General features: G+C 35.4%; 1 protein-coding gene and 1 pseudogene across 7 annotated transcripts; one reads left to right on the top strand and one right to left on the bottom strand.

Annotated features, from left to right (window-relative positions):
• Positions 1-47,275: 47,275 nt before the first annotated feature.
• Positions 47,276-274,646, bottom strand: LOC148110331 (uncharacterized). Of its 7 annotated transcripts, XR_015723782.1 has the most exons (7): positions 112,265-112,341; positions 109,432-109,568; positions 98,262-98,323; positions 77,743-77,830; positions 76,790-76,834; positions 55,359-55,402; positions 49,175-55,100 (listed from the first exon to the last, which is right to left on the bottom strand). XR_015723782.1 is itself a non-coding variant. In XM_087860738.1 (6 exons), the coding sequence occupies exons 2-6, from the start codon at positions 109,446-109,448 to the stop codon at positions 47,467-47,469; spliced, it is 294 nt and encodes a 97-aa protein (XP_087716864.1). In that variant the 5' UTR covers positions 109,449-109,568; positions 274,316-274,646; the 3' UTR covers positions 47,276-47,466. The 7 variants fall into 7 exon arrangements, 4 of the variants coding, with proteins under 4 accessions (XP_087716864.1, XP_087716863.1, XP_087716862.1 ...); XM_087860738.1 differs by lacking the exons at positions 49,175-55,100; positions 98,262-98,323; positions 112,265-112,341 and adding exons at positions 47,276-47,566; positions 274,316-274,646; XM_087860737.1 differs by lacking the exons at positions 49,175-55,100; positions 98,262-98,323 and adding an exon at positions 47,276-47,566.
• Positions 246,402-247,132, top strand: LOC123789636 (protein FRG1 pseudogene; annotated as a pseudogene).
• Positions 274,647-288,358: the final 13,712 nt, after the last annotated feature.

Here is a 288,358-nt window from a genome sequence, read left to right as displayed (position 1 = left end):
AGGTTATGTGGTAAGGCCATTTACTTACATAGACATGAAGACCATAGCTGCACTTCCTTAATCAGGATAAATGGTGTCAATACTGTGGCATCATCGATGGATCTATTATAGGACTATGAATTTACCTTCTCTATCTGTAACGTTCTGTCAGTACCACCATCCATGGACTCCTGGTGTGCTTTACCTACTATCATGTTATCATTGAAGTCCATGACCATGTAATTAACTGCCACTATGGTCACTTTTCTCATTAACTCATTGAGCAATCACTGAAAGCACTGGTACAACATAAGACGCTGATTGTCATGCAAAAAGCATATCATGTTGTCCACTGCAGGAGATGTTCTGGGTAGCTATTAAAATAGGATATGGATATGTTCACTAGCTGCTTATTCTCAGTAGGTCATCAACAGATTTTTTTTCCCTAGACTTCCTTGTCACCAGTTTTCTATCCTGATCCTTCCAATCCATTACTGTTCACCAAAACAATAGCAACCACACGTGAATACATTTATACTTATGGCCATCATCGTTCCAGGAAAAGTGACTGTAAAATGCACCATGTAAAGTTCTGCCTACTGAGAGGATTCTCTTTCAGTTTAGGGTTTCTGCGCAACCACTTAAGTGGAGAAGTAATGCCACAACTGTCCACTTTTAAATGGCATCAGTGTATCTTCAGAACCAAGAATTTAGAAAATCAGAGGAAGGGGTCCCTCCATGCTGACATTCATATCTCTGAGAAGAGGGTAAACCTGAATGCATTGACTGTTGGAGTGATGAAGAATTTGCCCTGAGCCATGAGAGCTGAGTCACTGCCAATATGGTAAAGATACTGGCTGGAGGGATGCAAGCGACTCAACTGCAGTAAATGGTGCCAGTATCACACCTCCTTTTTTTTTTTCCCCTAAGTTTTATTTATGTAATCTCTACACCCAACATGGGGCTCAAACTCATGACCCTGAAATCAAGAGTTGCATGCTCTTTCAATGGAGCCATAGGCACACCAAGTATCACACTTCCTAATAGGATTGCTGCAAAATAGAAAAATGAGACACAAAAAAGAGTCCCTCTTTTCCATCTTTGAGTCCCTCCAGTACCTGCTACTGGGGGGAGCCAAACATTGAGCCAGCTTCCAAAGGAGAAATGCAGTCAACAGGCTCATGTTTCAGTATCTTTATGCAAGGGTAAAGGTCAGTCTGCAGCTGAAAAGCAATAAATTAGTAACTGGTACATATGGATTATTACTTAAAATAGCTTCATGATATTTTTCATTGGATTTTCAAGTTGCTTCTTCTGTTTATTAACTTTTCCCATTATCTATTTTTCTTAATTTCTATTCTTAGAAAATGAATATTAATCCTTCATTTGTTACATGAGTTGTGAATATTTTCTCCCTGTCTGTGCCTTGTTTCCTCAGTTTGTAGGTATTTTTACTTATTTCCTTCTCTCTCAAATTACAGATACTAATTCTTCATCTGTAATAAAGTTGGCAAATATCTCTGTCTTGTATTTTTGTTCTGTTACATATTTGACTCATACACATTTGAAACTTAATGTAGAATAAAGTTAATGTTTTGTGGTTTTTTTAAGTGAATGTTTTATTTTGGAATAATTTTACATTCGTAGAGATTTGCAAAGATAATAAGAGTTTCAGTATAACACTCACCCAGTTTCTCCCATTGTTAATATCTTATTACCCAGGTGCATCTGTAAAAATTAAGAAATCAACTCTGGTATATTACTATTAACTAAACTTCATACTTTATTTGAATTTCATCTATGAATGTCCTCATTCTGGTTCAGGATCCAGTTCTGAGTACTACACTGTTTAGTTTCTATATTTCTCCAGTGTCCTCTGGTTTGTGGTGGTTTTTAAATTATTGTTTGTTTTTTTATAATTTTGATCTTGAGGAGTATCGGCCAGGTATCCTGTTGAATGTCCCCCAGTCTGGATTTTGTTTGATTTTTTCAGAACTAGTCTGGAGTTATAGGGTTTTAGAGATCTATCTAGCAAATGTTCTTTTCTTTACATCATATCAGCGAGTACATTATATCTGTATGCCATTATTGGTGATTATTTTCATCACTTGAGTAAGGCAACTTCAGCCAGGTTTCTTCAATGTAAAATAACCATTTTTCCCTTTCCTTACTTTTTTCTTGAGAAGTGAGTAATTCCAACTCACAAAAGGAAGGAAGGGCCAGGGATTCAACTCCACTCTTGGAAGGAGAATGTTTACGTGAGTCATTTGGAATTCTTCTGTGAGGAAACTCTTTCCCCATATTTATTTGTTTATTCAATCACTATTTAACCAATTTAGGAGTATTTATTTTAGAATAATTATTGTAGTGCCAATAATTTAAATAAAATTTGATCTCACACTATTTTTGGTAATAATTGCATAGTTGGTACTTTGAAAAGTGCTTTGGATGTAATAATAGGAATAACATGCTACCTTTTACTTGATCAAAGAAAATATTAGTAGATGAATTAGGAAAATCTATCAAGCATCAGACTTATAAGCATCCATATGCATTTGTAATTTTTTCCTAACCCCTAGTTTATTATGCGATGTCATGGGTTCCAACTCTAACTTATGTTTATGTTTAATGTCTTTACCCCTAATGCTACCCAGTAAATCGTAAACTCATTGTACATGAAGCAGTGACTTGGTCACCTTTGTCTTTTACTAGTCATAGCATAGGACTCAAATACTCACTGTTTGCTGTACTGTCCAATTAATGTAAAGGAGGCAGCAACATAGAGGAAAAAGGTGAATGGGAACCAGAAGCAATGGGTCTTAACATTAATCTACCATTAACTTTTTCTTAGGTTAGCTCATGTGGCACCTCTGAGGCTAAGTTTATCCGTTAAAAAACCCCACAAACTGTCTCTGAGAACCCTCTGTTACCAATATTTGACTTGCTTCAGTACCGTCTTTTCATGCTTGTGGAAACCTGGATGAAGTCACCAAAAGTATGTTGATTTTATTGGTGAAGTGACTTAGGAGAGAGAGTAAAATAAAAGCAATTGTTAAGATGATTCAATTTTTTAGCTTTATTGAAATAAAATTATATATTTGAACGTACTACATGCTTTGGTATAGGTATACATTGTAAAATTACCAAATTAAGTTAATTAACACCCAGCACCTTACAAAGTTACTTTTCTTTTTCTTGTGGTGAGACTGCTTAAGATCTACTCTCAAGAGCCAGCAAATTTCAAGTATATGATATAGTATTAACTGTAGTCAGCATGCTGTAAAAATAAATAGGATAAAATATATTTGTGCTAAATGTTAAATCATGTAGTTCGATACACATTAAAAAAAACATTTTAAAAACATGGGTTCTGGGACAGATAAGAATTGCCAAAATGTTATGCTATAAAGAATATTTAATTATAACAGACTGTAGCTCTGTGTAACTCCAGAATTTGACTTTCCAGTCGAAAGTATTCTTAGCCCCGACAATGAACTAGGCACTTGCAAGATGTTGAAGTACAACATTAGAAATCTGACATTCAAAACATGGGAAAAGAAGCCCCTATTTTGAAGTTTTTCTTTACTATTTTGGATGGAGGGGGGTGTATTTAGGCAATTGAAAAACTAAAGCATGCTCATTGGAGGATTTTTTTTTTTTTTTTTTTTTTTGTATATGAAACAAGTAGGTGAAGAATGGTAAGAGAGGCAAAGTTTAAGTGAGTATTTGGTATTTTTAAATAATGTGTCAAATAGAGTGAGGATAATTTGGTGTGTTAATATTCTAGTAAGAAAACTGTGCAGTGGCTGCATCTTTAGGAAACCCTATTTCCACTGTCGAGGATACAAAAAAATAGAAAAGAACATGTTATGAAATTTATCTTAATTAAATGTTTCCGGCAGGGTTTTCACAGCCATCTTGTATGAAAGGCTGAACTGCTGGTGATGACTCAGGTTCTCTCTGAAGTCCCTTTTATTTCTAAGTCTCGATGATTATAGAATATCATCAATTTTCATTCTGTCTACTTAACTGACATGAAATGTTGCTTCATACATGAAGAGCTCATTAAAAAATATATCCTCAGGGACAAAGCGTAAACATGGCAGTAACATATCTTTATGTATAAAGTGGCCTTAATGTAGAGAGAACCTCATTAAAAATAAAAGAAAATTGCTGATTTTGTCTCTGAAGGACGTAAATGCACACATACAGGCATACAAGCATACACATCTGACTTTGATATTTTTCCCTCTGAAAACATCAGGAGACTATCTTCTTACTGTATTAACTGGAGCTGTAGCACCACAGCTATCCTTAAAAAATAGGGATATTAATGATGACCTGGAAAGATATAACTTATTTTTATGAGAGTACACATAAAAGTGGTGTCATCACATTACATATTCTTCCATTCCAAATTGATCACATTCAATCATCCTGAATAGGATTAACATGTTCACACATTTCTATTAAAAATATTTTAACTTGGCAGCCAAAGCGTCGTAGCTTACATGCTCTTAGAAGATATTTTGGCTATCTTTATTTCACTTGAGTAACTTTAAATTCTATAAAAATACTTGAAAGAACTTTAAGATAGCCATTGTTTATAGGAAGAAAAAAATAGAACAAGATAAATGGAAGTTTAGAAAAACAATCAGATACATACAAGGAACACAGGACAAAGAATAATCTAGACTGTCAGAAAGCCAAGATATTGCCTTTTTGTTTCTCCTTGAGGATGAATACATTATCAAGGATTAGTAATGCTATAGAAATTAAATACTAGGGAAAATGTCACCAATTCTTTGGCAGTAACTACCTTTCAGGGCTGAACAATGTGAAATCTGGATTCTGTGTATATGTTGAAATGAGCTATGGAGGAATATCACATCATTTGTTTTTCTTTTTTGTGACTTAGTAAATTGAGTCGGCTTATAGGAACTGACTTTTGCTTTTACTTTAAAGAAGTATTCACTTGTGTTCATAAAACAATAAATGTTTACCTTGATTTTGCTAGTGTTGGACATCTCCTCAAAGAAATTTATTTTTTGGAAAAATTCCTATTTACCTAAACATCTGCCAGAAAAGCTGTAATTACTGTCCCCCAAAGCCTTAACAAAATTGGTTGACAAAACACTATGCCAGGTAGTTTCAGATGTCTTTAAGTATCAGCACAATATCTGTATTATGTTTCCATTAAAAAATATTGGCATCCAAGAATATGATTTCCTGTAAAATAATCTGTTTAGAAAGAGCAGGAGAAAACTGATAACCCTTTCATTATGATGTGGAGAAATTGGAACCTTTGTGCACTGTTGGTGGGAACGTAAATTGGTGCAGCCATTTTGGAAAACAGTATGAAGAACTAAAAATAGAGCTATCATATGATCCAGCAATCGCAATTCTGGGTATATACCTTGGAGAGGTACGTGCATCTTACATTCATTAAATCATTACTCACAATAGCCAGGATACTAAAACAACTTAAATATCTGTTGACGGATGAATAGATAAAGAAAAGGTTGTGTGTGTATATATAGGGGTGTGTGCGTGTGAGTGTGTGTGTGAATATTCAGCCTTTAAAAAGATGGAAATGCCACTCGTAATAATATGGATGAATCTGGAGAACATTATACTAAGGGAAATGAGGCAAATGGAAGAACAAATATTGCGTGATCTCATTTATGTGAAGAATCTGAAATAGTCTAAATCATAGAAGAGACTGAAATGGTGGTTAACAGGCTAGGGTTGAGGGAAATGAGAAAATGTTTCAATTATGTGGGATGAATAAGTTCTGGAGGTCTTACATACAGCACAGTGATTACAGTTGACAATATTATAGTGTATCCTTAAAATCTGCAAAGTAGGTAGTTCTTCAGTGTTCTCACACACAAGAACATCGGTAACTGTGATATCATGTGTATGTTCATTAACTTGATTGTGGTGATCATTTTACAATTTCTACATATATGAAACATCATGTTGTACACCATAAGTATGTACAATGTTTGTCAATTATGCCTCCATAAAGCTAAAAAAACCCTGCAGTTTACTCTATTTTAGGTGTATATCAAGTGTCAGTACTGCACATAATTTTTATATTTCATGATCTGTACAATATTCTTTGTAATATTGCTATCAAAATCATTTGTTTCCCATTGAGTACTATTTTGCATGTTTTATTCAGCTGAAATTTGTTCTTAAAATTTTCTAAGAATACTTACCATAAAATTTACCTTTAAAAATTTTAAATGTATAATACAATATTTTTAACCACAGGCCCTATATTTTATAGCAGATCTCAATGAAATTTATTAATAAGAATTTATTTTTAACAAATACTATTTTTTATGAAGTAATAGTGCAGATCAAAGTTGGTACATTCAACTGAGGATATGAATTGACTGTCTCTTGACTTTTCCAAATGAGCAAAAATTTCATACTTTCATAGATCTCATAGATTCATGCATTTTAAATTTTAATTACAAGACTTGTTTGGGACAATATAAAGTATAAGAAAAGTAACTCATTCTAGACTTAAATAGGAGAGTCCATCTTCTCACTTATGTAATTAGCTCCTGATTGAAAGAAAAAGTTTTGCACCAGAATCAGCTCTGTTTTGCCACCCTGCATTTCCTCTCCCCTTGGGATTCTTCACTCTGATTACTGCGGCTTTAATCACACTGGTACCCAGGGGCCTGCTCATTCTTTTAAAAAGTCTGAACTCGGGGTGGACACACATCTCTTACATTAGTTCTGTTAGAACAGCTGAGACTTGAAAATGTGCTTTTCAGTAGATTTAAATATTAAGGAAGAATAAGAAGAAAGTGAGGAAAATACAAGGAACATTTAAACTGAATAGTTGGGCATTGCTGTCCCATTCCACTATGGACGCATCTTTCATTTTTGAGCTTTTCCAAGTACATGTTGTTATGCTCACCTGGATGGTTTTGTATCATCTACAGCCTTTGCGCTTTGTTACTTTGCTTTTCAGTTTCCAGCCTGACCCTCCAAGAAGGATCAACCTTTCTAATTGTCTTGTGGGATTTTCTTCCTAGCTATCGGGGCCCCATCTGCAAATCCCCTTGTACCCCTATCACTGACTGAAGGCAAATGTTATTTCCAGTATATACTGTTTGCATAGCCTTCCTGCCTCCAGTCTCAGAACCCCTTTGAATTCACCCCATACTCTTTACCAGACCTGTTTGATAGCTCCCTACTGGAACCTATGTCTCTGCTTGGAAAGCCCATTACTCTGGTCTTCTTTGCCAAGTCCTACTCACTCATCTTCAGTGTCATTTTATTTTCACCTTCTGAATATGATGTAAGTCAGGGTTACTTATTTTTCTTTTCTAATTTAAATATTTTATTTATTTGAGAGATAGAGCACCAGTGGGGAGGAGAGGGAGAAGAAGGCTCCCCACTGATCAGGGAGCCTGATGCGGGGCTCAATCCCAGGACCCCAGGATCATGACCTGAGCTGAAGGCAGACACTTAACTGACTGAGCCACCCAAGTGCCCCCAGGGTTATTTATTTTTCCATCCTTTATGTCACCAACATACCTTGAACATATCTCTCTTAAAGACTACACAGGCCAGTGACGTATTTCTGCATTTCAGTTTTCCTCAGAGATTAAATGAGGATGCTAATAAAATCCATCTTATTGGGGTTTTTAAAGAGTAAACAATGAGAAGTCACATAAAGTGTTTCCACTCCCACATGTATGTAATGTTAAATAAATGCTAGGTATTAATTATTGTGATTATTGCTTCTTATCTTACCTTTAAGGAAAAATCCATTAAAACCAAACATAAGCACACTTATACATATCAAACACATAGAGGGATAAATTCTGTAGCCCTAAACAAGGAAAGATTATTTTGCCCTCTACCTATGAAATTGAACAATTAACAAATATACCAATATAACTGCAAGGATGTTAAGAGATTCTCATACTTTACGAGACAGGTACTATATATTTTGTTGAATATGTCTTTTAAGGGGCGCCTGGGTGGCTCAGTGGGTTAAGCATCAGCCTTTGGCTCAGGTCATGATCCCAGGGTCCTGGGATTGAGCCCCGCATCATCGGGCTCCCTGCTTAGTAGGGAGCCTGCTTCTCCCTCTCCCTCTGGCTGCTGCTCCCCCTGCTTGTGCACTCTCTGTCAAATGAATAAATAATATCTTAAAAAAATTATGTCTTTTAAAGCACTAACTGCGAGATAATAGGTAAAAGTTTCTCTCACTTTTTTTTTTCTCTTAAAATGTTGATGCCTGAGTGCCTTTTCGAGCTACCTTTTGGGTATTTAAATACAGTATATTTCCATAAAAGTACTAGGAGATTTATGTATAAAAGCTTTTAGCACCCCTCTTTCCCATTGTCCAAGTAATTAAGGCCTACGGTGTTCTTCATACTTAACGGTATTGATAAATAGCAGAACATGTATTTTGGGCAAGATTGTAGTACTAAGGGCTCTCCTCCTCCTCCTCTTTTCAAGAACAAAAATGCTGTGGGAAGCAGGGAGATCTGAGCATAGAAGCCAAAAGGAAAATGCCCTGAAGGAAACAGGGCAAGTTACCATGTGTGCACATGGAGAGAAGTGAAACCAGAAAAAGCCGACCTTCTTTCCTCCTAATGAGGGTTGTGCCCAATTATTGTTTTTCCAGCTCCTTCCCAAAATGGAGGAGTCTTAAATGTGATATCACATTACCCTGAGGATGGGTGCTGCCCAGTTGGTAGTATTTCTGTCACTTAGGAGCTCAGTTTGTGAGGGGCTAGTCTGAAACACCTATTAGTCATGGTGGACTAGATGGGGGAATGTCAGGAATTTTTTTCTGAGTTGGAAGAAGGAATTGGGCAGATAACTATAATATTTTTTAAAAAAAGCTTTATTGAGCTATTATATACAAAACTGTACATATTTAATATAATTTGTTGAGTTTAGGTATGTGCACACACCCATGAAACCATCACCACAAGGTAGTAGAAATATCCAACACACCCAAAAGTTTCCTTGTTTCCTGTCGTTGTTTGTACTAAGACATTTAACATGAGATCTATCTTCCTAACAAATTTTAAGTGTGCGATTCAGTGTTGTTAACTGTGGGCATTTTATCTTCACTCCCACATTTATTACAGCATTTGATTGCCAAGACAGGGAAAAAACCTAAATGCCCATCAAGGATGAATGGATACAGAAAATGTGGTATATACGTATCCTAGAATATTATTCAGCCTTAAAAAGGAGGAAATCCTGCCATACGCAACAATAGATAAATGCTAATTGAAATCAGCCAGTTACAGAAAGACAAATACTGCATTATTTCAGTTACTCAAGATAACCGTAAGCTTTTCACCTATTCTCTCATCTTTCATCTATTCGCTCATTATTAGATGAGTGATATCCTGGTGTATTTACTAAAATTAATATATGCAAGAGTCTTGAGTTTTCATAGCACAAAAACAAATTAAGTGAATCAGTAAAACAAGCCTGTTTATCTCAGAGTTTTAAACAAAACGACTTTTGAAACACTCCAGGGAAGATTTTTGTTTTTTATGGTGTTTCTGTCATCTTATTCAGGACTGCCAGTTATAATAAAGCTGCATTCAGTGGAAAGAATATCTACAGACAATTTCCTGAAACCAGATTTCATTCATTAATGAATATTCTATTTCTTGAGAAGGTTAGAATGTGGCAGATACTCTGAAGTCCAGGTCAGAGCACATCCACTCAATACCCGGTGACCAGGACACATAAAGCAAATCCTGATGTGCTGAACTTGTACAAGCCAGATGTAAGCTATTAGATACAATTAGTGATTCCGATTCCAAGGAGCGGCTTCCCGTGCCGATGGCAAAAATGGAAGATATTAATTGCACTGCTTAGAGTTTCAGCCTCTTCAGCTGAATGAGATGTTTTGTGATTTCCCCAGGAGCATAAGGCTTGAAGCTGAAATATATTTCATGACAGATTGACAAATAGGGCAGCTTTTTAAAACATATTTCAGATTCTGGAATATAAAACATGAACAAATAACAAAGGGTTTTATTTATTTTCTCTCCCCGGTCCAAGTAAATTATTTTCAAAGGCTTACCTTCTTTCAACATTTCCAACTTTTTGCAAAAAAAAAAAAAAAAGTATTTTTCCTCTATTTTCTAATCTATAGAAATACTTTAATGATACATTCTAAGAGTTTTTGAGCAGTTATAATTAGACTTTGTGGGTGTTCAGATAAAATAGCCAAGTATTTTAGTTTATATGTTATTGTATCTCCCCCCCCCAAAAAAAAAGATGTCCACAAACTAATTAGGGAACCTGTGAAGATGGTACATTTTGTGGCAAAAGCAACTTTGCAGGTGTAATTAAGGTTATGGACTTTTAAATAGTAGATTATCCTAGATTATCTAGGAGGGCATGATCTAATCACATGAGCCCTTTAAAGCAAAGGATTTTCTCTGGCTAGAGGCAGAAGAGATGTGGTAGGTCAGAAAGATTTCATGAGTGATAAGGGGTGGAAACACGATTGCTGTGAGACATAGGGGCCCATGGGCCAGGATCACAGCCCGGCCTCTGGGGAATAAAGTGTGGCCCTCCCAGATCACAGCTGGCAAATTAATCAGATTCTGCCAACAGCATGCATGGGCTTGGAAGCAGATTTTCCCAGAGCCTCTTGATAACTGCCCAGGACTAGATGACTTGATTTCCTATAACCTGTGCAACCTGAAATAGAGAAAACCAGCTCAGCCAACCCAGGCTTCTGGCCCATAGGACCGTGAGACCATAAATTTACGTTGTCTTAAGGTGTTACGCTAATGGTAATTTGTTATGTTAGCCATGGAAAACTAATATGCTAATTAATGTCCTAACTACTGTCAAAAAATGATTTGAGGTGAATTTTAATATAAACAGAAGCACTAATATGTTATAATGGGATGTTTTAATAATTTAAGATTAATAAAATATTTAGCATCGATGTAGTAAGGATTAATTTATTTAATGTAGAGTCAGCAATAAATCCAGCTAACTGGAAACATACCAGTTTTTCAGAAGAAATATACTTTTTCCTACTTTGAAATTCCAAAAGAGTATTTTTCATTAATTTCTGTTTAGCTTATTTAATTAATTTTAATGTAATTGTCAAAGAGCAGCATAATGGGCTTTTCCTGTTTGTAGAATATACAGAAAATTCATGAAAGGGCTGCTTCTAATAGTTTTCCAGTAAATTTAAGGAATGACAACCGAAAATTCAGAAAAGGTATTTCTTCATGATATATAAATGAGCATTATGTATATACTTTACTGGAGACCTAGAAAAGGATAATAATGTAGAATTTGATATCAGGTGCTTTTATGCAGAGTTTCCCATATAAACTGAAACAATTTAATAATAAATATAACAAAAATCATAATTAAATAGGGAAACAGACATAAAATTATCATTTTTAGTGAAATAAGATGGTTAAAAACGATTTTTTTGTTGACTATTATTTTTTCATGAACAAAAGAGATTTTTTTTTAATCACCAAAACATAGAAAGTACATCCTAACACAAAGATAAGTACTTTAATTTATATAACTTTAAAATATTTGAATGTCTTTTTGTTTGTTTGGTTTGGTAATATAAGCACATGATAAAAAATTAAAATGACCTATAAAGGTATGAACTGAAAGGTCTATTCACACTCCTATATCCAAATGTCCCACTAACTCTTTTTTCAACATATAGCCTCTTCACTGGTTCTCTATGCAGACTGAGGCAAGTATAAATATGCTATGCCTTCTATCTGCCTTTCCCATCTTTCACAAAAAACAACACTATAAACTTTCCATACCTTGCCTTTTTCAGTTATCATTTAATTGTTTAGTATGAGTAAAAAACAAACAGCTTTCTCAGATCTTTTCTATAGCTGCATGATATTTTATGTGGATGTACCTTAGTAATGAACATGAGTTATTTCTTTTATTATAATCAAAGCTATAGCAACTATTTTGTATACATGTTACGTTTTTGTTTTTTATTCATAGTGGTGTATCTGAAAGTGGAAGTGTCACAAATGGGACTCTTGGGTCAAAAGATAATTGGATTTGTAATTTGATAGCAGCTTCTCCAGTTACTTCCGTAAGAGTTTACAAAGAAATTGTGTGTTCTACCAGCATTGCAATAGAGCATCTGATGACCCTACATGTTGATACTGTCAAATTTACGCAGTTTTTCCTCAGTCTTGTGAGAAACAGTATCTCAGTTTTGTTTTAATTTCCATTTCTATTGTAAGTGAAGTTGATCAACCTTTCATATATGAAAGCCATGTATTCTGTACTTTCTCTGTGATCTTAAAATTATTTTCTGTATTCCGAATACAAGTCCTTTGACATATGCATATATACATGTAGATATATATAGATGTAAATATATACATCATATATCAACATATATACAAAACAAATAGCATTTTCTAGTCTGTGGCTTGTTTGTTGTATAACTGAGTAATTCTTTTTCTTCTGGGTGGCTGAAGTTTTTCTTCTAAACATGTAGAGCACTTCAGAAATTTACAATCCCATCATCCATGTATGAGAATATTAATTGCTTCACAGTTTCACCAGCACTTGTCATAGTTTTTTTATTCCTTTTTCTTATTTAGCTATCATGTTGGGTATGTAATGATGTCTCATTGTGGTTCTTTGGGGCATTTATGTGATCATTAATAAAATTAACTTCTTTTTATGTTCAGTGGCCATTTGGAAATCCTTTGTTATGAAGTACCAATTTAGATCTTTCATCCATGTCTATGTGAGGTTGCCCATCTTTTTCTTACTGGTTTGTAAGTGCCATAAATGGAAAGCCTTTGTCAGATCTAAGTACTGCAAATATCTTCTTCCAATTTGTAGCCTGACTTTTCACACTCTTAGTACTGTCTTTTGGTCAACAGGTGTTTTTTTAACGAGGCCCAATTTATCAGGTTTTTTGCATATACTATTAGTATATTTTCTATGCATTGTTTCTAGTATATAGGAATATTGTTTCTAATAATTGGAATATTGATCTTAGATCCAAAGACCTTTATGAACTGTTAGGTTTTTAATAGTTATTAATAGTTATTTTTATTAATTTTATCCTGAATGAGCATGTAAGGTATACTGTTCAGAGAGAGATTTCTTATTAAATACCCAACATTATGTAAGTTAGTCCTCCTTTTCCTAGTATTCACTCTTAGTATGATGGGATGAATGCCAGGTCAATTTTTCTGAGGAACTCAATACCCCATAATCAAGCAATAAGGAGAAATGATTTTTTTCTCCTTATAAAGGCGTTGTCCCTGTCTCCTCTTGGAAGGGTTTCTTCCTAACTCTAGACACTTGGTATATATATAAAATCTCTCCAGGAGCCAGATATCTCACCTTGTCTCAGCTTTTACAACTTTAGGTGAGTAGAACTTTTTGCAGGAGCACTAAAAAATCTTGTATTTTCTACAGATTCAAGTATAAATCCTTAAGTATAAATTTGCTTCTGGAAACAGCTGCTTTAGGAATTCAATTATGCTTTCTGTGAATAATTTCTATTTTAATCTTTCCAATCCTATGTCTTCAATTTATTTTCCTTGCCATATTGTAGCATATTTAAAATACAACATCAAATAAAAGTGGTGATAGTGGTCATAACTTTCCTGAAATATTCTTTATCAATTTGAGAACATCCTTATTTTGCTACTTTGCCACAATTTATTGGCCATTAATGAGTGTTAAAGTTTATAAAACTTTTACATCTATCCTGGTGAATCTATTTTGTTTCTCCCCCTCCCCACTTCACCTTCCCCCCTCCTCCTCTTCTTCTTCTCTTCATCTGATAAATACTACAAAACAATTTTCAAATATTAAACCAATCTGGCATTATTGAAATAGAACCATTGAATCAGTATGTGCTAGACTTACTGCATTTCCCAAATTTAGTATATTTTTGAGGGGGTTATTGCATCTGTATTCATGAGCAGGCTTGCTCTGTAATGTTCTTTTGTTTCTGTCAGGCTTTGGTGTTAAGGTGCTGGCCTTCTGAAACATCTTGGAATTGGTCTCTGTTTTCTACATTTTAGAAGAATTTGTGTATAATTGGTGTTACTTATTTTTGAAATATTTGTGAGAATACACTGGGTAAAGTCATATAGAATTTTTTTCTGTGAAAATATTGAAGAGATTCAATTTTTAAAGTAGGTATTGTACAGTACATTTTGGGAAAGCAGTGTTCTAAAAAAACTGGGACGTTTCATGCAATTTTTCAATATTTTGTAAGTTGCTGACAATATTTTCTTATTCATTATATGATATCTAGGAACAATAGTGATATCCTCATTTTCATTCCTGATTATATTTGCTTATTTCTTGCTATAAAATCTTCAAATAGTAATTGACTTTTTAAGAGTAAATTAGTTTTGGAGACCCTGGGTAGCTCAGTTGGTTGAGCTACTGACTCTTGATTTTGGCTCAAGTCGTGATCTCAGGTTCATGAGGCTGACCCAGCATGCATTGGCTCTGCACTCCATGGGGAGTCTGCTTGAGATTCTCTCTCCCCTTCTCGCTTTGCCCCCTCCTCACCCCTCAAAGGTGTTCTCTCACTATCTCTCTCTCAAAATAAATAAATCCTGAAAAAAAAGAGTAAACTATTTTTTCTCTTCTATTTTTGTTCTTTCCTCCTGTAATCTTAAAATAGATATTTTTTAGCTTTTTAATTTCTTTTCTAACATGTATTTAAAAAGATTTATTTTCTTCCTAGTTTTAGCAGCATCCATGAAGTGCAAATTGTTTATTGATTAAGTTGTGATTTATTTGTCTATTCGACAAACATCTTTTATATTTTTTTACTCTCATTTCTTGCCCCTTTTGGACTAATCAATGTCTTAATATTCCATTTTTCTCCTCTATTAGCTTGACGTTATATATCTCATATATTCTTTGAGATGTTTCCTGGAGATTAGAACATTCATCTTTGACTTCTTACAATCCAATATAAATGACTACATTTGGCACAACTTTTGGCGCTTCCTGATGACACTAGGACTTAGAAAACTACTCAGTTTTCCCCTTTATATGGAGTAACTGTATTTTTTAGTGTTCCATTTTATGTTCACTAATGGAAATTTAACTACTTTTTTTCTTTGTTGCTCCAGGGTTAAGATAAATATCTTTAATAATTTGTCACAGTCTAACTTTGAATTATATCACTTTATATAAAGTTAAACTCTCATAATACTTGTTTTTTTTTATTCCTACCTCCTGTCCTTTGTGCTGGTTTTGTCATACATAGATATTCTCCATATGTTAAAAGTGATATTAACATTTTTGATTTACATAATAAATTTTCTTCTGAAAAAAATTTTTGTGGGAAAACTCTTACATTTGTCACTTTTCATTCCTTTGTGTAGATCCATGTTTTTTTCTAATACCTTTCTTCTAACTGCAGGTCTACTGCTGATAAATTCTTCTAGTTTTCTGTGTCTAAGAACATCTTATTTTGCACTTATTTTTGAAGGATATTTTTCCTGGATAGAATTCTGGTCTTTTTTTCTTTCTTTCTTTCTTTCTTTCTTTCTTTCTTTCTTTCTTTCTTTCTTTCTTTCTTTCAATATAGAATTGTTATGTTTTCTAGTGGATTTTTTTTTTTTCTGCAGAGTAGTCTCAGGTTTTTCTTCTCTTTTTTCCCCTCAGATGAAATGAATATTTTTTTCCCTCCTGCTCTCCTGCTGCTGTTTAGATGTTCTCTTTATCACTGATTTTCCTAAGATACTTATTTCATACCTTGGTGTGTTTTCCTTTGTGCTTACTTTGCTTAGGATCCTTATCTTTCTTACCTTTGTTGAATCTATGGGATGATAATTTTAATTAAACTTGGAAATATTTTGTCCATTATTTTATCAAAAATTTTTTCTTCCTCCTTATTTCAATTTTAATTGTTACATCAGCTAACATTGTCCTAAGGGTAATTGGTGTGTGTGTGTGTGTGTGTGTGTGTGTGTGTGTTGTTTTCTCTCTCTTATTCCTCAGTTTGCATATATCCTATTTCTTCAAATTTACTGAATCTTCCTTTCTTGCATCATCAGTTAAGACTATTCAGTGAATTTTTCATTTTTGTTTATGATTTTTAAGCTGTAGACTTTCCATTGTATCATTTCCATATGGAGTTTATCTCTTTTATCACTATGCTCATGTTTTCCTTTAACATCTTACTGCTCTTTGTAAGAGCTGTGTCGAAGTCCTTGTTTGCCAACTCCATCATCTCTGTCATTTCTGAGTATTTTTTATTAACTGATTCTCTGTCCCAGGAGATGTATTTTCCTGCTTCACATATCTTATGATACTTTTTATTATATTGCCTGTTAGGAAAGTTACATTGTTGAATATCTGGATTTTGTTGAGTCAGAAACATTCTCTGTTTCTCCTTTACTTCACACTACTATAACAATTCACTTCTGGTTACCAAATGTGTGGGGTTTTCCACACACATCAAATAATTCTGACACCAGTTGGGTGTCCTACAATTTAACTCATTTCTGACACTATCTACCTGGAAACAGAATCAGATCCCACAGATTAAGGGTTCAGTTGCATACAAGTGTACTTTGTACACTCTATATGGCATCCAGATTGTCACCTGGACTTCTGGGTGACCAGCTATGAATTGGGTTCTCACAACCTCCTCCTTGGGTTTGATAATTTGCTAGAATGGCTTACAGAACTCAGAGAAACAATTACATTTACCAGTTATTACATAATAGAGGGTATGATAATGGATACAGATAAATACACACATAAAGAGATATATGGTGTGAGGCCCAGAAAGGTCCCAAGTGCAGGAGATTCTGGCCCTTGGAGTTGGGATCTGCCATCCTCACAGCACATAGATGTGTCCGTTCATCTGGAAGCCCTCCTTACCCTGTGCTTTTAGAATTTTATGGAGGCTTCATAAAGTAGGTATGATCAAACATTAATTCAGTCTTTAGCCTCTCTCTCTCTCTTTCCCAAAATATGGGAGTGGAGCTTAAAGTTGTAAGCTTCTCATTATGGTGTGGTCTTTCTTGTGACCAACCCCAATTCTAGAGCTATCCAGGAGCCCATCAGAGTTGCTTCATTAGAACAAAACATGCACCTATCACCCAGGAAATTCCAAAGTAACAGGAAACTTGTGTATCAGGAACTAGCACCAAAAACCAAATATTAGAACAAAAGATGCTCCTTGTGCTCTTAACACTTAGGAAATTACAAGGTTTTAGGAGCTTTGTAACCAGAAATGGGGGCAGAGACATATATATATATATATTGGTATATTGGTGTATATATATGTATATAATATATTTCTATTGTTGTTTAAGGAAGTTATCTTTCTTAAAAGCATAGAACTCAAATAGATTGGAAGTTAAGCTGCTTACTAGTGGGTCAGCTTTATATTTTCCAGGCTTTTTATTAGTTTTGTTTTTAAAGTTATGATGAGTTTGAAGCTGCCTTTACTTTAGGGCTTATTTAACCATACTACTGTCAAATAAAAAGAAAGAAACAGTAAGAGACTATTCAAAAAGAATAATGCAGTAGGAAGAGCACTCTTACCTCAGGATCTGTAAGCATCAGAACATAAAACAGAGAAAGTATTTTATTTTATAAAGGAGGACTGCATTAATTTTCCAGGGCTGCCATAACATATTATCACATGCTTGGTTGTTTAAAACAACAGAACTTTATTCTCAAAGTTTTGGATGCCAGAAGTTAGAAATCCAGGTCTCAGCAGTATGTGATCTCTCTGAAGGCTCTAAGGGAGAATCCTTCCCTTTCTCTTACAGCTTCCAGTAACTGCAGATATTCTTTGGCTTGTGTCTGCATTAATCCAATCTCTTCCCCTCTCCTTACATAGCCTTCTCCTCTTTGTGTCTTCTCCTCTTTCGTCTCTAGTGAGGACACGTGTCATTGGATTTAGGGTGGAACTGGATAATCAAGGATGAATTAATCTCAAGATCCTTAGTTTAATTACAACTGCAAAGACCCTTTTTCCAAATAAGGTAACACTCAGAGATTCTAGGGGTTAAAACATGGGCTTATCTTTTTGGGAGGGGCAACATTCAACCCACTACAAGAAGTTAGTAAGACTAAGAGGACTGAGACAAACAACTGGGAGTGAGCAGAGTGCACCTTTGAAGCGGATCTACAGAAACGTTCTTTGTGGTCAGCCAATTTTCAGAATGAACATCTCAGCATGTTAGTACTTGGTTAAGCTTGAGGGTGAATCAAAGTTGAGAGGCTTGTGGAAAGAAGTTAGTTCAAGCCAAGTCAATGGGTAAATTGTGGGCAAGTGTGAGAACTTGGTGACTGCTATTATATAGCATTTCTGCACTTGATCTTAGCCAAAGGGCTGAGAAGTGATGTATAATATTGCATTTCTGGAGTATATAGCTGAATGCTCTGGGTGTTCAGTAAGGTCTCTCCAATTTGGCCGGTAAGAACTCAACTATCTCCTGGTCTCATGTGAGTTCTGGAAATTATTTTTTACATCTCCCTGGGAGTTTGTCCTCTGGCATCTGTCATCCTAAATACGTATAGCTTATTATTCAGTAACACACTCAAGGAGAGCCTTCTGATGGTTTTTGGATCTCTTTTTCTGTATGGTTCCTTTTCTCACAATAATCTTTCCCATCAATCCTAGACACTTTGTCCTCCTTGATTCGAAGATTGGGCTCCTCAACTGTGTCAGAACACCATACCTGCTTGTTTTCCCTCTCCTTGTGCTGCAGTGTAAAAGTGCCTCCAGGTAGAAATCCAATAATCATAAACTTCATCTCATTTCTTTTATATCATGGATCAAAATTGTGCAATGCCTCTTGTCTAATGTCTTAAACATTTTTTCCATAAAGCTTTCCAATTGTTTAATTGTTTACAGTGGGCAGGCAAGTACTTCCGAAGTTACCCCATCATGGCAGAAGGGGAAGCCCCCACAGCAGGGTAATTTTTAATTGGGACTTATTATAGTTTCTTCACTGAAATGATTTTTACATCATTATACCCAGGACTTTGTTCATGCTGTTGCCTTTTCCAAAGACGAAAAAATGACAAATAGACTAGTTTTTAAAATTTATCCATAAGTTTATGAAGCCTTGGCCAGCATGTGACTTCAGTAGCAGAATTATTTCATTGCCACCATGATTAAAGTCTTCCACTGCCTTGTCTACTGGGTAGAACAATCAGGGACTTAGGTTCAATAGAATTGTATTGGCAAATGTTCGACTATAAATATGAGGGTACAATGAAATGTGGAAGAAACGTTAGTATTATATATTGACGATTACTTTAACAAAATTTTTTACAAAACGAAGGAGAGTGGTACATTTTGATGGGATATGTGAAGTAACAGGATTGAAGAAAAGGTTTGTTTGAGGGAAGAGGATATGTATATGCTTTCAGATTGAGAGACTAGATCATTTGGAAGAAAGATAGAGGGTGAAGAAAATATTTGACAGAAAAGAACCCAGCAGAATTAGAAGAAAAGATGGAATTAGGGGAATAGGGGTTATGGATAGAATTCACTTTGAAAGGAATAGGGCTAGTGTTTTATCTAACTCAAGAGAAAGAAACACAGAAAAAGAAATATTTGTTATTGAGATCTTATTGTGTGTCAGACTTGCATGCTAATTCATTCAATGCTTATGGGACAAACTAGGTAAACACTGTTATTCCAATTTCAAAAATCAGAAATTGAGATTTGAGAGTTTAAATAACTTGCACGTTCCCCATCAGCAGCCAGTGTGAGCCTTTTACAGCAAAAATATATTCAGGTCATTTTCAGTCTGTATCTCCAGTGATTTCCCATCCTACACGGTCTCACAGCCAGTGTGCTCTGGCTTACAAGGCCCACATGATCTGGCTTTCACGTACCAGTCTAAACTACTCTCCTGCTTTTATGGGGCACATTCTGCTTCAGCCACTTGAACCTTACTCTTCTCTCCTCTCTGAACTCCCAGTGCTCACCCTGATTCTAGAGCCTTCACACTAGTATTCACCCTGCTAGGAATTGCCATTTGCTTTCTTATCACATTACCTCAATCATGCCTCTGTTCAAATGTTGTCTCCTCAGAGAGGTTCTTTCTGTCCATTCTATTGAATACTACACTTCTAGTCTACCATGACACTCCACTCTTTATCTCTGCAGCTGCCCATGTGATGGGTTTAATTTGTCAAATCCACCAGAATGTATATTCCATAGGGAAGGCACTTAGTTTTGCTTGTTACTATTGTAGCTCCAGAGTCTAGATAGCTACCTGACACATAGTAGCTGCTTAATGAAAATTTACTGGACAGATAAATGAAAGAAGAGCCACACAGCTAACAAGTCACAAGACCTCTAATTCCAAAATTCCTTTTCTTTTTATTTCCAATGAAGGAAGGCGAGGATTCTCCTATCCTGTGGTCTTAAAGTTGTCAGTAGATAGCAAAGTCAGGAAGAGTATTTTCCTCATGTAGAAGGCAGATCCTGATGTCTTCACCTTTTTTTTTTTTTTTGCAGTTTTGATAGTCACAGTAAAAGCTAAGCTTGATTGAAGTTCTCATGTAGTGTGACCTTTAAAATGATAATTAATAGATACTCCAGAAAATATTAGCTTTAGGACTGGAAAAAATAAATGAAGAACAGAATCTAGTCCTCCAAGTATAAGAGCTGTGTTCTAAATTAATGTTACGAAAAATACAAAAATTTATTTAGAATTTAATTAAAAACAAAGTTTCGTTTTGATAAACTTCTTTTTCAGTTTAACTTGTGGCACTCTGAAGTCTATTTAGATTGCTTTATCCTTTATTTCAGACATTTCTTTACACAGGGAGATACTGCTTTGCAGCAAAATGTATTTTCCTAGATAGTATTTATTATATTATCTGAGGGTTTATAGAGGACAGGTCAGGGTTGACAAATAGAGGAGCTAGACTAGATTATACATCTGAAGAAATCAATAAATGCATAAACAAAATCACCTTTAGAAACTAAGGAGATTCGTTGAACACTTTACTGCTTAATTTACATTGCAGCTTTTGTATGATGGAGTTTACCTTGTGGCACCAATTGTTTCAATAATCTTATCTACTTCATGAAAAGAACAAAGAATTTGCTTAGCAGATGAAATAAAATTGTTTTACTTTTCATGTGCTTTGAGTTTTTTTGAATTTGGGTGTTATTGATTACGGTAGATAAACATTGAGTCACAAAGCAGTTTATACGTGAGCACAGTAATTCTTCATCCTGTTTATTGAGGGCAGGTTTGAAATTGAAATGCCATACGCCATTATGAGGAACCAGTAGTTTATGCATGAGGGCAGCCTAGAATAGTTTGCTGGAATTAATGTCATGGAAACTCTTGGAAAAGCAAATGAAACTCTGAAGTTATTTGTAATTTTTCTACTTATTGCTATTCTATATCCATTTTAAATATTGATTTTTTTAAAAATTTAAACGTACGGATAATCATAAATATTGTAACATTAGATTAATGAGAATTCCTGTTATTTCATTATTTCATAAATTAAGTAAGATAGATTAAAGTTAATGCTCTATCTCCCTATTGACTTCTTGGGCTCATAAAAGCCATATTCATATAGCCATGTAATCAGCATAAATATCAGGAAAAGTTAAGTAAATCGGAAATGGACTGAAGTCAATGTGATTTGATGTAAATTTTCTTTTGAAGTTTCAAAGAGTTCTTGATTTTACCTGACCTGGTTTACCAAAAAAGCTAATAATATGTTTCTCCATGCATAGGAGATTTTATATACATATGTATATATAAAACACCGAACTGCTGGAGAAAAATGTTGTTTCTAAATAATGTTCTTGTTTCAAGTAAATGACTATATAAACTTGAGAAAAGGAAAAGGGGATATATGTTAATTAATATTAAGCTGAAAGGGAATCTTGGGTGTTTAATTTCATCTGAGAAACAAAAAATTGTTAAAATTGAAATACAAATGCTAGTTTTCACTTGTTCAGGTCAAATTTAGTTTCTTCAGTACTAGAAATCCTTTATTCCATCCATACTTAAGAAAAATTTCTGAAATATAAAAATGAATTCAACTTGCTGATGAATTGTTCTGACATTATATAGATATTCTAAAAATTTATCTTAATCAGATTGCAAGCGATAAGTTATAGATATAAGCTTTATCAATAAATCCTGGGATAAGAGGAGACCTGGGGTATAACCTCCTTATTTTTTTTTAAGAATTATTTATTTTTCAATTTGAAGTATAGTTGCCATATAGTATTATATTAGTTTTAAGTATATAACATAATAATTCAGCATTTATATACACTATGAAATACCATGATAAGTGTATAACATCAAAAAATATTTGATTCCCTTTTCAAGAGCTTAGAAAAAGTACTAAATTTCTCTATACCAAGTCCCTCATTTGAAAAACGCACACAATATTTTTTTTTCCATTTCATGAAGATTTTTTTTTCAAAAACTATAAGTAAATGATGAATCTTGGAATGAGGACAGAGCTGGAGAAATGCTGATAACATGTGTAGCTATGGAGATATTATTGGAGTGCCAGCAGATAGACCTGTGGTAGAGTTATTGAAAGAGAACATGGTGGAAGGAACACTTCTAGAACAATGACTGCACCCCATGAGCAGAAAATGTGAACCTGAAAAGCTAAAAGAAAAAGAAATTTAGTCAGGATGGAGAAAATGAAGAGAACAGGAATGGAAGAATTGTGAGCAAATAGAAGAAAGAAGATTGTTGTTCTGAGGATCACTGACTATGGAAGAAGAGGAAAATAGAGCAGAATTGGCAGTATTTATGAGCATTCAGGGGTCTGAGAGCAGTTTTCTGAAAGAACTATGGTAGGGTCTGTCACCATGATAAACTTCATTTATTTTGCATAGTTCAGGACACAGTTGGTTTCTGCAAATCTCAAGTTGCCTCCATGTTAGTAATGTCTTGATCACATCCCAACCATACTTCAACTATACAGTACCAGTTAAGAAATTTAAGTGGGCTGATAGACACTAGAGTAAATCAAGGTGGTAGAAGATGGTATCAGGAGAAAAGGGGTCAAACTATAAATCTACATTTTGTGGGAGAAAGGGTCCTAAGGGCAGAGGGGATAGAAACAGGGCCAACAATTAGTTATTTTTTGTCCTGGCTCTAGCATGTGTTACCTACTATTTTGGGTAAACACCTTAATCTCACTGAACCTCAATATTGCAATGTATAAAATGGGATCATGCTTTATGTGCCCTTCACAGGCAAAAAAACAGCTGATGTGTGGGAAAGTACTTTGTAATCAGTGAAACCCTAAATGCATGTAAAATGGCATAACTTTTCCCTGGAACTTTGTGATGCTTCTATAGAGAGGCTATGTTAGAAGATTCTATTGATCTCTTCAGCATGAACTAGTTACTATATCACATTCATATAGTGGCTTGAAAAGGAAAAAAAAAAGTGATGTTCTGATAGCCTAGAAATTTCAGAGAAAAGACAAAAGAGTTTGAGATGTGAAATGGAGATAATACATAGGAAAGAAAATTCTGGCAAGTGGAGGATGGAGTTAATCACCTGCCAGGTACAGTTCTGTAGGGCACAAAGACATAATATAACTGTGAGTCAAGAAATCATTTGAGTGTAAATGAACAAAGAAAGGTGTTCTGGAGTGGAGTTCAAGGGCACAGCTGTGCTCTCAGTAAAAGGGACTTGTGTAACCTCTCTGAGAAAGGAGGGAGATCATACATAAGCAGAGTATTCAGAAGCTTTATACTCACCCTTTCTCTAAAAATGTCTTATATAATGGATTCAATTCTTGAAGACCCTGTTTTAATTTATATTGGCCGATATTAACTGTTTAAACTGGGAGGAACTTTCATAGGATTTCACATTGGCAAACCAAGGGTTAGTGCCAAAGACAATTTAATTTATCCCTCTTTGGGTCTTAGCATCTATGTCCACTGTAGGTAATGAAGGGCCATGAGTGCTATGCCTATGGGAAATTTAGGCAGGACAGTAGTCTGAGGGTTAAGATGAGGCATACCTACTTTTTCTCTGTACTCTATTTGGTAAGATTATAGGTGGTGCCTTGTTTAAACTTAGTGGGATCTCCAAGTAGATCTATAATTTGAGTTTCAGTATTAAGGCCATGAAGGTTGGCCAAATGACCTATTTCAGAAGATGTTAAAATTAATTCAGAACATATGTTTTAGAGGTCCTTTTAAACTTGTTATAGAACTCTTTTTAGATTATGGATATCTGTTTGGGTTAAACTGAATTGTGGGCCTCTTTTTTCAGGTTTTTAATTTTTTGTTTTTTCTCTCTATATCCAGATTTCATGTATGCCCACCCCCACCCTCTCTTTTTGTCTCTCTAGCGCTCTCTCACACTCTCTTTTGCCCGCTTTCTCACTCTCTCCCACTCTTTTCTTCAGTCTTGTGGTATCTAGATACACTTTGGGGGTGGGGACGGAGGTTCTCTCTAACCTGTGTACGTTTAAATATTCATACAGAGAGCTTCAAATCAGCATCATCAGGGTTAGGGGCCTCATGGCAATGGTAGAATTAACTTCTTGCATGTTTTTTTCCTATAACTCTAAGGGTCAGAATCTTCATTTTGACCAAAACATTGAGACATAGGCAGCATCAGTAGCAATAAGGGCATTTTGTAGGGTCTTCATACCAATCAGCAACCCTACTCTGATGTTGTCCACATGAAGAATGTGGAAATATTGGTCCACCTAAAGATTTCTGTGCGAATATCCTTAACAGTATTACTTATAATAATAAAGAAAAAAAGAAACTAGAAGCAATTCAAATGTCCATTAACTACCAAAAGGATTAGCAACTTTGGCAAATCGGCATATTGGTACTATGGAATATTACTCAGCAAGAAAAGAGAAAATATTAGCATTCACAAGAGTATGTTTACGTTTTTAAACATGATAACTGAAAATAATCACATGAAAGGCTACATCCTGTGTGATTCATTCATATGAACTTCTAGAAAACATTGATAGAGGCAGAAAGCAGAGTGGTGGTTTCCTGAGGCTGGAGATTAAAAGAGGACATTAACTGCAGAGGAACATGAGAAAACTGGTAAGAACAATGGAACTGTTCCCTCTCTTTTTTTGTAGCAAGAGTTAAGCATCTGTACACAATAATCAAAATTCCTCAAACTGTGAACGGTACTGAAATGGGTAAATACAATTTAAACAGTTTACAAAAAAACTATGAGATAGAATCAGGTTTTAATTTGGACTCTGCCCGGGTTTACTTTTGTGGCTTTACCCAACTTCTGCAACTTTTCTGATTTTTCTGTGTAAAATGGAGAATAACACCTACTTGGCATGGTTGTTGTCATGATTAGTGTAATAGATAGAACGTGCTTAGAATTGTGCAGGTCTTGTAGTTTATTACATAAGAGAAAATGAGACGGATTATTTTTATTAGCAGCAAAAAGACATCTTGAGTCAGCGAAGAAAACATTAAGTTGTTTTGCATATCAAATTATTTGGTCATAAAATCCAAAGAATAGCCATATTCATGAATTAAATATGAAGATTGTTTAAATGCTCTTTAAAGTGTAATTATTTTAAAAAGCCTAAATTCAACTGGGATTTTTTTTTAAACCAAATGCATTCGATGATTACCTACAATGCATGGAGTATTTAAACTCTAAGATTTTTGTTTGTTTGAACAAATAAAAGATATAACTAAACACTACCCAACAGAAAATTTGACAATGCAAGAGCACACAAAAATGGGAGAGGAAATCGATTTAGTTATGTTATCCATGGAAGCACCTTATTTCAGACAATGAGAGCAGTTTTTCAGTTTCTCTTTTAGGTGCAGGGTAGTAGGGTAGTTCTGTTTGTTAAATTATTTTATCCAGGATCTTATAATTCCAGTTTCAGAAAAAAAGGTCCAATTGTATCACATGGAAGGAATGTACCTGTGGTTAGATGTATCTGAAGTTAAATTACCAGGAACTTAAAAGAGAAAAAGGATTGTCAAGAGAGAATAATAGTGATAAATAAGGGAAATAGTGATGAATAAGGGAAAGGAAGAGAGAATGAAGACAGAGGGGATTACAAATGGAAATAAATGATACCATCATAAAATGTGCTCAATTCTGTAATTAGTACTGTTTCAACACTTTAAGAATAAGTCAGCAGCCTTAATAATATGTTTTGTCACTTTTGATTATTTAAATGGACATTATTACTTAATACGTGTGAGTAACATAATATTGCCTGAGAGTTACGAGGAACCTCCGGAAAATCCCTTATGATTACCGTCTTGTGATGGAAGAATTCTCCCTCTTTTTAGACAATGAAGCAAACAATTATTTGAATATTAATATTGCTATCCTAAATTCACCTTAGCCACACCCAGAATAGGATGTTTTCTTCAGGGCTGTGCTCAGTCTTAAGCGCTGTAGCAAACTGCTAAATCATTTGGTAACCTTTTCTTTCCCAAACACCTGCCTTTGCTCTTCATGCCTTCTTTATTATTTTGCTTTCCCATCCCTCTTTCTCTGGCTGCCCCAGTAATTTTGAGGTTTTTTTTTTTTCTTAATGTAAAAAGATAAAGCTACTCTACTCTTCCTTTGTTACTCTCTTTTTTCCATATCATACTGTAGAATGGAAAGAAAGAGTGGAAGTTATGAGAAAAAGAGTTTATTTGTTATAGAAAAATCTGTCCCGCTTGGTGTTTGACTAAATAAAAGATCACCCCATTTCCAAAACATTCTACTACCTGGGAAATAGAATTGGCTTGGGTCAGTGTTTGTTTCGAGCAGTGTGTTTTTCTTTTTCATCAGCCCTCCAGTGATCTTGGTGAAACTCCGTATTCAATAAATAAATGCCAATTAAAAGAAATTCTGTTTCTCATCCAAGCGATGGGAAATTATAAAATTCAGTGCTGGCAAGGGTGAAATGAGATTTGCTCACTCATCTGTGGTTGTTATAGACATAAGACCTATAATAACGGTCCTGGTATTAATCCCAGTTCATAGATACAAAGTGTATGACTATGTTTTCTTGTTTCCCTTGCAATGCTGCATTCATCTTTTAATGTTTGCTAGTCTGATAAGTATAAAATGTAACTTGTTATTTTAGTTTACATTTCCTTCAGTCTTAAATAAGTTTTTGTTTTTTATTTGCATTTACTCTTCTACAAGTTGCTCATTCATATACTCTGTCAACTTTCTTTTGTCTTTTTTAATGAAGTAATGAGGTTCTTTATATATTACACTTAACTTTTTTGTGGTCAAACTTACTACAAGGTTGTTGTTGTTGTTTTTTTCCCCAGAATATCATTTACTGTGACCTCATTTATTGTGTGATTTGTCTTCTACCAAACTGTTGCACCATAAAGCATAATTTCCTGGGCTACTGCTTGTTAAGATATGTTAGAAACTGGGTCTGAGGTGCAATAAGTATAAAATATAAAATTACCAATACATAAATAGGGCCAGAGAAGGAGTAAAGCGATTAGAGTAGTCTGAAAACAAAATCTGGGCCCTGGAGGACAAATCAAATAACTTTTAAAAATATGTTAATGAAGTTAATGAATATACATACAAACACATGTATATTTTACAGATCTATGTATATACACACTTATGTATACACACATGCATAAAACACTTAAGGATAATTATATATGGCACTAACTTGAATTTCTAGAATTAAACATACTCTGTAATTTCCAAATGTAACACCTCGAAGTGTGAGTAGAAATATCTTTATATAATGGCAAAAAATAGCAAATGATGAAAATCTTGTGCATAGGTTCAGCAAGCTTACACATATAAATGAAAAGATTTGTTTCCTGCTACTTCAATATTCATTTGGGGAGAGAGTTAAGAGGAAAAAAACGCTTTCTTATGAGTGGGGTATATTTTCCCTTTTCATCAAATAACGATTTGATGAAACTCACTATTAAGCAAATAAATGCCAATTAAACAAAATGGTGTTTCTCATCAAAGCAATGGGAAATTATCAAATTGATTGCTGGCAAGGGTGAAATGAGAAGTTCTCACTCGTTTGTGGCTGTTAGGTATAGATGAGAGAAGGAAATTCTATATGTATTTGTGTCTCTAAAATTTTGTAGCAAATTGAGAATGTATTGCTTAGTCAAAGGAATACAATGGAATTTAAATCAAAAGCACCAGGAAAAGCCATATGAATTCACACTCAAGTTCAATCTAACTGAAAAAAGAGTGAAATCTTGCCATTTGCAATGACGTGGATAGAGCTAGAGAGTATTATGCTAAGCGAAATAAGTCAGAGAAAGACAAATGCCATATTATTTCACAGATGTGGAATTTAAAAAAGAAAAATGAGCAAAGGGGAAAAAAAAAAAAAAGAGAGGGAGCCAAACCAAGAAACAGACTCCAAACTATAGAGAACAAACTGATGATTACCAGAGGGGAGGTGAATGGGGGAGGGTATGGAAGTGCTGAATCACTGCATTGTACACATGAAACTAATATTACACTCTATTTTAACTAACTGGAATTTAATAAAAACTTTAAAAAAGAAGAGAAGAAAATGAGTAGGTAATCGCAATATTGTTAAACTAATCTCAATTACGTAAATGTTTCCAAATGAGTATCCATTTCAATTCTCTCCAGATGTGTATATGATAGAATTTGTTTTCCGTTTAAACAACACTTCGTGTGAGTGACTTTTGCTTTTTGACAAATGGGAAGGTTTGTAATCCATCACTGTGGTTAGGATTTGAAATTTCTGCTTAATAAAGTTAAGTACATTATCATATGGCCATTAAGCAATTGGATCCCTTTTCTTGGTGGAATAGATGGTAGCTTATTAATTGACTGTCTCTTTCATTACACCTATTATCTGCCTCGTAACATAATACTAATCAAGGAAGCACTACATAAATAATATCACCCAAATGTCCACTCCAGAACTACCCTCATGAAAATTCAATTTGGCAAAATCGGTGCCTTCACATGTACCCTCCAAGATGATGGAGGCTGGGGACAGAGGGTTAGTGGCAGATAGGGGAGAAGTTGTTTGGTACTAGGTATATTTTGAAATAGTGGAGACAAGATGTGCTTAAGAAATTGAATATGTGATGTGAAGGCAAGCAGAATTTGTGATAAGTCCAAGATTTTGGACTTTGGACTGGGTGGCTAGAAGAATATAGTTGCTGAGATGGAGCCTATAGGTCACTGAAATGGAGAGGAATAAGTGGCAGGTAGGGAGTGGGAGTGGAAGATGAGGAGTTCAGTTTTACAGATGTTAAGTTTGAGATGCCTATTAAACAATGTGATAGGGAAATTTGGATATAGGGGACAGGAAATTAGGGGACGGGAAGGATATCAGCGGAGAAATAAATTTGAGAGTCCTTGGTGAATGGACATAAAAATACATTGAACCTGCTTTATGAATAAATGTTTAGAATATTGTCTGAATTATTTTAGTGCATGCTCGCATATAGTAAGTAATTTCTTTAGGTTCTGGAGTTTTTATGAAGTGCTAGGACATGATTAACTTTGGTTATTATGGAGAGCATTTTAAGAGCATCTCTGGACAACAAGGCCAGACTTAAGGATTACAAAGAAAGAGGCATAACCTATTCCTAGTGATATTATTATAGTGGAAAAAAGAAAATACTATTTGGAACAGTTACATATTTTTGATAATGCTTTAACAATGGTGGACTGTTATGGAATGCTCAGTATAACACAGAAAAGCTATTTGCTTATATATAAAAACAGCATTTCTTTTAGAATGCTTTGACTATTAATATTTTGTGATCAAAAGCAATCTGAAATTTTAGAGATTTATGAAGATTCTGTTACTTTAATTGAATTTAAAATGTCAATTGTATTCAATTAAGTTGAAATAGCAAAATTTATTTGGAAACACTAGGCATTGGGCAGAAAAATTAATATTTACCAACTTAAAATACTGAAAATAGAAGACACCTAACTGGATAGCCTATTAAAGCATTTTTAAAAATGTGTTTTGTAATGGCTCATACACTGGGAATTTTTATAAGAATTTGATAAGTACCTGTGAAATACTGTAAGAGGAAGTTATAAATAAGAATGGCACTGAGTACAGCCAAAGGAAGTGGGGCAGATTGAGCCCTGATAATACTTCATCTACTCTGTGATTGGTAATCCAAGGGATTCTGAATATTACTTCTCTGTCTCAATAGTTGATAAAATAGGTTGTTACAGTTCCGGTTAGTCTCCTACTTTCCAGAGCACATCTCTGAAGATGTGCATGAAAATCCACTTGTCATTTTCTCTTGCCGAAGAACAGCTGTTTATTTTATTTGCCACAATTTTTTTTTCTATAGGTAACATTAGAAAAGAGTAAAGCTGAGGCTTCATGTGTTAATTGGGTTTATAGAACTTGGAAAAGACAATAACCTATTTCTTAGTAATAATCTTAAAGCACAACAAACACAGTTATACATAAAAAATAACAGCTACTCATTACCACTAGTGTCTAGCTATGACATCTATTTGAAATTCAGATCCTTGTGAACACGTGTTTATGCACTTCTAAACATAGAGCAATCTACTAAGTGTTCAGAGAAATAAAGAAGTTGACTTTATGGTTTTCACAAAGGATTTGTAGTCTTTATGAGCCAGTAGGAAGATATTGACTATCATGAGTGTGATTAGGCAATTAAAAAAGTAGTTTCTAAAATCTGAAGAAGGTTTGTGTATCATTGGAAATTGCTCACGTAGAATGAATAATGACTTAATAGATGGGGTAAAAAGTGCTGAGGAAAATCCACATGGGGAGAAGCATACACAAAAGTATGTGCATTAAATTGAATGTGGAGCAACAAATAAACCAATTTGTTTGAAATGTAGTGTCATGTAAGAACACAGTAGTAAGTAAGGATAAATGTAGGACTTCATTGTGATAGGCCTTGATTGCCAGCTTATTTGGATCTTACACTGTATGTATTGAGGAACCACTGAAGCTTGTTGGACAAGAATGAAGGCCTTTAAAGTAGTTCTAGGAAGTTTTATCTAGTACAAACTACAGTCAGTGAGGTGAAAGGTGAAATGAAAGAGGTGAAATACTCCCAGCAGAAAGGCTTATGGGGAAATGAGGCCAACATTCAACTTGAATGGTGATGAAAATGCAGCTAGAGCAACCAAACAAAAAGCAGATTTTATATTGATCAGTGAGTGCTTGAATTTGGAGGGAGGGATATCAGAGGTGAACCCTAGAATATGATCTGGAGCAAAATGTCAATCTGACTACAAGAAACAGGCATTCACAAACCACAAAACAACTGGTAATGGAGGTCTGTCCCAGGCATACATGGAAACGATACTCTCTTGTCCTGTTTATCTGAGTCCATGTGCTGCTAGGATTGTGATGTATTGTGAACTTTATGGAAAACCAAAATGATTATACCTCATTTTCTGGAATACCGATTAAATTCTCTTGGTTTAGCCAGATTTAGCAGAAATTAAAGAAAGTTTATTTTCAGTGTCTCTCATTTATGCTTACCTTTAACAAGCCCTGCATCTAATTTCATGAGCCTACACCCTTCCCACAAGGATATTATCAATATTTGTGCTCACTCTCACAAATTCAATTTTTCCCTCTCTGTTGACTTCTTAATAAAGCATTTTAGGATGCCAACATATTCCTTGCATGTCAAAAAGTTACCTCTGTTATCTGTTCTACTAGCTACTTCCTTACCTTCTATCTCTCTGACTCTACTAAATCCTTTGTGATGCTCACATCAGGGACCTAAAGGAAAGATGGATAGTTGTCACCTAAGTTTCTGCACCTCCTGCTTCTGAACTCCCATCAATTGCATTCAGGCTTAAGTCACTAGCACTCCCGTGGGACCACACCATCTAGTGCCGTTGTTGACCTTACCATGTACCAGCTCTATTGGATTCTTTCCCTGGCTCACTTTCTTTTAAGATCTACATTGTTTGATAGTACTGACCATTTATTTTTCCCCTAAGAACTACTTACTCCTTTGGATTTTATGGATTGATTACAATAGGTTTCCTTTCTACTCTGACAGCTGTTGCTTGACAATATTTTTGTAGGTCATTCATGCTCAGCCTACTCTTAGAAGTCACGGTCTTCAAAATTCTCTTTTCATTTAAACTTTTTCCTTATTCTCCATATGTGTTCAGCCTGGTGATCAGACTCAATACCACAGCATTTTATTATAAAAATCTAAAAAGCTGTCCTTGCCACTTGTTTTTTTGTATTGACTGCACTTGAGATTGGCCTTTCTTGTCCTTCATCCCAAATCTAGTTATGTCCAATTGAACACTAAGTTTATTGATCTGTTTCTAAAATATTTTACTTGTGGTTTTCCTCTGCTTTTCTACACCACACCCTCATTCTCTTCATTGTAAAATAGCTTCATTTCAGGTATCAGTGCCTTTGGTGATTTATCCTTTCTATCATCTATGTTGTGGCCATCTTTTTATTTTTTATTTATTTTTTATTTTTTTTAAAGATTTTATTTATTTATTTGACAGAGAGACAGCCAGAGAGAGAGGGAACACAAGCAGGGGGAGTGGGAGAGGAAGAAGCAGGCTCCCAGCGGAGGAGCCTGACGTGGGGCTCGATCCCAGAACGCTGGGATCACGCCCTGAGCTGAAGGCAGACGCTTAACCGCTGTGCCACCCAGGCGCCCGATGTGGCCATCTTTTTAAAATGTAAATATGGTTACTTTATCCGTGTGCTTAAAAGCTTTTATATGTGTCCATATCAGTTACGGAACATGTCTTTAGTATGACCCAGAAGTTTATACCCTTCACAGTTTGGCCCTAACCTAAATTCTAGGACATATTTGTGTGTGTTTCCATCAACACACATAATCATTAATACAATTTTGTTGGTGTTAGGAACTCATTCAGGATAGATTCACAGAATCATAGAAGTTTATAGTGATAGAACATTCAAATACAACCCAGATGAAAAGACTAATGCTCAGAAATGTAACTTGAGTTGTCTAGTGTATAGAATTTGTTATTGACAGGAGAGGAACACAAACCTTAGTCTATCTCCTTAGGAGCTATTAGTCTCTCTTACTTGGCAGGGCAAATATATCCTATTAGTCTATGGAACTATGGCATCACCGAGTAGGTACAGGTATTCTAGGGAACAGAAACACAAATTTATGTTGTTATATTGATCCACTTGTTGCTGCTTGGCAATTGCCAAATCTGTTTTGTATGCTTAGCCTCCATCCAGATCCCATCTGGGAATATCTGTAGTTAAAAATTCTCATGGGCAGCAGCTTCTTTTTCTTTTTTTTTTTTTTTTGACTTTTAATGGAAAATGAGGTGTTTATGATTGAAATTTCATAGTAAATTGAATATTGACCAATGTCAATATTTTAAGTAAAGTCTAGTAAATAGAGAAATTCATGCTAATTATAAATGTTTTAATATTAAAACAGGTAAGAGTAAGGAGTTCTATCTTTTCTAGACAGAACTATTGTTTTTTCCTTCTTACCGTTCTCTTCCAGCAAAGGACATAATCTCTTCAAGACAGAATCACCATAAATGTTTATATATTTTCCAAATGTGTTTACTTTTGTTCCCTTGTTTACTTCCCTGGTTGTGTTAACGTGGAAAACCAAACATGTTAAGGCCTTTGGACATAAGGACCATTAGATACTTGACTTCATCATCCTTTGATTGAAGGAAGCATAGCTTAAAGATTTTCTTAAAACTTTGAGATTGCTTTCTTTTTTTAAATCGAATTTGGGCAGAGCCATCTCCTTATTTCCTTGGCTTGCTGAATGGCATATGGCCAATACAATTTCCTAGTCTTATTCAAAGGATTGTAATCCATTTTCAAAGTTACCTGTGGTTAATAGGTTTGCAGAGACATATCCAGTCATCAGAAATAAGTCATTCATTCAAAAGACTTTTCAAATATAGTTCTAGTGGACCCCATAGTGACTTTCTAAGCATCTCACAAAAAATAATTTATCTTTCATCTCTCCTACTCTCCTACCCTATTAAATCCTTTCTGATTTGTGCATCGGGGACCTCAAGGAAAGATCAACAGTTGCCACCTCAATTTGTGCATCTTCTGCTTCTGAACTTCCATTAGTTGCTTTTAGGTTTAAGTCACTACACTCCAGTGGGCCCACACCAACCAGTGCCATTGGTGATCTTACTAATGCCACTGGATTCTTTGCAGGGCTGACTTTGTTTTAAGAGAAATACCCCCCCCCCCCAATTGTTTATCTGGATAGATATTAGAGTCATTGTTCTTCAGATACTGGAATGTACCATGAGATTTGGTTAACAAAGCATTGGGAGTTAAAGAGTTTGTCATTCTTTTGAGTCAGTTAATAACTGATCAGGCATAGACTCAGTGTGCCATTTTCCTTGCATGGATTATGCATTTTGGAACTCTTTGCTCTTTAATTTAGCATTCTAAATTAACTCATATTATAGTCATTATCGAGGAAGATGACCACCTGCCACCCCCATATGTTTGCTTTAATTACAAATATTTCCATTTGAAAGTCACAAAACTCTACCCAATCCTTTATTCTATATAAGTTCAAACAAGGAGGACCAATATTTCATGAAAAAATATCTTATTATAAGGGTCTTCACATCAAAAAAAAAAAAAAAAGAAAAAAAGATGACCTATGAAAAAAGTACTGTCAGAAACCCAGCAGATGGCTCATAGTAAGAGATTTGTTTATCCAGTTACATGAAGCTTCAAAAATCTCTGACAACTAACGCATATATATATATATATTTTTTTTTTTTTGGTTGCTGATCATCACAGTAGTTCTAATGTAGAATTTCATTTCTGTTAGCTTGGTTTGGGGTGATTCCTCCCCTCCCTTCCTTCTTGCTTTGCATGTTTTATCAAGCAACAAATAGCCTTAAATAAAAGTTAGCTTTACACAAATCTTCTAAGTAAAAATTTATGCTTAGCATTTGACTTTCTGGTTCCTTATCAACTATCGTTTGCCTTCTGGTCTATTCTAGACCAAGCATTTATTATGCTCCTTTTATAGTTGCTGTGGATATGGAGCATATTGGAACATGTCTTTTCATTAATGACATCCCAGGGTAGGGCTGGGACAGACTGGTCAACATGTCATAAGTGTACAAATAAGCTATATGGTTATCACTAGTGTGAAGCATCTCCCCACCTGGAAATATCAGGAAATTATTTTTGGCATTGATAGTGTATCGGCTAAGACTTGTAGGATCCTTAAGAATTTCCTAGGAAGGGCTGTCCTGGTGGAGATGGGAGAATGAACAACTGTGAATTTCCTGAAGCTGACCCTTCCCTGGCTAACTTATCTCTGCCCCATTTTATGGGAAATTGTTTTTCTCAACCTAAATCTTAGCTAAGAAGCTTTTCTTAATCTGCCTCAAGTGTATTTTTATATACACTTTCTTTGAAAACTAAAAGGCATCTTATACAAGAAAAATGGTTTCAGGGGTTGTAGGAAACAACATTTTAGAAAACTTATTAAAGGCTAAGCATTTTACTTATGCTATTTCATATAAACCTTTCCACACTACTGTTATGGATATTTTCACAGGTGAGTAAACTGAGACGTAGGTCAAGTATTACACATGAAGTAAGAGATTATGTCACAGTGTGAAATTAAATCTTTATTATCTGCTTTCCTATAACGGAAGAACATACTAGTGCATGACCTCTGACTCTGTTTTTTTGTTCTTTTCATTCTTATTAAAATTCATCTGAACCTCTCAATTCCCATTTTTATGTATGCTATTCTCCCATCTCTGTCACTGAAATTGCTCCCAATACCTCAAGGCTCTGATCAAAAGCATTTTCTCTATGAAATCTTTTCTGATTACTTATTACAAAATGTGAGTTTCTAAACAAATTTTCCCTCTTTTGCCTAATAACAATGATCAGGGCCCTGATTAAATGAATACTTTTGTGAATTCTAATCCCACAAATCAAAAACTTAGAAATTTAATTGTTATCTCATTTCAATCGGTGCCTTTTACGCACCACAAATCCATAGCATTGCCTCCTTCATGGAAGTAGAGAAGTCCAACTTGTATATACAGCTGGATGGACCTGGCTCCCTTATGATAACACTTTGCAGCAAGTCTCTGTAAAAGCATCCCATTCTCTTAGGAACAATCGTAGTTGTTGTTTCTAACATTAAGGTAGCCTCCACTGCTTCTTATTTAAATTTGACAATCAGTTCTTTGTCCTACTCTCTCAACTTCGGAAAAATGGCCCTACTTGTACTAATAAGTATATCCTGCTATAGCTGAACTTCTGCTTGACTGAATGTGCTTCCATACTCCAACTCAAAAGGAGTTGAGAACTGCAAAATTTCCATTGCTCATCACCTCATCTAAATAACTTCTTAACTAACCCATCCTTGGCTACTTGCCATGTATCAGTGTATCTTAGTTACGTATTACATCAACCATAGTTCAATGGCAGGAAATAGAAACCTCTTTATTTTAAGCAGAAATGGATATGAGAGTCTGCCCCTGAAATTACTGTTACAGCTATAATGCAGGATCTGCTACTGCTCCATCACACCCTTGTTATATTGACTGGATGCTTAGCAAGGACAAAATTTTTTATGGTGGCATGTTGGTTTGCAGTTGTCATAGGAATACAGCATGGTTTTAGCTTTGCCATTTTGCGAGGGTGAGATAATTGCAAAACTTCCACTTCGATCTTTCTACAGACCCATAGATCAGGGTCCTGATATTGGTGATAATCTATTTGCCCAAGTAGGTCTTTTTATAATTAAACTTGCAGGAACTAGGAAACTATGCAGAATAAGTTTGTGGACCCACTGAAACAACTGTGAGGTAATTCTTATTTACCTTGCAATAAACTACATCTGAGACACAAGACTTACATGGAGGGAATTCACATATAAATTATGTCCTTTTATTATCCCACACTAAGCTGAGGACCCCTTTCACTTTCTTCTCTATTTTTTGTTCAGTAACTGTTCATTGAGATGTAATTGACATTAGTTTCAGATGTACAACACAATGATACTATATATGTATATATTGCAAAATGACCACAATAAGTCTAATCGATAGCCATCACAATGCACAGTTAAAAATCTTTCTCTGGTAACTTTTAAGATTTACTCTTAGCAACTCTCAAGTATACAATACTGTGTTAATTATAGTCACCATACTGTACTTTACATTCCCAGGATTTATTTATAACTGGAAATTTGTACATTTTGACAAGCTTCACCCATTTCACAGCCCCCCGCCCCCCGCCGAATCTCTGTCAACCACCAATCTGTTCTCTGTATCTATGAGTTTGTTTTTAAATTCTATGTATAAATGTTATAATAAAGTATTTATCTTTCTTTGTCTGACTTATTTCACTTAGCATAATGCCTTCAAGTTCCATCCATGCTGTTGCAAATGACAGGATTTCCTTCTTTTTTATGGCTGAATAAGAATCTAGTGTGTACGTCTATATGTATGTATGTAATATATACATATATACACACACACCACTTTTCCTTTTCTTTCCCAGTTTTATTGAAATCTAATTGACATTGTATGAGTTTAAGGTGAACAGCATCATAATTTGACTTACGTATATTGTGAAATGTTTAACAAAGTTTGGTTAATATCCATTGTCTCATATAGATACTAAAAAAAAAAAAAGAAAAGAAAAGAATAAGAGTCTTTTTCTTCTTATGATGAGACTTCTATAAACTGCTCTCCTAACAAATGTCAACTGTATCAGATAGCAGTGTTGAATATAGTCATTGTGTCCTACGTTACATTCCTATTACTTATTTATCTTGTAACTGCAAGTTTGTACCTTTGACCACCTTCCTCCAATTCCCCCACCCTCCATTTCTGGTAACCACAAATCTGATCACAGTTTTTGTGAGTTTGGTTATACTTTTTATCCGTGTATAAGGGACTTCATACAGCATTTGTGTTTCTGTGTCTGACTTATTTCACTTAGCAAAAAAAATACCACAAAATTCCATTCATGTCATTGCAAATGGCAGAATTTTCTTTTTTGTGCTCAATAATACTCAACTTTTCAGTTCTCGTAACTTCTTTATCCATTCATCAGTGGACACTTAAGTTGTTTCTATATCTTAGCTAGTGTAAATAATGCTACTACGAACATGGGGGTGAAGATATCTCTTTGACAGTGTTTTTGATTCCTTCAGATAGAGTCCCTAAAGTGGAGTTGTTGGTTCATATGGTTCTATTTTGAAATTTTTGAGAAACCTCCATCCTGTTTTCTGTAGTGGCTGTACAAATTTGAAATCTCACCAACAGTGTACAGGAATCTCTTTTCTCCATGTTCTTACCAGCATTTATTATCTCTTCTCTTTTTGATGACAGCTATTCTAACAGGCATAAGGTGCTATCCTGTTGTGGTTTTCATTTGCATTTCCCCTTTGAGCATTTTTCATGTATCTGTTGACTATTTATATATCTTCTTTAGGAAAATGTCCAGTCAGGTCCATTGCCCACTTTTAAATTTTTTAATTTTGTAAAAAATGCCATTGGAATCTTGATAGGGATTACATTGAATTTATTTGGACATTTTCACAATAATATCCATGAACATGGGATATTTTTTCATCTATTTGAGTGTTCTTTGAAGTCTTTCATAAATGTCTTGTAGTTTTCAAAGCAGAGGTCTTTCACCTCCTTGGTTAAATTTATTTCTAAGTATTGTATTGTTTTTGATGCTATAGTAAATGGGATCATTTTCTTTGCTTTTTTTTTCAGACAATTCACTGTTCTTTTATTAAAATTTTAGTGAATTGTGTGTAGGAATTTTGTATCCTGCAATTTTATTGAATTTAATTATATCTGATAGATTTTTGGTGAGGTCTTTAGGAATTTCTACATATAAAATCATATCATCTGCAAATAAAGACATTTTCACTTTTTCCTTTTAGATTCTGATGCCTTTTCTTTCTTTCATTTAAATTTTTAAAAATATTTTTTTGCCTGATTGCTTTGGCTAGGGCTTCCAATATGATGTTGAATAGGAATGGTGAGAACAGTTACCCTTGTCTTGTTTCTGATCTTAAGGAAAAGCTTTCAGCATTGAATATGGTATTAGTTGTGGGCTTATCATATATGGCCTTTGTTATGTTGAAGTACCTTTCTTCTAATTTGTTAAGAGTCATTATCATGAATGGATACTGAATTTTGTTGAATGCTTTTTCTGTGTCTATTGAAATAATCCTATGATTTTTTCTTATATTCTTTTAATCTAATAACACATTTTTTGATTTGTATGTTGAACCATGTTTGCATCCCAGTGATAAATCCCACTTGGTCATGGTGAACAATTCTTTTAATGTGCTGCTGAATTCAGTTTGCTAGTACTTATTGAGAATTTCTGCCCTTGTATTCATCGGGAATATCAACCTATAGTTTTCTTGTAGTGTACTTTTCTGGCTTTGGTATCAGGGTAATGCCATTCTCATAAAATGAGTTTTAGAGTATCTTCTCTTCTGTAATTTTTGGGAAAAGTTTGAGAAGAATTGGTATTAATTCTTTAATTCTTTAAATTCACCAGTGAATCTACTTGAGCTTGTCTTCAATGGGATAATTTTTATTACTGAATCAATCTTTTTACTAGTAATCGGTCTATTCAGATTTTCTGTTTCTTCCTGATTCGGTGTTGTTAGGTTCTATGTTTCTCAAAGTTTTTCCATCTGTTCTAGATTTTCCAGTAATTTTTGGCAACAGTTGTTCATATTAGCCTCTTAAGGAGGTGAAAGATCTGTCTGGATGGTCTATCCATCATTAAGAATGAAATAGTAAAGTCCTCAACTATTATTATATTGCTATTTTTTTTTTAGTTCTTTTAATTTTTGCTTCATATATTTAGGTGTCTGATGTTGGGCACATAAATATTTACCATTGTTCTATCTTCTTGGTTTATCGATCCCTTTATCATTAATTGTTTTCAGGCACTTGTGTAGATCCATTGTTCCTCATTTTCTTTATCCTGCTGTCTATTTTTGTGTTTGATCTCTTTTGGTATCAGTATGCTTTGACTTCTTCATCATGTTCTTTTGTATATTTACTACAGGTTCTCCCCTTATGATTACCGTGAGGTTTACATAAAATATCTTAAAATGATAACACCCTATTTTAAACTCATAACAACTTAACTTGCATCACATTCTTAAACTACATTTTTTACTTCTCCTCAACTTCAAATACTTCATATTTGAGGTTATTGATGTTACAGTTTACATGTTTTTTATACTTGTATCCAGTAGCAGATTATCATAGCTAAGGTTATTTTATGTTTGTGTTTTAACTTTTGAGTTTTTGGTTTGTTTTTTAAATGAATTATAAACCACCATTATCTTCCTACACACTCTTTGATTATATATTTAGCATTACCAATCAGTTTTATTCTACCTTCTTATGTTTATATAATAAATTAAAGTCCTTTTACTTGCACTCAAAGAACTCCCTTTAGCATTTCCTGTAAGGCAGGTCTGGTGGTGACAAACTTCATCAGCTTTTGTTCTGAAAACCCTCTATTTCTCCATTTCTGAAGGAAAGCTTTATTGGTTATAGAATTTTGGTTGGCAGTGTTTTTCTCTTTATATTTTGAACATATCATTTCATTCTCTCCTGGCCTGAAAAAGTATTATTGAGTAATCTGCTGATAGTCTAATGGGTGTTTTCCTGTATATAACTTCTTTTATCTAGCTGCTTAAAATTTCATTATTGTTTGATTTTTACAATTTTAGTATGTGTCTCGATTTAGCTCTATTGAAGTTCCACCTGCTTGGAGTTCTTTAGACCTGATGGATCTGGATTTCCATTTTTCTTCCCAGGTTTAAATTTCTAGTCCTTATTGTTTTAAATATACTTTGTTTCTTTATCTTCTCTTTCTGGAATACTCCCAATGCAGATATTGTTTCATTTGATTGTGGTCCATAACTCCTGTAGGCTTTCATAACTCTCTCTCATTTTATTTTTCCTTTTTGTTCCTCTTATTGGACAATTTTAAATATTCTATCTTCTTGGTCATTGACTCTCTCTTCTGTTTGGTTAAGTCTGCTTTGAAGCTCTCTACTGAGTTTTTCAGTTCAGTTATGTATTTTTCAGCTCTAAATATTTTTTATGGTTTCTCTTTCTTTCTTGAACTCCTTGCATTGTTCATGCACTTAATTTCATTTAGTTGTCTCTATTCTTGTAGTTCACTTCTTTAAGAGGATTATTTTGAATTCTTTGACCGTTCATAGATCTCCATTTTTTTTTTTTATTTAGTGTCAGTTATTATTGGAGCTTTATTACATTCCTTTGGTGGTGTCATGTTTACCTGATTTTTCATGATCCTTGAGTCCTTATGATGGTATTTGCACACTTGAATAACTTGAATAAGCAGTCTCCTCTTCCAGACTGTACAGGTTTGCTCAGGCAGACAGTTCTTCATCAGTTAAGCTCAGATAAGCTCAGTTTGGGTTTCTGGTTGTGTCAACTGGTAATGTCCTTGGGCAAGTGGGGCTTGCTATCATGGCGATTTTGGGGAGATACCACTGTCTGAGCTCTGAAGTCAGAAGGGAAGTGCTGCCGACCAAAACAGTTGGATAGGACTGCTGGCTTGGTTTTCAGGAGAAGCAAAGCTACAGAATGGGCTCCACAGTTGCCTGGGTTCTCTGGTCAGGCTTACCAGATGATTGGGACTGGGTACTATACTCAGTATTAGGAGGGGCTTTGAATTAGTTTTCCTACCTTGGTAAGGCAGTAGAACAGTCTTCAGGGCCTGCACAGCTCATTGTTTGGGTACCTGAATCATATAAGCCAGGGAACTGAATTTCCCAGACAGATGGGGCCACCAGTTTTGCTCTGCAGACAAGAAAACCAACAGGCTGTGCTCCGTGTTTAAGTGCCACTGCAAGCAGGACTATTGGATAGGCTACAAAGTTTCCTTCATAGTCTGGCTAGTTTCCTTGGATGGGAAAGTTGAAAGCTGTATTAATGGGCAAGGCTATAAATTAGTTTGCCTGCCTGGACAGAGCAGGAGAACCAGATCTAACACCCGAAAGACTCTGTGGTTTTGACTCAAGCTGACCCATGTTGCAAGTTCCCTGGACAAACAGTGCCACTGACTTTACTCAGTGGATAATCAGCTTTGCCTGCTATAATTTCTGCTTGAGCATTGCTGGGCTACTAATCTTCCAGATGTTCTGGACAATCTTTCTGTTCACACAGGGCTGCAAGCTACAGTCAGCAATGGTCAAGGTATGACTCAGCTCCTTTGCCTTGGTGGGGGTATACCAGGGTCCAGTGCTAGAAGCACTCTTCATTTGGAGACCAAATCAGGCAAAACCACACACCACCAACTTCCTTGGTCAAATTGTGCCACCATCCTGGCTCTATGGAGGAGCAATCCCATGGTTTTGGAATACTACTTGGGCACTACAGGAAGGAAATCTGTCTGCCAAGTTCCAAGTGTTGGCGTTGCAACCCCTTTCCCACTTCTCTTTCACAATCAGATTCCCTCTGGACAATACCTGTAGATTCCCCTATGATCCCTGAGGGATGAAACCAGAGTAGAGACTCCCAAGAAGTGACCCACAACACTAGGTGAACTGGATATCCACTTTGGAGTCTTCAGGGGAGAATTCTGATCTCTTGGCATGGTGCTATGCCCAGAAGTGACGTAGGAGCAATTCAGTCAGCAAATAGCTGCCCCTCTTACCCTTCTAATGTTATATGTCTTGGCCTCCATGGTATAGAGGGGTGCTTCAGCCTCATCTCCATGTTCTGAGATTTTCTTAGTGATATCTTGTCCATGAATAGTTGTTAATTATTTTTTTCTTTTTTTAATTACGCATTTTTTAAATTTAAATTCAATTAACATACGGTGTATTATTAGCTTCAAAGGTAGAGTGCAGTGATTTATCAGTCTTATATAATACCCAGTGCTCATTTCATCAAGGTCCCTCCTGAATTATTGTTCTTCTGAGTGGGGGTAAGTCAGGAATGACCTATTTGCTACCTTGGTGATGTCATTTTCAGTTTCTTTTGCTTGTTTGTTGTTTTTCTTTTGCTTTAACAGTAAAACCTTTGTCACTTGAAGTCCTTGAGATTTCTCCACTTCTAATGTCTCATGTATAGAATAAGAGGAGTGATCTGGATGGCCTTTGATGTTCCTTCTAACTTTAACATGATGCCTTCCCTTTTTATATTTACTTCTCGATGTGTCCTCATATGCAGTTAATATACTTTGTCCAGTATTCCCTGAACAAGTGTATTCTTTACCTACTATAATATAGGCTCCATGAGGATAAAGAAGATAAACATTCTGTTAAATATCCACAATGCTTTTTAATAAATTATGTAAAATTATTCATACTTGATTATTCTTTCACACTATTCTGCTATATTTTCTTTTCATTCATCCATTCATCATGTATAAATTTCTTTAGCAAATACTTATTGATCACCACATCACCTGATTCTCAATCCTATCTGCCTGCAAAGCCAACTGAGCTTCAACTTGTCCACTAAACTATACTGAACTTTCCAGCTATAACCAATCTCTATCTTACTTTAATTCCTACCACATACACAATGTTTATCCTATTATAATGGACCTGCAAATAAAATCTTTAGGGACTTATTAATATGGTTTCATTGATACTATGCTACTTATTAATATATGTCCTTTAATAGTTCTGACTTGCTTAGAGTCTGTGGATTTTCCAAAGACAGGGATGGTATAACATATGCTTTCTAAAATTTATCCAAGGTAGGTAATACCTTCTAGATATAGAATCTGAAAACTGTAACACATTCTCTTCTCTTTCCTTTTCTCTCTCCCAGTAACACGTGCAAACACACATATACACACACAATCCTGAATGGTGCTTCAGTATCCATGTACTTATTCTGGTAGAAATTGAAACAGGAAAGAGGGGGAAAAGTGATAAATACTCCAGAAAAAGGCCACTGAATTTTTATCTCATTTATGGGGTAATGGTCAACCCATAATTACCTGAGGTTTAAGTGTATCATCCCATTCCTAGTTGTGCCCACAGTGTAGAAATGCTTCCTTGTCTTTCCCACCATTTCTTTCTATTTCTTTCTTTCTTTCTTTCTTTCTTTCTTTCTTTCTTTCTTTCTTTCTCTTGCTATGAGAGAAGTCAAGTAGTCTGAAGTTATGCTGGTGCACAAAGCATTCTAAAATAGCCTTCATTTATGAGCAATCATCTATGAAGGACTAACATTTAAGGAACCTTGCTGTGTCCTTTTTTGAGATTACAGCTTCTGTATAAGTGACAAATATATTTAGATGGAGCATGAAGTGTTCGCTGTACAGTTTTCGATTTGTATAGTTACCATTTGTGTCTTTTAGGATAAAATGCCCAATGGGGAAATGTTGAAGAATACTAATAACTACTAATAAATAACTAAAATAGATGTTGTCCCAGAAGGGCAACAGCAGGCTATACTTCTAGGGAATAAATCTGGGTAAATGATTTATGATTCCTTTCTGAGTATATATTGTTAATAGTTTCTCTGATTGCACATTTCCCTTATTCACTCCAAAAATTCAGAGAGAGAGATGACAAGGGAGAGATTGAGAGAAAGAAAGAGAGGGGTTTCTAATTATTTATCTTATGTCTACTTCTCTATGAATACTGTGTGTGAAAAATCTCAAAAGAAAAATAAATTTATGGTAATGCATCAATAATATTCTATTTTATATATTTCTTCTGGCCAAAGCCCAACTGATCCAAAAACCTCTGAAAAAAGGAATGTTATATAAATAATTCCTAATTAAGAGGATGGCAAATATAGAATTATATATAATATAGGGCCAAACTACACTTCTCTGTTATTTTCATTAGAGAAGGAATGTAAGATTTCACTGTATTGGGGCCCTCTCCATATTACAAAGAAATGAGCAACATTCTAGGAAAAAAAACCCATAAAAATAGGGACTTTCTCCTCTAGGAGAACGTGTCTTATTTAAAAGTCTGCTATATCACATTTGTTAAAAATTTAGACCAAAGCCAAAAGTAGAAATAATAATTATTGCCTAAAGCATAAGAGATTTCTGAATATTGAAGTTGGAGCATGAGAAAAGACGAATGATTAGTGCTAAATAGAGACTTAGAAATCATCCTGTGACTCATTTTACTGGTTATGGTACCGAAGCCCAGGGAGGTGCAATGATGAGCCGGACTGAGACAAAGACCTAAAAATCTAGAATCCAGATTTCCTCATTCTGAGGAATCATAGCGTCCTTTTCTTCCTATATTTAAGTTGATAAGTTGAAGTACAGTAAGTATTTAAAAATACAGATATTTTTCTTTGTAAATATAAAATACTCCTTTTAGAAAACAACTGGGAAGTAAATTAAATGGTAAATTTAGTGCACCCTCTAAAGTTCACCAGAAATAAGCTCCTGATATAGCTTTTGTTTTGTTTTGTGTTTTGTTGGTGGTGGTGCTGCAATAAAATATACCCAGCATACAATTTCCCATTTTAAGCCATTTATGTGTACAGTTCTGAGATATGGAGTACAGTCACACTGTTGTGCAATCATCACCACAGCCTCCAGAACTTTTACATCTTCCCAACTGAAACTTGTCGTACCCATGACACCAACTTCCAATTTCCTCTTCCTCCCAGCCACTGGACACCACAATTCTTTGTATTTCTATAAATCTGACTACACTAGGTGCCTTATGTAAGTGGAATCATACGACATCGGTCCTTTAGCGATTGGCTTATTTCAAGTAGTGTAATGTATTCAAGATTCATCCATGTTGTAGCCCATATATATATATTTTTAGTAATATGTTTATTTTCTTTTTTCCCATCTTTTTGAGGGATAACTGACAAATGAAAATTGTATATATTTAAAGTATATAACTCCATGCTCTGATCTATGTATACATTGTAAAATAATCACCACAATCAAGGTTAATTAACACAGCCATCACCTTACATAGGTTACCATTTTCATCTTGTTATTGTTGTTTCTTTGTGGTGACAACACAAGATCCACCCTCTTAACAAATTTCAAGTATACACTACAGTATTAACTGTAGTCACATTGCCGTACGTGAGATATACAGAACTTATGAACCTTGCCTAACTGCAACTTTATACTTCACCAACATCTCCTCATTTCCTCCTCCCCAGACCCTGGCAACCACCTGCTTCTTTCAGTTTGATTATTTTAGGTCTAACATGTAAGTGAGATCACACAGTGTTTGCTTTCTGTATTTGAGTTATGTACTTAGCACAAAGTCCTACAGGTTTATCTGTGTTGTTGCAAATGGCAGGATTTTCTTATTTTCTAAGTCTGAATAATACTCAATTATACATATATCTCACATTTTCTTCATTTGTTGATTGATTATTGAGAATAATGCTTTCATAAATATATGTGCACAGACTTGAGATTCTGATTTCATTTCCTTTGGACATATATCCAGAAGTGGGATTTCTGGGTCAAATGAGAATTCTGTCTAGTTATTGAAGAATGTCCATACTCTTTTTCCATAATGACTGTACCAAATTACATTGCTACCAACAGTGTCAAGGGTTCTTTTCTCCACACCCTTGCCAACACTGGTATTTTCTGTCTTTTTGATAATAGTCATTCTAACAGGAGTGAAGTGCTAGGTAATTGTTGTTTGACTTGCATTTCTCTAATGATTAGTGATGTTGAATATCTTTTCATATATGTATTAGCCATTAGTATATCCTCTTTTGAGAAATGTCTATTCAGGTTATTTGCCCAATTTTTTATTATCTTATTTGGCTATTGAGGGTTTGTTTTTGTTTTACTATTGCATTGTAGGAGTTCCTTGTTTATTTTTGGATATTAACTCCTTATCAGAGAGATGGCTTGCAAATATTTCCTCCCATTTTTCCATAGATTTTCTCCCATATCTTCCACAGACTCTTTTCATTCTGATAGTTGTTTCCTTTGCTTTGCAGAAGACGTTTAGTTTGATGGAAGCTCACTTTTCCATTTTTTTCTTTTGTTGCCTGTGTCTTTGGTGTTACACCTGAAAAATCATTGCCTAGACCAATGTCAAGAATCCTTTTCCTTATGTTGTTTTCCAGTAATTTTAAGATTTCAGGCTTATGTTTAAGTCTTTAATCCATTTTGTGTTGATTTTTGTGAGATAAGTGTCCTATTTCATTTTTCCACATACAAATATTCAGTTTTGCTAACACCATTTATTGAAGAGACTGTCCTTTACGTTTGTCATGAAGAGTGTGAGATTTTACATTGCTTAGAAGCTAACAAGCTAGTTTGTTAAAGTCATGGGGATGTTGGTGCAAGACACTAGAATCCTGAGTTTGAAATAAAGGAACTGCTTAGTCTTTGCACACTAAGCCCATGCATATCTAGTTTGCGTCACCTTTACCTTTAAAGTCCCACAAATTCAATGTGAAGGTGTCAGAGCTATTGCACTCACATGGTTATGAATCACAGCTGAGGAACCTTGAACTTAGGAAATCCAAACCTTGGCTGGCATGTGACCTTTTTTTTTCCCCCTGATGGCCTACAAGTAGACCTGCTCATTGACCTAAAAAAAAAAAAAAAAGACACCTTTGTTGTATTGGACTGTTAAGTAAATCTGTCCTTCGTTTTTCAGAGATCTGAATTTTCCAAGACTATTCATTATACAAACATTCTTAAGAAGCTAGTTAAAAAAAAAAAAAAAAAGCAGTCAGTGCTTTGCTCAGAAGACATGCAACAATGGGATAGATATGGAAACTGTGACCCAACAACCTTTTATTATTGATTCTTCACTCATTAATTGAATTATTCATTTATTCATTCATTCTTCTATCCACTTTTCTACAATTTATTCAGTGAACATCCCATCTCTTTGCCTGAGGCTGTTCTATTCTTGCATAACTCTCCATTTAAACCAAATGGAAAAGATCTTTCTACTTTCAATTAATCAGTCCTTCCATGGAATTTTCTAACACAATGACAGTGTTGTTTTTTTTTTTTTTTTACTGTTCCTCCTTCTATTCAGAAAATCATCTAACTTATTTCTACTAATTGAAATCCTTTGTTTTCCTCAAGAAAAAAATAAAATAACATATTCTTTATCACTCTTTTCTGATTCCTATGATTGGAACTAAGCATCTACTTTGGTTTAGCTCATATAACAATGGCAGCTTACATTTTTATGACACTTTTCGAATTCTTGACTTATTTGACATTTGTGAGTTAATCACGTTTAGTTCTAACTCCCTATCTTGGACTGTAAGATCCAAGGAAAGAGAGTCTGCTTGATCCTCACTTTTTTTGTTATACCCTATAGTGCCTTTGCAGTCTCTTGCTCATAGTTGGAAACTGCATATTAATTAAAATTGATATTTTTTGAAATTTGGTCTGTGTTGCAGCTGGGCTTTTATTTGGTATGCAAAATTACAGTGATTAACAAAGTACATCATTTAACCCATTTTTTTTCATTGCATTTGTACTTAGAATGCATATATATATTTATATGTTATAAAATCATATGAAGCACATACAAGGCATATATATGTGTGTGTGTGTGTGTGTGTATACACACACACACACACACACATATATATATATAAATAATTCAGAAACCAAATTTTGCCTACTAACTATTGTTTGGTTACAGTTAGAAAAACAGGTATATTGCCTCAAAAGAAAAATAAAACAGGTGCCTGGGTGGCTCAGTTGGTTGTGTCCGACTCTTGATTTTGGCTCAGGTCATGATCTCAGGGTCCTCAGGTTGAGCCCCACGTGGGACTCCATGCTGGACATGGAGCCTGATTAAGATTCTCTTTCTCTCTCTCTCTCTCTCTCTCTCTCAGAAAAAAAAAAGAAAAAAGAAAACAAAACCCCATAACAACATATTAGAAATGAGGTTCAGAAACAAAATGACTAAAAGTGAAATAACTAAAAATATCAAGTATTTTCAAGGATGTTGAGCAGCTGGAACTCATACATGGCTGGAGAGAGTCTAAATTGATACAGTCACTTAAGAACATTATTTCGCCGTATCAGTCAGAGCTAAATATACATCTATTCTGTGACCCAGGAATTAGTCTCCTGGCTATGCGTCACCACCCCCAGATAAATGCATATGCCCTTCAAAAAGCATATACAAGAATGTCCAATAGCATGTTTATTCATAATAACAAAATAATGGAAATAATTCAAAGGTACACCAACAGAATGGATAAATTACATATGCATACAATGGAATATTATATAGAAATTAAATGTATTTTTGATACACATACCAACAGAAGGATTTTATAACAGACTGTTGAATGAAGAAGCCAGATACAAAGAGTGCTTAGTATCATTAGTATCATTCTAATATGAGAAATTCAAAACCAAGCAAATTAAGTTTGTGGTAATAGAAGTAAGAATAGCATTTATTTTGTGGAGTATTAACTATTGAGGGGGTTGCTGGCATGTGATAAATTTTCTATATTTTGATATACATAGTACTTGTGTGTGTGTGGGTACATATGAATACATATATATAGTGTGTGTATACTGTGTGTTCATGGAGTATACATACATTGTGTATATTGTGTACATTGGAATAATCTGATGTGAAAATAACAGATCAAATTGCCTCAAAAAATACTTAACAAAAGATGTTGATACCTTTATGGAAAAAATAAAAATCTGTTTTATGATACTAACAAGACTTTAATAAATTAAGAAACAGAAGGTCATAAATTGAAATATTCCATATCTTGAGAAAATTAATTCTCCCCAAGCTCATCTAGATCTGTGTGGAAAAGCAAACAGCCAAGTATCTAGAATAAAAACAAAATTTGGGGAATTTCTCCTAAAGACTTCAAAAATTTTAAGAGATATTAGTAAATAAGACAAATATTATTAGGAGAATCAATAAATAGACTATTGAAACAGATCTGAAAGCAGGGAAACAGATCAAATAATGAGAGTCCAGAAATAATTCATGACAGAGATAGATGGCATGGCCAAACAATGAAGTCATGGTCTTCTTAGTAGATGGTTCTGGGTCAGAAGACTATATGTCCATATGTACACATGTGCACAGTTTGTTTTATGAGATGAAAAGAGTTTGGAGATTGGTTGCACAACACAAATGAACTTAATTTTACGAAACTGTGCACTTAAACTGGCCAACTTGGTAAACCTTATGTGTAGTTTACCATAATTAAATTTTTTTAATTAAAAAATCAAAATCATTAATATTAAATTCAGAACAGTAGTTACCTTGAGGAGGGGCATGTTCCAAAGCATGCAAGAGAAGCCACACATGTTCATTGTATTTCCCAAACAACTCCACAGAGCTCATGACTGCTAAAGAAATCGTAATAAGAGAACTGTTTCTCAGTGTTTTGAGAATCAGATAAGATAATGCATGTGAAGATCACTCACAGAGCTCTCTTGCAGTAGGTATTTACTTTACCTTGTTATAAGATGAAATCCAATTATCTTAACCTAATATATGATCTATGGGAAACAGAATGCTGAGCTATTGGCAAAACACTTTTTTTTTTCCCTTTTCAGTCCTCACAAAACCCCATGACATGGCCTGACATTTCTTGTGTCTGGAGAGGGTGGAAGTTGTAGGTACTGACAAACTGGCTCAGAGAAGTCATGATAAAAATAAGAAAAATCAAAGGACCCTATTCTGCCATGTTTTGTAAATTTGTATTAAGTGATGAACACTACACAGGTGCAACGCACATCCTGATAAGCTGAAATAATGCATTTGAGAAAAAAAAAGTAAACATTTTTATCATTGAAGGAGATAAATCCAACGTCCTTTGGCTTGCTTGAAATCTTTATATTCTCTAGCCCAAAAGATGGTTTTCAACTGAAGATAATTTGACTATGAAATTCCATCCAGCAGTCATCCTCCTCTGCTTAGAATTACACAAGGAGTGGGCAGTACCATGTAACTGTTAAGAGATCCTAGTGTCTAGACAAAGAGGCACCAGGCGGTTTGGGTCCTGCTCTGTGTTCTGGGAGCATATGACCTGGGGCGAGCCCCTTCACCTCTATCTTCAGCCCATCCTCTAGAAAATAATGATGATAAGAGCAATTTCTGCACAGGGCAGTCGTGAGAACAAAGAGATAGTCTGAATAAAGCCCACAGTGTGCGTTCCATAAATTTCCCTATTGCTATTACTCTGTGCACAGAAGTGTTCTGCCAGCACCATGGAGAGCTCTTCAAATTAGAGCTGCAATCTTGTAGTTCCCATAACTTCTCCAGTTCCTCAAATCACTTCGGTTGAGGGTATTAATCTATTTCAATTGATTGACAGTTGCACAGTAGTCAGTTACTTGATTTATAATTTGCACCAGGTTATTGAATTTATAATTTGGACTGAGCTCTAAATGCGTTTTTGATTTATGTGTGTCCCCCACGCAGTTACAACAAATCATTGGTGGTTGAGCAACATTTACTGTAAGACACACACATTTAGCAGTTGGATTTTAAAGGGCAAAGAAATTTATATTTCTTCATGTAAATGTAGAGAATCAATGCTTCAAATAATTGCAAAAGAAGTAATGTGATCAAGTGAGGAAAGTCACACCATTTAATAACCAGGAAAAAAAGCCACATTCTGTTTATAATGTTGTCCCTGTCTGGACTGCATTACAGACTTTGAGAGTTATGCCAAACGATGGTGAAGATCTAGGTCAGCATTTTTACTTTACACACAAGAGGGCTAAAGTGCTCCAGGCCATAAAGTAGTTAGTGGCTAAGCTGGAAATTGAACCAACTTTCCTGATTCTTGTTTAGGAATCTTTCCACTGTATCTCACAGTTTCTCTGTGATGCGTTTTCTTTCTCTGAAAAGTGCAAGGATAATAATATAATCTTTGCTTCTCAATGGAGTATTTTTTTAATACAGGAGACAATACACTTGAAAGATCTTTACAGTATAAATACTTCACAAATTTCTACTTACATCCAAACCTTGGTTTCTTCAGTAAGGAGTGAACATAAGCATTAGAGTCAAGCGTACCCATTTATCAAGGGGTACTATTACTAGGGGGGCTCTATCACTCACATATTTTCAGTTTTAATCCTCACTAAACCCTATTATTTTCAGATGATAAAACTGTGGGTCAGAGAAGTTAGGGAAATAATCAAGACAGGTTTTCAAATTCCCAAGGCCTGTGTATGTGTCACTGCTGCTGGACACACTAAAATAGGACCTACCAGGTTCTTTAATGCAAGACTGTGAATTTAATATTTTCTGGCAAAGGAAAAACACCTGCCTCTTTAAGATTTGACCCTAATTGTAAAACAGTTTTCTTCTTGCTGCGGTATTAGGTGTCATATTAATCTTTCTTTCTGACCTCATTCTGGCAAATCGTCTTGGAGAGAGGAATAAATAATGTTCTTGTAAATTGATTTATATGAACTCTAGAGATATAGCACTAGCAAAAAATACCAGGCCACGTCTGGGCCTCAGTCAGTGGATCAAAGGTGTGTCTGCCTTATTATTTGCTCCATATCAAGTTCAGAATGATTACTGAAATGCCCATTTTCCTAATGTCATATCGCCAGTCAAGTATTCTGAACCTTGACCTCCACTGATCTGGTCTCAAATACAGTGCAATAACTTCTCGCAATGGCCAGGAAACAACCAGTTGTAGGAATCTGAACTTGAAATGGAGGGTCAGACTGGAGCTGCAAAGATGAGCAATCAGAGCAAAGAGGATACCTTTAGACTTCCAAGTTCTAAATTCAACTTTGCAAAAATACCATTTTAGAGCATCTTAGGTCCCTATCCCTTCCACTCTGAGCTGCATGATTAGAGCCTGATGATTTGTTTTCAGTTTGCAACTCCCCTTTGATTATTACTCAGTACAACTTTCATCCAGCACAGCAGACACTCAAAGCAGGGAGTATGGCTGTGCCCATACCCTCACACACTGTTTCAATCATTAGGAAATGATTTTTCTGTGGAAATGGGCATACTTTATGTTAAGAGATCATGATCATCTTCCATTCAATTACAAACATGCTTATTGAATGCCTGCAATGTGATTAGTACACACACACACACACACACACACACACACACACACACAAACCCAGGACACATTTACCGACCTCAAAAATATTAGTATTTCATTGAGGGAGAAAGAAATAACATTGCTTTAAAAATGAAATGCAGTATATGATTGTATCTTAAAGTAATTGTTACAGGTAATTTCAATAGAAGAGTGTTTGCAAAGAGGATGAAAAAGTACAGGAAAACATCCAAGAGATGAACTTTGCATGAGAGCTTGACAGGGTAATTACACGAGAAGAGAGAAGATCTCTAAGACGCAGAAGTAGCATGGCTGAAGTGATGGAGATACACAATAAACATGTTTAATCCAAGGACATTTGGAGTGAGGCAGTCAGTAACTTGGGGAATCAGTGGGGCAGCAGTTGGATAGAAACATGCACACTGTTAAGAAGGTGCCTGGAAATTAAGCTGAGAAATTTGGACTTGATCATAAGCGGACTGGAGAGCAATAGGAGATTTCAGAGGACATGATAAAAGGCTTCAAGAGAACATGTGTAAATATGTTGGATGAGAATGCCATGTGAGAAACCAGAGGCAGGAGTGTATGTATCAAAGATACTGCAGGGTGACAGCGTTAACAGATGGGACTAAACAAAGTAGCAAGAGGAAGTATGTGAGGGAAAGGGGATGGAAGAAAGACATGAAGCAGAGAATTTTGGGGAAGCCTGATGGAGTTTCAGTACTAATTTTCTGGTAGTGTTGCCAGATACAGCAAATAAAAATATAGGAGGCCAAGTTACCTCTGCTTTCAAAATAAATGATTGATACAGTTTTAATACAGGTATGACCCACACATGTGTAATGACACTAAAAGTTATTTATTATTTATTTGAAATTAAAATTTAGGTATCTAGTATTTTTTTTTCTGTCAGCCCTATCTGGGGAATTTCAGTAAAAAAAAATGTTATACAGATAATAAATACTGTATATGGAGACTAAGGTTGGGGAAGTTGTAGCATTACTCTAGGTAGGACTTTCATTAAAAACACATTTGACCAGGAGTTCTGATGGAAAAAGTAGAAATTGTAGAGTTTTAAGGGAGAATATGCAATTACCTTGAACTTATAGTTTCAAAACTATAATGAAACATATTTTAGTGTTTTGAGGAGTATATATGAATTAGAATGAACAGCATACTTGGATGGATTGCTATACCATATGATGCCAATTTGACTAAACTTTAACGCTGGCCAAGTAAGGAAGCAAAATAATTTGTCATACACTTTTCCTATTTTTGGAAGGGAACAATGATTAAATGCAGGCGTTAGGGAAATAGGTACTTAAGACTCTGGTAAAAACTAAGATTACAGCAACACCTCTAAGAAGCTCACGAATTCATGTCAACCGTTAAAAAGTGGTCACAGAAGCAAACGAAGGCATTGAACTTCTCATCAAAGAGCTAGGTATAAAGAAAAAAGATTACATAGATTTTGTATAATATAAAATTGAGGAACAGAGGAAACACAATAAAATACAACATCTAGAAGATGCATGATGGGAAGAGTGGCTAGTGACAGAATGTGTGGTTGACATGGGGAGGTTTGAGTACAAGGGCTTGAAAGTCCATGATGGAGAGATTCTGTTGTACCTGTGAATCGTCAACGTCTGTATCTCCTTTCCCCCTTCAGCATAACCAAATTCGATGGACTGAGAGCACTCTCTTCCCATTAGGTAGACTTTCTAGATTGCTCTCACTAGTGTTAATTTCGTCCTCCTTCAAAAACCCTTGTAACCTACTCATTTTTTTTCTCATAATGATACACATCTACGTAGGCTTCATTTGTTACATTATCTTCTCCCACCTTCATGAGAACAGACATAAGTTTATTTTCTGTATGTAGTTCCAAACACATAATAGGTGCTCAATAAATACTCCACAAATTCAACAGAAACATGTAAAAGAAAACATTATGCAGCCTTGAATAGGAAGCCGGTTTTGATTGGCAGACTAAAATACAAAGCTCATTTGTTTGCTGGCTTGAAACATGGAGACTTGATTTGGCAGCAGACTGTCCGTTTAGGCTTCCTGTGGAACAAAGAATTCTTTAAGATCATGAAGTGTCTCACCTAGTGAAGAGCCATATAAAGACAGTTTGAGATACTAATCCTTGTCTATTTGTCAAGGCAGTTTTAAAAAATCCAGAATGACTGCCATCTCTGACTTTCAAATGAAGGACATTTTCACTTTGATTGCTGTCAATTATTAAATATTTATCACTTTTATAGAAGGAAACAATAGACTAGTTGTAGCTGTCGGAGCTTTACATGAAATAAAGTGTGTTACCTGAAGAATCCAATCATTCTTTTATATCGCTCGTCTTCAGAATCCTATGAAAACAGATAAAAAAAATGACAGATTTCCAGGATCTGCTGGTCACAATGTGTGTGGTTTTAAATTTTTTTTATTCCTCCCTAGATTAATATTGCAACTTCTCTAATCATGCTGTAGTGACAGTATTTTATTTATGTGTATTATTTTTCACTCAACTCTGTTTCCGATATTAGGTAAATATTATAAATTCATATTTTTTTGTAGCACCAAACCAGTTGTTCCTTGACCATCTTTATTTTGTATGGTAATCATTGGCATGAGGAAGTTCCCCAGATATGGTTGCCAGATTCATTAATTCTGGGGTGGGATCAGAAATCTACAATTAAAAGAAAACAAAATGAAGGTGATTTGTTCATCAATTGTATTGGGGGAATCACAAATCTATTGCCATGGTTTCATATTTAAAGAAATTGAGGTCTCGGAGGGTAAAAGGAGGTTTCTGTGTGTCATAAAGCTTTTTATTGTTGAAACAGAGTAAGAGCTCAGATACGTAATTTCAGTGTACTGGAAGTTGTGTGTCTACATCTCTGTTGTGGTCATTTCCTTGACAACACAGTTCCCCTTTATGTAAGCATGCCTAGGACTTAATTTGAGGGAAATTATGGCAATCTGCCTCCTGGAAGCCGTATTTTTGAAAACTGAGAAATTCAAAGGAGTGCTGGAAATCAGGCACCAAAGAGAGTCACTTAAGGGTGAGATTAATATTAACTTCTTTCAACAATTTTATATGAAAGAAATGGGCAATATCTTGTCACAGTGTGGGATCAAAATCATGTGCTCCTGACTAAGGGTTCACTTTATAAAGCTAAAAGCACGGATAATAAATAATAAATAATAGGGGCCCCTGGGTGGCACAGCGGTTAAGCGTCTGCCTTTGGCTCGGCGTGATCCCGGCGTTATGGGATCGAGCCCCGCATCAGACTCCTCTGCTGGGAGCCTGCTTCTTCCTCTCCCACTCCCCCTGCTTGTGTTCCCTCTCTCGCTGGCTGTCTCTATCTCTGTCAAATAAATAAATAAAATCTTTAAAAAAATAAATAATAAAAATAATAAATAATAAATATATTCAAGTACCTCCTTGATTAATTCCAGAATGTAATAGCACCCTACCATTAAAAAAGAAATACCCCCAAAACAAAAAACGTTCCTACAACACCATGGTGTATCCTGCTCATTTCACAGACAAGGAAATCCAAGTGCAGGAATGGGCAGCACAATGACTTAGTAGTAGATCCAAGAGTAAAATTTATTTTTGTGTCTTGCTATCTCTATTATTTTACTTATTGATATGCCTATGTCCTTTTCTTTTACGAAACTGGGTAAACTCATCTACATATGAATATATATAAATGAATATATATAGGAATATGTTTATTTTGAAAGGTCTAAAAAATGTACATGCAAATTTTTAAAATCCCATTTAGGTAGAAAGTGTTTGACTAGAAAGTGTCCTAAATGTTTTGTCTGGGCTACAGCCTGATACTCAGACCATTAAAAGAGATCGGTGAGATGAGCGTGGGTTCCTTCCTATATGCTGTATCAGATTAACCAAAGCAAAAACAACCCAAAATATAACAACAAAAAATAAGCAAACAAAAGGAGGAGGAAGCCTTCTTAATTTTCACATAGGAACATGGAAATAGATGTTTCACTGTATTTTCTTACCTAAGGCTCAAAAATCCCAAAGAGGAGAACTTGGTTGTATCCAAAATAGGGTTTCAGACATATACACAAATAACCGATGACCCTGAGGCAGGGAATAAGTCATGGAAGAACAATTGTTTTCCTTAGACAAACATTTCCACAGGAAGGAAGGAGTTCTGTATAGTGGGCAACTATTTTTTTTACAAGTTTTTATTTAAATTCCAATTAGTTAAGCTATGTAATATTCATTTCAGGTCTACAATATAGTGAGTTAGCACTTCCATACAACACCTGCTGCTCATCCCTACAAGTGCTCTCCTTAACCCCACCACCTAGGTAGCCCACGTCTCTAACCACCTTCCCTCTGGTAACCATCAGTTCTCTGTAGTTAGGAGTCTGTTTCCTGGTTGATCTTTCTCTTTTTCCCCCATTGTTTATTTGTTTTGTATCTTAAATTACACACGAGTGAAATAATATGCTATTTGTTTTTCTCTGATTTATTTCACTTAGCATAATACTCTCTAGCTCCAGCCATGTCATTGCAAATGGCAAGATTCTGTTCTTTTTTTATGGCTGAATAATATTCCAGTGTGTGTGTGTGTGTGTGTGTGTGTGTGTGTGTGTGTGTATTCTACTTCTTCATCCATTTATTGGTCAATGGACACATGGGCTATTTCCATAATTTGGCTATGGAATATAATGCTGCTATAAATATTGGAGTATATGTATCCCTTTGAATTAGTATTTTTATATTCTTTGGCTAAATTACCTAGTCGTGCAGTTTGTAGGGTAGCTCTATTTTTAACTTTTTGAGGAATGTCCCTACTGTTTTCCAGATTGGCTTCACCAGTTTGCATTCCCACCAACGGTGCAAGAGGGTATTCCTTTCTCCACATCCTTGCCAAAATCTGTTGTTTCTTGTGTTGTTGATTTTAGACTTTGTGACTCGTATGAGTTGATATATCCTTGTAGTTTTGATTTGTATTTCCCAGATGATCAGTAATGTTGAGCATCATTTCATTGTAGTGGGCAACTTTAGAGACAGGGAGTCAATATTGGGAAGAACAACACTGCTGAGTATTATACTAAATGTTCTTGAATATACTTCACACCAATCACCATCATTATCCACATACCCACCCCTGGAAAGAGAGCTGTATGGCAAAAGAAAAAGAAAAGGAAAAATTCTTTTTTCTAAGTTACACCCCCTATAAAGAAGTGGGCAAGAGAAATGAATAAGTTTTGCTATTAGAAAGGAGCGCAGAAGAGCAAGAGGCTAATTGATGATGAAGAATTGCTAACTGTAGAAGCTGACTCAGGGAAATGCTCGCTCAGCTGCAGCCCGAAGGCCTGAGCTATGGAGAGTGCCAACCAGAGGCAGGGGTACCAGTGAAGAAGGGAGCCAAGTGATTGCAGAGCGAGAGTCAAATAGAATTATTTGTAATGCAAGTCCCCATACCTCCACCTTTGCAAAGATGAGATGGCTACCTGGAACAAACCTAGAAATCTAAAAGTTGCCAAGTAAAATTACCCTGTTAAATTTGAATTTTAGATGAACAACTTTTTAAAAACTTCCAGTATAGTTAGCAATGTTAAATTAGTTTTGGGTGTACAATATAGTGATTTGACAATTTGATATATTACTCAGTGCTCATCAAGATAAGTGTACTCTTAATCCCCTTCACCTATTTCACCCATTCCTTGCACCTACCTTCCCTCTGGTAACCATGTTTGTTATCTATACTTTAGAGTCTATTTTTTTTTCACTTGTCCCTTTTTTACCCTTTGTTTCTTAAATTCCACATATGAGTGAAATCATGATATCGGTCTCTCTCTGATTGATTTCCTTAGCATTATACTCTCTAGGGTCATCCATGTTGTTGCAAATGGCAAGATCTCGTTTTTTTTTTTTATGGCAGAATATTATTCCATTGTGTGTGTGTGTGTGTACATATACCACGTCTTCTTTATACATTCATCTGTTGATGGACACTTGGACTGCTTCCATAATTTGACTTTTGTAAGTAATGCTGCAATAAACATAGGAATGCATATATCCTTTCGAATTAATGTTTTCATATTCTTCTGGTAAATACCCAGTAGTGCAATTACTGGATCATACAAATGGTTCTATTTTTAATTTTTTAAGGAAACTTCCACATTATTTTCCACAGTGTCTGTACCAGTTTGCATTTCCACCCACAGGGCACAAGGGTTAATTTTTCACCACATCCTCACCAACACTTGTTTTTTGTGTTTTGATTTTAGCTATTCTGACAGGTATGAGGTGATATCTCATTGTGGTTCTGATTTGCATTTTCCTGATGAGGGGTGATGCTGAGCATTTTTTTTATGTGTCTGTTGGCCATCTGTCTTTTTTTGTAGAAATGTCTGTTTATGTCTTCTGCCCATTTTTTAGATTATTTGTGTTTTTTTGGTGTTGAGCTGTATCAGTTCTTTATATATTTTTAATACTAACCCTTTATCAGGTATGTCATTTGCAAATATCTTCTCCAGTTCAATAGATTATCTTTTAGTTTTGTTGATTGTTTCCATTGCTGTGAAGATGCTTTTTATTTTGATGTAGTCCCAATAGTTCATTTTTGCTTTTGTTGCCCTTGCTTCAGGAGACCTATCTAGAAAGGTGTTATCGCCAAGTGTCAGAGAAATTACTGGCTATGCTCTCTTCTAAGATTTTTATGGTTTCAGGTCTCACGTCCTTAGTCTATTTTGAGTTCATTTTGTGTATGGAGTGAAAAAGTGGTCAAGTTTGATTTTTTTTTACATGTAGCTGTCCAGTTTTCCCAACACCATTTGTTAAAGAGACTTTTTCCCATTGCATATATTCTTGCCCTATTTGTCAAAGATTACTTGACCATATAATCCTGGTTTGTTTCTGGGCTCTCTGTTGTGTTCTATTGACCTACGTGTCTACCTTTGTGCTGTACCATACTGTTTTGATTACTACAGCTTTGTAGTGTAATTTCAAGTCTGGAATTGTGATTCCTCCAGCTTTGGTTTTCTTTCTGAAGATTGTTTTGGCTCTTCGGGGTCTTTTGTGGTTCCATACACATTTTAGGATACTCTGAGATGAGTAAACAACTCTCCCCCTGGTATGCCCCAGGCATTTTTCAGACTGCTGCTTCTATGCTTTATCTCTGTGGTCTGTTCGTTGTGCTTTCCTTTTTAGGGTCAGGGACTCGGTTTCCTCTCTCACAGAGGAGCCTGCTGATTCTTAAAATTCCTGCTGGTTGTAAGAGCTTGTGAAATTCAGCCTGTGTGGTTTTCAAAGCACATGTTACGGGGATTTGTCTTCCCAGTGCAGGCTCCCAGGTGTGAGGTTCTCTTTCTCTCCCCTCTCCATGCCCACAGCATTCCTCCCTCCTATGGACAGTCCAGTGGGTTCATTTAGATCCCTACCATGTCCCTGTTTCCTACCCTTTCTTACGTGGCCACTTCTCTACATTTACTTGTGGAGGTTGTTCTGTCAGTCTTTGGGTTGTTTTCTGGGTATATTTACGCTGATGTGAGTGTTTTCTAGTCGTACCCATGGGACAGAGTGAGCTTAGGGTCCTCCTATTCATCATATTCCCAGCAATCTCTATTTGGGACATTATTATATTTGTTTGTATAAAGTTAAAATAAGTGTACCATATTTTTATTTGCTTATCTAGCACAGCTAACCTAGGGGCATGTCAAGAGTCAAGCTTGACAGAGGCTGAAATATTAAATTGGTCCTTCTAAGATAGTGACTGTGACTTTCTTTTAAAAAACAAAGATCTATATAAGTGAATCACAGAAACTATTTTATATAGTCATGTCAGAGAGTAGTGGGTACAAATGGAGCTATGTAAAGAATAATCATCATTTCTGTGGCTTATGCCCTTAAAAGCTAATGGCACACTTCCAAGTTTATGAAGAACAATAACCCTCCTCCATTAGCACCTTTGTATACATACACCACACTCTGGCTGGTTGGTACTTTGAGTTTTTTGTCACCTGATGCCCTTATGTTCTTCCTCACTTGCTCTCAATATTACTGATTTTTACCACCTGTGAAGTCACCTCCATGCTCCTCATGACCACCACTGCTGCTAGTGCCCAAGTACTGACACCTAAGACAAAACCTTCAAGATGTCAAGGTATTACTGCATCTTCTAGAGGCTCCATTGCATCAAAACAACAAAAAAATGCCACATCTTGCAGATGTCAGGAGAAATTTTCTTCCAAGTCAGATGCAGACATTGTCATATGGCCATTAAAGCAGTCCTCTTGGTGCCCCATGATTTACAAAGCAAGGACTTGGTTCTGCTTCAAGCCCTGAAGTATCTCTCCAAAACTGCCAGGCATGAGCTGTGACGCCAGTCCCGTAGGTAGATTCCGTAATGCCTTTTCAACATGGCCATCCATACATGCTCCTTTGGGCTTTTTCACATATATCCCTAGCTCTGTCTAAGCCTTCATGAAAATCACCTCATCAAAATTACTCCACTAATTTTGGGAGCAGCTCATTTTAAGGCTGGGAACACTTCGATAAACAGAAATAAATTTCAAGCAATTTCTAACCAGTTGCTATACTTCTGAATATTCAACAACAAAAGATTAACATTCTTTAACATGCTGAATTTATATGAGCTCCAGCTGAAGCAAGTCTCTCAAGGGTCACAGCTGCCTAATATCATTTTCTGAAATTGGAAGGTGTCCTGGTCACCTCAGATTTTATATAGAGACATAGTTCATTCCAGGTCATTCATTCATTCACCAAATGTTTAATGAGGACTTTTCTATGAAAGGTACTACCAGAAAAGCAAAGAAATACATGGCAGGAAATGTATTGGGAGGTTGTTTTTTTTTTTCTTTTTTCTTTTTTTAAATCTCTTGTCTCTACTTGCTCCACCTTAGGCTAAGTTACTCGGTCATTATACTTTGTCTCAGAGGAAACATGATTGAATGATAGAGAAATGAGAGATTTTACTTGCCTTTTAAAGTTCCTAAATCTGTTCACTCTAGGAACTATGATGAATACACATTTTTAAGGAAGGTTTGAAGATGGTAAAACAAGGTAGGGTTAGGCTCCCAGCACAGCACCCCCCAGATATTTTCTATGTTAGGAGTATAAATTAAGCAAAAAGACATAACAAAATGTAGTTTGGACATTGTTGGGTCCCAAAAGAGAGGATCTGGCTAAAAGAAAATAAATTTCTGCCTAAAATTCATCTTACTACTTATACTTATGATCATAAAACATGTCATTTAAATTTTGGCAATTTTGAGGACAGAGGACTTTAACAAGATTTGATGTTAGGACAACAGGATTAAATTCTGTCTAAGGTATGCCAGGAACCTATGATCTGCCTACTGGTAACCCTTTTTTTTTTGTCCTGGAGTCCTTACCTCTGATATGACTGGATCAGAAAATTCAGAGAAGGTAAATTCCTTTATTTTATAATAATTTCTTCAGTTACTGGCTTTGCCTTCCATGTCTTGGCCCATCTTTTCTCAAGATGTATTGCCCAGTGAAACATTTTGAGAGGACATGAGATTTGAAAATTGCTTATCTAAGGAAAAAATAGTGAACACTGGAAAAATTTAGAAAACCTTGACACTTAAGGAAAGTAGAGAATTAAGGATGTTTCAATAAGAAGAATAAGAGGGAAAATGTTGGGCTGAACAGTCTTTCAAATCTAAAATTTGTTGTTTTTGTGGCAAAATAACAAGATTTATAATGATTATTAAATATGTGAGCAACTAAAAATTGGGAATACAACAAAACTGCTAATCAACTATTGCTGATAAGATTTAAGCATATAGGGGCACCTGGGTGGCACAGCGGTTAAGCGTCTGCCTTTGGCTCAGGGCGTGATCCCAGCGTTATGGGATCGAGCCCCACATCAGGCTCCTCCGCTATGAGCCTGCTTCTTCCTCTCCCACTCCCCTTGCTTGTGTTCCCTCTCTCGCTGGCTGTCTCTATCTCTGTCGAATAAATAAGTAAAATCTTAAAAAAAAAAAAAGATTTAAGCATATAAATATTTTCCATTATTTAATTTCTCATTATGTTTCTAAATAAGAATGGCACAAGTGAACGTCTATTATTTGTGATCTTCCAAACTCTTCTCCTTGTCAAGAATCTGTCTAGGAGTCAAGAGATTTTCATATTCCCAGTGAATTTTTCTTTGTGCTTTTCATATCATTAGAAATTACCAGAAGTTCCCACTAGCTGATATTAAGGCTTTTATCTGAAACTATTCAAGTGATAAATGACATGTCATTGTTAACACAGAAGAGGTTTTGAAATCCATCTTCTCAAGTGCTAAGTTAATCAAATTGCTTATCCTCATATGAACCTAAGATCAATCCTCTAGACACTTTCCTTCCTCAATGAGAGAAGGATAACTCTGAATGCATGGCCCCAGGGATGAATGTGCCTGACAATAAAGAGTAGTAGAGAGGAATGTGGGAATGAATAAAGGACACAGTTACCATAGCCAACTATAGTTGTCTCACTTTGGGAAAGTCATTGCTAGCATTTGGGTGGTTGATGTGTCTTTGGCATACCAAAATGAAGATTTGACCTCATTACATGCTTACTTAAAATCCTTCAAAGGCTCTTGGATAATGTCAAATGAATAACGGATAAAATTAAACTCTTTTTTTTCTAAATTAAACTCTTTAGTGAAATTTTCCTCCCTAGGTTCATTTTGTAACATTTTTTTTTCTTATGATTTCCTTTATGGTCTACCTAATTTACATTTTAATCTTTATTTCACACTACTCTCTTATACTCTACAGTTCTGCCATGTCTTGGCAGTTCTCAAATTTTCCAAAAGCCCAAGATCACTTGGAAGAAAAGTCATATTCCATAAGATAAACAATTGCTAGTGAATGAGGTACAGTTAAGGAAAACAATTATTTCCTTACCATTTAGGTTCAATAGCCAATGCTGGTGCATTGTATCTGCCAATAGAGGGGCTAACCCATCTGCAATGAAACCTGTTCCACTAGACAGCAATGCAGTAACTCTAGGAATAATTTTTGTATTAGTTATGATCTTCAAAAGATTAAGAAATAAGGTCAATGCCTAGATATTTAATTAATGATATGATTAACACATTGTGTAAGAATCCAGACACATATCCTGGTAGGAAATGCACAAGTAAGAGAAACTTACTAATAGAAGGTGCTCCTAGGGGACAAAGGATTAAACGCTGTGTCCTGCCAGTGAATTGCAACCTTTAAAAACATTTTATTAAAAATATTAAATTAATGATAACTAGTTTTCATACTGTCCTAAAATCATGACTCCTCAATTTTTGAAAATATTTGGTGGATAAACTTAGCAGATATAAATTCAATATTGGACTGAAATACATTTAAAGATGAATAAAGCTATAAAGACAGCTACAGAAAGAACTCAGTGCAATTTGAATTCTGGACATATTCATCTTGGAATCTTGCAGTGAAAATACTGTGGAAAAAGTAAATGAATTTTTAAAGTATGTTTATTTCAAGTTGATTCCTCTTTAATTGATGCTTATGCTTTAAAAACTGGTTCAGAGATGATGTTATACAATTAAACATAAACCACTGGAAACATCCACTTTGTGTTTCTTTTCTGAACACTTGTCTGGAAATCAAATTGGAAATGCTCTAGATATACTTAAAAAGTCTAAAGAAATGGGTGAAATATGTCAAGAAGTAAATCCCTAGCAATCTCTAACAAAACTCATTTTACATGGAAGAATGCTGGAAAAATAAGATTCAATATATACTAAAATTCCTAAGTGCAATGGTGAAGGGTAAAATTATTTATAATCATTTTATAAAAACAAAAAAATATTTCAACTCTTTCTAGAACATTTCTTTCCGTTGAGCTCTCAGACCACACTTAATCCTCCCACTGTACGTGATGAGAAAATTAAATGTGTACATGTATGTACACGTAGATATGTATAAACATATGAGCTGTATTACAGCATTGGGCAACAGCCAATGCAAGAACTTTATCCTTGAGGAAATGGACACGCACAATGGAAGTCCCACCTTCAATGTTGCTCTTTCTATGGGGACAGATTTCTCACCAGTGTGCAGTGAAGTGGAGTCCAAACCATGTGGTCCTGCTGAGTAGAGAGGGCAAAAATCAGAGTTTGGGACAGATGAAGCAGCTATACTCTATAGATGAGAGCAGTATAGAAGAGTCCAAAGAAGCCAAGCAAAGGTCCCCAAACGTGCTTGGGTAAGGATTGGGCTATCTATACACAGAATGAGACCGTATAGCCTTGCCAGAAATCAGCAGCTGTGAGATTCAAAATGAAGGAAGAATACTAAAAGCTGCAACATTCTGGAGACACTGGGATTTGGACACATCATTACTGCACTGATACCTAACAAAGACTCCACTGAGGCCATGCTTTAGGTGTTACATCCTTCCAGAAAAAGACTTCCATAGACTGACCCTAACATGGTCTGAAACCTTCATAGAATCTATGTAAAGAAACAGAATTTGGAGATTGACTCTTGATAGTTTAGAGAGGTCTGAGAGACACAGTGGGCTTTCCCCAGGCATAAAAGACATAAAATAAAGCCTGTCCAAGTTCACAGTGATCAGCCAGTAATGGAGCTGCCTATTAAACTAAAATCCACACCATTAGAGGACAGTCACAGAATTGAGTAGCTGCACGATGTATAAGCCAAAATGTCCAATATAAAATTTGTTTGAAAATACTGGTCACTCAAACATGAGAATGTGTTCCATACTAAAAATTAAAAAAAAATTTTTAAACGTAGTCAATAGGAGCCGACCCAGTGATGGCACATATGTTGGATTTATCAAACTGTATCTACTACAAAATATTCAAATAATTATGAAAATATATGAAAAGGAAATATGGTCTTAGTGAGTTAACAGACCATTTGAAAGGGACAATTAGAAACCATAAATGAAAACCAAATGGGAATTCTTGATCTTAAAATTATAATAATTGAAATCAAAAGTTAACTGGATGGCAAATATAGTATTGGATTATTATCCAAAATATAAAGTTAATGTCCATTACACGATACTAAAATATTTTTGAGAGAGTAATAGCCAAAAATTCATTTGTTAAACATCTGAATGATAGAATAGAGAATATTAGGGCTGAGTCTTTCCCTTTTAAAGAATATTTGGGAATTCATTTTAGCAGGCTGGGGATTAATGATAACACCAGGCATCCTAATATTGGATTAATTATGGGGCATGGAATGTCCGTGTATAAATAAATCTTACCAAGTATTATAAAGCTGTTATAAATGCTAAATGGAGCAAAGTAGCTGAGAATGTATTTTCAAAGTAGATGTGAGGAAGAGTATTAGGTTACTGAACTCACGATGAAATAAAGAATATGAAGGCAGGTAGAAAGCACCTATTTCATAATTGTATGTCAAGCCCTATTCTTGAGAACTAAGAAAAAATGACTTTGTGCAGCATTGAGATGGTCTCCAGAAAAGTGACGCAAAGTTGTTTTCCTATATTATATACTAAGACACTTCATAAAAATGATTCAACATTTGCAATCATCTCTTTTCTACGATACTTAACTATTTACCACATAAAATATCAAAAGAACTTAATTCAATACTTCCAGATGACATCACCTTGACGTTTATATTTCCCAGTATTCAAAGAAAGCTCCTATGTCTTAAAGTGCTTCTCTGAGGCAGCCATGCCCTATAACAAGTATGAACTGCTCTTCACCTGGATGTATTTGCAGGGAAGGGCAAGCAACATTCAGAAACTTTCTCAGTGGCTTGTTTTTCTCTCCTCTCCCCATTAACTATACAATCTAGGGTGAAGACTTGGTTTTAGTATGTCCTGCTGCTGCCAGATAGCTGGAAGTTGGAGAAGGCTCCATCTGCCCTATTCTGGACATTTTAAACAATGTTAATTTTCCATAAGTTTTCCATTCCTCATTTTTCCAACTGATTGAGTGGCTGTATGTTACCTCTGGCACTCACCCTGAAAGCTGATCCATTCACATTATAAAAGAAAAAAATGCCGTATCTTTTTAATCATCTTATTTAATACTGCCTCACCCAGAAAGGATTCAATCATTCTGGGAACCAGGCTGCAATCCAATCTTTTTTCTATTTACAATAAGCAAATTCAATTCCCCACTTCTCTGTTTTAAAGGAAATTTAATTGTTAATGAACCTGACGAGCTTGTAGTTTGACACTTGGATGTTGCCTCCAGTGAACTAAAGATGATGAATCAATATTGATTTCTGTTGGACAAAATGTGAATATTTCATCAGGGATCAAACATTTTTGATTCACTCAATGACAGCATATGAAGATATGGTTCTAACCTTAGGCATCTCTTACTTAGCAAAAATTAACAAAATCAATAAAATTATACAATTTCCATCACTAAAATATGAATTCTTTATATTTATTACTTAGAAAATCTTATTACGAATTAAATGGGTAAATAATGGGGCCTGGGTGGCACAGCGGTTAAGCATCTGCCTTCGGCTCAGGGAGTGATCCCGGCGTTATGGGATCAAGCCCCACATCAGGCTCCTCCGCTATGAGCCTGCTTCTGCCTCTCCCACTCCCCCTGCTTGTGTTCCCTCTCTCACTGGCTGTCTCTCTCTCTGTTGAATAAATAAATTTTAAAAAATCTTTAAAAAAATAAATGGGTAAATAGTAAAAAAAATTTTCCCTATTCAGTTACTAGCAACCTAATTGAAGCTTCCAATATCTTTGCTCCAAAGCAAAGAAGTATTGTTTAGAATTAAAATCAATGTAGTAAGATTACTTTTGATAATGTTGCTGCTGTTTTTAAACCTAAGAATCTTTAATAAAGTAATGTTTGGCTCAATCACTATAAAGTGTGAATAAATGCTTAAGTCTTAGCTCTGGCATTGGAATCACATATGGATTATATTATCAGTTCTGTTCCTTACCAGCTTAGTTTACATAATGTCTCTAAAACCTGTTTTCTTCATTTGGAAAATGGAAAGCTTGCCTTGAAGAATTTTGCCAATGTTAAATGGAAAATATACACATGTATCTTGTGTTTGTGTGTGGGGGAGTGTTTATGTGCATAAATCATATTGTCTGCTCCGTAGGTCTTATTTCTCTGAAATATTTTCTTTTCTCATTTTGAATTATCTTTTTTTGATAACTTTATGAAAGAATATTCACATCATTTTTAGTTGTCATTAGCCCCAATTTTGATGGCTTTGAATGATGGTACTTAAAACAATTTTTCCTTCATAATTAAAATACCTTATTTGAATTTACTTGAGAACTTTACCGTGCAGCGAATCTTTGTGGTATAACCGTGGAATATTAACATCATTGTGCTTAAATAACTTCATTTCACATATTAAAAATAACTGGCTATTAAGAGAATATACCAACTTGATTACAGTTATAAGAAAGTGATGGATCTGAGAATAGAGACTACCTTTTCAACATAATCTGGAAGTTGCTTGGAAAGGCGTTAGGCAAATATGACTGGTACACAGTAGTAATTGTGAACCTCTGTCAATCCTCCCCTTACCTTTAGTGGGAGCCCCCTGAGCATCTGGACACTAGGTCAGGGGCTGTATCTCCCAGCCTCCTTTCAAATACCAAACACTCCTGTGACTAAGTCTAGGGAAATGAAATGTAATCAGAATTGATGTGAGCAACTTCTGAATCATGCTGAGAACAGAAATGTGGGTGTACTATCTCTTTCTCACTTTTCTCTCTCTCTCTTTTTTTTGGCTATTTATTATAGTTGCTTGTGATAAAAACCCAAGAGTATATTTCTAAATGTTGAAAGCTTTTCCAAGGTAAAGTAGAAGCACCATCTTGAAACTGTATAGCCTGATGGTGGTCTTATTGATGCAAAGGCTTTGATTTCAGATTCTAAAAGAATGAAAGCTTTGTTTGTTTCTTTAATAAAGATTTGTTTATGAGAGAGAGAGTGTGCATGGGGGGTGGGGGGGGCAGGCACAGAGGGAGGGCAAGAATCTGAATCAGACTCCCCGCTGAGAATGAAGCCGAATAGTGGCTTGATCCCAAGACCCTGAGATCATGACCTGAACAGAAATCAAGAGTCAGTCACTCAACTGACTGAGCCACCTAGGTGTCCCTATAAGAATGAAAGCTTAGCACATCTCACATCAATTAACTCAGCAGCACCGGAAGGGAACTGACTCAATAGGGACATTTTGCGGGAGACAACATGAGGCTTTTATTAAAACCAGATATGGAGTTGAAAAGTTGGCTTTTAGTTAAAAAATAAGAAGCAACAGATTTGTATCTTTGCCCAAACAGTTATCCTTTCAACTCTGCATGAAGTAGACTATAGAGTTAAAATTTTCTCTAGGCAACATCTTTGAACCTCTTTATGTGCCAAAACCTACCATCTTATATTTTTATTATTTTCTATTGGGCCTACGTCCTCTGTAGAGCTGCCTTTGAATACTAGCTAAGTTTAGATTTACATTCTACCTTCGGTCTATACCAACTCTAAAACACTGAAAAAATAGCTTAACCATTTCCAACCTTTCCTACCTAGAGTGTAAAATAAATAAAAGTAATTACCTGAACAGGTTATTTGTGAGTTTTCAATAAACTGAAAAGCATCAGAAATCATAAACATCACCATTGAGAGCAAGGTTATATGCATTTTGATATCTGTATCGTTAAGTGTCCCAACTGTGTCTAATATTAACATAATGTAAGTCACATGTGCAACTTAGATTTTCTATTAGACCTATTTTTTTTAAAAAACACAAAATTAGTAACACTCTCTGTAACCCAATATATCCAAAGATCATTTCAACAGGACCTCAATATAAAAATTATTAGTGAGATATTTTACATTCTTTTTTATTTCTACCAAGTCTTTGTAATTAGTTATGTATATTATAGCGCCCTCAGTCTGGACTGGCCACATCCTAAGTGTTGCGTAGTGGCACGTGACTAATGGCTGCTGTTCTGGACAGTACACGGTTTAGTATACGGTAATTATTCAAGGTATGTGTTCACTGAACAATGGCCCAAGTTACAGATAAACTAGAGGATGGTGAGACCAGAGCTATTTCTCATAGCCAGTACCTTATTTTACAGAACATGATACATAATTGAAGTGGAATGTAACAACCTGCAGTATGTAATTATTGATAATATGTAAGTGCTTTATTTTAAACATGATCTTAGTCAAAATGGATTTTAATGTATACATTATTAACTGTGTATAAACAGGATAACATGTTATTCTCTTAAAGTAAAAACTGGAGGACCAGATCTTGAGTGAACTAATCAAATGATTTTTCTAAACTGCAGAGATATATTTCTTTTATTCTGTTAATTTCCATGCTTTCTTTTGCCTATTTGTATCTATTTATGGTAGGGACATACTCATGACAATACAGATTTACCATTTTATTTACAGATTTTGGAATCCTCTAACTTACATAAATTCAGAATATCCCTGGGTGTAATGTGTAACTTTAAAGCATGCTTTAACTGAAAGGTAAATGGAAGATTTCCTCTATCAGGCACCTATAAAATGCTACACCCAGTTCTAAACAATCCCATATCAAATGCAAAATGAGTATTAAAACATTTTCACTGGAAATATCTACTTTCTCTAAAGGGTAAAAGAAAAATGGCATAAAATGTCTTCAAATTGTGGGGAGATTACATTTATTTTATCCCACTCCAGAGCTTTAGTAAATTCATTAAAACATAAAACACAAGTAAGGTATATGTTATAGTTATTTGTGGTCTATTTTATGAGAGGAATCAAGTGCCCAGATTGAGTGAACAAGTGAATAATTAGCCTGTATGAAATTAAAATATAAAATAAATGCATTTGCTCAATACCATCAAAATCAGTTTAGAATATAAAAGAAAAATATTCTATTAACAAAAATTAGTGGCAAAATCTAAGTATCTTTGAATAACTTTATATTATTTCATGAATAAAGTGCCAAACAACCCCCCCCAACATGATATATATATTTAATAAGAGAAGATCACATTCTGTTTTTAGGTGAGGCACTAAATAGTAGAGATTTTCATTGTTTTTGAATTATTTTGAATATTTATTTCAAAATGACTTAAAAATAATAGAGGTTTCTGAAGTTCCTTGTGAAAATAAGAATATATAAGAAAAAGAATTTAAGGGAGAAAGCCTACCACATATCAAAAAATTATAAAACTATATTAATTGCATCATATTTGCCCCAGAATACTAAAAAACATTCCTGAATTTGTATAGTCCAGAGCCTACAGAACATATCTTAGGTAAAGCTGATATTCTCAGTGGAGAAAAGGAAGAATATTCCGTAGGCAATGCTAGAATAGAATTACAGCATTTCTCAAATTACTTTTCATCTCTGAGCCTATTCTTCAAAGAGACCTTAGGTCTTTATGTTTAAAAGTAAAGGTAGTAGCGGAAGGCCTGGAGACCAGCTAATTGCTGTTTTTTGGTTTTTTTTTTTTCTTTTTTTTTTTTTTTTCTTTTGTCCCTACCAGTCCTGAAGCTACTCAGGACACCTAGGTGTTAGGAAAGCACAGTAAACTATTCTCTGGGCGAGCTACTTGAGTAAATTTGGTCAATAAACTGCCAACCACCATGGCACAAGCAGAGGCTTGAAATGTGCTTGGGTTTGCTCATTTGTGTTACTATATTCTGTCAGGAGAAAACACGCTTCAGAGAACGGAAGTTACAGCTCTATGTTGTTTGCTACATTTAAAAAAAATGAATGGGAACAAAATTTTATCAGGTACATTTTTCTGCATCTTTCAGGGAACATACGATTTTTCCCTTTTTCAATCTGTTAATGGGATGGCACACATTGATTCTACCTGCCCTGTATTTCTCCACTTGGTGACCGTATATATATTCACTGGATTCCATTCGCTGTCTTTATTTAGTAAGTTTTACATCCATATCTGTGAGAGAGATTGGTCTGTCATTTTCTATTATTCTAATTCCCTTGTCACATACCAGTAAAAAAATTATTCCTCCTCAAGAATGAGCCGGGAAGGGTTCCTTCTTTCTCTCCTAAAGAGTTTGTGGAATATTTCTATTGCTTCTTCCGTAAACGTTTGGAAAAAAACGTTGCTGAAACTCATGGGTCTTAAATTTTCATTGTGGGAAGTTTTGCGGTAACATTTTCAGCTTCTTTAGTTGATACCAGCATATTCATATTGTGTATTTCTGCTTCTATTAACCTCAGAAAATTGCATTTTATTTAAGGATCTTTTTTTCTATCAGATTCAAATTGTGGATTTTTTGTGTGTAATTATTGGTTTAGTGTTTGTGAAATCTGTAGTGATAGCCTTTTTGTGTTTTTCGTATAGATACTTTTTATTTCCTCTTTTTTCTTACCAGACTAGGAATTAATTAATATTTAAAATCTTGTCAAAGAAATAGCTTTCAGTTTTTTTGTGTGTCTGTTTCATTTTCTATTCACCCTTTTACTTAAAATTCTGTCTTTTTATTCTAGCTTCTTTTGATGAAAGCTTAAATCACTGGATTTTTTTTTTTTTGCATTTCTTTTCTAATATATGCCTTTAAGACTATACATTTCTCTCTAAGCATTGCATTATAACTTGTAAGTTTTGATATGTCATATACATATTTTAATTATAATTCAGTTCAAATTATTTTCTGATTTTGATTTCACTTTTCCCTTGTTATATAGAACACTCTTATTTAAATTCCAGACTTGTGTGTTTTTCTAGTTCTTTTAAAGTTATTAAATGCCATTTTATTTAACTTTATTAAAACTCTTGTGATCAGAGACCTATTTACTCTCAGTGATTTCAACTATTTGAAATTTGTTTCAGCTCTCTTTATGTCACAACATATTGATGTCAGTAAATTTTTGAAATCATACTGTGTTTAAATAGAGATATTTTACTTCTTCCTTTCTAATCTGAGTGCCTTTAAAAAATTTTCTTGCCAAACTTTACGGCCTAGAACTCTCAGAACTGTGGTGAATGATAGTGGTGAGAACAGTTACCTTTGTATATAAATATACCTTTATATATATTTATATATATATATAAATTTTTGTATATAAATTCCTTTGTATATAAATTCCTGATCTTAAGGGGAAAACATTTAGCCTTATACCATTAAATATGATGTTAGCTGGAGTTTTTCATAGATAGACCTTATTGGGTTAATGGAAATTCTCTTTATTACTAGTAATTTTTTCATGAAAGGATAATAGATATTCATGAAATGCTTCAAATAGATGAGAATCTATTGAGATGATCATGTTGTTTCTGTCTTTATTATGTGTTACTTTAGTTGATTTTCAGATGTTCAACCAACCTTGCATTCCTGAAATAACCCAACTGGTGATGGGGTATAACCTGTTTTGTATGTTGCTGAATTTAGTTAGCCTTGAAGCAGTAAATCTCTTAGCCCCTGCTGAAGGGTTTTATAGATGGGTGTGGGGACATGCCTTCATTACAGTATACAACTCTGCCTCAGCATTCACTTCTTGCTTCCATAGGGCCTTAAAATAAATGAGAGATAAGGACAGTCCAAGGTCTTTCCCAGACAAATTCACTACCCTGCATATGCATTTGTCCTTTTAGATAACCAGAAATACATGACAAATGTTCAAAGCTTGTATGAACTTATTATTAATTATTATTATTACTTCCTAGGTTTTCCTTTTCAGTTTTTTGGTCCAGCCTCCCATTTGCCCCAAGTGGTGCGGACACTTTAGGCAGCTATCATCCACCACAGTTGTGTTGAACACTTGCTGCTAATTGTTGCTGGTAAATACTCTGGAGATAGTCCTATTTGCCTTCAGTGACCTCTGAGTCAAGTTAAATAAAGACAATCCTGTGAAGAGGGTTTTTGCAAGGGAACAAAAAGGTCCAAAGTAACAACTGTTAGGGCACCTGGGTGGCTCAGTTGGTTAAGCCCCTGACTCTGGATTTCAGCTCAGGTCATGATGTCAGGGTTGTGAGATCAAGCCCTGCATCAGGCTCTGTGCTGGGTATGGAGCCTGATTGGGATTCTCTCTCTTTCCCTTTCCCTCTGCCCCACCCCCCATGTGCTCTGTCTCTCTAAAAATCAAACAAACAACAAACAAACAAAGTAACAACTGTCTGGGAATGGGGCTTTGCGGGAGCTCTAATTAACTATATGTTAGACCGTACGACCTATGGTCTAAATCACTTATGTTGTGTTCTGTCTTGCCCTTTTCTACTTTATTGGTCTCAGTATGGTCATCTTTTATTCATGTGCCTTATACCTCATCAGTGCTGCATCATGCTATAAACAATATAACCATCCATTGAGTTAATTTCAAATATTTCATTTTTTCAGTTCTAAAATATTTGAGGATGACAATGATTTAGATTCTATTAACTGGTGAAAATTTCCATTCTTTCATCTCAGTTGGCAATTTTTTTTTCTATTTTGAACATATCAATTATTATAAGCTCATCTACTAACATCAGTATTTGATCATCTATTCATCTATTTCTACTGTCTATTCTTTAGGTTATTTATCATAGTCATAACTTTTCATGGTTTTTTGTGTTTTTTGGGGTTTGTTTTTTTGTTTTTACTTTTCATGTTCTGTAAAAAAAAAATTACTGATGCAGAACTTGCATCCTGAAAAATTCACCCTTCATTTGGCAAATACATTATGTAAAAAGTCTAGAGGCTGCAAATGACCAGAGATGATTCTGCTTTCCCCATCCAGTTTGGGGCTGGTCATGTCCATCCAATCTAGGATTCAGCTCATTTAGAGCAGGGTGGAAGTTTTAGAACACTCAACTACGTTTGGTTAACCATCATTAAGCTACAACTCTGTAGAACTTCAGGACCTTTAATTGAGCATCTTATGGGTCTTTGTCCATATTGAAAGACTATGAGGGTTTAGTTCTGCTTGAGATAATTGTTTAATGGTTTTCTCTTTAGCTTCTGCCCAATAATATTTCAAAATTTGTCAGGTGTTTCGAGGGGAAATTCCTTCTTGGTTTTGAGGGCTCCTCCATCCTCTGACCTGATCACACTGCACACACTAAACATAAAATCTCTGATGGTTTTTATGGTCCTCAGCACCTACCTTCTGACACTGGACTTGGAACCTCTATCTGAACCCTGAATCAGTGCTCCTACATAATGTTGGCTGTAGATTCTAAGTGTGAATTCATTCATTCCAGAATCTTCATCTCTGGCCTTATTTTGCTTTTATTTAAATCCAATTTATTTTTGACAGGGGGAAGTTCTTCCACTCCAAAGCAGTGAAAGTCTATGGGAGATTTTACTTTCCTTTCCACAGTTTTCCCACTAACTCCTTTAACCAGCAGTGAGTCTGACAATTTGGTCCAGGTTGTACAGTCCTCAGAATTCTTCATGTTTGGTCATTCCAGTCTCACACATCAGTTAAAAGCTTTGCTGGTTTCCCTTTTTCTAGCAACAGTCCACTGTCTCATCCTACACCTATGCCCACATCTGCAAATATGTTCATTCTGAAAAGCAGCTGCTTATATATCAGCTTACTTCTGAATGAGGATTCCCCCTATGTGATTTTAGTTCACCTAGTCTTCTTAACCTCAACGGGTATCTCATGTTTTTAAAAGTACAACTTGTCTATTTCTCATTATCAGCATTAGAAAACAGAAAACTTCCAAAGATAAAAGCTGCATAGTACACAAAAGAAATACAAATAGCATACTCCAAAGAGAAAATAATTTATCTCAGTGTAAAACAAGAAATGCAAATAAATCAGTAATATATCAGCGTTCAACTATTAAACTAGCAAAATAAAATAAAAAGGAAAGAATGTTTCCTGCTGTTATGTATGAAAATCTGTAAAACTTAAAATAATAAAGCAGTATATTGTTAGAGCTAAATAGGTTTGTAGTCAAGTCCGTTATTACCGCTCAAAAATTCTTAGAAAGTAATCTGATAACTATAAAAATATTTTCTTACAGGGCACCTGGTTGGTTCAGTTGGTTAAGCCTCTGACTCTTGATTCCAGCTCAGATCATGATCTCAGGGACTTGAGATCAAACCCCAGGTCAAGCTCCGGGCTAAGCATGGAGTCTGCTTGAGATTTTCCTTCTGCTCCTTCCCCTGCTCATTCTCTCTTTCTCTCTCTCTCAAATAAATAAATAAGTCTTAAAAAGAATACTTTCTTAGAAGGATTATCATTATGTAGTTATTTAAAATACAGAAAAATTGACAAGAACCTAAATACACAGAAAGTGTTTAAATAAATTATGCAAATTTATATAGCGATTATTCTAGTAAAATGGTGTTTTCAAGATTTTTATAATGTCATGGAAAAATACTTGCCAAATCATATTTATTTTAAAACGTATTAACCCTATAATAACTTCAGTAAAAAATACAATAGCACTATAAATCTAAAATCAAGCTGCCTAAAGAAAATAAGTTGTAAATATAATATACTATGTGTTGATTTGACAGTTTATGATATATATATATATAAGGCCAACTATATGTACTTATGTCTAATACCTTTTGTAGAGACCTCAGGGCTGCAAAAATAAACAACGGATATATATTTGTATTATATACAGTGTTTCATTTTTATAATAGCTGTTCTCTTGATTTTGGTTAAGCTTAAATTATGAACCCTTCCCTGCAAAAGAAGCCAAATCTACTCTAGTATAATATTTTCAAAAAGATAAAAAATTCATGTGGCTCTGGTTATGAACCTTGAATCCTACCCACAGAATTTCCTGTTACCTGCTTCAAGCAGTTCCCAAGGAACCTCCCAGGCAAGTAAAGTATCTGTGAGGATAGAATAAATAACAGTAGTTTAGAGTAACATTTTTATAGAAAGAAGGTTAGTAAATGTCTTAGTTATTTATAATCTAACTCTGCTTGTTAGAATTGTTCTACTCTACCAGGTAATATTCTATGGAGGTAGTAGAAATGCTAAAAATTACAGGTTACAATAGATAGTTAAAAAAATATTTTTAATATAATGACTCAGAGCGTGTTTAATTTTACAATGGAGTTATAACTTAAAATTACTTCAAAATGTGCACACAGATTTTTTTCGTAGTGTTTAAATTTGTGATGGTAATAAAAAAGAAAATAATTTAAGCCCTGAACTGTTTACAGTGTTATCAGATACAAATAATAAAGTAGGAGCTACCTTCATTGAAAGATTACCCAGTACAAGGTGTTATGCTCTATACTTTACATATGTCTTTTTATATAATTCTAACATCAGTAGTATGAGATAGAAGCCACCGACCATTTGCTACTAACCCTTTTCATAAGAACATTGGATTGTAGAGAAATAAAGTAAATGGTAAGTGATAAATGACCAAATCAGAATTTGGTCTTAAATATTCTAAGAGACTAGACTCTCAACCTTGTGCTTTCTGTCTCCCCAACTCAAACTTAAAAGTACAGATTTTCTCCTTCTTTTCAGAGACAAGTTTTTTTAAATGTTAAAAAAAGTCATTTGCCTTATTTTTTTTATTGCTTGTTTTCATTGGGATTTTAGCATGAACAGATGGTATACTTACATTGGGATAATTCAAAGAGCTTAAAAAGGGGGCCTATTTCTAAAGTGTGGGCAGAATATAGGGAAACCTCAGGAGATCCTGCATTATTTCAGAGCTAACAACAACAGCTGTTGTTACTACCCTGGGACCTTAAGCAGTGTGCAGAGAATAGTTGCTTACCTCAACCCAGTAGCAGATCATGATGAAAACAGGGTCAATTGGAGAACCGTGACCTTTCAACCACAGACACAGCCTTGTTGAAATGGCCCTACAAAGAAGAAGTGAGGCTTCAATAACCATCCTGACCTCCTATTCAGGCTTCCCACTGGTTGAACACAAACTGAAGCCAGCACCCAAAAGAGTTCAGTAAAGGTAGAAAAGGGTGGGAAGCAGTTCTGCAGGAACAGAGAGAGGTATTATCTGCACACACATGCAACACAAATGAAAATAATTCTTACATAGTAACTTCTAATTTTTGGAATGTAATATTACAAAGTTTGAACAAATCAAAATAAATTTTATATTCTACTTTTCTCAGATAACATTTTAAAGTGCTGATATTTCTTAGTTTTATTTCAATGAGAATTTTCTATTCAAATAGATCTAGCCTTATAGAAATCATTGAGAAGATAACTTGTTTAATTAATCTTAAGCAAAATTAGTCTAATTTACTTAGTATTAAGCAAAAATGACTGAAATTTTTAGCACAAAGATTTTTACTGTGCTGGCAATGTTAGTGATATAAAAGTTATCAAAGTATTTTAATTATTCACATTGTGAATGCCATCACATAGAGGTCAACACTAATGGCTAAATGAGGTATATATCCAATACTAACGATAGAATATTACATGCATAACAAAAACGCACGTAATGAAGAATTAATGATTACTTTACACAGGACACTGCCCAAGCCCTCTCCATTCATCATGTCAATGCTTCCACCTTACGTCCAATGAGATACATGGTGCTATTAGCCTTATTTTAAAAGAGGGAAATGGGGATTTAGACGTAATGATTTGAGCACATGTAACTTATTTATTCATTTCATTATTTGAAATTTTGTGATTCTGAATTATGAGCAACTTGAAGACGAGGAGTGTGTTATCTTTGCATTTCTTTCTATCTTCAGTGCTTGGTACGTTGGAATGAATAGCATTTTCCATCAAGGAATGGCTCCTGCTTTTCAGAGGCAAAGAACATACTTTTTCTTAGAGTGGAGGATCTTCACAGGATCTAGGAAAACCTGACACACTTGACTGAGAAGCTTCTTGAGGTGTCTGGAGAAGCTCTGTATCTGCCACCAGGTGAAAGTTAAATAAAAGGACTGAGGTGGAATTTTCCCAAGATTTAGTTTGAGACTTCCTCAAAGTTCCTTGATTAGAGTCCTCCCCCATATGAATGGGCCTATGGTCTCAGAAGGCGATGTTTCTTCCTGCCAACAATTTATTTTAACACAGACCTGTAATCTACTTCCTTGAGGGGAATGAAACTGGACAAAAATGCACAGCCCTGTGTAAAGAGAGACTGAGAGTCACTGGATTTTGCCCTCAGTCTGTGAACTTGTTCCTGCCATGAAAGTTGTTTCCATAGGGCATTCAGTCATAGAGCAGCTGCCATTTTAGGAAATAAGGCCACCTATCAGAGAACCCTTCTTTTTATCTGCTCGTAGTAATTAGCACCCTAGGTAATGGTGACTGAGACCCTCCAGGAAGGGAAGCTAATTCCAGTTCTCTTATAATGTGCAAGAACTTAACAGATAAAGAACATCACAGGGATGAGTGTTGCCCTTAAAGATGGAGGCCGTTCCTTGATCGCAGAGTTAATACACACTGAATTAAACATGTGGAAGCAGGATACAGGCAGCATGGAATTAATTTAATCCTTGTTCTAAAATGGCTAAACTATTGAGTAGCCAAAGGGGAGAAAAAATGGCAAACGTTTTTATTATAGTATTTATGATGGGTCATACTTTCGCTAAGCTTTTAGCATTTATTAATTTACTTCCTCTTCAAAGCATGAAGTTAGTATTAATCTTTACCTCCTTTTAACAAAGGAAGAAGCTGAACACAGAGAGATGGAAGGATTTGCCCCAAGATTACACAACTAGTAAGTAGTGGGACGGGTGGGATTCATACCAGGCAAATTCTTAAGTCTGTGCTTTTGCACAATGTGAGATTACTTCTCAAATACCTGTACCTCCAGATAGGACCCTCTGAGTCCCAGTGAGGAAATGTGCTTTGGGTCTTTTGTTAAATAAGACTGCCAGTAGGAGGCAGTATCTGAAGAAATCTTCTGGTGTGTAAGTTGTCCAGTGGGTAATTCACCCACAGGAATCACAAAATGACCAATGGCCAAATCCCAGGTTTTATAGAAATTTTAATTAAAATGCCTTCTTTAAATTTTCAGATGCCTCACATAAATTTTCACACATTTCACACACGTATCACTGTGTCCTCAGTCAGACTGACAGCACTGCTGGTGTTCAGTAGCTGCTATTTTAAACACGTACTCTTTGCACATTAAGATGTTTCTCAACATACGTACATACAATGTGTATGATACCTATAATAACTTAGACTAATGAGTGATATAATCACTACTGGACAATAGTAGTGTATCATATGAATGAGTGACTCGTGTACATTAGTGATAAAAGAGAAAATACTTGTCAAATTCTTACTGTATGCCAGGTCCTCTTCCAGGCACTTAACATGAAGTGACTCATTTATCTTTTCAATATTGCCATGAGGCATGTAATACTCAGTCTCTATCATTTGGAGAGATATTTCTTAAGACTCCCAACTGGAAAGTGGGAGAACTAAGATTTGAACTTCAGCAGTCTTATTCTGACCTATGATACTTGATACTGTAACATGATTTTGATGATTTAAAATTTTTTAATGCACTTAAATCAGTAAAAAGCATATTTCCCATGCTAGAATTTCTGAAACAACTGTCAGTCCTTTGAAGGAAATAACCAAGTTCTATTAATATCTACATCTCCATTCCTTCTCAAAGTTTGCTATACATCATGTTTTTTTTTTTAAGTAAGTGACTGAATGGGGAAATAAAATAATTTGAAGCTGACAAGCTAGAGGGATATCAAATTGTTGTCAACAATAAGATTCATATTAGGAAAATATAAAACATAGGAATAAACTACAGTTATTATGCTTTAAGAAAATTATCAGAATCCCCTCATTAATTATTTCTGGGGTCTTTGGGAATTTTGGGGGTTTGTTTCCTTATTTGTATGGAAATAACACCTGACCTATCTCATAGGGCTAAGAATGTCCAGGCATTAACACCTGTCAAATATGATTTAGACTGTAAATATATTCCTCCAAATGAATTCAATACCACATACTTGAAAAATTGCTTTCTGAAATTAAATGATATAGTTTATATACTTTCAAATAAGCATATGATAGACAAGTAGAGATGGATGGTTGCATGGATAGATAGAACAAAAACAATAGGAATTATGTGGAATATTCCAGTAATTAATTGTAATAAGCTTGTATACTGTTAATGTCTCCCCTTTCTCATTACCCAAACTTAAGCCTGCTAAAGTCTCCTGCTACCTCATTAAGTAATAAATCTAATTCAAATGCAAGAATTCTAACATAATCCTTATTGCTCTTTATTATTTAAAAGCCTTTCTTGCCCAGACTTCTATTTATGTGATGTCATTCTTGGGTCTTTATTGATAGCTCAGAGTCCATTACCCTGTAAACATCATTTAGAATCCAATCCAAGCCTACTTACTTGTTCTCCCTAACCTTCACTGCTTTCTACTCACTCTCTCCTAGTCCTACACTTAGGTACTTAGAAGAAGAGTATGGGTCACCTAAACATTTTCCCATACTGTCTCTTTCTGGACATTTTGAAAAGAGGAAACACCACTATTTTTCTCTCTGCCTTCCCCCTCCTCCACTCTCCAAGTGGTGCTTATTTATTCTGGTCTGTTTTTCTTAATTCATATGCTAGTTCCAAAAATAAGACAAAATTTTCCTTTTTTCTCAATCGTGTGATAAATTATCAGGTGATGCACTCTTTCTCATAGAAGCTTTCTAAAGCTTTCTATCAAACTTTCTAGGAGTTAAATACATTTTTATAGTATTCTCTTCTTCCATACAATTACTTATTCCCTCATATAACTTCAAGCTGAAAAAGTACAGTTCCCCAACATAGAAATGAGTTTAAAATATGTGAGGTAAAAAAAGCTATCAAGTTTATGCATTTGCTTTTGTGTGAAGCAGTGTAAAAAATTTTTATGCAAGAAATAATTTTGATTTAAAAATTGTTAAATCAAAAGCTGATATTATGTTCATTACTGAAAAAAATTTCCTTCACAGCCATTTTGTATAATGAAGAGGTTTATGTTTCAAGAACAGGAAAATGAATACTTGTAACCTCAATTGTAAATTGAGAAATTGTATTAAATATTAAATGATTTTTCTTCTTTTGTAGAGAGAAAAAATGCATCAGAATTTATTGCAGTCATTAAATAATGCATTAAAGTTACATTAAGGAACTTAGTTTTCCTTCATCCAAAGTCTGAAATACTCCAAACTTTGGATACCAAAAACTTCCCTTAAGGCACATTTAGGCTAAACATTCATATCATCACAGCATCGGCAACGTGATTTTTAAAAAGTATTTTACTCAAACAAGGGCAAGTACAATAGGGCAATTAACAAACACAGAAAAACAAGAAGGAACTGAAGGCAAACAACACTAAAAATGATCAAGCTGATGGATTTGATTAGTTAAGAAATGCCAATTACTGAGGAGTGTGCAGAGTATAAAAAAAGAATTAAATGGTAAGCCACATTCTTAGAATTACAGATGCAAAATACTTCTTTACGGTATCGTCTTTTTGTATGTTTTCTTTATGGTATTTTCTTAAAAGTTGATGCAAAAACTCAGGTAAATCAAATTATAGCATTGCCTCTGTTTACAATATACTTTTAGTAGTATACTCTCACATACAAAAAAACCTTTTGGCTTCACAGTAAAAATGAGAAAAGTGAGCTTTTATAAAAGTTTATGTTGAAAATAAAAAGCATAACTTTTCTGTATTGCATTAATAGGCATGCTCCAATTAAATAGCTCTCTGGAAGGTCTGTGCAGAACTCCCGTTTGGTGCTATTTAGGTAGTGCTGACTTGCCCTCAGGCTGGCCACAGCCAACAGGCAGCCCCAACCCTGCTCTAGGGAGGACCGGTCTACCAGACACCACAGGCTCAGCTCCAGGTATGCCAGACCATCCCAAAAGAAGGCAAGTAATAATCCCACTTTCTGGTAACTACTGATTCATAGTGAATCATTTGGCTATTTTCAACAATAAAAAGAAAAAACATTAAAAGTTATATTACTTTATTTTTTTATAATAATTTTTTATTATGTTAGTCACCATACAGTACATCCCTAGTTTTTGATGTAAAGTTCCATGATTCATTACTTGCGTATAACACCCAGTGCACCATGCAATACATGCCCTCCTTAATACCCATCACCGGCCTGTCCCATTCCCCCAGCCCCCTCCCCTCTGAAGCCTTCAGTTTGTTTCTCAGAGTCCATAGTCTCTCATGCTTCATCCCCCTTCTGATTACCCCCCCCTTCTGTATCCCTTTCTTCCCCTACCGATCTTCCTAGTTTTTATGTTCCATAAATGAGTGAAACCATATGATAATTGTCTTTCTCTGCTTGACTTCTTTCGCTTAGCATTATCTCCTCCAGTCCCGTCCATGTTGCAGCAAATGTTGAATTAATTTAAAATGGAAAAAAAGAAAAAAAGTCAGGAAAGTGAGCATCAAGAGTAAGTGTATTGTGTTCTAGGTTTAGCTCCTTCAACATTAGGAGAATTCTAAAGATATAAGAAGACAAAAGAAATAGCAATCAATACATTCTTAATGATGTGTTGATCATAGGAAATAAATTACTAAGTGTGAGATACACCTCCATGGAGACCATGCTAAATGGCCTAGTATAGATCTACTTCTATTAGCATTTCCACCTCCATGAATATTTCCAGCACCAGGAGGCTTAGGGGTGCTGGAGAAGACATGGAGTCAGGATGCAGAAGTAGAAAAAAATGCTTGTCTGTGAAATGAAGGTAAAAACAAAAGGAACAATTGCTATTTCTTTGAACAACAGGCTTCAGAAAGATGGTTTCTATAATTTCTGCAAATATGACACATTTATTTCACATTTGTGGCACTCCCCCAGCCATAAATTGAAAATTATAAAAAGTATATTTTTCTATTCCTTCCCCATGCTCTTGCTTTTCCACAAAAGCAACGTCTTTTGAGAATTTATGCCCATCCTGCCACTCCTTCTCTATGGACATACACACACACACATGTGCACTGACAGGCACGGTTAGGAATAGTGTGTATTTGCACAAAAATACAGAATTACTCCAATAAAATCACATAAAGACTGTCTAGGGAGCTATAGATTTCTGTTCATATAGAGCTATTCCATACCTTTATGGACTTTCACATTATTCAAGTATCATATCCCATAATTAGTCATTATCCTACTGATACTTAGTTTCTAATTTTTCATATAACAATGGCGCAGTAACATAGACATTTGTGTGTATTTATGAGTATTTTTGTATGGTAGACAAGCCTGCACATTTTCAATTTCGACAGATTACTGTCAACTTGTCAACCTTAAAAGCTGCACCAGACAAGAAAGCTCCAACAATTTATATTTCCATCAACTGTGTGTAAGAGAACCTATTCTGGTAGACTGTTTTATCATTGCAATTTATTGTATTTTCATTTTTAGTCCCATAATTTAATTAATGAAAATTGAAAGCTTATGGTCACATTTATTTGAATTACTGATTACTAATTGGAATAGGTTTAAAAAAATTTTTTTTAAAGATTTTATTTTAGAGAGCAAGAGCATGAGTGGGGGCAGGCGCAGAGAGAGGGAGAGAGAGAATCTGAAGCAGACTCCTCCCTGAGCGCGGAGCCTGACGCGGGGCTTAATCTCATGACCCTGAGATGGTGATCTGAGCCAAAATCAAGAGTCAGATGCTTAATCGGCTGAGCCACCCATGTGGCCTGAGAATATTTTTATAAGCTCATTGGCCATTATTATTTAAGTGAGAATTCTGCTTTTGTCCTTTTTCTTTCAGTTGTTATCCTTTTTTGTCTCAGGAGTTACAGGGACTCTCTATATAAATATTAAACATTGATTGCAATGTATGTATTTTCAATGTTACCTTTTAACTATGCTTGTAATGTATTTCATGTGGACAAGGTATATAAACTTAAGTTTAATTTTCTCTCTCATTTAGGAAGGACATAATAGAGACTTCTCTTATACCTTGGATTATTGCCCAACTCCTGTTCATCTGATTTCTGGCATCCTAATTCCAAGAAGGATATCACCCTGACTCTGTATGGTTCAGGTGGGCATTCTCCACTCTGACTCCAAGGATTAGCTTAAGTATGGACTTGGCAGGTGAGTCAACTGCATCTGAAGACTCACAGAGGTGGAACACATGACCTAGGCCATGTGAAAGCTAGGGAAAATTAACCTGGGAACTATTGCTGTTACATTTAATAAAGAAAGAAATCACTTCTTCACTGGAGTCCTCACCTAGTTGCATATAAGCCTAGAACTTGGTATGGCCACCTTGTTAACCTTCAGCAGATCTTGCCTGAAAACAAACCTAACATAAAGGAAAGCAATGCAGAAAGACGTGGAGAAACACAGTCCTGACGCCCTGCTTGGGTATAGTACCAAGAGTGCTACACACCGAGACAACCCTGGCACTTTTCAGGTATGTGAGTGAGAATGTTCTTAAATTGTTACATTTTGAAGTGTCAGTTTGAATAGTTTCATTCTGCCTTGCCAAAAACAAAAACAAAAAAACACTAACACATTTTCCATCCAAGAATAATTGTTTAAAAATCTCCTATACTTTCTCCTGTAGTTTCATATACTTAATAGATTTCTCACTATATTTACAATACAAAGTCATTGTAAAAATATTAAGCAATAAAAACATGTTCTCAGTATTGTGAAAGAAGTATCATTAATATTTTTATAACTTTTTTAAATACAACCTTCCAGATACACCCCAGCCTCCCATCCACCCACGTATTTTCACATATCTTACCCTAGGGGTGTTATTTTTTAGTTGGAAATGAACATTCTTGTTTTTGTATCACTTTAGTATTTTTTTACTTACATTCCTTTCACCTTTTTTCCTTCTCTGCCTACCACAGAACCAAATTTAACAACCTGGTGTGTACTTTTCTCCATGCTCATAGTATCATTATTGATATACGTAAGCACACATAAAATGAATTTCTGCCATTTTTGTGTAATAAATAGGTAACATTATATACACTTCTCTGCATCTAGCTCTTCTCACATAATTGTATCCAAGGAATCTCTCCCACTTGTGATGTAAATTATTCATTTTTCATATATTGTATTTTAGTAATCAGCGCCCTAATTTATTTCTATTTTGTCTATGCAAGATTGCCCTTTTGTCTTTTATTTCAATGTGTATATGTGTTTTAATATTTTAGTAGGTACATTTGAGGTTGCTTTTCCAAAGACTGAAATGTTTTCATGAGTACTCAAGAGCAAGCCACTTTCCCTGCATCTGCTATCCCTGTAGGTGTCACCACTTTTAATAACTATTATCAATATACATATTATTCGCGCCTTCTGGTTGTTACTTCTAAGTTTTCTTAATACTGAAATTGAACATATTTACATGTATATTTTGAATTAAAAAATAATATAAACATACTGATATCCTTTACCAGTTTTTTTGTGTTGATTTAAGAGTTCTAGACCTTTATTTTTAAAAGATTTTATTTATTTGAGAGAGAGAGGAAGTGTGCACGCATGAACAGAAGGAGGGGCAGAGGGACAGGAGAGGCTGACTCCCCGCTGAGCAGGGAGCCCAATGAGGGGCACGATCCCAGGGTTCTGGGATCATGACCTGAGCTGAAGGGAGACACTTAACCGACTGAGCCACCCAGGTGCCTCTAGAACTTTATTTTTAATATATATTGAGATACCGTTCCTTTATATATAATATGCTTATAATTCTTCTTAAATCTTTTGTATTTAACTTGTATCATTTAATTTCTCACATTTTTCACGTATTTTTTTTTAATCTCACATTAAGTTTGGAATATCCAGACGCTTTTCAGCCCTTGTTGAGATCTGGAATTGGTAAGTAAGGCTTCACTTCCCTAGGATATTTGACTACTCCACAAGCTACTTAACTTACACGTCTTCTGCTTAACTGTGTGTGCAAGTCTTTGCATGAATATATGCCTAGGAGTGAACTGGCTGGTCATATGGTACATGTGTATTTAACTTTCCAAGCAAAAGCCAAGCTATTTTCGAAAATGTTTACCATTTTACATTCCTACCAGTAGTTAATAAGATTTACAAATGCTCAACAATCTTGCCACTGATTTGTCTGGTTAGGCTTTTTAGTTTAAAGCACTCTAGGAGATGTAGAGAAGCATCAACTTGTGATTTTAACTTGCAGTTTTTTTTATGATTAATGATAATTGGCATTTCAAGTCCTTATTTGCACTTATATTTCTTCCTTGGTGAACAAAACTGTATTTCTATTCAAAGATTTTGCCTATTTTGTAATCAAGTTGCCAGTTTTCTTATTATTGATGTTTGATATTTAAATATTCAGAATAGTTATCAGATATATGATCATTTTTCCCAGTTGTGACTTAAAGATGTGTTAACAAACTTTCAAAAACCAGTTCTCTTTGTAAAACGCAATTTATCAATTGTTTTATTCATTTATTACATTTCTAAGAAATCTAGGCCCAATGCTAGAACACAAATATTCTCTTTTCTACGTTCTTCCAGAAGTCTGGACTTCATATTTACTTTCACAATTCATATTATGTTAATTTTTGTAAGTCACTCAAGGTGTGGATTATTACCCTTCTGATATATTCTTGTATTTAATTTATTAAACTGAAGCCATCTTGTCCTGGACCTTTCTTTGTGGGAAGGATTTTAACTACAGAAAATTGATACTTGGCTCTTTGTGTAATTTATTTCTTCTGGCATGAGCTTTGGTAATTTATTGTAATCCGTTCCCAGCTTCTAGTATTAAAATAGGCATATTGTAAGCAGAATATACTTGGGTCTTGCTTTTCTATCCATGTTGACAATCACTGTATATTAATAGTTTGTATCATTTAATATGATCATTGCTCTGGTTGGTTCTAAATCTATTATTTGCTAGTTGTTTTTGTTGTGTTTATTCCTGTTCCTTTTTTTCCCCCATTGGAATGCATTCTTTTGGGTTAGTGTATTTTATGACTGCATTTTTTCTCCTTTAGTTACTGGCTATAACATTTTTTGTTTTAGTGTTTGTTTGTATTATACATTTTACTGATCAGTCTACTTTCAGTGATAACTATAGAACTTCATGCACAGTATAAGACCACCACATACCTGCATTTTTTCCTACTAGCCATCGTGTCATTACTGTCATACATTTACTGTCACACATTATAAAGTCCACAATACAATATTTTTTAAAAGATTTTATTTGACAGAGAGCGAGCACGCATGCGCACAAGCAGGGGGAATGGCAGGCAGAGGGAGCAGCAGGCTCCCTGTGGAGCAAGGAGCCCTATGCTGGACTTGACCCCAGGACCCCAGAATCGTGACCTGAGCAGAAGGCAGAGGCTTAACCAACTAAGCCACCCAGGCATCCCACAATACTATTTTTTAAATGGTTAATTACCACTTGGAGATTTTTACATAAGAAAAACCTGTTTTCCATTTGTCCACAGTTACCATTTTGGTACTCTTAATTCCACTGTGTATGTTGTGATTTCTTGGTGTCATTACTTGTACTTGAAAATCTTCCTTTACCATTTCTTGTATTTCAGGTTTGTAGATGATTCTTTTAGCCAATGAATGTATGAAAGTATTTTTAGTTCACCTTTATGTCAGGCATGTAATTCTACACTAATTGCTTTGATTTTTTTCTTCCATCTTAAAGATGCTGCTCGAAGAACTTCCGGCTTGCCTTACATGAGAAGTCTACTCTTATTTTTATCTTTGTTCCTATATACGTACTGTTTGCTTTTCCTCTGACTACTTTTTGATGTTTCTTTATCACAGGTTTTAAGCAAAGTAACTATGATATGGCCTTCAGGTAATTTTGTCAAATCGTTGTGTTTGGGGTCCATTTAGCTTCTAAAATCTGTGGGATTTGTTTTCATTAAATGTGCACTATTTTCAAACTTTATTTTTCCTATTATTATTTCTTTCGTTCCTCAATCCACTTGCTCTGAGACTCTAAATACATGTAGAGCAAGCTGATTGAATGTGTCCCACAACTCAATGATGCACAATTTATCTTTTTCATTCTTTTTGCTCTTTTTTATTTTGAGGAGTTTCTATATCTAGGTCTTCAAGTTCATTGATCTGCAACTCTTCATTATTCTGAAAAGTCCAATCTACCTTTAATCCTATCCAGTGCATTGCCTATCAGACATTGTAGTTTTCATCTCTAAATTTGCATCTTGTCACGTTTCTCTATTTCACTTTACGTGCTCTTTTCCTCTAGCTTCTTATATATATAGCATACAGTTGTGTTTTAGTGTTGTTACTAATTCTATAATATGTGTTTTCTGGGTTACTTTTGATTGATTTTTCCCCCTCACTATGTGTCCTATCTTATTGCATATCTGGCAGTTTTTGAATGAACACCTTGTTGTGTCTATACACTTTTGCACTCCTATAAATAGCATTGAGCTCTGTTAGTGGACACAGCGAAGTTGCTTGAAAATAATGCGCTATCTTTCCATCTTGTTTTTAAATTTTGTTAGGACCAGAACAGAGTTGACTCTGGGTCTAATTTTTTTCTCCACTTCTGGGACTAATCCTTTCTGAGAAGTCCACCCAAGGACCCATGAAGTATGAGGTTTTCCACTCTGTGGGAATAGGAATTACACTTGGCTCTGTGAACTCTGAAGTCTGTTTCCTTCTGCTTATTTTATGATTGTTTCTGAAGCCTCAAGTAGCTTCCTCACCATCCAAACTGGTAAGTACACAGCTGAAAACTGAAGGAGAACCCTGTACACATCTTCACATTGCTTTCTCTATGCAGCTTTCTCCTCTCAGGATTCTGCCCTGCGAACTCCAGCCTCTTGTCCCTACCCACTCTGTCTACACCTCCTCAACCCAGAGTACTCTGGATGGGTTTCACCTCCTGTGATAAAGCCTGGAACTTCTCTGCAGAAGGTTTACTGTGGCAGTCCTGGAGCTCACCTTGTTACCGCCCGTTAGGGAACACTGTCCTTACTTGCAGAATCTCCAATGCCTTGAAAACTGTTGATTTACATATTACGTCCAGATTTTTAGTTGTTTTAAGTTGGGAGTGTAAATTCAGATACTATTACGTCTTCTTGGTGATAAGCAGAAGTTTTTATAGGGGTTTCTTTCAAGATTGAAAGGTGATAAATCCCCAAGAATCACTGCTGGGATAGACTGAACTCTCCTTGTTAAATACAGACGTAGATTAGGGTAAAGAATGCTAATAAGCATATTTAACTTACAACTCCTTTATGTGCATGGTTCTTATCAGTCAGTTATTCAAAGTCAGCAAGGAAGTAGCAATCAGTATTTTAGCGTTAGAAAATGTAAATGTATAGTCTAATGAACAGAATAGGTTTGGACCAGGAATTTTGGAACTACGTTAAGTGGAAAGACAAAAGCATTTCATGGAAAAGGAGACAAATTAAGGGTAATGAAAAAAGTTAAGCTGTGCTTTTCCCCCCGAAATGTAAGCCATTAAAAGAAAAACACTTAATTTGAAAGCTTTTTCTAAATATGCCTGCTCCCAATCCAGAAATTGTCAACTTTTAATGTGTTTTCTACTTAATTTCATTAATACATAAATCCTTAACAAAAGAAAAATGCACCTACAAAGTCTTATTTTATTTATTTTCGTGGTTTTATTTTTATATGCTGGAATTCTATTCCATAAAATTTGCAGAAGGTTATGCAATTGACCTTAAACATGGAACTATATTGTTCTTTAGCAAGTCTTGTACTCATAAAAAGGAGAAATCATTTGGAATTCTATTTGGCATTTCAATATTTTTATCTGCTTGGTAATTTAATTATAGTACTATATGGTTAGTGTTTTGTGTTTTCTTCAGTAAACAGTCCATTTATCTTTATTAACTTCTTTATACAGAAAATATTTTCATGGAAAAGACCAAGAAAATAAGAGCACTCAATTTCATAAAAGTTAGTTATTAAGTACTTATACTTCCCTGAAATCAAAATACCATCTTTTGCTTGTTTGTTTTGGGGGTATTTGAAATACTGACCCACGAAATTAAAACTCCAGAAAGACTTACTCGTGGTTTGGGATAAATTTATTAACTAACTAAAAACTAGTTTTAAGCGTCTGGATAAAAGGGGAAATTACTAATTGTCCATAAAATAGTATTTGTCACTATGGTGAAATATAACGAAAGAATTAAAAAAGAATTAAAAACTAACAACCTCAGACAGATTCACAGATAATCTAATGCCAGAATACGGAAAAGGTCACAGTTTTAGCCAAGGTGAGATGGAGTTGGATTGAGGGGGGATAAACATAGTTCCAATGTACAGTAAATTTGGCCTTTATTTTTTGAAAACAGACGACCTGAAAAGGCAAATGTTTCTAAACTTGCATAATTGGACCTCTGATGCTCTGATGCAGAGATTAAGGTGCGCACCAGGAATTCTCAATGAGGAGAGAAGGCTCTGGCTTTCGCCAGAATTAATTGAAAGGTTTTGTTCTTCTAACTATACTCACCTGCTCAAGAGACAACACAACATGATATAGGAGAAGCATTGCTTTTGGAACCTAATTATGTAGGCTTGAATCCTAAGTTTATAGCACCAAATTGATTACTTTCTCTCTTAGGATCTCCAGCTATAAATGGGAATTAAAAATAAATCATAGACTGTTTTGAGGTGGAATAAGTAATCTATGTAGGCTGCTTGGCACCGTTTAACCTATAAATCCTCAATAAATGTTAAACATTAGCTAATACATTAACAGTAATTATCATTATCAGCCATACAGAGCTCTACTTACTAATGGAAGTGTTTCATAACACACACAATTGCGGGGCAGAAAACCAGTGGAGAATTTCAATGATTAGTAAGAGAACTGGACATCCATTCTCCACAGTCCACCAAAAGGTAAGTAAGGAAAGATGTTTAAAAAAAAAAAAAAAAAAAAAAGGAAAGCTGTAAAGCATGGCTTCTTCTTGCCCTTGTATCTTTGACTTTGACTTAGAGCACCCTAATTTTTGTACATTCATGAAGCGATAGTCTTTGGCAGGTTAAGGAAGTTCTCCTCTACTCCTGCTTTATTGAGAGTTTTATCATGCATGGGTACTGGAATAGGTGAAATGTTTCTTCAAGGTGCATGAATTGATCTAATCAGATGAATTTTCCTATCCTCTTGATAAACTTAATTGATTTTTGAATGTTGAAACAGTCCTACAAACCTGAAGTAAATCGCACTTGTACAATTACTTTATGCATTGTTGGATTCCATTTGCCAATATTTTGTTGAGGAATTTTGTATGTATATCGATGACAGATATTTTTGGTCTTTAGTTTTCCTTTCTTGTAAGATCTTTATCTGTTTGTGTTATTAAGATAATGCTGGCCTCACAGATGAGTTAGACGGTGTTTACTCTGCTTTTATCTTCTGGATGAGATTATGGATTATTGGTATCATTTCTTCATTAAATATTTGACAGAATTTGTAAGTGAAATCACCTGGAGCTATTGCTTCCTATTTTAGGAGATTATTAATTATTGATTCCATTGTGGCCTGAGAACATACATTATATGATTTATGTTCTTTTAAAGTCTGTTTAATGGCCAGGATGTGATCTGTTCTATTTTATGATCTATGTGAGCTTTAGAAAAATGCATATTCTGCTATTGTTGGATAGAGAATTTTTAAAATGTCAATTAGTTCAAGTTAATTGATGGTGCTTTTCAGGTCAATTTTATTTTTACTGGTCTTCTGCCTACTTGGCTTATCAATTACAAAAAATGTTAAAAAATAATTAGAAGAGTGGTTTTGTCTATGTCTCCTTTCAGTTATTTATTTTGATGTTCTGTTGTTAGGTGCATAGACGTTTGGAGTTTTCTTGGAGAACTGACCTTTTTATTATGTCCAGTTATCTCTGGACATTATACTTCTAAGTTCTCATCTGAAAATAATGTAGATACTCAACTTTGTTATCATGGTGTTTCTCCATCCCTTCACTTTCAACTTCTAAGTCCTTAAGTATATTACTTATAGACTGTGCTGTTTTTAATAGTACCATTATTTTGCTTAGAGACTCATTTCACTGAGGTAAATATGAATACAAGAAATTTCTATATGAAATGACAAAAGAGAATTGAATCTATGTTTAATGACGTGTTTGGTCAATTACTATGGAAATCCTTTGTGACAGCCAATCTAGAAAAAAATAGTATCTATCTCAATTGAAGATTTTTTTTTGCCTGTTTCAGCTATCTAATCCTTTTCATTTAACTGAGAATCCAAAATTGCGAAGTCATCTCCTCTTGCCAATATCAATCTCACCATTGTCACCTTTATTAACAGTTTGACACTTACAATATTCAATTCTGCCACCTTCCTTTGTAATTTCAAATTGTCATGCTTCCTTTGTTAATTTAAGAGCTCTATGCTTTCCCTTAAAATTTTTGTGAGTTTATGAGCTCATTAATTGGCTACTTAAGAATGCGACTCTAGAGATTATTCAAGCAATTTTATTATATGGGAAAATAATTCAAATTATTAAAACTATGAAATTTGGATCTGCAAGCATCTGAGTTTTAAATATCACCACTTTTAATGAGCTTATCATCAATCAAGCTTATACAAACTCACCATACAAATGTACCATTACATTGAGCTTTTATATTTTCATTCCACTATAGGGGGAAAAAGTAGAATCTTTAATTTTGTTCTTATTAGTACTATCTTCCTAGGTAATCATCTTATTTTCCCAGGTTAATTTATAATTATCTTTCATGTTCTGTGAAAGATTTCCATCTTTTTGGTTTGAGCAAAGATCTCTGCTGCAGAGTGCCTCAATGGTCTGCTAGAGATTGTGAAAGCTAATCTCTATTGAGATTAAGATGTATTTGTAAATGAAATTTTCAGTATTTGAACTACATATATGTCTTATAGAAACCAATAGGGAAAATAAATTCTTTGTGATATTGCTATACACTTCTTTTTCTCTTAATTAAAATGATGGCAAGATAGTGTTTATCCAGATCAATATTAAATATTTCCACATGTTCTACAGACATTACTATCCATTATAGAAATCCCATTGACCTTACTTTTCAACATAGCTATTACCAAGAATTGATGTCAGTATGTGAGGTGAGAAGTTTTTGACCTGCAGAATTTTTTTGTCTAGACAATTTACTTTCTAAATAAAAAGGCAATAAAAATGTCGAAAGCTTAAGCATCTTTGTTTATCCTTCAAAATAATTACTTTTGTAGTTAGTCTAGTATTTGTAAAAGCTTTATTCTAATTCAGAATACACTGAAAATAATCAGAGTTTCATTCTCATAAATTACCTTACTTTGATATATAATTGACATAATATTAATTTCAGGTATACAACAAAATCATTTGACATTTGTGTATACAGCTGACCCCTGAACAACATGAGTGTGAAATGCTTGGGTCCACTTTACATGCCAATTTTTTTTTTAAGATTTTATTTATTTATGTGACAGACAGCCAGAGAGAGAGGGAACACAAGCAGGGGGAGTGGGAGAGGAAGAAGCAGGCTCCCAGCGGAGGAGCCCGATATGGGACTCGATTCCGGAACGCCGGGATCACGCCCTGAGCCGAAGGCAGATGCTTAAGGACTGTGCTACCCAGGCGCCCCGATATGCCAAAATCTTTTGATGCAGTACCGTAAGTGCATTTTCTCTTATGCTTTTCTTAATATTTTTCTCTAGTGTACTTTAAGAATACAGCATACAATACATATAACATAGAAAAAACCTATTCATTGACTATAAGTAAGTTTTTGAGGAGTCTAAAGTTATACACAGTTTTTTTTTTTTTTTTTTGGACTGCTGGAACACTGGGGCCCAAAACTTCTACATTGTTCAAGGGTCAGCTGTACTGTGACATGGTCATCACATAAGTCCAGTTAAAAACCATCACCACACATAGATATAAAAATTTTTTTCTTGTGATGAGAACATAAAGATTCACTTTTTTAATAACTTTCAAATATACTATATAGTATTAAATGTAGTCATCATGCTGTACATTACATCCCATGACTTATTTATTTTCTAACTTGAATTTTGTACCTTTTGACCTCCTTCAAGTCCTCCAACACCCAACTCTGGTAACCACCAGTATATGGGAGTTCTTTTTTTTAGAGCCCAACATTTAAGTGAGATCATATGGTATTTGTCTTTCTTCGTCTGAGTTATTTCACTTAGTGTTATGCCATCAAGACCCATCCATGTCATCATCACAAATGGCAAGATTTTCTTCTTTACATGTATGAGCAATATTCCATTTTATCTATCTACTCACACTATATTTTCTTTATTCATCCATCAGTGACCATTTAGGTTGTTCCATGTCTTGGCTACTATGAATAATAATGCTGTGAATATATAGGTGCAAATAACTTTCAAATTACTGTTATTTTCTTCAGATATATACCCAGCGGTGGAATTTCTGGGTCACACAGTAATTCTGTTAATTTTTTGAGGAACGTCCGTGTTGTTTTCCATAGTAGCTGTACTAATTTTCATTCCCCTCAACAGTGCACAATAATTACCTTGTCTCTACATCCTTGCCAACACTTGTTATATCCTGTTTTTTATATAAGCCATTCTAGCAAGTGTGAGGTGATAGCTCATTGTTTTGATCTGCATTTCTTTATGATTGGTGATGCTGAGCACCGTTTCATGTGCCTGTTGGTCATCTGCATGTGTTCTTTGGGAAAATGTCTATTCGGATACCCTGCCCACTTTTTAATTGGGTGTTTTTAAATTGTGTGAGTTCTTCATATGTTTTGGATATTAACCCCTTATCAGAGAAATGATCATTTTCTCCCATTCATAAGTTGCCTTTTCATTTTGTTAGTTTCCTTTGCTGTGTATGAGCCTTTCAGTTTGATGTAGTCCCACTTTATTTGTTGCCTTTGCTATTAGTATCAAATCCAAAAAATCTTTGAGACCTAAGTCAAGAAAATCACTACTTTGTGTTCTTCTTGGAATCTTAAGGCTTCAGGTCTTATTTTCAGGTTTTAGATTCATTTTGTTTTGCGTATGGCATAAGATACTCATCCAGTCTCATTCTTTTGCATGTGGCTATTCTATGTTCCCAACACCATTTATTTATGTCGTCTTGGCTCCTTTGTTGTAAATTAACCAACCATATGTGCATGGTATTAATTGCTTTGCTTGCTGGGGTTTTTTTCTGGTTCCATACAAGTTTTAGGATAGTTTGTTTTGTTTTTGTGAAAAATACCACTGGAATTTGACAGGAATTGCATTGAATCTGGAGATTGCTTTGTGGAGTAAGGTCATTTCAAAAAGGTTACTTCTATCAATCCATGACAGTGGAATATCTTTCTGTTTATTTGTGTCGTCTTCAGGTTCTTTCATTGTCTTACAAGTTTTGAGTGTGCAGGTGTTTCACCTTCTGGGTTAAATTTATTCCTAGGTATTTTACTTTTTGATTCAGTAGTCCATGGGACTGTTCTCTTAATTTCCCTTTCTGATCATGTTAGTATGTAGAAACACAACAAATATTTGTATATATCACAATTTACTGAATTCATTTATTCTAACAGTTTTCTATATATATCATTTGCAAATAGTGAGTTTTACTTCTTCCTTTCTGATTTAAATGACTTTTGTTTTTTTCCCTAATTGCTCTGGGTAGGACTTCCAATATTATATTGAATGAAAGCAGTTAGAGTGAGCAATTCTGTCTTATTTCTGAATTCACATGAAAAACTTGCAGCTTTTCGCCCTTGAGATGTTGTCAGCTGTAGGTTTGTCATATATAGCCTTTATTAAGTTGAGTACATTCCCTCTATACCCACTTAGCTGGAAGTTTTTATCATAAATGGGTATTGAATTGTGCCAGAGGCTTTTTCTGCACCTATTGAGATAATGACTTTTATTCTTCATTTTATCAATATCATGTACGATACTGAGTTATGGATGTTGAACCATCCTTACTTCCTTGAGAGTAGTTCCCCTGATCATAGTGTAGGATTCTCTTAATGTATTACAGAATTTGTTTGTAAAGAGGTTGTTGGAGATTTTTGCAACATCCTTGTCTGGTGTTGGTATCAAGGTAATGCTGGCCTCAATGACTTTAGAAGTACTCTCATTTTTTGGGAAGACGTAGAGACGAATTAGTAAGAATTCTTTGTAGGGCTAGTAGAATTCATCAGAGGAGCCATCAGGTCCTGGACTTTTGTTTGTTGGGAAGTTTTTGATTACTAATTCAATCTCTTAAGATTTTCTATATCATGGCAGGTTGTAGGTTTGTAGGAATATACACATTTCTTCTAGGCTGTCCAATTTTTTGGTGTATAGTTGTTCATAGTAGTCTTTTATGATCCTTTGGTATCAGTTACAAGGTCTCTAATTTCTTATTTCTTTGTGAATCTAGCCAAAGGTTTGTCTATTTGGGTTATCTAATAATTTAAAAAGTCACGTCTTAGTTGCATTAATCTAATCTGCTTTATGAGTGTTTCATTTATTTCCACTCTGATACTTAGTTCTTTCCTTCTACCAGCTTTGGCCTTTTTTCCTACTTCCTTGAGGTGTAAATTAGGTTTTTTAATGTATTTCTTGATGTAGGCATTTATTGCTATGAAATTCCCTCTCAGAGCCTCTTTGTGCTGTCTCCATAAGTTTTGGTATGTTGTATTTCCATTTTCATTTGTCCCAATTACTTGTTCAATAGCATGTCATTTATTTCCTTGTATTCGTGAATTTTTCCATTTAATTGAGGTCTAATTTTGTATCATTGTGGTTGGAAATAATGTTTGATAGGAATTTCAGTCTTCTTAGATGTATTAATACTTGTTTGTTTAATGGCCTATCATGTGGCCTATCCTGGAGAATATTCTATTAACTCTTGAGGACAATCTGTATTCTAGCTTTTGGATGAAGTATTCTATATAAGTCCAGCCGGCTAATGTGTCATTTAAGCCTGATGTTTCCATATTAAGTCCCCTACTATTACTGTATTGCTGTCTATATTTCCCTTTATGGCTGCCAATATTTGCTGTACTGTTGGGTGCATAAATATTTACAAATGTTATATCCTCTTGTTGGATTGATCTTTTTATATAATGACCTTATTTCTCCCTCCTGTTATGGTCTTTGTCTTAAAGTCATTTTTGTCTGATATAGAGCTAGAACAATGTTCTTTTTGGTTCCATTTGCATGAAATACCTTCATTTTCTGTGTGTGTCCTTATACCTGAAGTGAGTTGCTTGTAGGCAGGATCTAGATGTATCTTTTTTAATCCATTCGGCCACTCTGGGTCTTTCACTGGAGAACATGGTCTGTTTAAAGTAATTATTGATAGGTACCTGTTTATCACCAGTTTGTTAATGGTTCCTGTTTTCTTCTCTTGCTCTCTTTTCTGTGATTTCTGCAATGAAAAAGATTTCATTTACTTATTTGTCAGAGAGAAAGAACACAAACAGGGGGATAAGCTGGCTCCCTGCTGAGCAAGGCGCCTGATGCGATCTGGGACTCTATCCCAGGATCCTGGAATCCTGACCTGGGCTGAAGGCCGATGCTTAACTGACTAAGCCACTGAGGCATTGTTCTCTTTTCTGTGATTTGATGATTTTCTATGGTGTTATGCTTAAATTTCTTGCTCTTCATTTCTTGTGTATGTACCAATGGTTTTTGCTCTGTGGTTACCATTAGGCTTACATAAAACAATTCATAACAACCTACTTGACACACTATGTCTATACATTTTTACTCCCCTCCATGAACATTTTTTACATACTTTATCTTATAACCTTCAGACTACATTAAAAAGTGATGAACTCACCACCTTTATCAGTGAAACTTACATTAATTATATTTTTTTCTATTACTATTTAGCACTCTTTCATTTCAGTTGAAACAATTCCCTTTAACATTTCTTGTAAGGCCAGTCAAGTAGTGATACACTCCTTTACCTTTCCTTTAAATCTGAAGAACTACTTTGGTGGATAGAGTACTTTTGTTTGTTTTTTTTCCAGCACTTTTAATGTATGTATTAGCCACTCCCTTCTTGCCTGTGAAGTTTGTGCTGAAAAACCTGATAGTCTTATGGAGCGTGGGGGTGGGGGAGGAGTGGTTCTCTCTTATGTAACAAGTTGTTTTTCTCTTGCTCCTTTTCAGATTCTCTCGTCTTTAATAATGGTGTGTCTTGATGTGGATCTCATTTGAACTCTGCAAAATTACTGGATCTGGGTTCATCTCTTTCCTTCCCCAGGTTAGGAAAGTGTTCAGCCTTTTTTTCTGAAAATAAGTGCTCTTCCACTTCTTTTCTCTTCTCCTTCTGGGACTCCTATAATGGCAAGGTTGGTCTGCTTGAATTGTCCTGTCAGTCTCTTAAGCTATTTTAATCCTTTTACATTTTGCTGCTCTGATTGGGTGAGTTCTGCTGCCCTGTCTACCAGGTTACTGGTATTTTTTTCTCTTCTCTAGTTAGCTGTTGAAGCCCTCCATTGTAGTGTTCAATTACTGTACTCTTCACTTCTGAGACTTCTGTTTAGTACTTTCTTATACTGTGTTCATCCACTCTTCTCCTCTGCTCAGTATGCACCCGTTGAACAATTTATTGTGTTCTTTCGTTTTGAATATATTCTTTCTCATTTTCCTTGATTCTCTATGTTGGTTTCTAGGCATTAGGTAAAACAGCCTCCTCTTCCAGTGAAGGAATGTTTGAGCCTTATCATTCAACTGTGTCCCAGCCTTCTGAAGTTGGCCCTCAGACCTCTGTAATTATCCCGTCTATTTTTAGTGACACCTACTAAAGAACATCAATGACCTCCCAAAAGGGAGCATCTCAGCACCTAGATTCAGGCTCACTGGAAGCCAGACCCTCAGGTAGCAAGTTTTAAATTATGCAAATGTCTCTGTTTCAGTGGAAAACTGGCATATTAATATTCATGTCTGTTTCCTCTGCACAGAACCTTTAGGTGACAGCCAGGGAAGATGGCAGACTAGGAGAATCCTAAACTCAATTATCCCATGGATACACCTGGAAGACCTCCACATTAGCGTAAGTAACTCAGAAAATGTCCTCAGAAAATGTCCCCAAAACTGACAGAACAGATGCTTCACAGCTAAATGTAGAGAAGAGGCAAGTAGAAAATGGGAGGGAGGGACATGGCAAACCGAAGGGACAGGAAAAGACCCCACCCCAGACACGGGGGACCCACACTGGGAAGGTGAATCCCTATAACGTTTGGCTTTAAGACCCTCTGGTTTTCAAAGTCATGAGAGATCTACGGGGCACAGGAGAGTCCCCACCCTTAAGGAGCCAGAGTAGCAAACAAACAACTCCACTGAGAGATAGCATAGAAGCAGCAGTTTGAAAAACACCTGAGATACAGGAAGAAGATTTATTTACTAATCTCAGAATGAGCAACAGGAGTCTTTAGGCTTGAAGGCACTCTTTTTCTCACTGCAGCTTAGTTACACAGACACCTGTGGGAACCAATGCAAGCATTCTGCACCTAACAGCATGCCCAGCCCCATCCAATCACTCTGAGCAGGAGTATTCCAAAGCAGTTCCAGCTCCCCTCGCACAACCTACCGCTATACACATAAGACGTTCTCTGCAACCATAATAAATCAAAACCTATTAATAGATATACACAAATTAAAGAGAAAGGTATCCAACAAACCATGAAAGAACAAGAGAAGGAAGAAACAGACAGCTACAAAAAGACGTAGGGTAACTGAATGAATGAATAAAAATCACAACTCATCCATACACTGCCTACAAGAGATTCATTTCAGACCTACAACCATACATGTAGATTGAAAGTGAAGGAATGGGAAAACATTTATCATGCAAATGGATGCCAAAAGAAAGCTGGGGAAACGATACTTCTTTCAGACAAAACAGACTTTAAAACAGAGTAACGAGATGAGGAAGGGCACTACATAATTGTAAAGGGGAAAAAATCAACAAGAAGATGTAACAATTTTAAATATTTATGCACCCAATATGACTGTCCAAATACATAAAATCTATTAACAAAGTAGTTGATAGTAACACAAAATTTAGTAAGGGGCTTCATCCGAACAGAAAATCAACAAGGAAACAATGCCTTTAAAGGACACATTGGACCAGATGGATCTATCTTAAAACACTGGAATACACATTCTTTTCAATAGATTACAATGTAAGTCTCAGCTAATTTAAAAAGACTGAAGTCATATCATGTATCTTTTCTAACTACAATCCTATGAAACTAGAAATCACCCACAAGAAAAAATCTGGAAAGAATACAAATACACGGAGGTTAAAGAACATGCTAGTCAATGATGAACGGGTCAACCAAGGGATCAAAAGAGGAAATAGAGACAAATGAAAATAAAATACCATGTTCCAATATTTAGGATACAGTAAATTTATTCTAACAAGGAAGATTATAGTGATACAGGCCTACCTCAAAAAGCAAGAAAAATCTCAAACAACCTAACCTTAAACCTAAAGGAGCTAGAAAAAGAAAAACAATAAAGATTAGAGCAGAAATACATGATAGATAAAAACTGATAAACCTGTAGCCAGACTCATACAAAAAAAAAAAAAAAGACAAAATCAGAAATGTAGGAGAACTGACACCACAGAAATATAAAGGATTGTAAGATTATTATAAAAAGTTATTTGCCAACAAATTGAACAACTTAGAAACATGTAACCTCCCAAAACTGAATCAGGAAAAAACAGAGAAGTTGTACAGCAATGAAAATTAGTAATAAAAATTTCATAAACAAAACCTAGCACCAGACACCTTCACAAGTGAATTCTACCAAACATTTAAAGAAGAGATAATACTTATTCTTCTCAAATTATTCCAAAAAATAGACTGAAAGCTTTCAAATTCATTTTATGAGGTCAGAATTACCTTGATACCAAAACCAGATAAAGACAGTACAAAAAAAAAAAAAAAAGACCTACAGGCCAATATCCCTATGAAAATGGATGCAAAATATTCAACAAAATATTCGCAAACCAAATCTAACAATACATTAAAAAAATCATTCACCATGATCAAGTGGGATTTATTCCTGGGATGCAAGGGTGCTTCAATATTCACAAATTAATGTGATACATCATATTAACATGAGAAGGAGGAAAACTGTATGATCAATAGATGGAGAAAAGCATTTGACAAAATACAAAATCCATTCATGATAAAAACCCTCAACAAAATTGCTTTAGAGGGAACATATATCAACATCATAAAGAGCATATATGAAAAACCCACATTAACATCAAATTCAATAGTGAAAAACAGGTTTCTCCCCAAGATCCACACAAGGATGTCCATTCACTTTTATTCAACATTGCACTGAAAGTCCTGGCCACAGCAATCAGACAAGAAAAAAATAATAAAAAGCATCCAAATGGGTAAGGAAGAAGTAAAACTTTCACTATTTGCAGATGACATGATACTATATATAGAAAACCCGGCAGACTCTCCTCAAAAAAACTAGAACTTATCAATGAATTCAGTATGGTCACAGGATATAAAATATACAGAAATCTGTTGCACTTCTATATACTAATAAGAGGGAGAAAGAGAAATTAAGAAAATAGTCCCATTTACAATTATACCAAAAATAATAAAATGCCTAGGAATAAAATGAACCAAGGAGATGAAAAACCTCTACTCAAAACTATAAAACACTGGTGAAAGAAACTGAAGATGACATGAACAAATGGAAAGACACTCCATGCTTATGGATGGAAGAACAAATATTGTTAAAAATCTAGGCAATCTACAAATTAAATGCAATCTTATCAAAATGCCAACAGCATTTCTCATAGAACTAGAACAAGCCATCATTAAAGTTGTATGGAAATTTTAAAAGACTCTAAATTGCCCAAGCAATCTTGAAAATGAAGAACAGAACTGGAGCTATCCACAATCCCAGATTTCAGGATACACTACAAAGCTCTAGTAGTCAAAATAGTATGGTACTGGCACAAAAATAGACACAGATCAATAGAACAGAACAGAAAACTCAGAAATGAACACACAAGTAGATAATCTTCAACAAAGGAGGGAAGAATATGAAATGAGAAAAAGTCTCTTCAACAAATGGTGTTGCAAAAACTGGACAGCCACATGCAAATGAATGAAACTAGATCACTTTAATATACCATACACAAAAATAAATGCAAAATGGAATAAAAACTTAAATGTGAGACCTGAAACCATAAAAATCCTAGAAGAGAGCACAGGTAGTAATTTTTCTAGATATGTCTCCTAAGGCAAGGGAAAGCAAAAATATTACAAGATCAAAATAAAAGGTTATGCACAACAAAGGAAATAATACTAAAGAAAAGATACATACAATGATATAGCTCATAAGATGTTAATATCCAGACTATATAAAGCACTTCTACAGCTCAACACACACACACACACGGACATAAGATGAAAACAGACCTTTCTCCAAAGACACACAGATGGCCAATAAAAGCATGAAGAGATACTGTAAATCACTGATCATTAGGGAAATGTGTATGAAAACCACAAAGACATATCCCCCATACCGGTCAGAATAGCTAAAATAAAAAAACACAAGAAACAGTGTTGGTGAAGATGTGGAGGAAAAAGAACATTTATATATTATTGGTGAGGACATAAACTGGTGCAGCCACTGTGGAAAACAGTATGGAGGTTCCTTGAAAATTAAAAATAGAATTATCTATGATCCAGTAATTCCACTACTGGGTATTTACTCAAGACAAAAACACTCAGTTGAAAAGGTAGATGCACCCCTCTGTTTATGGCAGTACCATTTACAATAGGCAAATTAAGGAAACAACTGTACTGTCCATCCACAGATGAATGGATAAAGAAGAGGTGGTGTATATATATAGATACAACGGAATAATAGTCATAAAAAGGAAAGAAATCTTTTCATTTCCAACAACATGGATGGATTGAGAGGGTATAATGCTAGGTGAAATAAGTCAGAGAAAGACAAATACCATATGATTTCACTCATATGTGGAATTTAAGAAACAAGACAAAGGAACAAAGGGGGGGAAAAAGACCAAAAAAATTCAAATATAGAAAACAAAGTGATGTTTACTAGAGGGGGAGGTCTAGGGCTTGGGTGAAATAAGTGAAGGGGATTAAGAAAACACTTATTGTGAAGACCCCTGAGTAATGTGTAGAATTGTTGAATCACTCTACTGTAAACCTGAAACTAATGTAACAATATGTTAATTACACTGGAAAAAATTTTTAAGTAACTGTTTCTGTTTTCGGTACTGCCCCATTGAATCCATGAGCATGAGCACCATTAGCTACCAGAGCCAGGCAATCTAGAGGTGTTACAAAAATCTAGGTGCCAGATGAATATACCAACAGGTTTCTCCAGGTGGAGTGAGGGAGAGTGGGAAGATGGTGACCTCAGGCTGAGCTTTAGGATGTGCAAATTAGCTTCTTCTATAGGAAGTCTTGGGAACTTTTCAGTTAGTTGTCTGTCTGGGGCCCTGGGTCAGCTGAGTCTATATGCATGAACCCTTAAGAAATGATTCTTAGTTAAGGACAAGACCCTTTGGCTTTCAAAAATACATGACTTGGAGGCTCACCTTTCAGGTGCAAATCTTAAAGTTCGGGTGCTACATGTGGGGTTCAAACCTTCCACTCCTTAGGGAGAAGCTCAAGGTTTTATGTTCTCTCTTAACTGTGGATCACCACATTGGGGTTAGGGTTAATGATGAGATTTTTGTCTCAGCCTCTCTTACCTGCTTCGATTTGTTGTTGTTGTTTCATTTGCCCAGTGTGAAAGATGCACTCAGCTAGTTTTGGGTTTTTCAGAGGGAATTTTCTGTATGCAGCTGTAGATAAGGTGTGTCCACGTGAGGAGGTGAGTTTAGGATCCCATTAAAGTTGCCATCTTGACCCAGAACTCGTCGTTGCATTTTTACTGTAGGAAACTGCTCCATTCCAGATTCAAATGACTAAAACGTGTATTCAACAGTTAAAATCAGCCTGCCAAATTCCCGAAGTTTAAAGGTGAAATAAAACTAGCATTTACCCTCACAGATTTCAAAGTCTTGGAATTAGAACCATAGGAGATGAAAAACTAAACTGGAACGGAATGAAAACAGGGATTCTGAAAAATAGGTTGCTGTAAAAATGTAAGAAAATCAGTTTATCAAGTGGAAGAAGAGCCTTATCCAGTCCCAGGACCCTTGTGCCTCACTCCTGCCAAAGGCAGTAGACATAGTAACTAAGAGCACAGGTCAAGGGTTCAAATCCTAGTCCCTGCAGCCACTGGCTGTACCGACTTTGGGCAAGTTCCTTACCTTTCCTAACACAGATCTGTAATTACAAGGGTTGAAAAAGAACTTTGTATACCATTTCTTGTATCTATTATTTTATCAGTCTCCTCTTTTAATTACCTAACCCATATGTCACTGGCCTTACTGAAATTAAATAAAATTTCTCTATATATGCACAAGTTATTATGGCAGAGAAACTTGCAACCTGTGAGAAATTCACATTTTTGGACCTATCATAAAATCAGTGAACCCCCAACCACGTACCCCTGGGCCTCTAGGTCCTCGGATTATACCTGCCCTTCTAGTCCTGCTGGTGGCTATCGAACGGTGAACCTCCACAGCATACTGGTGTTTTATTTGGCATAGCTATTTTCCCATTAATTTCTTCTGCTCTTCTCCTTCTGACTTGAGGAGGGGAGACTTTTTTTACATAATAGGTCATAGTACAGCTAAATCTAGGCTATGACTTTTAGAAAGCTTTCCTTATGTTTTGGGGTTAAGGGAAATTCAAATGGAGAGCAATGTAAAGCTGCTATTAAAAATAGTTTCTTTTAGAGACCACAGGTCCAAACATAATGTGGGGCCTACTTTAGTCTCTGTCATTAGTCTTCTTCAAATGTCTTTACAGTTTTTTTTTTTTTAGGCCCTAAAATGTACAGGCAAACTCCCCTCTCTCATTCCAATATTCACTTTATCCCCTAACTGTTCATAATTAATATTACAAAAGTGATTCCTTCAGTTTTTTCCCACAGTATACTTCTCCTACCAATATATTCCATAGAGTGAATTCCCAATAGTGTTCGAGTACATTTTCTGAAGGCCTGAATTATCAACTGTTAAATGTACTACATATTAGGCACAAGTCATCTAGTTCAGGAAGTACTGAACCAATGTCAGATTTTGTTTTCCATTCTTTCAATATTCCATTAATAAGATTTTTAAAAGCCTGATCTTAACATGGGTCTTTGCATTAGTTTGAAGAATGCACAAATATTTAGAATATACACAAACACACATACTTTCATAAAACAAACACTTTTGGCATACAACAAATATTTAGGGGGGATTCCTTATATTCACAGTAGCATTTTATGCTAAATACATTCACATACAAAATTATCAGACAGAAATGGTAACAGATGACTCTTAAAAATAGGCCCCTGGAAAACTTCCCTGCATTTGAGTTATTCTGAGAACAATAGCAGGTACTATACTGTGACAATTACATGTAAAATTGTAATAAGGAGGTGTTTCCTATACATAGGAACTCTTGGCTACCACAATTAAATTTCAGTAATTACTTTCAAAATGGGAACCATGAATAACCCCTAAGTGGTATTTTCATTCTATTTAACATTCAGTTCTCATCAACACAGTGTTACATTATACACATACTGGTTTCTGTTTCCAGTGTTTTCTTTTGCATCTCAGTATTGCTCTATTTTCTGAGCTGCAGCTCCTTATCTAATTCCTTTCATATATAATCACTTCTCACTTAATATGAGGTATAATCTTCAACTGAAAGCATACTAGCATTAAATGTAACATCTGGAATTTTGAGGGGAAACAATTATAGAGCAATAACAAAAAGGAAAACATAACAAAAAGGACTTAGCAGATAGCTCTGATACCATCTATCTACCACCTGATACTATCATACTTTCTACCATTGTTTATAGCTCCTCAAACTGCACAATTTAATGAAATTCTGTTCAGCAAGCATTTGCCCATCACTTACTGTGAAGCACTGTGAAATGGCTTGTACTTACACAAATGACAGAGATACCTTGTTTACCATAAATGAGATCACATTTTAAAAGGGGATATGATTATAGACAAGTAGTTACATATAATTACTCAAACACGAGGGGAAAATATAGCAGAAAGTGTAAGCCATATATAGAGCAGCGTATACAAAGGATTATAGCACAGCAGGATAAACAAATTCATCTGTAAGTGTTCACAGTCTTTCCTCTATATCAGTTCAGTATTTTACCTTTTTCTACCCTCTGAAGAGGAAATTACATGTGTGTGGGGGGGGGGGAGGTGGGCACCCAAGAGAAAGAAAAATGGTTATCCTCCTTAAGAATTTATATACTATTTTAGGAGAAGTGAAATGCTAGAGCAATTTCCATGATTCTGTATATAATGCAAAATATAACAGTGGTGAGAAGACCAAAATATTAAGGCAAAGATGTTTTGGATGAAAAAAACAGAAGTGTCATTTTAAAGTAGGAACATCAGAGGCCCCAGGAATTTCAGATACCAGATAAGTAGTAAGAGCTGCTTTATGTAAGAGTGGCTGTGTGTAAGCAATTGGACTCTCTTAATTGTTTGAGTAATGTTTGAACATTCTGCATGATCCATGGAACTTAACTACATGAGCCATGAACTTGATGGTGTTGCAGAAGCACGAGTGGGCATGAAAATACACCACTGATAAACTAGGGAAGGGTACATATAGGGAAGGAAGAAGTGGTGAGAAGTGGAAAGAAAGGAGAGAACATGAAATACTTGAATATATAAGATGGTGGTAGAGCACATGAGCAAAACAGAAATCTGAGACTCTCCACTGAGGGCACTGCAGTAAATCTCCCAAGTCTGTGGGCAGTGCCACAGGATGGTGGGAGACCTAACAAGATGTAGAAAGATTAGAATACAGTTAGAGAGCAAAGAAAATTCCCTAGTGATGTAAAACCTGATCATTACATTGAAAAATAGGAGAATTCACCATAATTTGCAAAGCTGGCACCTGATATATAAAGCAAAAAGAGATCTCTGGAGTCTTACTGGTTCTAAGATCTCAAGTCCCTCTCAGGAATTGCCATAATTCATGACGTCAAAATATTCACACCTAGAACAATTAATCCAATTAAACCTGCAACGAAATTTAGACCCTAATCACTGCAGATTAACTTTAACTCAGAGCTGTGACATGATAATACTAATGTGTCTTTCCTCAAGATAAATATTACTTAAGTGATTATAAAGGGAAAGAAAGTGTTATACATGATTAAGGAAAAAAACAGTCAATAAAAGCAGACTCACAAATACCCATATGAGACTTTCAAGTAACTATGATAAATGTTAAACAAGTTAAACGTGAATTAACAGATGGGAAATTTCATCAAAGATAAATGAAACTTCCCTCTCAAAAAATGAAAATGAAAAACAGTATATCAGAAATAATAATTCATTTGGTGGTCTTAACAGTAGTAGATTGAAGACAGCAGAGGAAAGAGGCCATGAGTTAGAAGAAAGGTCATTACAGATAAAAGTAAAATAAAATTAAGGAAATATACCAATATGAGACTTTTGAACATTAAATATAAAATGTAACTGGGATGCCAGAAGAAGAGGATAATGACTAAGATTTTACAAAATTAATCACATCAATCCTCAAACCTAAGAGCCAACAGAATCCTAAGCAGGATAAATTCAGGGAAAACCATAATAAAGCATATTGTAGTTACTTGTGAAGAGGAACGATAAAGGAGTAACTTTTAAAAACAGTTACATTGAGGGTGGTCATATTAAACAAAAGCATACAATTAAGGACAGATGGATGACTTCTCAAAATGATAGAGTGCTGACTCAGGATTCTTCATACAGCAGAAATTCTCTTCTAAATGCAAGAAAAATTAAGACATTTCCAGAAACACAAAAATGAGAGATACTGTCTCCAGAAGACATATATATCCACATATAGCATGAAAAGTTTTTCACGGAAAAAGATGATGATATCACATTGAAAGCTTAAGATAAAGAATAAAAGGTGATTATACATACATAAAAATATTCTGTATTTTTTTTTCAAAAGCAACTTACTACTTTAGGCAAAATACCATCATTTTATAAGTAAAACAAGTGACAAAAACAGCATAAAACATAAATGAGGTGTGTAATTAGACTATTTTATTCATTTAAAATTATAAGTGCAAGATGAATATTTAAATCTTCAGATCAATATTAACATAAAATAAATATAGCTAAAAGGACATGGAGAATATAAAGGAGAATACTAGGAAAGTATTCAAAACACCTAAAAGAAGTTAGGAACAAAGGAACAAAGCACAAATGGGAAAAATACACAACAAATACTAACATGGTAGACTTAAACTCAACAATGTCAGTCCTTATTTATTTTTAAATGACTAAACATTTGCCATAATAGGCAAACTGAGCCTGGGTGGCTCAGTTGGTTAACCTACCCAACTTGTGATTTCATCTCAGGTCATGATCTTGGGGTCGTGAGACTGAATCCCTAATGGGGCTCTGCACGCAGTGTGGAGTCTGCTTGAGATTCTTCCTTTCCTTCTGCCCCTCTTGCAACTCAGGCTCACTCCCTCTAAATAAATATTAAAAAAAAAAAAAAGGCAGGAAAAAACAATGTCCCTACTCAAAAACGGTAAAGCAGGAGGAGGGTCAGCCCTTCTCATAATTGAGGCCCACATTTGGGGGAGCAATCTGCTTTACTCATTCTACTGATTAATCTCATCCAGCAACATCCTCACAGGCACACCAGGAATAATGTATGACAAAATATCTGGGCACCTCATGGTCCAGTCAAGTTGACAAAAAAAATCAACCATCACAATAAGCATAAAACAAGCTAGGATAGCTATGTTCGTTTCTGATATGGAGGTTTTAAAACAGTATTATCAGTGATAAAAAGAGACATTCCATAATGATAATTAATTCGCCAAGAAAACTTAACCCTAAATGAAGAGGCACCTAAAGCAAAAACTTCAAAATATATCTAGAAAACACTAAAAAGGCAAAGAAAGATGTATATATATATATACCTACAATCATAATTGGATATTTTAACACCCCTTCCTCAGTAACTGATGGAACAAGTTAGTAAGGATGTGATTTGAACCATATTGCCAACAAATTTGACAAAATTGATATATTTTATACAGTGATAGCATGTCCATCACTTTATTACATTTTAAAAATTATAATACTGTTGTCTATATTTGACTATACTTTGAATTAGATCTCCAGGACTTATATCTACTATTGCAAATCTGTACCCTTAAACAATCTTGCATTCTCCCACCCACAAGCATCTGGTAACCACCATTTTACTCCATTTTTATGAGTCTGGCTTTTTTGTATTTTATATATAAGCGATATCATACAGTATTTATCTTTCTCTTTCTGACTTACCTCACCATAATGACCTCAAGGTCCATTCATGTTATCCCAAGTGGCAGGATTTCTTCCTCATGGCTGAATATTACATTTTACACACACATACACACACACCACGTTTTCTTAATTCATCCATTGATGAACACTTAGATGTTTCCACAAAATTGATTGTTAGAAATTATTATACCCAACAACGGCATAACGCATATGCTTTAAGTGCACATGGAATATTAACCAATACAGTCCATTGGCTGGGCCAAAAGACAAGGGTCTATACTTTTCAAAGTAGTAATACCATATAGAGTAAGTTTTATAACAATAACAGTATTAAATTATGAATAAGAATATCTGCAAAATCCTAAAATGTTTTGAAACTGAACAGCACACTTCCAAGTACTACAAGGATCAAAAAAGGAATCACAAAGGGAAACAAATATTTTGGGCTTGCTGAAGCTGAAAACACATCATATTAAAATTTGTAGATCCCAGCCAAAGCAGTTATTACAAGGAAATGCATTGCAGAAGTCTACTTAGAAAAGTTACATCAATGATTTGCTTCCACTTCAGATGATAGAAAAAACAGAAGGCCAAATTAAACACAATCACAAAGGAGTAAAGTAACACAACAGATAATATACCAAGAAAACCAATAATATGAAAATAATGGTATTTGAGATTTTAATTAAATTTATAAACTCTTAGTAAGGCTGTTTGGAAATAAAAAATAAAGAGAACTTACCACTATATTCAGTGAATGATAATACCAAAAATCAAACTGTCATTAAATGTAAAGAAGTATTTTGAAGAGCTTTCTAACAAAAAAGGCTATTTATCTAAAAAAATAAAAGCAAACAAAACTGAAATAGGAAACTGAACAGATAATTTCAATATACTTATATCTATTAAAGACCACTCTTTCAGCTAAAAAAATATCCCCACCAACAAAATTCCACACCAAGACATTCAATGGTAAGTTTTATCAACAATAAATGGAAGAAATTATAGCAATTTCACACAAACCCTTTAATAAAACAGAAGAGACCAGAACTGTTTTCAGATCATTTTGTATATGCCATTATTACCCTTATAGTAATGACTGATAAAGACATTATCTTTGTGAACCCAGGCACCAAAATCCTTTACAAATTAGCAAATCAAACTCAAAATCCTATTAACGCAATATATAAAAGTCAGTGCATTTATCCCTGGAATACAAACTTGGCTCAGCAGTTAAAAATCAACTGTAAAACAGGATAATTTAGAAATATTGTATCAAAACTGCCATACGTGTATTTGAACGTATTTGAAAAAATCAATATAAACTAGATTAAAAATCTTATCAAATTTGGAACTGAAGGTATTTCATTCATCTAAGACATCTATGAAAAACCTGAGTAATTTTGAACTTAATGGTAAAATATTGAATGTTTTCTCCTAAAATAAAGAAGACATCTATATGGACTTTTGCCACTTCTATTCCATATTGTACTGGAAATCCTAGTCATACAGTAAGATAAGAAAAGACACAAAGGGCAAGAAGTGTAAAGGAAGAAGTTGAACTCTCATTATTGGAAGATGACATGATTGGATACATAGACAATCCTATGATATCTATACATCAACATTGTTCTGGGTTGAATTATGTCCCTTAAAAATTCATATGCTGAAATTTTAATTCCAAGTACCTCAGAATGTTTGCTTACTCAGAAATAGGGTCATTGCAGATATAATTAGTTAAGATGAGATGATGATACTGGAGTAAGGTAAGCCCCCAATTCTATAGGACTCGTATTCTTATAAAATGGGAAATTTGGACATAGGCATGCATAAAAAGAGAACATCATGTGAAACTGGAGTTACAATGCCACAAGACAAGAAACTTACAGAAGCCAGGGAAAAGGTGTGGAAGATCCTTCCCTCATGTCTTCAGAGGAAGTATGATCCTGCCAACAACTTGATCTCCAAACTGTGAGATAATACATTTTTGTTGTTTAAGACACTCATTTTGTGATACTTTGTTATGGTGGCCCTAACAAACTAATATAAACATAAAATATAAAACAAGGTTTTATATTTTTTCCCTCTCTATTGATCTATCTCTAGTATCTATCTCTAGATAGACTTTTAGATAGATATCTGTTTCAATATATCTATCAATTCACCCTAGTCAAAATTTCAGTAGCTTTTTGAAAAAACTGTCAGGCTGCTTCTAAAGTTTACACAAAAATGAAAAAGATCTCAAATAACTAAAATGGTATTTTAAGAGAGCAACAAAGGTATTAAGGCCAATACTATTTCATGCCAAGATTTTCTATAAAGGTACAGTAACTGAAACAATGTGGAATGAATGAAAAGAGAAAAATATTGAGAAAAAAGATTCCAGAAATAGACCAATTACCACTCAAAGAAAAAAACCCATTCATTTGCTACATTCTTCGTTTAAATCAGTGATTCCCAAAATATGTTCGATAGACCATTACTCTGTAGGATGCAAATACATTTTAACAAAATTTTTTAAAAAATTTATGAGCAGCTAGCTTTGGAAGACCAGGATAAAATAGTAACATAGGGTTCCTCACTGCAGGGATGCATAGGGCCTTAATATATAAATGTACAATTAAAATCTCTAAAGAATGTGTAGGGCTTCCCAAATTTATTAAACTTTGGAAAATGTTCCTGTCAGCTTATCCCATGGGAGAGTACTTTAAGGAAAACTCTTTGGGAAACAATGGACTACTGTCATTAAATATATACAGATGGGAAAAAGAATGGTCTCCTCAGTAAATGGTGCTAGGAAAACTGGATATCCACATGCAAAAGAATGAAACTGAACCCTTATCATACACCCCACACAAAAATCAACTCAAAACAGATTAAAGATTTAAACATAAAACCTAAAACTGCAAAACTCCTGAAAGAAATGGAAAAACGTCCCATGCTCATGGATTGAAAGAACAAAATTGTTAAAATATCTATGCTACCTAGAGCAATCTGCATATTCAATACAATCCCTATCAAAATACCATCAACTTTTTTTTTCACAGAAATAGAATAACCCTAAAATTTATATGGAACTAGAAGAGACCCCAAATAGCCAGAGGAATGTGGAAAAAGAAAACCAAAGCTGGTGGTATCACAATTCCAGACTTCAAGCTCTATTACAAAGCTGTAATCATCAAGACAGTATGGTATTGGCATAAAAACAGACACATCGATCAATGGAACAGAATGGAGACCTCAGAAATGGACCCTCAATTCTATGGTCAACTAATCTTTGACAAAGCAGGAAAGAATATCCAATGGAAAAAGTCTCTTCAACAAATGGTGCTGAGAAAATGGGACAGTCACATGCAGGAGAATGAAACTGGACCATTTCCTTACCCCATACACAAAAATAGACTCAAATGGATGAAAGACCTAAATGTGAGACAGGAAACCATCCTAGAGGAGAACACAGGCAGCAACCCTTTGGCCTCAGCCATTGCAACATCTTACTAAACACATCTCCAGAGGCAAGAGAACTAAAAGCAAAAATGATCTATTGGGACTTTCTCAAGATACAAATCTTCTGCACAGTGAAGGAAACAATCAACAAAACTAAAAAACCTACAGAATGGGAGAAGATATTTGCAAATGATATATCTGAGAAAGGGTTAGTATCCAAAATCTCTAAAGAGGTTATTAATATCAACACCCCAAAAATAATTCACTTAAGAAACGGGCAAAAGACATAAACAGACATTTTTCCAAAGAAGACATCCAGATGGCTAACAGACACATGAAAAGATGCTCAACATCACTCATCATCAGGAAATACAAATCAAAACCATGATGAGATACCACCTCACACCTGTCAAAATGGCTAAAATCAACACAGAAAACAACAGATGTTGGAGAGGCTGCACTGGTGCAGCCATTCTGGAAAACAGTATGGAGGTTCCTCAAAATGTTAAAAATAGAACTACCCTATGACCCAGCAATTGTACCACTAGGTATTTACCCAAAAGATACAGAAATACAGATTCGAAGGGGCACATGCACCCTGATGTTTACAGCAGCACTATCAACAATAGCGAAATTATGGAAAGAGCTCAAATGTCCATCAACTGACAAATGGATAAAGAAGAGGCAGGGGAAGTGTGTGTACACACACACACACACACACACACACACACACACACACAATGGAATATTACTTAGCCATAAAAAAGAATGAAATCTTGCCATTGCAACAACATGGATGAAACCAGAGGGTATTATGCAAAGCAAAATAAGAGAAAGACAAATTCCATATGATTTCACTCATATGCGGATTTTAAGAAACAAACAGATGGACATGGGTAAAGGGAACAACAACAACAAAAAAACCCCAGAGGGATGGGGTGCCTGGGTGGCTCAGTCAGTTAAGTGTCTGCCTTCAGTTCAGGGCACGATCCCAGGGTCCTAGGATCCAGCCCTGCATCTGGATCCTTGCTCAGTGGGGAGCCTGTTTCTCCCACTCCTCCCTGTTTATCCTCTCTTTCTCTGTCTTGCTCTCTAATAAACAAAATCTTAAAAACAAAAGAAAACAACAGAAAGGGAGGCAAACCGTAAGAGACTCTTCAGACTTCTCACTATAGAGAACAAACTGAGGGTTGATGGAAGGAGGTGGTAGGGATTGGGCTAAATGGGTGATGGGTATTAAGGAGGGCACTTGCAATGAGCACTAGGTGTTGTATGTAAGCGATAAACCATTAAATTCTATACCTGAAGCCAATTTTAGCCTGTGTTAACTAGAATTTAAATAAAAACTTTAAATTAAAAAAAATTTAAAAAGTCCGCTGAATTTTACTAATAAATACATTGTAATGACAGATTTTGAATGATGATTCAACTTAATTTAGGAATATTTTAAAATAATTATTAAGGGAAAATTATGACATAGTTGAAAATTTTATATTATGCCTAAAACGTATTATTACCTGTCTTTTCGCATTACTGTAGGTTACGTATTAAAATAAAACCTGTTCATATTATTGCTGTTTGGTGTTAGAGGAGGCCAAAAAAAAAAAAAAAAAAAGAAAAAAAAATCAACCACGATCTCATATATCCTAATAATGTTAGAGATGGCTTTTTAATTAGTGTAATGTTTTTTCTAACTAAATGATATCATAATTCATTGAAATGGTATTTAAATCGTTCCTGTTTTTGAATTATTATTTAAAAATAAAGACTACTTTATGCTGTAAGATATTTGATTAAAGACAAACTGTTTAGCATATTTGAATACAATGTGCTTAACCCGGTGTGTTCACCTGGTAAATACCAAACCATATTTAGTCAGAAGGTCAACCAATTACAAAAAAAGTATTCACTCAGCTGGTCTGAAAGAAATATTACTGAAAATTCTGTATTTAATAACCTCATGTACTCACACTCCATGAACAATAAAATTATTACAAGTACTTTAGTATCTCAGCTAGTGAATAGTTCTATCGTAGGAATTTTAGAGTGTGTTAAAAACCGATATACACTTTTGTAAACATTTCCAAATGTTTTAAATGTCCCCACTCAGGCACATTATTTGGAGTTCAAGAAGGGCAGTGTAAGAACTAGTCAGGCAGTGAGACTGACTTTCAGAGTGACTGAAGTGTTCTAAGGTTGTATTGTGGTGATGATGGCAAAGCTCTATAAATATGAAAGACCGTATATATTAGAGCTCATAAAGCTGTTTTTAAAAATAAACTGATCAGGCAAACTTTGAATAAATGTGTTTTTAAGAACACTAGACAAAAATCTTAACAGTCAAAAAATGAAGAGAATCTGCTTGGGCATTAAATTTTTATTATTGCTTTTATCATCATTCAGAATACTTCCCTTGTCAAAGATCTTGTTGTTTGGAATGTTTTTGCTGTTGTTGCTATTGTTATTCACATTGATGTTGGTGACTGTGCTGCTGCTGGCAGAGAAATGCTGAGAGATAAGCGGTACGTACGTCCTGTGCTATCGCCTGGATAATAAAATCAAGCCACTGACAGGTACCGAAAAGTGTTGCATAGGCATCAATTAATAGAGACACCTGTGCATATGGGAGATTTTTTTTCCTTTAAAATTTAATTAACTTTTCCATATCATCTAAATAACAGATGATATGAAAGCAGAAAATGTCAAAAATTATCCTTCCCATCTATGAATTATATTATTGTATATATTTATTGATATTGAGGTGCCTTTTTGTTATGTTTGTTTACACATTTATCTTATTTCTTCCATGATATATGAGCTCACTGAGGGCAAACAGATGCACTCTATTTATCTTTATAGCTTTTACAAACTCCAGAAAATTTTGCAAATACTCAGTAAACTTATATGTTGTATTAATCTAAGAAACTCCTTATACAGAAAGCATATGGACCACTTCTGCTGCAATATGCTTAGACCTTTAAAACAATAAAAAAAAATTCACAATACTTACCATTTAAATATAATTATTAAAATATTTTTGTGACATATAAATTATGATTTGATTAGCCTTTACTGTGGTTTGGTTTTAAGTTTTGGAATATTAAACATTGGCAAAACCAATTTCTTCATTTTTCCTAATTATTAAAAATTGTTTGGGGGACATCTTGTAGTCCTTTTAAAAAGAACCTTAACTTAAAATAGTATTACACTGACAATAAAAGCAATATTTAAATTTTAAAGTAATTTAATAAATGATGAGAAAAATTGCTTCCCTATTCCCCTTCTAGTATATTTTGTGTAACATCTAACAGTTTATGTTAATTCAATAATTTTGATTTGCATACATCAAATTGATTTATGAAATGCTTGAATGTCAGAAAAAATCATGTCAGCAAATAGCAAATAATCTGATTTAGTGGTATTACAAATTATGTTTTGAATATAGATTTCTACATATTTTAGGCATCTTGAGGAAAGGATTTTATTTCTAATATAATTTTATGAAGTGGGTTTATAAAAATTATAAATATCAAGTGAAAATTTTATATATTTTTAAAATCAGGGCATTGTAGTTTAAATCGATCAGAGATGAAAAAGTAATAAGACCATTAAGACAGACACAAGTGCCTAGTCCTTGGGAGTTAAGACTTTACCTATTTTATGAAGCAACATATTGTGTTCTACTCAAAAGGCAATATCCTAGAGATATATAAAAACAGTCCACATATTAATTGGTATAATTAGGTATTTTACAATTATGTTTGCATATTAAGGGTAAGTAGACTCAGTAGTTTACCTCATGTCACATAATGTGTCACATACATTGTATATTTTACCTCCTAAATTTCAAACTAAATAACAAACCAAAATATAGTTTCAATTGGTATTTTAACAACCAAATGTTCAAATTCTGGCTCTTAAACATTCATTTTGAATATTAATAATGTCATCATTGCCTTGAATTTAATAAAGTAATGTTAGGTGCCTCATCCATGGCTATGAACATCACTAAGGAGAAAATCTAGTTCAGCTGTGACACTGAAATAAAACACATTAGTGGATATTATTATTTAATCGTAAGTCGCATTGTAATGAAAGCAAAATTATCTTGAACGTAAGTTATGAAATTTCATCTGGGTATTGTTATCCTACGTAGCATAAACTTACTTTCTGCTTAACTTTTTATCTTTGTTCTGCTTTAACATACCATTAGGTAATTATTTAATTACTATTAAATATTTACAGGTTATTTCTACTTTACAGAATTTTATGTAAAATTTCCAAGTTGTATTTTTACAGCTGCATTTGACCAAAAAAATCACACTTTAATGCCCTAGAAAAAATGGATGAATATATTTGGTTTATTTATACATTTTAAAATTACATGTTTAATCCAAATGATATTTTAAAATATTAAAAATAAAATTCTTTAGTAATTGTGCTTAAAAAGATGAATAGATCATTAATGAAACCTTCATTAAAACTTAAATGAGTAAACTAATCAATCTTTTGGGGCACCTGGGTGGCTCAGTCAGTTAAGCATCTGCCTTCAGCTCAGGTCATGATCCCTGAGTCCTGGGATCAAGTCCTGCATTGGGCTCCCTGCTCAGAGGGGAGTCTGCTTCTCTCTCTGCCCTTCACCATGCTCATGCTCTCCCTCTCTCACTCTCTCTCAAACAAATAAATAAATAAAATCTTAAAAAAAAAACTTTCTTTTTTGGCAGTCAGTACTATTAACAATAAAATCTGATCTGTTTGGTCCAGCATCACACTGTTTTAAAGTATTACAAAATCCTATAAATAAAGAGCTAGAGTATTCTGAGATATAGAAAAAGAAACAATTCTTGCTTATTCTCAGTTTTCAGAGAAAGAAACCACAATGGACCTTCCTGTCAAATACACACAGTTAATTCATGGACCAAATTTATGTCTCTTTTCATATGATGGCAAGCTGGGCCTGAAAACTTAAGTAGGAATCTTCTATTTCTTTCCCTTAAGGATATAGCCAAGTGAGGGAAAGAGAGAAAAATACCTTAAGTCCTCCTTTCTGATCTTCTCTTGTCCCTTCTTGTCTTTTCAGTATAAAAGCAACCTCAAAGCAAGTGACATTTCTATCTTCAAATGAACCTTCAGGAAAAATGGCTTCTTGATGCACAGTCCCTACTTCCTTTCTTAGGTTAAAAATCACTTTATTCCTGAAGCAAAAAGTTTCACCTAACATTTGTGGTGCCTTCCCCTGGACACAGCGGAAATGGCAGAAAAGGGGAAGGATAGGATGTGTGGCACTGACTCTTCTTTTTTCTGGAGGTTACTGCATATCCATGAGACCACCACCACAACCTATGCCATGAACATATCCATCACTTCCCAAAGTTTCTTCTAACCCTCTTTATTACCATTTGTGTGGTAAAAACACTTACCATAAGATCTACCCTTTTTGTAGATATTTAAGTATTCAAGACAGTACTACAGGCTCTATGCTGTAGAGTAGACCTCTTGGTGTAGCCACTATAGAAAACATTATGGAAGTTCCTCAAAAATTAAAAATGTAGGGGCGCCTGGGTGGCACAGCGGTTAAGCGTCTGCCTTCGGCTCAGGGCGTGATCCTGGCGTTATGGGATCAAGCCCCACATCAGGCTCCTCCTCTATGAGCCTGCTTCTTCCTCTCCCACTCCCCCTGCTTGTGTTCCCTCTCTCGCTGGCTGTCTCTATCTCTGTCGAATAAATAAATAAAATCTTAAAAAAAAAATTAAAAATGTAATTACCATATGATGCAGGATTCTGGGTACATATCAAAAAAAATTGAAATCAGAATCTTGGAGAAGTATCTACTCTCATGTTCACTGCAGCATTATTCACAATAGCCAAGAAGGAAATAGAAACAAACCTAAAGGTTCATCAGTGGATGACCAGATAGAGCAAATATGGAATATACCTACAGCGGAATATTAGCCTTAAAAAGGAAGAAAATCCTACCATTTACAACATGGATGAATCTGGACAACATTATGCTAAATAAAACAAGCCAGACACAGAAGAACAAGTGCTACGTGATACCACTTAGCTCTTCTCCATTGTTTCCAGTGTGCAGGTCTTGCAGCTTTTTTGTCAGATATATCTCTAAGGATTTCATACTTTTTATGATATTAGAAACTGCATAATTATTTTAAGTTTCTAATGATTGGTTATCAATATAGTATTGATACTTGTATTTTGACTTTGTATCCTGTAACCTATTATTACTTACTAGCTTTTTATATATTCAGCTGGATTGTTACATGGAATGTTGCACACAAATAAAGATTTTTTTCTGTTTCTTTCCATTCTGAGTCACTTTCTCCATACTTAAAGATGATGTACATAAATCTATGTCAGATTTTGTCAAATGCTTTTTCTGCATTGATTATAATAATCGTATGGTTTTTATTTTTCAGTTTAATATGTTAAATTGCATCCATTAATTGTTGAGTGTTTTAAAACCCCGTATGCCTGGGACAACCTCCAATACATTATGATGTATAATCCTTTCTATATATCACTGAATTTCATTTGCCAGAATTTCATTGTGGAATCTACTTATACATATTAGGCTACATGACTTTATTTATCCCCAAACTCACTGTTCATTTTTCTTTTTAATTCTCTTTCCTCTCTGTATTTTAAATACTTTCTATTGTGATGTCTTTAGGTTCACTAATGTTTTCTTCTGCAATGGATTGTCTGCCATGAACATACCATTCAGCGAATTTTTCATCTCACATATTCTAGTTTTCATTTCTAAGGGGTGTGAGTGACTGTAATTTCCATTTGTCTCCACTTAATTTTTTTAATACACTGAATATAGTCATAGAAACTGTTGTAATGTTCTTATCTGTTAATACTAAAATATATTTTAGTTCAGAGTCTGTTTATAGATTTTTCTCTTAATTATGAGTATTTTCTTACATTTTACATGGTTAGGAATTTTATTGGATTCAGACATCATGAATTTTACTTTCTTTGGTGCTGGATAGTTTTGGAATCCTATAAATGTGCTTGTGTTTTGCTTGGAGTTCAGTAACTTAGTTGGAAACAGCTCAATCCTTTGAATCTGGTTTTGAAGGTTTATTAGGCAGTACCAGAATAATGCTCAGCCTCAGGATAGTTATTCCCCACTCATCAACTAGGAGTCTTGGTTTATTTACTCAATTCTTAATCTTGAAGTTTTCTATTTTAGCTGTTGGGAATCGACAATATTCCTGGCCCCATGTGAATTCCACGTACTCTCTATCCCTAGTAACAATTAGTATCTGTCATCTCTCTAGCCTCAAGTAGCTCCTTGGGCTAATCTGTATTCTCCTATCTTCAGAGTGTGGTTTCTGTGCAGGTATCTCTATTCCAGTTGTGTTTCTTGAGAGTTGTAGACTCGTTGATCTACCCGTACTCTCAGCTTCAATTCTTCATCTCAGGGACACAGTTGGGCTTCGGGTTCTCACAACCTAGAAATTCATTCAAGATAGTACCTTTGGCGGTTCATAGGGTTCACTTTGTTTATTTACTACTTCATCTCATGGATTTCTGCCCTTCATTGCCTGATATCTAGTGTTCTTTTTTTTTTTTTTTTTTTGATTTACTTAACAGAGATAGAGACAGCCAGCGAGAGAGGGAACACAGCAGGGGGAGTGGGAGAGGAAGAAGCAGGCTCATAGCAGAGGAGCCTGATGTGGGGCTCGATCCCACAACGCCAGGATCACACCCTGAGCTGAAGGCAGACGCTTAATGACTGCACCACCCAGGCACCCCTGTTATCTAGTGTTCTTAAAACCACTGTTCCATTAACTTGGTCCATTTTTTGGTTGTTTCAGACAGTAAAGCAAATAGAGTCCCTATTATTTTATCCTCACTGAAAACACTGTTACTATTTTATTAAATTTTTTTTTGCTTTAAAATATATCAATTCCGACAGAGACTTAGAATACTTAAATATAAGAAACAGGAGCCTCTCTGTCTCAAATATACTTTACCAACGTAACACGACACTCTTGAAAATAATGACTTTGTGAGAGTATTTCTTGTTTGATTTTTAATATATCTTTGATAGTGTAGTCTAACCATGACAAAATATGAAAGCTGAATAAATTCAACTTATACGTGAAAAGATATCCTAGGGTTATATATGGATTTTATTTTATTGACTTCGTTAAAAATAGACAAGGGAATATTGTCCTTTGGTAAAGGTAAATTCATTACAAAAATGAAGTGCTCTTAATAATATATGACTAAATTTATCTATTTTTATTTAACTTTATGAAAAAATCTTTAATATTTAACTTGTTTCTTTTTAATGTTGTTCCAAAGCAAATAGGGTACATACAACTGACATATTCAAGCTGAAACAGATACTCTATCCCAGAAATTTTAAAGACAAAGCATCTTTTATACCTGTCGTTTCAATTGGATGTTTATTTTGCTTTTTCAGGATGGGAATAAAGTAAGAATTAGAAAGTACTTGTCTCCTCCTGATATGAAGGAGTTCTCTCCATTTGTAACACAGAACAAAGAAGCTCTAGTATCTTTGGAGTAGTGGCAGCACAAAAAAAGACTGTGACACAAGTGACATTTGGCTTCAGGTCCTTTTTATCATCTCTTGCCAATATACTTTTTACCACCTGCTATTTTTGCTCTTTCCTCTTGGGGCATCAGATACTCTGATCACAATCAGATCTTCCTATACTTACAGTGCAGAATCAGAACATGGTACTAAATAAGCACTTAAAATTCTATTGACAATAATACTGTGCAGAAAAGAAACTTTCAGGTTAAAGTAGTAACATTGATATAGTAAAATTAGAGAAAATTGACAAGGATGGAAGAGATTGTTTTTAGTTGCCTTTTTTCCTTGTACATATTCAAGTGAAGTATTATACGTAATTCAATATTACATTATATTAAATGCAATATAAGTATGAGCCATATGATTACTTCTGTTACATCTCAAGGTCTTATGAAATGATTTATAGTAATCACAATAAGGTATTTTATACTTATTATTTCAAGCCTATAAAATAATTTTAATGAATCATTTTTTATAGAAGAAATCATAGGAGAAAAGTTTAAAACATATTTCGTGTCCTGATATTACAAGTCGTTACTTTCTTAAGAGATTATCAGGGGGACAATTCCTTTTCCAGAGTTTACCATATATGTTTCTCTTGATTTCACTAAATTCTTTTTTTTTTTTTTAAGATTTTATTTATTTATTCGACAGAGATAGAGACAGCCAGCGAGAGAGGGAACACAAGCAGGGGGAGTGGGAGAGGAAGAAGCAGGCTCCTAGCGGAAGAGCCTGATGTGGGGCTCGATCCCATAATGCCAGGATCACGCCCTGAGCCGAAGGCAGACGCTCAACCGCTGTGCCACCCAGGCGCCCCAATTTTGCTAAATTCTATCTGCTTCTCGTAAAATATTGTTAGCAAATTAGAAGCTAAATAAGAATTTGAAGTTATCCTAAAGAAGGGACCCCTCTTGAATATTACATGCTAAAATATGTAACTTAGGCTCTGTTCTACTCTGAAATTTTCCTTGTGAATTTTTTAAAAAAATCTATGTTAATATGATACAGATAAAACAAATGAGATGCTTTCTGTATTTAGTCAAGGCTTCCCTATCACCTCTCATAAAAACCCAGCTAATATTTTATGAAGATAGAGAAATTATTAAGTATCCCTTAGGCACCTCCGAATATGTGCTTTTGTATTTGTATTAACTGTCTCAGATACAGACCTCCAGTTACAATGAAGAGCATCTCTTTGCTTTCTTCTTTTATAATACATAGATAGAAAATATCGAGAAGCCAATTAATCTCAAAAGATACATAGTGGTTGTATTAGAATTGATATTGAAATGATAAATTTATTTCCCAACAGCTGTTTAAAAAAGACATATACCTTTAGGAACAATGGCATAGTCTAATCTCATTTAAGATAAATTTTAGGTTCTATTATTTCAAATATTATTTCAGGTTCATCACATTTTTCTATAATTTAAATGACAAAATATGCCCTGGAGGAAAACTAAGTTCCCAGTCAAATAAGACAGACCAGGCTTTTGAAACACACTGTTATGTTAATATTTTCTCCATAAATTTATTATGAATAATGATTCATTTTCTTTGGAATTAAGAAGCTGTAATGCAGTTCCATTTGTCTTCCTGGATGATATTCTCTTTCTCTTGCGTTGCAGCCTCAGTCCCCAGGCTATAAAGAGACACCACCTAATGAATTTTTATTTGGTAACTCTACAAACTTCTGAAATGGTACAAAGTAAATTCATGTTACCAGTGAAAGTGCTGGATGCATACATACATACATACGGATCTATTTTTTATAAGCTATAGGTTACTAGTATTTTTTCTCTCATCTAAATCAAAGGTGGTAAACAGTTTGATAGCTTGATCTTATAAAATCTGGGTTTTGTGTGGATGGCTATATTCTCATTATATTTTGCCACCTCTCACCAGGTTAAGATAGAAATTCATAATTGTCTCATTTTAGAAAGTATACTCCTGACATAAGCTTCTTATTCTCTGATAGTACTCTCAGAGCTGAGAGTACAGTTGATGTAATATTTATGAAGAAAATTGATGACCAGCTTCTTTTGTACTGAGTTTTCAAGTTGAAGAATAGTAGCCCTGACAGTAAGAGCAAGGCTCAGTGGTGGACAATATATTAGCCCTGTGCAACCTACCACATACAACCTCAACTCACATACCTGTGTATTTCAGTAATGCCAACGGTGAGGACAAAAGAAAAGTACACAATGTCCTCCATGATCAAACCAAGTTTACAGATTTCCTTTGCATTAAAAGTCATGATCAACAAAATGTAATTTTCTTGAATATTTCCTCCTCAAGAAGCAATTACATTTTTATGCATCATTTTCATTTGAATATATACATTCTGTAAACTGAACTCCTCCTAAAATTTAGCAATTTTAAATCTTCCATCCAACCCCATGAGCTCTTGCTCTCCTGAGTTGCCTAGCAAACTACTAACTTCTGTGTTTTCATTCTCTTAGTGCATCATTCTCTTAGTGCTTTAACATTAAAAATCACCAATACATTTTATCCTTATGGTAAATTAACCAATATGTTTCCAAATGCTCTAAAAATCAGTAACAAAAGAACAATGGAAAAACTTAACAAATGCATGGAAATTAAATGCACACAATTAAACAGCCACTGGGTCAAAAAATCCAAAGGTAAATTAGAAAATATCTCAAAGGAAATGAAACAAAAACACAACGCAGCAAAAACTTACGGAATACAATAAAAGTACTTAGAGGGAAATTTATACTGAAAAACACATACATTAAAAAAGAAGAACTCAACCAACCTAACTTTACACCTCTGGAATTAGAAAAAGATACACTAAGCCCAAAGTTAGCAGAAAGAAGGAAATAATAAAGATTAAAAGCATAAATGAATGATAATATAAAAACAATAGAAAAAAATGACAAAACTAAGAGATAGTTTTTGAAAAGATAAACAAAATAAACCCTTAGCTAGATTAATGAAGAAAAAAGACTCAAAAAAAATTAAAAATGAAAGAAGAGACATTACAATTTGATGCCACAGAAGTAAAAACAAAATCACAAGGGACCATTATGAACAATTGTACACCAACAAATGAGGCAACCTAGAAGAAATGGATAAATTCCTGGAACACACAATGTACCAAGATTAAATTGAAAAGAAATAGGAAACTTTAACAGACCAATAACAAATAAGGAGATTAAGTCAGTATTCAAAAACCTCCCCAAAAATGAAAGCCAAGGACCAGGTGGCTTCACAAGTGAATTGTACTAAACATTTAAAGAAGAATTAATACCATTCTTAAACTCTTCCAAAAAAAAAAAAAAAAAAAGAGGAAGAAATACTTCCAAACTCATTTTATGAGGTGACATCACCTTGATAAAGACACCAAGACACCAGGAAAAAAGGCCTATGTCCTAATGAACATGGATGTAAAAATTCTCAAGATACCAGCAAACCAAATTCAACAGCACATTACAAAGATCACGCACCATGACCAAGTCGGATTTATCCTTTGGATGCAAGGATGGTTCAACACATACAAATCAACAATCATATAACAGAATTAAGAATGAATATCACATGATCATCTTAATAGATATAGAAAACGCATGTGATAAAATTCAACACCCTTTCATGAAAAAAACCCTCAACAAATTAGGTATAAAAGGAACTCATCTCAACACAATAAAAGCCATATGTCACTATCCCACAGCAAACATCACACTCAATGGTGAAAAATCATTTTCTCTAAGATCTCAAACAAGGCAAGGATGCCCACTTTTGTCACTTCTATTCAACATAGTACTGGAAGTCCTAACCACAGCAATCAGACAAGAAAAAACAAAAGCATCAATTATTTTCTTAAAATTTCTTATGTTTACCCTTCCCTTTGTATTACAATTGCCACTGGCATAGTCTAGGATCTTAATTCTCCCTACCCATAATATTGCAGTGTCTCTGCATTGGTGTCCCTACTGCCCAATCCTCAACTCCTAGGGTCTCTTCCTTCCCCAGGATTAGATTTCTAATGCTAATGACATTCATCCTCCCATTAAAAAAAAAAAAAGCTGTCATAGCACCTCTAATGTTTCAGATTAAAGGTCAGGCGATTCTGCATTGCATTAATGATATGCAATAATCTCTCCTTACCTTCTCTATATATCTACCAATTTGTAACATGAGTTTTGTAATATGAGCAACCAAAGCCAAACCTGATCAAAATCATTAGCCATTCACTGAAAACCTACCTGTCTCCTGGCCAGTGTCAGACACAATATAAATATGTTTATAGATGTAACAATGTAGCATTCTTATCAAAACAAAAGTTCAGAGAGACAAATACAGTGCTTATAATCTTCCAATATTCTAGCTTGTTTTTGTTCTGTAATATATTTTTTGAAAACTCTGAACTTAATGTGTGGGCTGTCAGCTTATAGAATTCTAAAGGAGAAATTGTGACAAATAATGCGTATGTTGTATTCAGATTTAAAAACTGAATTGCAGATGGGATAATCATGTTCCTTTGAACATCTCTGAAATGTACAGATACCAGGCAATTTAGACTTCTTTCTTAAATTCTGTAACTCCCCTTGCTGCAATTTTTCATGCTAAAAATCCTGAGATAAAAATAGACAGCCGATGACTTAAGTAGAAGGCATATTTTGTGATACATCTCAAAATCTCTAAATTTCTGAATATATTCCCATATTAATGCTATTATTGAATATAAATAGTTCATATTCATAAATTCTATAGTAATTTTGCTTTGTTCAGTTTAAGTTATAAATATTATACATCAATTCAAATAGTCATTAGAATCCATTTTTGATGTTATAATTAAGTAAATCAAATATTTCATTGATCTGATCACTATAAAGTTTATTTCATGTAAAGAAAAAAATGTCATAAATATTTTGTATACTTAAAACCTGGTAGTCATAAATTAAAAGATGTATAAAATGCTCCTTATTTCCCTGTTCATTTTCTATTTGGTATTTTAATAAATTGGTATAAAATGCTGACATTTGAATACATTGTAGCAATTTCCTTAAACTGACATATTAAAACATAAAACACGTCTTAAAATAGTATTTTATTATCTCCCTAACTCCACTGACACATGTTAGCTGTAATATTTGAACAGTGTACTAATAGCATTCTGTGAGATGAGTTGTTCCTAAGAAGTTTTTAACAGCCTCCCTCTCTAGGCTAAAGGAAACAGCAATGATGAATAAGGAAAAGAAAGTGAAAAGCCTACCACATAGCCATGTTTTCTAGTTTGGAAGTATAAACTTGTATCTTTGTTAAATACAGGTACAACCCACAGAGTGTCACACACACACACACACACACACACACACACACACACACACACTCTTACAAAATTATACAGTCTACTAAATCAGCTACAAGGCCATATATTTGGCCTTATATGTATACCGTATTTTGTCTGCAGTGTGAATTCTTTTTTTAAAAAAATTAAGCTGAGAGTACTAGCAACGCTCCATGATATCTGTGGTGCAAGCCCTGTCCAGATTCTCGGCTCAGAAGCAGCTACTTATGTCTCTATGAATTTGATTGCTCTAAACACCTCATTTAAATTGTATCATACAGTTTTCATCTTTCTGTGAGTGGCTTTTTTCACTCAGCATAACATCCTCAAAATTAATCAATATTGAAATATGTGTCAGAATGTCCTTTATAAAGGTAAATGTTTTATTGTATGTATATGCCACATTTTATCATCCATTCATCCACTGATGGACCCTTGTGTTGCGTCCATTTTGGCCAGTGTGAATAATACTATGTTCAACGGTGCACTATATCCTTAAGAAAATACATCTTTTGTTAATTCTGCACATGTATACACCCTTGCTGTGATGATGAATAACGTGAATGTTGTGGGAGGAGATGTGTAAGGGACTATCATTTTCCAAACTTGCCTGAATCTCAGTTGATCATATGAAAGAACTGACCGATCATGTATTTAATTATTACCGATTATGTATGGAATTTTTCTGATTGGAATTTGGAGAGCTGGAAAGTGTCTAATATTATATGGACTTTTATTAATGTTAGGGTCAGGTAGGAAAAAAATAATGTTTGTGTATTTAACCAAGATTAATGCTATTCAATGAGGAGTTTCTTCTTTGCGTTTAAAGTACTGCTTTGTGGGGCACCTGAGTGGCTCAGTCAGTTGAGCGGCTGCCTTCAGCTCAAGTCATGATCTCAGGGTCCTGGGATCAAGCCCCACATTGGGCTCCCTGCTCAGTGGACAGCTTGCTGCTCCCTCTCCCTCTGCTGCTGCCCCTGCTTGTGCTCACTCTGGCTCGCTCTCTCTCAAGTAAATAAAATCTTTAAAATAAATAAATAAAATACAGAACCAGTTACAAAAATAAATAAAGTATGGCTTTGTGTTTGATGGTGGATTGAATTTATGTTATATATGGTATTTCCCCAGTTTTATAGCAAGATAAAGCTTGATGTAGTGCAAAAAATGAGCACTAAATGAGCACTATTATAGCAGTGAGAAGCAGTGTTATCTTTTAAAATATGTTAATTTTAATGTATAAAATTGGTTTCATTAAAAAAACTTAATCTTGTGAGTTGTTTCATTGTTTCAGAAAATTCCATTAAAAAATAACAGAACCAATATAAAAAGCAAAATCTAATCTAAAATTTACTGCAGGGCATTTTCTTTTAAAGCCATATCTGTGTTTGTTACTTGTCATAAAACAAAAAATGGAAAGTGGACTCCATGTAGTAGATACTGAAGTATGCTTATCAGAAAATTAATATATTGACGCATATACTGTTTTATGGAATTTGCCAATATGCACTTCAACAGAATTCCCAAAAAGTTTAATGAGAGTAAAGCCAACACCAACCTATCTTCATTCATAATGATTCTATTCTGGGAGCCCATGAAGCATAACATATGAGTTATATATCGGAGAATTCCACTTACTTGCTTACCATATATTCTCCATTATTTTTTCCTTTAGGAAACTAAGATGTGGACATATCCTAGATTATAAAGTTCTATTTCCAAACAGAAACTGTTGGATTTTGCTCTGCAGGAATCTCCTTAAAGAGTGCTGACTCTGCCAGGTACCCTCTCTTTTATGCTTACCTCTCCCTACTTCTTGCTTCTGAGAACATGGATTCGATGACCAGAGCTACAATGACTGTCTCATGAAAATGAGTCACTCCCTGTGTTTGGAAACTTACCAGAAAGACCACAGTACAGATAAAAAGAGACAATATTCCCAATGACACCAAAGATTCCATAAAGACTGTATCAACCCTGATCTGCCTGTATCTGGGATCCTATTAAAAGAAACATTTAAAAATCTACTGTATTATTTTTTATTGTGAATTTTTGATGTGATACAGAATAAACTTAATTCTAACTGATATAAAGTTTTGTACCCGGAAGTGTGTATTGCAACTAACAGATCATCAACAATGGAACTGACTGAAGGGAGAAGGTCATAAGGCAAATACTAAGCGTTCAGTTACTGTAACCTAGAGAAATAATAATTCTTGTTGTGTCAGCAAAACATGTGCTCAAATTGTTGCCTGATGTATATTGGAAGAGGAAGATAACATGCCAACCTAGCCTGTAACATCACAAACTCTGCTATCATAGAAGAAAATAAAAGTATAGCACATCCTCAACTTTCTATGTTACTTTCAGTTAATAAACTAAAGTTGGAGCCAGGAGGGAAGTAAGCAGAGATCAAATAATAAGGCTTGTAGAAACTATCTTCCAACGGCTTGCAGTCTAATTTCACTCAGACTCCATTAATTTGGAATCTAGCTGGGGTAAAATGATGAACTCTACTGTATTTTAACCTGGTGCATTTATCAACTCCAAATGTTAAAGGGAAGCATTAGTGTAAATAACACTGTGGCCAAACACTTTTAAACAATTTTCTTACTGTTCTCCTGCTGTAGCACAGCAGTAAACACACCAGTGACGTAGGAACAAAGTACGGCATTCCTACCCGAGCCCGTTTGTTTGAAGTGTACTCAAAACAGTCCGTGTAATGTTAATGAATAGGAGGCAGGAAGAACATAAAACTTAGTGAATAAAAAGTGAGAATGCTCAGGATTTACCATATCTGGATGAGAACTTTTTGATGAGGAATACATGAAATTGATAAGAATATACTAGACAATTTCTAATGGTTATAAATACTTTTATCACCAATAAAACAGCCTTCATTCTCTAAAGAGAATCCACACTCCACTGAACTTCCCCAGAGGAGGTATGCAGCTCCCAGAAATATATTTTCCACTGTCTACGACAGACGCAGAAGTAGATGATTAACAAGGAACACCCCCGATGGCAAGCCACCCTGTGTGTGTGTGTGTGTGTTCAATACATAGGGAAGGAGAGGGTGAGGGATGGAGAAAGAAACAAAGAGAATATAGAAGGTGAGGTGCATTACATAATTTATCTTATTAACTATGACCAAAAAAACCTAAAACCTATGACAAATTTTTTTTTTTTTACAGATTAGGAAGAAGTCTTAGAGAAGCTAAGTAACCCAAGTAAAACTGTTATATAAGTGGAAGGGGTAGTGGTGGCTAACTGCATAAACTATATCCATATATACACATTAAACCGGAAAAAATAATAGCATTTTGCCAACCGATGAAATTATTGAAATTATAGGTAATTTTTAAAAATATTATGTTTTTATAATTGTACAATGGGTATGTACTTACTTTAAATATTTGAAGGAAAATGAATTTAGAAATAATTCTAGTCAAACTTATACGTCCAAACTTAAACATTCTAGTCAAACTTATATATGGTCATTGATATTATATATATATACATACACATATATATATATGTATGTATATATATATGTGTGTGTGTGTGTGTGTGTATATATATATATGAACATGAGTTCTTCTAGGATGCCTAGAGGTAGCACTACTGACTAAAAATATGTTTACAAATATGTAAGTTTACTAGATAGTGTCACATAGATTTCCAAGGAACACAGTTGTTCCATATTATGTGCAGCTATTGTTAGAGTTTTACCAGTTAGGTAAGGATAAAACGGTATTTCTTGGTTTTTAAATTTGAATTTATATGGTAACAACTGAGGGTATTTCTTAACAGGTTTATTTTTTATGCATGATTCTTTTCCTGTTAATTATCCATTTTAATGACAATATTTTTCTGTGTTTTAAATAAAATGTTATGTATTCTGCCATCAGTCCTTTGTTGCAATTTGTTGGTCACATATGATCATTTTGATTGCTTTTTTTCCAGTTATTCAGTGTCTTGATTAATAGACGTTCTTAACTTTAATGTCATCTAATATATCAAGTGTTTTCTTTTTGATTAATACATTTTTGCATCTTGCTTAGAAAGTCCTTCCCAGATGAATATATGTATTTTTAAAATATGCTCAATTTCCCTAGCAACAATTTGTAGCAACTGAATTGAAATGTTATCTACCAGAGAAGCTGATTAGAGACTCAATGCCCAAGATTTTTACTGAGGATTGTTTACATTGACACCCTCTGCCTAGCATTTAACAAAATTCCAGACTCCCAGAGGAAAAGCAGATGTTCCACAAAGAACACAGTTTGAGCACAATTTAGGCACAGGGAACCATTCTTATTACAGAACGGTGGGATTCCTCCTAGAACTCAAGTTCTCAGACACAAGCCAAAGTTCAACCTGACAAGCATGCTTTTTTAAGGGTAGCAGTCTCAGGCCATCTGTGTTCATTTTTTCAGGGATGGGGCCATAGTTGGTCTTTGGCAATTTGATAAAAATAGTATTTTTTCTTATTTACCTTTCTTCCCTATGTACTCTACCACACATGAAGCAGTACTCACATCCATCTCTCCTTGGAAGTGTCTGTCTTTGCTTGATTGCCCTGCAGTCTCAGCTCTCTAACTGAAGAGAAGTTACAAATTTGTAATTACAGTAGGAGTGATGCTGTTGTCAGCTTTCTACACTCTAAGTTGAATCCAAAAGCATAGTGGATTTTAAATTTTCTAATGTATTTGGATTTTTTAAATGTTACCTGGTCAAATACTGACTTTTAACTTTGTTGCCCTATATTCACAGATGAAGGTTAATAGAATACTAATTCATTGAAATGTTTTTAAGCTTTCTTATGGTTTAACAAGTGGGCAATTTTTTAAATGTGTATTTTTAATTGCTCAGTATAGAGTGTGGTATGGCCTGTTAAATCAAACTGTTAGTTGCCGTGTTCACAATATTTCTATCATTTGCATTTATACAAAATATATTAACATATATTAATACACTGATAGTTATAAACACTATTAAATCTGTCGAATATTGGATAGACAATGCTGATGTTCATAAAAGTAACACAGTAATACAATACTGTCAAACTATAATATAAAGTCCATTCTCATTATTTATGGACTTCACATTTGCAAATTGCCTATTCACTAAAATCTGTGTCCCTAAATCCATACTTGTACCATCTTCACCATTCACTGACATGCATATGCACAGGGCTGTTAACAAATTTCAGTCATCCAATAAGTATGTGTGTTCCCAGCTAAGGTTAAACAAGGTAATGCTCTGTTTTCTTCTTTCAGTTCTCATGCTGTCAAAAGTATCCTTTTTCTATTTAGTGCAATGCTTTTCACACTTGTGTCTATTGCTGATTTCACTGCTTAAAATGGCCCTTAAGCACAATGTTGAAGTGCTGTCTACTGTTCCCGAATATAAAAGTCCCATGAGGTATGTTATGGAGAATATAGGAATTACACTGCTGTTCACTGTGAGTTCAATGTTAATGAATCGACAATATATATTACATACGGTGTTGTTTAACAGAAATACACATAAAACAAGATTAGACACTGATAGGTTGATGTTAATATTATGACCAGAAGCTTGTAGGAAGCTAACCCTGTATTTCCCCTAGGAGCAATGTGTCAGTATTCGCTAATTCAGTATTCACTGTAACTTTATAGAACATAATATAAATAATGACAATGAACTGTAAACTGCAAAATATTCTATTATAATGGTTGATTAATTTATACATTCTGAAAGAAGTAGGGAGCCCCTGATTCCCAAATGCTCTTAATCTAGACAACTATAGAAAGGTATCAGTGTCATTTTCGAACAAACTTCCTTACCTTCTGAATCAGTATGCCATTTTAACAACTAAAAATTAACCGTAACATCTTTCATTCACCTAATAGATGGTCCATATTCAAAGCTGTCCCAAAGAAAATCTTTAGTAATGGTTTGCTGGACTTTGATCTGATCAAATTAGTATGTACATAAGTTCCGTATGTTGAACTGTTTTTCATAAATGTTGTTTCTTTTAATCTACAGCACTCCTCCTCAATGATATTTTTTAATTTGAAATTTTGAAGAGAACAGGCCAATTTTCCTTTAAAAAAAACTGCCAAGTCAGGATGCCTGAGTGGCTCAGTCATTTAAGCATCTGCCTTTGGCTCAGGTCATGATCCCTGGGTCCTGGGATCAAGTCCCACATCAGGCTGCCTGCTCAGTGAGGAGCTCGCTTCTGCCTCTGCTGCTTCCCCTGCTTGTGCACACTTGCTCTCTCTGACAAATAAATAAATCTTTATAAATACATACACACATACATACATATTGCCAAGCCTTCTATGCATCTTTGAATACTGCCTTGGGGTAGGGTATAACTCATTTAGTAAATCCTTGTAATGTCTGTATAAACTGGTCAGCTACATTCAAACTAAGAATACATCATAGGTGATGCTGTGTATTTCTTATTCAAACACAACAGGACAGCAGGAGGCATGCGATGTCTAATTGACGCTCTATTAGTCATGCTATATACCAATTTTATGATTTAATACAATTCATAAAGGCTAAGAAATTCCAAAAATTGTATTTCTGATCATGCTATTGTTTAAGATTTTGTTTGTTTGACAGTGTGCAACCGGGGTCGGGGGGAGGCAGAGGGAGGTACAGGGAGAGGGAGAGAAACTCTGAAGCAGACCCTGTGCTGAGCCCAAAGTGAGGCTTGATCTCACAACTGCAAGATCATGACCTGAGCTGAAACCGAGAGTCAGACGCTTAATCAAGGGAGCCACCCAGACACCCCGATCATGCAATTGTGAAAGGTGGCATATTCGAAGAAAAAAGACTGCTCTGGTAAGTAACTTATAAAACAACAGAAGATGGCAAAAAAAAAAAAAAATGCAGTAAGAATGAAAGACTCCTTTTACTTGAAATAGTATAACATCAACAACAAGAAAAACAACAAAGACTTAGTAAAAAGGGGGCAGCACAACAAAACTCCCTATACTTAAGCCTTCAGAGATTCTGAAGGGCATAACTAAAATTAAAAAGGGGCAACTGCAGGTCCTGATAAATGAGGAAGTATGGAAAAAATCATCTAAGCATTTCAAGTTAGATAAAAGTCCCAGGCCAAAGGATTTATATTATTGGTAACAGTAAAATAATTTGTACATATGCTATCACAGAGAACGCTGCAGAAGTGATTTCATACACTATCCTTAAGAAAGATAATATCTGAGAGATAATTAAGCACTGAAGAGGGACTCTCTCTCTCTCTTACATGTAGTATGTATAGAATATATATAGTATATGTATGTATACATATGTACATACATAGTACGTAAATGTAATATATGTAGTACTCTAGCTCTCATTTATATAAGGAGTTAAGACAGGCAAGAATTAATTCAGTTTCCTCACTTGTGGAAGCTACATAATTAAGATAGTTTTGCCATGTATGAGTAAATCTGCATCAGTTTTTTGAGTTTTTGTAATACGAAAACGAATTACTTTTTTTTTAAAGAGGAATAAACCTCTAAAAGTGTGCCAAACCATGGATAATGCAATGTTAAAACTGAAAAGTACAATGAGGCTAGAAAATTGATTCATTAAAGAGCTTACAACTTTCATCAAATTACACAATGAAATAATTTCTGTGTATGGGTCAGTAATCTGACAATGAAGGAATCCTACAAAACTCAATAATATGTTGTATTTTTTATATGAAATAGTATGCTTCACAACATAATTTAAGTAAGCTCACAGAGAAAAACACACAACAAATGAGGAGAGTAATCATAAGCTTACACAACTCAGAAAGGCTGACTTCCAGGTACTGTACGAAGCAATTCCTATTTCTAATCTGAATAAGTATTTAGGGAAGGAAGAAGCTATTTTTCCTGAGAAAAGTAGAACGAAAAGCCATTTATTTCATATGATGCTGGGGTAAAAGTATCATCAGTAATTTCAGTTTTAATGGAAGATTTAGGAGTATCACCACATAAATTCAGAAGCTGTCTCTCTCTTCAAGGCCCCCTTATCCCTCCTCTTTCAGAACGATCCAGATGAAGCAAACTCTCCCCACCTCTTCCCCACATTTTCTCAGGCTTGCGACTGTCCTCTTTCTTGCCCTCAATTCCCAGTGAGATATCAAAACTTGAATAAAAGAAAATTAACTTCTGTAAAATGCCTCTGTGGGGTAAATGACGGAAATGAAACATGTCATTTGTATCTTCTGAATTCCAAGAGTTCAGATATTATAAAATATATAAAAGTATTTCTTAATGTTCAATGTGATGGAGCACTCTATACGAACAGAAGGTTTAATTATGGAGGGAAGGAGAGAGGAAAGGAGAGAGAGAGAGATTCGCACAGAGAGAGATGAAGAAAAACGAAGTTAGAACAGTTTTGCTCCACAGATGAAACAGGTCCTCATAGCTTCTCAGAGTTCATGTTGTGTATAGTTGTAATTTGTACTTATTGCTGTACAGTATTTACTTTTATGATCGTATTATTTATTTTTCTATTTTTGTATTAAACCTTAGGGTGTTTCTAGATTTTGATTATTATGCATAATGCTGCTATGAACAATTTTTTGTCTTTTTATTTTAAGTTGGCACCATGCCCAATATGGGCTTGAACTCATGACCCTGTATCAAGAGTCATGTGTTCTACTGACTGAGCCAGCCAGGCTGAGTGTGTTTTTACTGTGCGTCTTTAATCAACACGTTCACAGGTTTTCTTTGGGGTTTATAACTAAAACAAGATAGCTGAGGGAAAATGCATATTTTCTACAAGGTTAGGAATTTTTTCCAACACATTCCCGAGTTCCCATATTTTTATTTATTTCTACCAACAGCATGTGAAGATGTTACTATTCCATAATTTCATAATAACATGGTTGAGTACTCATTTATATTTTTGGTGACTTAAGTGTCTTCTTTCAACTGAACCCTTACGTATCTTTCAATATTATTATGCTATTAACTATATGATTGGATTAATGTCTACCATTGTCTTTATTTTCTAATTGTTAGTTCAGTTTCTATTTCTTTCACTTGCTTGCTTTTGGATTATTTATTATGATTCCATTTTATCTCCAATATTGGTTCATTATTGATAACTCTTAAAAATAATTGTTGCCTAGGGGCGCCTGGATGGCAAAGTTGGTTAAGCATCCATCTCTTGGTTTCAGCTCAGGTCATAATCTCAGGGTGGTGAGATCAAGCCCATGTCAGGCTCCATGCTCAGCATTGAGTCTTCTTAAATTGTTCTCCCCCTCTCTCGCTGCCCCTCCCCACTGTGCTCTGTCAAATAAAGAAAGAAATCTTTAAAAAAAAAAAGAACTGTTGTCTAGGGGCTTACAATATACTTTTTAAATTATTCATAGTCTACCTTAAAATAACAATCTATGGCTTCACATGCTGGGTATAGAAGTCTTGGTTTATAGGATTTTTTAATTTCCTGTCCTTTAATATTGTCATTCTTTATCTTTTGATGTACATAGTTTTACTATAACTAATAGTTATTTTAATCAAGATTACTGGCTGCAAGTGGTAAAAAATAGTATTTTATGTACTAACAATAAAAAAATTGGGAATTAAAAGTTTTAAATGCCCATAAATAGGAGCAAAAAAAAAAATCAGAAAAAAAATTCCTGCATGTATGGTCATTTAATTTATGACAAAGGAATGAGGAGTATACGGTGGTAAAATGACCATCTCTTCACTAAATGGTGCTGGGAAAACTAGAAAGTCACATGCAAAAGAATGAAACTGGATCACTATCTTACACCATACACAAATATTAACTGAAAATGGATTAAAGACTTGACCATAACACCAAAAACCATAAAACTTCTTGAAGAAAACACAGGTAGTAAGATCCTTGATATCATTCTCAGTGATGATTTTTGGATTCAAAACTAAAAGTAAAAATAAACAAGCAGGACTACATCAAACTAAAAAGCCTCTGCACAGCACAGGAATTCATCAATTAAATGAAAAGGCAACCTACTGAATGGGACAAAATATCTGTGAATCATAAATGATAAGGGGTTAATACTCAAAATATATGAACAACACATAGAACTCAAGAGCAAAAAAATAGATAATTCAATTAAAATATGGGCAGACAACCTGAATACACTTTTTTCCAAAGAAGAGAGAGATGGCCAATAGGTTCATGCAAAGGTGTTCAACATCACAAATCATTGGGGAACTGCAAATCAAAACCACAAGAAGATACCACCTCATACCTGTTAGAATAGCTAATGTCAAAATGGCCAAGAAATAACATGTGTTGACAAGGATATGGAGAAACGCTAACCCTCGTACATTGCTGGTAGGAATATAAAGTGGTGCAACTACTATGGAAAACAGTGTGGAATTTCCACAAAAGATTAAAAATAAAACTACCATATGATCTAGAAATTCTCCTTCTTGGTATTTATCTAAAGAAAATAACTCACTCACTCACTCACTCAAAAGAAAAAGAAAACCAAAGCTGGTGGCATCGCAATTCCAGACTTCAAGCTCTATTACAAAGCTGTAATCATCAAGACAGTATAGGACTGGCAAAAAAACACACACATAGATTAATGGAACAGCATAGAGAACCCAGAAATGGACCCTCAATTCTATGGTCAACTAATTTTTTTTTTTAAGATTTTATTTATTTATTTGACAGACACAGCCAGCGAGAGAGGGAACACAAGCAGGGGGAGTGGGAGAGGAAGAAGCAGGTTCCTAGCGGAGGAGCCTGATGTGGGGCTTGATCCCAGAACATTGGGATCACACCCTGAGCCAAAGGCAGACGCTTAATGACTGCGCCACCCAGGCACCCCTATGGTCAACTAATCTTTGACAAAGCAGGAAAGAATATCCAATGGAAAAAAGCCTCTTCAACAAATGGTGTTGGGAAAATTGGACAGCCACATGCAGAAGAATGAAACTGGGCCATTTTCTCACACCATACACAAAAATAAACTCAAAATGGATGAAAGATCTAAATGTGAGACAGGAATCCCTCAAAATCTAGAGAACACAGGCAGCAACCTCTCTAACCTAGGCCACAGCAATTTCTTGCTAGACACGTCTCCAAAGGCAAGGAAAACAAAAGCAAAAAGGAACAATTGGGACTTCATCAGGATAAAAAGCTTTTGCACAACAAAGGAAATGGTCAAACAAAACCAGAAGACATGAGTAGGAGAAGATATCTGCAAATGTCTTATCAGATAAAAGGCTAGTATCCAAGATCTATAAAGATCTTATCAAACTCAACACCCAAAGAACAAATAACCCAGTCAAGAAATGGGCAGAAGACATGAACAGACATTTCTCCAAAGAAGACATCCAAATGGCCAACAGACACATGAAAAAATGCTCAACATCACTATGGAACAGGGAAATACAAATCAAAACCACAATGAGATACCACCTCACACCAGTCAGAATGTCTAAGATTAACAAGTCAGGAAACGACAGATGTGGCGAGGATGCAGAGAAAGGGGAACCCTCTTACACTCCTGGTGGGAATATAATCTAGAGCAGCCACTCTGGAAAACAGTATGGAGGTTCCTCAAAAAGTTAAAATAGAGCAATCCTACGACCCAGGTATATACTAGGTATATACTCCAAAGATGCAAATGTAGTGATCCGAATGGGGCAACTGCACCCCAATGTTTATACCAGCAATGTCCACAATAGCCAAACTATGTAAAGAGGCCAGATGCCCACTGAGAGCTGAACGGATAAAGAAGAGGTCGTATATATATTTAATGGAATATTACTCAGCCATTAAAGAAAATGATATCTTGCCATTTGCAATGACGTGGATGGAACTAGAGGGTATTATGCTAAGCAAAATAAGTCAATCAGAGAAAACTATTATCATATGATTTCACTCATATGTGGAATTTATGAAACAAAACAGAGGATCATAGAGGAAGAGAGGGGAAAATAAGACGAAATCAAAGAGGGAGACAAACCATAAGAGACTCTTAACTACAGGAAACAAACTGAGGATTGCTGGAGTGGACGTGGGTGGAGGGATGGGGTAATTGGTTTTGGGGCATTAAGGAGGGCACTTGATGTAATGAGCACTAAACTCTACCTCTGAAACTAATAATATACTACATGTTAATTAATTGAATTTTTTTAAAAAAAGGTATGTTCACTCCTTTGTTCATTGCTATTCACAACAGCCAAGGAAACAAGTATCTATCAATGGATGAAAAGATACAGAAGATACATACATACACACACACACACACACTGAATATTACTCAGTAAAAGTGTTATTACTCATATTATTTCACGAGAAAGAAGGAAATCCTGACATTTGTGGCAACATGAAAGAACTTTGGGGGCATTATGCTAAGTAAAACAAATCAGAGAGAAAGACAAATGCCGTTATGATCTCACTTATATGTGGAATGTAAAACAAATGAAAAATGAGTTCATAGATACAGAGAAGAGATTGACAGCTGACAGAGGTGGGGGGATAGAGGATAGGCAAATGGGTCAAAAGGTACACATTTCCAGTTATAAAATGAATAACTCATGGGGATATAATGTACAGCATTTTGACTATAGTTAATAACACTGTATTGTTTATTAGAAAGTTGCTAAGAGAGATGATCTTACAAGTTCTCATGACAAAAAAAAAAAATTGTGGGGTGCCTGGGTGGCTCAGTTGGTTAGGCGTCTGCCTTCAGCTCAGGTCATGATTTTAGGGTCCTGAGATTGAGCCCCATGTCAGGCTCCCTGCTCAGCAGGGAATCTGCTTCTCCCTCCCCTCTCTCATGCTCTCTCTCATTCTCTCTCAAATTAATTAACTTAAAAAAATTGTAACTAAGTAAGGAGATGGATGTTAACTAAACTTATTGTGGTAATCATTTTACTATATAAATATTGAATCATGTTGTATACCTGAAATTAAGTTAATGTTATATGTCAATAATATCTCAATAAAAACATCAGAAAAAAACACACACACACACTTTTATATAAACTTAACAAAATATATTTGCCACTATCAAGACCTATTTTCAAACAATAATTCAAAGTAAAGCTAAAAATGTTCAATATATCCAATTTATAAATTTGAAGAATCGATGTTTATAGAATGTCAATTTTCCTCAAACTGGTCTATAAATTTAACATATTCCAATCAAAATCCCAACAAGCATTTTAAAAAATATATTGTTTGGGTTTTTTGTAGAAATTAGCACATGAATTTTAAAATTTTTATGGAAAGGAATGGAACTAGACTAACAATTTTGTACAAAGAAGCACAAAGTTAAAGAATGTGCAGTTCATAATTTCATGATTTACTATAAATTACAGTAATCAGCATGATGTGTTTGTTTTGAAAATATAGACACAAGGATCAATGAAATAGAATAGAAAGTCCAGAAATAAACAAATACACCTATGACCAATTGATGTTCTACAAATTTCGAAAAAATAATTTAATGGTGAATACAGAGTCATCAAAAAAAAAATGATGCTGGAGCAAATGGATATCAATATGCAAAATAATGTTCCTTTTAAGAATTAACTCATAGTCCTAAATAAAAAACTAAAAATCTTTTAATTTCTAAAGAAAAAAAAAACTTGGTTTGAGCACAGATGCCTTAGATATTAGAAAAATGGATTATTATTTTTAGAAAAAAAGTTTGCATTTTTTAATTTCTGTTTTTCTAAAAACTTAAATATAAGTAAATAAAATACAAGCCACAAACATACATAATATTGAAAATTGTTTTTGCTTCTAAAACTATCTCAACTTGCATTAGAAATAATGTACGTATCAACACATGTATGTAAACCTAATCCTTCTGTTGCCTAAAGGCTGCCTGTTGAAACATCCCATCCCAACACATGTTAATTTTATCAGAATTTCTTTTGAACTAATCCTAAACAAATGATACATATCGATGAAGGAAATAACCATGACAAAATATAGTTTTAGTTATATAACCTTTTAAACCATGATAATGCATTTGTATTTGTTATTATAGCGTCCTAAACATGTTCACATTTTTCCACAAGTACGTATCATTTCTTCGCCATGGTTTCTATCTATGACAGCTGCTCAGAAACATTTTGCTTCACTTATTTCAGATTTATTGGCTTTTTATTTTAAGGAAGTTTTGTTTGTTGCATGAGTGACTTCTGGATAAACGAAGCACTCTCATCTTTGAGAATGTTATGGTTAGCATCTGTGTCTGATTTCTGAAGGAAATCATTTTATAGAAGCAATATAATCAAATATGGTGATAACCAAAATATTTCAGAATAATTAGAGATATAGCTTCTTTGGTCATTTATATTTTAACTTCATCATCTAGTCTCATTGACAATGTAATAATTTAGAATGGATCTCCACAAGCTTTCATGAATCATGTAGTTAGTTATGGTGAAAAGGGATTTAATTAATTTCTGGGGTAAATTCCAGATCATCATAAAAATTTGGAAGGGGACCATTTGTATATTTAATTAATAAACTGTAACATGCACACTATTGTTTCTATTCAAAATGAGCACCACAATACTGATCATTGCTCAGGGTGAAATTCCTGCCAAGTGTAATCACAGGGAAATCCTCAGGATGAAAAATGAGTATAAGGAAATATCAGCAGTGCCTTAGAAATAATTCAATGGAAATAATAACAGATTAGGACTAGATGTATTTACACATGATTCTTATAGATTATTTGCTGAAAATAATCAGAATCAAATATTAACTGACTCTAACATGACAAAATTCATGGAAAACGAGACACACATTTAAATACCTTGATGGGATGTAGTAAATTCACCTTACTGAAACTATTAAATGCTACATAATTTATTCTGATATTTTTACTTACTGGTGCATATCACTTTCAGGTAATAGGCAATTTTGTTACTTTTATTAAAATTTTGGTTTGACATGTAGCTCAACACCACAACCTGAGACTATGATATCAGGATGTTTTATTAATTTTAAGATGTATCGGACACTATGTGTACTTAAATGATTACGTTTATATATACTCTCCACTGAATCTGGGAAGTCTCTGAAAATTCATCATTTTGGATCAATGAACTTCATTTGATCCCTTCCTACTTTTTTTAGTACATTATGTAACCTTTTATTCTCTCCTGGATCTTCACATACCTGTCTCAATGGCTTCATTCTTCTTGCTATACCGTGTACTTAAATTTCCCCATCAACAGTCACTTGTTTATCATTTCAGAACTTTTCATGGAAACACACACATAGTCCATTATTTAGCAAATATTTATTGACCACCTAATACATATCATTAACTATTCCAGGTACTTGAGTTACATCATAAATAAAACAAAACAAAAAAATCTCTGCCTAACTTAGCTAATATTTTGTTTTGTGGAAAGACATAATACAATAAATATAATAAATAATTTAAAGATATGGTATATTAATAGTTAATAAGTGCTTAAAAAACAAAAATAGGGTAAGGAATATACAATATATGTGAATGGGGTGGAGGTGATTTGCAATCTTAATTATGGTCATCAGTGCAGGCTCCACAAAGCAAATGGTATTTGTAAAAATTACTGAAGGAGGTGAGAGGGGTAGCCATTAGAATAGTTGAGAATAGGACAGTCCATGAAGGAAGAATGCTGTAGCCAAAGCAGAGTGAGTAAGGGGGAAGAGTATAGGAAGGCAGGTCAGAGGGATGATGGAATCTCTCATCTGGTGGGGATTTGCAGTCCATTGCATGATTTTGGGATTTTTCTGAGTGGGGTGAAAATCTACTGAAGAATTTTGTACAAAGGAGTAATATGATTAGACGCATGTTTTCAAGAGATCTTTGTAAATGACACAGACTATAGAGTAGCGAGTATGGTTGTGTGGGGACTAGTTAGGATGCTCCTGTGCTAATAATGGCAGGAGATTTGGTGGCTTGGACCAGAGTAGGAATAGGAGTTGTAGAGAAGTAGCCAGATTCTGCATATTTTTTTTAAAGTAGAGAAGACAGAATTGGATGTGGTGGATAAGAAACAAGTACTAAGAATGTCTATAAAATTTTTGGTGTGAGCAACTGGAAAGAATAAGTGGCCAGAAACTGGAAAAGGAAGAGAAGTAGTTATTTTGTTGGTTGGAGGAACTCAGCAGTTCAATTTTAGGCATGCTAAGTTTAAAGTGTTTACCTTCAAATGGAGGTGTCATGTAAGTAGTTGGGTATATTAGTCCAGGGTTTAGAAAAGGAGTCTGTATTTTAAAGATAATTTTTTTATTGTATTCAAAGTCAATGGCTGGATAAGATAACCAGAAACATCAGTGTAGATTAGAGAAGGAGGAAAACCATGTACTAAGAATGGGGGATACTTCTACATTAAGTGGTTATGAAAAAGAGGAGAAAGCAAAGAAATTTTACTTATTATAATTTCTATTAGATTGGGTTTCCCCAGAGAGGAGATTCAGGTATTAGAAGCTTACTTGTAAAATAAAGGAAATATGGTGGTGGCAGGGGAAAACAATGCAGAGAAGGAAGATAGGGGAACCCATAATTACATGTTATTAACTTAATTGCTATAGTGGATTAACAGGAACTTCATTTCATATGTCAATCTTAAAATCACTGTAAAATACTTGGCTCAGAATTCTCCCATTGGTGGCAAATCTTAATTTCTAAGTGAAAAAGAAAGTAAATCTATATCTATATGCTCAATAATAAAGCAAAAATTACCAAGAATAGTCACAATCTTAAAAGCTACCAAATAGCCAAATGATTATCTACACAGGGACAATAATCTTAGAATAATTTTCAATGAATAAATATACCAGAAAATAAAGTATTTTCAAAGAAAAGTAACTCTCTACTATGAATTTTATATCCAGCAAAATTATCATACAAGACTCTGAGCAATATAAAGTCTATTTCAAAACATATTGACAAAGTATCCTCTGTGCAAACCCTTACTAAAAATCAGTCCGAGAAATAATTTCATTCATATGTGGAATTTAAGAAACAAAACGAATGAACAAAGAACAAACTCTTAACTATAGAGAACAAACAGACTGCCACCAGAGGGAAGGTGGGTGGGGGATGGTGAGATAGGTGAAGAGGATTAAGAGTACACTTATCATGATAAACACTGAATAATGTATAGAATTGTTGAATCACTATATTTTCACCTGAAATTAATATAACGCTGTATATTAATTATACTAGAATATTTTTAAAAAACTATTAATGAAAGAACATCAACTTAAAAAAGACTAAAACCGTAGACTATTCAAAAAACAATCCTAAGTACAGGGAAAAAATTTAAAGGCAATAAAGTTTTAAAAGTTAATTTTTTAATATGGAAAAGATGGTAAAAATAAAAAGTATAAATTACTACAATCCTAACACATTTTGAGATGTATTCACTGCATTAAGCTGGAAGAAGCCTATTTCACCATGGTAGAAGAAAGAAATATCTGCTTTTCATATCTGCCTTGCCTTTTTTTATTTAAAACATGTACGGAATTTTAAAGAAAGAAAGTAGTTTGTAGATTTCAGATATTTAGTCACCTTTGATTTCCTTTTTTGTTACAATTTTAGCTGTGAATTTTATTTTTTTATTTTTATTTTTTTTAAAGATTTTATTTATTTATTTGACAGAGATAGAGACAGCCAGCGAGAGAGGGAACACAAGCAGGGGGAGTGGGAGAGGAAGAAGCAGGCTCATTGCAGAAGAGCCTGATGTGGGGCTCGATCCCATAACGCCAGGATCACGCCCTGAGCCGAAGGCAGACGTTTAACCGCTATGCCACCCAGGCGCCCCAAGCTGTGAATTTAAAAAGGTGGTTTTTAAAAAGTTTTTATTCAAATTTCAGTTAGTTAACATACAGTGTAATACTAGTTTCAGGTGTACAATATAGTGACTCCACACTTCCATACATCACTCAGAGCTCATCGGACAAGTGCACTCCTTAATCCCATCACCTATTTAAATCATCCCCCCACTCACCTACCCTCTAAGCAAGCCAACTGGGTGGCTCAGTCAGTTAAGCGACTGCCTCAGTCTACCTTTGGCTCAGGTCCTGAATGTCAGAGACCTGGGATGGAGTCCCACATTAGGCTTCCCGATTAGCGGCGAGTCTGCTTCTGCCTCTGCATCTCACCCCATTCTTGTGTGCTCTCTCAAATAAATAAAATCTTTTTTTTTTTTAAAGGTAGAAGTATATAGTTAGTCCAACTTTATTTTCATTGAGGTAGTCGGTTTTTCTCTGTGGTAGCTGTTCAGACTTTGACACTGAATTTCTGTTTTACCATGATTCTTTCCCATGGTAAATGCCTTCTTGGTCTTGTTCAGGACTCAGTTTCTTCAACCTGAGTCATCATTCCCCCACTGTTAGTATTTTATAATACTTACACCAATTTCTCTTTAAATATTGACCTTTTTCTCACTCCACATTTAATTCTGCAACTCACCGCTTTATTCCTTTCTCTTTGTTTTCCATTTCTCTTAAGACACTGATATTTTCATACATTTTTTTATCTTTGTGCTGCATTTGGTGACTTCCTCAGAAATTTATCATTTCTGTTCACAGTTTTGCCAATTGACTTATTAAAATTCACTGAGGTTTCTTTTTTGTAATTGATATATTTTTCTATTTTATAAAAAATGTTTTGAAATAGGAAAAAAACCTATAGATTGCTTTTTCAATTTACTTATTTTCTTTTCTGTGCAGAAGCTCTTCAGATTAATATACTCCTGCTTGTTTATTTTAGTTGTTTTTGTCTGTGCTCTTGATGTCTTATCCAGAAATATCATTTCCAAAACTAATGTTAAGGATCTTTTCCTTTAAGTTTTTTTCTAGGAGTTTTATGGTTCCAGGTCTCACATTTAATCCTTTATCAATCTGAGTTCATTTTTGTCAGTAGTGTAGCAGTCCATTTTCATTCTTTTGCATGTGGATATCCAGTTTTCTCAGCACCATTTATTGAAGAGATTCCCCTTTCCCTATTTTGTGTTCCTGGCACCTTTGTTAAAAATTAGTTGGCCGGATATGCATAGGTTTATGTCTGGGCTCTCTATTCTAATCCACTGGTGTATATGCCTTCTTATATCTGATAAGGGGTTAATATCCAAAATATATAGAGAACTCATACAATTCTACAGTTAAAAAAAAAAAAGCAGTAAATAATCCAATTAAAAATGGGCAAAGACCTGAATAGACGTTTCCAAAAATGACATACCAACGGCCAATGGATATATGAAAATGTGCTCAATATTACTAATCATCAGGGAAATGTAAATCAAAATCACAATGAGGTATCTATCACCTCACATCTGTTAGAATGGCTATCATCAAAAAGAAATGAGATAGCTAATGGTGAGGATACAGAGAAAAGGGAACCCTTATACTGTTGGTGAAAATATAAAATGGTACAACCATACTGGAAAACAGTATGATGATTTCTCAAAAAATTCAAAATCAAATTGCCATAGGATCCAGCAATCCCACTACTGAGTATATATCCAAAGAAACAGAAATTAGTATCTTGAAAAGACATCCGCAAACCCATGTTTGTTGCAGAATTATTCACAATAGCCAAGATACGGAAACAAACCAAATGTCCTTTGACAAATAAAGAAACTGTAGTATACACACATAATTGAATATTATTCAGCCATAAAAAAGAAGGAAATTTTGGGAGGGGAGCTAAGATGGCAGCACGGTAAGAAGACCCTAGGCTCATCTTGTCCCTCGAACAGAGCTATATAACGATCAAATCATTCTAAAGCCCCAGAAATCAACTTGAAGACTGACAGTACAAATTCCACAACTAAAGGGAGGGGGGAAAACCACACTGAAGAAGGTAGGAAGTGCAGACCTATGGTTTGGGGGAGAAATGGAGCAGGGGTGCTACAGAGGGGAGGGAACTGTGCAGAGAAAGCTGAGATGGAGAGGTGCACACAGAGGAGTGCACAAGGAGAACATTTCCCCAAAATCACATACTGGGAAAATGAGAGGGGGTGAGTTTTGTTGAGTTTTTGTAACCAGCAGGGCTTAAGGACTGGAGTTTTAAAGATCTGTAGGCTTGACTGGGATAGAGACCTAAGGGTATTGCCTGCCCTACTCCTGCAGAGAAGACAGGCAAACAACCCAGAGGCAAACAGTGTAGAAACAGAGATCTGGAAAATGCCTGGAGCACACAGTGGGGAGTTTATTTGCTCTTCTGGGAGTGCTTCCTTGATAGGGAGAGTTCACAGAGATGCCTCTCTAGGGACAAAGGAGATAGCTGGCACCACATACCCCCCCCCCCCCCGCCACAGCCTCAGTATGAATACAGAACCACCTGCAGTAAGCAGCACATTGCTGATACTGGCTGCCTAACCTGCTTACACCAAGTCTCACACCTCTGCATTCTGGTGTGACTGCCCTTCTCTGTCAAGCCTGCCTCACTGCCAGCACAGTGAACCCTTCCCCAAAAGACCAGCAGAAACCCCTGCCCACGCCACATCTAACCAGAGAGTTCCGCAGGGCTTTGGTTCTAGAGGAAGTAGTATCAGCTCTCATTTGACAAGCAGACCAGACCATGCCCAGTTAAAACTCACCAGATTCTGGCTAAGGATAAAACATTGCCCACTGCAGGCAGAGAGCCTCTGCAGATGACTGGCCTGAGGGATACAGCAGTCAAAACACAACAGCAGAGTGTATGCAGCACACATCAGAGATACTCCCTGAAGCACCTAGCCCTAATTATATGACCTCTTCTTCTAAAGCCATTACTGTCAGGAACAGGAAGCATAGTGGGCTTTTTGAACACCAAGAAGCAAGCAAGACTTAGACAGAATACCAAGATGGAAGAATTCATCCAAAATGAAAGAATAAAATAAGATCACAGTCAGATTTCTAAGTGAAACAGATAAAAGTAACATGCATGATGGAGAATTTAAAGCAAAAATCATAAGGATGCTCACTGGGCTTGAGAAAAGAATGGAAGACTTCAGGGAGGCCTTTTCCACAGAGACAGAAGAGTTAAAAAACAATCAGAAATGAAAAATGCAGGGGGGCGCCTGGGTGGCTCAGTCAGTTAAGCATCTGATTTCAGCTCAGGTCATGATCTCAAGATCCTGGGATTGAGCCCCTGCTCAGCAGGGAGTCTCCTTGTCCCTTTGCCCCTCCCGCATCTCAGGCTCGCTCGCTCTCCCCCCACCCCAAATAAATAAGATCTTAAAAAATAAATGAAAAATGCAGTAACAGAGATTCAAAACAGGCTTGATGCAATGAACACAAGGATGGAAGAAGCAGAGGAACAAATAAATGATTTGGAAGATAAAATAATGGAAAATAATGAAGCTGAACAAAAAAGAGAGAAAGAGTTAATGGAACACAACAGACTTAGAGAACTCAGTGATTCCATCAAACATAATAACATTCATATTACAGGAGTCCCAGAAGAAGAGAGAGGAAAGAGGGCATAACATTTATTTGAGGAAATAATAGCTGAAAACTTCCCTAATTTGGGGACGTAAACACATCCAGATACAAGAGGCACAGAGAATTTCCATCAAAATCAACAAAAACAGGCCAATATCAAGGCATGTATTTTAATTAAATTTGCAAAATATCATGATAAAGAAAAAAAATCTTTAAAATCATCAGGACAAAAGAAGTCCCTAACTTACAAGGGAACACCCATAAAGCTAGCTGCAGATCCCTCCACAGAAGCTTGACAAGCCAGATGAAGTGGCATGTTGTATTCAATGCGCTGAATGGGAAAAATCCAAAGCCAATCCAAAAATATCCAGCAAGGCTATCATTCAGAAGAGAAGGAGAGAGAGTTTCAGACAAACAAAAACTAAAGGAGCTCATGACCACTAAACTAGCCTTGAAAAAAGTATTAAAGGGGACTCTGAGTGGAAAGGAGAGACCAAAAGTGACAGAGATGAAAGGAACAGAGAAAATCGGCAGAAACAATGACAAAACAGGCAATAAAATGTCACTAACTACGTATCTATCAATAATTACTCTGAATGAAAATGGATTAAACATTTCAATCAAAAGACAGAGTGTCAGAATGCATAAAGAACAAGACTTATCTATATGTTCCCTGCAAGACTCATTTTAGACATAATGATGCCTGCAGACTGAAAAGTGAGGGGATAGAAAAACATTTATAATGGAAATGGACATCAAAAGAAAGCTGGAGTAGCAATCCTTATATTGGACAAACTAGATTTTAAACCAAAGACTGTAACAAGAGATTAAGAAGGGCACTATAACATAATAAAGGGGACAATCAGAAAAGAATAACAATTGTAAATATTTATGCACCCAACATGGGGGCACCCAAATATATAAAACAATTAATAACAAACATAAAGAAACTCATTGAAAGGGGTGCCTGGGTGGCTCAGTCAGTTAAACATCTGATTCTTGATCTGGGCTCAGTTCATGATCTCAGGGTCCTGAGACTGAGCCCCAGGGCAGGCTCTATGCTCAGCAGGGAGTGTGACTGAGATTCTCTCCCTCTTCCTCATGCTTGTGCGCGCACGCTCGCTCTCTCTCTCTAATAAACAAATGAAATCTTTCAAACAAAACAAAACAAAAAAAGAAACTCATTGATAATATAGTAAGAGTAAGGGACTTTAACGCCCCACTTAAATCAATGGGTAGATCATCTAAACAGAAAATCAGCAACAAAAAACAATGGCTTTGAATGACACACTGATCAGATGGACAAAACGGATATACAGAACACTCTGTCTTAAAGCATTAGAATACACATTCTTTCCAAGTGCACATGGGATATTTCTCCAGAATAGATCACATAGAGATCACAAATCAACCCTCAACAAGTACAAAAATATTGTGATCACAATCTCAACTGCCTATTTTCTGATCATACCAATATGAAACTTGAACTCAACCACAAGAATAAAATTTAGAAAGACCATAAATACATGGACATTGAACAACAAGCTACCAAAGAAAGAATGGGTCAACCAGGAAATCAAAGAAGAAATTAAAAAAAAATACATGGAAACAAATGAAGATGAAAACACAACAGTCCAAAACCTTTAGGATGCAGCAAAAGTAGTCAGAAGTGGGAAGTATACAGCAATACAGACTTACCTCAAGAGGCAAGAAAAATCTCAAACAAATAACCTTATACCTAAAGGGGCTAGAAAAAGAACAAATGAAACCTAAAGCCAGCAGAAGGGAAATTATTAATAAAGATTAGAGCAGAAATAAATGATATAGAAACAAACAAACAAACAAACAAAAAATAACCACAATAGAACAGATCAATGAAACCAGCAGCTGGTTCTCTGAAAAAATAATAAATTTTATAAACTTCTAGCCAGACTTATCAAAAAGAAAAGAGAAAGGACCCAAATAAAACTCCAAATGAGAGAAGAAACAACACCACCACAGAAATACAATTATAAGACAATATTATGAAAAACTACATGCCAACAAATTGGACAATTGGGGAGAAGTGGATAAATTCCTAGAAACATATAAATTACCAAAACTGAAACAGGAATAAATAGAAAGCTTGAGTAGACTGATAACCAGCAAATAAATGGAATCGGTGATCAAAATCTCAAACAAACCAAAGTTCAGGTCTTCACAGGTGAATTTTACCAAACATTTAAAGACTTAATACATATTTTTCTCAAACTATTTCAAAAAATAGAAATGGAAGGAAAACTTCCAAATTCATCCTATGAGGCCAGCATTATCCTGATAACAAAACCAGATAAAGACTCCACTGAATAAAAGAACTACAGGCCAATATCCCTGATGAATATGGATGCACAAATTCTCAGTAAAATACTAGCAAACTGAATCCAACAGTATATTAAAAGAATCATTCACAATGATCAAGTAGGATTTATTCCTGGGCTGCAAGGCTGGTTCAATATTTGCAAATCAATCAACATGATATACCGCATTAATAAGAGAAAGGATAAGAAACCATATGATCCTTTCAATAGATGCAAAAAAAGCATTTGACAAAGTACAACATCCATTCATAATAAAAATCATCAACAAAGTTGAGGTAGAGGGAACATACCTCCACATAATACAGGCCATATACAAAAGACCTACCACTAATATCCTCAGTAGGCCAAAACTGAGAGCTTTTCCTCTATGATCAGAACAAGAAAGGAATGTCCACTCTCACCACTGTTATTTAACATAGTAGTGGAGGTCCTAGCCACAGCAGACAACAAAAAGAAATGAAATGCATCCAAATTGATAACGAAGAAGTCAAACGTTCGCTATCCACAGAGGACATGATATTCTATGTAGAAAGCCCAAAAGACTCCACCGTAAAATTGCTAGAAGTGATACATGATTCTGTAAAACCACAGGATGCAAAATCAATGTAGAGAAATCTATTGCATTTCTATACAATAATAATGAAGCAGAAAAAGAAATCAAGGAATCAATGCCATTTGCAATTGTACCAAAAACCGTAAAATATCTAGGAATACACCTAACTAACGAGTGAAAGATCTGTACTCTCAAACTATCAAACACTTATGAAAGATGACACAAAGAACTGGAGAAACACCTTTTGCTCGTGGACTGGAAGAATATTGTTAAAATGTCTGTATTATTCAAAGCAGTCTACACATATAATGCAATCCCTGCCAAAATACCACCAGCATTTTTCACAGAGCTAGAATAAACAATCCTAAAATTTGTACGGAACGTCAAAAGACCCCAAATAACCAAAGAAACCCTGAAAAAGTCAAGCAAAGCTGGAAGCATAACAATTCTGGACTTCAAATTACATTACAAAGCTATAGGGATCAAAACAGGATGGTATTGGCACAAAAATACACACATAGATCATGGAACAGAACAGAACACACAGAGATGGACCCACAACTATATGGTAAATTAATTTTCAACAAAGCAGAAAATATCCAATGGAAAAAAGACAATCTCTTCAACAAATGGTGTTGGGAAAACTGGTCAGCAACATGTAGAACAATGAAACTGGACCACTTTCTTACACCTTACACAAAAATAAATTCAAAATGGATTAAAGACCTAAATGTCAGACAGGAAACAGTCAAAATTCTAGAGGAGAAAACAGGAAGTAACCTCTTTGACATCAGCCATAGCAACTTCTAATTAGATACCTCTTCTGAGGCAAGGGGGAAAAAAACAAAAATAAACTACTGGGACTTCATCAACATAAAAAGCCCCTGCACAGTGAAGGTAACAATCAACCAAACCAGAAGGCAACCTACGGAATAGGAGAAGATATTTGCAAATGACGTATCTGAGAAAGAGTTAGTATCCAAAATATATAAATAACTTATAAAACTCAACACCCAAAAAACAAACAATCCAGTTAAAAGATGGGCACAAGACACGAATAGACATTTTTCCAAAGATGACATACAGATGGCCAACAGACACATGAAAAGATGCTCAATATCACTTATCATCAGGGAAATGCAATCAAAATTACAATGAGATATTACCTCACACCTGTAAGAATGGCTAAAATTAGCAACACAGGAAACAAGGTGTTCGCAAGGATGTGGAGAAAAAGGAACCCTCATGCATTGTTGGTGGGGATGCAAACTGGTGCATCCAACTCTAGAAAACAGTATGGAGGTTCCTCAAAAAGGTAAAAATAGAGCTACCCTAGGATCCAGCAATTGTACTACTAGGTATCTACCCAAAGAATACATAAATTCTAAATCAAAGGGATACATGCACCCCAATGTTTATAGCAGCATTATCAACAATAGCCACATTATGGAAAGAGTCCAAATGTCCATCAACTGATGAATGGATAAAGAAGATGTGGCATATATACACAGTGGAAGATTACTCAGCCATAAAAAAGAATGAAATCCTGCCATTTGTAAAGACATGGATGGAGCTAGAGACTATTATGCTAAGTGATATAAGTCGGAGAAAGACAAATACCATATGAATTAACTCATATGTGGAACTTAAGAATGAAAACATATGATCATAAGGGGAAAAAAGAGAGAGGCAAATCAAGAAACAGACTCTTAACTATAGAGAACAAACTAAGGGTTACCAGAGGGGAGGTGGGTGAGTGCATTGGTTAAATAGTTGATGGGGATTAAGCAGTATACTTGCTGTGATTAGCAATGGGTGTTGTACGGAAGTGTTTAATCACTAAATTGTACACCTGAAACTAATGTTACACTGTACATTAGCTAACTAGAATTTGATTTTTTTTTTTAAAGAAATTCTTCCATTACCAACAACCTGGATGAATCTGGGGAGCATTACACCAAGTTCAGTAAGTTAGATAAATATTGTATGGTATCACATGTGGAATGTTAAAAAATATCATAGAAACAGAGAATAGAACGATGCTTGCCAGTGTCTGAGGGGGAAGAGGAAATAGGATGCTAGAGGTCAAAGGACACACATATTCAGTTATAAGAGTAAGTTCTGAGGATCTAATGTATAGCACAGTGACTACAGTTAATATATTACGTACTTGAAAGTTTTTTAGAGTTTTTTTTTTTTAAGATTTATTTATTTATTTGACACAGAGAGAGTGAGAAAGCACAAGCAGAGGGGACAGCAGAGGGAGAGAGAGAGAAGCAGCCTCCCCACTGAGCAGGGAGCCAGATGTGGTGCTCAATCCCAGGACACCAGCATCCCTCCAGCCTGGTTCTCCCTCTTCCTCTGCCACTCCACCCTGCTTCTTCTTCTTCTCTAATAAATAAATAAAATCTTAAGGAAAAAAAAAAAGACTGAGTGGAATTAATTGACCAACTGAGGCACCTGGATGACTTAGTCAGTTAGGCATCTAACTCTTGATTTCTGGTCAGGTCATGATCTCAGGGTCTTGGGGTTGAGCCCCCCATCAGTCTCCTTGCTCAGTGTGAAGTCTGCTTGGGATTATCTCTTCCCTTCTGCCCCTCACTCTGCTCATGGACTCTCTCTAAAATAAATAAATCTTCAAAAAAAAAAAAAAAAGACTGAGTAGAATATTTTTAGAGTCATTTCTAAAATCCAAGGGGACACATATAGGTCCCAGCTTTAGGAGATGCCCAGTTTGGGGGTAAGACTCACTGGAAAGGGATATGAGTATTATGGAAACCTATTCTTACCAAACAGATAAGAACAATGATACATCACCCAATAGGGGTTTCAATCAAAGCACAGATTTAAGAAATTTCTTTCGTAATTTTGGATGAAAATGAGTAATTTGGAGGGGTGAGACTACATAAATATCATTCTGAATTAGATTATGAGAAATAAATTCAAAGTAGGTATCTGCTGTTTTTAGTTATAAATTATTTTAGTAACAGCACAGGTGTAATTAAGGGGGCACTATAGGTTTCTGAGCAGAGAATCAAAGTCCAAATTCAGGGCATATTCTTGCTTTACTTGTCTCAATACTCTAATGATGTTGTCCACGATCTGGGTTCTTCCCACTTTTCTGATACGTCCTCTGAAGTATGACAGATTTCCCCTCCAGGCTGATTCCCCTCAAGGTTATAGAATGGCTACAGAAGTTCTAGGTTTTATATCTAGACACGAGAACATCCATCGCAAAGGAAATAATCTCCTATTAATCACTTTTCATCACATCTGACTTTATTCTCCGCAATATTTTTCCAGAGCTTTGCATATGGCATTGAATTGGTTTTAACTTGAGAAAAAAAAATTATATTGATATATTGCTACTAAACTGAAGCATTCAAGAAATATTCAAAATGAGTGCAGTAATGTATCAATCAACAATAGATGCCTTAAGATGCCAAATAAATCTTTGAGTTTAATCTTTTGTGTGTGTGACAAAAACTTGGCCCCAGCCAATGCTGCATTGCTGCCACTTAATCACCAAAACATTTATCTTAAAATGTAGTTAATACAGAGGATTAGCAGGGAGGAAAAATGATGAAAACTGAGAAATATTGAAAACAAGCCACGAATGGCAGTGATTATGCTGATGAAAAGCCTGCTTTTTTGTACTCTCTGTTCTAGCTTCTTGAATATTTTTATGATGTATGTAGGAGGCTGATTCACCAAAGTAATTAATCATGTAATGACTACACTTGTGTGTTCAATTACAGTCTTTATGGTTGATTACTCTTTGTAATAAACACCATTACTAGCTCTTTTCCACTCCTTTTGCCCTGGGCAAGAAGGCCAGGATGTAAATGGAAAAGACAAATATAACCAACGTGTAGATGGAATACTTTTTCTAAAGCGGGATGTAAGGGACATATTAATTTTCAATGTCAGAAATATTATTTTGTTTAGTGAGGCTAAAGGCATATAAACATTCACCAAATGTACAACTTCACTGCAATACCATCAGCTCTTTACCACATTTCAATTTTATTATTAATATAAATAAATTTAAAATAATTTTTTTAAAAGCCTGTTTACTTTTTCTCAAATGCTGGAGAAAACATTTTGTGCAGTCCCGCAAAAAAATGCTTTTCATCTTTAAAGCCAAACACCATTTGTAAAATCAACATCATTATTCTCAGGAAAACCTCTCATGAAAACATTTTATCAGTCTTTTAAAATTACATATATGGCTCTTAAACACACTGAGATTATAATTTGTCCCAATTTAAGAAGGTAATGCAAGCCCTCAATACCCCTACCCCAACTTGTATAGGAGGCATTCTTTCTTCATTTGGAATGGAGTTTGTTCAATTTCTTTGACAAATGTTCACTGAGAACTGCCCATCTCAGGCACAGTTCTTGGTGATGAGAATAACGCAATAAACAACAGGCGAACATCTCTGGCATTGCGGAGCTTAAATTTTAGTTTAATAAAGCACAGATAACACATAAAATAAAATCTGTATTTGAATAAATGGCAGTGAGAGTTTTGGAGGAAAATAAATTAAGTGATGTCTAGATAGTACATGAGGCTGCAATTTTATTTTATTTATTTTTTTTTTAAAGATTTTATTTATTTATGTGACAGAGAGACAGCCAGCGAGAGAGGGAACACAGCAGGGGAGTGGAGAAGCAGGCTCCCAGCGGAGGAGCCCAACGTGGGACTCGATCCGGAAGGCCGGGATCACGCCCTGAGCCGAAGGCAGACGCTTAACGACTGCGCTACCCAGGCGCCCCGAGGCTGCAATTTTAAATTGGATGTTAAGAGAATGCTTCACTGAAGAAGTTATATTTTAGTAAACCTCTGTCTATTCAAATCATTAATATGGTTTCTCCCTTGTGGTTGGATCCTGTCCAATACAGAATTGGTGTCAGCAGTTGTCTTTGGAAGCCATACCACAATTATAGAATTTTTGGAAGGGGTTAGTCATGGTCTTGCTGAACATCTTGCTTATGGAAAATGGGGCAGTAATCATCTATGGTGTACACTGGCACACACTGTATCAAGTTGTTTCCTGGGTTGTGATATATGAGAAAGGAAGCAAGACCCTAAGGTGTTCAGATGATTAACTTATCAGCTCAAGTCATGATCTTAAAACTAGATAGCTTTTATGGTAGTATTAGAATTAATTTGTTTTTTGCAGCCTCAGAGCCAAGATTTTTGACTATCAAACAAAATTTAATTGTGCTGGTTACAAAATTAGAATGCTGATTTACTTCATAGTCTTGCCCACTTTCCTGTATGAAAGTTAAAGCTTTGACTGAAAAGGATAGGGACCTAGACACTTAGAATGAAGGCATCTGGTGGGGCTCCAATGAAACCTAGAATCTGTGCACCAGTTACCCTGAGCCTCCCTTGCCAGTGAAATTAGCTGTCCACCTCTGTCTGAGAAAAGTTGCCTTTCTTTGCTGAAAACCCTTTGTTAACCTCACCTGGGTCATATGTCTTGTAGGAAGATACTTATTTTCCTTCAAGTGACCACCATTACCCCTGTTGGCATCAGATCCATAGCTGAAGTCAAGTATCAGCATGATCCTTGGGCCAGGTACAAACTACGACCCGAGAAGAAATAGCTTACACACAAGACAATTTCAAGATTTAACAAATATATGTCAACAGAATCTTGGGAATATCTATGAAAGTGGATCCTAAGGGCATTAGACCAAGTTTAGAATAAAACACTAGGTTCATCTCCCCCTCTGCTAGCCCGGCGATGGGTACTAAGGAGGGCACATCTTGCACGGAGCACTGGGTGTTATATGCAAACAATGAATCATGGAACACTACAACAAAAGCTAATGATGTACGGTTTGGTGACTAACATTATTATTATTATTATTATTATTATTATTATTATTATTATTACATAATAATAAAGAAAACACTAGGATATGCTTTTACTAGAGAGTCTGAATTTAATGTGTTAGCTCATGCAGCTGACAGTAGCTCTATCAGCTAGCTACTTGGTTGACTGTAACGTGCATTTAAAGGTAGCATATACTTAATGAAATTGGTATGACAGACCTGCCCGGCCATGATGTGGGAAAAAAGAGTCAAACAACTCCCGGAGACAAGAAGGTTGAAATGTATTTAATTTTTGCAACCTTCACACCAGCCCTCAACTATATCTCAAAAGGGTCACAAAGATCAGAGCACAAATGAAATAAAACCCAGAAAAACAGTGGAAAAGATGAACAAAACTAAGAGCTGCTTTTAAAAAGATAAACAAAATTTACAAACCTTTAACTAGACTAAGAAAATAAGAGGGAAGACTCCGTATATAAAATCAGAAATGAAAGAAGAGGTCTTATAACTGATACCACCGAAATACACAGGATCATAAGAGACTATTATGAATACACACCAGAAAATTGAGTGACATAGAGAAATGGATAAATTCCTAGAAACATACAACCTACTACATTGAATCTTGTAGAAATAGAAAGTCTAAACAAACCAATAAAGAAGTCTGAATTAGTAATCAAAAACCTCCCAACAAAGAAAAGCCCAGGACAAGATGGTGAATTCTACGAAGCATTTAAAGAATTAATGCCAGTTCTTCTAACATTCTTCCAAAGAACTGAAGATGATGGAATACTTCCAAACTCACATTACAAGGCTAGCATTACCCTGATATCAAGGCCAAAGAGACTATAAGGAAAGAAAACTACAAGACCATAACCCTGAAAAATATATATGCAAAAATTCTCAACAAATATTAGCAAACCAAATTCAACAGCACATTAAGAAGATCATATACCTTTATCCCTGGGATTCAAGGATGGTTCAACTCATGCAAATCAAATATGATATACCACATTAACAGAAAGAATAAAAGTCATATCATCTCAATAAATGCAAAAAATAGTCTTTGACAAAATAGAATGTCCTTTCGTGATAAAATGCTCAACAAATGGGATATAAAAGGAATGTACCTCAACATAATAAAGAGTAAGTACTGCAAACCCATAACTAACGTCATACTCAATGATTAAAGTTTGAAAGTATTTCCTCTGAGGTCAGGAACAGGACAAGTGTGCCCCAGTTCCACCATTCCTACTCAATATGGTACTGGAAGTCCTAGCGAGAGCAATTAGGAAAGAGAAAGAAATAAAAGGAATCCAAACTGGTAAGGAAGAGGTTACAGTACCTGTCTAGATAATACACTCTTATATAGAGAAAATCCTAAAGGATCCACCAAAGACTCTTAGGCTACTCAACAAATTTGGCCAAGTTGCAGAAATCAAATCAACACACACAAATCAGTTGTGTTCCTTCTATACAGTAACAACAAAATATCTGAAAAAGAAATAAAACAATCCCATTCACAATAGTACCAAAAAGGTACTACTGAGGAACAAAATTAACCAAGGAGGTGCAAGACCTGTACACTGAAAACTGTAAGACACTGGTGAAAGAAATTGAAAAATACACAAATAAATGGAAAGATGATCCATTTTTGTAGATTAGATAAATTCATATTGTTAAAAAGCCCGTATTACTCAAAGTCATCTACAGATTCAATGCAATCTATATAAAAAAACTTCTAATGGCATATTTTATAGAAATAGAAAATACATTTTATAGAAATAGAAATAAAACTCTAAAATTCATATGGAACCACAAAAGAATGCATAGTAAAAGCATTCCTACGAAAAAAGCTGGAGTCATCACATTTCTGATTTCAAACTGTATCGCAAAATTATACTAACCAAGCAGTATGGTACTGGCATAAAAATAAATACATAGACCAATGGAACAGAATTATGAGCTGTATATATGGTCAAACAGTATTTGATGAGGGATTCAAGAATCTCAATGGGGACAGTATAGTCTCTTCAATTATGTTGGGAAAATGGATAATCACATGCAGAAAAATGATTTGACTCCACTCTTATACTACTCACTAAATTTCACCCAAAATGAAATAAGAACTTAAACGTAATCCCAGAAACCATAAAACACCTGAAAGAAAGCATAGAAAAAAAGCTCCTTGATATGGACTTGGCAATGAGTTTTTGGATAGACACCAAAAATTTAAGTAACAAAAGCAAAAATAAATAAATGGTACTATGTCGCACTAAAAGCTTCTGCACAGCAAAAGAATCCACAAACTAAAAAGGCAACCTATGGAATGGGAGAAAATATTTGCAAACTCTCTTTATGTTAATTATAGGTTAATATTCAAATTATAGAAGGTACTCATACAGCTCAATAGCAAAAAGAAAAATCCAGTTTAAAAATGGGCAGGGGATCAGAAAAGACATTTTTCCAGAGAAGATGTACAAATAGTCAACAGGTACATGAAAAGATGCTTAAAGAACACGAATTGAATCAGGGAATGCAAATCAGGGAAATCCAAATCAGAAGCCACAATTAGGTATCTCCTCAGACAAGTTAAAATGACTTTTTAAAAAAAGACAACAAATAACAAGCGATGGTGAGAACATAGAGAAAAGAAAGCCCTTGTGAACTGTTGGTGGGAATGTTGCTGATGCATCTACTATGGAAAACAGTATGGAGGTGTCTAAAAAAAATTAAAACTAGAACTACTGTATGATATAGCAACCCTACCCTGGGTAGATATCTCAATGAAATGAAATCAGGAACTCAAACCGATACCTGCACTCCTTTGTTCACTGGAGAAATATTACAATAGCCAAGTAACAGAATCAGCCTAAGTGTCTCTCAACAGATGAATGGATAAAGAAGTTGTGTATTTATGAAGGGAATATGATTCAGACATGAGAAAGAATGAAATCTTCACATATGTGACAATAGGGATAAGCCTTAAGGACATAATGCTAAATAAAATCATTCAGAGACAGAAAGGCAAATGCTGTATGATCTCACTTCTGTGTAAAATATAAAAAAGCCAAAGTCATACAAACAGAATAGAATGTGTTTGCCAGGGACTGAGGGAGTGGGTAAAATAGGAAGATGTTGGTCGAGGGTATGGTATAAACATGCAGTTTTAAGATGAATAAATTCAGGAGATCCAATGCACATCACAGTGACGATAGTTAGCAATACTGTATTATATACTTGAAAGTTGCTAAGAGGGTAGTTCTCACCACACACACACACACACACACGGTAATTATGTGAGGCAACAGAAGCATCAACTAACCCTACTGCAGTGATCATTTCACAACAGATACATGTATCAAATCTTCATGCTGTAAGCTTTAAACTTATATAATGTTATATGTCAATTATATATTACTATAGCTGGAGGGTAAAGTAGGTTTTTGGCTTTGTTTTTAGGTTTTCTTAAACCTAAAGAAACAAGGGAGAAATAAACAAGAACAACAGACTGAAGTGTAGCTTCTGGCATCAAAAACTACAGCAAACATTAAACACAGCCAAGCTTCTAGCCAGGTTAAGACAAAGCTTGTCGCTAAAGGTCTATTTACCCCATGTACAATCACCTAATACAGTACATGTGGCTTTCAATAAAAAATTACAAGGAATGCTAAAAGCCAAGAAATACACAGTCTGAAGACACAAAACAGTCATCTGAACCATTTTCCAGTATCACACAGATCAGATTTATTATACAGAGAACCTAAAATAACTATGGTTAATATGTTAAGGACTCTAACGGAGAGATACAATTGGACAGCATTAAAGACTAATGAGGAACATAAGGACAGAGATGGAAACTCCAAGAAAGAATCAAAAGCAAGGAGGGTTGATGGAGGGAAGTGGGGGAGGATGGGCTAAATGGGTGATAGGTATTAAGGAGGGCACTTGCTGTGATGAGCACTGGGTGTTACATGTAAGTGATGAATCACTAAATTCTATGCCTGGAACCAATTTTACCATAATGTTAACTAGCATTTAAATAAAAACCTGAAAAAAATTAAAAATGAAGTGTCGTAAACTTAAAAAAAGCAAGCTGGAAATCAAAAACACTTTTAAAAAGGAAGAATACATTTGTTTTGGGCTCATCAAGAGCCTGGACATGGCCAAAGAAAGAATCAGTAAGCTTCAAAACGAGTCAGTTAAAACTTCCCAAATGATATGCAAAGAGAAAATATATATATATTTAAAAGTAAAACAGAAAGAAACCTACCAGAAGAGTGGGATAATTACAAAAAGGTGTGATAATCATGCAACAGAAATATCAGAAGTAGAGGGAAAAAGGAGAAGAAACATTTCAAGTACTAATGATGAATTTTCCAAAGTTAAAGTCATAAACCATAGATCCAGGATGCTAACAGAATACCAAACCAGGATAAATAGCAACAATCCTATCTGGGCATATCATATTTATACAGCAGTAAACCAAAGACAGCAAGAAAATCTAAAAAGAAAGCAGAGAAAAAAATTACATTTCACCAGTAGTGCACTAAGGATAAGAGTTATATTGGACTTGGGAGGGGAAAAAGATGGCGGAGGAGTAGGGGACGTTTTTTCAGCTGGTCCCCGAGTCGAGCTGGATATGTACCAGATCATCCAGAACACCCACGGAATCAGCCTGAGATGCAGGAAGATACATCTGGATCTCTACAAATGAACATCTCCAGCGCTGAGTATTGAGGTACGAAGCAGGGAGCTGTGAATCCGCACACAGATATCGGAAGATAAATGGAAGGGGGAGGGAGCTGCCACGTTCGGGCGCCGGGAAGCGGTAGCCACCTGCACCAGGGAGCGGGCCAGACTCACGGACCAGCACTCGTGGGAGAGCAGACTGAAACCGTGAGCCCGGGAATGCGCACACAACCAGATTGAAAACCGGAGCTCCGGAGCACTCACTGGAACCAGACTGAGACCGGGAGCTCAGGAGCACGTGCTCGACCAGACTGAAAACCAGTGCTCTGGAGCGCGCGAACCACACTGAAACAGGGAGCTCGGGAGCACGCGCAGGGGCGGCTGGCGGTGTTAGAAGCACAAAGGACAGAGATGTGCCGGCCCTCGGAGCGAGGGCTGGGAGAGCGGCTGTGGGGCGCACAACCCAGGACACTGCGGCGTTTTTAGCAGCACGGACAGAAACAGAGTTAAAGAGGCCAGGAGAGCTCAGTGGAGAGTGGACTGCGATCTCTCTGTTCTGAGACAGAGGCTGAGATTCGGCCACTGCTGCTCTGACTCTCAGAAGAGGCACAGCAAACGACCAGGGAAAGCCGCCAGAGAACAAAAGCCCGGAAATACCGGCTCACAGTGTACCCATCCCCATCCCCCCTCGCAGGGGACATGGAGACTCTACCCAAACAGGGTTGCCTGAGTATCATTGCGGCAGGGCCCTCCCCCAGAAGGCAGGCTGAAAAAATCAAGAAGCCCACATCCTAAGGTCCCTAGAAAACAAGTGCACACTGCCTGGGTCCTGGTCAAAATTTGGGCTCTGGGCATCCCCGCAACCTCTCCTCACCAGAATGAGGAGGAGGAGGAACCCCCAACAAGGGAAAAACACAGAAACTGTGTCCTCTGCCACAGAACTAATGGATATGGATATAACCAAATTGTCAGAAATGGACTTCAGAGTAACAATGGTCAAGATGATGTGTAGGCTTCAAAAAGATATTAAAGAAAATATTAATGAGAATACAGAATCTCTAAGGGCGGAAATGAGAGTGAATCTGGCAGAAATTAAAAATGCTATAAATCAAATGCAGTCTAAACTAGACGCTCTGATGGCCAGGGTAAATGAGGCAGAAGAACAAATTAGTGAAATGGAAGATGGGATGGTAGAAGAGAAAGTAAAAATGGAAACTTGGCTCAAAAAAATCAAATTTTGAGAATGGAGATTACGGGAGATTACTGACTCAATGAAACGTTCCAATGTCAGAATCATCAGCATCCCCAAGGGGGTGGAGAAAGAGAGAGGTCTAGAAGAGATATTTGAACAAATGGTAGCCGAGAACTTCCCTAATCTGGCAAAGGAAACAAGCATTCATGTCCAAGAGGCAGAAAGGACCCCTCCCAAGATCAATGAGAACAGACCTACACCAAGTCACATCATAGCGCAATTTGCAAATATTAGATCCAAGGATACAGTCTTGAAAACGGCCAGGGGGAAGAAAATCCTTACGTACAGAGGGAAGAATATCAGAATAACGTCAGACCTGTCTACAGAGACCTGACAGGCCAGGAAGAGTTGGCAGGGTATTTTCAAACCTCTGAGAAGAACATGCAGCCAAGGATCCTTTACCCAGCAAGGCTGTCATTCAGAATTGATGGATAGACAAGGACCTTCCGAGACCAACATAAACTGAAAGAATATGTGACCACCAAGCCAGCCCTACAAGAAATATTAAGGGGGGGGGGGTTCTATAAAAGTAAAAAGCCCCCAAGAGTGATACAGAACAGAAATTTACAATCTATAGAAACAAAGACTTCACAAGCAACATGACATCATTAAAATCATCTTTCTCAATAGTCACTCTCAATATGAATGGCCTAAATGCTCCCATAAAACACCACAGGGTTGCAGATTGGATAAAAAGACATGACCCATCCATTTGCTGTCTACAAGAGACTCATTTTGAACCTAAAGATACATGCAGACTGAAAGTGAACGGATGGAAAACCATTTTTCATGCCAATGGACCTCAAAAGAAAGCTGGGGTAGTAATTCTCATATCAGATAGATTAGATTTTATTTTATTTTTCTAAAGATTTTATTTATTTGACGGAGAGACAGCCAGTGAGAGAGGGAACACAAGCAGGGGGAGTGGGAAAGAAAGAAAGCAGGCTCCCAGTGGAGGAGCCTGATGCGGGGCTTGATCCCAGAACGCCAGGATCACGCCCTGAGCCGAAGGCAGACGCTTAACAACTGAGCCACCCAGGTGCCCCCAGATTAGATTTTAAACTAAAGACTGTTGTTAGAGATACAGAAGGACACTATACTATTCTTAAAGGATGTATCCAACAAGTGGATATGACACTTATAAATATCTATGCCCACAACAGGGGAGCAGCTAGATACACAAGACAACTCTTAACCAGAATAGACATATAGATAATAATACGTTAATAGTAGGGGACATCAACACTCTGCTCTCATCAATAGACAGATCACCTAAAAAGAAAATCAACAAAGAAACAAGGGCTTTGAATGACATACTGGACCAGATGGACCTCATAGATAAATACAGAACACTACACCCCAGAACAACGGAATACTCATTCTTTTCAAACGCACATGGAACGTTCTCCAGAATAGACCATATACTGGGTCACAAAACAGGTCTCAACTGATACCAAGAGACTGAGATTACTCCCTGCATATTCTCAGACCATAATGCTTTGAAACTGGAACTCAATCAGAAGGAAAAATTTGGAAGAAACTCAAACACCTGGAAACTAAGAACCATCCTGCTCAAGAATGTTTGGGTAAACCAGGAAATTGAAAAGGAGATTAAGCAATTTTTGGAGACCAATGAGAATGAAAACACATCGGTTCAAAACCTATAGGACACTGCAAAGGCAGTCCTAAGGGGAAAATACATAGCCATCCAAGCCTCACTCTAAAGAATAGAAAAATCTAAAATGCAGTTTTTATATTCTCACCTCAAGAAGCTGGAGCTAGAACAGAAGAACAGACCTAACCCACGCACAAGAAGGCAGGTGATCAAGACTAGAGCAGAGATCAATGAATTAGAAACCAGGAGCACAGTAGAGCAGATCAACAAAACTAGAATCTGGCTCTTTGAAAGAATAAATAAGATTGATAAGCCACTGTCCAGACTTATTCAAAAGAATAGAGAAAGGACCCAAATTAATAAAATTATGAATGAAAGGGGGGAGATCACAACAAACACCAAAGAAATAGGAAGGATCATTAGAAACTATTATCAACAATATATGCCAATAAATTAAACAACCTGGAAGAAATGGATGCCTTCCTGGAAACCTATAAACTACCAAGACTGAAACAGGAAGAAATTGATTATTTAATCATGAAGAGATTGAAACAGTGATCAAAAACCTCCCCAAAAAGAAGAGTCCAGGGCCCAACGGATTCTCCGGGGAATTCTACCAAACATTCAAAGAAGAAATAATATCTATTCTCCAGAAGCTGTTTCAAAAAATAGAAACAGAAGGAAAACTACCATACTCATTCTATGAGGCCAGTATTACCTTGATCTCCAAACCAGGCAAAGACCCCATCAAAAAGAATTACAGGCCAATATCTCTGATGAATATGGGCACCAAAATTTTCAACAAGATCCTAGCTAATAGGATCCAACAGTACATTAAAAGGATTATCCATCACGACCAAGTGGGATTCATCCCTGGGATGCAAGGGTGGTTCAACATTCACAAATCGATTAGTGTGATAGATCACATCAACAAGAAAAGATCAAGAACCTTATGAGCCTCTCAATTGATGCAGAAAAAAGCATTTCACAAAATACAGCATCCTTTCCTGATTAAAACCCTTCAGAGTGTAGGGATAGAGGGTACATTCTTCAATCTCATAAAAACCATCTATGAAAAGCCTACAGTGAATATCATTCTCAATGGGGAAAAGCTGGAAGCCTTTCCCTTAAGATCAGGAACACGACAAGGATGTCCACTCTTGCCATTATTATTCAACATAGTACTAGAAGTCCTTACAACTGCAATCAGACAACAAAAAGGGATAAAGGTATTCAAATCGGCAAAGAAGAAGTCAAACTGTCTCTCTTCACAGATGACGTGATACTCTATATGGAAAACCCAAAAGACTCCACCCCCAAATTACTAGAACTTATAGAGCAATTCAGTAATGTGGCGGGATACAAACTCAATGCTCAGAAATCAGTTGCATTTTTATACACGAACAATGAGACTGAAGAAAGAGAAATCAGGGAATCCATTCCATTTACAACAGCACCAAAAATCATACGTTATCTCGGAATTAACTTAACCGGAGAGGTAAAGGATCTAAATTCTAGAAACTACAGATCACTCTTGAAAGACATTGAAGAAGACACAAAAAGATGGAAAAATATTCCATGCTCATGGATCGGAAGAATAAACATAGTTAAAATGTCTATGCTACCCAGAGAAATGTACACTTTCAATGCCATCGTGATCAAAATACCAATGACATTTTTCAAAGAGCTGGAACGAACAGCCCTTAAATTTGTGTGGAACCAGAAAAGGCCCTAAATCGCCAAGGAAATGTTGAAAAGGAAAAACAAACCTGGGGGCATCACGTTGCCTGATTTCAAGCTATACTACAAAGCTGTGATCACAATGACAGCATGGTACTGGCACAAAAACAGACACACAGACCAATGGAACAGAATAGAGAACCCAGAAATGGACCCTCGGCCCTATGGGCAACTAATCTTTGACAAAGCAAGAAAAAACATCCAATGGAAAAAAAAAAAAACAGTCTCTTCAATAAATGGTGCTGGGAAAATTGGACAGCTACATGCAAAAGAATGAAACTTGACAACTCTCTCACACCATACACAAAGAGAAACTCCAAATGGATGAAAGACCTTGATGTGAGACAGGAAGCCATCAAAATCCTAGAGGAGAACATAGGCTGTAACCTCTTTGACATCGGACACAGCAACTTCTTTTATGGCACATCTCCAAAGGCAAGAGAAACAAAAGAAAAAATGAACTTGTGGGACTTCAACAAGATAAAAATTTTCTGCACATCCAAGGAAACAGTCAAAAAAACCAAGAGGAAGCCCACAGAATGGGAGAAGATATCTGCAAATGACACCACAGATAAAAGACCGGTATCCAAGATCTATGAAGAACTTCTCAAACTCAATACATGAGAAACAAATAATCAAATCAAAAAATGGGTAGAAGGTATGAACAGATACTTTTCCAATGAAGACATAGAAATGGTTAACAGACATGAAAAAATGTTCAAAATCATTAGCCATCAGGGAAATTCAAGTCAAAACCACATTGAGTTACCACCTTACACCAGTTAGAATGGCAAAAATTGACAAGGCAAGAAACAACAAATGTTGGAGAGGATGTGGAGAAAGGTGAACCCTCTTACACTGATGGTGGGGATGCAGGTTGGTACAACCACTTTGGAAAACAGTGTGGAGGTCCCTCAAAATTTAAAAATAGAGCTACTCTATGACCCAGCAATTGCACTACTGGGTATTTACCCCAAAGATACAGACATAGTGAAGAGAAGGGCCACATGCACCCCAATGTTCATAGCAGCATTGTCCACAATAAATTGTGGAAGGAGCCGAGATGCCCTTCAACAGACAAATGGATTAAGAAGATGTGGTTCATATATACACTGGAATATTAGCCATCAGAAAGAATGATGACCCAACATTTGCAGCAACATGGACGGGACTGGAGGAGATTATGCTAACTGAAATAAGTCCAGCAGAGAAAGACAATTATCATATGGTTTCACTCATTTATGGAACATAAGAAATAGCAGGGAGATCGGTAGGAGAAGGAAGGGAAGAATGAAGGGGGGTAAACAGAAGTGGGAATGAACCACAGGAGACTATGGACTCTGGGAAACAAACTGAGGGCTTCAGAGGGGAGGGGGGTACGGGACTGGGATAGGCAGGTGATGGGTATTAAGGGGGGCACGTATTGCATGGTGCACTGGGTGTTATATGCAAATAATGAATCATGGAACACTACATCAAAAACTAAGGATGTACTGTGTGGTGACTAACATAATAAAAAATTTTAAAGAATTACATTGGACTTAACATCAGAAACCATGCAAAGAGAGAAGGAGGGGGTGGGGAGGAGGGAGGGGAAGAGAGGGAGAGAGGGAGGGAGGAAGAGAGAGAGAGGGAGACAGAGATGTTTATTTCTTAGCATATCTCTTAGCGTTGTCCACTTCTCTCCAACTTCTTCATCATTACCCAAGTTCAACCTACCATTATCTTTCCCTGGACATTGCCAAGTCCCTTAAATATCTTTGTGTTTCTCTTATTGCACCCTTCTAATTTATTCTTCACACTGAGAGAGTGATCCCTTATTAAAGAGAATTTGGTTGCCCCCCCCAAAAGCGCTGCATTTTAATAACTTTCAATAGTGTAAGACTAGTGTTTTGAGGCTAGGCCTCCTAGGCTCTTTGAGCATTGAACCTGACTTCTCCAGGAGCACTTGGAATTACCTGTCTACCTGATTATTTGTGCTTTCATCACACATTTTTTTCTTAGAAGCATCATCTCACTCTTATCAGAGGGCCCCTTTGCATGTATATCGTAATATCCGCCCCCCCACATACACACACATGGCTTCAACTAGTTAATTCCTATTAATCCTTCCAACCTCAGATCCACTTGCTTAGAGAAGTCTATTCTGATTTTTCAAACTGCCTCAAATTCTCCTGATAAAGGTTCTCATTAAATCATACCATTTCCTGGGACACCTGGGTGGCTCAGTCAGTTAAGCATCTGCCTTCAGCTCAGACCATGATCTCAGGATCCTGTGATTGAGCCCTTTGTCAGACTCCCTGCTTGGCAGGGAGTCGCTTTTCCCTCTGTCCTTCCCCCCACTTGTTCTCTCTCTAATAAATAAAATCTTTTTAAAAAAGTATTATTATGTTAGTCATCATACAGTACAATGACTAAAGAGAATCTTTTTAAAAAATTGCACCATTTCCTTCCAGCAGATAGTTTTGATTGCTTCACCAATGTATAAAACAAAAACAGAAACAAACAAAATAGAAGGCAGAAAAAGATAAAAAATAATTAAGTGAAATTAACTGAAAACTGTTAAAAACATGGTAGATGTTAATCTAAATATATCAATAATTACTTTAAATGTGAATTCCCTAAGTGCATCAATTAAAAGAACTGTATGAATGTATTAAAAATTGCAAGACCCAGCTCTATGTTTTCATAAGAAACTGAATTAGTAAGGATAAACAGCTATATTTTTATGGTAAATATTAGTTAATTTAATCTGTTGTAAATACCATCAATCAGTTTGTTCTATTGAGTGGCTTCCTGTACTCAATATCATTGACATTTGCACCCCTCAAAAGAGAAAAAGAAAAACTCAGTCACACAAATTTCACAAAATATGTATAGAATCTATGTGCAGAAAACTACAGACTTTTGATAGAAGACATTTTTAAAATCTAAGCAAATGAAAGGATGTTCCATGTTTATGGAGAGGAAGACTTAGTATTAAAATGTGAATACTTCCCATCTTGATTCATAGATTCACTCCAAGTCAATCAGAATCCCAGCAAGCAATTTGATGTTATTGACAAACTGAAACTAAAAGTTATATGGTTTGGGAAAAGACCCAGAAAAACCAATATAATACTGAGCAAATTCAGAGAACTGATACCACCTAACCATAAGATTTCTCATAGAGCTTCAGAATTCAACATAGTTTGGTATTAGTTAAAGAACAGACACAAAGAACACAATGAAGAGCCCATATTTAAACCTATGCAAACAAAGGCAAAAATAAATACTGGGGCTTCATCAAAATAAAAAGTTTCTGCACAGCAAAGGAAACAATGAACAAAACTAAAAAGCAACCTACTGAATTGGAGAAAATATTTGCAAATGACAGGACTGAGAAAGGGCTAGTATCCAAAATATATAAAGAACTTATAAAATTCAACACCTAAAAAACAAATAATCCAGTTAAAAAATGGCAGAAGACATGAATAGACATTTTTCCAAAGACAACACAGAGATGGCCAACAGACACATGAGAAGTTGTTCACCATCACTCATCATCAGGGAAATGCAAACCAAAACTACAATGAGGTATCACCTCACACCTGTCAAAATGGCTAAAATCAGCAAGGAACAATAGATGTTGGCTAGGATGTGGAGAAAAAGGAACACTCATGCACTGTTGGTGGGAATGCAAACTGCTACAGCCACTGTAGAAAAAGTATGGAGGCTCCTCAAAAAGTTAAAAATAGAACTTCCTTTTGATCCAGCAATCACACTACTAGGTATTTACCTAAACATCATGTGCCCTCCTTAATACCCATCACCCGGTTACCCTATCTCCCTACCCCTCTCCCTTCTGTAACCCTCAGTTTGTTTCTTGGAGTCCAGAGCCTCTTATGGTTTGTCTCCCTGTCTGATTTCTTCCCAACTTTCCCTCCCTTCCCCTATGGTCCTCTACACTATTCCTTATATTCCACATATGAGTGAAACCAAATGATAATTGTCTTTCTCTGCTTGACTTATTTCACTTAGCATAATACTCTCCATTCCACCCATGTCGATGCAAATGGTAGGTATTCATCTTTTCTGATGGCTGAGTAGTATTTCATTATATATATGAATTGCATCTTCTTTAGATGAAGGACATCTCGGCTCCTTCCACAGTTTGGCTATTGTGGACATTGCTGCTGTGAACATGTAATGTGACGAGCACTGGATGTTATACAAAACTAATGAACAGTTGAACATTACATCAAAAACTAATGATGTACTGCATGTTGGCTAATTGAATATAATAGAAAGAAAGAAAAAAAGAAAGAAAGAAAGAAAGAAAGAAAGAAAGAAAGAAAGAAAGAAAGAAAGGGAAAGAGAGAGAGAGAGAGGCAGGCACGCACCCTTGTTCTGTAAAATAACAAAAATTCAACCAACTAAAAAAGAAAAAAAAAAAAGAATACCAAAACACTAACTCAAAGGAACACATGCACCCCTATGTTTATAGCAGCATTATTTACAATAGCTAAATTATAAAGAGTCCAAATGTCCATCAACTGATGAATGGATAAAGATGCGAGATATATATAATATGTGTATACGCAATGGAGTATTACTTAGAGCAAGAATGAAATCTTGGCATTTGCAATGACATAGATGGAGCTGGAGAGTATTATGCTAAGCGAAGTCAGTCAGTCAGAGAAAGATAAACACCATATGTGGAATTCAAGAAACAAAACAAATGAGCAAAGGGGGGGGGGAGAGAAAGAGACAAGCCAGAAACAGACTCTTAACTATAGAGAACAAACTGATGGTTACCAAAGAGGAGGTCAGTAGGGGGAGAGGTGAGATAGGTGATGGGGATTAAGGAGTGCACTTGCTGTAAGGAGCACTGGTGATGTGTGGATGTGTGAAAGGACTGTATTGTACACCTGAAACTAGTATTACCCAGTATGTTAACCAGAATTAAAATAAAAGTTTAAAAAGCCAAAACAATAAAAATAAACCTACACAACTATAGTCCACTGTTCTCTGACAAAAGACCAAAGGCAATTCAGTAGAGAAAGGATTATCTTTGCAACAAATGAAACAGTTGGAAATACATATACAAGCACTTTTCAACAAAATTAAATCAATGTATCTAATAGATCCATATATAAAATTTAAAAAAAACTATAAACTTCTAGAAGAAAACATGATAAAGCATAGGTGGTCACGGCTTTTGCAATGACTTTTTATATGTAACACCAAAAGCACATTTCATGAAGAAAAGAATGATAAAGTAGGATTTAGTAAAATTTAAAACTTTGGATCTGTGAGAGAATCTTTTAAAAGAATTAAAAACAAACCACAAAGAAAAATATTTGCAAAACACCCCTAATTAAGGATTTAAAATTTATAAAGTACTCTTATTTAAATTGTACTTAACATTTACAAAGCACTCTTAAAATTCAGTAATAAAACAATTCAATTGAAAATGGTCAAATGATCTGAGCAGACACCTCACAAGTAAAGATACACAGATGGAAAAAAAGCATACGAAAAGATAAACAATACTACTGTCATTAGGCAGTTGCCAATTAAAACAAGGAGATACCACAACACAACTACTAGAATGGCTAAAATCCAAAAAACTAAAATATTAAATGCTGGTGAAGATGTGTAACAGGAACTCTTACTCTTTACGGGAGGAAATTCGAAATGGTACAACCATGCACTGGGTGTTATACGCAACTAATGAATCATCGAACTTTACATCAGAAACCAGGGATGTACTGTTTGGTGACTAACATAATAAAAAAATTAAAAAAAAAAAGACATTTTGGCAATTACTTACAAATCTCAACACTGTGTTATCATATGGTCCAGAAATCATATCCCTGGGTATTTATGCAACTAATTATAAAACTTATGTTCACAGAAAAACCCAAATCTAAATGTTTATAGCTGCTTTATTCATAGTCACCCCAAATTGGAAACAACCAAGATGGCAGTCAAAAAATGAATGAATAAACAAACTATCGTACTACCACTACTATACGCTGGAATATTATTCAGCAATAATAAGGAATGAACTATCAAACTATGAAATGACTTGGAGGAGCTTTAAATATATATCGCTAAGTGAAACCAATCAGTCTGCACAATTACAACTATATGACATTCTAGAAAAGGCAAAATTATAAAGTAAAATATCGGTGGTTGCAATGGGATTGTGGACTAGAGTGGCCAATTTTAGGGCAGTGAAACTGCCCTGTATATTAATGTAATGGTTAATATGTGACATCATACATTTGTCAAAAACTTTAGAACTTAATAGCAAGCAATTTGCATACTATGGGTATGCAACTTAAAAGAAAAAAAATCATTTAGGATATTATGGGATCCCCAGAAAGAATGCAGGCTGTGGCAAGAGAATCTAACTATGTTATAAATAAACAACCACACTAAAGGAGTTAGGGGTGTATCTAAGTCAAAGGGACTGCACATAATTTCTGTCCTCTACTTGACAAATTTGTCTTCTATTGAGACACAGGTTAACAGTTCTGATACTGCTATACAATTACTAATGGATACGCTGGACTTAACCAATTAGGTAAATGGATGGGTGAGTATGAGAGTCAGGTTTCTCACTGTTGAGGTGGAAATGTATAGATAAGCAAGTGAGAGATGTTAGAATGATCCATGTGGTAATGGATTATAGTTGGAGACAGTAAGAACTTATGTTTAACTTAATATAGATACACATTATTCATATAGAAATATTTATAGATATGTGTATATACACAGGTTATCATACCCAGATATATAGTTCTTTGCTGTGTGTGCCGAAAAGGTCTAGAAGCTGTGACATCCCAGTAGCAATGGACACACTTAGGGCTCCTGTGAGAAATGGCTGATTATAAGACTGTGTAGGAAATAAACAAGATGAGTCTGGAGCATCTTGGAGTGCTATCAAGCAAGAAGCTGCTCAAAAATTTCAATGATGGGAGTATGGCAAGGGCACAAGGAGCCAAACTGAGAGTTTCCAATGGCTAAAGCTAGAATAACTTGAGCAACGATTAATAAAGCAATGTTGGATTCTAACTCAAAGTATAAAGACCCAGGAGTTTATATCAGTAAAAATGACTGAATAAGGGGGAGAAGAGAGAAATATCCCATGCGGATGAATTTCAAATAATCTACACAGATACTCCGAACCATCCTCAAGGTGTAGCAGAACTCCCCACTCCTTATTTGTGGGCTGTGCATAGTTACTTTCTTCCAAAGAGTAGAGTATGCAATGGAGATGGGGATAGTATCTTTGTAGTGCAGAAACCTAACACTACCCAACTCAGTTAATCAAGGTCACTATAAACATTAATAAATCATGTTGATTTATGTACCCTTTCTGTGAGTGACAAAATGGTGCTTTCCCTCTGTAATTATTGTCCCCAATTCACATCACCATTTAATCATGAGAAAATATCAGAAGAATTTCAATAGAGGGGCATCTATAATATACCCAACCATACTACCAGAAACTATCAAGGCCATCAGATGAAAAGAAATTCAGAGAAACTGTCACAGCCGAAAGGAACATAAAAAGACATAAAGCTAAATGTAATGTGTTTTTTTGAATGGGATCATGGAACAAAAAAGGGGCATCAATAAAAACTAAAGAAATCTGAATATAGACTTTAATAGTAATAAATACTAGATCATTAATTTTAACAAATGAATTACACTAATTACTGTTAATAGGATAAATTTCGGTAAGTATATAGGAATTGTCTTTATATCTGCATAGATTTTTTTTCTGTAAATATGAAACTGTTAAAAAATAGTCTATTAAAAATAAAAAGAGAAGCTGGGACCATTTGAGGAAAGTCCCTGCAGCACTGTCACAGCAGAAAACAAAGATCATCCTCCAAATCTTCCTCCTAAAGGGCTTAAAACAATTTACTAGAATGACTGTACCCCGGCGAGAAAGGGATGCTGAGACTTTGCCAAGATGACTAGACCCTGGCTCTGAATGGATACTAACTCCTGAGCACCAAAACTGCTACCACAGCTCATCAGAGAAAGTGTGTACTTTTGGAGTCAGGTGACAGATGGCATCCTGTATCAAGCTGAACTCATAGTGGGGTCAGGAAGTGACCTGTCATTACGTCCTAAATGTACAGTTAAGATAGACATATCTCACAATTCTCAGAGTTTCCATATTGGCTCTCTGGCCCATAGAGAAATGGACAGTGTAACAGGAATGCCTATGTGGAATCTTCTGGAATTTTTTTCACTCTAGCAACACTGTAAACCAGAGGCATATCTCATTCCTATAGCACTGCAGAAATTAGTGCCACTGTCAAGGGACCTCAGGAAATGTACAGTGATTTGCGTGAAATGGTCTACAGGTAATATGCAGAACTTCTTAGAATTTTAAGATGCTTGTGTTCAATGGACAGCAAATATTGGAAGATAGCGACAGTGCTACAAGTTCTAATGTGAAACTGTGTGGGTTTCGAGATTCCATGCTGGAGGGAACAAATATAAATGTAAAGTAACAAAGTGGGAAAAGTGGGCAGATTTTTCAGACAATAAGTAGGCTTTGCCTGATGCTATTTTGAATGGCTACTACGTATGAAAAGATCATAATGTGTTTGTCCTTTACAGGAGTCACCCGCTAAGCCTGCCCTTCACCCAATTTTCATTGGCTATGCTAATTGGAAACGTTTACAATTGCACGAGCCCTCTTTTCTAGTAAATATTAAGCAGTCTCTGAGTCCATTCAAGCTGCTGTAACAGAATACCGTAAACTGGATGGCTTATGAAAAACAGAAATTGATTTTTCATAGGTCTGGGGGCTGGGAAGTCAGATCAAGACACCAGCACATTTAGTGTCTGCTGAGAGACTCCTTCCTGTTTCATAAAGAGCCACTTTTTGTTGTAACCTCATATGACAGAAGAAATAAGTTTGCTGAGATCTCTTTATAAGGATGCCAATGCCCTTCCTAATCTTCTTCCAAAGTGACCTGACTACCACCCACAATCTCCACCTCCAAATACCCTCATATTGGGAACTAGGTTTCAACATATGAAGAGGGAAAGGGGCGCTGAAACATTTGGTCTCAAGCAAGCAGAATTCCATGTGAGCCTGCAGTAGTTTCACAGGCACTACCAAATGGCAGGATATCCGTGGCTCAGAGACAAAGGAGCTGATTACTCACATTTGTATTGTTTCCCCCTTGTGAGGCAGAGCAGCCCAGATGAACGGTGTATGTGTAGTGGGTTTTTGTAATAGTTGAGCAAGTCCAAGCTTAGGAAACGCCAGTTTTTTATAATAGGCTGTAAGAAAACCTGTTCAACCTTGGCATCGGGAGAAGACATTATCTAAGAATATTTGATGGACAACTTACTCAAAAGGAACTTAAAAGGAGAAATGCCTGTGAACCGTGAGTTAGAAAAATTTGTCATCAATACCGGAAACATTGTGATATATACATACAGTGGACCATTCAATAATAAAAAGTAAAAATACTGATATATGCAATAACATGAATGATTCTCATAGAATTTATGCTGGGTAAAAGTATCTGAACATAAAATGTACACACTCTGCAGGAATATGTGGTTACAGGGATGAATAAATGGGGTTTATTTCAGTATGCAATTTCTTTTCCTCTTGCATAATTTATCGAGTTAGATGAGAGAGAAATTGATCACAGTGGGGAGAGCAAGAATGGGATTACAGCTGAAAAACTCAGGCAGGTGATTTAAAAATGTGGATATGTAAATAAATGACTAATTAATATACTTTCCTGTTTGACCTCACAAACTCAAAAGCCAAATAAAGCCAAGTGCAACCTGTACCTTTCCCTTGCCATATTACTGATATTTCTTAACACTAAAGGTTAACTGGTGCAGTATTTCTGAAAAAAATATTAATATAAATCAAAGTTCTTAACTGTTTTCAAATTTTGAGCTAGCAATTTTACTTCTGAAAATCTACTCTATCATTTTGCTGTATTTGTGAATAAAGATATATGCACAAAACTGATAACTTTATTTATATGGTGAAAAATAAAACAGATAAAATTTCCAAAAAGGAAGGAAATACTAAATAAATTGCTGTGTATTCCATCAACAGAATACTGTGTACCAGTTGAATCCATTTTAGTAGCATACTGAAGTGTTTGTGGTATGGCAGTAAGTGGGAAAAACATAAAATTGACACTGAATTACAGATTTAACTTTATATATTTTCCAAACAAGTTTTGCCATAGATGAATTTTTAATAATAAAATTTGAGGCATGAGCTTAACTGGATGAAAAAAGTGTTATGTTCACAGAAGACTATATAAAAATATATGGAAACCTCTACTTGAAATTGCCATGCTTACTTTTTTTTAATCTTCATGTATTTTAGTTTTATAAAAGATAACCTCCAAACATTATAAGTGAATTGTAACATTCTACCTTAAAATAATAATTAACAGTATTTAAAGAAAATTTTATTTTTTATTAAAGTTATTTAATAACTAAAGTTTATTAAAGTTTATTAAATAAATAAATTTTTATTTTATTTTAAAGTCATGACGTAAGGAATTCTTGCATTAAATACTTTTTAATGCAAAAACTAATGATATCGGGCTACTTAACATTTAACAAAAATAGCTCTAAGAAATTAACTATAATCAAATGTTATATAATAATAAAAATAGTATTAACTCTCATTCGTATCCAGTATTTCTACCTGCACCTATTTTCTCTGAGTCTTGTGAAGAACTGTAAAGGGCATGAGACTTACTTGGCACATAAGCTAAAAAGTAAGCCTTCAATGGTCTCATACATGCCGGTAAATGACGATCCTCACGAGTCAGAGACAAAGACTTTGTTACACACATATGCATTGTTTCCCCTTGCTTATTGAGCAGAAGTGGATGCTGTGTGTGCAGTGGGTTTTCATCACAGGTAAAGAACCACATGCTTAGGAAATCCAGCTTTTTATAATGGGCTATAAGAAAACCTGCTCGATATGTGCCTTGGAAAAAGATATTATCTTTATTACACAGTTCAGTTCACAAACCTACCCTCTACCCCAAAGAAGAATGCTATCTCCATCTTCCAAGACTGTGCCATAAAAACATCTCTGAAAGATAATCCAGAACAAAAAAATCCAGTGCCTCTGTTCCTAAGATTCAGAAATGTGAAGCCCGTTAACTGTCCTCCAACAAACCTCAATTCCCTTAGCTACAAAATGGCCTTAAAATTTTGTGATGGGGGGAAGATGGTGAAGCAGGAGGGTCCCAGCCTTACCTCATCCCACAGATACACCTAGAAAGCACCCACATCAGAGTAAATAGCCTAGAAAATGACCCAAGCCTGGCAGAACAGTCTCTCCACACCTAAATGTAAAGTAGAGGCCAAATCAAAGAGGGTAGGAAGGGTGGAGACATGGTGAGGAGCCAAACTGACACAAGGGACTGTCCTCGGGAGGGACAGATGCTGCAGGCTCAGACTGGTGACAGGAGCAGACTGTATGTCGGGCACCCCCAGCATGGGGAGCCTGCACTGGGAAGGCAAATCCCCATAATATTTGGCTTTGAAAATCAGAGGGGCTTAAATTCATGAGTTTTTACAATCAGTGGGTCTTAAAACCTGGGACTTAAAAAAATCAGGAGGCTCAGCACTGGGAGAGTCAGAGGGCAAGAGGGAACTGAGTGCCATTTAAGAGAATAACAAACAGGCCCAAATAAGGTACAGCATGGAAGTGGCGGCTGAAAAATGCCTAGGGTATACAGGAAGATTTTTTACTAATCTTAGAGCATATGCTGGGGGGTCAGGGCAGAGAACTTTAGGAGACTTTTCCAAGAACAAGAGACTTGGCAGGCACTGTTTCCCTCCTCTGCCCCCAGTCTAGATACAAAGACCACCTGCTGGACCAAGCATAGGCCAACACCCTCCATCTAGCTTGCTACAGTGAACTGCCTGTGCTCTTCTACACACCTGCTCCCTCCAATCTTTCCCCAGCAGGAATTTTCCAAAGTCCCTATAAGTGCCCTCCATAGCAGAGGGGCTCTGCTAACACCACGTGCCCCACCTCTGTCTCCTGTGGACCTGTGTCCTCCAACACTCTCTTGGCAGGAACCCATGAGAAACAGTGCCACAAGCATGGCAGTGTGCAAGCAGCCCCAAAGGAGTCAGCATCATGATAAAGTGACTCCTCAGCCAGGACGAAAGGAAGAAAACCACACACATCAGTTCAACTGCAGCTCCAGCAGTAGGTTGGGAAGACATATGGTCTGAAAGCAGGCTCTACCCACCAATGAAAGCCTCTGAGGAGACAACACAGGGTAATTGCCTTGCAGTTCAGGGATACTGCATTTCTGGTAAATGCCTAGTCTCACTCAGCTAAAGCCAAAGTTGGTTCCAGATGGTTCATTAGCAATATAGACCAAACCCTGAGCACAACAGGCAAAGAGTCATTACAGATGACTGAACAAAAAGCAAACATGGCTCAGCCACAAAAGTAGGGTACAGGCAACACCCCTGAAGTGCCAGGTTCTGGTGAACTGGGGACATTGTGCTGCAGAGTACTACAGGACCCCTTCTTCATAAGGCCACTTCTTTTAAAAGCAGGAGACACAGCTGACTTTCCTAACTCATAGAAACAGACACAGAAAATAAGACAAAATGAGAAGATGGAGGAGTATGTCCCAAAAAGAACAGGGCAAAATCACAGCAGAGACCTAAATGAAACAGCGTTAAGTTATATGCCTGATAGAGAATTTGAAATAATGGCCATAAAGATACTCACTGGTCTTGAGAAAAGAGTGGAGGACCTCAGTGAGACCTTTAACCAAGAGACAAGACATTAAAAACACCAATCAGAGATGAAAGACCCAATAACTGAAATTAAAAATACACTAGATGGAATAAATAGTAAACCAGAGGAAGCAAAAAAATATCGGCAGTGTGGAGGACAGAACAATGGAAAGCAATCAAACTGAACGGGAGAGGGAAAACATAGTAAGAAATGAAAATAGACTTAGGGAACTCAGAAACACCGTTAAACATAATATTCGCATTCTATGGATCCCAGAAGGAGAGACAGGGTATGGAACAGAAAATTTATTTAAAGAGAGAATAGCTGAAAACTTTCCAAACCTGGGAAAGGAAACAGGAATCCAAATCCAGGAGGCACCGAGAGACCCGAACAATATCAACCCAAGGAAGTCCACAGCAGGATACAACATAGTAATTAAAATGGCAAAAAGTACTGATAAAGAGAGAATTTTAGAAGCAACAAGAGAAAAAAAAAAAAACAGTTATATACAAGGCAAACCCCATAAGGCTATCAGTGGATTTTTCAGCTGAAACAACGCAGGGCAGAAAGAAGTGGCATAATATATTCAAAGTGCTGAAAGAAAAACAAAAACAAAAACAAAAAAAACCCCCTACAACCAAGAATACTCTATCCAGCAAGGAGAGAGAAACAGAACAGGAGAGAATAAGAGTTTCCCAGACGAACAAAAGTTAAAGGAATACATCACCACCAAACCAGCCTTACAAGAAATATTAAAGGGGACTCTTTGCATGGAAAATGAAAACCATAAGTAGGACTAAATGTACAAATCACAAAAGCAGTAAAATTAAGTATATCTATAAAAATCAGTCAAGGATTTCATAAAAATAAAAGGATGTAAAAATAGGACACCATATACCTAAAATGAGGCAGAAAGAATAAAAATTTAGTGCTTTGATAATGAGTTCAAACTTAAGCAACCATCAACTTAATATAGACTGCATATGCATAAGATGTTATATATAAAAGTAAGGGTAACCACAAATCAAAAACCAATAATAAATATGTGAAAAATAAAGAGAAAGGAATTCAAGTATATTACTTAAGTAAGCCAAAAAACTATGGAAGAATACAGCAAGAGCATAAAGAAACAGAGAATTATGAAAACAGCAATAAAACAAGTAACACAATGGCACAAAGTACACTTTGAATGTAAATGGACTAAATGCTCCAATCAAAAATATACAGGGTGACTGAACAGATAAAAAAGCAAAACCCACCTATATGCTGCCTACAAGAGACTTTTTTCAGACCTAAAGACACATGCAGAATGTAAGTGAAGGGATGGAAAAGCGTTTATCATACAAATGGAAGTGAAAAGAAGCTGGGTAGCAATACATATATTGGAAAAAATAGACTTTAAAACAAAGACTGTAACAAGAGGCAAAGAAGGACACTATATGGTAACAAAGGAGAGAATCTAACAAGAAGATAAAACCGTTGTAAATATTTATGAACCCAGCATGGGAGCATCAAATACATAATGCAGTTAGTAACAAACAAAAAGGAAGTATCTGATAGTAATAAAATAATAATAGGGGAATTAAACACCCCATTTACATCAATGGATAGATCATCCAAACGGAAAATCAAAACAGAAACAATGGATAACACATGACAACTGGACCAAATGGATCTAACAGATGCATTCAGAATATTTCATCCTAAAACATCAAAATACACTCATTAGGCCACAAAACAAGTCTCCACAATTTCAAAAACAAAGTCATACCATGCATTTTTTCTGATCACAATGCTGAGAAACTAGCAATCAACAAGAAAAAAACCTGAAAAGAACACAAATACATGGAAGCTAAGTAACATGCTACTAAGCAATAAATGGCTCAACTAAGAAATCAAAGAATAAAAAAAATACATGGAGGCAAATTTAAATGAAAACACAACTGTCAAAAATCCCCAGGATGCAGTAAAAGCTGTTCTAAGAGGGAAGTTTATAGCATTATAGACCTGCCTCAAGAAGAAAGAAAAATCTCAAACAATGTAAGGCTATACTCAAGGAGCTAGAAAAAGAACACAACCCAAAACCAGTTAAAGGAAATATAATAAAGATTAGAGCAGAGATAAATGAAATAGAAACTAAAAAATAGAAAATATAGAACAAATCAATGAAACCGGGAGATGGTTCCTTGAAAAGATCAATAAAATTGATAAATGTCTGCCAGATTCTTTTAAAAAAGAGAGGGCATCCTCAAAATCAGAAATGAAAGAGAAGTAACAACAGGTATCACAGAAGTGCAAAGAATTATAAGAGAATATTACAAAAAGTTGTATGCCAACAGATTGGACAACCTAGAAGAAATGGATAAATTCCTAGAAACATGTAATCTCCCAAAACTGAATGCGGAGAAAGTACAACATTTCAACAAACAGAATACCAGCAATGAAATTGAATCATTAATCAAAAAACTCCCAACAAATAAAAGTCCAGGACCAGATGGCTTCACAGGTGAATTCTACAAAGCACTTAAGAATTAATACTTATTCTTCTGAAACTATTCCAAAAACAGAAGAGGAAAGATTGCTTGTGAATTCTTTCTACGAAGCTGGCATTACCCTGATACCAAAACCAGATGACAACACCACACACACAAAAAAGGAAAAAAAAAACAAAAACAAAAACAAAAAAACTACAGGCCAGAATCTCTCATGGTCATCAACATAAAAATCCTTAACAAAGTATTAGCAAACTGAATCTAACAATTTATTATAAAATTTCTGGGAAGGGCCAGCAATCCCTGTACCGACACATGAAAGATTACTCCAAACTTTGCTGTGAAAGACAGGAGAAGGCAAGTGGGTCAACGCTCAAAGACAAAGACCCTTTTGCTCTTCTTTGCTCCCGCCTTCATTGGTCCTTCAGGATAATCACAAATCCTTACCACTGTCTCTCAAGCACATGATGTTTGACAAGGGGTCTTACGGAAACTAGGAGGATGTGTTATGGGAAAGATATGATACCTAATCTGCATGTTCTACGAGTTCTGCTAAATATAGTCTAAGGGATAATGCATACATCTCTTAGATAAAAAGGCAGCTGTTTGGGTAAGAAAGCTTCAGGAAGGCAACTCCCCACGGCCTTCCAGCAGCAGAGTGGTCATGCAGGCCTCCACATTCCAAAGGCCTCGGCATTCCAAAGGCCTATGCCCTTCTCTGGAAGCTTCCATCGCCTTAGTGGTCTCTGTGTTACATTTTATCAAGCCAGGTATTATGGCTGATTTCATGCTCTACATTAACCCCAACATAAAATCAGTCACCATGATCAAGAGGGATTAGGAATGCAAGGGTGACTCAATACTCACAAATCAATGTGACACATCACATCAACAACAGAAGAGAGAAAAATCATAAGATCAATTCAATAGATTCAGAAAGAGCATCTCATGATGTACAACATCCATTCATGATAAAAACCCTCAACCAAGTAGGTTTAGAGGGAACATACCTCAATGTAATAAACACCATATTATGAAAAACCCACAACTAACATCACACTCAATGGTGAAAAACTCAGAGCTGTACCTGTAAGGTCAGAAACAAGACAAAGATTTCGACTCTCACCGCTTTTTTTTTTTTTTCCAACATCGTCCTGGAAGTCCTAGTCACAGCAATCAGACAAGAAATAAATGGCATCTACAATGGTAATGAAGAAGTAAAACTTGCATTATTGGCAGATGACGATACTATATATAGAAAGCCTTAAAGACTCCACCAAAAAAAAAAAAAAAAATTCTAGAACTGATAAATAAACTCAGTAAGGTCGCAGGATACACAATCAATATACAGAAATCTGTGTTTTTATACACTAATAATGAAGTAGCAGGAAGGGAAAGTAAGAAAACAATCTCATTTACAATTGCACCAAAAGGAATAAAATGCCTAGGAATAAACTTAACGAAGGAGGTAAAAGATCTGTACTCTGAAAACTATAAAGCACTGATGAATGAAACTAAAGATGACATAAATGGAAAAATACTCCATCCCCATGAATTGGGAGAAAAAATATTGTTAAAATGTCCATACTACCCAAAGTAATCTACGCATTTAATGCAATCCCCATCAAAATACCAACAGCATTTTTCACAGAACTAGAAAAACAATCCCAAATGTCTATGAAACTACAAAACACCCTGAAGAGCCAAGGCAATCTTGAAAAAGAACTAAACTGGAGGTATCGCAATCACAGATTTTAAGTTAAATTACAACGCTGCAGTAATCAAAACAGTATGGTACTGGCACAAAAACAGACACATAGATCAACAGACCTGAATAGAGAACCCAGAAATAAATCCATGATTATATGGTCAGTTAATCTTTGACGAAGGAAGGAAGAATATGCAATGGGAAAAAGTTTCTTCAACAAACGGTGTTGAGAAGCCTGGACAGCTACATGCAAAAGAATGAAACTGGGCCACTTTCTTACACCATACACAAAAATAAACTCAAAATGGGATAAGGACCTAAATGTGAAACCTAAAACCATAAAAATCCCAAAAGAGAGCACAGACAGTAATTTCTTTGAAACTGTGCATAGCAACATTTTTCTAGATATGTCTTCTGAGGCAAGGGCAACAAAAGCAAAAGTAAACTATTGGGATTACATTAAAATGAAAACTTTCTTCATAACAAAAGAAATAATCAACAAAGCAAAAGACAACATAGTGAACAGAAGAAAATATTTGCAAGTGGCATATCCATAAAGGGTTAATATCCAACATATATAAAGAAAGGATACAACTCAACACACAAAAAAGAAATAATCCAATTAAAAATGGGCAGAAGGCACAAAACAGAAATTTCTCCAAAGACAACATCCAGATGGCCAACAGACACATGAAAAGATGCTCAACAGCACTCATTATCAGGGAAATGCAAATCAAAACCACAATGAGCTATCACTTCACACCTTTCAGAACGGCTACAATCAAAAACACAAGCACAATTAAGTACTGGGTAGGTTGGGAGAAAAAGGAACCCCAGTGCACTGTTGGTAGGAATAGAAACTGGTACAGCCACTGTGGAAAACAGTATAGAGGTGCCTCAAAAAGTTAAAAATAAAATAACCATATGCTCCAGTAATTACACTACTGGGTATTTACCCAAGGAATATGAAAACACTAATTCAAACAATATATGAACTCCTACATTCATTGCAGATTATAGTAACCAAATTATGGAAGCAGCCCAAGTGTTCATCAATAGATGAATGGGTGAAGAAGCGGTGTACATACATACATACACACACACACACACACACACACACACATACACATAATGGAATATTACTTAGTCATAAAAGAGAATGAAATCTTGCCATTTGCAGTAACATGGATGCATCTAGAGGGTATGATGCTAAGTGAAATGAGAGAAAGACAAATACTACATGATTTCACTCATGTGTAGAATTTAATAAACAAAATAATCAAGCAAAGAAAAAAAGACAAACCAAAAAACAGAGTCTTAAATATCGAGAACATACTGGTGTTTACGGGGGTGGGAGTGGGGTGAAGGGGATTAAAAATATACTTATGGTGATAAGCAATGAGATATGTATAGTATTGTTGAATCAACTTTATAATAAACCTGAAACTAACATAATACTGTGTGCTAATTATATTGGAATTGCAATTTAAAAATAAGAGACAGATTCTAAACTTAAATAAAATTTTGTGACATTACCCACTGTTTGAATCAAGATAATGAGTCTCGAAATGTCACAGTGGCATATAAAAGAAATTCAACTTTTAGACTAATGTTTGCTTTTTTAAAGGATCCGTAACCTTATCTAAGCAGTAGGCTCTCCCAGCCAATAACAATGTGTATTCAAACGATATCTAGGTGGTTTTACAATAGGTCTTGGAAGACTGGCTTCATAATATTTACCACTGTGGTAGCTAACACTTGGTGAACAGTGTTAATATCAAGAAAACAAATCCAAGAAGATAAAAAATATTGTAAAAATTGCTTCTAAGATGTCTATTCAAAACTGTACTACCATATGTTGTAGATTTGTTATGATTACCCACAATTTTAATTTTATACACCTTAATAGAAATGTGCTTATCATAAAGACACCCACTTTTATACCAATATAACCATAAGCAAAGGACACATAAAGAGTATGAGTAATTCTGTTCAACAAGCTTTATTGTCCCAAGACACACATTCTATATTCTACAGAAATATAACTCCAAGCATAGAAGTTGTTTTATGCTCACAATATTTCTTATTAATACTCTTTCCCCAGTCCATATACGTACCGCTCCCACCAAAAACAAAGAAAAAAAATCAAATTTTTCCAAACACAAATGTCATAGCTCTAGGGGAAAAAAGTTCAAAACACCATTCTATTATCAATGTTCAGAATTTGGGGGAATAATAAAGCTTTTGCTTTATGAAAACATAGGGATGAGGAGTGTTTAAACAGCAGTCTTACAAAGTTTAAATAAGAGAAAAAATGTAATAAACTGTGACATTGACTTTCACTTTTTTCAGTCTGTAAGAGAGGGAGACGGGGTCTTCAAAATGTTTTTTATAGTCATCTTTTCCTCTGTAAGCAATGGATTTGCACATGAATTCTTTTTTTCTTTTCCTTTTCCTCTGTATGCAATTAATTTGTACATGAATTCTCCATTTTTTTTTTTTTTAAGTAGGCTCCATGCCCAGGGTCCGAACGCAGGACTTGAATTCATGATCCTAAGATCAAGACCTGAGCCAAAATCAAGAGTCAAATGCTTAACCGATTCAGCCACACTGGCACCCCCATATGTAAGTTCTTGAACATATTGAGACCATGTGGAAGATTCCAAGACAGAAATTTCTTGTAAGGGTTTCATCAGTGAAGAATGGATTGGTATCTAGGATATGCATTAAAAGAAAAAGTATGAGAACTAAACTGGCCAGACAGATGACTTTGTTTTTTCTTTTGGAGAAGGAAATTTGGGTTATAAGAGGGACCGTTGACATTTTAAAAAAGCATTCTTATGGTCAGACAAAATATGTCAGAAAAACTGGGGATTTTGAATGTAATCAATACCTTGAGTTAGAGAAACAATTCAACAGTAAATTTGCTGAAAAGGACTTGTGAAGAGGACAGTATGCTTGCACTTGCATTAGCAGAGAACGAGTTGTTACCATTACACATTTTCTAAAAAGCCTGTTCTGTCTGGACTCTTAAGCAAAGTCACAAGGGTAGCATACAGCTATGGAAGTTACTTCAGATGTGGGTTGTTTTTTGTTTCTTGTTTTTTAGACAGGGAAGGGGCAGCCTTGCACAGAGCCTGACACAGGGCTCAATCTTACAACCCTGAGATCATGACCTGAGCCAAAATCAAGAGTCGGATGCTTAACCAACTGAGACACCCAGGTGCCCCCAGATGTGATTTTGTAAGTACATTACTACACAAACTCCTGGAGAGAAAAGAGCCTAATGTACTCACCTCCCTAAGAACATAGTTGATGTGGGAGTAGTTATAGTTGAGCCAGGTTAAAAAAAAAAAAAAAAAAGGACAAAGGAAACAACCCTGTTACCTACTTTCTTTCTTGCCCACACCTACTAAACCCTGTAATTATTTAAAGAGGAAAACCAGAGTCTTTCCTGGTGACCACGTGAGGAGGTGGTCTCTTCCTGACTGTTCATGTTTGTTTTCACCCCTTTCTTCCATCACTGCTTTCTGATCTGATTTTCACTTTTGTGAATAAAGCATGTTTCATAATAGACCACAAACTAAAAATTACTATAGTACAGGGCCTATGGGAAATCAGTATTTTTTACCCTTAGCAGTACCTGGCATAGCACAGTGAAAGCAGCTAAGAACTTCACAAATGACCTTTGAGATAACATAATTCAGACAAGAGAGTGAACAAATAAGGGGGGGGAAAAGATAAACAAAACCACATAAATAAAAAGCAAGAAAACTAAAGGGTAGAGAAAAGATCATTTAGAAGTAAATTTAGCATGTATGTACATATTAAGTGCGCTGCAAAAAAAAATCATGTCTCCTTGTTCTCTTGCAACCATGACTCTATGGTTCTAACATGATTACCATTAGCAATATCTACAGAACCATCTAAGGACTGGTTGTTCTATTGCCCCATATACATTTAACCTGGAACAACTCTAAGATTAAGCAAAGATATTGGTAATATTGAGAGTGCTGCAAAAGAAATTTCTACAAAGAGTGAAATATATGACTACTGTCCACACATGTAGTGGGTGAGTGGGTAAATACATCGAAGTGACAAAGTTAAAAAAAGAATGGTACCAGCCTATCTACTACTTTTCTGTAAATATGTCCTGAGTTTGTTCATAAATAAGACAATTTTGTATATTTGAAAGACAAACAAGATTTCTGAGAGCTGATGTAAACTCACGTAGGCAGAAGCAAATTAATGTTTATATTATAATGTAGTATATATTTATATAATTATGTAACTTGTAATATCTTCTAATGTAAGCAAAGAAACATCCATTATCTCTTCCTCTGGATTTTAGTTATCCTTCCATAGGCCTGCATTTGACACTACACTGCCTTGTAATTTCTTCACATTATCTCCTCTGTATATATTTAAGTTTCTCTAGAATGGGAGGTGTAGGCAAGGACACTGCCTCAGATATTAGTCCTGGGACACCTGGGTGGGTCAGTCAGTTAAGGGTCTGCCTTCGGTTCAAGTCATGATCTCAGGGTCCTGGGACTGAGTCCCCGAGTCCCATATCAGGCTCCTTGCTCAGCTGGGAGCCAGCTTCTCTCTCTGCCTCTCCCCCTGCTTGTACTCTCTCTTCTGACAAATAAATAAATCTTAAAAAAAAAAAGAAAGAAAGAAAGAAAAAGAAAAGAACTTAGTCCTATGTTCAAAACCAGTCTCTGCCCTTCAGTTGATTAACTTCTCTAAGATTTTATTACTTAAATTATAACATTTAAAATTTGGACAACCATACTTATTTTGCAGGTTTGCTGAAACATATAAAAGGTGCCTAGCACGTAATTTCTTACTTAGTAGGTGCTCGCAAATAAAATGCCTCTAAACATAACAATACAAATGCACAGTACTTAGATACAAAGCTGAAAACTAGAGTAATCCCTTTATGGGGAAAAATTGTAAAATGTAAAACACTAACAAGGTCCTAAATAAATGGAGAAACATAGCATGTTCACAAACAGAAAACACATTATCATTAATGTATCTATTCTCAATTCATATTAAATTCAATCTTGTTCCACTAAAATCCCAGAAGGGTTTTCAGTTAAATTTAATTAGAAGTTTAAATACAAGAAAATAGCAATGAAACTCTGAAGAGGAGACAAAATGCAGGAGGAGAATAAAAGTAACTGACTTGCTATACTATATATCAAGAATGTTTACAAAGCCATGGTAATTACACTGTGGTACTGATACAGGCAAAGACAGTAGAACAGTATAGAGGGCACTGAAAGATACACATGAATAAATGGAAACCTGATCATTGACCCAGCTACCACTGCAGACCAATGGTACCTATCCAGTATATGGTGATACCTCAGTTAAATACAGAGGTGATACCTTTGTAACTATAGGAAAATAAAGATACATAAATCCCTACCTCACACCATATACCGATCACTTTCAACCTGGTATATGTGAAAACTAGGAGCTTTCAGACTGCTTAAGTCTCACATAAGCACAGATAGTTTGAAGAGAAAAAGAGTCTCAATTTTTAATGTCAATATCTGTTCTTTCATAAAACTGCTCTGCCTGAGAACACACTTGATGTGAAGGCATCGCTGACAGTCTTTTTTTTTTTTTTTTTAACATCCTTTTCATTTTTGCCTTTCTCTATGTTTGCAGAAGAGGACCGTACCTATTACTCATCCAGAATTTTTCTGTGGTGTAAAACTGCCAAAGTACCTGATAAAGGAAGAAATTAAAATGCTGCCATCATTGGACCAATACACCATAACCCTGACCTGAGGCTGTCTCACTTCCTCTCTCTTATGCATATTTTTTCTAAGAAAAAAAGCTTAGCATGAGAAATATAAACATTTTTGTTCTATTTCAAAATATTCATCAGATTACTCCACATGGACTGCAGAACTGATAAAGTCCCAAAATATTCCCAAATATTTCAGAATTATTGTCAAATATTTAATGCATCATCCCTGGGGGAAAGTCTAGCAGTACAGACGAAAGGGAGGGAGGGAAGGAGGGAAGGAGGGAAGAAATGGATGAGATGGAATGAAAACTTAAGAAATGCTGATGATGTAGCCCTTTATTTTATCCAGGCCACAATATGATGTTAGGAATCTATCCATTTCAGAGTTGGAATTTAGAAGTTCAATGATTGCCAAGGGGAAGCTTATTAACACATTTACTTTCTAAGAGAAAGTAAATCTCACTTGGCTGATTCGTTTGACAAGGATTGACTTTGCCAATTAGGTTATATGACCATCATTTCCAATACACTAAATCAGTTTAACTATGGCTCCATGATTTTTGCTCAAATATATTTAAAACATGAGATAAGATAAAAACATTAAAATTAAAATTACATATTGCGCTGAGAAGGGTATATTGAAATCAACTCTATTTTTATTTTCTTCTAATAAACTTTTAGTATATCAGGTTAAACGGGTTGCCTCTAAATTGAGAAAGAATTAAAAGAAATAGCTAATGGTTTTTTGAAAAGTCTTCATAAAGCCTTTTAGGTATAATTCCTAGAAACAGTATGTGATTGATCTTCATGACTAGGTAACAAATATTTTTGAAAGTTAGGTCATTTCCAATTTCTTGCTATCAATAAAACTGAAAGAGGAAGTAATCAAATTGTCAGCTGATATAACATTAAAAATAGGTTTTATAAGAAACCACTATGTTATTTCGAATATAATTCGAAGAGTTTAAAGCACTAAGTAACAACGCTATTACTGAGCTTGTTTAATTTGTATCTCTCCACTTAAAGACCCAAATTTTCTCATCATTCACATCTATACTAAAAACTAGGAAAAGTTCTCATTCTAGCAATTAGTAATAATCACCCAGGCATATATGAATTAATTGGAAAAAAACAAAAAAAGCTTCCTCTATGTCACAAAAGATAATTTAGAGTTTATATTTTACTCATCTTTAAAAATTATTCAGGTAACATCAAAATGTTTTTTGCTCATTTTCATACTCACACCTCATACTAATTCAAATGTAATGAAAAAATCCTGAAAAAAATTTGTAGAGAGCTTTCAACACACAAAAATTCTTGAAGTTATTATTTTGAATTACATTTGCATTTTCATTATAGTTATATATAAGTAATTAAAATAATTTGAATCATAAAAACATATTAAATATTGAATACGAAGCAAAAATCTGAATGTTAAGTATGCTCTAATTGCTGAATTTTTTTAAATGGAGGACTGTGGGTATCAAATTGTCATAGTATTTTGATTCACTGGATACTTTTTTTTTTTTAAGAGAAAGAGAGCATGCATGAGCATGGGAGGGCCAGAGAAAGAGGGGGAGAGAGAATCTTAAGCAGGCTCCCTGCCTGAGCAGAACTCTATCTCATGACCCTGAGATCATGACGTGAGGCAAAATAAAAAAGCTTAACCAACTGAGCCACTCAGGTGCCCTGGATATTGTTTTATAGGTGACATAAGTTCTCTGCTGAATGCCAAAACTGGCAAAATAGCCCAAATTTTATTTTTGCAATTATTTACATATGTTGAAATAGCACACATGTCAAATTAAAACTTTCAAAGCAGTACATAACTTTTCAAGTTTTTTAGGGAATCTTTAAGAAATATTTTAAGGCTGTGACCATTTCCAAAAGGTAATTCTATATAAATCAAGGAATTAAATGTAAAAAGCAAATGTGTAATCTTCTAGAAACAAAAGCAGGAGAACATCTTTATAACTTAAGGAATAAAATGTTTTATACAAGCACAAAAAGCAATTGGGAATAAGACTGGCCATTTGAAAACAAAAAAAAAAAAGTATGAATTTCTATTACAATGAAAATGACAAACCACAAATTAAGAGAAAATAAACATAACATATATAACTAACAATGGAAAAACACTCAGAATAAATAAGGGACTTGTGTAAATCAATTCTAAAATTTCAACAAATTGGGAGTAACACAGATGTGGATGCACAAGTTGCCAATAAATACTTGACAATTAACTTTAATCAGAAAATGAAAATTAAAGGCATTAAAAAACTACTTTGCAATCATCAGATTGGCAAAATTAAGAAAATGAAATAGTAACAATGAGAATTCATGTTTACATTTATCCAATTACTTTGGAAAACAGTTTGGCATTTCTTACATCTTACAAACGACAATTCCACTCTAAAGATACACTGGCGTATAGCCAACAAGAAACACGCATACGAATATTTGTAATAGAAAAAATATATCGAAAACAAACTAAGGCCCATCAACAGAAAAGTAAATTGTCATATATTCAAGTAATGGAATTATAAACAGCAGTTTGTTACAGGGGTAAATCCCAAGTGTTTTCACCATAAAAGACAAAAAGAAAAGAAATGAAGGAAGGAAGGGGTAACTATGAGAGGTGATGGACATGTTAATTAGCTTGATTTTGGTGATCATTGCACATATATATGTATGTTGTACGATTCATGGTTATGAGTATCAAACCATGAAGCTGTACACCTTAAAATATACATAATTTTTATTAATTATATCTCAGTAATGCTGAAAAAAAAACAGCAGTAATAAAATGAATCAACTCCATAATTACATGTCAACATAATGCTTCTCATGATTAAGCAAATAAAGCTATTTAAATATTGCATTTATATAAAGTTCAAAATTAAGGGAAATCTGAACATTGTATCCTTTTGTCTTTCGTAAGTGTTTGTACCACAAAGAAAAGCAAGGAAAATGTCACAGGGAAAGAGCATGTGCTATGCTCTATTTATAAAACTGTGTTGAGTGATGTCATCAAGATGGTGATGCATATTGCTCCAGACTTCAGTCCTCCACTCAGTAAGACCAACTAACAACTATCCATGGACAAAACACCAGGATGAAAATCCTAGAACAGAGGTGTGGGACTGAAACACCCCCCTGGCCAACAGAGACTGAGAAGGACCACAATGGAAGGAGGAAATTGGGACAGAGATACACACAGAAGACAATGTGAAGACCCACAGGGAGAAGATGGCCAAGTACAAGTCAAGAAGAGAGGTCTGAACAGATTCTCCCTCACAGCTCTCAGAAGTTAACCCTGCTGACACCTTGATCTCAGACTTCTATTCTCCAGAACTGTGAAAAACCCTGCACTTAGTGTCTGTGAGTGTTGAAATTATGGTTAATCTTTCTAACATGGTAGACATATCATTTTAAAACATTCAATATTCCAAGGAATATTTTAGATCAACTGTATATAGGAGGAAAAAAAGTAAAGAGAAAATATTCCTCCAGCATGGGTTCAAGGAAGTCCTTTATCAACATTCCGTGTTAACCCCAAAAAGCAGAATGGTTCTGCACCTGCAATTCTACGGTAGGACATGCAACGATATGGCATTGTTAGACAAAAGATGTGTGACCAAATAAAATTAGCCTCCAAAGACTGAGGGAAATTTTTTAGCTCATTATTCCATCATTTTTATGGAATATTTGTCAATGGATAACCTCCTTACTTAGCATTCGAGAAGTAATTCAAAACAAGAAATAACTCTAAGCATGTCTACTGATGTTTCTTCATCTCTAAAGAACAAGCATCATGTATCATCTCTATGTGTTCACATTAAATCAAAACCAGTGTATAAGTGGAGTTGAATATTTTGATTCTCCACATTACCTTTTTTCAATCTATGTAGATAGCCACCTACTATAAATATCTGTAGAAACTTTGTAAATTCTAAATGCAATTTTGCTCCTTCTTTTTCTAAGCCAACATCAACACCACTCTTGGGCATCTACTTGAAAAACTACAAATTTAAAATCCCTATTTTAAACAAATAAAAGGGCTTCTCATAGAGTCCATAAAAATTCTCCATCACAATATGTATTAATTATATGTAGGTGACAGTGTTTTTGTGGATGTAAAGGTAGCTCTTATGTCCATTCTTCAAATTTTTGAAAAGCTTCTTAAAAGTGTATTTCACATACTTGTAATCCTTTCCAACTGCTCGAGCATTGGTCCAGAGATAGTTCTCTTCTCTTCAAACAACTCCAACATTGATTTTGAAATAAAAGGTTCCCAATGAGATTCAGAAGGTTTTACAGTGACTCAGTGTGAAGCAATAAACTTGAACTTTTAGGAATTTGTTTTGTAACCTTGAGGTGTCTTAGACATACATGCTTGTAACCCTGGTTGATAGACCCTGTTGACATTGAAGTACTCAATTTGTTTTATCATTTTTCTTTAGGGGACCAAGCTGACTCATCCTGAGAAACACGTTTATTTGATTTAGCTAGATCCTATTGTGCCTTATATTTATAAGTCCAAACACACACAAACAAATGCCTTTTAAATAATTGTGCCCTTTCAGACAATTCCTCTTGGTCTCAACTGCCTTAACAAATTAAGCATGTAAGAAAATAACTGAACAACCACCAAGAATATTATTAGCATTAAATTCATTTGAGGAACGTGCAGCTAAAAAATGTCTTTAAATGTTTATTTAAATTGATACAGTTTATATTTAAAGTATTTGCATATTATTTATGTGATGCTAAAAACAAAATTTTTAAAGTGTTGAAGATTTTTTAAAAACACAGAAAAAGGAAAAAAGCAAGACTTCCCTCATGTTCTTCATTTAATGCATAATTTATAAAAGAAAAAAATAATCATTTACAAAAATATCATCTGATAGTATTGTTAAACAAAAATACAGTAAAATTGATAAAATAGGCATATATATTGACATATAAATATACGTATATGTATTTTCTCTGCACCATTAGCTAGAAAATAAAAGATCCTATCTATGTTTTATTATGAGATATCTATCATATTACTGTAAAAAGTGATAACAAAGAAAAATTAGAAAGCAATGGGCAAGAAAGATAACTTTTTTTTTGATGAATGACGTGGATGCAACTAGAGGGTATTATGCTGAGTGAAATGTCAATCAGAGAACGACAATTATCATATGATCTCACTAATCTGTGGAATTTAAGAAACAAGGCAGAGGATCATAGGGAGAAGAGAGGAAAAAATGAAACAAGACGAATCCAGAGAGGGAGACAAACCATAAGAGACTCTTAATCACAGGAAACAAACCGAGGGTTGCTGGAGGGGAAGTAGGTGGAGAGATGGGGTAACTGGGTGATGGACACTGGGGAGGGTATGTGCTGTAATGAGCACTGGGTTATTATATAAGACTAATACATCACAGACCAGTACCCCTGAAACAAATAATGTATATTATATGTTAGTTAATTGAATTTAAATTTTAAAAAGAACAGATAAAAAATAAATATATACATACATACATATATATATATATATACATACAAGACTTGAATAACTGGATAGATGATAGCAATATACTAGATATCTATAATTTAAGTAAAACTCCAACAAAATTTTGATCTATAAGAATAACAAATGAGTAACACCAAAAAAAAAATTCTGCAAAGAGATATAAAACATAGACAAATAAATTTTAGAAAAAAATTACACTTAAAGATACAATATTATTCCAGATAAAGAAGATTAACAAATGATAAAAGATCTCATGATCTCATGATTAAAGATCTTATTAGAAATGGGTGGAAGACATGGACAGACACTTCTCCAAAGACATACAAATGGCTAACAGACACATGAAAAAATGTTCAACATCACTTGCCATCAGGGAAATGAGATACCACCTTACACCAATTAGAATGGCCAAAATTAACAAGACAGAGAACAACAAATGTTGACAAGGATGTGGAGAAAGGGGAAGCTGGTACAGCCACTCTGGAAAACAACATGGAGGTTCTTCAAGACGTTAAAAATAGAGCTACCTTATGACCCAGCAATTGCACTAGTAGGTATTTACCCCAAAGATACAGATGTAGTGAAAAGAAGGGGCACCTGCACCACAATGTTCATAGCAGCATAGTCCACAGTAGTCAAACTGTGGATGGAGCCAAGATGTCCTTCAATAGATGAATGGATAAAGAAGATGTGGTTCATACATACAATGGAATATCACTCAGCCATCAGAAAGGATGAATACCTACAATTTGCACTGACATGGATGGAACTGGAGGGTATTATGCTAAGTGAAGTAAGTCAATCAGAGAAAGACAATTATATGGTTTCACTAATATGTAGAATGTAAGGAATAGTGCAGAGGTACAGAGGGGAAGGGAGGGAAAACTGTGAATGGGAAGAAATCAGAGAGGGAGACACACCATGAGAGACTCTGGACTCCAGGGAACAAATTGAGGGTTGCAGAAGGGGTAACTGGTGATGGGCATTAAGGAGGGCACGTGATCTGATGAACACTGAATCAGTGAACTAACTATACGCAACTAATGAATCACTGAACACATCAAAAACTGATATGTACTATATGTTGGCTAATTGAACTTAGTAACAAAAAGATCTTATGATGACAATATAATTACATCAAACTTATACAAAATTTAAAAAAGAAAGCTTTATAATATGTAAAACAAAAATGGATACAAATACTTTTGACGAATTGTCAAATCCAGCATCATGCAGAGAGACTTCAATACTAATTCCCTCAATTATAATTACACGCTAAATATACAAGAAGATATTGAAGATACGTAAGACTTGAACAACACAATAAACAAGCCTTATCCATTGGCCACAAATAGAACTAATTTCAGCTGTCATCTCTGCATAGGGTATACATTCCCCAGCTGTTCTGACCGACTAAACCTACATTCTGGTTGGTTGGATCAACACAGCATTGATTTTTCACATATTTTGTATAATGCCTCTGAGCAATATATATAATTTAATATGCAAAGATTGTACTTTCTAATGAATGTATAGAATGTCTAAAAATAGCCCATCAAACAAATATCAACACATTTTACAGTATCAACTCAACAGTATTGTCAGACCATGTTCTCTTAATAAAACACAATCAAATTAGAGATTAATTTGAAAAAAACTGAATTACAAAATAAACATTTCCAAGTGTCTCATAAATTCAAAAATAAATCATAACTAATTTTAATTAAAGAGAGTTTTCAATAAATGTGATAATTACTGACAATGGAAAAAAATATTTACAAAGAGAAAACAGAGGCACAGGAACCAACACAGTCTTTAGAGATCAGAATATTTTTATAAATATTACTTTAAGAAACTCTTGAAGGAAGACTAGAAATTGCTCAGGAAAGGAGTGGAGCACACAGAAGACACATGGTGCAGAATATACGGCAAAATAATGATTTACTTGTTTTTTATTTCTTTGTTTCCTGCTTTTTCTCATCCAGAAGCAGTTATTTTATTGGGAAAGATTAGGTTTTTTTAGGATTATAATTAGTCTTTTTTTTCTTTTCTTAGAAATTCAAGAAACTTTTAAAAACTAGATTTTTAGATTATAGGACCCAGGCATTCAAAAGTTAAAATGGGTTCTTTATTCTAAAGCTTCACTCAAATGGTAAAATTCAATGTGCAGAAGACTGAACTCATGCTTTTCTCTGTAAGTCATGACTCAGTGGTTACGTTCACTGATTATGTTGTTTAATTACCCAGAAGATGCCTGCCGTCTGGACAAGGAGGACAGACGGTTTGTGGACCTTACAACTGGATGTCATAGCAAATACCATGGACAAGACAATGGTAATATGTGCCTATTCTCAGCAGTCACAGCCAGCCACAGCAACAACAGATGCTGGGGCAGAAGATGAACCAGAGACTAAATAAATCCATCAGGATCCATTGGAGAGGCCACCATTGGCCTCGGTGACAATTCAGGACTCTCTATATGCCCTTCTAATGCCACAAGGTTATAAACATTTTCCCTGCAGCTCAGAGAGAGGGATAAAAGGAACGATTATTAAGAGGGGACGATATCTCTGGTATTAAGTTTAAATTTTAAATTGACTAAGTTTAAATGCAATACTGATTGAGAAATTAACCTTATGAGACTGTTTTAACTTGAATGGCATAGGGTTTTCTTAAAGAGGCCAGATTCTATTTTCCTCCGTTGAGTGGAAATGAGAGTTTAGGAGCGAGTTGATTGCAATTATAGAAAAAAAAAAAGTAAGAAAATTGCAGTTCTGCACATCAGAGTAGTAGCGTATAAATTTAAAACACATGGCTCACATAAAAAGTAGAAAGTGAACACTTGGTGTGGAAACTTGCTTTCTGAGTTTAACTGAATGTGAGATTTGGTTAACAAATCAAGAAGGGGAGCTCAGATAAGCTAATCAGAGTAAATTATAAAAGACATATGTTATATGGTAGAATGTGGATTTCATTCTTTGGGCAACGTAGACTCATTTAGGATTTTAATGAGTGGAATAACTGCATTATTTAAGAGTCGAGTTTATTGAGATATAATTTCCATTACACCGCCTTTTACTTTTACTGTACAGTTGTATGAGTTTGGACAAATGGATACAGTCAGACATACCACCAGTCACAATGCGGAAGAATTTCATCCCCCAAAGAAGACCCTCGTCCTCTCCTCCATCCCCAGGTCTTAGTACCCAAAGATCCATTTTCTATAGCTATAATTTTGGCTTTTCCAATATATCTTATTAATGGACTCACACACTGTGTAGCCTATTTCATCAGGCTGCTTTCACTCAGACTGACACATTTGAAATTCATCCATGCTGCCGTTTATCACTAGTCTGTTTTTCTGCCGAGTTAACACTCCACTGTATTGATACACCACCAGTGAAAGGCACTAGCTTGTTTCTAGTCTTTGTGATATAATGGATATAACTATAAACATGTGTGTGAACCTAAGTTTTCAGGTCTCTTGATCAAATATACAAGATTGGGATTGCTGGGTCATATGTCAATTATACATTTAGTAGCACCTACCAAAATATTCTACGAAGTGGCCATGCCATTCTGCATCCACACCAGCAAATATAGCAGAGTTCGAGGAGTGCTGGATCTATGCTATTTGAATGTCTTTTTGATTTTAGGTATTCTAATAGGTGTGAAGAGGTATTTTATTGTGGCTTTAATCTGCATTTTCTTAATGACAAATGGTATCGAGCATCTATATTTTGTTATTATCTTCCTTTCATATACAGTGTCAATATTATTAGCATTATTAATGTAGATGTTACTATATGTCATCCATATACAGTTTTGCTGGAGTGTCTTCATACTTTTTGCATATTGTATTGAGCTATTTCCTTTTCCTATTATTGAGTTTTTAGAGAATCTTCTATATTCCAGGTGCAAATCCTTTTTCATATATGTCTTTGGCCAAAATTTTCTCCAAGTGTGTGACTTGTCTTTTCAGATCAGATATGTGTATTTGAAGGAGCCTGGCTTCAAGTTTTACAATCAACTGAAACGGACAAAACTGGAGGCAGGAAGACTACGTCATTGCATTTAATTGGAAAAACTGAACAGAATATAATGATATTAAAGAGAGAGAATCAATAGAAGCTGTTAATTTGGACTTCCCAGGAGATAAAGGAGGATTAAAAATATGAGCTAAGCTTTTTTCCCCCAAGCCAATAGAAAGAAAATTTATGTATTTAATAAACATACCCCCCAAAAAGACATTTTTTTCACTTGTTCATTCTATTTTTAAAATGCGAGCCATTATATGAGCATTCATTACTAGTGTCTAACTTTATTTTTACCATGATGCTTGATATGGTCAAATTTTGACATGCACCATGGTTATTATCCTCTTCTAGGATGTGAAAGCTCCCCCAGTCAGTAAAAGGTAATTTTCTTGATAGCCAGTCTTAGTGGTGCCTTTCACCTCAGTGCACCAGTTCCTAGAAGAATATTTAGCATGTAGGAAGTACTATGTGATTAATGGGAAAAAAAGTGAATCTATGATTAATGTCTCCTATTGCTAGGTTTCCATACTCTTGACCATGTCCTGACCAATATTCTGGTATCTACATCAAATCCAGCTAATTCCATGTATATCCCCTATCCTACTTCTCCAACTTGGCTTAAATTTACATAATCCTTGTTCTTCTTTACAATGCTACTGGATCTATATAGTGTCCTAAACTAACACCTCATTGCTTCTCCTAAAATTTGCTTTTATGGATGTTAAATATAATTATAAATCCGAGCTGATTTTTTCAGTTTCTGAATATGTTAATCATTTCACCTAAAACAAACCTTATCTAGTATCCAAAAATCAACTCACTTTGGACAGAAAACAAAAATTAAAGAAGAAAAATAAAGAGCAAATACTCAAATTGTTTAATGTATTACCATGTGTTTCTGCCGTATCAGAAAAAAACAGCTATTACATTTCACTCATGTCAAAGGAACTTAGGTTACAGGGTAAGAATTACGACCTACTCTACATTGTAAGAGTTGATTGAAATCTATTTGCAATATTTTTTCACCATATTATCAGAACATACTCTATTTGAGTGGTACATGTTTTGAGAATTGCATATAAAGAAGTTTTAAAACAGATCTGAAGTCACAAAAACATTCCCTGAAAACACTAAAATTTTAACTCTAGAACAATCAAATGCTTACAGAACTTTCCCTAAATTCCAATCTCTTAAATTAGTTCTTTGGTCTACTTGATCAATCTATAAACTATAATATTCAAGAACACATGGCAAAATCAAATTTGCCACATAAATTCAATGGAGATTAGGAACATAAACATACTTAACAAGTAGCACAGATTAAAACAATTGGGAGTATCTTAGAATCAATGCATAATCACATTTTATTATGTGTAGTCTTGTGTCTGTAGCCTAATCCATATTGTGAAATATTGACACATTTAACATTAAAGAGGAAAACACATAAATATTCTGTTGAATTATCCCACTACTTTAACTTGATGGATTTGATAAATGTTTCCTGTTAAAACTGTAAAATTGTGTTTATTCAGCTTTCCGGTCAAAATAAATGTTGTTCTCAAACTTACAGGTTCAGTGAAGCTTAGGGAAATCAAACAAAATCCTGCCCTACTTCATAAATTATAAGCAAAACCTGTGAAGTAATGGAAACTGTATCTTATTCTGGAATGATTTGTGGTAGCAATGTGAAATGTCCACGCAAACAGAAGTTGAAAAAGAGCACAGTCTTATTTTCATAAACTAGGTGGGCCCTCTCAGGGTAAGGATAACAGAAAATAAATGAAAAATTATTCCCTATTTCTTCCGATCAAACTAAGCATGACAAGAAAACTGTAAAGATGAATACAAGAGTATAATGGTACATGTGTCTTTATGCCCAATTACATGGATCATATTACAGGAGGACTAAAACCAACCTGTATTGACAGAGTATCAAAGTCAGGAGTGGAGCTATCTTTAATCATTTGTTCAAACCTTTTTCATATAATCTGCTCTGATACTTTGGAAGTGCATCTTCGTTACACTGGTAAATTTTTTAGTTCATAAAGATACAATGACTTTTATCCTCAATATTCTAGAATACACCGTAAAGAACATGAATGCCAGAGTTATTTATTTTTTAATATATTACCAGCCTCTGGAACTGTGTGTGGTGGAGAGAAGTTGTTAAATAATCATGTGATAATGAATGAATGAGTTTTATCTTTGAATGAGGAACCGTGAAGAAAATCTTCATATCTTTTTATTATACATCCTACAATTATCATTAATTAATTTACTATGTTAGGGTAAACATTTTAGCGTTTGATTACCTTTTTATCAAAAAGGCAAAACTTGGGCACCTGGGTGGCTTAGTTGGTTTAGTATCTGCCTTTGGTTCAGGTCATGATCCCAGGGTCCTGGGATCGAGTCCTGCATCAGGCTCCCTGCTCCACAAGGAATCTGTTTCTCCCTCTGCCCCTCTCCCCATTCATTCTCTCAATCTCTCAATAGTTTTTTTTTCTTTTTAAAAGGCAAAGATCAGGTATCAGTCAATGAAAATGTCCAATACTACCTGACACAGCAAATATACAAACCCCTAAGTATTTTCACTTAGGGGCTTATTTATATCCATGTCCATAATACAAATGTAGCTATGCAAGTACAATTTTTTTTATTTTTAATAAAACTGTTCCAAAGTTTCACAAGATCATAGTTATCTCTAATAAATTTAGCAAGTGAAAACAAGAACTGGATCTGAATATTGAGCTAAATTCACTCCCCGTGCTGATTCCTACTAAAATGTCTAGCATGAATTAGAGGGAAAAAAGAAAGATAACTGTATGAATAATTAACGTACTTCTTAATATAAGCAACAGATATTTGAACAATTAACTAGAAAACAGCATTTCATGGGCAAGAATGGATGAATAACCAAACTTCGGAATTTGTGCAGCTTAATTAATTTGTGCCAACTGATTAATTTATGTAGATTTGTTTGTGCCAAGTAACGTACCTGGGAGAAAAATTTAAGGGAGGGCTCCATGCAAAAGTTTGGGCCTTAGAAAAATTGTAAAGATAAATAAGATTGAAATACAATGTGGTATTGTTAAGTTTGGAAAATTAGGTATTATGCAATATTGCTAGGAAATAAGATTAGAAATGGAAGTAGTAAGAAATTGCCCTGGAGTCTAGGCAGTGGTAAGATGATGTAGAGTTATGTATCTCATTACAAAATATGGATTTTCAATATGGACATTTCATTTTCAAAAACTTAACATAAAAACAATTATATAGTATGCTAGAATGAGATGAATGCCATTGAACATGTCTTCATGAAAGGGGAGCAAGGGAAGGTAGATGGATAACATTAATGGTTACAATGTCCATAAACAGATTAAAATTTTAAGAAGGCTGATTAGAGCAAGTTTTATTGACAAGGTGACATTTGACCACTGATAGGAAGTGAGGTGGTTAGCTATGAAAATGTCTGCTGAAACAGTATTTCAGACAAAGAACAAGTGCATAGTGCAAAAAACACAAGTTCAAAGTCCCTAAGGGCAGCACGTGCCTGGTGTTTTTAGGGATAGCAAGGAGGCTTGGGTAGCTGGAACAAATTGAGTAGGGAGTATTAAGTAATCTGGTCTGACTAGGAACAATGAAGCCAGATCGTGTAGGATCTTGTAAGCCATAGTAGATATTTAAGAATTTATTCTAAATTAAAGAGGGAACTATTATAGGTTTTGAGTAGAGAATGTTTAGCTTCTGATTTAAAGACTCGCTCTGTGTTAAGAACCAACTGTACTGAAGCAATTCTAAAAGTAAGGAGGCCAGTTAGGAGGTCTTTGCAGAAAATCAGGGGAGATGATGGTCTCTTTGGACCAGGGTGTTAGCAGTGGAGATGGGAAAAAATGTGCAGATTCTGTTATATTCTGAAGGTAGAACCAGAAATATTTTTTTACAGATTGGATGTGGTGTGTTAGGCACTAAAGAGAGTACAATTTGAGTACAAGGTTTTTAAGCCCCTCCAAATGAATGCATGGAATTGCCTCAATTGAGTATAAAATGTCTGCAAGTAGAATCCACTTTGAGTTAGAATATCAGTGTGGGGCATGTTACCTTGCAAAGATCTATTAGACATGTAATTAGAAATGCTGAATAGGCACTTGAATATATATGGAGATCCACAGAAATCTGGACTAGAGATAGAAATTTCTGGGTTATTTGTATATGGGTGATAAGGTTAATGACATTATCAAAGAAGTATACAAATATGTGAATAGTATCAAGGTCTGAATACAGGGCACTTCAACATGAAGAGGTCAGGGAAACAGAGGAAGACCCAGTAAATAAGTCTGAAATGGACTAACAGGAAGAGAAACACAAGAGTGTGGCATTCTGGAAGCCAACTACAGAATGTGTATAAAGGAGAACAGAGTGTTTAACCGGGTCAAATGCTGCTAATAGGTCAAACTAGAAAAGGACTGGACTCGAGAGTTGGATTTAGCAGATAAAAGTCATTTGTCCCTCCGGAAATGCACGTTTGGTGGGATCCTGTGAATGAAACATTACTGATCTGGATTTAAGAAAAAACAAGATGTTTCCCCTTCCCTTCCTGAACAATTCAAACCTGAAATAATTAGGAGGGGCTTGACAAGGTAAGTATCTATATTGGTAGGAAGATAGTTACAATGGCTATCAGGGTGGCAGACTCTGATCAGGGTGGAAGAGGTGTTATATGGGACAAGGGTCTAGGGTACCAGAGCATGTACAGAGTTTGAGGGGATCCTTGGGAAAGGGCATCCAGCACTGAGTGTCAGTCTAAGGGTGGGATGAGGAAAACATTCATATATGTGATGGTAGAAATAGCATAAAGAGGGTGTTAAAGCCAAGTGGCATGAGGAGGGCATGTATGCAGGGGAGGAAACAATGCTGATTATGAGAGATAGGACATATACAAGGGGACTGCTAAAGTATTTTAACATTCATGGGAACCAGGTTTCTCACTATCAGAAAAAGGAGTAACAAATAACCCTAGAATAAACCCTGGTATTAGATTCAAACTGGAGGTATTAGTGTTAACTCACAGTTTTCAAAATACAGCAAGAGATATATAGAGAAATAAACAGGCATAAAAAGGTGTACACACACACACACACACACACATTCCAGTTCTATCTGCTTGGACAGAAACACCCTTATAACAATAAGGAGACCTAGCACCTGGATCTTGGTTTCCTAACATTATTTTCTACTAAAAAAACAAACAGAAACTTAAGGAAATAGCTAATTCAAGGGCTGGAGCAGTTAAAAGATAAGATGAGCCTGGAACATCTTGTTCTGGAAAAGAAGCCCTCAAAGAAGGAATGGAACATGTTAAAAGTTCAGAAGCCAACTGAATGCACTCTCATTGGCTGATCTGGGACAATAGGAGATTAAAATTAGATAGTGATAGTAACAAATTATAATCATTTTTTTAAAAATAGGAAGCCATATGCCAATTTGAATATATTGAATTGAATATATTGAACATTTTTAAGAGACAAGATATTAACACAGTCTCAAGGTAGTTCCCCACAAAATACTTACTGACTGACAAGTAGGAAATCTGACAACTGAGAAGTCTGACAAGGGATTAGTTAGTATAACCAATACGGGAACCAGGAAATTAAAGAATAAATAAAAAACACATGGAAGCAAATGAGAATGAAAACATGACAGACCAAAATCTTTGGGATACAGCAAAGGCAGTCCTGAGAGAGAAGTATATTTGTAATATAGGCCTACCTCAAGAAGCAAGAAAAGTCTCAAATACACAGCCTAACCTTATACCTAAAAGAGCTAGAAAAGGAACAGCAAACAGCAGAAGGGAAATAATAAAGATCAGAGCAGAAATAAAGGACATAGAAACAAAACAAACAGTAGAACAGATGAACAAAGCTAAAAGTTGGTTCTTTGAAAGAATTAAAATTGATAACTTCCTAGCCAGACTTATCAAAAAGAAATGATAAAAGACCCAAATGAGTAAAGCATGAATTAAAAGAGGAGAGGGCACAACAACCAACACCACAGAAATACAAACGAATAAGAAAATATGAAAAATTACATGCCAACAACCTGGGCAAACTGGAAGAAATGGACCAATTCCTACAAACATACAAACTACTAAAGCTTAAACAGGAAGAAATAGAAAATTTGAACAGACCCATAACCAGCAAGGAAGTTGAATCAGTAACCAAAAATTTCCCATCAAAAAAAGTCCAGGGCCAGATGGCTTCCCAGGGGAAATCTACCAGACTTTTAAAGAAGAGTTAATACCTATTCTTCTCAAACTGTTCTAAAAAACAGAAAAGGAAGGAAAACTTCCAAACTCTGTCTACAAGGCCAGCATTACCTTGATTCCAAAACCAAAGACCCCACTAAAAAGGAGAATTACAGCCCATTAATTCTGATGAGTATGGATGCAAAAATTCTCAACAGGATACTAGCAAATTGATTCCAACAGTACCTGAAAGGAATTATTCACCATAATCAGTGGGATTCATTCCTGGGCTGAAAGTATGGTTCAGTATTTGCAAATCAATGTGATACACCACAATAAAAGACAGGATAAGAACGATATGATCCTCTCAAAATGCAGAAAAAGCATTTGACAAAATTCAGCATCCACTCTTGGTAAAAACCCTCAATGAAGTAGGGATAGGTGGAACATACTTCAACATCATAAAGGCCAAATGTGAAGAACCCATAATTAATATCATCCTCGATGGGGAAAAACTGAGCACTTTTCCTCTATGGTCAGGAACAAGATGGGAATGTCCACTCTCACTTTTTATTTAACACAGTACCGGAAGTCTTAACTTCAGCAATCAGACAACAAAAAGAAGTAAAAGTCATCCAAATTGTCAAAGAAGTCAAACTTCCACTATTTGCAGATGACATGATACTCTGTAGAAATTTTGAAAGACTCCACCAAAAAAAATTGCTATAACTGATACACAAACTCAGTAAAGTCACAGGATATAAAATCAACATAAAGAAATCTGTCACATTTCTATACACCAACAATGAATCAGCATAAAAAGAAAGCAAGGAATCAATCCCATCTGCAATTGCACCAAAAACCATAAGATACCTAGGAATAAATGTAACCAAAGAGGTAAAAGATCTGTACTCTGAAAACTATAGAAAACTTATGAAAAGAAATTGAAGATAATACAAAGAAATAGAAAAACATTCCATGCTCATGGATTCGAAGAACATTGTTAAAGTATCTGTACTCCCCAAGGCAATCTAAACATTTAATGCAATCCCTGTCAAAGAGCCACCAGCATTTTTCACAGAGATAGAACAAACAATCCTAAAATTTGTATGTAACCACAAAAGATTCCAGATAGCCAAAAAAATCTTTAAAAAGAAAAGCAAAGCTGGAGGCACCACAATTCTGGACTTTAAGCTATATGAAAATGCAAGGCTATAATCATCAAGACAGTACAGTACTGGCATAAGAACAGATACACAGATCAATGGAAAAGAATAGAAAACCCAGAAATGGACCCACAATTATATGATCAACTAATCTTCAACAAAGTAGGAAAGAATATCCAATAGAAAAAAGACAGTCTCTTCAACAAATGGTGTTGGGTAAACTGGATAGCAACATGCAGAAGAATAAAACTGGATCACTTTCATACACCATACACAAAAATAAACTCAAAATGGATGAAACATCTGAATGTGAGACAGGAATCCATCAAAATCCTACAGGAGAACATAGGCAGCAACCTTTGACCTCAGTCATAGCAAATTCTTACTAGACACATGGGAGGCAAGGGAAACAAAAGCAAAACGAACTATTTTTATCAAGATAAAAAACTTCTGCATAGTGAAGGAAACAATTAACAAAACTGAAAGGAAACCTACAGAATGGGAGAATATATATGCAAATGACATATCTGAGAAAGGGTTATTACCCAAAATCTATAAAGAACTTTTCAAACTCAACACCCCAAAAAACCAATAATCCACTAAGAAAAGGGCAGAAGACATGAACAGGCATTTCTCCAAAGACGACATCCAGATGGCTAAGAGACACACGAAGATACTCAACATCACTCATCATCAGGGAAATACAAATCAAAACCATGATGAGATACCACCTTGCACCTGTCAGAATGGCTAAAACTGGGGCTCCTGGGTGGCTCAGTCATTAGCGTCTGCCTTCAGTTCAGGTCATGATCCCAGGGTCCTGGGATCGAGCCCCACACTGGGTTCCCCATTCAGCAGGAAGCCTGCTTCTCCCACTCCAATTCCCCCAGCTTGTGTTCCCTCTGTCACTCACTGTCAACTAAATAAAATCTTCAAAAGAAAAAAAAAATGGCTAAAATTAACAACACAAGAAACAACAGGTATTGGCGAGGATGTGGAGAAGGGGAATCTTCTTGCGCTGTTAGTGGGAATGCAAACTGGGGCAGCCACTCTGGAAAACCGTATGGAGGTTCCTCAAAAAGTTAAAAATAGAACTGCCCTATAACCCAGCGATTGCACTACTAGGTATTTATTCAAAGGATACAAAAATACAGATTTGAAGGAGTACATACAACCCGGATGATTATATAACCATTATCAACAATAGCCAAACCATGGAAAGAGCCCAAATGTCCATGGGCTGATGAACACATAAAGAAGATGTGGTACACACATGCACACACACACACACAGAGACACATAATGGAATATTACTCAGCCATCAAAAAGAATGAAATCATGCCATTTGCAATAATGTGGATGGAACTAGAGGGTATTATGCAAAGCAAAATTAGAGAAAGACAAATGCCATACGATTTCACTCGTGCAATTTAAGAAACAAAACAGATGAACATATGGGAAGAGAATAAAAGGGAAAGAAAAGAGAGGGAAGCAAATCATAAGAGACTCTTAATAGAGATAAACTGAGGGATGATGGAGGGAGGTGGGCTGGGGGACGGGCTGGATGAGTGATGGGGATTAAGGACGTCACTTGTGACGAGCACTGCATGTTGTGTGTAAGTGACGAATCACTAAATTCCACACCTGAAAATATTACACTGTATGTGAACTAACTAGAATTTAAATAAAAATTTGAAAAAAAATGGTTATCACTTTCACAGTGGAAGAAACCAACTTAAAGGAATGCAACTGGAAACCAACCATGAGAAACCTCACACAAGCACAAGTTGAAAACATTCTGTAAAACTGCTCTGCGTATTGATAAGTGCCTAGGTTGTAAAAGTTAAAGATTGAACAACTGATCCAGACTGGAAAAAACTAGAGACATGCACACTCAGTAGTACTTGCAGTTCTGAATTAGGTGCTTTTGCTGTAAGAACTTGAATGGGATCTGAAGATTAGAGGGTAATAATGCACCATGGCAAACTTCCTGACTTTCATGGTTGTACTGCAGTTATGCATAAAAATATCCTGGTCCGTAGGAAGTACACACTAAACTACACGGACGTGATCATGCATCGTATCAGCTACTTACTATCAAATGGTTCTGGGGAAAAAAAAACATTTTTTGTATTACGACTCGTACAACTCTGTGGTAGTTTAAGATTCTTTCAAATAAAAATAGAAGTAAAAAATGGAAAGAAGAAATTAGAAATAGTGAGTATAGATACTTATTGAAAGCGTTTCAACCTGCATATAGAAATAAGGAAAATCATACTGGGGGGTGAAAATAATAAAGCTCATTCATGATGATGCCGAAGACCAGGCAGAGATGCTTGAGGTATTTTAGGAGAGATTTCTGGATTAAAAGATATAAATTTTGAAGTTAGGAAAATACAGTAATTTGATATATGGAGTGGATAAGAGTAATTTTACTGATGACTCTGACTTGTCAAGAAAAAATAATAATTTGTCCATATTCATAAGAGGTAAGGCAGTAGCAGACAGAGAGTTCCAGGTCTATGTCATGTTTCTGGTTTTTAATCCTGGCTTCACCCATCTAGGTGTGATCTATGACAAGGTTTGTAACCAGTCTGTGCTCCAGTTTTTACATCAGTAAAATGGAGATAAGAATAATTTGAGTTTTCTGAAGATGAAATTAGTTAATTACATGCAAAACTTTTAAGCACTGTTAACCGACATCATGTGAGCCCTCAATGTTATAATTATCAAGACTAACAAAAATCCTCTAACTGTAATTAGTGAATCAATTTAAAAATATACTTTGTGGTGAAACAATATCAGAAATTTTGTAAGATCAAATTGGTTATATTTTCTATTTATCTGCTACTCCTTAGATTAATCTGGTGTTACTTCTCTGTACAGAAATACAGCCAGTAGGTCTTGTTTGCTTAAACTGAAAATCAGCAAGCATAGAGTAATAGCACAGGATTGTTTCTTCTACCTATTCCAGTAGGCTTCTGCTGAAGGAACTGATGAAAACAGTACTTCATTCTGGAATCCGAGTAGTAATCATGATAGGTGTATCTTCAAGTAAGCACAGGGGTCTGAAGATCTCCAGATGTATTTTTTACCAGCATATCAGGGACAGTTTAAATACTGGAAAAACTGAGAGGACTACAGACTTAATTTGAATGAGCAAGAGCTGAGAATTATAATAGTGCATATCACATAAATATGGTGATTGATTTTTGTGTTCCATTTGTGTTGGCTTAATTTTGAAAACAAACATATTTTGCTGGTAAAATGTCCATTTCTATGTATCAGCTGTATTTCCTAAATTTACCAGTACTATTAGAACTTGTGACCAGCATTCATTTAAAGTGCACATGAAATTTTTATTTAAATAAGAAAAAATTTCAGAATTCTTACATCTCCTGTATTTCAAAGTATTAGTATAAAATGAATATTCATATTTCAATTTTCTTTTCCTATAACATCAACTATATATAACATGCTAAATCAATATAACTAGGAAAACTGTAATTAATAGCAATTAATACAGTTCTGATCATAAAGGGAAACAAAAATATACATTAGTTAACTTTTCTACATAGAGGACAGGTAAAATAAATGAGTTGCATTTTCTTGAGAATGCCTTAGAACTTTGAGATTCTATTTCTGGCCATCATGTAAGAGAAGACAAACTTCCCCTCCTACCAACAACAGCAACAAAACCAGATAAAAATATATGAAATCGTGGTTTTCAGGACAGCAGACAACAGGCAATGAATCGCACTAAACCCTAACAGATAGGAAACCAATGAGGTTAGTTCTACTCCCAGTTCACGGATTTCAGAAAATTTTAAGGCAGCAAGGAAAGAAACGAAAGGCAACAAAAAATATCTGAAGAAACAGTGATGAAAACATTTTCAAAATTGATGCAAACTACAGCCTCACAGATTCAAAAAGCGTAATGGATTCTAAACTCAAGAAATATGAAGAAAATGACACCAAGACACATTGTAACCAAATTTCTCAAAACAAAGTGATAAGGTCTTGAAAGCAGGCAGAAACGAAAAGGCATGTTACTTATACAGAACAAATGTAAGAAAAATAGCATATTTCTCATTGGAAACAATGCAAGTGAGAAGACAGTCTATTAAAATCTCTAAAGTACTGAAAAAAAAAAATCCTCAACAGTTGTAACTCTCCATTCAGGAAAAAAAATGTATTTCAAAAATGAAACCAGAAATTTTTTCAAATGTACAAAAGCTGACAGAATTTATTTCTAACAGATCTGTACTACAAAAAAGATTAAAAGAAATCCTTTATGCAGAGGAAAAATGATACCAGATGGAAACAGTAATCTTCACAAAAGAACGGAATTCACTGGAAATGTTACCCATAAGGTTATGGTTCCATATGGTTAAATTTTGGTTAAATTTATGGTTAAATTTTAGGTTTCTTATTTATATTTCTTTTAAATATGACTATAAAAACAAATATAATACGTTTTCTACAATATACGTGAAAATAAAATGTATGAAAACAGTTGCACAGGAACTGAGAAAATACGAATGGAATTGTGTTTGCTGTGAGGTAGAGTACAAAGTTTATTTTTCTTTCTATATGGATATTTATTTGTTCCAAGCACCACTTACTGAGAAAAGTACTGATTGAATTACTTTGGTAGTTTTTCAGATGTAATATAAATTTATGAATTAAACCAGGGACAAATGATGCCTTAATAATGTTGAGTAACCTTATACGACATCTTGGTATGCTCTTCCCTTTACATCCAATTTTATATTTTCTTGCATAGGGCATACATGTTGTTAGTTTATTCCCATGTAATATAACTTTGTTTTGCTGTTGTAAAAATGTCTTACCATCTTGTGGTATTTTCCATCAGGCTGGTAGTAAATATGAAATCAACTGCTCCCTATAAATTTTTATGCCACTGAACTATTCTTTGCACTGTTTTTAAGATAAATCTCTCACTCTCTAGAGTTTTCTACATAAATGATTGTGTCATTGGCAATTTTTTTTCTATTTCTTCCCATTTTTAATCCTTCATTTTACTTCTGTGTTTAACTAAATGTTAATACTTCCAGTTGAATTGTTAATATTTTTGACAGAGAGATAGAGGGTATTTTTCTTAAAGCGAATGACAATTTTTTGACGTAAATGTTCTAGTTTTGAAAGAAAAAAATGAAGTAAAGGACAGATTTTCCACATTAAAAATTATGTGAGATAGATAAGTAAATATCTACATATAGTTGATAGATTTTTTAAAATCAAGAATAAATACTGAATTTTTTCAAAAACTTTTCAGCATCTATGCATATAATCATGTGATTTTATTTTCTCCTTAGAATTCATTGGTATACTTCATGGAAGAGAACGTGTTATTTCCTAACTAAGGACAAAGCCCACTCTACATTTCCAAAATAAAAGACTGACACATTTAAATATAATAATTTTAGCTTTCTCTTATTTTGAAAATATTTTTAAAAATTTTTGTTCACCTAAGTTGACACAAAATGTTACATTACTTTCAGGTGTAAGACAGGATTCAACCTCTCTATAGGTTATGCTGTGCTCCACCTGTCACCATACAATGTTATGACAATATCACTGACTATATTCCTCATGCTATGCCCTTTATTCCCTTGACTTATTCATTCCGTAACTGGAAACTCTCTCCCACTTCCCTCACCCACTTTGACCTCCCCCTCTACCCCTTTCCCCTCAGGCAACCATCAGTTTGTTCTCTATTTATAGGTCTGATTTTCTTGTTGTTGTTTATTCATTTATTTTCTCTTTTAGATTTCACATGAATGAAACCATTTGGTATTTGTCTTTCTCAGTCCGATTTATTCTTTCTCCCCTTTACCTATTTCACCCATCCCCCACCCACTTCCGGACTTATTTTTGAAAATTATTCTCCACAATATTTAAACTGGTGATATATATTCCATATACTAAATTTAACAATATATTTATGACTTTTCACATAAAGGTTTTTTTTTTCCCTGAATATGTTTTCTAGATGGCCAAGATACTCTGGAACTTTTGCAGTCTGGAAAAGCCGCCACCATTCTCTGGCACTGACTAAAGCATGCTTTGTAGAGGCAAGGACATAGGTTTGATGTTCCTGAAGGAACCAAATTTTGGTTTTGCTCTTTTATAAATGCATAAACGAGGGCAGTTAACCTAATCACCATAAGCTGCAATCTTCTAAGATAGTAACAAGAGAAGCAAATACATTACATTATTATTATAACAGTCGTCTCGTTACTATGGTCACTTTAGTTCATCCCTTTGAGCCTGCCTTCAATTATTCAAAGCTGCAATTTTTTTTTAATGATTTTTTATTATGTTAGTCACCATACAGTACATCCCCGGTTTCCGATGTAAGCTCGATGATTCATTAGTTGTGTATAACACCCAGTGCACCATGCAATACGTGCCCTCCTTACTACCCATCAGCAGCCTATTCCATTCCCCCACCCCCCTTCCCCTCTGAGGCCCTCAGTTTGTTGTGTTTTTTAAAAAATTTCTGTTCTTTCCTATAAAATTCCACGACAGACTTTTGACAGAAAGTGCTTTCACAAGAACTGACAAACTGTGTCTCAATAGAAAGTTCACAGTTACAACATCTGGCTCTGTTTGTGTTTCTTTGAGCGAAGTAGGAAGATTCAACCGCCAGAGGGTTGTCTGCCTAGTCAGCAGGACAGCCGGAGCCAAAGGCAGAGAGAGGAAGGCAAGGTGTGAGGGAAGAGACAGACTGTCAATCACCCAGAGAGCACAGCCCTGGAGAACAAGGACCTGGAGAGAGAGAGTGGTGGTAGCAACGTGACACCATGAGGAGTGTGGCACAGGTAGGCTTCCCTGGTACTTTGTGTAATGAGAGACTTTAGGGCAGTACAGAAGTCCAGGGCATTACACCTTTTGATTTTCTTTAAAATCCTCTAAAATCATGCACACACATGTGCGTACATGTATGTACACACACACACACACACACACACGTGTTCTGCTCATGTTTTACTTGTCTAATGTTTCAAACTTAGCTACCGAATTCCATTTTCTGTATTGCTGTAAGCTGCTGTTCTTCCGGTGGCAAAAGAGCGGTTACCTGACTTTTTAAAATCTTGGAGTAAACTACTTAGGAGTAAACTAATAATCATAGATACAGGAAATCTGCTAACAGTATGTTCACATTTATGACCTAACTCCCATTGCTCATGGATGAATAAAAAGTTGTTTTGCTGTTGTTGTTGTTGTGTATGAACTTGTTAAGTAGGTAAATATGGGCTTTAGAATTCTTTATCAGTTTGGTTTTTTTCCCATTGGTCCCCTGAACTGGCAACAGTAATTTCAGACAAGGTACAGACCTTATTCCAATTTTCCTTAAACTTCACACGTGGAAAATGATCAATCAACACTTTCCTCCCGAAAGGAAAAAAAAAATGCTTATTTTTAGATGACTTAGAATAGATAGTGGTGCCCACTGTTTGTCCCTCTAAATTCCCATTCTTAAAACCAGGACGAGTATTTAATTTCTTAACGACTGTATCTGGCAGTGGACATTGGCCCCTCTGGACCAGGGCTTCATCACTCATAGGTTCCCATCTTCGGTTGTTCAGGCAGAGGCAGAAGCCAGAGCTCAGCCGTTGCTTAATAAACACGTTACGAAATCAGGCAGGCTGGAGTACCACAGCAGTCTCCCAAGACCAGGAATCAATTCTCATTCAGCATTTCTCCCACCCTTCCCTGCTCCCTTTGCTCCAAGATCGTTCACATAAGAGATGCGGTTTTAGGTTTACATGGGCCTGCTTACACCTAAGTTCAAGTCATTAAAAGTAGCTGTCTAATTCTCATTAACTCAACCACTTTAATTTGCTGAGACAATATTTACTAATCCTTGGATTAATGAAGCTCAACACAACATGATTATTGTTCACTAACCAGAACTTTCACGTAAAAACGGAAAACTGACGTTTGCTCTTGTGCTTTTTCTCACCCCTGTACCGGAGTGTTTATTGGCAGCTCAGGGAAATATCCTTCGAAACTGAAGGAGAAATAAAGACTTTCAGACAGACAAAAATTGAGCGAACTGATTGCCAACAGATTTGCCCTGAAAGAAATGTTAAAGGAGACTTTCAGGGAGATGCAGTGTAACACTTGACAGAAATGAGGATCCACACAAAAATATGGAAATGGAGGAAATAAAAATAAAACATATTCCATTAATTATAACTGTTGTAAAAGAAAATTATTTAAAGCAAGACAGTGGCAGTGTATTATGTGTCTGTAGGACATGTAAAAATAAAATACGTGACAAAAAATGTATAAAGGATGGAAAGAGCCACTGGGAATATACTATTCTAAGGTCCATAGTGCCACATATGAAGTGGCATAATACTATTTGAAGACAGATTCTTATTATTTAAAGATGTACACCGTAAGCCCTAGAACAATATTTAAAATACTTACAAGCTAAAAATAAAATAGTGTAGATAAAATTGAAATTTTAAAAATCTTATTAACCAAAAATGGCAGAAGGAAAAACAAAGAACAGATAGAAAAAAAAGGGAAACAGCTATCAAAATGATATTTTAATCCAACCTTATCAATAATAATATCAAACAATATAGTACCAATTGAAATATAGAGATTGTCATGTGAGATGAAAAAGCAATATCCAACTGTAGGTTGTCTCTAAGAAAGTCACTTTAAAAATAAAGGCATGAATTGGTTAAAAGAAAAATGACAGAAAAGATCCAACACGTAAACCCCCTTAAAAAAAAGAGGGAGAACTAAAATTGTTGTATTAATTCAGACAGAATAGACTTCAGAACAAGGAACCAGGACTAAAAAGGGATGTTATGCAGTCATAAAAGGGTCAGCTCTCCAAGAAACTTAAAGACTCTAAACTGTAAGGACTAATCAGAGCTTCAAAATAAATGCAGCAAAATTAGCTAGAACTGAAAGGAGACATTTACCTGGCCACAATTACAGCTGGAGACCTCAACACCGCCCCCCCCCCCCGCAGTACTTGTTACAATATGTACACCAGAACTTTCTGCCAGTGAAGATTTCCTATTCTCATTTACTCAGACATAAAACCTCATTTCATCTTTAATTTCTACCTTCCCAGTATCTCACCTCTACATAACATTTATATATTGTACGAGCCCACTTCTACTTACTGGAGGAATAGGTGTAATCTGTAAGAATCAAATAAAGTTGGAAAGCCACACCTGGGTGTCATATCTGTTAAAGGTTAACAACCAAAAGATACATTAAGTAGCAATTATTAGAAAACAAGGTTTTAACTTGGGGGGGAAAAAAGCACATTTCTCTCAATCTGTTCATCAAAATGACCATGTAGAGAGAAAAGTATATGAAAATATTCCTACATCTTCCTCATGGAACGATTGCTGGTGTCTTGGGAAAACTTCACGTAAACTCATTAATACTGAAATTGGAAGAGCTGCTTGTAGTCCAGGTCACTTTAAACTGTTGTACTGACATCAGCAATGTGTTCACATTAGAAATATAAGCCTCCTCGGCTATCTGTAACAGCATGACCTATAAGACAAGAACACGGTCACTTTACTTTTCTTAGCTGTGTATACAGTAAGGAATGGAAGCAGAAGTTTAGATTAAGCTGTTTTGATTTAAACACTTCAGTGATGACTCATTATTTTAAAGGTTTGTTTTTGTTTTTTGGGTTTTTGTTTTTTGTTGTTTTTTGTAGTTTTGTTTTGTTTTTGCCTTTTGGAAACAAACTAGCAACGTAACTTTCATTATGACAATATGATTTCTTCTGGGTTAAAACAATGTGATGTATAAAGGTAACAAATCTCTCTGAACTTATTTGTAACTAAAAGATTCTAAAGAAAATCTTGACAAATGAAATCTTTAAAAAGTCCTTACAACATTTTTGGGATCTCGAAGAATAGTTTACTTCCGAAAGCAGAAATACACACAGTTCACACAGAGATCTGTAAGATTAGTTTACTTCTGAAAGCAGAAGTACAGAATGGCTAAAGAACAGGAGAGTTCATAAAACCCAAGTCTATTGCTAACCTGGATAGTAGGCTGGCAATGGGCTAGGTCTTATCATGAGGTGACTGAAGCTAGAGCAGTTTCCAGGTACCAAGAAAGAATACAGGGCAGCCAAGTAAGGCAATAAAAGCCAAGCAGATGACGGACAAATCTGACTCTCCAAATCTACTTGGCAAGTTTCTAATAATTTAACTGAGAGACGAGCATGCTTTGCGTTGGCACGGCTAGATGTAGGGATGGAAATGACTACCTAAAGATGGAGCTTTTCAAGGGAATAATACAGAATACTCTTCCCTATCACGTAGACTCCTGAGTTGGCTGCAACTGGCAGTGGGGAATAATACTGAGTTTTTTAAGATCAGAAACAACGTTAGAACACTATTCACCATTACTTTAACAAAACAAAACAAAAAACAAAAACAAAAAAACAAGCCATCTGTGATTTCACCTCTCTCTTCACATACTTACTTCCTTCTCCAGTTCTCTCCTGGTCAACTCAAACCCTGAGCTCCAACTCTTCTGCTTATTCACAGTGTTGTTATATGTAACTTTGCAGCACTCAGACGGAGATTCACACCCTACCTGCTCCTGACCTCATTCAGCTCTCCCCGAAAACTTCACAGTCAGTGGCTGCACACTTTTAATGACACTTCGGATAATCTGTCATGCTTGTTTATATACATGTCAAAATCTGTTCCTTCTAAAATTTTTTTGAAGATTTATTCATTTGAGAAAGAGAGACAGACTGATCCAGACAGAGAGAAATGGAGCAGGCGGTGGGGCAGAGAGGGAGGGAGAAGCAGACTCTCCACTGAACAGGGGGCCCAACATGACGCCTGACCGCGGACGCTGGGAACATGACCTGAGCCGAAGGCAGACGCTTAACTGACTGAGTCAACCACACACCCCTGTCCTTTTTAAAATTTAAACTCTTTTAAGTCCAGGGTTCTTTCATTTGTGTAGTCTCTTGTTCTGGAGCAATACCTAGCATACACTGAGTACTTAACCAGTACCGGCTGAATGCACTTCCGTGGAGTCCAATGAGGAAGGGGGCTGTTGCTTGGAAACGGGTATTCTGAGACAGAATACAGGGTCTTGGTTTCATTGCAAAATGGAGGTGGTGGCATTTATGATATTTAGAACTCTGAAGTTTTATGTCTATATGTGTTTCCATACACATATTTAAATATGCACCTGGTAATTTGAATTTACAAATAAAAACCAATATCATAACTTTTAAAAGTACAATAGAAACATACAAAATCAATATATATAATAAAAATACTTGGCATTTTTACATGTATAACACAAATTCTGTTTTATATTAAAATTAAGCTGAACTTTATTCCATTCAATAAACTCTTCCTTTTACTCAGAAAGAGTGCTAGCTATAAAATAACTTATAACTTTAACCTATATCTGTGATGATGTCTAGTTTTATGAGTAAAATCATAGTGCTATTTAAATATTATTTCCATAGAGTGAAAGTAATGTTTAAACTTAACGATACCATTTTATATCATGATAATATGAAAAGTTTACATTTCACATTACCACGATATGGTTCTCAGTCTCTATTACATAACGTTTAAAATCCATGAGATTACTTAAAATAATAGGCAGGAGTTCCCTTACCTCAAGTTTTGCATTATAAAGTTTATCTAACATATCATATTTTTAACGACCAGTGTCATATATCTTATCTAAGCCTCAAGAGATATTATCCACACATTACCACATTCGTGTTCATAAAATAGAAAATGTTCAAGGACAATTTTTTATACATATATGCGTGCTTGAGTGAGCACTGGCGATTAAGAAAGCCGATGTGAGAAGGTAAGGTAGAAGCTATTGTGTTGCCCTGCTGTAATCTGGTAAACTGTGGCTCTCCAGAAACTTCTGTCAGTAGAAAGCTTCCCTTGGAGTAACCAAAGTTTTCTTTTGGTATTTTCAGACCTAAATATTAACACCTTCAATTGTTTTAGAAGCAGTTTCAGAGACATTGTGACCCTTGGAAAATATGGAAATGGGTCCGATATTATAGGTCTTTTTGCCTTCTGTTTTCTAGCCCTTCTTCAATTTAAATTGTCCAATATCTATCTTAAAGTTTGAAATTTCTGGCAGATCATACTGAATACAACTATTTTGTCATGTTTAGTGAAATGCTTATCTTTCCTCATTTTTTTTTTTCATTTTCCATTATCTTGAAACAATCATTTCCAATAGTAGTGATAGTTTCAAAATTATAGTAGCAACTTTTGCATTTAGAAATTACTCTAAATGATTAATATTAGACATGTAATGGCAGGCAAAGTAACTTTTTTTATAAAAAAGACTTTATTTCTAATAATAATGACAATAATAACACATACTATGAGTAGGTGCTCTTCTAAGTACTTTCTACATTTTTCACAATTTCAGCTTCATAAAAACCCTATGAGGTATGTACTATTATAAGCTCCATTTCACCTGTATGGAAACTGAGGCATGGAGAAGTTAAATGACCTAAGCGTGAGATCCCCCAGCTGCAGACCCATAATCTATCCTCACTGAAATTTAAGACATAAAAGGTTGACAGCCATATAGGAAGGTTGACAGCCATATAGAAAGCTTTCTTCTAATACTTAAAAATTTCCCCAAGTTATGTTTTATGGGTCAGCTTAATTTTACAGCCATCATTTATTTCTCATATAGAACTCTTTATTTGTCTTTGACAAGTTTCTTGTTGGGTCTATGTGATGGTTGATTGTATGCATTGACTTGTCTAGGCTACGGCACAACTGTTTGGCCAAATATTAGTCTAGATGTTGCTGTGAAGGTATTTTGTCTGATTAACATTTACAATCCAGTTACATTAAAGAGGATTACTCTCCGTAATGTGAATGGGCCTCATCCAATCAGCTCAAGAATCCTGAGAGCAAAAATTAGTATTTCCTGGAAAAAAATGAATTCTGTCTCAAGACTCTAACAGAAATCTCTGAGTTTCTAGCCTGCTGGTCTGCCCTACAAATTTCAGATGTACAGCCCTCAAAATCCTGCCCAAAATCTCTCTGAAAAACCCTAACCTGGAAGCCTTGCTTGCATATACCTATAATCAATCTTCAATCATCTTTGAGTAAATATTACCTTTTTGACCAATTTTAGAGTTAAAGCAATATATCATGAAGATGTACTGTGACTATTACCATATACGTACTTAGAAATTCTGTAAAGTATCGAAATGAAATATTGCTCATTTAAAAAAATTTTTTTTTAATTTTGTTTTTAAGTACTCTCTCACCCAACATGGGGCTTGAATTCACAACCCCAAAATCAAGAGTCACATGCTCTACCCACAGAGCCAACCAGGCGCCCCTCAGTCCTCATTTTTAAATCTTGAGTTTAGTTTTACCACTATAGTTCTTTTACAAGGCTAGAAAAATTGGTTAAATATTGGAAATAGTGATGCACTAAGAAAATTATGAAATCTATTTTCTTTGATACAACTTCTTTTGAATGACTTTATTTTTTCCTCGTATTTATTTCTTCTGCATGTGATTATTTATGAAAGGGATGAAAAAAGGAAACCAAAATGGCAGCCAACAAATTGGGCTCCAGGCTTTGTCTCCTCATTCTTCTTTTGTTCTCATCATTATCATCACTAGGAGGTAAGTGACTTCTTTTTGGCTTGGTTATCTTTTTCCTTTATATAAATAGCATTTGAAAGTTGAAAGTTCTATTGAACTTTGAAAGAGCTGAAAGTTCTATTACTGGAAAAATTTTAGGATGGAAAAGATAAGTGTAGCTGACCATATTGGTCCCCTAATGAAGTTTTTATTAGGTCTACAGGCTCTGCCTGTTAAAATGAATGGAGTTCCCCTTAACAGGGAGCATTCTAAATTTTCACGCCCTCATTTTTTTCTGACTATGAAGGGAGATTTTAAATCCAGTATGGAAAAATTTCAATTTTTTCTTAATAACGTGAGTCTACTCAGTGTGCATTAATTTTAGGGGACACTGGCATTAGTTTTCATAGGGTTGATTATTTTCTACTTTTCCAAACAGCCAAGCAGAGGTATTATTAGAGGCACACATGGTAATGTAAGTATTTTAAGCCATTAAATGTGTGTTGTAGATAAAGAAAAGAAAAAAAAAACTTAAACATATTGCTACTGTCCTAATAGCCAGTAACTTTCAACTGATTTATTGACCCATGATTTCAAATAAATACTGTATATGGAAAACAAACACAAAAACGTCTTGTGATGGTACAAAGGTATAGCAAAAGGGTTTATTCAAAAAAAGTTTATGTATACTTATTAAAAAGAGTTTAAAAGAAATCATGATCCTACATGACTGTTAGAAAAACTAGAGAGAGAAGTTCAAGAAAGGTGCCTCTGAAGATGTGGATAATTGCTGCCCAAAGTCAGATACACCCACGTGTAGGTCTTGGACTGAAGCACAGGAATGCAAGTTACAAAGGGAGTCTGTGGGCGAAATCTGCGGTGTTCACCACAATGGCGGGCTGGAAGCTAAGGGAGGGGGCCCACAAGTTCCTGCATTTGCCACATGGGAGTCTGTGAAGTAAACAGCAAAGTCGACAAACGAATGAAGGCTCTAGGAAATCACTCATGACCTCCCAATGATTACTGTCTCTCTTCTGTTTCATGAATCTCAAGGCAATTCCCATCACTGGACATCTCTAAAAACTACACAGAAACAGTGTCCAGGCAGGGATGGAAGTGGTGGTCACAGCGCCAACTTGACCACGGATAGCCGGCTACAAAGAATCTAGCTGTCGTTTTTTGTTGTCGTTGTTGTGATAACTCTAAGAGCGCAAGAGTTGTGAAAATCTTAACACAAAATATGCTACCTGAATAATTACACCAAACAGACTTGGAGATAAGACTACTTGGGAAATCACAATTAAAGTCCCTGTGGAGGAGTTTTCTGTTTTTGTTTTACAATAAGAATTAAATGAAGCTGAAACCAAGAGAACCAGGTGTGAGAAACCAGGTTATACTAGAAGGAAAGGAAAAGCATAGGATTAGTGTCTCATGGGACTTGACTGGAAATTGTGCTCTGGGACCAGATAAATTTCGTTAGACCCTTGAACACATTTCTCTCCTTGTTTTTTCCGGTAAATGTGGATTTCTGGTACTTGCAACAAAAAATACACTGACTGAGGAAATGTCCTGGCTAACTTACGTTCATTTTCTATCATGCAATTAACATCATTGTTCTGTTTGTAAAATGAACTGATTCATCAGCATAGACTGTAAATGGACAAAGCATAGAGAGGGACTATACAGATTCATATTCCAGCTCTGCCACTTAGCAGAGTGACTCAGGGAGAGTTACCTACTTACTCTACCTCTCTCTGCCTAGGTTTCTCATTTATCAATTGAGGACACCATTATTGGAAGGTATTAAGAGGCTCAAATGATTCACTATTCTTACAGTTCTTGTAAGAGCACCTGGTGAGCTGTAAATAATTTTTGAGCTAAAAAAGACAGACTCAGATATGGGCCATGGACTCATTTTAAAAAAAATTCCATCTCCAAACACACCAGAGACCAGGATCCTTATCACAAGTATTCCAGAAAAGTCAATCAAAACAAAGCAATGAACAGTGGGAGATGTCATAGTCACTATCTATAATTCTTTGCCATGTGGATGCACCTTTTGAGTGGGACACATACGTCACTTGGAAATAGGCCACTGACCTCAGCCAACAAGCTTCCTCCCCACCTCAAATCACTACGGACTACCAGTGCTACATGTTATCAAACAGCAAAATTGATTTCAATATCAGAAATCTAGGTACTTAAAAGATATTAGAGATAATAAAATAGATTTTGTGGACTCTTGCATTTCATAATAGATCCTTCTTTTATAATGTTATTTCTCATGAAGCTCCAGACTCTAGCTGAATAATGTCATCTACGAACTCTTAAGCACATGCTGATTAATACTAAAAAAAAAAAAAAAAAAAAAATTGGTACACATAGGATAAAATTATAAACTAATCAACATACTTAATAATATGTCCTTGATACAACACACATGTGCACGTCAGTAAATGGTACAATAAGACCCTACATTTTTGCTAGGTTATCAAAGTTTTTCCTAAAAATTATTATCTTTCAAATGTTTTATATGGGATATCTGGTTTTCGTAGTGGAAGGGCCCACTCTTATAACTACCCACTTATTATCGGAACTGGAATAATTTGTTTCTTTTCCCGCTCCTTTTTGCTTCTTGACCTACAAGACTGCCAAACAGATAAACTCAACTTTTCCAAATTATTTGTAAATCTCCCAATGCATTCTAATAAAATCAATACTTTTCACTTTACAGGTTGATTCTATCTTGTTAGCTGATTTGTTTATAAGTACATGACTGATACATCAACTTTTGTGCAGTGTTTGAACATTTTCTGCTGTTCTTTTACTTAATTACTATTCTTCCCCTCAGATTTTATATTATGATATTATAGTGGCTTTCTTTATTTGCTCCAATTACAGATGTTTAATTCTTACTCTTTTTATCTATTTTTTTTTAATTTGGCCCCTGTAAAGACCATAAAGCTATTTTTTTTCCTCCTTTAGAAATCTAACCTGAGGATTTGTCATTTTCAGTGAGCTGGTTTATATTTGATCTCCCAGAGTGCCCGGGGCAGGCGCTGATGGCCCCGCATTGCCAGCACAACGCCAAGTACTAAAGAGAATATTAAGAAATTAGGGGCTTGGGGGCGCCTGGGTGGCACAGCGGTTAAGCGTCTGCCTTCAGCTCAGGGCGTGATCCCGGCGTTATGGGATCGAGCCCCACATCAGGCTCTTCCGCTATGAGCCTGCTTCTTCCTCTCCCACTCCCCCTGCTTGTGTTCCCTCTCTCGCTGGCTGTCTCTGTCTCTATCGAATAAATAAATAAAATCTTTAAAAAAAAAAAAAAAGAAAGAAATTAGGGGCTTAACCTTTGTTCATTTACCAAGATTATTCCATTCATACTCAATCTGTCTTAATTCTCTCACTTTCTTTACTTCTGCTTCAACTGGAACACATCCTTTATGCGCCTCTTATGGATATTAAGAATGTGAGCTTAATGCACATTCATTTCTTTTCTTGGTACTTTTTAAAAATATAGCTGACACAAAGTTACATTAATTTCAGGTGTACAACAGTGATTCACCAAGTTTATACATTATTCTATCCTCACAAGTGTAGCAACCATCTGTCCTCATTCATCACCATACTACTGAGTATATTCCTTATGCTGTGCTTTTATTCCCACGGCTTAGTCCTTCCATAACACTAACTTCTTTTCTCCAAAAAACATCTCCACATATTTATTATGGGCTTACGTGTAGGTTAGCATATTAAGTTTAGAAAAACAGAAATATCTGTACTTCCTGGAGTCTCAGACTTGGGGCAGAAAGCTAAAATAAATCGCTACAATTCGGGATAGATTCTGCAGTAAAAGAACGTTCAAGTTACTTTCAGCATCAGGAAAAAAAGTCAGCCGTAGTCTATGCTGCAGGGGAATTTAATGAGGTTGGAGGTAAAATGGGTAGGGAAGGCTTCACAAAGCAGGCATTCCCTTTGTTGATTTGTAAATAATGAGTGCAGTTCTAGTAGACAGATGAAAGGAGCTCTCCCAGGGAAAAGGCCAGTATATGCCAACAACATGAAAGAAACCAGGGAAAGGTGCATGAACTGCAATTGAGACTCAGAAGTGAGATTAAGGATAGTCTAAAAGCCACATCTTTGGGGATGGAATCTGTCCAGTGATGTGCTCACATCAGTTTGTATGACACCATTCTGTGTATATCTTTGTCTTTCCAACCTGAATTTCAGTTAGGTCAGGTTGGTAGCCTGAAACAGACTATATATGGTTTGAGCAGTTATAACACTGAAATTGGCAAACACTACACACAGGGGCTTTTATCCCAGGGATCTAGTTGTTAAACATTTACTAGCACACTACAGACTTTATTTGACGTGCAAGGAGGAACCACTAGAAGATTTTAAATTAGGGTGTGGCATCTAGTTTCCTATGGCTACTCTAAGAACTTGCCACAAACTTGGTAGTTTGAAACAACATCTATAATCATACAGTTCCGGAAGTCAGAAATCCAAAGTGGATTTCTAACAGCTAAAATCAAGGTATCTGCAGGTCTGCTTTCCTTTTGGAGGCTCTAGGAAAATACTGGTATCCTTGCATTTTCCAGCTTCTAGAGGCTGACCACATCCCTTGGTTTATGGCCCCCTTTCTTATTCAAAACCATCGAGGTCTGGAAGAGTCTTTCTTACATCACATCACTCCGACATTCTATCCTGCCTCTCTGTTCCACTTATAAGAACCCTGTGACTACTTTGGACCTGCCTGGATAATCCAGATTAACCTCCCCATATCAAGGTCTGCTGACTAGCAAACTTAATTCCATTTGCAACCTTCACTCTCTCTTGCCATGGATATATTTACAGGCTCTGGAAACTGGGACATGGACGTCTTTGGGGAACCATTCTATACCTACTGTTACTCTCAATACAGTTTCTTCTGGAAGCGGTATGGAAGATGGACTCTTAGTAAGAAGGGTAGGACAATACCTCAGTGAGATGAGATGAGAGCTTGAATTAAGTTAGTGGGAGTTAGAATAAAAATGGTGAGAGTAATCGATGACTTCTGTGTTGGACATAATGGAATAGGGGAAATAAAAGAACCCAAAGCCTTAATATAATGCAAAACTGTATCAACAATGAATGATATGATTTCCATTTCCATTACAAATAAAAGTTATCAAATAGAATTTATATTTTGGTAAAATTGCCTATTTTGTATTAGATTGCAAACCAAAACAGCAGTGTAATAGAAACTATGTGCAATTTATCAAATCCTAGCAACTAAAACGCAGTTACCTTGATTCTTCAAATTTTTCTTCTGCCTTTCCTCTTGTTCTATAACATTCTGTCCACAGCTTTGAAATCAGTTAGCGATGGATTGGAGAAACAAATATTGTTTGCTTCTTTATACATTTATACTCTAAATCCCACTCTCGAAGAATTCACAATAACTTTAATTGGTTCCTAGAGCTAGCATATATGTTTGCTTCTCCAACACAACAGCACAAACTACCCATGAAATAGTTACAGAAATGAATTATTTGCCACTAATGTAAGAGGGCACAACCATTTTTATTCTTTAAATACTAAGAGAAAATAATTGAGCTTATGTCAGGAAAAGAAAAACACCTAACTTGTGTCTGGCTCTTACCGGTTATCTGAGGGAAGGATTGATTAGGTAATGCCTATTGCGCAGAAGCTTAGATGAGTTAAAAACAAAACAAAACAAAAAATGTTCTTTTTATGATCAAAACTTGCCAGTTGTGGTATTCCTAAATCTTTTAAAAGTGACTAAAAAGGACTATGATGCCAGCACAAAGTAGATGTTCAACAAATACTTCCTGAAGACATAACATAAAGCAAAGTAAGTCTTTCTCAAAAATCTTTAAAGCTCCAGAAATATGCATTGGTCACTGTTAGAATACCACATACGAAGATTTGTGGGCATTGAAATTTGGCCAGTGGACACTAGTCCAAGTCACTGTCATATCTACAAGTGTCACACTGTCCCCAAATTTTCTCCTTGCTGCCATTCCTGACCCCCTTAAACCACATACATGTAACATCATTACTGGTCAAATCAAAATACAATTGTAACCCTCCTGCATGAAACCCTCAAAATACAATTGTAACCCTCCTGCATGAAACCCTCTAGTGGCTTCCCATTTCACTGGGAACAAAATTCCTAACCCTTGCTCTCCAGGATTTATCGTGGCTGTCACCTATTTAGACAGCAGACCTCAAACCTGCTTGGAACATGCTATTCCCAGATCTGTGTCTGTCATCTCTGAAGAAAGGCTCTCCCTAATCACCTTATCTAAAGTGATGCCCCTTCTCAACCTGTCAAGTTACCACCTCATTTCATAGTATTCAGGGATCTTAAATATCTTAAACCTATTAGAGTAAATCTATTACTATTTATCTACGTTTATCTTACTACCTTGTTTATCTTTGTTTTACTGCCTCCCCCCTCATTAAAATCTAAGCGCCATGACAGCAAACTGTGTTTTTGTTCATTGCTCTATCTCCAGGTAAGCCCTTACCAAATATTTCTGCATGATTTAATGCATGTATTACCTTTAAGTGCAATATACGCAATCTTATATAAGCATCGATTCATAGGATTCATACTGTCTGATGAATTTAGAACTGACATCATCCCATATATCCACCTCCCTTAAAACTTCACATCGGTGAGACTCCCATTCACTGCTCAGGCAAGAAATATATAAAACATGTTTTTGCTCATTTAATTCTCTGTCTCCACAGCATCTTAACCTTTAGCAAATTCTGTTGGCTTTGTCTTCAAAATACATCCAGAATGTGATCAGACTCCCGCTATACCTGTAGTAACAATCCAAGGATCATCAACTCCTATATAGACTACCATAAAGGAAAATTAGTCAATTTTAGCTGTGTGAAGTTTAAGAGGACATTCGCATATACGTATCATGTAGTGTAGGTAGAGAGTTATAGAAGACTGAAGTTTAGTGGAGAATAAAGTATAAAATTTGGAGTTTTTATTCTGACAGGTGTAAGGTGATTTTTCATTGTGGTTTTAATTTGCATTTCCCTGATAAGTGATGTTGAGAATCTTTTCACGTTGTCTGTTTGCCATCTCTCTTTTTTGGAAAAATGTCTATTCATCTCTTCTTAATTGTTTTGTTCTTTTGGTGTTGAGTTGTATAAGAATCAGAAAGATAAGAAATAACAAGTTTTGGCATGGATATGGAGAAAAAGGAATGCGACTGCACTATTGAAGGGAATATAAATTGGTGAAACCACTATGGAAAACAGTATGGAGGTTACTCATAAAGTTAAACACAGAAATACCATATGATCTAGTGATTCCACTGCTGAGTATTTACCCAAAGAAAATGAAAATGCTAATTCAAAGAGATACATGCACCTCTATGTTTATTGCAGCATTATTTACAATAGCCAAGATGCAGAAGCAATCCAAGTGGCCACTGATAGATGAATGGATAAAGAAGATGGGTTGTATATAGAGAGAATGGAATATTACTTAGCCATAAAAAATAATGAATTCTTCCCATCTGCAACAAGATGGATGGATCTAAGGAGTATAATGCTAAGTGAAATAAATCAAAGACCGACAAATGCCATGTGATTTCACTTATACGTGGAATTTAAAAAACAAATGAACAAAGAAACAAACAAAAAACCAGACTCTTAGATACAAAGAACTGGTGGTCATCAGAGGGGAAGGCACAACAGATAAAGAGAATTAATAGATACGAATTTCTACGTATAATATAGTTAAGTCATAGGGATGAAAAGTACAGCACAGGGAATATAGTCTGCAATATTGTAATAATGTTTGGTGATAGATGGTGACTGTACTTACCATGGTGAGCACTGAGCAATACACAGAATTGTCCAATCACTACATTGTACAATGAACTTATATAATACTGTATGTTAATTATATTTCAATAAAATATTTGGGTTTTTCAGCATACACATGGTGGTAAAGCCATGAGTCTCTCACTTAAGAGATTTCGTTTAGATTGGACGAAATACTACCACACTTAGAATTTGAAAAGAGGAGGAAGTCCCGGAAAAAGAGATTAAGAAGTCAGTCAGTGAGATTTATGAAACACCAATAAAATGTATTCACCAAGAACCAAAATTAGCAAGAGTTTCAAGAAGGAGCGACTAATCAACTATATTACATTAACTGACAGACCAATTAAGGAGAGGGCTGAGAGCTAAACATTGGATTTAGCAACTCTGACAAAAATAATTTCAGTTTGGTGATCAGAGTCAAAGCTTGAATAGAGTGAATTCAACAGCTTAGTCATCTGGCATCAGTTGCACAGCAACTCCCCATTTCCCACTTCCTCCAGCCCCTGGCGATCACCATTCTGTATCTTCACAATCCTGATTTCAATTTTTTTGACTATATACCCTGAACAAGTTCTAAAGATCTGTTGTATAAAATAGTATCTATAGTTAACAATACTATATTTGCACTTAAAAAATTGAGAGAGTAGGTCCTATTTAAGTGTTAACAAGCAAACAAAAACAAAATCAAAGGGTCATAAAGAAACTTCTGGATGTGATGGCTAGGTCTAGTACTTTGATGGTGGTGATGGTTCCACCAGTATATGCGTATGTCCAAACTCATTACACTGTATACATTAAATATATGCAGATTTTGTCAATTATATCTCAATAAAGCGAGGGGTGGGGGAGAACATTACAGGAGAGAAAACTTAGCAGGTTATATAGAAAAATCTTTAAGCACCTTTGCCATAAATGAGGTTATATTTACCCTACTTTCTCCATTTTTCACAATGAATGGAGAACGGTTTTAATCAGCTTTGAAGTAAGGGGTGAAGTATTTGGAATTTTAATCTCCACCCTTTTTTAAAAAATGTAAAAGCAATTAGTTGAGAACATCCATTCCCATTCTTTGAAAGTTCCTTAAAGGGTTGTCAATCCTGAACTCATCAGATAATACTACTGCATGTACACATGATTGTGCATCTTGTGCTCATATTTAAAAGATTTTTTGTTTGAACATTCAAAAATACAGTTACCAGGAATAACTTGATGTCTCATTTTCTTTTTTAGTATAACAATAAGCTAATTGTTTTCTCATTCAGCCACTGTTCCATATTCAATGGGGAAAACAAACCCACATTTTTCCCTAGTTTTTTTTTTTTTTTTTAACTTTTTGAAATTATAGTGTGTAGTCATAGAGCTACTAAGATGTGTCCTTCTGGGGTTCCTTGGTGGCATAGTTAATTAAGCATCAACTCTTGATTTTGGCTCAGGTCCTGATCTCAGGGTTGTGGGACTGAGCCCCATGTTGGGCTCCCAACTCAGTGTGGAGTCAGCTTGAGATTCTCTCCATCTCCCTTTGGCCCACCTCCCACCATGTTCTCTCTTGCTCTCTAAAATGGATAAATTAAATTTTGATAAAAAGATGTGTCTTTCCACCTGACCAGAGGGAAAAAAACCATAAAATTTTTGATAGATTTATTACTTTTTAAAAGTAAATCTATTTCAATAGTAAACTCATCTTGCATGTTACCAAATCAGAACTAGAACTTAAGTGACTGATAACCAGGAAATGACCGTTTGATCTTACCAAGAAAAGCTCAAAGTAAATTATGATTAGTATTTATCCAAGTACTTTTCCTTCCTCCTGTAGGTCACAGGATGAGGTGAATTAGACCTGGTGTCTTGTGAAGCTTTTCTGTAACACAGTTACAGTTATGTGTCCAAGGCATTTATTTTCTTGATGATCTCAATCTTGTTATTCGTACTCAGTGAAAGGCACTACATTTTTTAACGGAACACATACTAAATGTAAGATGTAATCCCAGGTGCTGACTATACAAATAACTATGTAAACTCATGGGTGATCAAGATATTCATGTTTATACGCTAACTACAATTTATAATACACTAATAGTATTCCGAATGTGTAAAAATCGGCAAACTAATGATGTCTACTATATTCCAAAATGGGAAACTACTAATTCATGAAATATGACATTCTCATCAGTAATAATCATTTTCATAATTTTAAATTACATTAAAATGGGGCAAATTAGACAAATTTGATATCTTATTATTTTTTAAAAATAAGTATCAATTCACCTGATTGTTTTTCCTGATGGGCTGGACTGTTTCCCTGCCTCTTGTAGGTGGAAGATGAGCTGGAATAGACCTGGTGCCCTGAGGTTTTTTAATATGGTCACAGCCATGTGTCCAAACTATTTTATGATCTGCAACATTTTCTCATGAGGACTTGCTTAAAATTATGTTTTATACTGAATAGGAAGAGATGTTGGCAAATAGGTTCTGTTACTGCTAATATTCCCTACTTTTCCTGAAAATTAGCAGCCAAAGACTAAGGAGAAAAAATTAGTACGCATCTACTCACCAATGAAAACTTCCACCGAGTCCCAGGAGAACAGACAAAGGCAAGAGAAGCACCAACTTTCAGAAATGTTGGCAGAGTGAGGAGGGCGAAGGTCTCAGTCCCAGAAATACTTAGGTCTTGACCAGAATTCATTTCAGAAAGACTCTTGATTGGCCCACTCAGCAAAGTGTCCTCTATAAGGACTTGTTAATGTTTCTTGATGATTGGTATGATTTTGCAGTCATCTTTTTTTGAAAAAAAAAATTACGATTTTATTTATTTGTCAAAAGAGAGAGCAAGTGTACAAGCAGGGGGAGCAGCAGGCAGAGGGAGAAGCAGGCTCCCCACCGAGCAAGGAGCCCAATACAGAACTCGATCCCAGGACTCTGGGATCATGACCTGAGCTGAAGGGAGATGCTTAACTGACTGAGCCACCCAGGTGTCCCTTCAGTCATCTTTTATAGCAAAGAAGAGTATTTTATGTTGTTACGGATAAGGACTATGTAAAATAATTCAGATTAAAAATAATTCAACTCTCTCTGACCTCTTGTCTGCATCACTATCGTCAAAATGGCAATCAGTATTGCAATAGATCTAAACAGTATTCAAATCTATTATATTTGGTGTTTTATCTTCTCTTTATGGTGATAGGACATTATAATGTAGAAGATATCTTCACTGTTATCTTCCCCAGTTGACTAATCATGTACTAATTCTGTAATTCCCTCATCTACTCAGTCCATCTGTGCTTCATGCATTTAATACCCTCAAGTTTAACAGTTCTTGCTTTCCTTGCATATTATGGTTTAAGCAGCCTGTTAAAAAGTTTCATATTGCTCTCAATATTGGTAACAATAGAAGGACAAAAATTGCCTTTCTCACAGCCCAGAATAATTTGGTAAAGTTCAATTAACCAGCAATACCATCACCTCAAATTTAAAATCTGTACTACTTTTAATAATTTATCTTAGCAAAAAATTTTCTACAAAGAGGGCTTATATCATCATCCAATAATCTTATTAAACAAGGGGTTAGTAAATTCTCACTGTTGTATAAGAAGCATTCTAAAGTGAACCTGAGCCCTACTGCAAGATTCTTCTGTTTTAGGACAAAGTTCTCTTCATAATGAGGACTTTACATTAGTTAAGATAAGTTAGATTGCAGTTGACAATGTGGTAGATTGCAAAAATAGCCATAATTCTCCACCATTCTTCAGATTATGCTCCTTTAAATTGTGACTTTGCAGTTCTTTCCATCAAGAATTGGAATTTGGGGCACTAGGTGGCTCAGCCAGTTAAGTGTCCAACTCTTGATCTCAGGGTCATGGTTCAAATCTGCATTGGGCTTCATGCTGGGTGTGGAGCGCACTTAAAAAAAAAATAAGCTGAAATTTATTTCTCCATCCCTTGAATCTGGGTTGGCTTTGTGACTTCCTTTGCCAAAAGAATGGTGGCAGATGGAACAGTGTGTAAGTCCCAAGCCTATACTTCAGGTGGTCCTGTTCTCTTCCTTTCCTTCTCCTAGACACCTTCCGGCTGCCATTTGAACAAGCTTGGACCAGTTTTCTGGAGGTAGAGAAACCATACGGTGCACAGAAAAGGCATCTGCCAGAAGTTGTCCCAGTCTATCTAGGCATTAGCTGGTCTGGTACATGACTACAAAGATGTGGAAGCAAGGGCAGCCAACATCAGTGTGCCTACCTAACGTTCCATCAGCAGGCTTACCCAGCTGATGCACGGACTCTTAAGCAATAACGAAATGTTGTTTTAAGGCAGGTTTTGTGGTACTTGTTAAGCAGCAAAAGCTAACTGACTCAGGTAGAAAGAATCCCTGGAAAAAGGGAGAAATTACTGTAATCTTAGTGAGATACAACAGGACAGCTACAGGAAAGTCCGTGATGAAGACCCCTTAGGAACTACTAGAACCAGGTGTCAGACGTTCTTAAGACTCTTCTCCTGTGTGTTGGTCAACTAAGGCCAGGGTTACATTGCACAAAAGGACAGCTCCTTGGGAACACTACTGAGAACAATGGCAGAAAAAGAGGTTTAGTAAAGATATACATCATCACAAAATCTTGTTCAGGTGTGAGAAGACCTGTGGTTTTAGTCACAGATAGTACATTATTCATTAATACCCATCCCTGCTACTGTACAGACCACCCCAGTGGTTCCTGATAATATATATTGTTACGCTATCCTCTGATGTAAACCTGCCTGTGTATCTGAATTTCTTCTTTCATCTAGTTCTGTACTTTAATACCCTTGTAACTCCCAACTGATTTTGGCAAGAGAAAGTTTATCATACCATGTATGATATTCTTTCAGGGTAGCAAAATCTAGAAGATAGAAGGATCCCTTTTTAATATTCAAGAGTCTAGAATCCATGGGACTCAAGGAAATAAAGTTACCTACTACGTGCAAGGTAGCAAGGATACGCATTCTTTGAATGCTGTGTCAATTTACGTTCTGGCTCAATCACTTTATAATTAATTTTCAAGCATATGTTCATAAAATTCATGTAAATCCAGGAAAAAATAAAGACAATGGTTTTAAGTCTAAGACCTGAATCACTGACTACATTTTTGTTGAAAATGAGTGAGTGATCTAGCTTGTAGAAATACAACCTAAAAAGTGTATTAAAATGTTTTATTACAAAATATATTTGTCATGCAAAACCAAGCAAGAATAGAAAGACATTTTCAAAATTCCCATTATTCATGAATTTTAGGTTTGAAAATTTTAGATTAAAAATTATAGTTACACTTCATCAAAAACTAATGATGTACTGTATGGTGGTTAAATTAACATAATAAAAAATTAGAGATAAATTTAACTGTAACACAAAATCAAACCTTTGAGTCTATTATGTTTTTTGAGAGGGTATGAATAAAGATTAGCATATTTGGTGGCTCTCTCCATGATAATGAATGGTAGTCACTCTTGTGCAAATCAAGGATGGTAATCAATGTTCAAAAAAAATGAGGTTTTACTAGATTTGATGGTTCTGAAAAGATTCATGTTGTAGGTTCTGGGTTTCATGTTGGAATGGATTGATCAGTCTACAAAATAATAAAACCAAGTATATATTCAATATATACTTGTACTTTGGAGGGTTCATTTCATATTATTTTCAAATGACTGGTTTCATCTAATGTCATTTTTTTTTACAAGATGATTTTACAACATATGGTAATTTCAAATTGCTTGAAGAAAAGATGCTGAGAAGTTTGTGACAAAAATTTAATATCTATGTTTTCAAACACTACTTCCAGCTTGAACATATACACTTATAAAATAAATAAATGGACATAATATCACTTAATATTGCTTTCTTCTTTGTGAATACTTTGTCTTTCAGTCCATATATAAAGAAATTATTAATTATACATCAAAGCATATACCCTTTGAGCAATTTGTTTTTATGTTTTTTTGTTTAAAGATTTTATTTATTTATTTGACAGAGACAGCCAGCAAGAGAGGGAACACAAGCAGGGAGAGTGGGAGAGGAAGAAGCAGGCTCATAGCGGAGGAACCTTATGTGGGGCTCGATCCCACAACGTCGGGATCATGCCCTGAGCCTAAGGCAGACGCTCAACGACTGCGCCACCCAGGCGCCCCCGCTTTGAGCAATTTGAACAAAAAAACAAATGCACTTTTTAAACTAGTGGAATTTTTTTGAGAGAGAAAAAGAGAGAGAGTATGAGTGGGAGAATGGGGAGAGGGAGAGGGAGAAGGAGAGAGAATCTTAAGCAGGCTCCAAGCTCAGTGCAGAGCCCAACGTGGGTTTGACCTCACAACCCTGAGATCACGACCTGAGCTGAAATCCATAGTCAGAGGCTTCAGTGACTGAGCCATCCAGGCACCCCAAAACTAGTGGAATTTCTAAGGAAAGTTATTTCACTGAAGAGCCCTGCTTAACTGTATCTAAAACAATAGTGTTTAGAAACAGGTATCTGGGAACTACATGCCCTCCATGCTGCTAAGTGCTATTGCTTCTAACCTTCTTTGCTTCCAAGTTTCTCAGCAAACAGAGGTAGGAAATATACATTTGTTACTACAAGACATCTACACTTCTCTCTCTCTGTATCTATACCCAACACCATGAGTTCATACCAATAACTCCAATTCCAGTTCAATACCTCAAGCTTCATTTAATTTTCTTCCCTTTCCCTAATTCTAATTCTTCTGATAGTGGCTCTCAGTATTCAAAATATAATAAATTTATATATCTTTTCAGTCCTAGATTATCAAAAGACAAATGCATACATAGTTTTTTAGATATTACAAAATACCTCCCCAAAAGAATTTCTCAACAAAAACTTCATTTTGCCTTCCTTCCTAAGAGGAGCTTTTTCTGGGTAAAGACTTCTGGGCTGAACTATTTTTCCCCCAAGAATTTTAAGATACAACTTCATTGTCTTTGGGTTTCCATGGCTCCTGAAAAGAAAAGGCATTAATTCTAATCCTTATTTCTCTCTACATATTTTTTTTCTTCTGACTTCAAAATTTTTTTTTCAAATTTACTGGGGTATAGTTGACAGATAGAAATCATACATACTTAAGTTATATACTTGATATTTTTGTATATGTAGACATTGTGAAATGATCACCCCAATCAAGCTAATATTTCCATCACCTCACATTTTTTTTTTTTTTTTTTTTTGGTGAGAGCACTTCATATCTACCCTCTTAGCAAATTTCAAGTCTACAATATAGTATTGTTAATTGTAGTCACCATGCTGTATATTAGAATTCCAGACCTATTATTCATCTTTTAAAACTGAAACTTTGTCCCATTAAATAAATGTCTCCCAATTTTCCTCATCCCCAATCTGCTGGCAACTACCATTAAGCTTAGTGCTTCTAGGAGTGCAACTATTTTAATTCTACATAGAAGTGAAATCATGCAGTATGTCTTTTTAGGTCTGGCTTATTTCACTTGGTGTAATACCCTCCAGGTTCATGTAGGATTCCAACTGCAGTTTCATATTGCCTAATAGCTTTGGGATATTCTGGGTTTTGTCGCTGTTGTCTTTTCATTTTGTGTCATTTCCTAGGTTGTTTCAAGTCTACTGACGAGCCTGCCAGAGCCATTCTGTCTTTCTGCCTGTTGTCTTTATTATTGTTGTTAGTGTTTCCATTGATTCTTTCTCGTACTTTCCATCTCACTCCTGATATTTATGAAGAACATCTATCTTTTACCCTAGACACCTTTACATATTAAGCATTGTTATTTTAACACCCTCATCTGATAGGGTCAGCATCTGGCTCTTTCAGTTTATGTTTATTGTTCTGTCTCCTGACAGTGTGGTGTTTATTCTCTTGCTTTTGTGTTTGTCTCAAATTTTTTACTAAGTTCTGGTCATCATGTGAAAAACAGGAAGACAGAATTATATAGCGTTTCTGCCTGAAAATGAACATACCTGTTCCTGTGCTACGTTTTTAGTTTGTTTTTTTCAATCAACCTCTCCCGGAGTTGTGGTTTTCATATTTGTTGTTAATCTAGTTAACTTCTATGCATCTACTTCAAGTTTTTTCCAGCATTGTCTGTGGTTAGAATGGCGGTGTGGTTGCTGTAGGGATGTTCTTCAATGATGCTGTTCCATGTTTAAGTTTCAAACTTCCCTGTTCACTGGTCCCCCTCAGAGGAAAGCTCCATGTATGTGTCCCTCTCCCAGTGGCAGACCGTGGCTGCCTATTACTCAGTGTTTTGTTACCATACCAGTGGAGTTAGGTGCCAGTGGAGTCTAGGTTGGGTCTCAGGCATGTGGCTTTCACAGTGATGCTACTCTTACCCTCATGGAAGCCAGATTCTGCCTTTTTTGGCCATTCTTATGTAGGAGAGGATTTCTTATCTTTTCTTCAAAAGTAGGGAATCTCTACATTTTCCTCCCCTCGGCCAGTGGCAAACTTTTTTTGGATTTGTTTTGTCTTTAGTTCCTCTCCTTTAGCCACAGAGTATCTTCACATGTGCTCACAAAGACTGATGCCCTTCTCCAGTAGCTTAAAATGTTTGTTCTGTAGAGTATAATTGTCCTTCTGGGCCATTTTTCTTCCTTCAATGTCAGCAACTTTTATCCTTCAGGTCTGTACCATTGAGGGAGGCTTTCTTCAGTGCCTGCCTCTCCCCTAACCATCGTCCTAAGCAGCCAGTAGAGATCTATGAAGAAAGCCTGCAAATGCATCCTAACTCCTTTTGTGTCTGAAGCTCACAAGGGTTCTATTCTCTCCCCCTAGCCCACACTCAATGTTTAGCACCTTTTTAAGTATTGTGGCTACATTTTCATCCAATCATGTGGTGCTTGGTGTCCATTTGGCTCGTGCTCTGCCAAGGTGATCCCATGTTGGTGTTCCATTGCTCTTTGGAGGAGCTAGTTTTTTTCCCCAAAGAATCCAGGCTACTTGCTTGCCCTGAAACCTCTGCTCTTCGATAATCTGAAGAAAATTTATTACTTTTAATCCAGCTTTTTCTTGTTGTGAGGACAGAAGTGACTGGTCTTACCAGCTTTCCCCATTCTTTGTGGAAGTAAACCCAGGAAGACAATTTTGAGACTTATTCCACAAAGCTTCTTCGAGAACCCCAGTAGGATTAAACCCCTATTGTCCATAGCATTATACCTACTTCTCAATGACCCTTTACTGATTTTTCAGACTTTCCTGCCACTTTCTCCTGCTTTCTCTACTCCTCACATCTTTATGGGATTTCCTCCTACATAAAAAATACCATCACTGGTTGTGGAAAGGACTTGGCTTACTATCAGCAGTAAGTTAACAACCTATCTTTGTAACATTGTTCTAAAATCATTTGCTGTATACACTGCCCTGCCCTCCATATTCCCGAACCTGTGTACTATTCCTTACAAATTCTGTCATATATTATATTCTTTTATTTAAAATTTTATATATATAAAAACCTATAGAAAAGATGTTTGAGTTAAATAAAAACTTCATTTAACTATAAGCACACGCTTTAAAAACATCCCATTCCACCATATCACTTATAAATACCTAGATCAGAAAAATGCTATGCTCTAGGAAAAATATATACCATGTTTTCTATAAATTTCATGGATTATGGGAGCAAATGCATAAATTTGAGTTTTGGCATTGCATTTTTTAGACAAGAGGCTCAGAGCTCAACACTTTATCTGAAGTTCTCTGACCTTGAAAATATAGTCCTATTTTGTGAGAAAAGAATTCTCAGAATGTTGTAAATGCATTTTGGCTTGAGGTAGATCTGAAAAGGTCCAGGAATAGATTGTTTGGGCTTTAGAATTCTATCCTCAAAGTTAGATAAAATAAAGAATGAGAAACAAAAATAACTTTTTTAGATTTCCAAAAAAGACTTTGGGGTAAATTATCTCTTCTATCTTGATGTAGAACTTTTATTTAAAACTAAGATTTATTTAGAATGAATGTTTTGAGATTCAGAAAATATCCCACTGATATCTAATTTTAAACAGTGTATGACTACAGTAATTTATTAAAAATCTGACCAAATTATGGCTATACCTTTCATTTGAATTCTATCTAAAACGAAGATATGACTTTAATGTATTTATTTATAAAAGAATTAAGATTATTTGATTTTATTTTGCTTGGCTTAGTTTAGAAAGCAAATCAAACTTTTAAGTAGAAGAATATTTTATTCCTTATATAATCAAGTATTTCTACAATGACCAAATATATCTGAAGTCATAGGGAGAACTGGCAGTTGATAATTTGGGGAGGAAGTCGTGGATCTCACTTCCTTTGTAATTCAACTTTCTATGATTTAAAAAACTAATAAATTTCCTGATTTTTAGAGAAAAGTAACTTTTTTTGGTACAACAAACATTGATTATTTGCATCAACTTTTCAGTTGGAAAATTTAAAAATTTAAGGAAGATAATAAATATATTTTCTTAAATATGGCTTATTAATTTTCCTTGTAGTGTACATCCCATTTCACATGATTTAAATATATGATCCAACCATAGGTTAATCTTTCCCTTGAGACTAATGATGAAATCTGAATGGACACTGAGCATTCTCCTACCAATAAAAGAAATATCGCAGAAGAGCCAACGAATAGCAAAAACATGGATGTTTTCATCCTCTAGGTCAAGTTACTCCTCATCTGAAAACAGATTTTGTAATGTGATTTATTGTCTTGTCAAAATGGAATATAGAATATTTAATATTATGAAGAACGTTTCTCAGAGTAATAGAGATTTAATTTTGCCTTCGTTATCCATACAAAATTATCGTACTGGTTTTTACTATTTTAATGATGAGCTTTGCATAGAAGATGAAAAGGACAGCACAAATAATGGTGAGGGTACAACATAAAGAAGTAGAGGGAAACAGAGAAACAAATTTAAATGGTTATGAAAATTACTGTGTTGCTTACCTATGTACATTAAACAGTGAATGACTGAAAAATAATTTACCCTAATCTTACAAAAGCTCCCTGTATTACATTCTGAAAATCATTTTCTGCAATTAAGTGAGTCCACGTTCCCACAGAGTACTTATGAAGCAGGACAAGTTACATGAAACCAAAAACAAAAAACCACTTTGGGTATTACATAAAAAGGGTCTGATTTAGAATGAACTAGAAATAAAAACAAATGATACATTCAATTTTGTAACTCTTCTGTCAATAAGCAAAGAAAAGCTTCTGTATTACTTTTGTGTTTCATAGCAAGGGGATGATTTAATAGGAAAGAGAAGACTGGGTGAGCCCAAGAATCAAGCACTGAAAGGGTCCACACACACAAACACATGAACACACACTAGGACACACAGAGATCCACACACAAAGTATTATCTTGGGATTTATGTATTGAAGCAGTTTGCTAACAGCATATCATCTGTATCATAATATCTAAAATAAATTTAAACTTATACATCAAAAATTAGCTATATTTAATATTTTTTCATAGTAACATGTATCTCTCCATAGCACTTGTCACATCTATAATTTTAAAATAGTTTTTACTATTTACCTAATAGCTCTTTATCCACAACATCACTGATGACATGGATCATAGTCATGTTTGTCCAACACCTGTTTGTCCATCAGTGTGCAGCCCAGTGTCTACAACATGTAGACACTTAATAGATAGCTACTGAATAAATGTGATGTTTAAAGAAATGAAAGGATGTGTTCTTTAATGTGTCATTGTTTTCCAAATAGTGATAGAAATGTAATTTTTCTTGGTATAAGATCAGTACTGAGCTCAAGGTTAAAATTCCAGACGTTCAATAGATATTTCTATCAGAATACCTCACAACTCAAAACAGTGAGGTAAATAAAGCCTTTGGATTATGTTTATGATGTTTATGACTCAAGAAATATGTACTGTATGGTGACTAACAATATAATAAAAATATTATAAAAAATAAAAAATAAAATAAAAATTAAAAAAAGAAAAATGAACAATTACCTTTCTACTTATACAGTATAAAAACCAAATACTGCTACCAAACCAGCATGAGTTTTTATAAGTACTGGGTATCATTCTCCTTTAAGGAAATCTTATTATACTATTATGTAGTGATTGAATTGTTCAGCTATTGATTAACTTTACTATTAATATATATATGTATACATGGCATCTACCATTTGCTTATGGCAACTTAATATTCAGTGACCAAGGGGTGCCTGGGTGGCGCAGTCGTTAAGCATCTGCCTTTGGCTCAGGGCGTGATCCCAGCATTCTGGGATCAATCCCCGCATCAGGCTCCTCCGCTATGAGCCTGCTTCTTCCTCTCCCACTGCCCCTGCTTGTGTTCCCTCTCTCGCTGGCTGTCTCTATCTCTGTCGAATAAATAAAATCTTTAAAAAAAAAAATTCAGTGACCAAAACAGAAATCCTCAAAGAGTGAAGTTTGACTTCTAGGAGACTAGGCAGACAATGCCCCAAAACATAATTAGTTAAGTTGTATGTCAGAGGATGTCAAGTACTATAAAAAAATTAGAGTAGGATTGAGAGTTCAATATTGGGGGGCACAGGCTGCAATTTTTAAAAAGATAGTAAGACAACTCCAAGAAGGTTCATTTGGACACAAACTTGTAGGCAGTGAGTGTGTTAGCCATGTGGGTATCCAGGAGAATAAGCCAAGTACAGGGAAAAGCCAGTGCAAAGGCCCTGTGGTAAAAGCAACCATGGTGTAAACAGAGAAGATCAAGGAAGCCTATGTGGCTGGAATTGGGTGAGTGAGGACAATCATGTAGGAACTTCTCTTATTTTTTTTAAATCTTCTGGTATCTTTTCCTTAGTTGTCAAGATGTTGAACATTTGCATCAACATGGATGGGACTGGAGGAGATTACGCTAAATGAAATAAGTCAAGCAGAGAAAAGACAACTATCGTATGGTTTCACTCATTTGCGGAACATAAGGAATAGCAGGGAGATTTATGGAGAAGGAAGGGGAAAATGAAGGGAGGCGGTAAACAGACACGGAAATGAACTGCAAGAGACTATGAACTCCGGAAATAAACTGAGGGTTTTAGAGGGGAGGGGAGTGGAGGGATGGGCTAGCCCAGTAAAGGGTATTAAGAAGGGCACGTATTGCATGGAGCACTGGGTGTTATACACAAACAATGAATCATGGAACACTACATCAAAAACTAATGATGTACTGTATGGTGACTAACCTATCATAATAAAATTTTAAAAAAAATAAAAGAAGGGGTGCCTGGGTGGCACAAGGGTTAAGCGTCTGCCTTCAGCTCAGGGCATGATCCCAGCGTTATGGGATCGAGCCCCACATCAGGCTCCTCTGCTATGAGCCTGCTTCTTCCTCTCCCACTCCCCCTGCTTGTGTTCTCTCTATTGCTGGCTGTCTCTATCTCTGTCGAATAGATAAATAAAATCTTTAAAAAAAATAAAATAAAAATAAATAAAAATAAAGCTATATTATCTTCTTTTAAATTATTATGTATGTATATTATTCAATTCTGTTTCTGTGTCTCGTACAGCTTATTTTAAAAGAACCTATTTCTGATGTTTTTCCTAAGTGATTAGAGGTTAATATGATTTTCTTTCACACCATCATGTCTAACTGGTATTATCTTAAATCAGCCTCTCCTCTCCAACCCAAACTTGTTTCAGAGTTTCCTAGAACAGAACAGCATACTTGTCTTTTGCTTTTCTGTTTCCCTCATTTCTCTTATCTATTTAATCATCAAGACTTGCTTATATTTTCTCTAAAAAGAGTCTTTTCCATTCTTAGTTCTAATTCTTTAGCTCAGGTTTGACCCCATGTAACTATATCATAACAGCCTTCATAGAGCCTCCCAGCTTCTAGTTCCCAACCTGTTTTTAACACCACTTTCACATTCATTGTGGTGAGTGTACAATCCTCCATTAAACTATTCTAGAAGGACAAATCAGTAACTGGTGGATGGGGTTACAGTAGCTCTTGAATCTCATCATCCATCAGCCCCCCTTACCCATACTAATTGGGTAGTAATTTAGCCCTGGCTCTAAGTGGGGCTAATTGTATGTTAACACACACCAACATGGTATTTTTAATGGCTTTTCAATATTGTTAAGTCAAAGTGCTCACTTCTAGTGCTGACTGAAGCAGGAGAAAATGTAATGAGAAACCTGATTTATGACCATATTTAAGAGATGAGATTGTGAAGGTGAGGATAATGACGGGGTCAGAAATTTGCAGGATAAACGGAGTTATGGAGTAAAGGTTGCAACACCCTAAAAGGTGACAACATCATCTCCCACGTAAACCAAACAAAAGCAAGTTGCCCAGGTGCTCCCGAAGAAAAGACATCTTTTTCCAACAAAGACTGGATTACATTTGTTTGCAGTAATTTTACGAATAAAGTATATAAAACACCCCATAGCTTGAAATGTCAGAGATATAAAAATATCAAATCTATGAAAAGGAAAGTCTAGAATGGAAAAGGCATAGCTGTGTCATTGTCATATTCCATTAAAATTTAACTGAGCTTGGATTCAATATCTAAAGAAAAGGTTGAAATAAACAGAATTTAAACACAGACTTACTTTCCATTCACATAAAAGAGAAATCAGGTTCCAACATGATTTTTCTTGGATGATTTTTCTTAACATGACATTTTTTTGCTCCAAATATTCAGCCATTCTGTATCCTAGAACTTACACATGATTTATAACCCTCAAATAATTTGTGCTATATAACCACAGTTACAAAGTTCAACAACTTGGCGAGCTAGCACAACGTCACAAAAGACAAGGCTGAGCCACACCGCCTAGATTTGAGACTCAAGCGAATGTAAATTTAGTCAAGATATTTTATCTTGATAGGTTTCACTGATTTACATTTGAAATGAAATGATTACATTGGCTTGTTGATCTCGAGGGCCCAGCTCTGAAGAAAGAGTGGACTTGAGAACAAAGAAAGAAAAAAAAAATGCAGATATATACCTATATCTGTATCTAGCTATCGATAGCTATCTATCTATCTATATATATATATGCCCCCATCTTTCAATCAAAAGCCACATAATTCAATTGGAAAGTAAAACACAGCTCACTTATTTCAATTACTTCTATTAAATCAAAGATTTGTGGATACATGGTCAGGGCAACTCTCCCAAGGTCACTCTTACATGTAAGGTTCACTTTATGTGAAACCAAAACAGTAATTAAGGAGCTCTGGAGTATGTGAGTCCATTACAAAAATCTACTTGGCTGCATTTGTTAGAATTAAAAATGAGAAAAAGTTAATGCTTCCTGCAGAACTTTAGTTTCTGAAAATGCTAAATACACCCATACATCTGTTCTTTTTCCTATCCTATCAACATGGTCATAATTAAGTTACTGCCTTAAATTCAATATGGAATGCATATTCATGAAAGTGACCTAAGTCTCTTCAACAGAACAGAATATATACCTTATAATTTTTTGTCAATTAAGTTAAATACATTAAAAATAGACATGTATATATAGAAGTTTTTATAATTGGGGTAAAAACTATGTGCAAAAATACTGTATTTTATTCTCGACTATATTACAAAGTTAAAATACAGAATTTAAAAAGATGATTTTAGTGATTATTCTAATGATTTTAGGAAGCATGTGGTCTGAGCCTCTCTCTCTCTCTCTCTCTCTCTCAGCTCTCTAAATGGAAGACTCAAACAAAAGGCATGAAGAAAATCTAAAATAACTGGGTAACAAACTCATCCCACAGAACACCTCTGTGGTAAGCAGAGTTCTAAGATTGACCCATGATCTCCACTCTGTTATTACATCCATGATTAGTATATCCTATATGATAAAAGATATTTTGCAGATGTAAGTACAGTTACTAATCAATTGACCACATGATCAGATTATCCAGGTGAACCAAGCCTAATCAGGTGAGTCCTTCAAAAGTAGTGTTTTCTCAGGCTGATAAAGAAAGAAGTCAGAGAAATCTAAGTTCAAGGAGGAGATTATGAGAGAGAAAAAGAGAGGGAAAAATATTTCATTGCTGGTTTAAAGATGGAGGAGGTTATATGGAAAGGACATGAGCGGGTTCTAGAAGCTGAGAATGATCTTAGTTGACATCCAACAAGAAAATTAAGACCTAGTCCTACAACAGACTGTGCTTAATTCTGCCAAATAACCTAAAGAAGCTTGAAAGTAGATTCCTTCCCAAAGCCTCCAAAAGTAGGCTATTCCAGTGACACTTGGATCTCAAACTTACGAGAAATTAGGTAGAGCACCCAGTAGTGTCCACTCAGACTTTTGACCTACAGAAGTGTGCAATAAATGGGTAGTGTCTTAAGATAGGTTTGTGGTAACTTGTCATGCAAAAATAGGAAACTACTATCACTTCTAAAGCCTCAGGTTCATACCACATATAAAAATAATTTGTAAATGAATTAGAAACCTAAGGGGAAAAACAAAGCTCCAATTTTTTTTTTTTTTTAAGTACAGGAAAATGTCTTATGGCCTGACTTTTTTTTTTAAAAAAAGGTATTTTAAAGATAAAAAGGAAACACAAAGACTAAGGAAAACATTAATAAATGTGGATACACTGAAAAACTCAGGAAAAAAAACCCTTCATATTCAAAGTAGAGAGATAAATTACACACTGCGAGAAGACAATTTTAACATATATTACTTAAAATGATCATTTCAGGATTATAATACATTTAAAGAAATGACAAATCATTAAAAGTCAATTGAAAAATTGGAAAATCATGCAGAAAGGGAAATTACATAAAAACTGAAATGGTTTATACATAAATGAAAAATACTCAATCTCAAAAGTAGACAAATGCAATTTTTTTTAGAAAGTGATATACTATTTCATGCCTACCATATTGACCAAAATTGAAGACTATTGATGTAAAACAGTCTGGATATCAATCAAAGAAAATTTTATATGGTACTTTGGAAACTGAATTGCTATACTTACTTTGGAATCTAATTTGAGACTACCTAACAATGTTGAAGATGCTGATTTCCATTAGTCAAATATCTTCTTTCTAGGTTACTCCTAAGAGAAACTTTCACACAGGCTCATGCGGAGAATTCCAACTTTGCTTCTAGTGAAACATGGTAGCCTACTTAAATTGTGGTCTTCCAGCAGAATGTGTAAAATAGGAATGATATGGTTCAGGCCCTCGACACTGTTCATTTTAAGTAAGTCCCAAGACCCTAAAAATTGGAATACATTATTTTCTAGCATTACATGGGATTTTTTTCCATTTCCCTTTTAAATACAACTTTTCTAATATTAAGCCATACACACACACACACCTCTCACCAACTGTGAATTTCATATTTATCTGGCAAATAAAAATACATAAATATAATTTTAAGAGGTATTCTGGGAATGCTCTCCTCAAATCAGGAGTCACTGCACCACAGATTCATCATAGGACTTCCTTCTTTCCCTGATTATTCACGAAGGATAAAGGGTGGCATTGGATATGGGTTATATTGGTCTTTATTTGGATTATCTGAATCAGAAATGTTGTAGATAATGGTCCGTAAGAGTAATGGCAATTCTGGTTTAACAACCAACAATTATTAATAACTCAAATACTACCAACAAAATATTGTTTTGAGACAAGGTCTTATTTCTTATTATTTTTTTCTTTGTGTAAGGGATTAAACTCATGACCCTGAGATCAAGACCTGAGGGGAGATCAAGAGTCAGACGCTTAAACAACTGAGCCACCCAAGTGCTCCTGAGAGAGGGTCTTACTAAGGGAAGGTGAGGAGAGCTTTGGAAAGAAGTTTTGAAAAATAAAATAGACTTTAAAAAATACAATTAAATGCAGGGTGAGAGACACCAGGGACTTAGGAGGGACATGTTCACTCCTGCTACTGCTTGCTCTTTCAGGGAATCTGTGCTCTTTCTTCATTTCGGGGCCTCCTTTATCTGCTTTTACTCCAGTGGAGGCATTTTGCCCTTAGTCAGCTCCTGCCTTTTCATACAGAGTATAACCAGAACCAAGGCTGAATACTCCTGTATGAATTCCACCAAACTCATGTTCAAGGGAACCAAGGCTAAGAGTAAGAAGAAAAAGAGTAAAAAGAAGAGAAAAAAAGATGAAGAAACACAACTTGGCATTGTCCTAATCTGTTGGACCATAACAAACTTTGGTGAAATTTCAGGGACCATAGCAATTGAAATGGATAAAGGAACCTACATACATGCACTTGACAATGGACTTTTTACACTGGGAGCACCACATAAAGAAGGTGAGGAGGGCCCTAGTCCTTCAGAGCAGTTTACAGCTGTCATCCTGCCTGATTCCTGAATTACACTGAAATCTGTCTATGGAAAATACCTTGATATCAATTCAGGTGGACCTGTTGTGGGGCTTCCGGATGCAACCGGACCAAGAGAACAATGGGAACTGGTCTTTCAGGATGAGAAAAAGGCTTTATTAGCCTCAAATAGCTGCTTTAGTAGATGCAATGAAGCAGGCAATACGAAAGCAAAAAGTAAAACATCAGGAGAAGAAGAAATGGTAAAGATTAGATCCTGTGCTGAAAGAGAAACTAAGGAAAAAGATGATATTCCAGAAGACAAAAGAAACGTTAGCGTGAAATCAATTGTGTAAAGAAATGTCAGAGCTTCCAAGACCACAAGCTTAAAATAAGACGAAAGTAAAATTCTCAAAAGGGATTTCTGCATCAAGCATTTCTTGACAGAACAAAATTGAAAGCTGACAGATGTTGCAAATGACCAGAATTTTTTTGTTTGCCTTCTCCTAATGGTTTTTCTTTGAATAAAATAGTCAGCAGAAGTGTTTTACTGGAGATATACACAAATAGATAGCTATAGATATATAGATACAGATACAGATATATATATAATACACACACACATATATGTATCTCTGTATATATAAATTATATATACACATATATAAAATTAAATGCAAACATTTATATTCATCCTTAGAGTATTATATTAGCTGGACCACAAAATTTTTCAAGTTATCCTAAATAAAATTCAGAGTTTAAAACTTTACTTATTTTCTTTCTTTCCTACACCCACGAGGGTTCTTTAGTGAGGTAGTTAAGATCTACTTTATGAGAAATTATACTCTTGGAGTAGATGTGTTTCTGTTTCTCCTGATGACTACAGCTAAAACCCCTGGTGACACACATATTTTCTTCCTGGGTTTACATAGGTTTTAAATACAGAGGAAACCTAAAAGGAATTTGAAAAGTGGAAAGAAGGCAGAAAGGCTAGGAATTTTGACCCTTGAGAAATGATACGTGATTATTTTCCTGGGATTTCTTTATAACACGCATAAACAAGACTGGGTGCTAGAGAAGCTGGCAACTTGGAAAAACCAAGAAACACAGATAAAAACAATCCCTCATGGTGTCACTTGAGTCATGTGGAAAGCCTGGATTCTATCCCCATCCAACAGTAATAAAACACCCCTCTTATCCCCAGCTAGGGTGGTATCAAGGAGGCTGACTGAAAAAGTGGGACTTTCCCCACATTTTGGAAGTAATGATCCCCATTCACACAACATCACTGGAAGCAGTGTCAAGAGCAGTAACAAAGGAGTGGTATTGACAGAGGCCTAGTGGGGGGTCTAAACTCTTACTCTTTGCCCAGCAGTAATGATGGTCCTCTGCCTGCCACCTCAGTATATCAGTGGAAGCTGAGTAGGAAACCTGGACTTCCATTCACATGTGAAAGTAACGGGCATTTTTTTTTCCTTCTTGAAACAACTGTATTAAAAATTAGATTGTTTCATAAAAGAAATAGAAATCTTATTAAAGAAATAGAAGATATAAACAAGAACCAAATGGCAACTGAAGGACAGAAAACTACAGTAACAAAAATTTCAAAACCCAATGGATGGATTTCACACAATGAATGGGACAGAAGAAATAATTATTAGATTGGAAGATAGAATAGAAATTACCTGACCTAAACAACAGAGAGAAAATACACTTTAAAACAAAACAAAGCAAGAACAGAGCCTGAGAGACACATGGGACTATAACGAAAGATCTAAAATCCTAGGAAGAAAGAGAAATAAGATGGGGCTCAAAAACCATTCAATAAAATAATGGTTAAAAACTTCTTAAATTTGTCACAAAAAAAAAACTATGGATTTAAAAAGCTATGCAAACTCTAATATGGATAAATCATAGCAAGATGAATTAAAATTGAACTTCTGAAAAATTAAAAATTGAAAACAAACCTAGAAAGTAGCCAAAGGAAAAAAAAAACACCTTATCGCTAGGGGAAAATTCTAATGAAAACAGATTAGAAGAAATAAGTGCATGACAGGAAAAAAGAGGCACTGTATTTCTAAGTTATGAACAAAGGAATTTTGTTCAGAATCTTTTATTCAGAGAAAATACCCTTTAGTAAAGAAGAGGAAATCAAGACATAATCAGATGAAGGAAAACTAGAATTTGTCATATATATGTCGCACGCACGCACGCGCACACACACACACACACTTTAAGAACGGCTAAAGAAAGTTCTCTCAACAGAAAGGAAATTATAAAAGGAGGAAACTTAGAACATCAGAAAGGAAGAAAGAACATGAAAAACATGGTAAATAAACATATGGATAAATGCAACAGACATTCTAAGTCTTGATATTTCTAATTTATACTTGAAAAATATACTATATATATTATATACTAATAGATTAAATAGGTATATGTGTGCAACACCTAGAACTACTAAAAGAGCGACACAAAGAGATACACTCAAAAACAACGATAAATAAAAAGGGAACTGTATATTTGTTCAAGGAAACCAAAGGAAAGCAGAAACAATAAAACAAAAACATCAGGAATAGAAAACAAAAATGGTGGACTTAAGTCCTAAAATTATCAGTTATTATATTAAACATAGATGGTCTAAAAACAGAAGGTAAAAGAGAACTGCAGAGTGGTTAATGACATGACCGCAACGAAATGATGTCTATTCAAGAAACTCCACTTTCAAAAATTGATACAGGGAGGTTAAAAGTAAAACTATGGAAAAGGATAGATCATGAACATATTAACCAAAAGGAAGGATGAATGGCTATATTAATGTCACAAAAAGTAGAATTCAGAACAAAGAAAATTACCAGAGAGAGGGACATTATGTAATGATAAAAGAATCTATTTACCAAGAAGATACAGCAATCCTAAATGTGTATGCACCAAAAAACATGCCTCAAAATATGTGAAGCAATAGCTGATAAACAGAAAGGAGAAGTAGAAGAGTGCACAATTATAGCTGGAGACTTTACCACTCCTCTTAAGAAATGTTAGAAGAACTAGAGGGAAAATCAGTAAGGATACACAAGAACACAACAACACCATAAACCAACAGGATATCATACAAATTACAGAAAACTGCACCCAACAACAGAATATACATTCTTTTCAAGTTCCTATACAACAAATACCAAAAAAATACCATACCTCAGACCATGCAACAAACCTCAATATATCTGAAATGACTGAAATAATTCAGAATATATACAACTACAATGGAATCAGTCTAGAAATCAATTGAGAATCGTAACAAAAAAATCCCCACTTGGCCACTGAACAACATACTTCTAAATAACCCATTGGTCAAAAAGCAAATCTCAGAGGAAGTTTGTAAAAATGCATCAATGAATGAAAATGAAAATACAACCTATCCAAATTTTTAAGAAACAAAGCAGTGTTGCAAGGGAAATTTATAGCGCCAGCTGCTTACGTTAAAGAAAAAAAAAAAGTAAAGTCTCTAAATAATAATCTAAACTTTCATCTATGAAACCAAATATATGAAAAACAAACCTTAAAACAAGCAGAAGGAATGGAATAAGAGGCCAAATCAATGATATTGAAAAAAAACAAAAAGTAACTGAGAAATCAACAAAGAGCTGATTCTTTGTAAAGATCAGTAAAATTAACAAACGTCTAGCAATACTGACAAAGAAAAGAGAGGAGACAGAAATTAGCAATATCAACAATGAAATGGGATATCACTACAGACCCTTGAATATTAAAAGCACAAGGAAATAATAAGAACCCTACAAAGATAGATTGGACAATTTAGATGAAGTGAATTAATGCCTTCAAAAAATACACCAAACTGTTATTAAGTCACTCATTATGAAATACATATTTTGAAAAGCTCTTTAACTACTAAAGAAATTGGATTCATAATTTAAAAACTCCTGAAAAAGAATTTCCAGGTCCAGATAATTTCCCCAAAGAATTCTACCAAAATGTTAACACTAATTCTACTCAATCTTTTGCGAACAGAATTGCGAACACCTCCTAATTCATTTTATGAGTGAATATTACCTTAATACCCAAATAAACCAAAGAAGAAAAGAAGAAAACTATGAACCAATATCCCTCCTGAATATAGATGTAAAAGCCTGTAACAAAACATTATCAAACAGATTTCAGCAATCTATAAAAATAATTACATACAATGTCATATGAGGTTTAACCCAGGGATGCAAGGATGGTTCAATATTTGAAAAACAATCAATATAATCCACCCATCCTATTATTGGGGTAAAGAAAAAATAAAAAGATGTTAACTGATGCAGAAAAAGCACTTGACAATATTCAACACCTAATCATGAAAAAAAGATAGAAAATGAAAATAGTCAGGAATTTCTTCGACTTGATAAAAAATATCAACTATCCTATAGTTAACAGCATACTTAATGATGAAAGACTAAATGCCACCAAACTGCTTCCCACTGTGGTTCCATCACTTCACATTCTCACCAACAATGTATGAGGATTCAAATTTCCCCATTCATCACTGTCAACACTTATTGTCCATTTTTTGTTTTTACTACTTTTCACTCATCTTCATTTTCTATTTTTTTTACTACTCATTAAAAAGTGCTATCTTGTGGTTTTGATTTTCATTTACTTAATGACTCATGACGCTGAGCAAGTTTTCATATTCTTAGTAATCCTTTGTATATCCTCTTTGGAGAAATGTCTATTCAAGTTCTTTGTCTATATTCAGCTGAAATGTTTTGTTGTTATTGTTGAGTTATTTAGGTACAAAAAGGGATGAGCACTGATACATGCTACAACACGGATGTACCTCAAAAAATGCACGCTAAGTAGAAGAAGAAAGACACAAAAGGTGATATAGTATGTAATTCCATTTATACGAAATATCCAGAAGAGGTAAATCCATAGCGACTAAAAGCAGAGTTTAGTGGTTACTAGAGGCTAGAGGGAGAGGAGAGTGGGCAGTGACTACTTAAAGGGTATGGAGTTTTCTTTTGAGGTGAAAAGATGTTTTGGCATTTGATAAAGGTGACTTTACAACATTGTGAATATACTAACTACCACAGTCTTGTATGTTTTAAAAGGCTAATTACATAAGTTTTACCTCAATTTTTAAAAGTGGGAAAAAATAGTAGTAGCTAAACTTGAGAGGTGGCAGAGACTGAAAGGGAGTAGAGAAGGGCATTTGGGGTGTCAGGGAATGCTCGGTTTCTTAGATTGGGTAACTGGTTTTCAGAGAAGCCAATTTCTGAGATGCTCTACGTTAATGATAGGTATGCTTTTATATATGTGTCATGCTTTAAAAGTCTATTAAAAAAAAGAAAATATTCCAAGGAAGTTATGACAACTTTCATTTTTTAAATATTGAAATAGCATCGTACAGCATCATACTACTAGTAAATGGAGCACAGAAATTCTGATGTCATTCCTTAACCCTCACCACTGCACAGATCTCCAGTTCAAAACAGATTCCTGTGGCTATGTTATCACCTATATATTTTATACTGAGTCTTCTTGTTAGGCTGGTACTCAAAATCTAAAGTAGTTCTGTTTTCACAGCTTTTAAGTTACTAGTAAGTTTTACTTATGAAAATACTGCATGAAGATACATCCAAGTGTGGGTGTACACTAAGATTTATGGATGTTAAAAAGAAACCATATTAATTGATCTTAAGGTAATTTAAACTAAACTAGAATATTGACTGGTGAATTTAATGTACTCATTGATCTTTTATCCACTGTTTCAACAGAGTGAGAGAATGTTAAATTTCTTTCCATAATGGATTATCACCTGGCCTCAAATGCCTTATTTATTTATTTTTGGTAGTTCAATTATTCTATTATTTTTGTTTGTTTTTTAGGGAACACAATTGAACAGTTTAGCTAATTAAAAATCTGAATGCAAAAGAACATCTCCCCAAAAGTACACTGCCACTCTTCGAATTGAGCACTCTACTTTCTCATTAATGCAGTTGTTTAAATGGAAGTGCTGCTGTATTAGCAGAATCCTCTTTGTTTCCTTTTTGTTGATTCCCACAACCCTATCTTAGTTGGTAATTTCTCTTTTTCCCCTAAGGCTGCTCAGAAAAAAGTAAGAACAGCTGACAACTTTCTTGAATTATTTGTATTAAATCCATCTTCTCATATTTCATCTGTCATATATCTGCCTGAAGGAATGCAATTGCAGCTCTCTTGAAATGCTCTGCCTTAAGCCAGCATTTTTGTGTGGTGATAAGAGGAGTGTACCCCAAGAAAACAGACACTTACTAAGTCTCTAATTTCTGTACTTATACGATCAGGTTGTGGGACACCCAAGCAAACACATACTCACACGGAGGTGTATGTACACATGTGTGTCTGTGACTACAGAATCTATCATGTTTTTATGAACATCTGTACTTTTAACATGGTACAGATGCTCTTGTAGATTTCCACAGTGTTCTTGACTATGTATAAATGTTCTTACCTGTTACCCATAAATACTACCCACATAGACAGATTTGCATGTGGATTTTAAGCTATTAAATACCGTGTCGATGTGAAGATAAATAATTCACATGTAAGACTAACAATGTTTGAGCAGAATACAAACAAGATTGCTCAAGCAGGTCAATTTTACTTGGAATTGTAACAATAAAAACTGTTCATCATACATGCAAGAGTGCAACCATTTGGATTCTCAAGGACTCAACAATCGAAATTCTTGAGGACAGAGATTTTTTTTTTTTCCTTCTGTTACTTACCAGCATATTCCAAGAGCTTGGGACACATCAAGGACTTAGTATTTGTTCAATGAATAAGTGAATACACGCAAGAGTTGAAGCAAGTATGAAGTGAAAATTGTTTTATCATTAAGCTACATGTTCATATTTTACTACTCCTACAAATAAAAATAAATAAAACATAATATTAAAGGGAATTCTAAATGCTGCTTCAATTGTATAAAAATATATATGTAATTTTATATACATTTTTAAATTTAAATTATATATTATAAATATGTAATTAACTGATTTTGTAAAAATACCACTGGTATTTAATGCTGGCATCTGTGTCTCAATATAAACTCTTGAAAGAGTCTTGAAAGTCTTTAACACCCCGTAAGTAGATTGTGCAAAGATAGGATGCAACTGTACTAATGAGTCCCATCTTTATGTCACTTAGGGCCACACAAATACACCTGGCTTCTTCAGTCTGAGATATAAAAACTGGGGTGGGAGTTTTTATCACCTGTTTATAACACCAGTGGAATTCAGAGAGGTAAAAGAAGGATCGAAGACAAAGAAACCAAATTATATTTAAATGAAAACTATATATATGTAATGTTTTCTCACATGTAGCTATAACTAAATCCCAATGCTATAAGAGATAAGAGATGTGTTTTATATTATACTTTTATTTAATCTTCAGATCCCTCAATAGGGTGATTTTCATAGTGAATTTTATTCATGGAAAACATACATATAAAATTCAGTATCCATGAATGACTCACTCCATTCATCCAGCCATATTAACTGATAGCACCAAGAACAGTATTACCCACACTAGATTTACTGTCAGTTCAATTTAATAGAAGTATTATGAAACTTTAAACATTCTCCTGGATATTTAAATACTTGACATGGTTCATCCCTGCTAGAAGTTAAAATATTGTGAGGAAAAAAAAATAGATACAAAACAAATATTTGACATCATTCCTCCCTGCAAGAAGTTACACTATTTGGAAAAAGATGACATGTTAGGCACTTTTAAATTAGGGAATAATGCAAAAATACAGCAAGAAAGTGCTAAATTGAATATAATCAAATGCTGAAAGAAATCACATAATCCAAAGAACAGCCACAAGGAATATAAATGATGCCTCTTGTTATGGGAGGAAGCCTCCTGAAGGAGATAGAAAACTCTGATGAGTTTTAAAGAGGTTAAAGAATGGAGACAGATCTGTAAATCCTGCACCCAAAAAAGAAGATGAGTATTTTTATCTATGACAAACAATCTTCTCAAGCAAACTTAATTTTTGAAAGCCAATTAGCAGTCCCCGTTGGGACTCTTATTTCCTCAAACACTGACTGCAATCCACCTGGGAAAAGCAAGTCCTCGACTACCCACCTCCCTCAGTCATCGGCAGTGCTATCAGCAAAGTGAGATCTCAGTTTGTAAAGGCTGAAGCAAAACTTAACAGCTGGGGACTATCAGCTAATGCCCCCCTTCTCACAGCTGTCTTAATATAAATATTAAATATTTCCATAAATCTTAATAATTCTTTATTTGTAAAAAAAAGCCATCCATTAAATACCAATTTCAATAAAAATAGAAAATCCTTTCACTTTCTTAATTCAGATAACTCATCCTTCGTTTTAGTTCATACATTCATCCTTTGAAGTCCTACTCTATTATTCTTTTATTCATTCTATTTCTTTAAAAATGCCACTATTTTAGATTAATATAAACAAGGAAGAGGTGAAAGACTGAGGGGTTAAAAAAAAAAAAAAAAAAAAAAACCATCTTGGAGCACCTAGATGGCTGAGTCGGTTAAGCATCCGCCTCTTGATTTTGGCTCAGGTCTTGATCTCAGGGTTGTGAGACTGAACCCTGCATGGGGCTTTGGTCTGGGCATGGAGCCTGCTTAAGATTCTCTCTCTCCCTCTCCCTCCATTCTTCCCCCTCCACTCGCTTTCTCTCTTCCTCTCCCCATCCCCCCCCCAAAAAAAGCCATCTAGCATACTCAAAAAAAAAAAAAAATTCATGCATGTAAGGTTCTTTGAGCAGTGCATTGCCTTTATTGTAGGAAAAAATGTGCAACTATTTTAAGAATAATTACACTGATCACCAGGGAAGAAAACATGATCAAAATTGACATATATGTGAATGATGATTGTAACAAAGTTTTCCATTTTCTCTATCGGGAATGTCATCGCAAACTGGCATGATCTTTTCAAGAAAGCTCAGAAGCTCAACAGTAGCTTCAAAGGTAAGCATGTTGTTAACACTGGCTCTTCTACTTTCTATGAATGGGCAGTGATATTCTCCATAAAGCTAGCCCTTGGAAATTAAATATCTTTTACTGAAAACATACAAATCTGTCAAAATGCTATGCTTTTTATTAAGAACACTGCTAATCAAACAAGATCACCACGCCCCCCACCAGCCTTCACAAATGTGCCACTAAACCAATTGAGAGATGTTAAATTTAACCTCTGATGAAGTATCACAATGAATACTAAAAAGGAACTGATTTACTTACAAGGGAATACAGGGAATGTCCTATGTTTTGGACATTAGCATGTCAAATACTATTTTGAAACAATATAAGAAAGATACGAAAAATTCCAGTGGGAATATTTATAAATAAAAATTCAAAGGGAAATTCCTTGCTGTGAGTCACAGTTACATGCAAACTATACTACTCAAAATTTCTTTCAAGAGCCCTATTTAGGGAAAATTACATAATGGAAGAGGCAGTAATATAAGATACCAGTACACAACAGGACTAGGAAAAGTTTGGAAAGCAAATATTTTTATATAGGTAGAGGTCAAAGAATTGTTAATCAGTTATCTCTAGGTATCATGCAAGCCAATCTAAGGAAAAGAATGCTGGCGCTGTTCCTAAACTGTCTTTTCTCATTGTTCTATTTGTATAATAGAACGTGCTAAAATCACACTGTATGTATTAGTGATGCTTTAGAGTACGTCTTGGTATCTGGTAAACCCTTCTTCAAGATCATCATGTTTTCATATGAATTTTGCAATTAGTTTTTCGATTTCCAAAAAAAAAAAAATAGCTTAAATTGAGATTTTATTGAATTTATAGGTAATAATATTGGGGAGAATCGGTATCTTTACATCTTGTAGGCTTCCAACTCAACATAGCATCGCACATAAACCGTATTATGTTCTTCAATTTACAGTTTTACACTCATGTCCTGTAAATTTAATATTTATTCCTTAGCATTTGAAGAATGGAAGAAAAATATCTGCAACACAAACAACTAATAATGGTTGTATTTTATGGTATATAAAGAACTCTTATATAAATAAGTAAAAAGTAGCTGAACCACTGGAGGGAAAAATGGGCAAGCTATTCAAACAAGAATTTTTTTAAAAAATATTTTAAATATCCCAATAAGCATATGAAAAGGTATTCACCCTCATTAGTCTTAATATAAATACAAATTAAAATTAAAGCCAAAAATAGATACAACTACACATTTGCCAGGATGAGTAAAGTCAGGAAGATACATGGCGGCAAATATTTGCAAGGTTATAGTGTAATGGGAACTGAAATACACTGCTAGTCAGAGTGTAAATTCGTACAACCACTTTAGAGAATTACCTGGCCTAACATACTACGTTGAATTTATACATATTGTTAGCATCTCACCGCCCACTGGCAAAGAGCCCAGCACTATACTCAGGCACACAAACGTGACTAGACTAATCCTAAAATACTGTGTTTTAGGGTTTATCTCCTGAGATCGTCCCCATACCTATCCTGTATCATGTAGAATCCAGTTAAGACACAAACACCACACCAGTAATCTGAACATGAAAAAAAATTCACATAAAACACAGTATTAATTATGAATGGGGGAATGCCTACCAAGGGAGAATAAAAGAGAATTTTCAAGAGCCTAAGCCTGAGAGAGCACAGGCAAGGAAGCAGCACAAAAGCTAAGGGGCTCCTCCACCCCCGAGTCAAGCTTTCTTGGACAGCCCACTGTTGCTGGAGAAAGTTACTGAGTTGCCAAGGCTCAGAGTTAGTCCACAGAGGGGCCAAGAGGGGCCAAGGCTGGCAAGTAAGACACCAACTGGATGGTGAAGACGGTGCCCAGGTTGTCCCCTGCTACGACCGGTCCACACCTACTAAATAAAGCCTGAGGAGCAGGAAGCTTCCTGCCAGATTGCTGGTTGACTGAGGCCAGTGAGAAGGAAACCCCAGGACAGGACTGACGTGTAAACTTGCTGGAGGACAAGCACCCCCTGGTGTGCACGCTGCTGGCTCAAAGGCTGGCTTGGCGTGCACTGCCAGAGCTTGAGGGGGAAAGCACACCAGAACCAGGAGAATCCCCTTCCTCCTGCAGGATCCCTCCAGCACTCTTACTGACTGGGCTTAACATCCCAGCTGGCCAAAAAGAAATGTTCATGGAGCCCAGCTCCGGTACCACAAAGCAAGGCAAGCAAGGGTGGTCTGGGACAAATTAATGCCTGGCGCACATGCAATAAGTAAATAAATAAATAAAATAATTAGGTTACTTACCATAAGCATTTCAGAAAGTAAAATTAAAATGAGAAGAAACTACGTCAACGTGTATGTTTGTCGATTTTGAGAAGCCTGGGCTACGGATGACATTAGACATGCTTAATAGTACTTAAGAGATAGACTGATTCATCTTAATAGCGCTACTAAAATGGCACAGAAAGGAAGGGTCGGAGAGATTGGTGAGACACCAGTAAACGACAAAGCAACACAAGTCAGGGAGCAATGAATTTTGAAAGGAAAGGGACAGTAAAAGTGTCAAAAATCCTAAAGACAACAAGGAGCATGAGGACCGAAGAAAGGCTTCTGGTTTTGAACAGAAATAAATCACTGAGGTCTCCTCAGTGTTAGCTGTGAATTCTGGCCAGATTTCAGGTGATTAAGAAAGAAATCATTGGATGCTCGGCACAGAGAAAAATGGGAGACGGCATGAAATTAGCATTTAGCACGCACCTCTCAGACCACATGCCGTACAGCACTCTATGTACAATACATTGTTTAAGCTTCTCCGTGTCCTGAAATAATTATTATTATTTCCATTTTATAGTTGAGAAAACTGAGGCTAAGAGCCATTAAGGAAATCGCCAAAAGTTTTGAAGTTCATATGTAACAGAACCAGGACTTCAATCCAAATTGATTAAATACCTGTCAGAGAGGATAAATGTATCAAATGAAAGTCAGCCTCATTTTTAACATACAGCTGAGTGTGACTATTTGATTCGCAAGGGATGGATTCCCTAAGAAAAATAATGAAGCTTCTGAGGGATGAAATGTATATTCTTATGATAAAAATATTAGTCTAGATAATAAAAGATGAAGCCTAGAGTTTGTGGCAGATTATACACAATAGAAAAAAAGTAATTTATGTTCATTAAAATCAAAACTTTGGTGTCTGTTGAGCATATACTGGTCTGTGTCTTATCTGTATAATCTTAGGCAAATTACTTTACCCTCTGTGTCTCAGTCTCCCCGTCTATACATCTATTTAATTTCACAGTTATTACAAAATTAATATACATTTATTACAAGTGACTATCACATAGAAAATGCTATGTTTTGTTATAACACAGAGACACAAGGATATATACTCTTTTCTCACTTTCTTGCAAAGTTGATACAATGAAGTCACTTCACGAATATGTTCAAGGAGACAACTTATAATTATTATTACTGAGTAAATTGGGGAACAGAAGAATCACAACACTCTGTAGGCCAGGTTAAAAGAAGAAACAAGATTTTTAAACTTCTAAGTATATTCTAGTCTGTCTTAGCATTCTTGCCAATAAATTAAAATAGTACCACCTCACTTTCTTCATCAACAGTTCCCTGGCCCTCATTCAAAGCTGGGTTAGCACTCTTCTTTGACATTCATCAAAAACAGCCTTGTATCATTTAGCTATTGCTGTGTAACAAATGGTCTCCAAACCTAACAGCAACAAACACATTTTTTTTATTCTATGGATCAGGAATCAGTTTAGCTGAGCCCTCTGGCTCTCGGTCACTTATAAGTAGCATTGATAGACTTGGCAGATAAAATATAGCATACCCAAATAAATTTTTATTTCAAATAAACAACGAATAATTTTTAATGTGTGTCCCAAGTATTGTATATTTTCAAAAAAATTCATTGTTTATCTGAACTTCAAGTTTAACTGAGCTTTTTATATTGCAACTCTATAAGACTTATACCATCTCAGGGTTCAACAGGAAAGATAATGGTTTTCTAGATCACTCACAAGATTGTTCATAGGATTTATTTCCTAGTGTAGTGTTGGAGGCCTGAGCTCCTCATGAGCTGTTGACTGGAAGCCTCTTTCAATTCCTTGCCATTAGACCTCTCCGTAGAGCATCTCACAATACAGCAGCTGGCTTTTATCAGAGCGAGAGAGCAGGAAAGCAAGAAAGAATTCCAGAAAGAGAGAAAGTCCCAGCAAGACAAAAGTCAGTCTTTAGTAACATAATCACTGAAGTGACCCCTCATCACTTTTGCAATATTCTATTGGCTAAAAGCAATTAACTAGATCCATCCCACACTGAAGTGAAGGGGACTGCACAGGGCACGAACCCCAGAAACTGGGGGATCCCAGGAGCCATGTTAGATGCTGCCAACTGCAACAATGATTCGCTCTCAATCCATCCCTTTCTTTCCTCATCTCCACTATCCCCACTGTCCACACTGCTCCAGTCCCAGTGGTTCCCCCACTGATTCCTTGAACATGCCAAGTATATCCTTGTCATAGTGTTTTCTACCCATTTTCTTCTGTCCAAAATGTTCTTCAGCCATGCCAACTCCATCACTTCATTCAAATCTTTTCTTAGATAAATCCCTCAGTAAGCCCTGCTCTAACCACTCAACATAAAATAGCATCCCTCCTCATTTTTAAAATCTCAAGCACTACTTTTCCTGTTATTTCATGCACAGCTGTACCACATTCTAGCGTATCATTTCATTTACTTATTAATTCCCGTACTGTTTATTGTCTATATCCATTTGCAGTACAAGCTTCATGAAGGCAAGAATATTTGCTTTGTTAACTAGCATGTCTCTAATGCCTAGAAATGTTTGGCATAGGGAATGTATTTTATCAACATAAACTGTTGAATAAATGATGAATAAGTGATGTTGAATAAGTGATGAATGCATAAATATTTCATTTGTTTTCTACCTATGAGATTTCAAACACACTAAGGGTAAGCTCTGGAACTTTAATTATTTGTATTCCTCTTAATATTTAGCATGGTGACATGAAAATGACTAGAACTACAAAATCTTTTTTAAGATGATCTTTGCATATTGACTTGAATTTGCAAGCATTGCAGAATCACTTCTTTTTGCTTGTAATGATCCTATTGACTTCAAAGTTAGTTTATCAAAGTAGTTCTATAATGGGAAAATTTGGGCTATCAAGTGTTTTTGGCATATCAGCTGGAAAAAGCCAATTTAGAAAGCCATTATAAAATGAATGAATAAAATTTGAAATTCAAAGTCATGGGTTATGAATTCAATTATTTAGGAAAGGAAATCTTTTGATTTATGCTTCAGTTCTGGTATGCTATCTAATGGCAGTCTTTGGTTTTATCATACCACTTAGTTCAAGCACTACTTTGATTCAAATATATAACATTTTTTTCCATTAGAAAAATAGGAAGCTTTAGCTTCGAAAAGAAAAATCACCAACCAGAGGTAAGCTTAAACAAAAAGAATATATTTTTCATAGGTCATCTCTTCCTCTCCCCCTCCCCTGCCCTGTCTCCCTCCCTCCCTTTCCCCTTCTCCTTCCCTTCCTCTTGGAAGTCTGCTCATGTTAAAATACCAACATGTAAACCTTGTTGGTGCAAATGTCTTACTTCTAGTACCTTCCCGAAAATTTAACTGTGTCTTGCATAATACCCTGTTTGATATCAGAATTTTGGTTCAGTGAGATGATTCTGTCCCCTCATTGTTTTTCCCTATTTCACCTTCTTCCTCACAACATGGACATCCTAGTGGTTTTATCTTAACCACACCGCGCAGTCATATAATTTCAATAATTTTTATCTAACTCCTTCAAGGATAACACTGATTGTGAACTTAACTAATTTTTAAATGACATAAATGTGGAAAGAATAGCAAAAACTAAAAATCCAATACAGATTGAAATAAGATGACATTTAATGGGGACATGAACAGAAATGTCAAGTGCAAGCTGGTAAGGCATGACTTAACAGAATGATACACAGAAAGCAAAACGTAGGGTATTTAATTCACTATATATTAAATAGGAGTCAAAATATTATGGAAATGGTAAAAATAGAGTTTAGACCACTTTCAAGATTATACTGTATACAAGAAGAGAAATAATCATCCCTCTTCTTTGTATTACTTATATTTTAGTTAGTTTAGGCTTAGACGCCATACCTAAGAGCTGTTGACAAATATACAAGATTGAGACAAAGAAAGTGAGTAAATTTGTGTTTATGAAATGACATAATTAAAAAATAGCTGACAAAATGGGAAAGATATGTACTGAAAAAAGAACACTGGAAGGAAACCAAAGAGCTCAAAAGTACTCAAATCTTTGTAACATGAGAAAAAGTACTATATTCTAGGTTGGCCCAGACAATGAAAGTAGACTCAATGAATTCAGGTTACAGGAAAACAAATATAGTTTAGTATGATGATCAGGTTAGGTCCTTAATACTTCAGACTGAAAATCTATGAGATAACCTTTTATCGGTTGGTTTCATCCACTGATGCACTAATAAAAGTTTAGATGGTCATTCGTTTAGAGGCAATTTTCTAAAATATGGTAAATGACTAGATAGTCCCGTAAAAGTATTTCAACTCAAATACATCCTGATGCCATGGTCTCATATTGAAAACTTAACTTTAGCCAAAACCCCTACCTTCTTAGTTTTCCACTCATCTGAGACTATGATGTGCACACTTTTCTGACCATCATGGCTTCCTTCTTCTCGCCACCACTGCCATTCCCTCCCTTCATCATCTTTTAATATTCACATGCTTCTCTACTCAGCCTGGGCTAGATGACCAGAAACATACACTTCATTCTCACTAACTATGCTAGAGTATTTACCTGTTTTAATTTTATTTTTTGTTCTTTCCAATACCAATGACCTGTACTCTTAACTCCCAACAATGCTGATAAAAAATTTATGGTAAAAATAATGAAGACAGAATTTGTGAAAAGAATATTTGGGGATTTTTTAAGACCACACAATCTTCCTCCATACTGTGGTTGCAAACCATGTCTCAGACAAAGTTTAGTCAGGCTTTTATAAAGTTGTTTTTACTTCGAAATAAAACCTATGCAGTTCACACTTCGCAATAACCGGAAAGTTTATTTTTATTTTTTAAAGATTATTTATTTATTTGACAGAGAGAGACAGCCAGTGAGAGAGGGAACACAAGCATGGGGAGTGGGAGAGGAAGAAGCAGGCTCCCAGCAGAAGAGCCTGATGCGGGGCTCGATCCCAGAATGCTGGGATCACGCCCTGAGCCAAAGGCAGACGCTTAATGACTGAGCCACCCAGGCGACCCGAAAGTTTGTTTTTAATCACTAGAAATTTTCTGTAATTCACATATATATGTTTAAAAAATGTCTTATGCAGATGTGTGAGAATTTGAAACAGTTTTATTATGAAATACTCCTGGCAGGAAACAAGAAGGGAAAACTCTTTTACATTTTCTGGCCCTACCCAGTGTATTACTATAATTTCTCTGACCAGAGACTTTTAAAGGAGTAAAGCCTTTTATCTTATTTCTTCTGCATCAATCTTGCCAGTCTTTAGACCCTGGTCGATCTACTTGCTCCTGTATCTTGCCTGCTTCGGGCTTCTGAGCTCTGAAAAACGTGTTATTATGACAATACCAAAAGCCTCCAATCACTCTACCATATTTTTACACCAATTAATCTCTAATTTTTCTCCCTGCTCTTAGTGAATATTAGTTTGCATACCCCACAGTTATTGATTTCTCGCTATTTCTGCATTGCTGTCATTCACGTAACAAATGTGCGTTCTCTTCGTATCAATCCCACCCACTCAAACTTACCTTAAGAAAACAAGGCTGTATTCAAATAAGACTTCCATCAGCTGCTCTTCATTCCTAAGCAACACGCATCTACATATCTCTCCTCCTCATTAGCCCTTCTGCCAAGCAAAACACTGACTTTTTCCACTTCTTCAGACTTCAAGGATTTTCTTCTGGCATTGTTCTAGGATTCTATTTTATTATCAGCCCCTGGATCCTGTCACTGAATTTTTAAAAAAACAGGTCAAGTCTTACTCATAGTCAAATACACCTTCTCTTGGTTTTTTTGTTTTTTTAAGACTTATTTGAGAGAGAGAGAAAGCAAGTGTGACTGGGGGGGCGAGGGTAGAGGGGGACAGAGCATCCAAGCAAACTCGCTAAGCACAGGGACCCCAAGTCCCTGAGACCATGACCTGAGCTGAAATCGAGAGTCAGACACCTAACCGACTAAGTCACCCAGGTGCCCCAGTCTTGGTCCTTTTCATTTCCTTCTTTATGCTTCTTCCCTGCCCACTCACAGAGTAGGAAAATGTGTATTTTTGGACTCCTGTTTAGTGCAATAATATGAGGAGCACAGGCTATGCTGTTAAATTGTCTGTTCAATATTAATACACGTGTTCCTAAATACTTTAAACCACTAAACTCTCTTTTCATTTATAAGTGAAATAGTAACCGTATTTTGAAAATTAAGTTAATATATACAAGAATCTTAAAACATTTGGGAACATATTAGGGCTAAGGTTATGTTAGCCACCATTATCACTTTTTTCAATGGTTTTTTTAATTAATTCTTCTAACAGAAGTTAATATGTATAATTGTAAATATTAGTCTTTTCTTTCTAAAATCTAAATTCTAGAGAGAAATGCAGATGATGAGAAGTTTGGCTTTTTATCATACTTATTTTATCTTTAAAAATAAAATTCCTGATTATATAGAAGAAATATGTTAATTCTATAAAGCAAAATTCTATTTTGCATGTCTAAAGTAATGGATATTACTTGAATATTGTTTAAAAATTTCCACGTGGGAACCAGGAGCAAAATATCAAAGAGCTCTTCACTTTCTAGACATGTATCTCTTCATAGTTTTACTGTTTCTCTAGATCCCCCAAAATAATTTAAACTATAACTAAGTAAGTTCATGGAAAGCAGAAAGTGGGTTATCTAAGTATTTAAAATTTACACAACAAAGGAAATCATTTTTGTTCATAACATATAAAGGAAAAATCCAAAATCTAAATAGACACATACATAGGCATATGTAAATGTTTTTTTCTTCCATTTCATTTAGAAAATACAATACCTGAGTTATACTTTCAAAATTATTTTAAAATGCATTAAAATTATGAAACATCTATAAAAAATTAATAAATGAACATGCATATTTCCTATTGTTTACATTCAGTTTTTAGTAATTTTATAAGGCCATTTTAATCTTTGAAATCTAAGTGATTTAGCTACACTCTAAATTTTTCCCCACATAGGTGTTTTTAAATATTTTTTTTTTTAAGATTTTATTTATTTATTCGACAGAGATAGAGACAGCCAGCGAGAGAGGGAACACAGCAGGGGGAGTGGGAGAGGAAGAAGCAGGCTCATAGCGGAGGAGCCTGATGTGGGGCTCGATCCCAGAGCCCTGAGCCAAAAGCAGATGCTTAACGACTGAGCCACCCAGATGCCCCTAATATTTTCATTTCTAACTTTGTTTCTAATTCCTTTACATTAAAAAAAAACACTTGTTAAGTGATACTGATTTTTTGAAATGTGTTCACGTGTATGTTATTTCCCTGTATTTCAATTAGATATTGTCATTCTATTTAGTCGCTTTGTAGGTTTTCCCACCACCTTTTTCCTCATTTTACCTTTTATTTTTACTTTACATTGCCTTTTGAAATTTTTCTTTTCCTTCTTGAATTTTGGAATTTTAAATATTAACATTCTAAATGTAATACTGTTTTGGGGGGTAGGGGGAGAGACAGAGAGAGCAGGAGTGGGACACAGAGGGGCAAAAGGGAGGGAGAAAAATCTCAGGCAGACTCCCCACTGAGCGTGGAGCTCAACAGGGCTCTGTCTCAGGACCCTGAGATTGTGACCTGAGTCATGACGCTGAACTGACCGTGCCATGCAGGTGCCCTGTAATACTAAGTTTTATTGTAAATATTATTTGAGAATATTACTTCACAGTTATTCTTAAATGATTTTGCTGGCTTGAAATCTATATTCTGTCAATACAATGTATTGGTAACATTCCATTTCCTCATGGCTTCATTTGTTCCCACTGCACAGTCTGCTATCTGTAGTTGTCAACTCTATGTACTTAATCTAGCTTTTCTCCCTAGCTATTCTGATTGTGTGTGTGTGTCTTTGTGTGATCTGAATTGCACTACTGAGTATTTTGTTTAGGTATGTTTTACTTGTTCTGGTCCTTCTTCAGATTTTTTTTTCTCTGAATCTAAGGATTTATGTTTTAATTAATTCTAGAATATTCTCAACCATACTGTTCTTGAACTTTTCCCATTTTTTCTTTTCTAAAAGTTCAATAAAGCTTTTATTTGTTCAATTATTACATGCTTTATTTTATGCTTATGAATTTTAGACCTTCTGCCATATTTTCAATCCAATTTTCCTTCTGTAATTCACTTTGAATAATTTCATGTGACCTACTTGCTACAACAATCTTTTTTTTTCCCCAGTGGGTCTACAATGTTGTTCATCCATTCCCTGAAATTTTAATGTCGAAACTTTTTTCTTGAAGTCCCCTACTTTTATTGTAACTATAGAGAACTGATGGTTACCAATGGCGAGGTGGGAGGGAACGGGTTAAATATGTGACGGAGATTACAGAAGGCACTTGTGATGATCACTGGGTGTTGTACGGAAGTGTTGAATCACTATATTGTACACCTGAAACTAATATTACACTGTATGTTAACTAACCGGAATTTAAATAAAAACTTCCATGTTTTTTTCTTGCTTTAAGTACTGTTTGAATCTTTAAAAATACACTTGCCTGTTGTGCCTTCATTTTCATTTAATATACTCTTATTTAGACATAATTAAAATACTTATTTTCTATTTCTCAATGAAAATTTTGGGATCCAAAATCTTTGAGGAATAATTCGGCTCTTTGTTGGCTTACTTTCATTCACAGTGGCTTATTTCCTCACGTACTGTTATTTTGTGTGTGTGTGTGTGTGTGTGTGTTTTGTGTTACAAGTTAACCATATATGCCCCAGAAGTTTACATAGCTAAATTTCTTTATAACATGGTAGTAAGGTCTCTCTAATCTAGAAGTGTAATTTATCAGAATACATTAAAAATTGCTTCACCCCCCCCCAAAAAAAACACAAAGAAACAAAAAACAAACAAAAAAACCCCACACACACCCATCTGGGAAGTCAAACTGAAAAAAAGAAGGCATTTGCAACTTACGTAAGAGACAAGGCATTAACGTCCTTAAAATATAGAGAAATATTAGAAAATCAAGAAGTAAAAACTAGTTAAAAATAAATGCATGAACAGATAGTCTAGAAGGTGCATATGCAAGGTCCTTAAAAACATAAAATATGCTAACCTTTAGAACAAAAATGCACATTAAGCTACATAGTATTTTTCATCACTTCACTAAAATAAAACGTTTCATGATACATTTTGTTGACAAAATGAGTGGAAACACAAACACTGTTACACTGTTGATGGGAGTAAGAAATAGTTACTTTCCCATATGGGTAGAAATTTGGCAATACATAGCACGATTACTGATGCATATGCCCTACCCTATGCACCAGTCAGGTATTATCGCAACAATACTGCTTCAGAAAATATTGCAAAATTTAACTTTATTTTTTCTCATTTTTCATAAAAATAAAATGCATTGTGCATTGGCTGTGTACGTTAGCTGTGGGCTGTTCTAAACTGTTGATTAGCTCAGTTCAGCTCTAGGCTGTGAATTGCGTGTAGTTCTGCTCTATGTATACCTCATTTTCCTTTAATTTTAACCTATCCAAGGCATGTTCTCATTATAAATCAATGGATCACAATAGACAAGATGCACCCTATGAATACATTTAAAGCTTCCGCTTGCGTATCTGCTCATATTCCACTGACTACAACAAATCACATGGCTAGCCCCAAAGTAACAGGGGTAGGAAAATACATTTTGCCTCAAGGAAAAGAAAGAAAGGAAAAGACGAATGTGTATTTGCTGGAGAGGACTTCACTTTCTCAAAGTCTGCCCTCTTGTTCACAAATATTTACATTCATTCCTCCTGCATAAGAAGAATCTAGGTCTGGGGCAGACCCACTTGCGCCATCTTGTAGTGCCAAGAAGCAAGACACTGCTCAAAGACTAACAGGGTTGTTAAAGGAAACAGGTTAGCATGCAGGAATTCTCACTGGGCCTCCAGATACAATGCAACACGATTTGTCAGTTTTTCTTGCCCAAGATACACCTAACTCTAATCAAGTCTGTGTCACTTCCAGTTTGCAGGGAATTTAATGGATAAAGGAACAAGGTAAATGACAAAAATGAAAAACAAGCAAATATATGTAGTATTTGTTATAAGAAAACTGATCTAAGGGCACCCGGGTGTCTCAATTGGTTAAGCATATGCCTTCAGCTCGGGTCATGATTCCAGGGTCCTGTGATAGAGCCCTGCATCAGGCTCCTGCTGAGGGGCTGGGGGTGGGGGGGCTGCTTCTCCCTCTCCCTCCTGCTTGTTCTAGCAAATAAATAAAATCTTTAGAAAAAAAGAAAATGGATCTGGACTCTTAAAAAAATCAATGTTATTCAAAAATTTTTTAAAGCATGGGTTTGCAGGGTGCATGGGTGGCTCACTTGGTTACACATCCCACTCTTGTTTTCAGCTCAGGTCATACCTCAGGGTCATGAGATCAAGCCCCAGGCTCCACGTTGAGTGTGGAGCCTGCTTAAAATTCTCTCTCTCCCTCTCCCTCTGTTCTTCCACCCCCCCCCCCAAACTTGTGCTCATTTGTTCTCTCTGAAATAAGTCTTTAAGGAAGGGGGAAAAAAAAAAGCACAGCTTTGCTTCTAGGGTTAAAATTTGTAGCAACCAAATGAAATATGGATCATTGTTGGGAATGGGGACAATAAACTGTGGGGGCAAGTAACATGAGAGATTTGAAAATTGACTTAGACATGATTGGTAAATTACTGTCAATTTACCACTATTTTATAAACATAACAAGTATTCTGATTGTGTAAGAGAATATTATATTCTTAGTAAATGCAAGCCAAAATATTTATAGGTGAAGTTCCATAATGTTAGCAAATTATTTTTACAATGGTTCTCTGAATATTTAAAGACAGAAAGTGAGACAGATGAAAAATGTAGGAAAATGTTAGCACTTCTTAAATCTAGATGGGGGAATACAGATGTTTATTGAACTGGTCTTCTCCCATTTTGAAAGTTTTCAAATAAAAAATTTAGGGAGGAATAAATAATATATAGTCAGTCTGTTCCACATCACTGTCCTAAGCATTTCTAAGTATCTTCTTTGATTGCTTATAAATAATACTCAAGCTTTAGGGAATCTCGGCCCACTTTAGACTGCACAGCTCATGAAATGGTTCCTCCTAGTTAAAATGTGTTTATAAACATAGATTATTTGGATCATGACAAACCATCTTAGTACTTTTTCTTAGGATATAGCTGATATAGCTTATTTAGGGTTTAGAAAGAATCTCAATAAATTTTGAATTTCATTCCTTCTCTGTTCCATCCATGCAACATCATTATTATCCATAGGAATATTAATTTACTTAGTTCTCTCAATTTCTAAGTTCTCGCTTCCATTTATTTATTTGTGTATTTTGGTAAATTCTTTGCCATAAAGAAGGGCGAACTTTTAATTCTCGAGGGAGACATAATCTCTCATTTTTAGTCCTTCCTGGTAATTTTTCAGAGTTTTCTTTGTCTATGTGTTAATTCCACAATTTTTTTTCTCAAGAAATACAAGAACATCGAGAAAATAGCTTTTCCATCCTATTTTAATTAAAAAAAAAAAAGTCCTGTTTTTTTCAGAATGAAGTCAAAGACTGAACATGATCTGGGTCCCTGCCACATACATAAATAGATCCTATAAAAATGTGTATCTCAAAATATAGAATAATTTTATCATCACTGCAAAAATGTAAGCATCAAAAAAAGCATATGGCCCCTCACACATACACCCTAAACACTTTTTATTAAAACTGTTCTATTTACTATGAAAACATTCTCCCACTGAAATCACTTGGGAAAATTCTATCCAAAAATTCCTCAGATGTCATTTTTAGTCATTAAAACCAGACATTTCATTTATTTCAACACCATCACTAAGATTAAAGTTTTTAACAAAATAAACTGACAAAATTAAGAAAGAATACTACCCCCCCAAAAAAAACGTATTTTGAATACAGAACGAGCACAATGCATCAATAAATGTCAGAATGCATAAATTATTCAACAATTTCAATACATTGCAATTTATGTACACAAGTCACCTAGTGAAATTCTAGGAACTCTCTGCCATCTAATTAAAGTAATATAAAATGAAATAATTTACCTTTTAACGACAAGCAGTACATGGGTACTATATAATATCAATGTAAATTTAGTTACATCAAAGAACCACTTGAAAATTATTTTACACATTTGAAAACACTTTTGAAGAGGAGGAGAAGGAAGAGGAAGAAAGGAAGAAAATGTGTGTCTATACCTCATGGTCTATGTTGCATAGATGTGATGTTATTATGGACAAAATTTCATGCCACAAAACTATAGTTCAAGTACATATATCTCATAATAATAGGATATTGCTTTACTTCAATTTCTTAACAATTCCCATAGCATACGAACTGTAATAGAGTCGACCAATCTGTTGATATTCCATAGCAATAGTGAAAGACTAATAAAGTCATGTTTGGAAAATAACCTGAGCTCAAAGATGCAGAATACATTAAATATTGCCAAATGGTCTGTCCCAGATTTCAGTAACAAGTATTAAAATTTCCCTTAACTTTGCTTTCAAGGCTCAGATTGTATACTATTCTTTAAACTGTGTCATATTCATAAAAGCCAAATACGTCCAAATGAGTCAGATACGTTAATATTCACCTGGGCTGCTGCATCGATTTTTAGTAACTGTAATTAAAAAAAAAAAATCTGTGTAGAATAAACGGCAAATATTTTCAAAGATCAAAGAAACTGAGAAAAATCAGCTATTTTTATTGTAGAAAGAGTATTAAAATCTAATCAAAGGTCCTCATCTGACAGCTGCAAACACTGAGGCTCAAAGACACTGAGATGTGAACATGGCCATGCGATGAGACAGAAGTGTCCTGGCTTTCAACCACGTTCTCTTCATTTAGGCAATAATCAGTCCTATTAGGAGATGAGCAGTATGGAGGGATGTCAAAATGACCAGGTACTCAAAATGCTCACAGTCTAGCAAAGGTGAGCTCTTACAAATAAGGTGGATAACACGTGACAAGTGTATGAATGTTTGAAGTAGGACATGTCCTAGTTTTGCCTTGAGGATGGAGATGGTATCTCAGATACCTTCCTAGAGACACCTTTATTGATACAACTGTGTCTTGAAAGACAACTCATGAATGACAAGATCCTCTAGTAGGAAACGCAACATAGGAAAGGCCACGACCACCCTACCATCAGTCAATGTTAACCTATAAGGAACATATGAGGAAGGCTAAGATCGAGATTAGATGGGGGCCAAAGTAGGAGGGTTCTTGAATGCTACGAAGAAGAGTTTATCCTGCATTTTGCGCGCTATGGAAAAATCACAAGATTTATGCACACAATAAGGTGGTAAGGCTTCTAATTTAGGGGGAAAATGCTTTAGGAACAGGAAGGGGAATTGGTTTCATGACACAAAACACATTTCCTATTTATAAATAGATAACCAAGTGCAGTCCTGTATTTTAGCAGTAAGAATGAGGTTTAACTAAGACTTAAGAAACAAGTTGGAGGAAAAAATTAACTAATTGTTAATATCTGTGAGTCAGGTGCATATTAACTGACCAGGTGAATAACAAAAATAGAGTAGGAAAGGAAGTTTTGACAGAAAACTCATACATTTAATGCTATGTATGTTGTATTTGAAATTTTTTGGCCACATTTATTTGGGGAAGCCTGATAGGAAACTAAATATAGCCATCTAGAACACAGGGGAGAGGTCTGAGCTCCAGGCATGTATTTGGAATAAGTTAGAACATAAGTAGGGATAAAAATCCCCTGAAGAAAGGAAGATGGGAGAAAGGGAGGAAAGACAGAGAAGAAAAACCACAGCTACTTAAATTTTTTAAAAATTATTTTCTAATACAAAAGTGTGGAAAAATTCATTTTAATTAAAAGTCAGTTTTTATTAAAACCCACAAAATTATGTTGTCCAAATTGAAATACATGGCTAAATCTGCCAGCCTATCTTTTCACTAAATCTAATCCCAGAGCTAAGAAAGGGAAAAATTAAGAGATCATATATGTATCAGCGAAACAGAAATTAAATGAGTATCGTATTTTTAAATGTTGGATGACATATTTTTAAATTAAGCTTATTAAGAGCAATGCTCATTTGCCATTTCTTTCAAGAAACACCCTTCCAGAACAACTGAAAATGCTTTTTATTAAAAGGAGAAAAAAAAAAAAAAAGACTTGTTAGGGGAAAAATAATTGCTATTGGAGTGCCTTAAGTCGTCTGATTCATTACCCCAACAAATAACAAATTCATCTGCATCAAATACAGTTTTTCATTACTCATTTACTACAAGGTATCTTTTTTGGTAGGACACATGTCAAAAAGCAATTAAAATGCATGAGTAAATAGAACAAGATTGTCAAATCTGATACTCTCTGAATACACTAAATGAATTATTTCAAAGACAAATAAGTTTGTGTTACTGTTTGCATTATATACCATAAATATTCCCAGGTTAAAGAAAAATCCTATCCCTGAACATAGAATTGAAAATGCAAAAAAAAATATCAGTATGGTCTTATCTGTTTTTAAATGGAAACATTTGTTTAACTTCTCTGTAAATTTCTCTGTCATTTGTTGGGGTACAAATAATCACCTTCCCCACACTGATCTTCTAAAGAATTCTTACAGAATTAACCTAAAAAATACAGACAAAAAGGACGAATGATATTAAAGTGATTGCCTAATACTCAGTATTCTTACTAGCGGTCGAAGTCATGATGATTGTAATCGCAACACTTACATGATTGAAAACTATTTAGATTCATATTGTGCTGCGATGGGATAGAAATCCAGTCTGAATGCCAGTTGTCACATCTTAGAGGATCTATCACCATGTTCCTCTCACTTTTAAGATCAACTCAAGCAGAGTCAATGATGGGAGCCCAGGGATGCCATTTTATATACCCGAATGCCCTACTTTCCCCCCAGATTTTAAGTAAAATGAGAGAAGAAAATATATAGTTTTGTTTTCTTGCACTGCTGTCTTTCCATCCATCTCTTAGCACATCACCGCGATGGCTGCTGGTACGGAGCCCACACCCCCCAACTGAATACATGCAGGGATAAATGAACCGCTACCCAGTCTGGGGCCCTGGAACATCTCAGAGATCTCTCTCTGGGCCACAATTACTAATGTCAAGCAAGGCGGTTGGATTTTTAAAAAATGGGAAAGCATCTCCCACGCTCAGAAATATAATTATGACTCTAGCTATGAATTCTTGGTTAGTGGAAAATTTAATAGAAATATTTAAAGAAAATTATAGTCTAAATTTCCTTCTCCATGGGAAATAAAATCCGTGACATAAAGAATGTTACAGTTAGGAGAAAAATGCCTATTAATAAATGGAAACAAGCATGTCATTTTTCCACAGTAATTCCTATTTTTGCCCTGTTTTCAAAACTTGGAAAGCACAGAGAAAAATAGACTGTAGATGTCACACTTCAGGCTGCTACTTAAATAGAATCTCTGTTTAAAACTTTTGTCTATTTGCAAGTTACATCACTGAAAAGGTTAATCTTCCTAATATGGAAAGAGCTCCTACAACTAGAAAAACAAAAAAACAAAACCCTGACCCAAGCACGCAGGAGGTAAATACAGTACATTAACACACACATACAAAATAAATTCAAATGCCCATGACATTTATGATAAAATGGTTAACCTTGCTACAGTAAGACCCCAAAAAATGTAAATTTAAACAGCCTGAGGCCATCATCACCTATCGGATTAGCAAAAAAATCATACATTTGACAAAAGCACACAATTCAATAAACCTGTGGCAAAGGAGGCATTCTCGAACAATGCTGGTGGGGTTGCGAGATAATGCAATCTCTAAGTAGAGGAATTTGGCAATATCCAGCAAAATCAATGATTTATTAACCCTTCGATCCAGAATCCCACTTCAAGAAATCTATGCTAAAGATACCCTGGTAAAACCATAAAATACCACGTGCACAGACCGTTCATTATGCTACTGTTCCTATTCGCTAAGACCAGAAACCCAAATGTCCATCAACAGGGAATTTAATGCATTTATAAAATGCATAATTAAGTAAAACAATCGTTCCCACGCAGTCTTCAAAATGAAAGAAAAATATCTCTCTATACAGCTACAGAGGTCGCTCTGTATTATATTTATTTAAAAAGCAAAGTGGAGAGACTTGCAGTTTCCAGTCCGGCATGTAAGGACCCTGGAAGTCGCCAGGCTGTACTAACAACGGGTAAAATGCTGAACTGACAAGTCAACAATTTTTCTTAGAACCGTCGAGAAGTGAGGGCACAGAGTCAAGTGCTCGCGTACAACTGGAGAGAACAAAACAGGAGAATACGGAGAACGGTAACTCACCAGCAGAAGCAGCCCGAGGAGCAGTGAACCTGCAGAAACAGCGTCCAGGGAGGGAAACAGATTCTGAGAAACTGCCGGAGGCTCAGTGTAGGCAAGTCTGAGACTTAAAACTCCGGAGGCCCAGCCATCGGAGGGAGAGAAGAGGGCCTCTAGCCTTCTGTGGGTTTTATCTCCTGGAGTTCTGCCAGGTTCCCTCAGTGGCTCAGAAAACTCCCCCGCCTGCGCTTCTGAAACACGCCAGGGCACGCAGTTCTTTTAACAAACAAGTTGCCCCCAGGAGAAACTATTTAACCAGAGCCTATCTATCCCGCTGGGTTTTATCACAGCCTAACTGCCCTGGGGGAAGGGAAATACCCAGCCCCAGCTGTCGCCAGACTTCCAGTTGAAGGACAGGGAAAACCAAGCTGCAGCCCGCTCTAGCCAACCTGCCCCACCTGACCGGGGGAAGGAAAAAATGAGAAATACTACTTGCCAAGTTCACCATCCAGGGGCCCAGGCTACTAAAAGCCTGAGACTCCTTCATCCTTGGACTACCCCCGCACCTCCTCACATTACTAAAGATCTATTCACAGCAGGTTGGGTTTTTGCCTGGGACATCACGCCTAGCTCTCAAATTCACATGAATTTAAAACATAATTATTTTTACATCTCTAGTGGAATTTCATCTAAAAAGAATAAAAACCAGACGCCTGGGTGGCTCAGTTGGTTAAGCATCTGCCTTCAGCGCAGGTCATGACCCTGGTGCCCTGGGCTCGAACCCCACATCCTGCTCCTTGCTCAGCAGGGAGTCTGCTTCTCCCTCTCCTGCTGTCATGCTCTCTTGCTCTCTCTCAAATAAATAAAATCTTTTAAAAAAATAAAAAGAATAAAAACCCTAACACATATTAAAAACATTTGACCAATAATACAATTTGTGGTCATAATGGTATTATTAGTCTATAACTGTTATAAGCACATCATGGGGTGAAAAGAAAGGAGTAATTATGGAATTTGTTCCTAGGAGAACCTAGGATTTCTTCGAAAAGGTTGATGTAATTTAATGTGATAAACCAAATGGGTAATTTGCAATTTAGGGCATCTGTATGCAGATATTTGCAATAAACTTCCAATGTTACTATATATTTGAAATTTTTTATAATGATTTTGGGGGAAAAGAAATTTTTTTCCTACCCAAGGTCATGAAAATATTGCCCTGTGTTTCCTGTGTTTCTATCCAGAAGCTTTTTTGTTTTCTTTTTACCTCTAGGTCCATAATGTATCTTGAATTAAACTCTGTGTAAGCATGGAGGTTCAAGTTTCAGGGTGGTTTTGTTTCATTTTGTTTTGTTTTTTAACCATGCAGATAACCAGTTAACCTGACCCACTTACTAAACTTGCCATTCCTCTCACCAAATTGCCATGGTGTCTTTGTGCTCAATCAAACCTCCATATATGAGAGGATCTTTTTTCTAGAATCTCTTATCTATTCCATTGTGTTCCATTGTTCTCTGTGTCTATTCTCATCCCTGTATCATACCGTCTTGACTGCTTTCACTCTGTAACTCTTGAAATCTGTTAATATAAGTTTGCCAGATTTTTTTTTCTTCTCTAGATTCTCATTTTATTAGGTCCTTTGCATTTTCAAGTTAATTTTAAAATTGGCCTGCCAATGAGCTAGGATTATGATTCCCAAATTAAGTGTTTCTACCACTGTGGTTTTAGCAGCTTCAAAGAATTTGCCCAAAGTTTAATTTTCCCAGTTGGCAGGATTTGAATCTGGGCCTTCTGATTTTGGATCCTTAACCTGGATATGTTCCTAGTCTTGTTGAAAAGCAGCAAAGAGCCTGGTACACAATCTAAGCATGAAAGTAGGATATCCACAGGACGTGCTGTTAACAATAACACTACGTATTTGGAAGAAAAAAATTAGTTCGAATGGCTACAGAGGGACAACATACTTTTTGGAGGCAGGGAGGGCAACATACATTTTTCCATTAATTTCTCTTCGAGTCACATTTAATTTTATCACAGTATTTTTTCTTTTGTTTTCCTCTGTTTCCTAACCTTGCCAAATTTTTAAATTACCTACTTCCTTTTTTGTTTTCTAGTTTCTTGATTTTTTGTACTTGTTTTATATTGTAACTAAACAACTCTTTTTCTCACTTGTCTTATTTATCTCTTTTTAATTTTCCCCTTAACATTTTTTCAATTTTTCTTTTCATTCATTTCATTTATTTATGAGGAAATATTCACTTAAAAAAAATCCCATACAGGAAAACCACATGAAAATAATTAATTGGAGTACATAAATACTCATATTTGAAGAAAACACAAAAATTAAAAGGCAATGCATATAGTAATTGTCTTTTTTAAAAAATATTTTATTTATTTATTTGAGAGAGAGAGCGAGCACGAGCACAAAGGGAAAGGGAGAAGCAGACGCCCCACTGAGCAGAAAGCCTGACACGGGACTCGATCCTAGGACCCTGAGAACATGACCTGAGCCAAAGGCAGATGCTTAACTGATTTAGCCACCCAGGTGCCCCATATGATAATTGTCTTAATGAAAGAGCTCTTATAAACAAAAAAGAAATAAACTTAATGGTGTGTACTATGATGATCACCGTATTATATGATATTCATAGAAAAAATGCAGAAAAGGAAAAGAAATCCATGCTGAACTTTGATCTGTGCCCGTGTGCCAGGCACTGTTTCAAACCCCCACTTGGGCTAGTTCATCTAGGACTCACGGCAACTCAGCGCAATAGAGACACATGCCTTTAAATGGGCTATAAAACAAGAAACGGTAGCAGTCGATACACTTGACATTTTGAGGAGAACAGATGGAATTGTATTAAATGAGAACTCAAAGCAGTTGAAACGAAAAAGAAAAAAATAAGGCAGGATATATAAAAGAGACAAAAGTAACTTGAGAGCAGGAGGAATACCTGGGATCTTTAAGATAAAAATGAAGAACAGCTGGGGTAGATGCCCCCTCCCCTTAAAAAGAGCCAATAAACATGAACCCACGCCAGACTGTCGTCATTATTGGAGAAATCTAAAGTAAAACTAGGTGCCACTGCTCCCCTCTTAAATTTCTGAAACCGAAAACATATTTAACCGCGTTAGGGGAAAACCTGGGGATGTAGGAGCACCATTCATTCTTAGAGCTAATGGAAATTGGCCCAAACTTCAGAGGACAGTTTGGTAATACAGATCTCACGTCACGTGACTTGTGTTCTTTAGCTGATCGAGTCTGCGTCTTGGATTTAACCTTACAGAGTTCAAGAAGTTTGCAAAGAAAGAGACACAAGTTCATCCCTGTGAACTGTATATAATAGCAAAAGTATACATATTTTAAAAACAAACTCTCTCCCACAGGAGAACAGTTAAACAAATCATGGCGAACCCATTCAACGAGCTATGTTTTCTTATGGATGGCTTACGTTTAATTGTGAAATGGTGCCGTTTCTAGATACCCATACAGTTGTATTTTCGAGGAATTCACCTCTAAAATTTATGTAATTTCTAACACACACAGACACTGGGCATTGAAAAAGCAAGATAATAAAATCAGAACAATTCTATTTCCTGTCCCTTTTTCTGAAATGACAACATAATAATAACGATACTAAGAACATGCATTGAGCTGTGCCAGCCTCATGTTTCTATCAGCGTTATCAATTCATATAATGCTCATACCAATCCTCTGAGGTCAGCACTTAACTGTCCCATAAAATAAGAAAAGGAGCCATGCAGTATACTGTTATCTTTGCATTAATCAGATGGAAGTGTATTAATAGAAAACAAAAGCCCAGATGTAAGTATGGGAAAAAAGCCCCAAATCTGCAGGGTAGGTAAGAACAATCCTAGGAACACTCCAGGCTCAGAATCAACAAATGTAAAGAGCAACAGGGAGCCCTTCAGGAATCTTCCAGAAAGTAAATAAAACAAGTAAAATCCAGCTGAGGCACAAAGGAAACAAGGCTAAATTATTGGAATCCAGTGGACAAATATTGAATAATTGTTGATGCAAGTAAAAGAACTGGTTTATCAGAGATCCCTAGTGCTGCTTGCCACACATGTTAGGCTCAGTCTTCCAGGAGCTTGAAATAAACACATGGTAAGATTTGCAGAGGACTGGTGAAATTAAGATTATTTACTTGGAACAATCTTCTGTTACTTCCAAACTAAAGGTACCGCTGTTACTCTATTCATTTTTCTTTTCTTTTTCCTCTTGAATGCACTATATAGTTTTATTCATTTCTGACTGGCAGAAAGAAATCTCAATAAATTATGATTGCCACTTTATGAATTTTCAGAACATCTGAGTAATGTAAAATGATATATTTCAACAGAGAAAATGTTTCAGGTACTGTGGAGACATTTTCAATAGGTTTAGAGGGTAGATGAAAAATGATATTTCAAAGACTTTTCAGTATGAAATATCTTTCAGAAAATGACTGCTCGAGTGAAAATTTCTCTCCATATAACTAAGATAACTTTCTTTAGGGGTCATCTAGAGAAAAAGATTAGCTGGAAAAAACTTGTATGAGATGTAAATGTTAACTATGCCCTTTTTTTTTTTTTTTAATCGTTTTTAATCCCAGTGGAAGTCATGGAAAAGAAAAATGGTTTTACTTTTCTCTCCTTGGTCATCTGTGCTAGCTACCATTATTTATTTCCACAATTGTTCAAAAGGGGAATAGAAGAGACAGGGCAAACCTCGATCTTTCTGCTGTGTATTATTGTGCCGGTTGTGCGAGCACAGTTGAGAACCGAATATCTTGTGTGACCACATTTAGAGATAAAGATCAGATCTGGTATTGCTCTAGATTTTCTAAGCTAAGTGGATACTGGACACGGCTGTGCACTGCTCCCAGATGGACCGAAGGTTAAGCATCACAGTCAGTACTAAGAAAGAATAGAGGAAAAGCAGCAGTGGAAAATGTTGGCAGCTTGCTGGCTTTATAATTAACTCATTTTTGAACATCCTACAAATAGGAGTCCATTATAGTCATAGTGGATTTACTAAAAACCTTCCAAGGTGTAGTTTTTATACACAGAAAAAACTACATTGCATCAAGGACAGAGAACTATCTTCAAATTAACATAAACTTAGAATTTCACAAATCTGTTTAAAATGTGCCTCTTCATTTTCTCAATGAATTCTCACTGAATAAGGAGTTCTCAAAATAAATATTTAATACTTCTAGGCCCTTCAAAATCCCACCAGACATTATTGTACTGTATTTACTTATATGAAAAATGCAACTTCTTATATAAGTCGTGAAACTAGGATTGTAATCTTTTAAGAAATTTTGAAAATAAGACAACAACGAATCAAGGAAAAATAAATGAAGAAATATGGTTACTATTATTTAGCTATCTGTGTATTGAATTCTTCCATGGTTTAACAAATCAACTGACAAACCAGCAATACACGTGTCAAATAAAGTGTGTTGGGTATGCAAAGTGCAAATAATACATATGTATAGTAGCCTTAAGTCTGCGGGTCCCCTGCTGTTAGCCCTTATGCTGCCTACGGATAATTGTCTTTTTCAATATGAGTTTCCAGAAATCTGCTTGAGTATGCTCTGCTGGGCTTCTAACATACCATACGTGCTCATAATATGGACAGTTCTTGGGGAAAAGATGAACTCACTTTGTTACATTCTCTAAGTTTTTCACCTTGTAAATTCCTTCCAAATTAAGACTTGGCTATTTCTTCACAGCAGAAGGTGGCAAATAAAACAAGAAAATATCTGTTGTGACTTTTTTTTTGCATATTATCAATGGGAAATTTCTCATGCTGATTCTTTTCTGTTTTAAAGCAATACAATTATTTAAAAAAGAGAATGAGTCCTGGTGAAGCTCATTAAATCTCATCTGATCTATCCTTGAAGATTAACTATTTTAGGTCAATAACGGTATAAATGCTGAAAATTTCTAGAATTGAATTAAATTCAAAAGTAAGCAATGAGAGTTCTAGACTCTTAAGCCATATATAGCATATTTTTCATTAAACATTAGAGAACATTCAGAAAGAACAGTGTTAGAAATTTTAAGGATGGAGAAAAATTATTTGATGTGCTTCCATGACAAGCTCAATGATTGAAATGTATTTTGAGAAATAAAAATTGGTGGGAATGTGTCACATTGTCAGTTTGAGAAATTATTTCCTTTATTTACGTAGATAAATTAAACGTACTAAGTTAGAAGAGTAGGCCAGAACTTGAAATATAATCCTAATACCAGCCATAAAAAATATAAATTGTGGGGCGCCTGGGTGGCACAGCGGTTAAGCGCCTGCCTTCGGCTCAGGGCGTGATCCCGGCGTTATGGGATCGAGCCCCATATCAGGCTCTTCCACTATGAGCCTGCTTCTTCCTCTCCCGCTCCCCCTGCTTGTGTTCCCTCTCTCGCTGGCTGTTTCTATCTCTGTCAAATAAATAAATAAAATATTTAAAAAAATATATATATAAATTGTAAGGGTTTCTCCTCCACTTTTATGAGGTTGAAAAACGTCTCATAAGAGCAAAACAAACCCACCTGCTTAGGGGATGAAAACCCTGAATCGAATATTAGCATTGGAAGTGATCTCCTACTTGTACTGTTGAAAAGAAAACAAAGTAAATTCTTTTCTCCAAAGAGAAGCTGATGCGTTTTAGAAAAAAAAATAATGCAGTGATTATATGTGTGATCTTTTAAAAGAAATTAATCTAAAAAATGTTAAAAAGGGAACTTAACAACGTGTAGAACTCTGGGAAGGTAAGAACTCAAGCAAAGGTTCCATCTCTTGTTCCCATCTGTGTCTGAAGGAGCCAAACAGGTAAGTCTCCTAGTTGAAACTTTGCTGGTACAGGACAGGTGAGGTTTTCAGAGGTCAAGGAGAGGGTCTGCTTTTCTTCGAGCTCTTAGGCCAGTGTTTTTCATTACTTTGCTGCACATTAGAATCAACGAGGGAGCTATAAAAAGAATGGATGCTAGGGTTTCAAGCCTAGAACTTCTGCTTTAATAGGTCTTGGCTGTGACCTGAGCCTTGGGAATTTTAAGGGATCCCTGATTTATTTTAATCTGCAGCCAAGTTAAAGAGAACCACCGCTTCGGGCAGAGCTGATGCTTTGCTGGCTCCCAGCAGAGTCAGGTGGCAGGATCTTGCAAATCCTCTCGGGAAAGAGTCCCAAGAGTCATTTTAATGCTGGAGCTTCCAAAACAAGTTGCCAGTTCTACCAACCCTGGGATGAGGAACAGCCCAGGAGACTAGATAGAAGACTTGCGTCCAGTTTCTGAGGTGGCAGGAAAACTTGGCTCAACAAAGCCTGTCTGTTACTGGTAATCCACAAGAGAACAAATCATTGTGCTTTTAGCACCAGCTGGCTGAACTCTGGTCAAGAGACTGTAGCAAAATGATAAGGATGGCCGAAAACCCAACAAATGAAACAAAACAAAACCCTACATCTAAGGGAATCAAAACCTGTAGGATAAAAATCAAGCTGGACATGTGGAAGACTGAAGGAAGAGTCAGATTAAAACCTAAAATAAAATGTTCTCAGGGTTATGTGATTAGAGCCCAAAAGAAAGACATTACGGATATTATTTTTTTAAGTATTTTACGTAAAATTGTATAGATGAACCCCAAAGAGGCTTGTCATTACTGAAAATATAATTAATGTTGGGTGGATTGAAGGGGAGGGAGACATCAGAAGGGAAAAACTATGAAAGCTGAAAAAAAATCTTGAACAGACCAATATGGACATAAAGAGAATTTCCGAGGGGGAATGCCCAAAGAGTTCTCCAAAAAGAAAATAACATTAAGAGAGAGAACAGGGTAATGGTCAATAGTAATGGTTGAACACTTCCCTGAATGAAGGGGGTTTGTGTTGCCAGATTAAGAGACCCCTGAGTAACAGAATTAATGATAAGGCTCACACAAAATCAAAATACTCCGGTCAAATTCCAGACATGGGAAGATAAGGGAAAAACATGTCCCAGGTTTCCAGACAGAACGTAGAAATGCTTTTCCACTTACAACGGAAATAGAATCAGATGTGGTTCCCACTCTTTACATGCAGCCTATGGAACCAGAAAGCAATAGAAGAGTCGGAAAGAGAATGAAAGTGGTTCATGAGAAAAACGTAAGAACTCTGCAGTCGCCCAAGAACGAATTCATCTTACTGGGTGGTTATAAAGATATTTGGGTCTCTTTAAGAATTTAGAAAATTCATATACTCGTGTTTCATATCTTCAGAGTCTATTTGAGAAAGGAGTTGAATAAAATGATAATTGGATCCGAAGAGACACCTGAAGATAAAGGAAGAAAAACTGGGGGGAGAAAAAAAAGCATCGAGGATAATATAACTGGGAAGTTGTATTAATTTAATTAAGAGTTAAAAGCATATAACGTTGTCTATTTCAAAACAATTAGATGATCTCATGAAATCCCAGGGGTTGGAAGGAAGTGTCTGAAGAAATAAAAGCACTCCCATATGGTCAAGGGTTTGCCAGAGTGGAAAGAATTGGGTGGTGTAGTCAGCAGTGGACTATGGCTATCTTTTGGAAAAAAATATTTCTATTCACTTTAAATATCAAAAAAGTAAAATTTATCAGTGAGTAGGGCTTTTAAAGTATGTTGATTCATAAAGAAGTTCAGAGAACTATAATGGCAACTGTTCTGGAAGAAAGAGGAAGCTATTTTTTCGAGCTAGCGCTTAATTTTTAAGTATTTTGGCATATATTATTTCAATACCACACACATCTGTGAGGGAGACATGATTATTATTGTTTTTGTTCTGTTGTTTTGCCAGAGAGAATACTATAAATACTCTAAGTAAAATAATTTTCTGAATGTTACAAAAGATAATATTTAGCAGCTCAAGATTCTATACCAAATTCCATATGACATTTAAAACTTTAATTGCTCTAAACCTCTCCTCATTCCCAGGAGCACTTAGAAGGAGGCCCTTAAAGACTAAATACTCTGTTTTCTGAGAAAGAAGGAAATTAGAAAAAGCATGAATTATATGATCCCTTAAAATCTAATTCCCTTAGAAAGGGAACATGCCAGACAAATATAATTTTAGCCTGAAAAGAAAGTTGGACAAATGTCGTCGACCTTTGGTTCTATTTTAGTCTTTAAAAATTAATTTAGATTTTTTTTTGAAATTTAGTACAGTCCTAATGTGTAGCATGCTCATAGAAGTGACTTTCCCATTTGCTCCCGAATCAAGGTTAGAACCACCGTTAGGGACTAAATTTTGGTCCCCCCAAATTCATTGGAAGCCCTAAATTCCAGTGTGACTGTATTTGCAGATAGGGCTTTTAAGGAGGTAATTGTGGTTAAATGAGGTCATAAGGGTGAGGCCCTACTCTGATAGGACTGGTACCCTTCAAGAAGGGAGACCAAAGCCTGCGCTCAGAGCCCCCTACTTCCATCTTTCTCTCTCTCTCTCTCTCTCTCTCTCTCTGCACACACAGAGCAAAGGCCATGTGGGAAAACAGCAAAAGGCGGCCGTTGAAAAGACAAGAAGAATCCCATCACCAGGAATCAGTCCTGATGGCATTTAGATGTCTGTGACTTCCAGCCTCCAAAACTGAAACACGTCTCTCTTTTAAGTCACCCAGTCTGTGATGCTTTATTATTACAGCTCTATCAGATTAACGTAACCACTAGCATACCACTGGAATGGGGATCTTCAGTCTCTTTCTACAAAATGATAAATAGTAAATATTTTCGGCTTTGTGGACCGTAAGAAAATGTGTCAACTATTCAAGTCTGCCATTATATTGTGAACGCAGCCATATATAGTATGTAAATAACTAAGTATAGTTGTGTTTCGATAAAATTGTATTTAGAAAAAAAAGTCAGGAGGTGCCTGGGTGGCTCAGTCGGTTAAGTGTCCGACTCTTGATTTCACTCAGGTCATGATCTCAGGGTCCTGGGATGGAGCCCCATGTCAGGCTCTGTGCCTTCTCTCTCTCTCTCTCTCCCTCTGCCCCTCCCACCCTACAGTTTCCCAAAAGCTGCTCAAAAAAAAAAAAAAAAAAAAAATCTTTTAGTAACAATACCTTGAATCAATAAATCCAAGCATTTGCTTCTGGCAGACACCTGCAATCCCATTACCAATATTAACAAGGGAATTTGAGTATTTTCTTTCCAGTAAAATGTGTGAGACACTGAGGGACTGAGAACATTTTTACTGTGGTTCTCCTGTGTTCTTACCTGCAACATCTTTTCTTCCGAACCTGCTTTTTCACATGTCTTTAACCTCTAATTTTCTCTACCTCGACGATGGCCACAAATCAACAAGTATAATTTCTCTGCATCTTGAGAAACGTCCTTGGCCAACTATATGCAAAACAAGCTAAATTTTGCCTGAATCCCTACTTCTATTGCCCCATAAAATAGTTTGTTGCCTTCCAAGTTAGACTTCTCCTTCAAAGACTTCTCATGCCTCAAATTCTCAACAAAGGTTTAGGCTGACTATCTTCTGATAACAGGGACCCACAGATGTTTTTGCAGTAATGTGAGGCCCAAACATCTTCAAGTACATTTTTTTAAGTTGACTTAATTTTCTTTAAAATAATTTCTTCTCATAGCCTTCTAATTTCTGGTGTCGAAAACCTAACCTTCTTTCAATGCCCTCAAATTCCTGTACCTCTAACCTGAGTTAGGACAGACTGACAGAGGCAGACTAGTAGGAAAATCGGATTGAGCGATACAAAATTTGTGTTTTCTGTAGGTTAATTATGCTTATCATATGTACCAATCCATCAGATTTCCTCAACATAAATGAGCCTGAACCATGCCAAGCCCTCAATAAATATTTATGGAATGAATGAATTGGAGGCACAATTTCATGTTTTAAATGATGGAGGATCTGTATGTAGTCCAGGAAAGATCACTTCGTGCTTTGAAAGAACTCAAGCACAATTGCTGCTGGAAAGAGGAATTCTTAACACAGAGAGCATTACTGTCAACCATGCATTCTTCCGAGAGACAGGATAGATATATATAGAGGGAGAGACTGTCAGATACCTTTCCACATATGTTTACAAATCAGTGCTTTTATTATTACTAACAATGCTGCCATGAATAACCTTGTATGTATTTCTTATCATCAGTGGGCAGGCAGGCATCATCTCCAATGCTTTGCTTCCTCCCCTAATAGAATTAGACACCCAGACCTTCTTTACCCAGGTGACTTTGCAATGCTTCCCTGGTGGGGAGAGTATAGTTCACTGCCCTGATGACTTTGGTCTTAGTCATATGACTTCTTTGTGGGCGGAAGTAACTGTGTACTAATGTCAAGAAAAGACTTTAAGAAGTCTTCTGTGTTTCCGCTGCGCCCCTTTAGTTTCCCTCTGCAATGGGAACAAAATGTGTCAGCCTGGTCCAGGCATGAGAAGCCACCAGACAGAAGAGAAGATGACCTGAGGCCTCAGTGTAATACAAGCAATAAATACATGTTGTTGTTGTAAGCTGCTGAGACTTCTGAGTTGTTTATTGCTGCTACGAACACTGACTTAGCGGAGTTGGCTAATTCCCAGAACTGAGATTTCTGGGTCAAAGGGTAAATGAAATTTTTATTTTGATAAATATTGCCAAATTTCATTTCATAAAAAGTGTACCATTTTACAGTCCACGAACATATCAGTATGTCTATTTCCCACCGCCCTATGTAACCACTAATGTCAAGTGTTTGGATTTTTGCCAATCTGCTAAGTGAGAAATTATATGTTAGTCTCATTTTTATTTGCATTTCTCCAGTTAAGAGTGAGATTTTTGAGGCCCCTGCACTTCAGAGAACTCTCTTTTAATACCTTTGTCCATTTTTCTGTTGGTTTAATAGTATTTTCTTCTCAATTTCTAGATGCTCTGTGTGTAGTAGGATTAGTCCTTTGCGGTATATATGATTGACAGGTTTTCTATGTCTCTTGTCATTTGACTTAGCTTAGAGGTTATTATTTTTTTTTAGCTTAAAAGGTTTTTTTTTTAATATAAATTCAACTATGTCTTATTTTACTTTAAATACCTAAATCTGTGTTATCTTCTTATGGTTGAAAGGAGCAGAAGTCAGTTGGATCCATCCGAGATGGATGATAGAAGCAGCAAGTGCAGTAAAGTATATGTGATAGAACTATTTGCCGCGTATATTCCACTAAAGGCTAGCCCATTTAATATATAAGTTATATATTTCATAATATAGCAATACTGGGGTTTGGTAAGTCCTAACTATTGTAATCAAGATTCTTTGTCTCAGGATAGTCAAAACTACGTTAAAAGCAAAAAACATAGACACGTTTCTTATAAAGTGCTAAAAAAAACCCACAGTCCTAGTCGATTCTAAAAAGAATTAAGTGGAATTCTATAGGGAAAAACAAGAACAAAAATAGCCAACAAGTCACAAAAAATGCTCCAAGTAATACAAGGTAACTGAATACTCTGGTTAGTAAGTATGTGCACCTATTTGCTATAGGTTCATCATAGAAGAATGAGAAGAGTATTAATTTCCTTGTACCTCTTTTCTGCTCCATATTCACAGTCTATTGATATTAACCCAGTTTCCATTTTCAGAATGGCGGTTTTGCAAAAACTTTGGCTCGTTTGTACTTTAGAAAATTGCACTGTGTGTCTTCTCACATTTTTAAGTTGGAGTCTAAACTTATTCATCATCAGTTGAAATAGTTGTAATATATTTTTAGTTTTTAATAAACAAATAGTTTAAATAACCTTGTAGAGACAGTTTTATGGGCAAGTTTAAATTATGTTGGACATAATTTGTAGAAACTTCTACTTTATCCGTAAATGAATGTATTACTTTGCAGTCATCCTGTTTTTGATTTCTTAAGACTATGCAAAAAAATAAAAAAATAATTTAAAAAATGTTAAAAAAACCCTTACAAACAAAAACTTTACTGTGACTTACCAAATGCCTCCTAATTATATGTTAATCTTTAACACTGACATTCCTCAACCCAATAGAGTCAGAAATGTTGTTTGGAAAGATTGAAATATTATTCATTTTAATATGTCTTTGCCAATAAATGTTTTGGATAAAAGGTTTTAATCTTATCACATTCTTTATTATACATGTTTGTCAAAACTTGGACCTACAGATTTACCTTATTCAATTTGGAAAATGTCAGCCATATAACCTAATTGGTAAAGCCAGTCAATATTTTCAAACTAATCAGCCAGATCAGAATTCTTTCTGTCAGAAAATCTGACTCCATTTTTCAATTCAAATAAACATATTAATACACATTTCTATGACAACCATCTAATTTCTGAATTTAGTTCTAAGATAGATAAGACAGTCTTCCCATGAATATCTTGGATGGGTGAAATATCGTGCTACTGTCTTCAATATTTCCTACTGAAGTTCCCTTGCTTTTCTTCATGGGATTCTCCCAAGAGAAATTAATTTTTTCTCAATAGCTGGTGAATGGAAGAGGCAAGTTCTCCAAATTAAAATTGTCATTGTTTCTCCACTGTCCTGCACTAAAATATATATAAATCCAACAAAATACTCTGTTCCTAAGGCCACTTTAGAAACAGAGATGTACATAAGACAGGGAAAAAGGATCAGGCCTTAATTAAAAGAATCTTTCTGAAAAATAATTCCTATTTCAAACTATTGCTTTATTTTACATTCTAGCAAATCCTTTCTTTTTTCAAGTAGGAAGAAAGAAAGAAAATCAGCATTACATCTCTTTGGATGGTACAATCTCAGGCTGCTGAATTTCAGGAAAGAACAGGTAGGGAATTTGAATTTCTGGAATGTGATTTACTTAAAATACTCTTGTCTCTAGACCCCTTGGAATGTTTTTGTGTGCTACAAAATGGTACTTCAAAAATCAGTGCCCTAGTTTGCAGTCTATTATCCCAGAGGGTGATATTTCCTTTACCCTAGCAGAAATACAGCAGAACTTTTTTGAAAACTGACATTTTCAGACAAACAAGATTACCTGAGAAGGGGAAAATTTCCCCTCTTGAGCAGACAGAGACGGGGCAGCACAAACCTACAGAGTAGTTGGATTTCCTGTATCTTGGTTTGAATA

The sequence above is a fragment of the Ursus americanus genome, chromosome 3 (assembly GCF_024610735.1).
Source record: "Ursus americanus isolate L20-20 chromosome 3, mUrsAme1.1.p, whole genome shotgun sequence".
Lineage (NCBI taxonomy): Eukaryota > Metazoa > Chordata > Mammalia > Carnivora > Ursidae > Ursus > Ursus americanus.
This window is presented reverse-complemented; position numbering and strand designations above follow the sequence as displayed.

Bases quoted from the DNA above. Each gene is read 5' to 3' on its own strand.
- LOC148110331 (XM_087860736.1), bottom strand. From the start codon at position 112,302: ATGAGGGAAGGATCTTCCACACCTTTTCCCTGGCTTCT. The intron at 55,403-76,789 runs GTAACAGGAAAT...CTGTTTTCATAG, and splicing joins TTGGGAACTGCTTGAAGCAG to GATTCTGAAGACGAGCGATA. The intron at 47,567-55,358 runs GTAACACACTTT...TTTTTTTTTTAG, and splicing joins AGAATGATTGGATTCTTCAG to GTCAATGAGCAGGTCTACTT.